The sequence below is a fragment of the Nicotiana tomentosiformis genome, chromosome 11 (assembly GCF_000390325.3).
Source record: "Nicotiana tomentosiformis chromosome 11, ASM39032v3, whole genome shotgun sequence".
NCBI lineage: Eukaryota > Viridiplantae > Streptophyta > Magnoliopsida > Solanales > Solanaceae > Nicotiana > Nicotiana tomentosiformis.
Window position 1 is genome coordinate 31355380 of NC_090822.1, and position 288358 is coordinate 31643737.

A 288358-nucleotide genomic window follows, 5' to 3' on the forward strand; every position below is an offset into this window, starting at 1 on the left:
TCCAGTCCCAAGTCAAACTTGTCGAGTTTACTTCGGCGTGACCTTCTTCTACCACCTAGTTCATCAGCTGTACCACTGCCCCCGAGTCAAATTCATCGGAGTCAACAGACGACCCCAAGTTGGCCAGTGCATCGGCCTCACTATTTTGATCCCGAGGCGTGTGCTACAGGTGTTTTTAAAACTATACCTAGTCTGGACCATTTCGTTTTGGAGGCACCATTCGTGATTAGGGTCCAAATCCCCGAGCTAGTTTTCAAGGTGAGTAGCAATTCCCATTCGACCTCGGGTATCAAGGTCGGCGTAAAGTCAGCCACAAAGTCTGCCAACATTTGAGATTTTATGGCAATCCGGGGTCTGTACTCGATATTGCACCCTCTAATCTCTACGGCCCATTTGGCCGGCCATCCCAAGAGCTCTACCTTATGAATGATATTCCTCAGCGGGTAAGAGGTTACAACACATATGGGGTGGCATTGAAAGTACGATTTTAGTTTTCTAGAAGTGCTCAGTAAGGTAAGCGTTAATTTTTCGAGGTGAGAATACCTTGTCACGGCTTCTCCTAGGGTTCTACTAACATAATAAATGTACCTTCTTCCTCCCTGACTAGGGAACCACTTACTGCCACCTTAGAAACTGCCAAGTTGAGGTACATTTGTTCATCTGTCTTCAGAGTGTGCAGCAAAGGGGGGCTCGATAGGTATTGCTTGAGTTCTTCCAAAGCTTGATGGCATTCCGGAGTCCAAGTAAAATTGTTCTTCTTTTTAAATAGTGATAAGAACCAATGACTCTTATCCGATGATCTCGAGATGAATCAGCCTAATGCGGCTATCCGTCCGGTTAGTCTTTGAACTGCCTTGACATTGTCAACTACTGTGATGTCCTATATGTCCTTTATTTTGTCGGGGTTGATATCTATTCCTCTATTAGATACCATGAATCCGAGAAACTTGCCCCCACCGAACCCAAATGCACATTTCTCCTGGTTTAGGTTCATGTTGTACTTCCTTAATATGTCGAAGGTTTCCTGCAAATGTTTCAAATGGTCTTCTGCTCGCAGGGACTTCATCAACATATCGTCAATATAAACTTCCATTGATTTTCCTATTTGTTCTTCAAATTTTCGGTTTACTAGGCGTTGCTATGTGGCACTGACGTTCTTTAATCCGAACGGCATTACGTTATAACAGTAGGTGCGGAACTTAGTTATGAAAGAAGTCTTCTCTTGATCATCCAGGTCCATTCGAATTTGGTTGTACCCGGAGTAGGCATCGAGAAAACTGAGTATCTCGTGTCTTGTCCATTACGTCGATCATTCGATTGCTGTTAGGCAAAGGGAAAGAATCCTTCGGACATGCCTTGTTTAGATCCTTATAATCTACACACATCTGTAGTTTATTTTCTTTTATAGGTACTACCACTACGTTAGTTAAGCAATCCGGGTATTTAACTTCCCGGATAGAACCTATTTTTAGAAGTTTGGATATTTCGTCCTTGATGAATGCATGTTTGATCTTGGATTGTGGCCTTCTCTTCTCCTTAACCGGATGGAACTTTGAATCCAAACTTAACTTGTGGGTGGTTACTTCTGGCGGGATTCCTGCTATGTCTGGATGGGACCAAGAAAAACAATCGGCGTTAACTTTAAAAAAATAAATAATTTTTTTCTGAGCTCGGGGGCTAACCCTGTGCCCAGTTATACCTTTCGATCTGGTAGTTTGTCGATCAATATAACTTGCTCCAACTCCTCGATCGTTGATTTCGTGGCGTCGGTGTCATTGGATGCTATGAATGATCTCGAGACACTGTAATCGTCCTCACGATCCGCTATGTGCTCCTTATATTCTTCCGGCCCGGCTGAGACTAGTGTCATTGATTGCTATTTAGTTACCTCTTTTTTAGTCGATTCCATGCCCTTTAAAATCACAGACACTAGGAACACTTGATCGACACCGAACATTTCCCTTGCGGCCGGCTTTTCTCCTGCACCGTTTTGACTCCTCCTGGTGTGGGACATTTTAGTGACTGGTGTAAGGTCAAAGGCACCACCCTCATGTTATGGAGCCACGACCTTCTGAACAAAGCGTTGTACCTCATGTCCCCTTCGATCACATAGAACTTTGTTTCCTGGGTGGTCCTAACAGTGTTTACTTGTAAGGTTATCTCACCCTTCGTGGTCTCACATGCCATGTTGAATCCATTCAATACCCGGACCGCTAGTACAATTTGATCCTGTAATCCCAGTTGCTATACGACCCATGATCTGATGATATTGGTCGAGTTACCTGGATCAATCAACACACACTTAACTCGAGATTTATTGATAAGTAAAGATATTACCAGTGCATTGTTATGAGGCTATACGATGACCTCGGCGTCTTCGTCGCTGAACGAGATAGTTCATTCCGGGACGTAATCGCAGGTGCGCTTTCCCTCGTAATAGATACTTTAGTGTGTTTTATCATCGGCCCTTGAGGGACATCGACTCCCCCAACGATCATGTTGATTACTTGCTGAGGCTCTTCTTGTTTGACCTATTTGTTGGCATCCCTATTTATGAAGTGGTTCTTGTCTCGCTCACTTAGGAATTCTCGGAGGTGCCCATTGTTGAACAATTGAGCAACTTCTTCTCTTAACATTCGGCAATCTTCGTAGCTATGAACCCGTATGACGTGATACTTACACATTAAATGAGGATCTCTCTAGGTAGGGTCGAACTGCAACGGTCAAGGCTACTTGGTCTCTTTGATTCGCCCTATAGCCGACACCATGCTTGCAGCTTCCACGTTGAAATTGTACTCCGATAATCTTGGTGTTTCCCTACTCTCGAGCGACCTGTCAAACCCTCTTTTGCTTATTAGGCACCCTGATTCGTATCCCTTTTGATCCGCTTTGTATGGTTGATATCGATCTCGGACAGGCCTTGGCTCTTGATTAATGGCTCTCTTAGATCTGTCATCGGCTCTGAAGGGGTAATCCATCTGTTCTATATGGAATCTCGACACAAACTCCCTGAGCATCTCGTTATCCCTCATTTTGACCTTGAAAAGGTCCGACTTCCTAGTTTCTACCTTGATGGCCCCGGCATGGACCTTCACAAATGCAACTGCAAGCATAGAAAACATGTCGATGGGCTTTAGAGGCAAGTTGTGATACCATATCATCCCTTCCTTGGACAGGGTTTCCCCAAATGTTTTCAGCAACACTAACTCGATTTCGTCGTCTTCCAAGTCGTTCCTTTGATCGCGCATATATAGGAGGTTACATGCTCATTTGTATCCATGGTCCCATTATACGTGAGAATGTTAGGCATTCGAAAACTCTTCGGGATTGGAGTCGATGATGTGCTCAGGGGGAAAGGCTTCTGAATACACTTTTTGGAGTTCGGCCCCTTCAATATCAGAGGTGCTCCGGGATCTAATCGACCCTGGAGTTGTACCTTTTCACCTTTTTATCGTTGGCCTCAATCCTTTTCTCGCCTGACTCCATTCATTTTGTCAATTCTTTGAGCATCTTCATCACCTTGGAATTTTCCCCGGGTCTAAGCTCACTCGGTTCCATGGAAAATTGTTCATCCCTTCGAGTACTTTTCCGGGACTGTTCGAGTTAGACCCTGTTAGAGGTGTGGCTTTGGTTCTAAAACTGTGCTATTGCCGCTTGTTGAGCCTGCAACATTTCGAAATTCAACCGCATGCTTACCTCTTCACCTTCACCCTCAGGCACCTATTGGCCGGATGGCCGAGATCCCCCACGAACGTTGTTTTGGGGATCAGTTGGTAAATTGATATTGATGGCCACCTGCGAGCTAGCATCGATCGGGTCGGCGGCTGGGACACTATTTGGATCAAAATGAGGCACATAATTACTAGGCATCACGTTATTTTTCTCGCTGTGATGGTCTAACTCAGCGTCAACGTTCAAGTGAGCAGATTGAGAATTTGACATCCTTAGGCTAACCTGGAATCAAAATGTCAAGGGTGTAAATCATTTTAGTCCTCCAACTATGCCTTAAAAATCAAACACATGCTCCAGTATTGAACAATTATCGTTTTCATCCTCCCACCTCAACCTCCGCCGTTTGACCGATAACTTTGGAATAGTTGACTAATCTTTAAAAGGGTTAAGATATAATTTCAGTTATATTCTCAATTAGTAAATACCATAATTAATCTTATACATCAATTTACCCCACACGTCTCCTCCGTTCGTCCTCATCATCCGTCCATTGGAAATTTCCACCTTCAATTTCATTTACTTTTTCATCCATTATGATTAAATTCATATGGATCTATTTCTTTCCTAAAGCCCTATACATATTAAATAACATCTTTAAATTCGTATCATCAGTCAGTTTCACTTTGACATCAGTTTCCGAATGGATAACTTCTAAAGAAGTCATTTTACCTAACCAAGTAGAGGGACCTCCTGCTACAGCATTATGATCATCTTCCTATAGATCTAATATTCTATAATGATTATCACCGATATTGAAGACATGATAGCACGCTCCAAGACAATGCACCAATAAGTTGAATAACATCTCTGGGAATGATAAAATAGCCAATAGGTTAGATATATTTAATCGTTTCAAAATTAAAAAAAAAATCTCACACTAAGAAAAGCTTCGCACACATATATCAGTTGCACAAAGACTCTAACAATCCCCCAATATTATAAACCAATCACATTAACATAAAATTAAGCAAAACGTATTTTTAATTTCAAATAAAGTTATAGCAATCCAGACAAGCAAGATGTCTATGTAAAATCAAACAAAATTGCTATCTCTAACTTTCCAAAGTTTTCAATATATAAGTGAAAAAAGTAAATCATAGTGCTAGTAAAAGTAAAAAAGATAGGTTCTCTTACTGTAATTTAGAATGTTGAACAATAAAATTAAAGCTAAGGGTTAAAGGTTTGTTCTCTTAAAAGATGAATTAAGGAGGACAATTATTTGGGCTTTTGAGTTACTTAACGGATGAGGGGTAAACTGATGTATAAGATTAATTAGGGTATGTATTAATTGAGAAAATAACTGAAATTACATCTTAACCCTTTTAATAATCGGTCAACTATTCCAAAGTTGTCGATCAATCGCCGGAGGTTGAGGTAGGATGATGAAAATGATAATTGTTCAATACTGGAGGATGTGTTTGATTTTTAAGGGATTGTTGGAGGAATAAAATAATTTTTACCCAAATTTCAAAGAACATGCGTACAATAGGGTATATTACAAAGGTTTGTATCAAATCACCACTATTATCCTTAGCCCCACGGTAGGCACCAAACTATTAACCACAAAAAAGAGTAACAATTAAATTTGTACACGGTTTAATGAATACGTGATTTAATTTAATACAAATAATTAAGAATAACAGGTAAATGAATTAAAGATAAAATAAATGATCAAACCAATCGCAATGTAATGACAAAGCCTGATCTTAGATTAAAAAGTAGAACTCGTCCTCGATTGGACTCTTGCTACAAGCTCGATCGCGAGTGAAGAAAAGAACAAATGAATAATGCCTTGAACAATAGCTAGAAGACAAAAGTAAACTTTTATTAGTTTGAGTTGCGTGTTACAACGTGTGAGAATAAAGAAATCCTTCCCATTTATATAGTAGGGGAATTCGAGTCCTAATACAACTCTAAATAAGGTAAAAATCTTTTTAGTAAATGACGATCTACGGTTTATACTAACAGGATTCACGTCGTAATATCTGGCTGAGAGAGAATATTACGACCCCCTACTTGTCATGCGTAACCGTTCTCCGCATTTTCTGAAGTTCAGAAGTTATACTTATTTTGGGTCCGTTATTCCACTATACTCAATCTCAGATACGATGTTCGTTCCGCCGAGTTTTGATACGAGGGATCATTGGGCTTCGATCATACTTAGGTCCAGCCATGCTTCCTCCTTGTTTTCCCTATCAAGAGAAGAGATCATTTTTCAAAATATTTTTTCAACCTTCCCCACCCTATGCCCCATCCCACCAATCCTTCCCCACACTCCCACCTACCTACCACCACCGACCCAACTCTGCCCCACCCTTGCCCCCACTCCCACCCCACCTCCACCTTAAATAGAAATATTATTAATAGTATTTTCGTTTCACGTTATAAATAGAGTGCATTTTTCATTTCAACAAATGAGTGTTTTCTTTTCGTGATATAAAAAAAAGTATTTTTTTTCATTCTAACATAAAAAAGTAATTTCTTTTCATGATGTAGAAAAAATATTTTCTTTCATTTTAACAAAATAATGTAGTAAAAATTATTTTCTTTTATTTTAACAAAATATTATTGTAAAAAGTATTTTATTTTATTTCAACAAAAATAATATTTTCTTTTCATGATATAGAAAAGTATTTTCTTTCATTTCAACAAAATGAGTATTTTTTTTCATTTTAACTAAATGAGTACTTTATTTTCATGTTGTTTAGGAGTCAAAATATAAAGAAACAAACTCAACAAGAAGTCAAGGGGTATCATTATATAATATATATACATATTTGTTTAACACATTATTGAGCTAAACAGTGTAATTTTTCGACGAAGGGGTGTCGGTTGACACCCCTTGGGTGTAACCGACACCCCTTGGGTGCATGCGGCTCTGCCACTACCCCACCTACCTAACTCTGCCCACCCTACTCTGCCCCACCCTTGCCCCCACCCCACCTCCACCCTAAATAAAAATATTATTAATAATATTTTATTTTCTTGTTACATATATAGTATATTTTTTTCAGTTTAACAAATGAGTATTTTCTTTTCAAGATATAAAAAGTATTTTTTTTTATTTTAAGAAAAAAATACTTTCTTTTCATGATGTAGTAAAAAGTATTTTCTTTTATTTTAATAAAATATTGTAGTAAAAATATTTTATTTTATTTCAATAAAAAAATATTTTCTTTTGATGATATAGAAAAGTATTTTCTTTTATATCAAAAAAGAATTAGTATTATTCTTTTTATGATGTAGAAAAAGTATTTATTTCTTTTCAACAAAATGATTACTTTATTTTCATGTTGTTGAAAGATTACTTTTTTTTTCAACAAAAAAAAAAAGAGTATTTTCTTTTTAGTTATGGAGCACAAATTTTAACTTTATTTTTGCGTAAAAAAGTAAAGCAAGCGTATTAGTTCCTTTGGGTTTGTGTGAATTTTTAAAAGAATAATTAACAAACTTTCAAAAAGCGGGCTTGGGTCATGCAGAGAACAAGCTAAGTAAAAATTACTAACATGTTTTACAATCCAATTGTGACGTAAAAGAAAAAGGGGAAATGACATTGTATAAGTCGCTCTTAAAATAATAGTTCAAAATATACATATTTTTTGTGTATATATACATTATGTATGTTATATATACAAATTTTATATACTTTTTTGACTATCAAATATAAATAATTTCTGACACGGGCTAAAAGTGAAAAAAACCCAAAGAAAAATTAAGCGGAACAAGACGGGGTTTTACACTGGGCGGGGTGGGTTAAAAGTTTCTTTTTTTAAAAAAAAAAAGAAGCTAAACGAGGAGAATGAGGTAAGGGGAGGCTAGACGGGTTAAAATTTTGGAAATAAGGCTTCACAAATACCTATCTCACCCAATTTGCCATCCGTCCCTACGCCCATCAGCTTGTCTTCCACATTGTGCACTCACAGATTGTTTGGATGGTTGTTACGTGTCGTTTTATAATGTATCGTATTGTATTGTATTGTATTATTTGATGAATATAATATTTGGATAGATTATATCATTTCTCGTTATTTTATGATATTACACACCAACAATACGAAGAATAAATTTATAATATTATTAAAAATAAATTATGATATGGTGCAATTATTATATAAAAATATAAGGTAAATAATAAAATAAAATTATTTAATAATAATGAAGGGTGAGATTAGAGAAAAAGACAAGGTAACGACGCGACCACACCAAATCAGTTATTACATAAAGTGGCACATTTCGTCTTACGTAACAACGGATTTAACGATATGAAACAATAAAATTTAAGTAACAATAAAACAAATATCGTATTTAAAGTAACAATACGATACAATACAATAGGTAACAACCGTCCAAACAAGATGTTACTGAATTAGCAACTCCATAACCACAAAAACAAGAACCAAAAACCTCTCTCTTTTTGCTTTCTGTGTACACCATATTTAGCAGTTCCGTAAGGATGGCATCGAAATGGGAGGGATTTATAGTCATATTTGTAGGATGTCATGTTCGAATTTTGTCGCATTTAAATTCAAAAGTTGCTAGCTATGTGACTTAAACTAGACAAAGTTTACGTTTGACTATATAGCTAGATGTGATGACCCGATAGGTCATCTTATGTTTTAGAATTTAATTCTGCGCTTTGAAACCTTAAATACCTCATTTTAGCCTTTTTTGGTTTGCGTGCCCAGTCAGAGTGTTTTTCCGAAAATATTTTATGTTAAAAACTGAGAAAATATAAAAATTTGCCTTAAAATTTATTTGAGTTGAGTTCGGGCAACATTTTAAGCAAACAGACCCGGATTCGTATTTCGACGGTCCTAGTAGGTCTGTATCGTGATATGGGAGTTGGGCGTATGCCCGAAATCGAATTCGGAAAGCCCTAACTCGAGTTATCGCATTTTATTGAAATTTGAAAGTTTGACCAATATTTAACTTTATTGATATCGGCTTCGTATTTTGGTTACGGAACTCGGTATAGGTCCAATACTATATTTATGACTTATTTATCAATTTTGGTGTGAAACGGAGTTGGTTTGACATGATTCGGACGTCCGGTTGTAAATATAGCAATTCTAAAGTTTCTTAAAAATTTTATTTGATTTTGGTGTCCGATTCATAGTTCTAGGTGTTATTTTGGCGATTTGATCGCGCGAGCAAGTTCGTATGATGATTTTAGGCTTATGTGCATGTTTGGTTTGGAGCCCCGAGGGCTCGGGTGAGTTTCGGATAAGCTACGGAGTGGTTTGGACTTAGAAAACTTAGCTGGTTCTGCAATTTTTGGTAACTGATGTCTGATCTCGCAATTGCAAGATCAGTGTTCGCATTTGTGAACATTCCCCAATCTGGACATGCTAGTATTAGCGAGCAAATTCTTCGCATTTGCGAAGGGTACTTGGGTCAGTATGAGTTCGCATTTGCGATCAAGAGGTCGCAATTGTGGGGAGGCCAGAGTTCGCATTTGCGAACAATACTTCGCATTTGCGAAGAGGGGCTGGGGCAGGCTTAGTCGCATTTGCGATCAATTCGGTAGTAAATGTAGAAGATCAATATTCGTATTTGCGAACAAGTCATCGCAAATATGATGAAAGCAGAGATGAAAGGACTTCACTTTTGCGACTGTTTCTTCGCATTTGCGGGGCTCGCATTTGCGAACCCCAGGTCACAAATGCGACATCTGCAACTGATCAAAATGGGAGTTAGACGGGATTTTTGTTCATTCTTCAAATTTTCAAAAACAAAAAAACCCTAGAGGCGATTTTCAAAGAACTCTTCTTCCCCAGATCATTGATAAGTGATTCTAATCCATTTTCTTTCAAGCTTTCACTATATTTCCTAAGATTTCAACCTAAAATCTAGCGTTTTCATGGTGGAAATTGGGGTTTGGGTAGAATTTGAGATTTTTACAAAAATAGGGATTTAGACTTCAAATTGAAGTCGGATTCCAAAACAAATTACATAATCAGGCTCGGGGGTGAATGGGTAATTGGGTGTTGGTCTGAATTTCGGGTTTGGACCAAGCGGGCCTGGGGATTGACTTTTGTTGACTTTTTCAATAATGACCTAAATTAAATCCTTTGCAATCGTGGGTAGTTCCTAATGCTTAATTTGAATCGTTTGATTGGTAATTTGTTAGATTCTATTGGTTCGGAGTCTTATTTGAGAGGCAAAACTATGATTGAGCTTTGAGTGGACTTTTGGAGCGAGGTAAGTATCGTAGTTAACCTTGACTTAAGGGATTAGAACTTTTTTGTCTATTTGCTACATGTTTATATGTTGGGTACAATGTATAGGTGAGGTGACGAGTACTTATGCGTTATTGTCGGGTTAAAGCATGCGGGTGGGACTTATTCCTTGTAGTTTATTGCTTACTTTGATCCTGTTATCCATGCTTAGGCTAGTTACTTACTAAATTGATCGTTCTTACCGTGTTTACAGGTTTTTGTGACAATTGAGTATTGATTCCAAAGTTGAGATTGATATTGTGGAACCATTGTTGAAGTAAGGCTTGTTCTTGTTGATTCTATCTCCCAGTTATTACTTGTTCATTGTTATATTGTAAGGGAGAGTGTAATGCACGAAGGGTGATGCCGTGATATATTGTGAGTGTTAATGTACGAAGGGTGATGTAGTGTCATATTGGGAGTGTTAATGCACGAAGGGTGATGTCGTGCCATATTGTAAGTGTTAATGCACGAAGGGTGATGCCATGCCATATTTTGAGTGTTTATGCACGAAGGGTGATGTCGTGCTATGTTATGAGAGTTAATGCACGATGGGTGATGTCATGCCGTATCTGTTGATTTACATTGTGAGGTTGAGAGTAAAAGCACGAAGGGTGATGTCGTGCAATATCATTATTCCATTGTGAGGCTGAGAGTAAAAGCACGAAGGGTGATGTCGTGCAATTTTCTTTATTGTGCTTAATTATTTTCACTGGTTAAAGGCACATTGACTGTTTTGGTTATCATTTCCGTTATATTTCTCGTATCTTGTATCCCCTTTAGCATGTCACCCTCCCAATAGTACATAATTAGCTTTTATGTGTTGTTATCTTGTACATATACTATTATGTGCACAGGTTTATTATGTGAGTGTCTTATCATAGCCTCATCACTACTTCGTTGAGGTTAGGCTCGACATTTACGAGTACATGGGGTCAGTTGTACTCATACTACAATCTGCACTTGTTGTGCATATTTTGGTACCGGCCTTAGCTGATCGTGAGACTCGGTAGTCCGGACTTGCTTATCGGAGACTTAAGGTAGAACTGCTGGTGTCCGTAGAACTTGGAGTCGCTTTCTAGTTTCCTTATTTTATTGTTTCTTTTCATTCAGAACAGTTGTATTTCGTTCAGACTCTGTTTGTAGCAAAATCTTAGAAGTTCGTGAGTTGTGACTCCAGATCCGTATTGTATCAAATATTATGGGCTTTATGTTATTCCGCATTTTAGTTTTAGCTTCTATTTAGTTTGATTGATTCTGTTATTGAAATTAATTAAAGTTGGCTTAAAGAATCCTCTAACGTTGGATTGCCTAGCAAGTGAAATGTTAGACGCCATCACGATTCCGAAGGTGGGAATTCCGGATCGTGACACTAGCAAGATGACTTTACGTTACTACTTAAGTTCCTATCAAAGCTTCTTCAGTACTCCAACACCATATGTCAAGTTTGCTACTACTTTCTAATTATAGGGCCTTGCAAGTATTTGTCAACGTTCACACTAAAGGTAAATTCAAAGTTTCTTTAATACTAGTAGAATTTTATAACTTTAAATATTAAATTTGAATTTTGAGCTGATCTAATACTCTCCCATTCCATTTTATGTGACACGCTTTAATTTTCTCGTTAGTTCATCTAAAGGAACAATATCTTTTGTTGAAAAACTAATTCAAAATTGTAGTAGGTAATCTAAATTGTTTAGGATTTGATTTATTTATTCATGTCTAAATAGGATTTGTAGTAAGAATTATATAAGAATATGCTTGCATTTTCTAGTTGAAATAGGTTTCGTACTATTATGAATAGGGGTATTACTAGCTGTCACGACTCGAAATTTTTCACTGACGGGACCATGATGGCGCCTAACATTTCACTTACTAGGCAAGCCAACGTTAGAGAATCCTTTACCAATTTCTTATTTCCATTCAGTAATTAACAATAATTAACTAAGATAAAATATAATAAGTGCAGAATATCATAAAATTGTATTAATTACTACCACCCGGATCTGGAGTCACAATTCACGAGCATTCTAGAATTTACTACAAGTAATAATCTGAAAGAAATACAACTGTCTGAATGAAAGAAACAGTAGAACATAAAAGATAGGCGAGAACTTCAAGGTTTGTGAACGCCGATAGATCTACCTTGAGTCTTTGGACAGCAGACTAATAGCAAAATCTCAATCAACCCGAACCGGTATCAAAGTCTGCACAGAAAGTGCAGAGTGCAGCATCAGTACAACCGACCCCATGTACTGGTAAGTTTCGACCCTAACCTCGGCGAAGTAGTGGCGAGGCTAGGACAAGACACCCACATATAACCTGAACAGTATAATCATGCTTGTGGCAACAACACTAATAAAGAAATAATGCAGAAATAATGTGAATGGAACATACAGTGGGGGAATACAACATAAAGAGTGAGAATAATGAAAAGACAAAATTAAAACGGAAATCTTTAAACAAATTGAGCAATTAAAACAACAAGGAAAACTGCACGGCATCACCCTTCGTGCTTTTACACTCAACCTCACCAAATAATAAATAAGACTGCACGGCATCACTCTTCGTGCTTTACACTCTTCCTAACAATATAAATAAATCATGCACGGCATCACCCTACGTGCTTTACACTCTTCCTCACAATATAAATAAATCATGCACGGCATCACCCTTCGTGCTTTACACTCTTCCTCACAATTCATAGAATCAATAACAATAGAGAGGGAGAAGTTTCACAATGAAATTAATATTTCATCAATGATTACTTTCATGATTTAACATCTCAACCTCGAATCAATATTCATAATTTTATCAACCTTGGTGGAACCGGATACAAGTCTCCCAACATTTCAACAACAACAATAAGCATGGATAACAAGATTTAAGACTACAAATTTGCAAGAATAGAATTTCACTCTCATGCTATAACTCGGCCACAACACATAGATGCTCGTCACCTCAACTATACATCGTATTCAACAACAAAACACGTAGCAAATACTCACACAATACTTATTCCCTCAAACCAAAGTTAGAAACAATACTTACCTTGCTCCGAAGGCCACTTAATTCTTAATCACAACTTTTCCTTTGGAATTCACCTCCAAACCACTCGTATCTATTCAAAAGTGACTCAATAATATCAAATATTGCTAAAGGAATCAATTATATTTCATAAATTAAATTTTTCAAAATTATCCTCCAAAAAGTCAAAAAATCGACCGTGGGACCGCTTGGTCAAAACCCGAGGTTCGGACCAAAATCCTTTTACCCATTCACCCTCGAGCCCGAAGATCTAATTAGTTTTGGAATCTGACCTCAAATTGAGGTCCAAATTCCCAATTTCCTGAAATCCCTAGTTTCTACCCTAACCCATAATTCTACCATGAAAACTCTATATTTTACGTTGGTAATTCAAGAAATGTAATGGGTAATTGAAACAAAAGTTTTTAGAATTACTTACCAATAATTTGGGGAAGAAATGTATCTTGGAAAATCGCCTCTACTCGTTTGATTCTTGAAAAATGTTGAAGAAATGGCTTAAACCCGTATTTAGAGTATGTTTTAAGTCACTAGACAGGCCTTCATCGTGTTTGCTAGAGGCCTGTCTTGATCGCGATGCACAGCGGCCTAAGGCCTTCGCGTTCGCGTAAGGCAGCTCCCCTAAGCCTTCTCGTTCGCAACCCAAAGGACGCGTTCGCGAAGAAGAACATGACCCCACTCCCCCAAGTCCCTAAAACTATCGCGTTCGCATGAGACAGATCGCATTCGCGAAGGGTACCACCCCCATCGCTTCGGGTTCGTGACCAGTCCTTCGCATTCGTGAAGAAGAAAATTCCCCTGCCCCCATTTTACCTTTCGCGTTCGTGACACTACCTACGCGAACGCGAAAAAGGGCACACCAGAATAGCTGTTGCAACACAATCTTAGATTTTCTAAGTGCAAATCACCCCGTAGCCTATCCGAAACTCACCCGAGCCCGCGAGGCTCTAAACCAAACATGCACACAAGTCTAAAAATATCATACGGACCTGCTCGCGCGATCCAATCGCCAAAATAACCCCTAGAACTACGAATTTAGCATCAAATCAAATGAAATTCTCAATAACATCAAATGAATTTAGCATCACGTCAAATAAACTCCGTTTCTTACCAAATTTCACAGACAGGTCTTAAATATCATAATGAACCTGTACCGGGCTCCGGAACCAAAATACGGACCCGATACTAACAATGCCAAATATCAATTAATTCTTAAAAACAAATAATTTTCAAACTTTTAATTTTCATCAAAAATTCATAACTTGAGCTAGGGACCTCCGAATTCGATTCTGGGCATACGTCAAGGTCCCATAATTTGATACAGATTCACCAGGACCGTCAAAACATGGATCCGGGCCCATTTACCAAGAATGTTGACCAAAGTCAACTACAAATCAACTTTAAGGCATAAATTCTTATTTTAATCAATTTTCAACATAAAAGCTTTTCGAAAACATGCCCGGACTATGCACGCAAATCGAGGAGGGTAAAAATGAGATTTTTAAGGCTTGAGAGTGCAGATTCGAGTTCTAAAGCATAAGATGGCCTTTTGGGTCTTCACATTCTCCACCTCTAAAATAACCGTTCGTCCTCGAACGAACATAGAAGAGTACCTGGGCTGGTGAAAAGGTGGGGATATCTACTCCGTATATCGGACTCGGACTCCCAAGCAGCCGCCTCAATAGGCTGACCTCTCCATTGCACTCGAACTGAAGGGTAACTCTTTGATCTCAACTGGCGAACTTGCTGGGCTAGAATTGCCACCGGCTCCTCCTCGTAAGTCAAATCCCTGTTCAACTGGACAGAGCTGAAATCTAACATATGGGATGGATCACCATGATATTTTCGGAGCATAAACACATGGAGCACCGGATGAACCGCTGATAAACTAGGTGGTAATGTAAGCTTGTAGGCTACCTCACCTACCCTTTCACGAATTTCAAAGGGTCCGATATACCTAGGACTCAACTCGCCCCTCTTTCCGAACCTCATTACGCTTTTCCTAGCAGAAACCTGGAGCAATATCCTTTCTCCAACCATGAATGCGATATCACAAACTTAACGGTCGGCATAACTCTTTTACCTAGACTGAGCTATGCGAAATCGATCCTGAATAATCTTGACCTTATCCAAGGCATCCTGTACGAAGTCTGTGCCCAACAAACGAGCCTCTCCCGGCTCGAACCAACCAACTTGCGATCGGCATCGCCTTCCGTATAATGCCTTATATGGAGCCATCTGAATGCTTGACTGGTAGCTATTATTATAAGCAAACTCCACAAGTGGCAAGAAATGATCCCAAGAACCTCCAAAGTCTATAACACAAGCGCGGAGCATATATTCCAATATTTGAATAGTGCGCTCTGACTGTCCGTCTGTCTGTGGATGAAATGTTGTACTAAACTCCACCAGCGTGCCTACCTCACATTGTACATCCCTCTAGAAATGTGATGTAAATGGCTACCTCGATCTGAAATAATACGGGCACCCCGTGAAGGCGGACAATCTCACGAATGTAAATTTCAGCTAACCTCTCTGAAGAATAGGTAACTGGCACTGGAATGAAATGTGCTGACTTGTTCAACCTGTCCTTAATGACTCAAACTGCGTCAAATTTTATCTGAGTCCGTGGGAGCCCAATAACAAAATCCATAGTGATACGCTCCCACTTTCATTCAGGAATTTCTATTTTCTGAAGCAAACCAACATGTCTCTGATGCTCGTACTTAACTTGCCGACAATTCAGGCACCGGGCTACATATGTAACTATATCGTTCTTGATTCTCCTCGACCAATAATGTTGCCACAAATCTTGATATATTTTGGCGGCACCTGGATGAATAGAATACCTGGAACTGTGGGCCTCTTCCAGAATTAATTCACTAAGCTCATCCACATTAGGCACACATATATGACCCTGCATTTGCAGAACTCCATCCTCCCCCACAGCAACCTGTTTGGCATCACCGTGCCGCACCGTGTCTTTAAGGATGAGTAAATACGGATCGTCATCCTGTCGATCTCTGATGCTCTCAAACAAAGAAGACCGAGCGACTGTACAAGCTAGGACACGGCTGGGCTCAGAAACATCTAATCTCACGAACCAGTTAGCCAAAGTCTGAACATCTGTAGCTAATGGCCTCTCACCAACCGGAATATACGCAAGACTGTTCATACTCACAACCTTTCTACTCAAAGCACCGGCCACCACATTTGCCTTTCCGGGGTGATACAAAATGGTGATATCATAGTCTTTCAACAACTCAAACTATCTTCTCTGCCTCAAATTAAGATCTTTTTTTTTGAACAAATAATGAAGGCTGCGATGATCAGTAAATACCTCACATGAGATACCGTAGAGGTAATGCCTCCAAATTTTTAGCGCATGAACAATGACTGCCAATTCTAAGTCATGAACAGGATAATTCTTCACGTGAACTCTCAACTGTTGCGATGCATATGCAATTACCTTGCCATCTTGCATTAATACTGCACCAAGCTCAATGTGAGATGCGTCACAATGTACTATATACGATCCTGAACCTGTGGGTAATACCAACACTGGCGCCGTAGTCAAAGCGGTCTTGAGCTTCTCAAAGCTCAACTAACACTTGTCTGAACATCTGAATGGGACACCTTTCTGGGTCAATCTAGTAAATGGGGCTTGATATAGATGAAAACCCTTCCACGAACCGATGATAATAACGTGCTAAACCCAGGAAACTCCGTATCTCTGTAACTGAAGTCGGTCTAGGCCAATTCTGAACAGCCTCAATCTTCTTAGGATCCACCTTTATGCCTTCTGCCGATACAACATGCCCCAAAAAGGCAACTGAGTCTAACCAAAACTCACATTTTGAAAACTTGGCATATAACTAATTATTCTTCAAGGTGTGAAGCACACTTCGAAGATGCTGCTCATGTTCCTCTCGACTGCTAGAGTAAATCAAGATATCATCAATGAATATAACCACAAAAGAACCCAAATAGGGCTTGAACTCCCAATTCATCAAATCCATTAGTGCTGTTGGGGCGTTGGTAAGCCCAAAATGATATTAATAGGGATTCGTAATGCCCACACCGAGTCCAAAAAGATGTCTTAGGGACATCAGATGCCCTAATCTTCAACTGATGGTAACTAGACCTCATAATTATTTACCCAAATTAACGAGTCACATTTAACACCACCTGGGCGGGCACTTATCTCGTAGATTAAAACTCAATCTTACAACACGAATTTGGCAAGTATGCAGAGAGAATTTCATACAAAATTGTTTTTTTCAAATAAGCCTAGCAGGCATGACTCCCTATTAGTACTATAGTAAAGATTTAACTTTCACAAGGGAGAATTTAAACACAAGAATTATTATCACAAGGATCTCGTCCTTATATAACTTCCACCGCAGCTCATAGCCCGGTTTAAACATATCAATTTATTTTAAAATACGAGGACCTTGGCCTCAGTTCTGAATCACAAGTAATATGCACATCTTGCCAATCGAAACTTTCCACTTTCTCCTTTTAAATAACTTTCGCGAAACAAAATCACGACACATAATGAACCCCACACCGGTAGGGCATATAATTTACAATTTGTAATTAATTATCTGAAAATACATCAAAACATACCGAAATAAGTACCAGAAAGGCACCTTTAGCCTCACAGATCTTATTAGAGTTTATCATGGAATGATAGGTGTAGTTATCTCCATAAAACCTCCCAACAGAAGTAAAGACATAAGTAGATTATAGAATTACGAAGCTCACTCATAAGTGGAGCACAATAGAAGGACTCGTCTTGATACTCAAAACCGAATCAAGTTAAGGAAATTATTCCTTTATTTTAAAATGAGGTCGTACCTATAACGACACCATCTGATGTAACGACCTCCACCATACCATAAAACAAATATAACAATGGATGGGTCTCCACCTCTAGGACGCCTTCTACCCACCTGTCCTTCGCCCTTAACTGATCGTGTGGGTGGTGTAGTAACTGCAATGGGGCACGTAGCCTGAGTGCTTTGATAAAATATGCCTCTTCCAAGTTTGGGATAATTTTCTCATGATGTGCCTAGTATCTCCATATTCATAACACCCCTTTGCGGGTTTGGCTGCTCATATTGAGTCTGTGCCAGATAACTGAAATAACCATTATAGAAAACTCATGCTGGTGGTGCATTAAAAGAACTTACTATAGCATCCCGGGCAATTCGATGTGCGGACTGGGCTGGCCGACTGCCCGAGCCCCTGCCATAATGATTTTTACCTGCAGAGTAGAATCCACTAAATCCCCCAGAACTTCGAAACATCTTGGTATCCTTATCTTGGCAATTTCTACCACTAGTAGAAATGAAGTATTAGTCTGTAGCTCCCGAGTCATACAAAATTTTACAATCATAATTAAGTCCTTTAATGAGTCTGTGGACTCGCTCTCTGGCTGTAGGAAGCAAAGTAGGAATATGATGGGCTAACTTATCGAACCTGATGGCATATTATGACACCGTCATAGTGACCTGACGCAATTGTTCAAACCCTATGCGCCATGCATTACGGAGAGTCCGGGAAAAAAACTCTTTCAAAAGTATTTCTGAGAACCGAGCCAAGTAGGAGGTGTTGTATTGTCTGGTCTGCCCTCTTTATAGGCTTGCCACAGACACCTGTGGAGAATTATCTCTCCCAAGGCCAATTTATTCTTTTGTTATGCTGACTCAACATTGTTGAGCTGGCCCATTTCTTAACATACTCTTCGATTCTTCTTTGGGATAACATTACCCCTATTTATATACAATGATTACAAAAGTAGAGCACCATACAGACAATTCTTAGTCCAGAATCTCGTCAACCACTGTACTTCCTCCGAAGCACCCTAAAATTCACAATCGTGACGTCCACGCTAAGTAGACCTTTTGTAAATTTAATGTTGTTTCTCTAACTCCTTTGGTACTGAAGTATAAGATTATTATGGAGGTGGACATACCGCAAGTCCCAACCTTATCCTCTACAAAATCTCAGGTCTTAAACATATGTAAATTTTGGGAGAACCTTTCAGTACCACATATATACATTTTAGGCCAAAACTGATATAACACATGACTTGCAATCCATTCATTGATAGTGGACTCCCCCACTCGGCGCGAAGTCACAGTTCACCACGTCCAATGGTCCACAATTTTAACCTTCACAACTCGTATAAATCAACCAGATGCCAAGGTACGTTGCACCCCCCACATTATTCACTGGGTGATCTCTTTATACGTCTGTATCTTCCGTCGGAAACCACACGTTGAGGCAATGTTTGAGCATCTCTGGCTCCCTCGTAGTTCATCTGCGACATCACGAACCATCGACGCACAACTGATACCGAGTGCGCAATGTTATACATGAGTAGATACAAAGGAATGTGAGATATAGGTTTCGAGCAAAATCATTGCCGCACGATAAGGAATGAAAGAGGTGATATTGTTCCTAAACTTCATAGCCTCTGAGAGATAAGTACAGACGTCTCCGTTCCGATCCTTCAGTCTCTACTAAGCTTGCTCATGACCCGTGAGACCTATGTAACCTAGTGCTCTGATACCACCTATCACGACCCGAAATTTCCTACCGACGGGACTGTGATGGCGCCTAACATTTCACTTACTAGGTAAGCCAACATTAGAGAATCCTTAACCAATTTCTTATTTTCATTCAGTAATTAAAAATAATTAACTAAGATGAAATATAATAAGTGCGGAATATCATAAAACTGTATTAATTACTACCACCCGGATCTGGAGTCACAATTCACGAGCATTCTAGAATTTACTACAAGTAATAATCTGAAATAAATACAACTGTCTGAATGAAAGAAACAGTAGAACAGAAAAGATAGGCGGAGACTTCAAGGTCTGTGAATGCCGACAGATCTACCTTGAGTCTCCGGACAGCGGACTAATAGCAAAATCTCGATCAACCCGAACCGGTATCAAAGTCTGCACAGAAAGTGCAGAGTGCAACATCAGTACAACCGACCCCATGTACTAGTAAGTGTCGAGCCTAACCTCGGCGAAGTAGTGGCGAGGCTAGGACAAGACACCTACATATAACCTGAACAGTATAATCATGCTTGTGGCAACAACACTAATAAAGAAATAATGCAGAAATAATGTGAAGGGAACATACAGTGGGGGAATACAACATAAAGAGTGAAAATAATGAAAAGACAAAATTAAACCGGAAATCCTTAAACAAATTGAGCAATTAAAACAACAAGAAAAACTGCACGGCATCACCCTTCGTGCTTTTACTCTCAACGTCACCAAATAATAAATAAGTCTGCACAGCATCACCCTTCGTGCTTTTACTCTCTTCCTCACAATATAAATAATTCATGTACGACATCACCCTTCGTGCTTTACACTCTTCCTTACAATATAAATAAATCATGCATGGCATCACCCTTCGTGCTTTACACTCTTCCTCACAATATAAATAAATCATTCACGGCATAACCCTTCGTGCTTTACACTCTTCCTCACAATTCACAGAATCAATAACAACGGATAGGGAGAAGTTTCACAAAGAAATTAATATTTCATCAATGATAACTTTCACAATTTAACATCTCAACCTCGAATCAATATTCACAATTTTATCATTCTTGGTAGAACCGGATGCAAGTCTCCCAACATTTCAACAACAACAATAAGCATGGATAACTAGATTTAAGACTACAAATTTGCAAGAATAGAATTTCACTCGCATTCTATGACTCGACTACAACGCATAGATGCTCGTCACCTCAACTATACATCGTATTCAACAACAAAACACGTAGCAAATACTCACACAATACCTATTCCCTCAAGCCAAAGTTAGACACGATACTTACCTTGCTCCGAAGGCCACTTAATTCTCAATCATAACTTTTTCTTTGGAATTCACCTCCAAACCACTCGTATCTATTCAAAAATGACTCAATAATATCAAATATTGCTAAAGGAATCAATTGTACTTCATAAATTAAATTTCCCAAATTTTTCCTCCAAAAAGTCAAAAAATCGACCCCGGGCATGCTTGGTCAAAACCCAAGGTTCAGACCATATCCTTTTACCCATTCACCCCCGAGCCCGAATATGTAATTAGTTTTGGAATTCGACTTCAAATCGAGGTCCAAATCCCCAAATTCATGAAATCCCTAGATTCTACCCTAACCCCTTATTCTACCATGAAAACTCTAGAGTTTAGGTTGATAATTCAAGAAATGTAATGGGTAATTGAAAGAAAATAGTTTGGAATCACTTACCAACAATTTGGGAAAGAAATGGCTCTTGGAAAATTGCCTCTACCCGTTTGGTTCTTGAAAAATGTTGAAGAAATGGCTTAAACTCATGTTTAGAGTCTGTTTTAAGTCGCTGGATAGGCCTTCATCGCGTTCGCGAGAGGCCTGTCGAGACCGCGATGCACAATGAACTAAGGCCTTCATGTTCGCGAGTCTTTCTACGCATTCGCATAAGGCAGCTCCCCCCAAGCCTTCGCGTTCGCGACCCAGTGGACGCGTTCGCGAAGAAGAACATGACCCCACTCCCCCAAGTCCCTTAAACTATCATGTTCGTGTGAGACAGATCACGTTAGCGAAGGGTACTATCCCTAACGCTTCGCGTTCGCGACCAATCCTTCGCCTTCGCAAAGAAGAAAATTCCCCTGCCCCCATTTTACCTTTCGCGTTCGCGACACTACCTACGTGAACGCGAAGAAGGGCACACTGGAACGGCTGTTGCAGCACAATCTCAGATTTTCTAAGTGCAAATCAGCACGTAGCCTATCCGAAACTCACCCGAGCCCTCGGGGCTCCAAACCAAACATGCACACAGGTCAGAAAATATCATACGGACCTGCTCGCGCAATCAAATAGCCAAAGTAACACCTAGAACTTCGAATTTAGCACCAAATCAAATGAAATTCTCAAGAACACTTTAAAATATTTATTTTCTCAACTCGACGTCCGAATCACGTCAAATCAATTCCGTTTCTCACCAAATTTCACAGACAGGTCTTAAATATTATAATGAACCTATACCGGGCTTCGGAACCAAAATACGTACCCGATACTAACAATGCCAAATATCAATCAATTCTTTAAAACAAATAATTTCCAAACTTTTAATTTTCATCAAAAATTTATAACTTGATCTAGGGACCTTCGAATCGATTATGGGCATACGCCCAGGCCCCATAATTCGATACGGACCCACCAGGACTGTCAGAACATAGATCCGGGCCTGTTTACTATGATGTTGGCCGAAGTCAACTAAAAATTAACTTTTAAGGTATAAATTCTTATTTTCATTAATTTTCAAGATAAAAGCATTTCAAAAATATGCCCGGACTGCACACGCAAATCGAGGAGGGTAAAAATAAGATTTTTAAGGTTTAAGAGCGCAGATTCGAGTTTTAAAACATAAGATGACCTTTTGGGTCATCACACTAGCTTATTTTATGTGTGGAGAAATGCGAATTACTGTAGAGAATATTTAATAAATTATTTTTTTTCATATTGGTATTAGAGTTTCTACGATCTTGGGAGAGAATCAAGTAGCTTTCGCTGCCGGCGGGCGGCACTAACTAATATGTGCCGCCCATCTAGCCAATGATTATTTTGGCAAATGCCGGGCCAATAATATATGCATGAAAAACAATCATGTTGAGAACGACTGAGCAAAAAGAGATTGCAAACTTAAAAATATGCAAGCAAATATGTTACAAGAGTGAAACTCTTCTCTAAAATGTAGAGAGGCAGTCAAGAAAAAATAATAAGTTGGGAGCTGGTGACAGGTGCATCAGCAATTAGATGTTGGTGACAATGTGCATCAACGGGAGTTGAAGACATGTGCTTCAACAAAATTGGTTGTTGGTGACTTTTTCAACAAAATTGAGTGTTGGTAGTAAAGTGCATCAGCGGGAGTTGAAGACAAGTGCTTCAACAAAATTGAGTGTTGCTGTCAAAGTGCATCAAGGGGAGTTGAAGATAGGTACTTCAACAAAATTGGGTGTCGGTAACAAAGTGCTTCAACGAGGGTTTGAGACATGTGCTTCAGCAAAAGTCGAAGCTTGAGTGAAGTGCCTCAACAATTGAAGATTGGAGAGAGTGCTCGATAAGAAAAAAACATATATAACTTTAAATTACGGGAGAATATTAGAAAATTAATTCAAAGTTGTAATAGAAAACTTAAATTATTTAGGATTTGGTTTATTTAATTCTTACCTAAATAGGATCTGTAGTTAGAATTATATAGGAATGTGTTTGCACGTTTCTAGTTGAAATAGGTTCCGCACTATTATAAATATGGGTACTACTAGCTTATTTTATGTGTGAAAAAGTGCGAAATACTGTAGAGATCAATTCAGAGATTTAATAAAATATTTTTGTTCATCTTTCTTTTTTCTTTTAAAAACTATTCAATTTTAGCATCGCCATTTTATCCTCATTGACATGTTGATTGAGATACACTTGCTTTTTTGGAAACTATTCAATCTTAGTATCCTTATTTTACCTTAGTTACATGATTGATTGAGATAGACTTGATATAAAAGTCCATTCTTTTATAAGAAGAATGACAATAAAAAGATGTGTGATGTCTCATTAATTTTAATTTTTAAAAATTTTGTGTTCGTTCAAACACTTTCACAACATAAAATGAAACTAAGTGAGTAGTATATTATTTATTACGTAGTTGGAAATCTCTTATAGTCAAGCTTTCCTGGCTACCTAACCAATTCATCAGCTTGGATTTGTGTTGGATGACTTTTTCTTTGGATAAGTCCTGCTAAATTTCCCTTCGTGGTTGCTAAGTTTTCATGGAATTTTGAGGAATAAAAAAAATCTTATCATGTAATTAACCCTTGTGTATTTACACTATTTGTGGTTTCGCCCATTGGTAAGAGGAATAATTCTATGAGCTCAAATAGTTACATTTTCGCCCATTCCAAATTATATATTGTTTGAGTAAATTCGTGGTTTTGTTTGACTAAATTCGTGGTTTTGTGTGACTAAATTAGTGTGACACTTCTTCATTTTTATATAGTAACGTGAGGAGTTTATTTTTACTAATTTCAAGAAATGATCCAAAGCTTATCTGGACGATAAGAATCAATTCTTCATTTTGATAGGAAAGAAAAAGAAAAGCTAAATCATGTCGTGGCAATTTTCATTTGTACCCACCAAACTCAGATGATTGCCAATGGCAAAAACTAATTAACAAAACTAAACTAAACTTTATTAATAAGAAAAAAAATATTTTTGTAATTTATGATCTTAAACATTAGTATAATATTTGTGTGGCTATAGAAACTTGTCATCAACGATGAAATGAAAAATTTAAAGACTTATTTTTAAATTCAGAAATATATTACTTTTTTGAAACAGAGTAAAAAGAAAGAGCGTTACATTATAGAGTACTAAATATATGAAACCAATCACGTGGAAGCGCATCAATAAAATCGAACAATAAATGCAATGTTTCTAGCGGTTTTCTTAGTTATAGAACGAAAATGATTGATGTTGGGAGAGGTTCATTACCGTGGATCAGCTAACGAGGGCAATTCAATAATTAAGATGCATAGTGAGGTTTCTACGTAACTTCTAAAGAAAGTTGCATACTGTTTACCTTAAAAAAAAATGGATAACAATTAAATTTGTATGTAGTTTTAAGGATACGTGGATTAATTCAATACAAACGATAAATTGTGTTAGATTGACAGATAAAGGACGTAATAAATCGTCAAACCACTTAAGAGGAGTGATCCCGGACTCACAATATGTGTGTTATAGTCTCGTTAATGAATAATCAGACCCCCCTTTATATAGTAGGGGAGTTCTACTCTAAGTACAATTCCATAAAACGTAAAAATCTTCTGTTTAACTAACCACTGATTTTCTGCCGATACGTGCCGAGATTCACGCCGTGATATTCGGCTGGTCACAGATATCACGACATTTTGTTGGTCGTGTTCGATTACCTGGTAGTGCTCTTTGATATTTTTGGGGGTTCGATCCGAACCTGGGGGTTATGGCCCCGATACTCCCGAGGGTGGGTGTATTGCCTGGACCCCGGATCAAGGGGATCTTTGCCCCGATTCTGGTTCCTTGCCTTTACATTTCTTGCTCCGTTCACTTCATTGGAAATCGATGCGTCCCACGGGTTCGGTTTCACCCGTATACAGATAGTCCCCTCGTTTCTCGGAGAGTAAGTTCACGGAAACGACGAGAAACGACATGAGCACCTCGATTCCTTCTTCAATACGTCGTGACAGTGACGACAAAGAATCCGAAATGTCCCGTCAGTCGCGTCACAATGACTTCAAATGCGTGTCTTCCATCGACAGACCATCCCTGGACACGAAATGGCGCGAAGCCTCTATAATACTCCCCTTTTTTATTCATTTTTTACTTTATTACCAAGCTTCTACCGTCATTCCTTTAGGATATCAGTGCTTCTCTTCATACCCCAACATTTTGATCTTCATTGTTTCAAGATTTTTCAACAAATTGCAAGTTCTCATTTATCTTCTACCCACACCAGCGCGCTTAATTTTCTCAGAAAGCTTTTATCCTTCATCTCCTAATCTTCCTTCTCACTTTTTCAAACTTTTTTCCAAATAACAATAGCGAAGACTTCCAAGACTATTCCCTAAAGAGTTGCTTCTTCTTCTTCACGGGCGACCACCGACGTCGAAGAGACCGCTCCTGATGTGGTCGACTTCGCGAGGTCTGCTCTGGGTTCGTCCCCGGGGGGTGCTCGGTCGCGGATGACTTTAAGGTCAAAAAGCCATCATCGGTGAGGCGGTATCTAGGTAAATTTGTTCCATCACCGAGGTCGTCCTTCCTGCGGTTCGTAAGGACTATGGCTGGGTGGATAAGGACAAAGTAATCTCCGGGCCGGATGGCGACATTACTACTCATGTGGAGGGGTATCTAAGTGTTTACACTTACCCCTCCACACTGAGCCCGGTGGACCCGGTTACTCTGGACATTTGTTGGAGGTATGAAGTGTGCCTCGGTCAGATCCACCCGTCGTTGTGGAGGATCGTAATCTTCCTCCGATTCTTTGTGAACAAAATCGACTCTTCCTTGTTCACCATCGATCATCTACTCCGCCTGTACATTCCAGGAATCTTCCGAGGGGGACTGATAAAGCTCGTACGCCGGGCTAGCAAAGCCTCATTTTCAAGCATCGAAGAGGACCGGGATCGGGGCTGGCAGGGACGCTTTGTCTGGATGAGGACCGCAGCCTTGATCCCTGCCGAGTTCAGGCCATTCTCCGAGAAGTGGAATGTATCACGTAGGCATAACTTTCTTTTAACTGTTGATTTTATGTTTTTTCTCCCTTTTTCTCATTAGTGTTTTTTGTGGTGCAGCCGTTGCTCGAGTCCCAAAAGCTATTCCTCGACTCAAGGAGTGGATTAAGGACATTTGCTCGCAGATGCCTTATTCTGAGTGCTCATGGTGCGAGCTCTCGAAGGGCCGTTGGGAGGCTCATTCTCACGGTAAGATCTCTTTCCTGAATAAGTAACATTAGGCTCCCTTTTTAGCATCACATCCTCATTTCCTTCATGTGCTTTTTGCAGGCTTGCCTAAGACCATTTAGCTTAGGCCTTCAGTAGGGGATGAGGACTTATCCGTTGATCCCTCTGCCTCAGGACAGCCCGGGGCTGCTGCAGGAGAGAAGAAGAAAATAAAGGCTCCGAGCTCTCTAATCTTTGAGAAGAAGAAGCCAAGGAGAATATTTGCCCACAAGCAAAAGCAGAGTTCTGGCTCTTAAGCATCCGACTCAAACTCGCTTTATCGGCTCAGGGATGAGCCCGAGGAGGATGATATTCTTGTGGCCGGTAGACTGTTCTCCCCGGAAGAGTGGGTGGTTGTTGAACGGGATATTCATGAGGTCGATCTCCCTTATATTAGGGAGGTCATTTAGGAGACCAGAGCCGAGACTTCCCAGGATGCCGGCCATGCGCCGAAAGAGGAACCCGGTGTGATAGATATTTCAGTGTCGCCTTCTTATACCGAGTCCATGGTCGAAGAGACTCGAACAACGTAGGAGTGATCCAACGAAGGGGCTCATGGTGTGGATGATCCCATCCGTTCCTTTTTTGAAGGAGTGGACTCAACCGTTATGGAAGACCTCTCCGGGTTCTTTTCTCCCTCGTTGGAGTAGCTAGCTACCTCCGGTGCCTGGTAACCAAATACGACCATGTGAAAATGAACGAGGTGGATATGCCGTGCTTTTTAACGAAGCATAGCAGGCGGTGAACCAGGTAAGGTGTCATTACACTCTTTCATCTTCAGATTTAGTTTTTGATATCTCTCATACTTTCTCTTTTTTATATTTTTTCAAGCCTCGGTACTTCATCAAGAAAGTTTTCTTCGGTACCGGGCTGAGGTTAACCAACTTGAGGTTGAGGTCAGGGAGCTTGCTGAGTAGAGGGATATATATAAGCTTCTCAGCGAGCAACGTCAAGAAGAAGTCAAGAGTCTCCGGGCTGAGTTGGATGCGGCTCAAAAGGAGCATGCCGACCTTGTGGAACAGGTAAAGATTTTTTAAGTTAGTGATGATAAGTTAGTCTTGGCGACTAACAACCAAACCTCGCAGGTCCAGCAGAAGGTTTATAGGATTGACAAACTCCGAGTCGAGATGGACGAGGTCATGACCATGGTCAAAGAGTGGAAAGGAAAAATTGACCGATTGGCTTTGGAGAAGGAGACTTCCCAGGAGCAGCTGGCATCAGTGGAGGTCTAACTCCGAGTGGCGAGAGAGAAGGTCGAAGCACGGGATCAACGAATCGAAGACCTCCAATCTTAGTTAGGCTTGACCATTTCTGAACGGGATGCCCTCATCAAAGAACTCGAAACAACGAGATCTGTGTCGGAAATAACCAGGGTTGATGCTGAAGAGATGGTGTCCTAGTACAGGGCTGATGCCGAGGTAGCCCAGGACTGCCTGAAAGTTACTGTTGAGTATGTGAAGTGGTTGTCCTGAAGGGAGGCTCTCGAGGAGGTCCATGCCCCTTGTTTCGAACTGTCGGCCGAGATCAAAGATGCCGAGGCCAAGAAGCTGGCTCACCTCGAGGATGGAGAAGAACCCGATTGCTCCGGTGATGAGGCGGGTTCTAGTTTAGATCAATCTTAGGTGCTTTAGGGATTTTTCTATGTTTTTACATCTTGTTCATTTTATTGAGGCCGTTATTGTTAGCATTTGTAAATACTTTTATTGGAATGTATATAAGGCTTTTTTCCCTTTGGTAATTTTTGAGTTTGTTTCTTTTGACTTCCCATTTATGATTACAAAGGTTTCAAATGCTTTATCATGGAATAAGACCTAGTAATAAGGTCTTATTCGGAGGTTCGAACATGACTCGTTCTCGATGTATATTTTGTTTGAAACTTGTGGGGGGCTCGGTATGACCAGAATCTTTCCCCGAAGTGCATGTTTAGATGTTTTTATATTAAAGTTTTACCGAGGGTAGCCTTTGAACCGGTTTGGAATTTTTGAAAGCCTTATGTTTTGATTACGGGCATCGGACGTCTCCGAGCTATTTCTAGGGTGGCCGTAGCCTTTTATGTTTAGGTATTTGCTAATAGGCTTTGTATCTCCGGGCTTCTATACCCGAGCCATCCAAACTTGCCTTGGACGATAGTCCCTGAGTGGTGGTTGTCGTAGCCTTTTACGTTTAGGAACTACCTAATAAACTTCTGTGCCTCCAAGCTTCAAAAGACGGAGTTATCCGAGTTTGCCTTGGATGAAAGTCCCCGAGTAGGGGTGATCTCTTTGATCTGGATAGAGGCGGCCGTTGGGCTCGATATCCTTAAGGAACAAAATATAATAGTCTTAAGGGGTAAATTATGTATCTGCAAGGTAGAAACTTTTGTTCATTCCTATGTATATTATACAATATAGTAAGTGTGTACAAGCTTCGTGTTATGGCTTAGGTAGTCTACGCGGGCACGGTTCACTTGACCGTTTGGCCCTTACAATAAATCCTATCCACCGAGCCAGATTGTTCAAGCACAAAGTTTTCTTCCTTACTCAAATCATTACCCGAGGGTGATGCCCTCCCAGTATTCGAGGTCGATCGTCGAGAGGGCCCGGATACTGTTGATGTGACCATCGATTCCAGTTCATTACTGGTCTTTGATTCTAAGTTAGCACGATCCACTTCCGGAAAACCCATTTGGGACAAAGCCGATTCAAGGGAAAAAGAGTATAGCGCGTGCTTTCAGGCCTAACAACTGCATCATTCTTTAGCGGTCACCTGCAAGTGTTAGTCCAATTCACAATATATGTAAAGAAAAGAATGAATGGGGTAGTACCTAGCAGTATTATCGTTTTAAGTGTGTCATCTTCTAGTTGTTTGGTAGTTGCTCACCATTCCCTACTTCGAGTTTGTATGAACCTTTACCGGTAATTCGATATGGACCTTCCCAATTCGGTCCCAACTTCCCTTCATTCGGGTTCCAGATGTTCAATGTCACCTTTCTTAACACCAAGACCCCGATATTGAAGTGTCGGAGGTTGGCTCTCCGGTTGTAATACCTTTTGATCCGTTGTTTTTGGGCGGCCAACCGGAAGAGGTCAGCCTCACGCCTCTCATCCAATAGTTCTAGGATCGTGCTCATGGCCTCAACGTTTGACTCTTCAGTGGCATATCAGAACCTGAAACTCGGTTCTCCTACCTCAACCGGTATTAGTGCTTGGGCGCCATAAACCAACGAAAATGGGGTTTCCCCGGTACTAGATTTTGAGGTCGTACGGTATGCCCACAGGACTTGGGGCATAATTTCCTTCCATTTTCCTTTGGCGTCGGTTCATCTCTTCTTAAGGTTTTGGAGTATGATCTTGTTTGTAGAATCCTCCTACCCTTTCCCACTATTATTTTGATCTTATGGTCCTTAAAACATTTGCTCACCTTAATGCCAATGAACTGCTTCCCGTTGTCGCATACGATCTCGACTGGCATTTCGAATCGACATATTATGTGGTCCCAAATAAAATCAATAACTTCTTTCACCTTGAGTTTCTCAGATGCCTGAGTTTCAACCCATTTAGAAAAATAGTCAGTTATAAATAATATAAATTAAGCCTTACCGGGTACCCATGGCAGGTGACCGACGATGTCCATTCCCCATTTCATGAATGGCCAAGGTGACAAGACCGATTGCAGCATCTCCCCGGGCTGGTGGATTATCGGTGCATGCCTCTGACAGCCGTCGCATCTCCATACGAACTCCTTATCATATTTCTCCATATCGATTTAGTAATAGCCGGCTCTGATTATTTTACAGACCAACGATTCGGCCCCTGAATGGTTTCCACAGATGCCTTCGTGAACTTCCCTCAAAACATATTTGGTGTCTCCCAACCCTAGACATATGGCGAGTGGGCCGTCGAATGTTCTTCTGAATAGGGTGTTATCTTCGGACAGGCTGAACCTGGCCGCCTTTGTGCGCAGAGCTGTTGATTCTTTAGGATCCGAGGGTAGATTCCCGGTCTTCAGGTAATCCATATAATTGTTCCTTCAGTCCCAGGTTAAGCTTGTTGAGTTTATCTCGGCGTGGCCTTCTTCCACTACCGATTTTATGAGTTGTACGATCGTTCCCAAGTTGAACTCATCATCATCAACGAATGATCTCAAGTTAGCTAGAGCATCGACTTCGCTATTTTTATCTCGGGTACATGTTGCAGGGTCCACACCTTGAATCGATGTAGCGTTACCTGTAGTTTATCCATGTATCTTCGAATTCGTTCCTCTTTTACTTCGAACGTTTCATTGATTTGATTCACCACAAGGAGGGAATTGCATTTAGCTTTAATCACTTTGTTCCCCAGGATTTTAGCCAATACGAGACCTCCAATCATGGCCTCATACCCGGCCCCATTGTTAGTCAATTTCATAGTTCTAATAGATTGTCTAACTACGTTACCCGTGGGTGGCTTTAAGACGATGCCAAGCCCGGACCCTTTTGCGTTCGAGGCACCGTCCATAAAGAGGGTCCAGATCCCTGAGGTAGTCCTCGAGTTCAACAATAATTCCCTTTCGAGTTAGGGTATTAGGGCCGGCGTGAAGTCAGCCACGAAGTCTGCCAAAATTTGGGATTTGATGGTTATTCGGGGTAGATATTCGATATCGTGCCCGTTAATTTTCACGGCCCATTTTGACAATCGTCCCGAGAGCTCAGGTTTATGCATTATGTTTCTTAACGGGTAAGCAGTTACGACACATATGGGATGGCATTGAAAATACGACTTTAACTTCCGGGAGGTGCTTAGCAAAGCGAGCTCCAACTTCTCAAGGTGAGGATACCTAGTTTCGGCCTCGCCCAGAGTCCTGCTAACATAATAGATAGGAAATTACGTATCTTCCTATTCCCGGACTAGGACCCCACTTACTGCTATCTCGGATACCGCTAAGTACAAGTACATCTGCTCGTCTGCCTTCAGAGTATGAAGCAAAGGTCGGCTCAAAAGGTACCGCTTGAGTTCTTACAAAGCTTATTGGCACTCCGGGGTACATAAGAAGTTATTATTCTTATTTAACAACGAGAAAAATGGTGGCTCTTATCGGAGGACCTTGAAATGAACTGGCCCAAGGCGGATATGTGCCCGGTTAGCCTTTGAATGACCTTGATATTGTCCATGACGGTGATGTCTACTATGGGCTTGATCTTATCAGGATTGATCTCGATTCCCCGATTGGACACCATAAATCCGAGGAACGTTTCAGATTCGACCCCGAATGCGTATTTCTCCGGGTTCAGCTTTATATTGTATTTCTGTAGTATGTTGAAGGATTTCTGCAAATGTTCCAAATGGTCCTCTGCTTGCAAGGTCTTTACTATCATGTCGTTAATGTAATCCTCCATCGATTTTCTTATTTGTTCTTCGAACATCCAGTTTACTAGGCGTTGATAAGTGTCATTGGCGTTCTTTAATCCGAACAACATTACATTGTAACAATAGGTTCTGTATTTAGTGATGAAGAAAGTTTTTTCCTGATCGCCCAGGTCCATCTGGATTTGGTTGAACCCTGAATAGGCATCGAGAAAACTGAGGATCTCGTGGCCGGTCATCACATCGATCATGCGATCGATGTTGGGCAGAGGAAAAGACTCCTTGGGGCATGCCTTGTTCAGGTCTTTGTAGTCTACACACATTGTTAATTTATTTCCCTTTTTAGGGACTACTACTATGCTTGCTAACCAATCCGGGTACTTAACATCCCGAATGGAACCTATTTTAAGGAGTTTAGATACCTCGTCTTTGATTAATGCATGCTTGACTTCGGACCGAGGCCTCCTCTTTTGCTTAACCGGGTGAAACTTCGGATCCAAGCTGAGCTTGTGAGTAGTTATTTTTGGTTTGATCCCTGTCATGTCAAGATGGGACCAAGCAAAACCATCTATGTTAGATATAAGGAATTTAATGAGTTTTTTCCGGAGCTTGGGACTTAATCCCGTGCCCAGGTATATCTTCCGATCGGACATGTGCTTAATTAATATGACTTGCTTCATCTCCTCTACCATTGACTTGGTGGCATCGGAATCGTCAGGGTCTATGAAAGACTTGGGAACTCCGTAGTCATCATCCTCTCCCATCCCATGCTTTTCTGGTTCAGTCGGGGTCGATGACGGTGATTGCAATTGGTTTCTTCCTTGGTGACCGAACTCGGGTTCTTTGATGTCGAGAGTGCAGATATCAGGATCATCTCATCGATTGCGAACATTTCTTTTGCGGCCGGTTTCTCTCTATAAAATGTTTTAATTCCTCCTGATGTGGGGAATTTCAATGCCTTGTGTAATATCGAGGGTACTGCCCTCAATGTTGTGAACAGAGCATTGTATGTCATATCTCCTTCGATCACCCAAAACTTTGTTTCTTGAATGGTTTCGGCGGTGTTTACATGCAGGCTTATCTCCTCTTTAGTGGTCTCACATTCCATGTTAAACCCGTTTAAAACTCGGACTGTGTGCACAATTTGGTCTTGTAGACCCAGCTGTTCCACGACCCTTGATCTGATGATATTGGCCGAGCTACTTGGATCAATTAGCACATGCTTAAATCAATATTTGTTTATGAGTACTTATATTACCAGTACATCATTGTGTGGTTCCACGATGCCTTCAACATCATCATCGTTGAAAGATACAATTTCCTTCGGTACGTAATCTCGATTTAGTTTTTCTTTTGTAATGGACACTTTAGTGAGCTTTAACATCGGCCCTTGGGGACGTCGACCCCACCAATGATCATGTTAATGACGTACTGAGGTTCCTCTTGCTCGATCTGATTTTTGGACTCCCTATTCTTGAAGTAACCGGGGGGTGTCTGTTACTTCCTATTCCTGATTTTTGGACTCCCTATTCCTGATTTTTGACTCGATCACTCAGAAACGCTCGGAGGTGTCCGTTGTTGAATAACCGGGATACTTCCTCTCTCAATTGTTAGTAATTTTTAGTTCTGTGGCCGTGAGTGCCATGATATTTACAAATTAGGATAGGGTCCCTTTGAGAATGATCAAATTGGAATGGTCAAGGCCACTTAGTATCTTTGATGCGTCCGATGGCTGATACGATGGCGGTAGCGTTAATGTTGAAGTTGTACTCCGATAACCTTGGTGCTTCCTTATACCAGATGGGTCTGTCAAAATCGCTTTTGCTCATGAGTCCCCGGTTATTTTTACCTCGGTTGCTCCTTCTTTCACTTCTCACAGTGTTGCGTCCGGACCCATTACCCCTTCAATCTCCATTGTATGATTGATACCTGTCTCTATTCGATCTTGGTTCACGATCAATGTATCTTTTGGATCTGTCACCAGTTCTGATAGGGTAAATGGACCCGGAAGGGGCCCCAAGATGATTGTCTTCGACCCTGATTCTTGATTGGTACCGGCTATGGTTTTGATTGGTACCGGTTATGGACGGCCCAATTTACTGTGGCGTATTCTATCGGATTTTGCTTCAAATGTTGTGAAGCTAATGAGCTTCAGGGATTGAGTCCTTGGGTGAAGTGCTGAACGACCCAATCATCTGCGACTGGAGGCAGGTCCATCCGTTCCATTTGAAACCTCGATACGAATTCCTTGAGCATCTCGTTATCTCTTTGCTTTACTTGAAAAGGTCTGATTTCCTAGTTTCGACCTTGATGTCCCTGGCGTGCGCTTTTACAAAGGCATCTGCAAGCGTATAAAATAAGTCAATAGAATTAGGGGGTAAGTTGTGATAACATATCATAGCTCCTTTCGACAAGGTCTCTTCGAACTTTTTCAACAGAACGGATTCGATTTCATCATCTTCCAAGTCATTTACTTTGATGGCACACGTATAAGAGGTCACATGTTCGTTGGTATCAGTTGTCCCATTATACTTTGGAATTTAGGGCATACGAAACTTCTTTGGGATTGGCATCGGAGCTGCGCTCAGAGGGAAAGGCTTTTGGACAAATATTTATGAATCCAGGCCGTTCAGTATCGGTGGTGCTCCCGGGAGTTGGTCGACCCTGGAGTTATAAGTCTCCACTTTTTTGTCATTGTCTTAGATTTTCTTTTTTCTCGACTTCACCCATTTTGTCAGTTCCTTAAGAATCTTTATTGTCTCTGGGTTGGTCCCGGGTTCTGCTTCACCCGGCCTTTCTGTGACTGGTTCATTCCTGCAGACATTTTCCAGGGACGATTCGGGCTCAACTCCGCTTGGGGCCCAACTTTGGTTCGGCAATTGGGCTATCACTGCCTGCTGAGCCTGTAACATTTTGAATATCACGTGCAAGTTGATCCCGTCACCTTCGCCGTCGTGTGTACTCTGAGCTATTGACCGGGCTCCCCGCGAATGCTATTTTAGGGGTCAGTAGGCAAGTTTGCTTCGATAGCCACGTGTGAGTTAGGATCGATCGGACCAATGACTGGGACTCCGTTAGGGACAGCAGAGGGGACCTCGTTGCTGGGTACCACGTTGTTGTTTTCTCCATGGTGGCTGGACTCAGCATCCACGTTCAAATGGGCATATTGGGAGTTCGACATTTTTAATCTGACCTGAAATTAAAAGCTCCAAGAATATGTATAAAAATAGAGTGTGTACAATTCCATAAAAAGTAAAAATCTTATTTTTAACTAATCACCGATTTTCTGTCGATACATGCCGAGATTCACACTGTGATGTCCAGCTGATCACGGATATCACGACCTTTTGTTGGTCGTGTTCGATTACCTGGTACTGCTATCCGAGGTTTTTGGGGGTTCGAAACGGACCTGGGGGTCATGGCCCCGATACTCCCGAGGATGGGTTTGCCCAGACCCCGGATCAAGGGGCTCCTTGCATCGATTAGTAGGGTATTAGAGTCAAACGCTCCAATACAATAGTAGGGCAAAACCTCAATGACGACCATAATTCTTTAAGAGGGGTGTATAAATGTGACACCCATATATAATAAGGCTAGCTGATGATTACTATTCAACGAGAACGATCGGTAGACTTTTAGGCTGGCAAACTTTCGAAGAAAAGATGCATATGCCAACCTATGTAATTCCTTGTGGAAAAAGGAGCGAAAATATGCAAGATAATCTTTTTAACGATAATGGTTAAATTATTACTTAGTCGTTGAGAAGGGAATATAAACTACGATCTGTATTTTATCCCTTACGTCAAAGTCATCCACCCACGTGTACCTTTACACTTAAAGTCAAGTTGATAAATCATCTATCTAGGTAGAAAATCTCGAGTAAATGTTTCATTAGTGGACATGAAATGTTGGGATATATACTATTAATCATGGATTTGGTTTGGATATAATATTATTTATGAAATAATTATTTATTTAGTTTTAATAAAATTTTAAAAGGATCATAAATTAGTCTGCGTCATTCGCTTATATAGCAGATAATTTAGTGTATAAAGTTTAGCTTAAACACGCTATTGTTGGTCTCCAACTGTGAATTTTAATTGCCTTTATTTTCGTTGATTAAAGAGAATTTCAATTAAAAGGTGAAAAGGAAAAGGATATAAAGTTGCCTCTAGGGTTGTCGTTTTCAACAGGAACGTGTTTGCCTTTGTAGTGAAATCTGGCAGTAAGGAAATTTATATTATGTTGTTTCCTTCTCTTCATATGTATATCATATATGACATTAAATAAATTAAGAATGTTGTGCTTAATAAATAGGCTCTACCATTAAAGTGATATATTTATTTGGAATCACTGTAAATTCTTAAAGCTTTATATATATATATATATATATATATATATATATATCCAAATTATCTATAAAATAAATTAGAAAGAATAACTTCGACCTTGTCAACTGCTAATGAAAGAACGAAATCCGGGTATATACCAATACTTATTACGGGTTAAAAGATGGAGATCGAAAGAAATAACTCTAGCGGTCCAGAATAAAAAAAAAATCCTTCGGGGCATTAAATTGCTTGTATCCATAGAACATCTGGCGTGACATAGATAATGAATAAATAGGAGTTAATATCATTCCAATTGCCATTACAAATATAATTAGTATATATGATATAATATATGATATTATATCATATATATGTTTAAAATTTATGATTATTAAATAATTATCACTAAGGTGATTTATTTATTTGGAATCACTGAATATTCTTAACATATAGTTTTATACATTTAAGATTATATCAACACATGGATTGAGCGTCATGAATAATAAATAGGATCCACAAAAACAGTCTATTCATTTAAGTCATGAACAAATATACTCAATGTGCCATGTGAAAAAATTATTCTTGATAAGTTTGCACTAGTGGTGGAGGTTTCATCTACCCAATAGAGGTTTACCTCTTGATACTAGTATGTTATATTTATTCATGAGAAGAGATATTAAGTATGTCTCGACCCAAAATCCACTATAGGTTGTGATGGCGCCTAACGCCGTCGTCAGAAAAGCCAACGATGATTGATCAATTTAGTTACTCATTTTAATACTTTCAAAATCACAAATTTTAATAAGAAAAGGAAATTTACACTTTTAAATCCACGGAAATGTATAGAATTGTAGTTTCTAAGTGAAATGAAAGGCGATGATAATATACAAAACCGTAAGCATCAACTAGTATACCCCAAAATCCGGTGTCATAAGTACATGAGCATTTACTAAGTACTGCAATAATAATATAACATTTATCTAGAATGTAAATGAGACTGGATAAATTAAATAATACGATGGAAACTCTGTGGACTACGATGTGCATCCTGGAATGCAGCTCACATAAAGTCTCCTCAACAGCTGCGTCTACGTGCCAAGATGATCACCCAATTAACCTGTCAGATCCTGCACATTAGTGCAGAAGTGCAACATGAGTACGTAAATCAACACATACCCCGTAAGTATCTAGCCTAACTCCGGAGAAGTAATGACGAGGGGTCAACATCGATACTTACTAGTGGTTCAATAAATCGATACGTAAATCATAAACAGATAAGAGTATAACAATAGTTGTGAGGTCAATCTGTAACTAACACAATCTTCCCAACATTTCTTTTAACGATATCAATCTTCTCAAGCTCGTATTCTATCTCAACAGCTCGGAAATATCAAGTGCCAACAACAAATGGATAAGAAATACCATATAAAATGCAAGGCATCAGTGGAAGGAAACGCTCGCAAATATTCGTACTGCTAGCGATATAATGCACGATTATGCCGAGGTCGTACGACCAAATTTAAAAAAGAATATAATACTGCCGAGGAGATCAGCCCGATCCTATCATAACGTTTACACTGCCGAGGGTCGAGTGGCAAGGACCATAGATGCATCTATTATACTGCCGAGGTGAACAGCCCGCTCCCATGAGAGTTTGGTACATAATCCTACCGAGGCGTTCGGCCCGCTCCACAAGAAAGGAAAGGAATTATCGAATTACGAGACACGAGCTTACGATACAATATGTGAACACAAGGTGAGTATAACCTTTACCATTTCTCAAATTACTTGCCAATAACTCAAGGTAATAAGGCTCGGCCCATCATATATGCTTGTATTTCTAGATCAAGTTCAATTATAATTTCAATTAATTAAGCCAGCAGAATGAATTCAAATATTTCAATTATTACATGGTAAAGTCCTAAGTCTACTCGAACATAACATGCTTTAGCTACGTACGGACTCTCGTCATCTCATGTGTATGTAGCACCCATAACTAATAACACTTAACAATAACACCGCCTATGGGGTAGTTTTCCCCTCACAAAGTTAGACAAGATACTTACCTCGCTATGAGATTCCATAACCGGCTCCAACGCCACTCTAATACTCAACTCCCAGCCAAACGTTCTGAAACTAGTCAAATAACGTGAAAATCAATCAAAATATACTCTCATGCTTATAATTTAACAATTTAAAACAATTCCCATCTCTGCTCGATAAGTCAAAAAAGTCAACCCGCGGTCCCATGTGCCCGGATTCCAAAATTGTTCGAAGATAAACTTTATCCATAACATTACGAACTCAAATATATGACTTATTCCCTATTGCATGTCCAATTTCGCGGTTAAAATCCAAAAATACTAATTTTTAGGTTTTCTCTTAAAATCCCACAATTTTTCATGTATTTACAAGCCCAAATTCATATATTTAACTCACATCTTGTAGAAATTGGTAATCAAGTTTTCACACCCTCCTCATTTCAAGCAAACTCCTCTTTGCCATACTCAATCTTCCTCAGTGTAGTAGCCTCCATCTTAAATAAAAACTCGTGGACCTAGTCACTTCCCACCACGATTCCCTGAATCGCTTTAAACTTTTCTCAAGGCATGTGGCTATCCTACCACAAAATCCATATGCTACTCTACCACTCCCACTTTGGTTAAACCTTCTCCTTTAAGAAACTTCTCGACCTCTTCTTTTCATAATTGACCTGCTAGTTATTCAACCACCATGAGACAGCTCCTGCCATGTCCTTCATCATACTTCGCTTCACAAATGTTGCCTCAAATCAAATCCATACCTGTAGCACCTGAGCTAATAAATTGCTACCAACTCTAAACTTCCTAGAAGATAATCTTTCTCGAGCCATCAGCATTATAAACACCAATTCTATTCCGAAATCGCTACGCTCTGCTATCTCTAACAACCGCTCATCAGGCACCATTACACAATACCCTGCCCCGAAGGCAAATCGAAGAAGACCATAACACCGGCAAACCTTAATGCATTCAAACAAAGACGATGATATCACATCACAAATGAGGATTCCACCAGGCCCAAAATATCAAGCCTCATTACTCCATTAACCAAGGCCAGAACATCCATAGACTGATTGTCTTCCCCCCGCTGGAATTAAATGCCGATCCCCTAAACCACACACTGAGAGATCCTCCTTTCAAGTAATTCACTGGCTCGACACATACACAAGCACCCTACCATTACACCAACATTGTGTGATAACAATGCATGAACATCATAGCAATCTGTACATAGACTCAAAACCATAGGAAATACCGATATTGAGTTGAAACGACAGAACATCCCTCCGCAAGATGACGATAATAGCCTACCTGAACACGCAGGGAAAACATCCTACACCGCGTATGCGGTACCACTACAACCCTTTGATGCCCAATTGATAACAAGAGCTTCACGTCTCATAAGATTGAGTATGAAGGAAATAAAGGCACAATACCCAAGGGAATCAAATCGCACGATGAGGAATCAAGAAAGGAAGTGCTCTTAACAACCTTGTAGCCTCTCAAATATAAGTACATACATCTCCGTACCGATCCGCAAGACTCTACTAGACGTGTTCATGATTCGTGAGACCCAAGTGAATACGGAGCTCTGATACCAAGCTGTCACGACCAAAAATCTACTATAGGTCGTGATGGCGCCTAACGCCGCCATCAGGCAAGCCAACGGTGATTGATCAATTTAATTACTCATTTTAATACTTTCAAAATCACAAATTTTAATAAGAAACAGAAATTTCCACGGGAATGTACAAAATTGTAGTTTTGAAGATAAATGAAAGGCGATGATAATATAGATAACCGTAAGCATCAACTAGTATACCCCAAAACTCGATGTCACATATACATGAGCATTTACTAAGGAGTGAAATAATAATACAACATTTGTCTAAATGTAAATGAGACAGAATAAATTAAATAATACGATGGAGGCTCTGTGGACTACGATGCATAACCTGGAATGTGGCTCACATAAAGTATCCTCAACAGCTGTGCCTACGCACCAAGATGATCACCAAATGAACCTGTCAGATCCTGCACATTTAGTGCAAAAGTGCAGCATGAGTATGTAAATCAACGCGTACCCAGTAAGTATCTAGCCTAACCCCGGAGAAGTAGTGATGAGGGGTCAACATCGACACTTACTAATGGTCCAATAAATCAATAGAGTAAATAATAAATAGATAAGAGTACAACAATAGTTGTGAGGTAAATCTGTAACTAACACAATCTTCCCAAAATATCTTTTAACAATATCAATCTTCTCAATCTCGTATTCTATCTCAACTGCTCGGAAATATCAAGTGCCAACAACAAACAAATAAGAAATACCATATAAAATGCAAGTGATCAGTGGAAGGAAAATCTCGTAAATATTTAGACTGCTAGCGATATAACGCACGATTATGCCGAGGTCGTACGGCCAGATTTAAGAAAGAATATGATACTGCCGAGGCGATCGACACAACCCCATCATAACGTATACACTGCCAAGGGTCGAGCAGCACAAATCATATATGCATATATTATATAACCAAGACAAATGGCCCGATCCCATGAGAGTGTGGTACATAATCCTGCTGAGGCATTTGACCCGCTCTACAAGAAAGGAAAGGAATTATCGAATTACGATACATGAGCTTACGATACAGTATATGAACACAAGGTGAGTATAATCTTTAATGTTTCTCAAATTACTTGCCAACAACTCAAGGTAATAAGGTTCGGCCTATCATATATGCATGTATTTCTAAATCAGGTTCAATTATAATTTCAATTAATTAAGACAACAAAATGAATTCAATATATTTCAAGTATTACATGGTAAAGTCCTAGGTCTACCCGGATATGACATGCTTTAGCTACGTACAGACTCTCACCACCTCGTGCATACGTAGCACCCAAAACTAATAGCACATAACAATTACATCACCTAAGGAGTAGTTTCCCCCCATACAAAGTTAGACATGAGACTTATCTCACTTCAAGGTTCAATAACTGTCTCCAATGCCACTCTAACACTCAACTCTAAGCCAAACATTCTGTAACTAGTTAAACAATGTGAAAATCAATGAAAATATACTCTCATGCTTACAATTTAACAATTTATAACAATTTTCAACTCTGCTCGCTAGGTCAATACATGTGCTCGGATTTCAAAATGTTTTGAAGATAAACTTTACCCATAACATTACGAACTCAAATATATGATTTATTCCCAATTCCATGTCTAATTTCATGGTAAAAATCCAAAAATACCAATTTCTAGATTTTCTCTTAAAATCCCACAATTTCCAAAAAGTTTCATGTATTTACAAGCCTAAATTGGTATATTTAACTCACAACTTGTAGAAATTTACTTACCTCATGATTGAAGATGAAAATGGCACTCCACAATCACTCCAAAATCGCTCCAAGGTTGGCTCCCAAGGAAGAAAAGAAATGAAAATGAGCCAAACCCACGTACTAAAACAAGTCTTCTGCCTAGCGATCATCGCACATGCGGTCATTTGACTGGTTCTGTGATTCCGCAGGTGCGGCCAAAAATTCCGCTTCTGCGGTTCCCTTCATCCCTCCTTCCTTCGCTTCTACGGAACAGACTCCGCTTCTGCGAAAACGACACATCACGCCCACCCTCGCACATGTGCATCTCTTTCCCGCGTCTGCTATCTCGCAGGTGTGGTCAAAACCTCGCACATGCGCATCCCTTCTGCCCAGCACAACTCCATGCCTGGGATGCTAAACGTGCTTTTACGGTCTCGCACCATCGGCCAAATCCTTCGCAGTTGTGATCGCACCAGACCTGGTGCACTTCAGCAGTTTCCCAAGTCCAAATTTGATCCGTTTTCAATCCGATTCGCACCCGAGGCCCTGCGGGACCACATCCAAATACACCAACACATCCCAAAACATGACACGAACTTAGTCGAAGCCTCAAACCACGTCAAACAACATCAAAATTACAAATTAACAATTGAAACCTTTCAAACATTCAAACATTCAAACTTCGCCGAATGCGTCCAAATCACACTTAAACTTTCCGGATTGATGTCAAACTTTACGCACAAGTCATAAATCACGATATGAACCTATTCCAAGTCTTGGAAACTCAAACGGACATCGATAACACCAAAGTCGACTTCAAATCAAATTTAAGAAATTCTTAAACTTTCAAAATGTTAACTTTCTATTATAAGCGCCGAAATGCTCCTGGTCCACTCGATACTCAACCCGAACATATGTCCAAGTCTGAAACTATCATACAAACCTTTTGGAACCTTCAAATTCTGATTCTGATGTCATTTACTCAAAAGTCAAACCTTAGTCAACTCTTCCAACCTCTTGCTTCCGAATTTAGAATTTTTCTTTTCAAATGAATTCCGAACTTCCCGAAATTTAATTTCGACTATGCGTACAAGTCATAATACATGAAGTGAACCTACTCAAGGCCTCAAACCATCGAATAACATGCTAGAGCTCAAAACAATCAGTCAGATCGTTACAAAGGCATTTATCCAAAAGGATTAAAAGTAATATCTTGGATCCTCATGCATATAATACGGGAGGACAATTTGATCTAAGAGGTGGTATTATGTACCTTTCCTAAAAGGAAGGACATAATCTATGTATTTTTCTCATGGAATAATTATAAGGAAAGTAGAAAGCATGCTTATATTTATTTTAATCAGTGAAAATGTCTAAAAACGGCTATTCTCCGAATTTTGTCATAGATTTGGAGGACAAGAATTTGACGAACTTCAATTGACCTGAAATTTGGTAGGTCCATTGAAAACGGCCTGGTGAGAAATACTCACTTATATGCAGTGAATCATGTCATATTTCAGTATTATCGAGGTCGTTTAGATGGAGGTTTAAACAGTTTATTGGATTAAATGAGTTTTAAATGTGAAATAACTATTCTTTACATATCAGTTTTATTTGTGTTAAATCTGGAACATGATTACAAATGATGATTTAACATTATACGATATATGGAAAGAATGTAAATCACATCGATTTAATCTCTAAATTCGCTTGAAGAAATTAATTTGAATTTGGTCATAGTTTTGGTGATCATGAATTTTACGATCATCAAAAGTGACCTGATAAGAAATACTCAGTATTATGCAGTGAATTATGTCATATTTCAGCAGTTTGAGGTCATTTAGATGGGTTTTTGGCAATTTACGGGAATAAAACGTTATTTGAATATGAAAAGTCATTATTTATATTGGTTTTATTTATGTTAAATCTGAAACATAATAGTACATGTTGATTTAATATAAATTGATATATGATAAGAATGTACCTCATATTTTAAGTTCTTTACAAAAATGCTTAAAACGCTAATTTTAAAATTTGGTCGTAATTTTGGAGATCATGATTTTAACGGCCTTTGTGTAATGACTCGATCAGTCATTTTGAGAAATTATACTTATCTTGGTAGTTTGAGGGTATGAGTAGCTCTGTATGATGTATTATGACTTGTGTGAATTGTCGGCTTTCGTTTTTATGTTATTCAGAATCGATTTGGAAGAATGAATTTCATTGTTTAATCTTTAAGTTGGAAGAGGTGATTAAGTTTGACTTTTATGAATTTGACCCTTGAACGACATTTTGATGGTTCCGTTAGGTTCGGATGGTGATTTTATACTTGGACGTATGCCCGAATTTGCATTTGGATATTTTTAGAAGGATTCAGTACTAATTAACGAAAGTGAGAAATTTGAAGGTTTGGAAAGTTTATAAGTTTGACCGCAAGTTGACTTTGTGGTTATCAGATTCGGATTGTGGTTTCGGGAACTGGAATAGCTTCGTTATGTCATTTTGTACTTATGTACAAAATTTGAGTTCATTCCGAATTGATTTGTTATGTTTCGACGCGCGTTTTGGAAGTGGAAAGTTGAAAGTTCATTTAAGTTTGATTTGAGGTGCGATTCGTCATTTTGATGTTGTTATGTGTGATTTGAAGCCTTGAGTAGGTTCGTGTAGTGTTATGGAACTTGTTGCTATATTAGAACGGGATCCTAAGGGGCTCGGGTGAGTTCGGACGAGGTGCGAATCATTTTTGGAAATTTTGGCTAAGGCTGGTTTGACAGAGGTTCTGGTGTGACTGCACCTGCGGAGTTATGGGCACATGTGTGGGGCCGCAAAAGCGATGGTGCCACCGCATAAGCAAAAGAAGACTGGGCTTCGAGTCTTCGCATATATAGTGGAAGAGGCGCCCCTGCGTGTGCGGGGGAGCGAAAGCAGCAATCGCTGAAGCGGGAATTTACTTGGTTACTGTGGAGCGCGGATGCGGAAGTATTTCCGCAGGTACGGACTCGCACCTGTGTGTGTGTGGTCGCCGCAACGGAGGTAGTGGAGCCTTCGGCAAACCGCAGGAGCGGAGGATTTCTCGTACATGCAAGACAACAAGCGTGACTAAATGAGTCGTAGGTGCGAAAGTGCCGGGCAAAGTATTAAGTTTAAGGGTTTCGTGATTTTCTTCATGTTGGACATTTCAAGCCGAGTCTTAGGCAATTTTCTTCTTGAGTTAAATCACTTGTGGTTAATTTTATTCACTAATTATGTTTCCCTATTGAATTTCCCACACAATCTGTGTGTTTTTGAGGTGTAATTTTGGGAGTTTGAGGCTAGGGATTTAGAGAGTTTAATTTGGGGATTTGAGTGATGATTTGGTATTGGATTTTGGTAAGTTTGGTATGGTTGGACTCGTGGTTGAATGGGCTTTCGGATTTTGTAACCTTTATTGGATTTCGAGACGTGGGCCTGGGGGGCTGACTTTTGAGTTGACTTTCGACATTTTGATTAAGAACTTAGTATTTTCTTATGGAATTGAGTCCTTTAGCTAGTGTTTATTGTATTGAATTGCTCTTGGCTAGTTTCAAGTCATCCGTAGGTCGGTACGCACGAGTTGGCATTTTTGGAGCATCATTTGGCTTGTTTGAAATAAGTAATATTTTTAAACTTGGTATTGAGGGTATGAACCCTGATTATAGGTGTTATGTGATTTTTTTGGAGGTGACGCACATTCTAGGTGACGAGCGTGCACCATAGAAATTGAGAATCAGTCAATTTCGTGTAGTTTGAATGCAATCTGAATTTTATATATACATTGAATGCAGTCTGAATTTTATTATCAAATATTAATTGACTTATTATGATCTATTTAATATTTCATATCTCAACTCCATAATGACTTCATGTATCTTGTCGTCTCACTTATAAAAAATTTCCTTTGGTCGTGATGAGATATTAATTTAAAGGATGCAATATATGTACCTTTTGCTATAATGAATTTAATTTCGATTTTTTGGCAAAATAAGAGATGGATATCTAGAATATTTTCATATAACCCTTGTGTTATTGAGCTTGATAAATATTTTATCTCTTGTGATACATGGATGCATGAGCTTGTTATTGTTAATATGTTTCCTAATCTGAACAATATTACTCTTCCTTATAAGAGAAAATGTTCTTCAAAATTGAGTTAAACTTATCTGTGCACTTACGTCTAAGTTATAATTATCTAGATAGGATTACAAGTTGGTCAAGGATGAACCTTAAGGTTCATTGAAAGTAGAGGCACTACCAACTTGTGGACCTGCTTAGAAGAAAATATAACTAAGAGGCATTTCTCCTCCAAAGGAAAGAGAGTTGGTGATAAATTTTAATCCATTTTTGATTGTGCTGTCTACTGAATATATATGCAAGATGTGATTTTGAGTATTTTTATGACATTCATGAATGATTACTCAAACTATGAATATATATTTGATGCACCGTAAATCCGAATGCTTTGAATAATTCAAGGATTTTAAGGTTTGAGAGAAGCACCATGGGAGTATATTAAATGACTACGATCTGATCGTAGGTAGGTAGCACTTTTCATTAGTTACTTATCAGAATAAATAATTATATCTCAATTATCTATATCGGGTACTTCATAATAGAGTGGTGTAGTAAAGAGTGTCACACCTCTTTTTTCCCGAGGGGACAAGGAATTTTAAGTGACATTAATCGAAATGGGATTATTTATTTGATCAGAGTCGCCCCTTGGGATAATTTATGGTGTCCCAATTTACCAATTTATTCTAAATCCCAAATCGAGGAAAATGACTCTATTTTTACAGTCTGCGAAAGCAGAAGATCGGGTAAGGAATTTTTTTAACCCGGGAGAAGGTGTGAGGCATTCACTCGTTTGTTTTTATACATATTGCGAATCGCGTCACGTGAAATGCACCCGCGATCTACAACATGTTGATTTTAATTATTTGTTTGAAGTTGTAGTCAAGTCACGTTTAACGCGTACTTGATTTGGGATTTACGTATCGTGACCATGCCACGGAAGCCGTACCCATAGTCACGATATTTTATTAATCGCGCCTAAAGCTACGAATGTTTATAAGTTGCTTATTCTAAATTTGGATCATTGTGGGCCATGAATTATGGATATGGATTTATTTGATAAACAACGTGTTTTGAGGAGTTAAGTTGACTAGAAATATGCAAATTATTGAGTACTTGACTAGTAAACTAACATTGCAATTAAGTAAAGGCTAGCAAGATTCAAATTGAGCCCAAGTAGTTGTTATATCCAAAGGTCAACTGGCAGCCTATTTAGTTCCAAATCATGCGGCCCACTCAAAGTTAGATGGTCTACTACCTTAATCCATTTGCACAAAATTGTGGCCTAAATCCTTTTGTTGAAACTATTAGTTACTACCATTGCCTAAATAAATGCTAAAACCCAAATTTAATGCTCTTAATTGGCCCCCCATACTGTCTATTTAACAGATGAACCATTATTCTTACAATTCATGACTAATTCAAATTTTAATTAACCAATACCATTTATTTGATCTCCATAGTTAATCAAAGAGAGATAGAAACTAAATCAAACTTAAGAAAAGATGATGAAACAAATAAATCAAGGCAACAAAATGATCACATGGGACTGACCAAAATCGTTAAGAGCAATGCAATATTTAATTGAAAAGAGAAAATGACTAAAGCAAAAAAGGCAATATAGAAATAGGAACGAACCTTTTTTAAGAGAACTTCAACCAATTTATTCTCCAATGTTAAAATCGGTACAAAGTCTCTACAACAATCATATCAACAAATTTTTTTCGGGACTCACAAACCAAGACCGAAGCTCACTCGAACCTAAACTCGTCGGTGGACTCGAACTCAACCTTGGAGCTGTCTTTTATGTGGAAACGGCACTGCTCTAAGGTGAAGTTTAAAGGAGTTTTTTGGCTGATTTTTGTAGCGGTAAATTGATGGAAAATCATTTGGGTTTGAGGAGAAAGGAGCTGTTTTTTGGAGGTCTTTTAAGGGTGTTTTTGGAGCTCTAGTCACCGGTTTCCATGGAGTTCTTCATGGGTTTTAAGGGTGTTTTATGTGGTGGAGAAAATGGCCAATTTTTATGGAGGTTTAGAGGAAGAGGATAAATATATTGTGAGGAAGAAGAAGAGAGCAACTGCGTTTGATTTATCTTGTGTTCCCTCAGATCTCTCTCTATTTTTTTTCTCTCTTTGTGTGTGTACATATATTAAGAATAGATGAGAGAAGGAGTGTTGAAAATAAACAATGGGTCAAGAAATAGTGACACATGAATAGTGTAGTAGGTGGTTGGTGGAACAAAGAAATAGTGAAAGGGTAGTGAGATGTGAAACGCTGTGATGACCCAAAAGGTCATCTTATGTTATAGAACTCAAATCTGCACTCTTAAGCCTTAAAATCTCATTTTTACCCTCCTCAATTTACGTGCGCAGTCCGAGCAGGTTTCCGGAAAGATTTTATGTTAAAAATTGATGAAAGTAAGAATTTATGCCTTAAAAGTTAATTTTAGTTGACTTCGGTCCACAATTTTGGTAAACGGGCCTGAATCCATGTTTTAACGGTCCCGATGGGTCCGTATTGAATTATGGGACCTGGGCATATGCCTGGAATCGAATTCAGAGGTCCCTATCTCAAGTTATGAATTGTTGATGAAAATGAAAAGTCTAAAAATTTATTTATTTTTAAGAATTGATTGATGTTTGACATTGTTAGTTCCGGGTCCATATTTTATTTCCGAAGCCCGGTATAGTTTCATTATGATATTTACGACTTGTCTGCGAAATTTGGTGAGAAACGGAGTTGATTTGACGTGTTTCAGACGTCCAATTACGAAGATATGAGTTTTAAAGTGTTCTTGAAAATTTTATTTGATTTGGTGCTAAATTCGTAGTTTTAGGTATTATTTTGGCGATTTAATCGCGCGAGCAAGTCCGTATGATATTTTTAGACTTGTGGGCATGTTCGGTTTGGAGCATCGAGGGCTCGGGTGAGTTTCGGATAGGCCACGAGATGTTTTAAACTTAGAAAATTTTGCTGGCATAACTGAACCTGTTGCAGGCCTCTGATCTCGCAATTGCGAGATCAGGCTTCGCAAATGCAAAATAAGCAGGCCTGGCAATTGTGATGTATCTATCGCAATTTCGAAGAAGGCCGGGGCCAGCATGTTTTCGCAATTGCGAGATTTTCTTTGCAATTGCGATGGGGGTCTGGGAAGGGTATGTTCGCAAATGCGAATTTTTGCCCGCAAATGCGATGAGCCAATTGTCGTAATTGCGATATATTCTTTGCAAATGCGAAGGCAGCGGAAATGTGAAGGATCTCGCATTTGCGATGACCCCTTCGCATTTGCGAGTTTCGCAATTGCGAAGATCAGGTCACAAATGCGACGTCCGCAGCTGATAACTTTGGACTTAGACGGGATTTTTCATTTCATTCTTCAATTTTTCGAACCCTAAACCTTAAGAGGGGATTTGACAAAGACCAAATCTTCCCCAAATCATAGGTAAGTGATTCCTAACTCTTTTCTTTCAATCTTTTACATCTTATAACAAGATTTCACCCTAGAATCTAGAAGTTTTATGGTGAGATTAGGATTTTTGGGTAGAACTTAGGAATTTCGAAAATTTGAGGATTTAGACCCCAATTTGATGTCGGATTCCAAAACTAATTACATATTCGGGATCGGGGGTGAATGGATATTGGTCCAAACCTCAAGTTTTGACCAAGCAGGCCCGGTGTTGGTTTTTGACTTTTGTTGGGGAAACTTAGGAAAACTGTAATTATACATTAGAGTTGATTCCTTTAGCGATAATTGATGATATTAAACTAATTATGATTAGATACGAGTGGGTCGGAGGTGAATTCTAAAGGGAAAGCGGTACTTGAGCAGTGAGTCGCTTGCGAAATTGAGGTAAGTGTTGTGTCTAACTTTGGCTTGAGGGAATAGGTATTGTGTGAGTATTTGCTACGTGTTTTGTTGTTGAATACGATGTATAGTTGAGGTGACGAGAATCTATGCATTGTGGTCGAGTCATAGCATGCGAGTGGAATTCCATTCTTGCAAATTTTTAGTCTTAAATCTTTTTATCCATACTTATTGTTGTTGTTGAATTGTTAGGGGACTTGTATCCGGTTCTACCAAGGTTGATAAAATTGTGAATATTGATTCGAGGTTGAGATGTTAAATTGTGAAAGTAATCATTGATGAAATATTGATTACTTTGTGAAACTTCTCTCTATTCGTTGTTATTGATTTTGTAAATTGTGAGAAAGAGTGTAAAGCACGAAGGGTGATGCCGTGCATGATTTATATATATTGTGAGGAAGAGTGTAAAGTACGAAGGGTGATGCCGTACGTGATTTATTTATATGGTGAGGAAGAGTGTAAAGCACGAAGGGTAATGTCATGCATGAATTATTTATATTGTGAGGAGGAGAGTAAAATCATGAAGGGTGATGTCGTGTATAGTATGAGAGGTTTAAAGCACGAAGGGTGATGCCGTGTATATTATGACAGTAAAAGCATGATGGGTGATGCCGTGCAGTTTTTCTTGCTGTTTTAATTGCTCAATTCGTTTAAGGATTTCCAGTTTAATTCTGTCTTTTCACTATTCTCACTCTTTATGTTGTATTCCCCCACTGTATGTTCCCCGACCATTATTTCTGTGTTATTTCTTTATTTACTGTTGTTTCCACTAGCATGATTATACTGTTCAGGTTATATGTGGGTGTCGTATCCTAGCCTCGTCACTAATTTGTCGAGGTTAGGCTCAACACTTGCTAGTATATGGGGTCGGTTGTATTGATGCTGGACTCTACACTTCTGCACAGACTTTGATACTGGCTCAGGTTAATCGAGATTTTGCTATTGGTCCGCTGTCCGGAGACTCAAGGTAGATCTGTCGGCGTTCACAGATCTTGAAGTCCCCGTCTACATTTTATGTCACTGTTATTTTCTTTCATTCAAACAGTTGTATATCTTTCAGACTATTACTTGTAGTAAATTCTAGAATGCTCGTGAATTGTGACTCCAAGTCCGGGTTGTAGTAATTAATACATTTTTATGATATTCTGCACTTATTATATTTAATCTTAGTTAATTATTGTTAATTGATGAATGAAAATAAGGATTTGGTTAATGATTCTCTAACGTTGTCTTGCCTAGCAAGTGAAATGTTAGGCGCCATCACAGTCCCGTCGGTGGGAAATGCTGGGTCGTGACAAGTTGGTATTAGAGCACTATGTTGCCTAGGTCTCACGATTCACGAGCAAGCTTAGTAGAGTCTGGAGGATCGGTTCAGAGACGTCTGTACTTATCTTTAAGAGGCTATGAAGTTTAGGAACAAGTTTCACTTCTATTATTCTTGGTCGTGCGATTTTTCTTTCTTATTACATATTGAACTCTTCTACTCATATTCTCTCACAGATGGCGAGAACACGTATCGCTTCCTCAGCTAAGCAGCACCCAGAGCCTCTAGTGGAAACTCCTATGCGGGGCAGAGGTCGAGGCCGAGGCCGTGCCAGAGACTGAGGAAGGGGCAGTGCTCAGCCTAGAGCCCGAGTAGCAGCCCCAACAGTGGAGCCTCATATATAGTTTGACGAGGAGGTTCTAGCCCAGGCTGTTCATGCCGGACCAGCTCAGGTTCCAGAGGGGTTCATTGGTACCCTAGTACTTGAAGACGCTTTGGTCCATTTGCTAGAGGATGAGCCCAGATTCCTACCACTTCCGTTCCAGAGCAGATAGCTCCCCAGTATCAGGCTCCAGCAGCTCAGCCAGTTAGATTAGTTCAGCCAGTTATTGCGGCACAGGTCGGAGATGGGCCAGCTATGTCTTCTGAGGCTTTATGGAGATTAGACAGGTTTATCAAGCTCTTTCTTGTTCACTTCAGTGGTGATCCTTCAGAGGATCCCCAGGAGTATATTGATAGCTGTCACGAGGTTTTACGTAATATGGGTATAGTGGAGACCAATAGGGTCGATTTTGCCAAGAAATGGTGGAGAGATTACTTGTTGACCATACCAGCTAGGTCGACTGCTCTTACTTGGGACCAGTTCTCTCAGCTCTCCATAGAGAAGTTTTTGCCTATCACATTGAGAGAGGAGCATCGCCGTAAGTTTGAGCGTCTCCAGTAGGGAAGTATGATTGTTCCTCAGTATGAGACCCGTTTTGTGGATTTGGCCGGTCATTCTATTCTTTTGCTTCCCACCGAAAGAGAGAGGGTGAGGAGGATTATTGATGGACTTGCTCAGCCTATCGGATTGCAGATGGCTAAGGAGACTGGGAGTAAGATTTCTTTTCAGATGGCTGCTAATGTCGCCAGACGAGTCGAAATGGTTCTTACTCAGGGAGGTCAGGGGTCTGACAAGAGACCTCGTCATTCCGTTGAGTTCAGCGGTGCCTCATCTAGAGGCGGGAGTACTTTTGGTAGTAGCCATATTCCTAGGCCATTTTATTCAGCGCTCCAAGCATCCCACAGTGCCTCAGGTGGTCGTGGCCCTCAGATGCATTATTCCGGCCAGCTAGCCTACAGTGTACCACCATCTCCTATTAGTGCACCTCCACTCCAGAGTTATTAGAGTGCTTATTCAGGTCGACAGGGTCAGCTTCAAGGCTAGTAGTCACAACAGTCGAGGTTATGTTATACTTGTGGTGATCCGAGGCACATTGCTAGATTTTTCCCTCGGGCAACGGGCAGCTCACAACATCAGAGTTCTCGTGCTATAGTTATGACACCAGTTGCTGCACGACCTAGTCAGCCAACCATGGGCAGGGGTCAGGTAGCCAGAGGTAGGGGCCAGACAGTTAGAGGTAGAGGTCAGGCCATTAGAGGTGGAGACCAGCTAACTAGAGGCCGTCCTAGGGGCGTAGTTCAAGGTGGTGGGGCCTAGACGCGGTGTTATACTTTCCCAGCCAAACCTGAGGTTGAGTCATATGACGCTGTTATCACAGGCACTGTTTCAGTTTGCAGTAGAAATGCTTTAGTTCTATTTGATTTCGGATCTACTTACTCCAATGTGTCATCCAATTTTGCTTCCTATTTTTCTGTGCCCCGAAATTCTTTGAGTGCTCATGTGTATATGTCTACACCAGTGGGAGATGCTATTATTGTAGATAGTGTTTATCGTTTGTGTGTGGTCACCATTGGGACTCTTGAGACTCATGTAGATCTTCTACTTCTTGACATGGTTGATTTTGATGTCATGCTGGGTATGGATTGGATGTCACCTTATCATGCTATATTAGATTATCACGCCAAGACGGTGACCTTAGCCTTGCAGGGGTTTCCTAGATTAGAGTGGAGAGGGAATCTTGGCCATTCTGCCAGCAGGGTTATCTCTTATGTGAAGGCTCGGCATATGGTCGAGAAGTGGTGTCTGGCTTATTTGGATTATGTCCGTGATTCTAATGCGGAGTTTCCTTCCATAGATTCGGTGCCGGTTGTTAGTGAGTTTCCAGAGGTGTTTCCTGCAGACCTTCCGAGGTTGCCACCCGATAGGGATATTGATTTCTGCATTGATTTGGCTCCGGGAACTCAGCCTATTTCCATTCCGCCATATCGCATGGCCTCGCCAGAGTTGAAAGAATTGAAGGAGCAGTTGTAAGATTTTCTTGATAAGGGCTTCATTAGACCTAGGGTCTCGCCCTAGGGTGCACCTTGTTGTTTGTGAAGAAGAAAGATGGATCAATGAGGATGTGTATAGATTATCGCCAGTTGAACAAAGTCACCATCAAGAAAAAATATCCATTGCCGAAGATTGATGATTTATTTGATCAGATTCAGGATGCTAAGGTATTTTCAAAGATTGATTTGAGATCTAGCTATCATCAGTTGAGGATTAGGGCATCCGATATTCCTAAGACAACTTTTCGGACTCGGTATGAGCATTATGAATTTCTAGTGATGCCATTGGGGCTGACAAATTCCCCAGCAGCATTCATGGATTTGATGAACCGGGTGTTCAAACCCTACTTAGATTCCTTTGTATTTGTGTTTATTGATTATATCTTGATCTACTCCCACATTCGAGAGGAACATGAGCAGCACCTTCGGATCGTTCTTCAAACTCTGAAAGACAGCCAGTTATATGCTAAGTTCTCAAAATACGAGTTTTGGTTGAGTTCAGTTGCTTTCTTGGGTCACATTGTATAAGCATAGGGTATTCAGGTGGATCCTAAGAGGATTGAGGCAGTTCAGAACTGGCCTAGACCCACATCAACTACAGAGATCCGTAGTTTCCTGGGTTTGGCGGGTTGTTACCGTGGATTTGTGGAGGGGTTGTCATCCATAGCAGCCCCGTTGACCAGATTGACCCAGAATGGTGCATCGTTCAGGTGGTCAGACGAGTGTGAAGCAAGATTTCAGAAGCTCAGGACTGCATTGACTACGACACCGATATTGGTGTTACCCACATGTTCAGGATCTTATACAGTATATTGTGACACATCCCATATTGGTCTGGGTGCAGTATTGATGCAGAGTGGTAAGGTTATTGCATATACTTCGCGGCAGCTGAAGGTTCACGAGAAGAATTACTCTGTTCATGATCTAGAGCTGACAGTAATTATTCATGCGCTGAAGATTGGGAGACACTATCTTTACGGCGTGCCATGTGAGGTATTCACTGATCATCAGAGCTTGCAGTATTTTTTCAAGCAGATGGAACTCAATTTGAGGTAGAGAAGGTGGTTGGAGCTATTGAAAGACTATGATATAACCATATTGTATCATCCCGGGAAGGCCATTGTGCTGGACGATGCTTTGAGTTGAAAATCAACTAGTATGGGTAGCCTTGCATATATTCTAGTTGGTGAGAGACTGCTTGTATTGGACGTTCAAGCCTTGGCCAACTAATTCGTGAGGTTGTATGTTTCTAAGTCCAGCCGTATTCTAGCTTGTATAGTTGCTCGGTCTTCCTTGTTTGAGTGCATCAGAGATCGGCAGGGTGACGATCCTCATTTACTTGTCCTTAGAGACACAGTGCGGCACGGTGGTTCCAAGCAAGTTACTGTTGGAGATGACGGAGTTTTGAGGATGCAGGGTCGTATTTGTGTGCCTAATGTGGGTGGGCTTCGTGAGTTGATCCTTGAGGAGGCTCACAGTTCTCGGTATTCTATTCACCCGGGTCCTTCCAAGATGCCAGGACCTGCGGCAGCATTATTGGTGGAGGAGAATGAAGAAGGACATAGTTGCCTATGTAGCTCGGTGCCTAAATTGCCAGCAGGTAAAGTGTGAGTATCAGAGACCTGGTGGTTTACTTCAGAGGTTAGATATTCCTGAGTGGAAGTGGGAGCGTATCACTATGGATTTTGTTATTGGACTCCCACGGACTCAGAGGAAGTTCGATGCAGTTTGGGTTATTATGGATAGGCTGACTAAGTTAGCGCATTTCATTCCTGTGGGAGTTACCTATTCCTCGGAGCGGTTGGCAGAGATTTACATTCGTGAGATCGTCTGTCTCCACGGTGTGCCCGTGTCTATCATTTCTGATCGAGGTACGCACTTTACCTCGCACTTTTGGAGGGCAGTACATTGTGAGTTAGGTACGCGGGTTAAGTTGAGTACATCATTCCATCCTTAGACGGACGGACAGTCAGAGCGCACCATTCAGATATTGGAATTTATGCTTCGCACTTGTGTTATAGACTTTGGAGGTTCTTGGGATCAGTTCTTGCCACTTGCGGAGTTTGCTTATAATAATAGCTACCAGTCAAGCATTCAGATGGCTCCATCTGAGGCATTATACGGAAGGCAATACCGTTCGCCAGTTGACTGGTTTTAACCGGGAGAGGCTCGGTTATTGGGTACCAATTTGGTACAAGATGGCTTGGATAAGGTCAAGATTATTCAGGATTGACTTCACACAGCTCAGTCTAGGAAAAAGAGTTATGTCGACCGTAAAGTTTGTGATATTGCATTCATGGTTGGAGAAAGAATATTGTTTCTAGTAGCACCCATGAAGGGTGTTATGATATTTGGGAAGAAGGGCAAGTTGAGCCCTAGGTATATAGGGGAGTTTGAGATCCTCGAGAGAGTGGGGGATGTAGCTTATAGACTTGCGTTGCCTCCAGGGTTATCCTCAGTTCATCCGGTATTCCATATGTCTATGCTCCGAAAATATCATGGTGACCCGTCCAATGTGTTAGATTTCAGCTCTGTCCTATTGGACACGGATTTGACTTACGAGGAGGAGCCGGTGGCAATTATAGCCCGGCAAGTTCGCCAGTTGAGATCAAAGAGTTACCCTTAAGTTCGAGTGCAGTGGAGAGGTCAGCCTATTGAGGCAACTACTTGGGAGTCTGAGTCCGATAAGTGAAGTAGATATCCCCACCTTTTCACCAACCCAGGTACTTTTCTATGTCCGTTCGAGAACGAATGGTTGTTTTAGAGGTGGAGAATGTGATGACTTAAAAGGTCATCTTATATTTTAGAACTCGAATATGCGCTCTTAAGTCTTAAAAATCTCATTTTTGCCCCTCGGTTTGCGTGCGTAGTCCGGGCAGGTTTCCGGAAAGCTTTTATGTTGAAAATTAATAAAAATAAGAATTTATGCCTTAAAAGTTGATTTTAGTTGACTTCGGTCAACATTTTGGGTAAACGGGCACGGATCTATATTTTGAAGGTTTGGGTGGGTCCATATCAAATTATGGGACCTGGGCGTATGCCCGGAATCGAATTCGGAGATCCCTAGCTCAAGTTATGAATTATTGATGAAAATTAAAAGTTTGAAAATTTATTTGTTTTTAAGAATTGATTGATGTTTGACATTATTAGTGCCGGCTCCGTATTCTGGTTCCAGAGCCCGGTACAGGTTCATTATGATATTTAAGACTTTTCTACGATATTTGGTGAGAAACGGAGTTGATTTGACGTGATTTAGACATCCAGTTGTGAAGATATGAATTTTAAAGTGTTCATGAGAATTTCATTTGATTTGGTACTAAATTCGTAGTTCTAGGTGTTCTTTTGGGGATTTGATCGCGCGAGCAAGTCTGTATGATGTTTTTAGACTTGTGGGCAATTTCAATTTGGAGTATCGAGCGCTCGGGTGAGTTTCGGATAGGCCACGGGATGTTTTGAACTTAGAAAATTTTGCTGGCATAACTGTATCTGTTGCAGGCCTCTGATTTCGCAATTGCGAGATCAGTCTTCGCAAATGCGAAATAAGCAGGCCTGGCAATTATGAGGTATCGATCACAATTGCGAAGATGGCCGGGGCCAGCATGTTCTCGCAATTGCGAGATTTTCTTTGCAATTGCGATGGGGGTCTGGGGAAGGATATGTTCGCAAATGCGAATTTCTGCCCACCAATGCGATGGGCCAATTGTCGCAATTGCGATATATTCTTCACAAATACGAAGGCAGCGGAAATGTGAAGGGTCTCGCATTTGCGAGCTTCGCAATTGCGAAGCTTAGGTCGCAAATGCGACGTCCGCAGTTGATAACTTTGGACTTAGACGAGATATTTCATTTCATTCTTCAATTTTTCGAACCCTAAACCTTAAGAGGTGATTTTCCAAAGACCAAATATTCCCCAAATAATAAGTAAGTGATTCCTAACTCTTTTCTTTCAATCTTTTACATCTTATAACAAGATTTCAACCCAGAATCTAGAAATTTTATGGTGAAATTAGGATTTTTGGGTAGAACTTAGGAATTTCGAAAATTTGAGGATTTAGACCCCAATTTGAGGTCGCATTCCAAAACTAATTATATATTCGGGCTCGGGGGTGAATGTATATTGGTCCAAACCTCAAGTTTTGACCAAGCGGGCCCGGGGTCGGTTTTTGACTTTTGTTGGGAAAACTTAGGAAAACTGTAATTATACATTAAAGTTGATTCCTTTAGCGATAATTGATGATATTAAACTAATTATAATTAGATACGAGTGGGTCGGAGATGAACTCTAAAGGGAAAGCGGTACTTGAGCAGTGAGTGGCTTGCGAAATTGAGGTAAGTGTTGTGTCTAACTTTGGCTTGAGGGAATAGGTATTTTTTGAGTATTTGCTACGTGTTTTGTTGTTGAATACGATGTATAGTTGAGGTGACGAGCATCTATGCATTGTGGTCGAGTCATAGCATGCGAGTAAAATTTCATTCTTGCAAATTTGTAGTCTTAAATATTGTTATCCATACTTATTGTTGTTGTTGAATTGTTGGGAGACTTGTATTCGGTTCTACCAAGGTTGTTAAAATTGTGAATATTGATTCGAGGTTGAGATGTTAAATTGTGAAAGTAATCATTGATGAAATATTGATTTCTTTGTAAAACTTCTCTCTATTCATTGTTATTGATTTTGTGAATTGTGAGGAAGAGTGTAAAGCACGAAGGGTGATGCCGTGCATGATTTATATATATTGTGAGGAAGAGTGTAAAGCACGAAGGGTGATGCCGTGCGTAATTTATTTATATGATAAGGAAGAGTGTAAAGCACGAAGGGTGATGCCGTGCATGAATTATTTATATTGTAAGGAAGAGTGTAAAATCATGAAGGGTGATGCCGTGTATATTATGAGAGGTTTAAGTCACGAAGGGTGATGCCGTGTATATTATGAGAGTAAAAGCACGAAGGGTGATGCCGTGGAGTTTTCCTTGCTGTTTTAATTGCTCAATTCATTTAAGGATTTCCGGTTTAATTCTGTCTTTTCATTATTCTCACTCTTTATGTTGTATTCCCCCACTGTATGTTCCCCTCCCATTATTTCTGCATTATTTCTTTATTTACTGTTGTTGCCACAAGCATGATTATACTGTTCAGGTTATATGTGGGAGTCTTGTCCTAGCCTTGTCACTACTTCGCTGAGGTTAGGCTCGACACTTACCAATACATGGGGTCGGTTGAACTGATGCTGCACTCTGCACTTCTGTGTAGACTTTAATACCGGCTCAGGTTGATCGAGATTTTGCTATTGGTCCGCTGTCCGGAGACTCATGGTAGATCTGTCGGCGTTCACAGACCTTGAAATACCCGTCTACCTTTTATGTCACTATTTTTTTCTTTCATTCAGACAGTTGTATTTCTTTTAGACTATTACTTGTAGTAAATTCTAGAATGCTCGTGAATTGTGACTCCAGATCTGGGTGGTAGTAATTAATATAGTTTTAGGATATTCCGCAGTTATTATATTTCATCTTAGTTAATTATTGTTAATTACTGAATGGAAATAGGGAATTGGTTAATAATTCTCTAACGTTGGCTTGCCTAGAAAGTGAAATGTTAGGCACCATCACGGTCTCGTCGGTGGGAAATGTCGGGTCGTGACACACGTGAATAGTCTAGTAGGTGGTTGATAGACAAAGAAACAGTGTAGGGAAGGTAGAAAATAATTTTATTAGATTTGGTCCGTGATTCAAATAAATTCTTCCTCCCTCTACGTAATAGACTTTGTTAAAAATATTACATATTCTCTAATAAAGCCTACTAATAAAATAATATAAAAGTTAAAATATCAACATTAAACTTAAAACTATTTAAATACTAAAAACAAAAGTGGTAAAAATTTTAAATATAGTAAAAAATTAGGTGCTCAAAGCATGCCCCTCTTTGCTTGAAAACGTGAAGAGCTTTTAGGCAAAGACAAGTGAGCCGTATGATTAATTTTTGACCATACCATTATTCAAAAAGGAAGAAACAAAGAAAAGAGAAGAGAGTGCAAGAGTGTAACCGAGTCCTGGTTTTGGACAACCTACATATCCCAGATTATAGGGAAATCAAGTCGCGTGTAGTTCAAGTGGGTTAAAGGATGCAGTGATGAGTTCGAGAGTCGAGTGAGGTTTTGTCGAGGCTCCGGTTCGTGGTCCTGTTATTACATCACAATCAAAATAAAAAGAAACTAAACAAGCCTATCAGCTATGAGTTACAAGATTCTTATCTATAAGTCTTCTGAAACTTGGTCTTGACTCTTGACTGATTCTTCACGTAACCTCTGATTTTAACCTTGATGCTTGCTAGCTACAGGTGTTAGTTCATTCTTCTACGAATTTTTCTGATAAAACGTGAAATAGTCGTGACTTCAGTCATGTCTGGAGTAGTTCACATCATTTCATCTACTTCTACATTTTGGATTCACTTCTTTTTTCTTTTCTTTTATTCTGAATTGAGACTTCTTCTATGGTCATATCGAACCATGTGTCTCGAGGTAAAACCTGCTCAGACACCAAAACAAAGAAACGAATAAAATTTTTCTACCCCAGTTTTCACCAAGAAAATTTCGTGAGTTTTTGTAACAAAATTCTAAACTGCTTTTTTATTGAAAACAATAAAAGGTCGGGAATGGTGTTCCCTAAAAAGATCATGATGATTTTTTTTTGTGTGTTTTTTTTCCGGATGGTGTTCCTTTATTGTCAAAAAGATGCCTCAACTAAGGATTGGTGTAGCTTATGTTGGAAAACTGTGGCCAGGGAATTGTATGCCCTATGTTGGAGAAGATATCAGGGAGTGATGTACCCTGCATTTAAGATCAAATGAACTAAGAAGTGAAACACCTATGTTGGAAAGGAGACTAGGGAGTGGAGAACCTATGTCTAAAATAAAAAATCTACTAGGGAGTGGAGACCCTATGTCTAAAAATAAAAATCAACTAGGGAGTGGAGACCCTATGTCTAAAAATAAAAATAAACTAGGAAATGGAGACCCTATGTTGTAAAAGAAGACTAGGAAAAGGAGACCCTATGTCTAAAATAAAATCAACTAGGGAGTGGAGACACTATGTTGGAAAACGAGACTAGGGAATTGTGTACCCTATGCTAAAACGAGCCAAGAAGGATTGTTTTTTTTTTAGAAAATCATTCTTTTAAACAAATTGTCCCAACGCTTATTTTCTAAGGGCATGAACAAATGACCCCCTTTTTTAAAAAAAAAAAGCAGACTTCTTTTTTATTAATTATTCTAGGAGAAAATTCATCAGACTAGGTTTTCTTATCTTAGAAGAAAAATTCGACAGACTAAGATGTTTATCTTAGGAGAAAGATTCGTTAGACTAAGATTTCTATCCTAGAGGAAATTTTATCGGACTAGGTTTTGTTATCTTAGGAGAAATATTCAACAGACTAAGACTTCTATCCTAGGAAAAAGTTCATCAGACTAGCTCTCATTTTTCTTGTTATCTTAGGAGAAAGATTTATCAGACTAAGATTTCTATCCTAGGAGAAAGATTCATTAGGTTAGAGTTTTTTATTAGGAGAATGATTTATCAGACTAAGATTTCTATCCTAGGAGAAATTCGTCAGACTAGGTCTTCTTCTTTTAGGAGAAACATTCATCAGACTAAAACGTTTATCCTAGGAGAAAGATTCATCAGACTAAGATTTTTTGTTTTATTATTTTATCCTAGGAGAAAATTCATTAGACTAGGTATTATTTATCTTAGTAGAAACATTCGTCAGACTAAGACATTTATCCTAGGAGAAAGATTCATTTGACTAGGGTTTATTTATTTTAGGAGAAAAATTCGTCAAACTAAGACGTTTATCCTAGGAGAAAGATTCATCAGACTAGGGTTTTTTTTATTATTTTATCCTAGGAGAAAATTCATCAGATTAGGTTTTATTTATCTTAGGAGAAAAATTCATCAGACTAAGATTTCTATCATAGGAGAAAATTCATCAAACTAGGTTTTTTGTTTTTTTATATTAGGAGAAAGATTCATCAGATTAAGATTTTTATCCTAGGAGAAAGATTCATCAGACTAGGTCTTTTTTAGGAGAAAGATTCATCAGACTAAGATTTTTTATTGGGAGGAAAATCCATCAGACTAGGATGTACTACCCTAGGAGGAAAAATGTGAAGAGAAATGGCAAGTTTTATGTACAGTAGCAAGACAAATAAAGGCAAAGATTTGAGAAACTTCCCTTTGTCGGATCTTCTCATTCTTTTTTTTCTTTTTCTTTTTTTTTGAACCACAATCGTTGCACTACTTTGTTCCTGTTTCAAACAAATAAAGTTTTGTCAGTTTTAAAAGTGGTGGTCATTTTGTGGCCTCGAGTCTTGGGCAGCTTGGCTTTGTGATCATCCAGCCCTTGGAAGACTAACTGCATTGGTAGTTGGTTGCACTGCTAGAAGACTTTGTTGTTGCTTTCAAGGGACCTTTACTTTCTGTATCAACCCTGATTGTTTTGCTTCCAATGCCATTGGTGTTTTGTGGCTCAATGAGCCTTGTCTCAAAAAAGAGATTTCTTTTCTAAGATAACCTTTTATGATATCTTGAATGGCCTTTGCTTTTGAAGCAATTTGTCTATCAGAGAGAATCACAATTGGTAAGTGCCTTTTGCACGATGTGCACACTTCATAGTCCTTGTTCGATACTGCAGAGAATCCCCGATTAACCTTGAGGTTATCTTTTCTTGCTTTAGCCAAGTAGGTTGACAAGAGTCTAATGGGTGATCCTTTGCATGAATCCTCAAGGCATGTAGAATGTAACAATTGAGTGTGCTAGCCAAATTTACTTTGTGCAACTGAAAAGCTGGTAGCAGATTTTGAAATCGTTTCTTGCTTATTTTGACAAGGAATGACTCAGTGCATAGAAAAAATATTAACAAGAAATGTCCCCTGTCGGGGAAAACGGAAGGAAAATTTTTTTATTTTTATTTTTATTATTATTATTATTATTTGCGATAACTAGCCTTAATGATCATGACATGCATTTTGGACTTAACGGCCTGATCTATCAAACTGATCAAATCTTTTCTTTTACCTTTCTTATGACATTTGTAGTCGGGCTTGTTAGTGCCAATCCTTTGCATCAACTTCACGACTCACTTTCGACTAGTGGTGCCCCGAGGATTTTCACCAACAAGTCTCTCTCATTTATTTATCTCTACTTACCGTCGCCTTATAGTGCCCGTGATGGTTTTCACTAATAAGACTCTCTCATGTTTTCTTTTTCTTTCCTTTTTCTTTTTGATTTCTTCTATGAGCAACTTGATAGTGTTCTATGTCATGTGACAACTGTTGCTTATTATATGCGTCTCTTGGCATTCTTGAAGGCTGATCATGAGGTATTTATTTGGAAGGTTTTTGGATAGGGTTGGAAAAAAGTGATGACATAAGGCTCAAAGTAGATTCAGAATGAGGGGGTTGAAGACTTACAAATATTGGAATCGACTCTTTCAAAAGTGAAATAAAAGTCTTGCCCTAGTTTAAGATACTATGATTTTTGGATTTGTTTTTGTTTTTCTTCTGAATTCTTATTTGGTGGGACCGAACCGTGTAAGGCTTCCTACGTATCCTTATATTTAAGAATCAGGTCAAACGTAGTTCAAACATCTCACATAACTATATTTTTTCATCTTTATTTTTTTTAACTTTCTAAGAATTGCCCCAGTTGTACTCTTGGGACATGGACCTTTTTGCCTCTTTTTTATTTTTGAAATTTTGACTCTAGACTTGATTCTAAGAGAGGGGTGGTCAAAGAAAATGACATAGGCTAAAAAGAGGTAACGAAGGGTATAAAGTGCTTGGGTAGCAGAAAAATGGCCTCCTAGCCTCAAGAGTGCAAAACGTATTACCTCTTCGCAAATACATCATTGACGAACATGTTCGCCTTTTGGTCTTGTCGTGTTCGAAAGACACTTTCCCTCCACTAATACAAAACTTTTGACCAAACTTCAATTGATTCAACATCCTCAAACGTGATCTTCATAACGATTTGAAGGTAAAGATCCTTAACCTCCACAGGTATAACAATTCTAGTTCCACCAAAACTTCACTCGGACTTTTTTTCAAAGAATTTCCATTATTTATTCATCCTCAAGAGTATCTTTCTTAGTTATTCAATTCAAGACCAAATCAGTTTTCTAAGATCTTGCCAAAAATTCTGCATGCATGCCATGTCACTAGAACTAGCAACAAAAAAAACTAAGCATAGAATGACACAAAAGGACAAACTATATATTATTTAATAGAGGATAGAAGGATTTGACAACAAAACAAGCAACCTAAAATCCGAGATACAAACCTGTAATAACCCATATAATGAAAATAGCAACAGAACAAACAGACAAGACTCACATAGACAAAATAGAGGGATAGAAGGGTTTGACTCAATAAAACAAATAAAATCTTGATCACAACCCTGAAATAAACCAGATAATAGAAAAAACACATCAACACAAACTACCAAGATTCCTTCCTAGTGAGGAGGGAATGACTTTTTAATTGCTAAGCTTGACATTTAGCCACAAATTTGCTTATCACAATCATCAGGGCCTTCTCCAATTTCAATATCATTAACTTCAGTCAACAAGTTCCCGAGAGGATTATCATGCTCCATGTCACCACGTACCATCCCCAAAAAGTGTGCATCATCATGTGCATGTAAAGGATCATGTATGATATTCGTGGCGTCAATGTCCTGGACCACAATTAGTTTTTCTTGTAGCATCCTTTCTATTTCTCTTTTAAAATCTTGGCAGCTTTTAACACTATGCCCATGGGCATTGGAATGGTATTCACACCTTTTAGAAGGACGTTTCTTGAACGTGGATCCACATAATTTGAAGGAATAGATGTAATCATGCCATAATGCTTTAATTTCTCAAACAAGTTTGTATAGGACTCCCCTATTGGTGTAAAATTATCTTTCGTCCTCTGCTCCTCTCTATATTTTTGCCTTAGAGGTGGGTTATTGGACGCTTGAAAATTTATGGAGGATGATGGGAATTTTGCGATGTTGGTGCTCGCCTTCTAAGGTATGTTGGTGCCTGGGCATATGACTCTAGATTATGGACGACATGCTGAGGTGGATCAATAGAGTATTATGGATTCTGAGGTGGATAGCAGTGCTCAGGGGAATCATAGGAAGTCTGATGAGGCTACCCACATTTTTTAGATGTTCCCCTAGGATCTCTTCTCGGCCCTGATTTCGTCATGGTCTCTTCATCCTTCTCATTTGTGTCACTAAAATTACCGGATCCAATTTGGATAGCATGAGTTGTGGCTTTAAGAATTGCTTGACTTATAATTCTTTCTGTCTTGAGGCTATTCTCAACCATTTCACCAATCTTGATTGCTTCCGAGAAAGGTCTTCCCATTACAGACATCATGTTTTGAAAATAGTCAGGATCATGGGCCTAAAGGAAGACATTGATTAACTCGTGGTCATCCATGGGTGGCTTAACTCTACTCGCTTGTTCTCTCCATTTAATGGCATATTCCCTGAAACTTTCAGTTGGCTTCTTCTTTAGGTTTGAAAGGGAATTGCGGTCTGGGGCAATGTCGATGTTGTATTGGAATTGTCTGACAAAGGCTTGGGCCATGTCATCCCATCCCATACATACCAGCGAAATGTGTCTTGATCCATAAACCATTCGGAGGCTACTCCCGTAAGGCTTTCCCCAGAATAAGCATTCCTCCCACACCTCTTATATAGGTAGAAAGTGGACATCAGGGAACATACATAGATCCTTGAATGTTTTTCAACTGTTGTTCTAAGCTTTTCATTCTTTGTGTCTTTTATTCTTATGCCATCTTTCGGGCAAGCTTTTCAATATTTGCAGGAAGATCAAATAGGTACGAGTGGTACTCAGGAGAGTGATACTGTTCTTGCTGGGTAGCAAATTGTGACTCATGAGTTTTCCTTTGCACTACCGTCGGCTATGGGAAGGTGAAGATAGGCATAACAGTAGTGGTTGTCTGATTGATTGTCAATGGCACACTTTGGGAGCGCGCAACAGAAGTTCCAGTTGTAGTCGTACAATTGAGATAAATACTGAGCCCAGGTGGATAAGATTGATCAGACAATGAGACTGGAATGGTAGTAGTTGTAAGGCCCCGGAATAGTTTTCTAACAATTTAATATTTTAAAGTACGCCAACGGCATTTGGGAATAACGTATTAGAGTATTAAAGGAGACCCATGGGATAGAACCACATTATTTCGAAATGAAACGTATATGTTTAAGGTATGTTGAAACATACTAAGGAGTTTTGTGAATGGAAAGAATTCGTGTGGAACAAGTAGGATACATTAAGTGGAAAGGATGTCTCAATTCGCACAAGACCCTACTTTAAATGTATTCTGCTACCAAATTATAACGACTTATGAGGTGATCTACTTATAAAATTAAATCTCTTTGAGTCTAGTTTTTAACGCTTCAAACCGTTCGTCATTCGGACATTCCTACAAGAAGTTATGATCAAATTACCAAAGGCTAGCGGAGGAGCCTGCGGATGCGAAGCATCCGAAGCCGCGTCCGAAAGAGAGGCTGGCAGTGAAGTGCTACCATAGCCCAGGTCCGCATCCGAGCTTCAAAGAGGAGTGAAGTGGGGATGCAAAGCATCCAGGGCCGCATCCGAAACCCAAAAATCTGAGCCTATAAATACAAGGTCGGGGAAGGGGGATTTTTTGAGTATTTGGGGGTTAGGGTTCTTGAGGTGAAGGGACGATTTTGAGCTCAAATCAAGTCCAATCAATCAAGGTAAGTTATTAATGATGTTTTGGGTTGATTATTACTCAATATACATGATTTCTAACATCATTCTTACATCCAAATACAAGATTTCATCATCAAATCCTCAAGAACACAAAAATCACCAAAGTTGTGATTTTTCAAGATTGAGCTACTAGAGGTAATTCCAATGCTTCAAACTCATTTAATATGAGTAGTTAGAACTATTTGAAGCATTTGTTGCAAGTTTTAATGGTTGAAATATTGGATTATAAAAATCTAGTTCATGACATGAATAGTACTTTTGAGAAAATAAGAGAGAAGGTGAATGTTAATCTTGGCGATGAAATTTATGAATACATTGAACCTATGGGATTTGTTACTAATATTGGTCTCATTGGATATTTTTATTGTAGATTGAAGTTGATTAGTGTAGTTCATTGTTGTAGTATCATTAAGGGAAGAATTTGAGGTATGTTGGCTAAACCCTTCTTTAAGAATTGAAATTCCCAATATCCTTGTAAGTTCCGAGATGTTGATTATAAATGGAGTATTCCGATAAGTTTTGTGATGAAGATATATGTTCAATTCGTGTTTCAAATGATCTTATCATATTGCATTATAAATTGAGGATGTGTCCCAAACTATGGATAATGTATCCACATGTTATAATTTCTAGTCGTGATTTATGTGAAAGTTATTATGCCAAGTTGTGTAGTGATTGTGAGTGTGATACACCTCCACCCGCATACATTGAGGTGACGTGGCATGACCGCTTTGTGTGGGGATTATGGTATAGAGATTGTGATTGTGATACACCTCCACCCGCATACATTGGGGTGAGGCGGCATAACCGCTTTGTGTGGGGATTATGGTATAGAGATTGTGACTGTGATACACCTCCACCAGTATATATATTGGGGTGAGGCGGTATGACCGCTTTGTGTAGGGATTATGGTATTGTGGGACTGCACCTCCACCCGCTAACATTAGGGTGAGGCGGTACGACCGCTTTGTGTATAGTTTTGGTATTGTTGTGGCACCACCACCCGCATACATTAGGGTGAGGCGGCAAAGCTTTGTGTTGGTATTGGTATCGTTGATGCATTTCCACCCGCATACATTGGGGTGAGGCGGCATAGCCACTTTGTGTTGGTATTGGTATCGTTGATGCATTTTCACTCGCATACATTGGGGTGAGGTGGCATAGCCGCTTTGTGTAGGTTCTTGGTACTGTGGTTATACATCCACCCGCATACATTGGGGTGAGGCGGCAGGGACGCTTGATTAGAGTTGTGGTATTGTACGTACACCTCCACCTGCATACATCGGGTGAGGCGGCGGGGTCACTTTGTGTGAAGATGGTTACATAGGATTTCATCTTAAATCCTATAAATGTTGTTGATAGCTTTTAATAAGCTTGCTATGATTGAGACAGTTATCTATCTTATCTATTTCCGCACTGGTTCATCATAATTATCTTGTATTTTTAAATTCTTAAATTTGTGTTTAGTTTTCATACTAGTACTATTCGACGGTACTAACGTCCCTTTTGCCGGGGGCACTGTATCTTTAAATGGATGCAGGTGGTTCCACAGCAGGAGAGATTGATCAGTGATAGCAGTACACCTTCTTCCCAGCTGACTTGGTGAGCCCTACTTCATTCCGGGGTCATAAATCCTTTGTTCTTTGTGTATTTTGTTTGGGGTGTAGCCGGGGCCTTGTTGCTGGCATTATCATTGTACTCTTCTTTATCTATAGAGGCTCTATAGACATAGTGTGGGTTGTGTATTAGTGCTGGGGAAGACAAAATATGTTATGTTGTGGTTGTATTACTTGTCCATTGAGACTTTAAAAATGATGAAGCTATTGGAAATGAATTGCTATTGTAGATGTGAACACCATTTTGTCTAATTAATGAAAATAGGTATTATCTCCATTTGTGGATGATTTTGGGTAGAATGAAATCTAACAGGCTTGCTCAGTCGGGTTCACTCGGTTGAGCACCGGTCGCGCTCCTCGGTTTTGGGGTGTGACAGTAGTGGGGATGGATATGAACTCTGGGAAACCATGAATAGGAAAAGGCAGTCCTTGGCCATTGGCCCATGCTTGACACATTTCAGTCATTTGCTGCTTCAGTACTCTATTTTCCTCAACCACGGTAGACTCTTGTTGAACCCTCTGACCCTGAGCCTCTTGAGCAGCCGTAACAACTTCCATGTCAGTTGTCTTTTTTTCTTGGATCTTGTGTTGTCAGCTTACCACAAACCAACCACCTCAAACTTTCTTTACTATTCAAAACAAAGAACACGTTAGAATGGGCTGAGTCAATTATTATCAATTTTTTTTTGGATTTTGAATTTTTAAAAATGGTTCATCGAACTTGATGTGGGTTGCCTACGTATCATGTGAAAATATGAATCAAATCTTTGCGTAGTTCGGGATACCGAGAATAAATTACATAAGCTAGTTTTATTTTATTATTTTTTGATTTGTTCTTTGAAAATTTTTGAAAGAAAAGACTTCTAAAGAAAAAGAAATTTTTTTTTAGATTTTGATTTTTTTTATCCTTTGAATTTTCCAAAGAACGACTTCTAAAGAAGAAAGAAAATATTTTGGATATTGATTTAATTTTTTTTTTTTGAAGGATAGACTTCGGAAAAGAAGGAAAATATTTTTGGATTTTATTTTTTTTTTAAATTGGGGGCCGAAACCGATGAGGTTTGCATACGTATCTCACATCCGGTGAGAATCAGACCCGCGTTGTTCGGTACAAGGCTTGATAGATTTTGACCATTTTCGATTTTTTTTTCAAAATTGTCTTGTATTTATTTATAGTAAAACAGATCATTTTGTACAAAACTAGGAGAATGATTTCTTTTTCTTTTTCAATTCCACTCAACTAATTTTCTAAAGCCAGTCCACAATGAAATCAAGCCTTCCAAATGATGCAGCAAGTAGCACATAAGTGAACATGATGGTCTAAAAAATGATACATGTGTTATACGGACCCGTCCCCTGTGCCGAGTTTGGCTAAGTCAAATACATGTGATGCAAATAAAGCGAACCTACTAGGGATATCCGGCATAAGGTTTGTTCTTTTAGGTTTAAATCCTAGTGAAGAAAGTATCTAGACTGGCTTACTCGGGCGAACAACTCGAGTCGAGGAGTGTCAGCGTACCGGTAACATTGCTTTCCGGCTTAGCTGGTGGTGTTCCCCGCCTAAAATATGTGTGACTAAAATCCTTCACCGGGTGACAAGCTCCTCAGCTATCTCAAAGAAAGCGGGCTATGTCAAGAAAATGTCCAATTTTAATTTCAAGAAGACTCAGAGGTTGGTACGTGAGATGACAATTTATAATGTACAGTTCAACAATATTAAAGCGGTAAAAAGTAGACAAGTAGCACATTAGGCCCACATAAATCACAGTATATTAAAAATTAATAAAGCCAAATAAAATTCAACATGTACAAGCGTGAATTCTAGTTAGTTCCTCAGCAGAGTCGCCAAAGCTGTCACACCTCCTTTTTCCCGAGGGATAGGGAGTTTTTCCAATTTAAGTGACTTTAATCGAAATAGGATTATTTATTTGATCAGAGTCGCCACTTGAGATAATTTATGGTATCTCAAGTCACCGATTTATTTTAAATCCCAAATCAAGTAAAATGACTCTATTTTTACGGTCTGTGAACACAGAAGACCGGGTAAGGAATTCTGTTAATCGGGGAGAAGGTGTGAGGCATTCCCGAGTTCTGTGGGCTTAGCATGGTCACATAACTATTAATAATTGGCCTAATTATCTGATTTATTACATATTTTAAACCTACTGTGCGTTTTATCTTCTATCCACCTTTAATTATTTATTTAACCGTTTTAATATTTATGGGATTTGTTTGAACAAGTCACGATGTCGCACACTCATTTATTTTGTACATATTGTGAATCACGTCACGTGAAATGCACCCGCAATCCACAACATGTTGATTTTAATTATTTGCTTGAAGTTGTGGTCAAGTCGCGTTAAACGCGCACTTGAGTTGGGATTTACGTATCGTGACCATGCCACGGGAGCCGTACTCATAGTCACGATATTTTATTAATCGCGTCTAAAGCATGCTACGAATGTTTATAAGTTCCTTATTCCAATTTTGGATTATTGTGGGCCCTGAGTTATGGATATGAATTTATTTGATGAACAAAGTGTTTTGAGGAGTTAAGTTGACTAACCATTTATAGAAATATGCAAATTATTGAGTACTTGACTAGTAAACTAACATTGCAATTAAGTAAAGGCTAGCAAGATTCAAATGGAGCCCAAGTAGTTGTTATATCCAAAGGTGAACTGGCAGCCCATTTAGTTCCAAACCAAGCGACCAAGTCAAAGTTAGATGGTCTACTACCTTAAAATCTATTTGCAAAAATTTCTGGCCTAAATCCTTTTGTTGAAACTATCAGTTACTACCATTGCCTAAATAAACGCTAAAGCCCAAATTTAATGTTCTTAATTGGCCCCCATACTGCCCATTTAACATATGAACCATTATTCTTACAATTCATGGATAATTTAAATTTTAATTAACCAATACCATTCATTTGATCTCCATAGTTAATCAAAGAGAGATAGCAACTAAATCAAACTTAAGGAAAGATGATGAAACAAATAAATCAAGGTAGCAGAATGATCACATGGGACTCACCAAACACGTCAAGAGCAGTGGAACATTTAATTGAAAAGAGAAAATGACTAAAGCAAAAAAGGCAATATAGAAATAGGAACGAACCTTTTTGAAGAGAACTACAACCAATCTATTCTTCAATGTTAAAATCGGTACAAAGTCTCTACAACAATCATATCAACAAAATTTATTTGGGACTCACGAACCAAGACTGAAGCTCGCTCGAACCTAAACTCGCCGGCGGACTCAAACTCAACCTTGAAGTTGTTGTTTATGTGCAAATGGGACTGCTCTAGGGTAATGTTTAAAGGAGCTTATAGCTGAAAATCGATGGAAAATCAGTTGGGTTTGAGGAGGAGAAATGAGCTATTTTTTGGAGGTCCTGTAGTGTGTTTTTGGAGCTCTAGTCACCAGTTTCCATGGAGTTCTTCATGGATTTTAAGGGTGTTTTAAGTGGTAGAGAAAATCGCCGATTTTTATGGAGGTTTAGAAGAAGATGATGAATGTATGGTGAGGAAGAAGAAGAGAGAAACTGTGTTTTTATTCTCTTGTTTTCCCTCAGATCTCTCTATGTCTTTTCCCTCTCTTTGTGTGTGTACATATATTAAGAAAAGATGAGAGGAGTGTTGAAAATGAATGATGGGTCAAGGAATAGTGACACGTGAATAGTGTAGTAGGTGGGTGATAGACAAAGAAATGGTGTAGGGAAGGTAGGAAGTTTTTTTATTAGATTTGTTCCGTGATTCAAATAAATTCTTCCGCCCTCTACGTAATAGACTTTGTAAAAAATATTACATATTCTCTAATAAAGCCTACTAATAAAATAATATAAAAGTTAAAATATCAAAATTAAACTTAAAACTATTCAAATACTAAAATAAAAGTGTGAAAATTTATATATAGTCAAAAAATAGGTGCGCACGGAGAGAAAAAATAAAATTCTTATGGAGATGTTTAGATTAATGATGAGTTATTCTTATTTACTTATTTTTCGTTATGGGATATGCCTTAGAAACCGCAATTACATTCTGATTTTAGTTCCGTCTAAGCCAGTATCTTGGACCCCATAGAACTGTTAACTTAAGGTAAGTACAGTCTGTCGCAAGTTCCAATATGGAATTGTCCAATATATATACTGAAAGGGGAAACATATGAGACAAAATCAAGGACGAATGTATGCGTGTTTATTGAATATCCAAAGAAACGAAAGGAAGTTTATTTTATTTTTCTAAAGAAAAGAAGGTAATTGTTAGTACAAATGCCAGTTCTTTACAATAGAATTATTTAACAAAATTATGTTCCTAGATGAAAATTATTTTTACAGGAACTAAGCAAAGAAATAACAAATGAATCATCTAAAATTTCAGAGGCCCAAGAACATACAACTCTATAAGTCAGAATTGACGTTGCATTGCACTTAAGTACTGGGAGAAACATTAATAGAAAAAGAGAAATCTACTACCTCTAAGTAGTAGGAGTGATGTTGAGCAAAGAACACTACAGGAGGAAGTCATTAATATTTCAATTTCGCAAAGTAATGAAGATAATATTAGTAGTACTTCGTCGTAGTGGGAGAATAGTAAGGAATATCATAGTTTAATATGTACTCTTAGGAGAGTTTCATAACAAGATCCCCGAAGAGCTTAATACCAAACTAGTTAGTTATGACAAAGCACTACTAGCCAAAGATTGCATTTGAAAATAACTTGGCACGTTTCTTTTAGCAAAAGCTTATTGGTAGAGACTTTTAATAGTCATGCAAAAGGATAGCTATGAAAGTTATAGATTCATAGTTATGAATCTAAGTAGGAGATTGTTAGGGCCTAACAGCACTACAAAATAGTGAAAAACAGTCCACAAAATAATCCGTTATAAATGAATAGCTTGAACTCAAGGCTTCCGATCACCGTTCCGTGAGTTCTTACAAATATAGAACGACTTACTATGAATTTACAACAGAAATAATGGATGAAATAGAGCAGTAAACTTACCTTATTTGTTGGATAACTGAGCTCCTATCTTGGTTCTTCAAACTCTAGGCTTTACCTCCAATTAGAACTTGAAAGGGAGTGAAAATCAATTGGGGTTTGGGGAAAATTTTTGGAAGGAGTTTTGCAGAGATTAAGTCTTGTTATTTTTCCCTATTATCAGCCTAATATATGAAGGGGATAGGCGTTTAAAAAGGCCTCTTTAAATGACCCGAACTGGACCATTTTTGGATGACCCGAACTGGCGCAGTTTTGAATTCTCGTTTAAGCAAGTACGTGACAGTGTGTGAAGTCTCGCAAAAATGCCCATATATCTCTACTTCGATATCGTATTGACAAATGGTTTAATAAGTTGGAAAATAGACTCATAGATCTTTAATTTGATGGGTGGAACACCCAATAACTCTAAGTATATTGAGAGAAAATCCAAGTTATATTTGACCCAAAGTTTCAGTAAAACTTATGAACGTAACTTGTGATGGCTTTCATCGACTTTTATTCCACCAGTCGCTTGAATTCAAAACACAACACACGACTATCATACGAATAACATAACTCATAACATAACCTCATTATCATGTTAAATACCCTGGTATCACCCCAAAAGTACATGCTATAACATTCCCAACTTGTCGACTTTCGATGAAACATTATTTTCATCAATTCCTTTAGCTTCTGAACATTCCCAACCTCTTTGTACTTGTTGTTCATGATCTTCAATATTTGTAACTTCTGGGGTAACATTATTCACTTACTTTGTAAACTTTTCAAATATGATTTCATTTTTGAGCTTACGTCAATTGACTTACGACGTACTCGTACGTATGAAAACATGGGTTGTGACATTATTCCCCCCTTTTGGAACATTCGTCCTCGAAAGTTGACTGCTGCACTTATCAGTCTCATAACCGATAGCTCTTATAAATACTTTATTGTTGGCCTTTCTATCTAGGAAAATACTCTAGGAATAAATCCATAGGCCAGAGCATTCCCCCCTTTAAGCCTCTTTCTCACACCACGACTTGTGGCCGGAATCCTTTCAATCTCGTAATTATTGCAACCTTCTGTCATGCAGCCTGTACGACTTTGTCCTTATATGTGCGCCTATGCAACCCTTCTGTTCCTTTCCCCCCAGCTTTTAGCCAATCTCTAGGCCTCACTTTGGTAACGTATACATAACTCTGATAAGTTGTTCCTCTCGGTGTATATAGGTGTAGTGAAGTTCTTCGTTCGGTACTTTGTCAAACTTACGACTGTTGCGATATCTTGTTTAGCAGCCTTCTAAATATATCCTTATGTCTTTACCACATCTAGGTAGGTTATACTACACCATCACACTTACTTCGTTTTATTATTGCCGAGGTTTGCTACCCAACTCCAGGTTACCCTCTCGCTGCTTATCCTAGATATATAAATCTAAGTCCTTTAGTTCTTCCTCATTACTGTTGATCTTAAGAATGACTGCCTAATATCATCTCATACTTTGGAAATTTTAGCTGCCTATTGTTGATTCACCTTAATGTTGATCTATAATCTACCACTGATAAATTGAAACCTCTTACGTAATACATTATCCTTAGGGATCACGTCTCATCAGGGAAGATCTGAAGTTATTTGCTCGATCCACCTAGGGGCGATACTATACTTCAATAACTGTATTTCCTCGCATCCCAACGTGATTCATCTTATGAGAGTTATTTTAATCTCATGCAATTCATGAAATCCCTTCTTTTTGAATTATTAACCAATCAATGGCCTTAACGTCATCCTCGTATCTATCACAATTACACCCTTATTCTACTACCAGGGCAACATTTCATCTCTTAAAATTTCTCATAGTCTTAGACTCCTCTGAGTTCATTCAGGCGATACTGATGTTTTTTTTATAACTTACGAAAACCATCAGCTCTCTTGTTTTGATGGGCTTAATTCTGAGGCCCTACTATTCTCGTCAGCTTCTCAATCACCTCTGCTTATCCTTATTCATGTCCGCCTAAAACCTTGTTGCTCTACCATACTTTATCTTGCGACCTACACATATCTATTTATAATACTCACAACCTTCCTTTAACTTTCTAGCACCATACATTTCATTGTGTTATTCTAGAACTTCAAGCGAGACATCAAATCGTCTCTAACTTCTACTTAATCTCTTAACTAGACCTCTCGGTACTTGAAAACTATAGGCTAGAAGATATGTCACTGACAACACCACTATCATTTGTGGATAGTCAATCACGACGCTTCTAGCCCTCTATCTGATGTATGTACTATTTACAACCTTCTACACTTGTGCATCTCGTACCTTCTTAACCTTTACCATACTTAGCTTTTAATCTCGCATTGTATCTTCTGCCTCTTTCATAACCTCCCTTCCACATAGGTAGAATTCACATCCACAACTTGAAGCTTTACTATAAACTTGCACCTCTAGTGCGTACACAATCCGGTGGGAGCTTCATACTTACTCTTTGTAAGACTGGTACTTTTTTTTTCTGGCTTTATTGTAGACCCGTTATAGAATATGGTTGTTGTACTATCTTTCTTGCACCTCTAATGTTAAGAGTGATTTTACAATGTTTAGAATCATGATTTCTATAATTATATTGGTCTAATAATCAGACTCCGGATTCACTTACCTGATGTAACCCATTAGTTTCCTCTTCTTTCCCAGCCTTTAAGTAGGCTTAAGTTATCTTCCGATCTGCTGCTCAGGGTATTATGACTTTCGCCTTTGGTGGACGCTATTGAACATCCATAATATAATCTTCTAACAATTCAAGACTTTGTTTGAGAGGTAGAATCAATTCTTTCTTTTAACTTTATACCAGAGTCTCCTATAGTTGTAGGAATGTCAACATATATGCTGCATGGATAATACTCTGAAATGTTAAGTGCGGTCATAACGTAACTAAGATTGAATAATTCCTTTCGTGCCTTCTCAGCTTTCTTTAAAAGTGCGAAATTACTTCTACTGGCCGTTCTACCACTTGTTGCATGAATACTTGGCTTATCTTAGTGCCCACACCTATTGGAATTTCGTGCAACTCATATGATCTCAAATATTACTTTTGATTTTTATTTCCCGTTCATTAGCCACAATAAGTTCCACTTTCTTATGGAGTGTATACAATATTGTAGTGAGACTGTTGTTACAAGATCATTTCTTCTTTAGGTCACTATGCTTATGTTGAAGCATTTTTCCTTATTTCCTCAGCTAGTCTTTCGTTGTAGCACTTAGGGAAGACCCTCTGACTCTTGTAAAGTTGGTAGCTTTTTACATCGTATACCCAACAAAAATTTTGATGTACTGACTCGCCAATAATTACCCTTAGTTACTTATCTCTACGCCCTTATCCTCGTAGGGTTACTTCTGCACTCAAATTTTTATTATCTCCTTAGTGGCACTCTCTATTTTATTTTCATAACACTTATGCGGTACCTTTTACTACCCAACTCCTATCAGAATATTTCTCAAGGATTACGATGTCGTATCTACGAGACCGAATTTCTTATACTAGTTTTCACTTTGTTCATCTTGCATGATCTACTGATTTATCTGAGACCTCTTATCTAGCCATGACTAGGCTCTTCCTGAATTCCTGAATGAACTACTAACTACTCGCCAGTCCATGCTCATATTTACATTCTGGGTAACCTCTCTTGGGTTATGTCTTCTTCCTTAATTTAACTTTTGCATTGGCTCCTAATGTATCAAGTGTTCATTCGCACTTACTTATCAATAACATCTGGTGTGGGAATCCTTACTGCCTTTCCCCGGCGTCGTGCTTGCATAATGTTCTGGAGTCGTATCATGTCTGTAGGATATGAATAAATGCAATATCATTCCTTTCGCCATTTACTGCATTATTCCTTTACTATTCCATAGTTACTTGAACCACTCTACTCCGGAATAATACCATATTACACCATCTTCCCCCTTTTAGGGGAGTATTAACATTTAATGCTATGAAGACTTATAATATTTTACCTCTTCATCTTCGACGTCTTTTCACGTCTTTATTGACACTTACTCGCCTTGCAGTAACCCTTATGTATCAAGGATAATTGAATATCTTACACACGACGGTATCAGATACCTAGTGTAACTGAAACACTTAGTCCCTTAAGCTTAACTTTGCTCAAAGTGCTTGCTTTAGGGAAGCGTCTTCCTGAGTGACCTTTAAAGGTTATTCTTTTATTGTCGATTGTATTATTGCTGGAATGCGATCATCGAAATTCTCTTGATGTCAACTATCATCACCGCATTCGATCCCTAATTGATGTTCAGTTTATCTTGTTCACTAGACCATTCTGATTTTTATTACTTCGTGGGTCTAAACTTTTTGTTTTGTTAATCACGTTGGACGCACAAACTCATTTCTCGAAATGAGGATATGACTTTTGGCCTATACTCTTTTACTGTCTCAAGGCATGTCACCTCCTATCTTTTCATTCACTTGACTATAAACTCTGTCATCATATCATATTTTGATTACCTTTATCACCCATTTATCATATCTTACTCATAATACTTCATTTACTCCCTTCTTATTCTCCTGCTAATACTTCTGTCTAGCACATTATTCTGAAAACTTCAACAAAACATTGTTTCACTTTTAGCTCCCCTAGCTCAATCCACAATTTCGGGTTACTCTAACCCAAGCTGGATCTTGATATCCTATCCTTCTCGTAAACTATATATGTTAGCTCCCATATGGCATAACTGAGATGGGTGTGGCCAATTGTGCATACCTCTATTTCTGTTAAAGGTAACCTAGAATTCTTTTATTTCTCTGCCTAGCGTGGAATTTCAGATAATCTCCATTAACTAGGTACCTCGTACCCTTCTTCACCTTTCTTATGTTACCTGTTGAAACTTTACTTTTACTTTCTGATACTCCCATGGCCTGCTATGCACGGGATATGTTAGATATTCCCGTCTAAGGGTAAATGGGAAATTCGCACATATGGTAAGCACGATCTAATATGGTCTCAAACAGGGCCACGTAGTCAAGAATTCTCTCTCTACTAATGCCCTTACCTGCTGATGTATTATCCCTCTTGCTAACTATAATTTTTCTAATTGAAAGCATCTCTATATCTTTAGAAAACATAAGCTTTGGCTTGAACTCTTATGACTCAGATCTATAGCACGATTTGGATTTGAATGAAGGGTAACAGACTCCTAAATGCCTTGTAGCCTCCTGCTTATAAGTGTGGCGCACAACACACCTTTAAACAAGACTCTACTAAACACGGCTTGTAAACTCCCTAGGATAGAACTGCTCTGATAGCAAGTTTGTCACGCCCCAAACCTGAAGAGACGTGGCCGGCGACTGGTACCATACTCGGCCCGAGCGTAACACTCTGTAACTGTGAGCTCTAGAGGAGTAACCCTCAATCTAGGCCGATGAGGCCATATTCTGAATCATCTAAAAATATTGTCTCTCTCATCTGAGGGGTAAACATACCCAAAAACTCATATTTATTTGAATATATATATATATATATATATATATATATATATATATAAATATGCAGGCTGACGAGGCCGCCATGAATATCTACTGGTATACAAACTATACAGGACTTGTCTACAAGCCTCTAGAGATCGCTGAACTGTATCATAGTTGAGACAGGGCCTCGACCTACCCATCAAACCGGTATATATAAAAAAGACTCCAAGGTCTAGACCTGGTAACTCCGGGGAAGTGAAGCTTACCAACCAAGCTGATATTTTGCTCTCTCTACTGGGAAAAGTCTATCCAGCTGTTTATCAGGACCTGCAGGCATGAAATGCAGCGTCCCCAGCAAAGGGACGTCAGTACAAATAATGTACTGAGTATGTAAGGCAACAAAATAACTGAAAGCTGAAACTGAACTGATGATATAATAACTGAATGTAAATGGGAGTCAAAAATAATCTGAAGATATGCTTACCTGCTGATGCTGACTCAACTCTCTCCATATAGTATGTAAAATAGTTGTCTGGCCCTATAAGGCTCGGTATGTGTAACTGCCCTGCCGCAGTAGGCTCACTCATAGACGCTCGGCCATACTAGGCTCTGTATATCGGCCATTCTGGGCTCGCTAATAGGTGCTTGGACACAGTAGGCTCGGTATATAACTTACCATCTGATCAGAGGTTGCCCAATAGGGGCCTGCCCACCGATTATAGCTCGATGGTGGTGAAAATACTGTAATACTGTATATATATATATACTCTCTGCTCTCTTGGCTGAAAGAAGACAATACTAAACTGAATATGAAGTCCCGATATGGGAGAATACTGTAACTTCTGAGACTAGGATAATGTGAATAAATCCTGGAATACGAACTTCTCTTTATGCCTCGTTATCAAACTCATGTAGTTACGGGATCATGCCAAAATGAAGAAAGGTTTAGCCTTAACATACCTTATCACAATCTTTACAATCACTAATTTAAACTCGCCTATTCTCACCTTAATCTATAACAACGATAATAATACTATCATTTAGTTAAAAAAGGTACAACTATCGCACAACTAACGACAAACTTATTTTGTATCAAAACGGACAGCATTTCCCTATAATCCTTACTTCCTCCAATTTCAAGATAATACCAACAACACCAAAAACAACAATAACAACATATATACATTACTTTCCAACCTTATGTACACCACACAATACTACAAAGTAGCCCAACACACCCCAATCTCTTCATACACAAAACGACCACCATAGTAGTGTCAACAACCCGAAAATGTTACAATGAATGACCAGCCCAACATCCTGATTTTATGGGGTGTTTCTCCACACCCTTCCTCCTCCAAAACTCTAAAAAAAAGTAGTAAAACACGCAGCCCAACAGCACCACAAAACAGTCCACAAAATAGTCTGTTACAAGTAAATAACTCAAACTCAAGGCTTCCGATCACTGTCCCGTGAGTTCTTACAAATATAGAACGACTTACTAATCATCTACAGCAGAAATAATGGATGAAATAGAGCAGTAAACAAACCTTATTTGTTAGATAACTCAGCTCCTATCTTGGTTCTTCAAACTCTTGGTTGTACCTCCAATTAGAACTTGAAAGGGAGAAAAAATCAATTGGGGTTTGGGAGAAATTTTTGGAAGGAGTTTTGCAGAGATTAAGTCCGGTTATTTTGCCCTATTATCAGCCTAATATATGAAGGGGATAGGCATTTAAAAAACCTCTTTAAACGACCCAAACTGGCCCATTTTTCGACGACCCGAACTGGCCTAGTTTTGGATTCTCGTTTAAGCAAGTAGGTGATAGTGTGTGAAGTCTCGCAAAAACGCCCATATATCTCTACTCCAATATCGTATTGACAAACGGTTTAATGCATTGGAAAATAGACTCATATATCTTTAATTTTATAGGTGGAACACCCCATAACTCTAAGTATATTGAGAGAAAATTGCAGTTACATTTGACCCAAATTTTCCGTAAAACTTATGAACGTAACTTGTGATGACTTTCATCGACTTTTGTTCCACCACTCGCTTGACTTCAAAACATAACACACGACTATCATACGAATAGCATAAATCATAACATAACCTCCATATCATGTTAAACACTCTGGTATCACCCCTAAAGTACATGCTATAACATTCCCAACTTGTCGACTTTCGATGAAACATTATTTTCTTCAATTCCTTTAGCTTCTGAACCTTCCAACCCTCTTTGTACTTGTTGTTCATGATCATCAATATTTGTAACTTCTGAGGTAACATTATTCACTTAATTTGTAAACGTTTCAAATATGATTTCATTTTTGAGCTTACGTCAATTGATTTACGACGTACTCGTACGTACGAAAACATGGGTTGTGACAATGCTTCCAGTAAATTATCCTAATTTATCGAGATATAATTACCGTAGCCCGAAACTCATAATCCTCATAGCGTATTACAGCGAGATTATAGCTAACGTGTCAGGAATTAGTATGGCAGTTTGGGAAATCAATAGCCCTAGATCCCTTTACCTTTAAATTCAACCTTATTCTTGATTATTACTAATTTTGTTGTCATTTTTCATTAAACAAATAAATTCCACTTATGCTCTATTTAAAATCTTGCGTACTAAAATTGTCTGAGCTTATCATTAGCATTGTTAAAAGTTATAGTAAATAGGTTAGTTCCCTGTAGGATTCGACTCCGGACTTGAACCAGATTATATTTGCAGCGACCGCTTAGTCCTTTTTACAAGGCATAGTTGGGCGTGATCAAATTTTGGCGTCGTTGCAGGGGAACTAACAGTGTTATTTATTACAACTTAGAAGAATTTCTAGGATTCTTAGTTTAGATCAATTTCCTACGGTGTTAAATTTTTCCATTGAAATTCTCACGTTTGAACTCTTCTGTAACTCAGGTGTATGCCTAGAAGCTCTTTAAGGACTGGTGAACATTTTGAAGGACTCTCAGACCCCGATAAAGTATTCACGGCATTGAATCGAGCCAACAAGAAGAATAAACAGTTAAGACAAAAAGATCAACTCGAAAGTAAAATGGACAATGCGGACAACGTCAACGGAAACAATCGGAATGATCGTGTTGACCCAAACAATGGAGTGGTGGCACCTATTATGTCGGAAGCTGCTCTTTATGATTGGGCACAACCAACTGCTAATAACCTAGCCACCACCATTGTTGTTCCTCAGATACAAGGGGACACATTCAAGATTACCAACAACATGCTGCACCTGTTGTAGAATAAGGGACTGTTCTCCGGGTCATACATCGAACACCCACAACAACATCTGAAGAACTTCCTATCAATTTGTGTGATTTAAAGACAACCGAATGTGATTCCTGAAGCCATTAAGCTATTATTATTCCGATTCTCAGTGACTGGAGAGGCTCAAACTTGGCTGAATTCGCTCCAAATAAACGTCATTGCTAATTGGGAAGAATTAGTCAAGCAGTTCTCAAACAAGTTCTATCCTCCCAACAAGACTGCAAGGCAAATTGATGAGATATTGCAGTTCAGACAGAAACCGACTGAGACCTTGCAGGAAACCTGGGAGGGGTTTAAAGGTATGCTAGTGAAGTGCCATGGCATTCCAGATCAGATGCTGGGACAAACATTCTACATGGGTTTGGCAGACTGTTTGAAGGCCAATGTAGATGCTTCAGCTAGGGGTGCATTTTTGAGAAAAACATTCATAGAGTGCAAGATTCTTCTCTACAAGATGGCTCAAAATTCAGGCTGGATGACTAGAGGTACAACACTTACACCAATAGTGCATTCTATTGCTCTTGACCCAAACAATTCCAATGCAGAGAACATAGCCACTCTCATGACCCAAATGAGCTTACTGACAAAGAAAATTGATGAGATGGATACAAAGCAAGTGCACATTGTTGATACAACAAATGGAGGCTTTTGCACTCCTTGCATAAACAGTCATATGTGCGCTCGTGGAGTGGAGAGGATGACAACCAGAGCTTCAAAGAAGACATGAATTATGTCAACAATTTCGGAGTTCAGAGGCAAGGTGGGCAGTAATGGGGACCAGCACCAAACCAGCAGTATAGACCAAACCAACCACAACACAACCCCAATCCAGGAAGCGCACGACCACAAGGCCAAGTCATGCCTTATCAAAGGCAACATGTCTATAATCAGCAGCACCAGCAACAGTTGGCCTACCAACCACCTCACCAACAGCAGGACAACAACATGATAGAAATCAAGGGCATGCTGCAACAACTCATTGGGACAAATGGTAAGATGCAAGAAAAGTTAGCAGCACATGATTCAGCAATCAAAGGCATTGAAACTCAATTGGGACAGCTGTCTATGGCCTTGAACAATCGCCTACAAGGAACATTGCCTACAGATAGAAATATTAACCCAAAGAAACATAACCCAAATCAGCTAATGGTAGTGAGTCTCAAGAATGGAAGAGATTTAGACAGAGAGCAAGAAGGGTCTCAATCTAGGAGAGAGACTACGCTAACTACTCCAGTTACATAAGAGGTAGATGAGTCAGCAGAGCTCACCGAGGTTGTAATTGAACAAGCACAAGTTGACAAGGGTAAGGAGAAGGAAGGTGAACAACTCTTAGAACAGGTGGTAGAAAAAGCTTCCAACAAAGAAAAGACACCAAGCAGTGGGCAGAGGTTGACTCCTGCACCATTCCCTCAGAGATTGGCAAAGCAAAAGAAATATGATCAATACAGGAAATTTATGGAAATGCTTCGACAAATTCAATTGAATATTCCACTGATGGATGCTTTGAGGGAAATGCCATGGTATGCAAAAATGATGAATGACCTGATGTCGTGAAAATTTGACTTCCAGGACTTGTCCACTATAACTCTGACGCAGACCTGCAGCGCGGTAGTGACAAGACTTAAGGCTCAAAAAGTGTCTGATCCAGGTAGTTTCACTATCCCATACACCATTTGGAGATATGCTTTTGCTAAAGAATTGTGTGACTTGGGGGCCAGTATAAACTTGATGCACTTGGCAATCTATACAAAATTGGGCATTGACAGAGCTAGACCGACCTCAATGTTGTTGCAACTGGCTGATCGCACAGTCAAAAGACCGACATGAATTCTTGATGATGTGATTGTTCAAGTAGGAAAGTTTGTATTCCCTGCAGACTTCATTATTCTAGATTGTCAAGTGGATGAAGAGATACCCATAATTCTGGGAAGGCCGTTCTTAGCCACTGGGAGAGTATTGATTGATTGTGAGACTGGAGAGTTGAAAATGAGGTTGAACAATGAAAAAATAATATTCAACGTTCAACAATCAATGGGGAGACCCCGCAAATTTGCAAATTGCTAGCTAGTGGAGGCCGTGGATGTAATACTGCAAGAGGAGGATGAGACCCTTAATGTCAGGGATCCGCTAGAAGCCTGTTTGATGAATTTGGAAGAGATGGATAGTGAAGGGCTGGCGGAGTGGGTCTTGGCTCTCGAGGGTCAAGGGTTCTGGAAAAGGGAACCTCGGTTCGATCCCCTACGCTTAGAAGAAAGAGAAACACCACCTGCAAAACCATCAATAGAGGAGCCACCACAGTTGGACTTGAAACCGCCTCCAGCTCACCTCAGGTACATTTTCTTAGGGCCTAATTCTACTTTGCTTGTTATTATATCATCTGGTTTGCTAGCTGTGTAGGTAGAGCAACTCTTACAGGTGTTACAAGAATGTAAGACTGCCATTGGTTGGACCATGGCAGACATAAAGGGTATCAGCCCAGCCTTTTGTATGCACAAGATTCTCTTGGAAGAGGGGCACAAACCTTCCATAGAGCATCAAAGACGGTTGAACTCGAATATGAAAGAGGTGGTGAAGAAGGAAGTGATCAAGTGGCTGGATGCGGGTATCATCTTCCCCATCTATAACAGCAACTAGGTCAGCCCTGTTCAGTGTGTGCCAAAAAATGGAGGAATGACGGTTGTACAAAATGAGAATAACGAGTTGATCTTGACTCGTATAGTCATGGGGTGGCAGATTTGCATGGACTATTGGAAATTGAGCACAGCCACCCAGAAGGACCATTTCCCATTGCCTTTCATTGACCAAATGTTGGACAGGTTAGCTGGGCGGTCTCACTTCTGTTTCTTGGATGGACATTCGGGGTACAACTGGATCTCAATAGCCCTTGGAGATAGAGAGAAAACATCCTTCACTTGTCCGTATGGCATATTTTCCTTTCGGAGAATGCCTTTTCGACTTTGCAATGCGCCGGCTATATTCAAGAGTGCATGTTAGCCATTTTCATTGATATGGTTGAAGACATTATGGAGGTGTTTATGGATGATTTCTCCATGGTGGGGGATTCATTCAAAGATTGTCTTCACAATTAAGAAGACTTCACAAACGATATGTGGAGACAAATTTGGTGTTGAATTGGGAAAAGTGCCATTTTATGGTACAAGAAGGAATAGTTTTGGAGCATCGAGTCTCCAGTAAGGAAATTGAGGTCAACCATGCTAAGGTTGATGTGATTGAGAAATTGCCACCGCGCACTTTGGTCAAGGAAGTGAGAAGTTTCCTTGGGCACGTCGGGTTCTACAAGCGATTCATAAAAGATTTTTCCAAGATTGCTAACCCTCTATGTAAACTTCTTGAAAAGGAACAGCCCTTTGTGTTTTCTAATGATTGCAGGTTGGCATTTGATGAGCTGAAGAAGGGACTGGTAACTGCACCCATTATTGTTGCACCCAACTGGGAGCAACCGTTCGAGCTCATGTGCTACTCCGGTGATTATGCTATAGGAGCAGTTTTGGGGTAGCGAAAAGACAAGATAATGCACCCAATTTACTATGCAAGCAGGACGCTCAGCGGTGCACAGCTCAATTACACCGTAATAGAAAAAGAAATGTTGGTTGTAGTATTTGCCTTCGACAAATTCAAGTCGTACTTAATTGGTTCAAAAGTTATTGCTTATACTGACCATGCAGCAATTAGGTACTTGATAAAAAATAAGGAGTCAAAGCCACGCTTAATCCGCTGGGTTCTTTTGCTACAAGAGTTCGATTTGGAAATCCGTGATAGAAAAGGGACAAACAATCAACTGGCAGACCACCTCTTAAGGTTGGAAGGAGCTGGCAAGAAAATGGAGGTTCAAGATATAAGAGAGACATTCCCGGATGAACTGTTACTCGTTGTGACAATGGAGGAGACGCCATGGTATGCTAATATTGCTAACTATTTAGCAAGTGGTATTGTACATTATGAACTCTCTTCAATTCAAAAGAAAAAGTTCTTTCACGATTGTCAATCTTATTATTGGGATGAACCTCTACTTCTTAGAATATGTGTACATAACATGATCCGGAGGTGTATCCCCAAGAAAGATCAACCTTCTGTTTTGCAGGCTTGCCATGCTTCAACATATGGTGGACACTTTGGAGGAATTCGGATAGCAGCAAAAGTGTTAGAATCAGGGTTGTATTGGCCAACTCTGTTCAAGGATGCCCATGCTTGGGTAAAAAGTTGCGATGAGTGCCAAAGGACATGCAACATATCTCGACGTCACGAGATGCCGATGACCACAATTCAAGAGGTGTAGGCTTTTGAGTTGTGGGGGATTGACTTTATGGGGCCTTTCATCAGCTCGTATGGTAACAAATACATATTGGTAGGAGTTGACTATGTCTCCAAATGGGTCGAAGCAGTGGATCTCCCAACCAATGATGCAAAAAGGGTGACAGGCTTCCAAAAGAAAAACATCTTCACACGTTTTGGCACCCCAAGAGCTATAATCAGTGATGGTGGAACCCATCTTTCCAATAGAGTGTTCGCACGGCTGTTGGAAAAGTATGGAGTTTGCCATAAGGTAGCCACACCTTACCACCCACAAATGAGCGGGCAAGTTTAAGTGTCCAATAGGGAAATCAAAAGTGTCCTGACCAAGACAGTGAATGCGACAAGGACTGATTGGGCAAAGAAGCTGGATGATGCATTATGGGTGTACCGCACAACATTTAAAACTCTAATTGGTATGTCACCATACAAGTTGGTGTTTGAAAAATCATGCCATCTTCCGATAGAGCTCGAACATAAAGCCCTTTGGGCACTGCGGCAGTTGAATTTGGATATGGAGACCGCAGGCACCAACAGAGTCACTGAGTTATATGAACTCGAGGAATTCAGGTTTCATGCATTTGAGAATGCAAGATTGTACAAAGAAAGAATGAAAATGATGCATGATAAGCACATTCTAAATCGGAACTTCAAACCCGGAGATCTAGTATTGTTATACAACTCGAGATTGAGATTGTTTCTAGTTAAGTTGAAGTCCCGATGGTCAGGACCCTTCTGAGTGGTGCAAGTGTTCTCAAGTGGAGTTGTAGAAATTAAATCTGAAGATGGGACAAATAAGTTCATAGTGAATGGGAAAAGGTTGAAACATTACCTTGGAATGGTCGAAGAAACGGGGGATAAAGTGGTGATATCTTTAAAAGAGCCCCAATACACAAGCGAAGAGTAATAATGAAATTTTGCGTCGTGCCGCGATGTTAATTCAGGCGCTTCCTGGGAGGCAACGCATGGTTTGTTGTAAATAATTTGCCGCGACGTTAACTCAAGCGCTTTTTGGGAGGCAACCCATTATTTTTCTTTACTCTTGTTTTTGTAATTGATTTTGAACGGCATTGACCGATCTACTAATGTGCAGGGATAAACTTATGCACATCGAAAGGATTCGGGGGTTGAAATTAACCCAGAGATAGGTAAAAGTGCGAAAAAGACAAAAAATTGCTATAGATCGATATCCGCGGCCGCGGATTAGACCGCGGAGTCGACCGCAGATTTTACTGCCTTCACTGTCGCATGTCTGCAGGCATGGACTTGACCGTGGATTGGGGCGCAGATTTTGTCCCCCTCACTGTTCCTCATCCGCGACCGCGGATTGGACGCGATCGACCGCGGATGAGGCAGTTTCAGGTTCATAATTTGTTATTAATTTCTTTTTCTTTTCTTTTCTTTTCTCTTCTTTTCTTTTCTTTCCTATTAATTAATGTTTTTTACTTAACCCCCCCCCCCCAAAACCGCCCACTCCCCTACTTCTTCTTTCCCTCCCCCTTAACAAAATCTAAAAGCCTTCTCCTTCCCCTAAAACAAAGCACACGCCCCCTCTCCCTCTCCCTCAAAATTTTTCTCATCAACAAAGTTTCTTCTCCTTCCTCCTCTTCTCCACTCAACCAATCACCAACCTCCGTTCCTCCCAAGATCTCCAAGTAAGTAACATGATTCTATTCCTCTTTCTTAGTATTCTTTTTTGTTTTTTATTTTTTATTTTTTCCATTCTTTTCCTTTGCTATTGTATGTGTAGGATAGTAGAATCATGTGTACGCTTGACTTGGTTTAGGATTGTAGTATATATGTGGCATGTGAGGCTAATAGATTTGGTTGAATTGGGGGAAGACATTGTTGAGTTTGTGAGGAATGGAAATTTAATTAGGGCTTTAGGTAACTTGGGGGTATATGCACCTTAAGTGTTTGTTGAATTGCCACAATAAGTTTGAATGTAAATTGTGACCAATTGTACGAGTGACGTCTGAGTAACCGCCATTGGTTCCCATATTCCGCCGATTACTGAAAGTAGTGTTTGTTGAGTAAGTACCATGACACCTTCAAATAAGAGACGCACCACCAGAGCCTCATCAAGTGGTCATGGAGGTTCATCCCGGGCACGGGCACCGACCAGTGCAGCTCAGTTGGATCGTACCAGGTTTGTCTCCAGAGCTGCCCAAAACCATTTCAGTTTGAAGGACACTAGAAAACGTGTACCGGAAAGGGGTATTGACATGGAGCCCCTCCAGGATAAGTGCCCTAATATGTATCGGGAGTTGATCAGGCGCAGGTTGGACAGCTTTTTCGAACAGTCGGAGGAGGGTAACTTGATGCTTGTCCGGGTTCTATGCCAACTACCCCGAACATGAAGATAGAATATGCACTGTGTGACACACGAGGGAGGATGCCTCTATAGAAGCTATCAGGAGAGTATATCGATTGTCTATATTCAATGGGGAGGAGGATTTCTATGATACTTACAAGCGAGAACCCATCACATGGAACAGGTTTTTCAGAACTATATGTGTACCAGACAAAGAGGTAGTGTGGGTTGTGCCGGGATCGAAGCTACACTCTACCTCACTCACTTTTGAAGGAAAGTGCTGGTTGCACATCATCAACAATTTCTTACTGCCGTCCCATAATACCACGGAGGTAAATGGTCCGAGAGCTGCCTTGATCTGGTGCTTCGTGAATGGCCGCGATTTTGATGTGGCCAAGGTTATTCAGTCTGAGATGTTTGTCTATTCACCACTGAAAGAGGTATGGGTTCTTTTTCCCCTCTCTGATCACTAGATTGTGGCGGGCAGCAAGGGTACCTGAGAACCCAAATGTGGATGGCATGGTGAAGAAAGAGGCAAAGTTTCGGGTAGACAAAGTGACCATCGGGAAATACCCGGTGGCACCTGGGGCAACTCATAGTGACGATTCTGATGCGCCGGAGGAGGGCGATGAAGGATAGGAAGAGGTTGGACCTGAATTACCCCCACAGGAACAAGCTGCAACGGCTGAAGGACCATCCCAGGTCAGACGGAGTACAGAGATGACAGCCTTAAAACAGGATATGGCAGGGCTGCGCACTTTCGTCATAGAATTGGGGGCTAGAGTTGATGCCTTGGCCACCTAAAATGCGAAGTCAGAGAAGAAAATCATGGTCTGGATGCGTGCGCTAGGGAGGGAGTGTCATCTCGACCCTGGCACTGTCTCCGATCAAGACTGATCCACCAGGGAAGTTCCTTTACCTCGCATTACTTTATTTTGTATAACATGGGGACATGCTATTTTTTTAAGTGTGGGGTGGGGGACACTTTGTTGTATGTATAATAGTTCGTAGTTTATTTATGTAAATCATTTTCGACTTGTCCGGACGATGGATATCATTCAACGGGTTTCTTGAGGGACTAAAGTCGAAAGAAAAAAAAAGGGTTAAAAGTAAAAAATGGTGCGGTGAGCGTGGATTTTCTTTTGTAGTGGTGTATCAATTCCCCCTTGATTTTTCTTTAAACCACAGTTCTTTTTCAAGGGTTTAATTTGAACCGGGTGTAGTTAGTTTTTATTTTTTAGTTAGAAACTTATGGGCTATGGGCAGGATTAGAATAGGATCTCTTAACATCGTAATGCCTTGAATATAGCGGGCACTTAGTGTGACGCTTAGGCTCATTTGTTGACTCTTGTAAGAATGCCTTAAACTGTATGTTCTTAATTTGGCCTAACTACTCTGATCTAAGTGTTTGATGATCCGATCTGGAGTGAGTCATATGCCGTGGGTGTGTGAGGCTTATTGTATTCTGTGCACAACATTTGATGCCTAGAACTTGTCATGTGTGTCTGCAAAGCGAAATAGTAGTCTTGTTTAGTCTGGAAAGTGATATAGGCATTTCTTTGTCGAACCATATATATACATATTCCACCCACCTATTTGTTATGTATCGTAGTTAACCCCGTTGAGCATATAATCATGTTTCCTTGGCAACCACATTACAAACCTTTTCCCATGTTTGAATTGACCATCTTTTTGAACCCTTTACCTCTCTTAAGCACTTGAATTTCTATGAATCTATAAAGGATAAAGTGTGGGGTAGTTGGTAGGGCTTTTTAGTGGAACTAGGGAAATCAGGAGAAAGGTGCACCTTGCTGGGGAAAAAAATGTATCATGTGTTAATAGTGTATCATGTTGATTAGTAATATTTTGTGGTGGCTTTTAAGGTGATTGTGCTCAAAGAAGTCTGGGGTAATTTACGTGGTGTTGAAGGTGGAAATATTGGTTTAACTTAAGTGTGGGCTTGATTATAAAATATATGTATTAAAGTGCTTGGGGAGGTGTAGTCACTATTATATTCAAATATATCCTACCCGACCTGCAACCTACATTATAGCCAAATAAAGTCCTACTTGATCCTAGACTGAACAAGCTCAATTAGTAGAGTAGTACACTACGGCCAAGCCTATGGAGCATTTTCTGTGGCACAATAATATCATTTCTGAGGGTGAGTGAGTTCTGTTTATTTTGATGTTCCTCAATGTGCGTGAACTTTATTGATTATGAAATGAGTCTCTTTTGTAGTGAGCAGGCACTTGATTCACGAAGGAGAGGTAAGTCTGGACCTCTGAACAGAGTAAGTAAGCCGGTTAGGAATATTGCGTGGCTCACGGGAGTCAACTCTTGAGGTGTAGATGTTACACTAATGTATACTCAAACTATGTGAAATATTCTTGGTGTGGTGAGTTAGGAAAGTTGCTCAGTGAAGTTAGGCCATTGTAGAGGGTGGTTTGATTGCTCGGGGACGAGCAATGGTTTAAGTGTGGGGTGTTGATAGTATGCTATATTTATGCAATTTAGACACTATTTATACTTTAATTTACCCGCACTTTATTGATATTTGAATGCTAAAAGATAACCAAATGCTCTAATTAAGAATTTTATACTTTGCAGGATCCATTCCGAGCTAGGAGGAAGCTAAGGAGTGTTTTGGAGTCAATATGGAGTATGGAAGGCCAATCGAAGGTTAGCCCGGTTGAAAAAGAGCGTGAAAAGCAAGCGGGGAGGTCCCCTCCAGGTGCGCGGCCGTGGAGTTGACCGCGAATTGGACCGCGCATTGGAGGCAGAACACTGGCTTAAATCCACGGCTGGATCCGCGGTCGAATCCACGGCCGCGGACGGGCCGACGGAGGGCAACAACTCAGGGGAAATTATGTAATTTCTAAGGCGACTAACCTAAACCTATATGAAGCGTAATTCGCCCGGAAGAGAAGGAGAGTTGTTTTTAGGAGATTTTGGAGGCAAGAACAAGAGAGAGAAGGCGGAGAATTTCCTAAGAGTTTTCATCTTCTTCTTCTTACTTCCATTGTTGATTATGAATTGTTATAGTGGATTTTTATCCATTAGTATGAGTAGCTAAACCCATCATCTAGGGTTGATAGAACCAATTGTTGGATGAAGTTTTGACTTTGTTTAGATATAATTGAGTTGTTCTTATTATATGATTATTCAACTATGTGTTGTGTTGTGATTAATTAAAAGGGCCCTTGATTAATCGTGTCTAGTTACCCTATGTTGCTTGAGAAAGAACACTTGGTTAGATTGTTGTTGAACAACAATAATTTCGGGTAAGTTAAGAGATTAATTACTTGAATTTAAAAGAGGGGTTAGAGATATTGAAGCTTTGGTGGGATAATTTTGAGTTGCATAAATTAGTAACTAGAGTAGTTCGAGAGAATGCTTCTAGTAAATTATCGTAATTGATCGAGAGATAATTATGGTAGCCCGGAACTCATAATCCTCATAGAGTAGTACAGCGAGATTATATCTAACGTGTCAGGAATTAATCCGGCAATTGGAAAAATCAATAGCCCTAGATCCTTTTACCTTTGAATTCAACCTTATTCTTGATTATTGCTAATTTTGTTGTCATTTTTCATTAGACAAATAAATTTCACTTATGCTCTATTAAAAATCATGCATCCGAAAATTGTCTGAGCTTATCATTAGCATTGTTAAAAGTTGTAGTAAATAGGTTAGTTCCCTGTGGGATTCGACTCCGGACTTGAACCGAATTATATTTGCAGCGACCGCTTAGTCCTTTTTATAAGGCATAGTTGGGCGTGATCAGTTTTCCTAGGTGAAATTCGCCCACACGAATTTCGCTAATTCCTGGTATTATTCGAGTCACATAACAGAAGAATGTGAAAATAGAGGATGATCTCGTGGACAGTTTTCACTCTTACTTGAAGGCTCTTTTCGCGATCGCGGTCACGCTTCAAGAGACAAGTATCAATTTTATGTTTGATTAAAATTTGTGACTATGTATTGTCTATATTACATGCAAGTGATCATGACTATTTGCTTCCGCTGTTTATACATATTTTTCATCGATTAGACTCTATATAAGAGTACATCTGCTACTTGCTTCCGCTGTTTATACCTGTTTTTCATCGATCAGACTCTATATAAGAGTACATCTGCTTCCTTTCCATTATCATTCCCCAATTTTCCATAGAGAAAAAAAAAAAGCAAAGACCAAAAGGATGAGATTTTCAGTTGAAGTTATATTTGGGATGTTGGCTTTGTTGCTAACCACAACTCATTCAAAATAATGTGATAAACAAAACCATAAGCGTAAGTGTCCTAACAAGTTGTGTTGTAGCAAGTTTGGCTGGTGTGGCACTTGTTGTGACTACTGTGGATCTGGCTGCCAGAGCAACTGCCACAAAGGCTGTGCCACCACCATGTTCGCCAATGAAACTGCCAACAATAACAAACACTTGGATGCTGGTAATTTCAACTGATCGATCAAGATTGCTCAGATCACAACCATATTATTAAGAGTTTGTGGTACAACATACTAGACGTTGTGTCGTACATACACTTACGTCTGATATGGTATTAGTTATGAAAAGAATAAGGGAATGGTATGTTGTGCATGTAAAAATAAGTAAGCATGAATAAATAGAAGTGATGCACACTATGTGATCTTCACCAGTTGAATATTGTGTAAAATCAGTGATCCCCACTACGTAATAAATAATAATAGTGTTATATTTTACATAACCATAATTTAGTTTACTTGATGTTATTTATTTTTAGACTTTTTTTTTATCATCATGCAGTTTCAACTCACAGTGAAACTATGCTGAATGGAAAAAGCCTAATCGTACTAAGTTAATTGATCTAATATCAATTATCAATGTCACTCAAATATACTGGAAGACAGAAGGAAGAACTTGCCCGAATTTTAATAAATACTGTAACATTAATTCTTTTCCTTATTTCCATGTTTTAAGATAACTTTATAACATGTATGTTTAATGTATTACATGGAATAGCTGAGTGTTAGATGAAACATATCAAATTGTTTACCCAAAAAATGAGTAACAATTAAATTTGTACGCGGTTTAAAGGATACATGGTTTAATTCAATACAAATAATTAAGAATAACGGGTAAATGAATTAAAGACAAAATAAACGATCAAACCAATTGCAATGTAATGCCCAAGCTTGATCTTAGATTCAACATTGAAACTCATCCTCGATTAGACCCTTGATACAAGCTCCGTCTTGAGTGAAGAAAATAACATATGAATAATGTCTTGAACAATAGCTAGAAGACAAAAGTAAATTTTTATTGCTTTGAGTTGCGTGTTACAATGTGTCAGAATAAAGAAAACCTTCCCCTTATATAGTAGGAGAATTCCAGTTCGAGTACAAGTCTAAATTAAGTAAAAATCTTTATTTTTCGGTAAATGTCGATCTACGATTGATACTGAACGAGATTTGCGCTGTAATATCCGGTTGAGGGCGAATATTATGGCCCCCTACTCGTCATGCATAACCGTTCTCCGCGTTTTCCGAAGTCCGAAAGCTAAACTTGATCTGCATCCTTTATTCAACCGTGCTCGATCTCAGATACACCGTTCATTCCCCCGGGTTATGATACGAGGGATCCTTGGGCCTCAATCGTACTCACGTCGGTCCATTTTATAAAGGCTTCGATCTCTTTTTTACTTTTTTACTTTCCAATTCTAGAGCGCCTTGACTTACCCTCAATTTCTTCGCATATTCCTAACTCCTTCCAACTTTCATATACTGCTTTCCAGATCTTCATATCTTCATACTCTTTCTTCAAACCTGCACATCTAACCTTCATACCTTCATCTCCATCTTCAAATCTTTATCCTCATCTTCAAACCTTCATCCTTACCTTTAAGCCTTCATATTTTTTAGAATCTGATGGAAAAAACTTTCAAATCCATGCCTCAATAGACCGTCCCTTCAACTTTCAACCCAGCCACGAATTCTGAGGTGGCAGTTCCTGAGATAGCCCCAGATCCTCCTTTGAAGAGATTCATTCTCGGGGGCTTCTCCATTGAGAACGACTTCAAAGTCTAGAAGGCCTCTAGTCTGTAGGATTGAGGCGAGAGAGTATGAAGGTATATATGCTCCGTTACAGAGGACAAACTCCCTACAGTTTGGGTGGACTGCAACTGGGAGGGTAAGTAAATAGTCGTCGTCGGGCCCAACGAAGTCATTACCACTCACGTGGAGAGGTATTTAAGTGCTTACACTTATCCCTTCACGCTTTCCCCAATGGACCCTATAATCCTTGTCTTATGCAAAAGTACGAGGTCTGCCTTGGGCAGATTCAACCGTCCTTTTGGAGATCGCAATCCTCCTACCAACACTTCGTCAAAAACACCGAAGCACCTCGATTTGCCCTCGACCAGCTGCTTTATCTCTATGAAGATCGAGAACGAAGATGGCACGGGAGGTTCGTTCGGGTGAAAACCAAAGACCTCATTTCCCCCAAATTTTTACCGTGAGAAGTGGAACTCAGCCTGTAAATTTTCCTTCCTTCCAGAGTCCTTGGTACTTCCTTTATTATTTTTCTAATTGTTTGTGCCTATTATTATGCAGTGGTCACCTAAGTTTCCAATGTAGTCCCCTGTTTCAAGGGGTAGATCGAGAGGATCTGCAAGCAAATGTCCTATTTCGAGCGCGAATGACGCAAGATCTCAAAGGGCAAGTGGGAGGCATGTTCCCATGGTGAGTCCTCCTCCCGAACAATTCTACTTTCATACTTAACCTCTATTTCTGCTAAGTTATTTTTTCTTTCCACAGGTTTGCCCAAGACCATAGGGCTTCGACCATTGGACGAGGATAAGGCCCCATCCTCGCTTTCTAAGCCCTCCACTTCAAGGAAGCCCGGGGTTGCTGCACGGGAGGAGAATAAAAGGAAAAAGAGGAAATCCTCTAGCTCTACGGACGCCGAGGTCAAAAAGAAAAAGAGGGTAGTTGTCTGGGTCCAGAAAAGCAACAAAGAGAGTACCAAATATAGTGTACCGGACACCGATTCCCTCTTCCGTCTCAGGGATTGCCCTCAGGATGATGATCTAGAGTTTATTGCTCATGGGTCAACCATCGACGAAGAAGAATAGGTGTCACCCGGGGAAGGTGGCCGAGAAGCCGATCCCCCATTTTCTCGGGAGCCAGAGGAGAATCAAAGGCCACGACCTCCCGAAAAATCGTCCCCTCCCCAAATGAATTAGCCGGTTTCATAAACATCACGGAGTTGGTTGATTCCAAGCCTCCACTAATATTGAGTAGCGAGGATGGTCGATGTAGTTTTACCCAATAAGGTCGGGATCGAATCCACAAGGAGTTAATTGATTTGGAATTATGTTTATATCTAACTCTAACTGCGTGTTGTGTTTCTAATTGCACTTCCAAACATGAAGGTGTTGATTCTACTTCTATTTCTATTTCTATTGTATGCTAAGATTAAAGCTAAGTACAATATGTTTTATGTTGGTTTTCAAATAAAAGGACTAGGGTAGCAACTTCTGCCTAGGTGGACATCTAACGGGTAGTAAGAATCTAGGGAAAGCTTGATTAATTTGGGATCGTAATATAGCCATCACACCCAAGTACTCACTCTATATCTCTCGATATTTGAGTGATTTTGCCCAATTTGGCTTTCTCAAGTCCAATTGGGTATTCATGCAAGTCATGTGATATTAGCTCAAGTCGGGTAGTACTATCTCTAGGTTTAACCCTTTAATTGGGGCTATCAATTTCTTGAGTTCGCCCCAATTCCTTGTTAGCCTAGTTTTTCCAGACTTAATCCCTCTTTCTCAAGAAGAGACCAAATCATAAAGGCATGAATCAGTGTTTGCAACCTCTAATTCTATAATTCTAGCAAGAACCAGGCTAAATATCACTAACCCATAAACATTCAAGCCCTAAAATTCAAGACCCATTAAATACCCACACTAGGGTTGAGTTACAACCCTAGCTATGGGTCTAGCTATTCATAATAATAGCAGAAATCAAGATAAAGAGAAGATATAATCTATAATACTAAATTAAAAGATGAAAATCTAATGTTATAAGGTAAATCTTCTACAAAATTGCCCAAAAAGGAAACCTAACCGTCTCACGTACTCATCAAAAATATAACATAACCTAATATTGACAAAAAGATCTATTTATACTAAGCTGAAATTTTCGGACAAAAATACCCCTGTAGAATTTTCGCGGCCACGTAATTCTGACGCGGACCGCCCTTCTCATTTTTGCTTGAATTATGCACTCTTTGAACCTTAGCAACCGCGGTTCGCGAAATTTCCATCGCGGTCGCGCTGGTAGTTTCGTGGCTGCATCTTCTTGTCGCGGTCCGCGTTTATGTTTGTGCCCAACAAACCATCTCTCTGATTCTTCATATTGCAGACCGCAAAAAAATGGCCGCGTCCGCATTGATACTTTTGCGGTCGTACTTTTTTGTCGCTGTCCGCGTTCCATACCTCTTGGCCCAGTTTTAGTTTTTGTTCAAGTTTTTACTGCTTTATAAGTTGATTATGGCTCTGTTGGTTCATTTGGAATAATCCCTGCAAGCAAGCATATTAAGTTAGTTTCCGGGAATACCTTCACGCATTTATGGCCCAAATCATAAGTAAAAGTGAGCAATTAATAGGCTAAAAATTTTACTTATCAACTCCCCCAAACTTAAGCTTTTGCTTGTCCTCAAGAAAATAAGATAATTCCCACCTCCACAAGAAAAAGAAAAGGATATTTCAGTTGGCCTAAGGTAACTTCATCAAGCATCAATTGGGACTAACAATTACCTTCACCATAAATGAATTATCAACAACGTCATGTTATGACCTCTTGAGTTCCATAGTTCTAATGTGAAACTAGAGCATCAAGAGTTGACTCAATTTATCAAGGAATCTCGCTCTCTCACGTAGGTCATTGTGGATCCCAAACTCCTCCTCATCTACTCTCCATGAGCAAATCTCGCTTTATAGAATGTAACACTCAAAACAAGGATTGTGTAAAAGTGCGCACTTCACTCTCAAAAGAATGCTACAAGTCCGGCTCTAAGTACCATAAGCTTGCCCCTTATGTAAATCACCACTGATGTAAGCTCACTCAACTTGAAATCATATAGGGCTTTAGCAAGAATGTAATGAAGGCTTTTGGATCAAGATAGGACATAACGATCTATGATGGTTTCATCTTTCTTTAAGCACTCCATTTTCTTATTTCGGCTCATACTTTCTTGACTCTTTGAGTCATTTTTCTTCTTCCTTAGGGGAACTAGAGAGACAAACGTCACTCTTTCTTACTCATGATAATCATTTTTCTCCTTTTCTCATCATTCCTTGCCTTTCATCATTATGTTCTTTGAATCCCTTCAACCTTCTCATTTATTTGATGTATTTCTTTTTGGCTTTTCTTCCTTTTCTTTGCCCTTCATTTTCAACAATTATTTTTCTTCTTTGAACCTTTATCACTTTCAAATTACTCATCTCTCCCCCAAACTTATGCTTTTGCCAATTGTTCATCATGTATGTTAAGGAAAGACTGGGTGCCAAGAGATGGTCATTATAAAACGGATAAAGGCTTGTAATGTGGCTATTGAATGAAAAAGGCTTAGGCTCAAAGGAGTTGACTAGGGATATCATATTGGCAGGCTACAAAAGCTTTCAAAGTTCAACTTGGATCGAGGAGAGCCTACAATAATTTCTCAAGTCGAGCTACACTTAGAATTTCGCCTAGACAAACATTCAGGGTAAGTTCTAGACTTATTGGCACGGGACTTGGACTTGCAATTCAATACCTCACCTCTCAAGCCTCTGGATTGTTAAAGAGAATAGAGTCGAGGGCCCACAACAACCCTAGGTAAGATTGAAAATCACAAATGGCTCAAGGAAACCACTCGATGATTGTTTTAGCCAACACAAGAGCTTAAAGGTCACAACTAGAGCTAATCTCTGCCAATCAAATTGTCTCTAACTATGAGGTCGAAGATATATGTGTTAGTACCAAGTGAAGCCTTCTTGAGAGACTTTTTACTACTACTATATACACCAAAACAATAAGAAAACGGACTCGGTCCCTTAAGAAGGTTATCACGTCATCCATCGTTGGAAAGAGCCATCCGGTTCACACAGCATCCACCTTTTAAAAGAACTGTGGCATTAAGAAAACCAAACGCTTATTGATCACGCTGAATGTAAAAAGAAGCTAAAAACTCAAAATAAGTTGCTAAAGGAAATAAGAAGCTAAGCTATTAAGGAAAAATACGAAAAAATAAGAAGAAGAAATTATGAAGTAAACTACGAAAAGTAAAATGAATATGTACAATGATGGAGTGAGACGAATATATACAAGATGGAAATGAATATCTACCTCGAATGGTAAAGTTATATACATACCAAAAGTGAAAAATAACGAAAGTGAAGCTAACAATAAATAAAGGTAAATAAAAATAGTATCATAATTATTACATACCAATGTCATCAAATCATAACCAAATCAAAATGGACCACCCCCCAAATAAAAGATAGCATTGTCCTCAATCCTAATATCAAAATAAGATCAGGGAAGGGTTAGAGAGTAAAGAAAACTCCCTATGTGGTCTCTGTCTGCATGGGGTCAGATACAAGAGTGGGGTCCTCGGACTGCATAGGATCATCAGCTCCCTCCGGGTCCTCTAACTAGATCTCCAAATCCTCTGACTGGGGGACCACAAATCTTCTAACTGGAGCTTTGTCTGCCTCATGCTCTGCTACCTGTGCTGCTGGGGCAGTCTCCTCCATAAGCAAGTAAAGTGGGATATCTCCAGCAGAAGTGAACTTCTTTATCTCCCTCTTCAGCTTCTCCACTGACCCTTTTGAGGCCTGAGTCTTTTTCATCTTCTTTACCTGCTTGCCAAATCCTTGATCACCTTGCCATGAGTATCCAAAGTCTTCAAGATCTTCTTTTGGTTGTCTAGGAGCTTCTTCTGGTTGTCCAGAAGCTCCGTCAATAAATCCTCCACTGATGGAGGTACCTGAAGCTATGCTGGGGCTGACTATGCTGCTAATGCACTGGATAAGACAGACAACTTTGATGTAGTTGCCTGCATCCAGTTGTTGGTGCTGGATAAGGTCTGATAAACCCGCATTGCAGTATGGGGGTAAGTATAAGGTGAGGGAATAAATAGTGGCACAGTGATGGATGGCCCGGATAAAGGGGATGCATGGCAACTGAAGGTCCCTCTGCTGCGGAAGGCTCTGACCCGGTGGCCACTACCCTTGGCTCTTCAGACTGGCCAGCAGAGGTAGTGACTTTACCCTTTGCTTTAGGGTTTTTCGGTCCTTGAAGGCTATACCAGGAGAAATGTTTCTTCGGCTTCGCCTTCATATCATAGTGCCTCCCATCTACCCCTTGGTCCTCTAGATACATAGTGATTAAGTTTGGGTAGGGGTAGGACCTTTCTTCTTTTCCGGTTCCTTTGGAGATGTGGTGGGACATGAGGTTCCCCACATTGATTGGATACCCCACCATTATAGAAGCTATTAGGATCATCCGAGAGAGTGGGACGTCACTATCATGATGGCTAGGATCAAGCCGACTGCATACAAATGTGCACCACCCTTTGGCTTCAAAGTTGAGGGTGTTTATGGCGATTGGGACTCCAGCTGCAAGCCAGGCCGGTGTTGTCCCTGGGATGGCTATTACTTTTGCTAGCCAAGGTCGGGCTGCTTCATCTAGGGTAATCTTCTCCAAATACTATACAACTTCCACATCCTCAAAACCGGCATATTTGTTCAAGGTGTCGCCATCAAACTGTATCTTCAAGTTCCGTACCTTTGTCACAATGGTGCCCTTTTTGATGTGGGCAACATTTGCACAGAACTCCTTGACAAGGTACTCATTGGAATCCGGGATCTTGTTGGTTAAGTACTTACACCCTTTTCTCTTCGCAAACTTCCTCTTGACATTTGGATTGTGAGGAAGGAGATCTCTGTCTATAAGCTGTCGCTCAAGGATGAGCAATCTTTGGGGCCACCATTCCCGGAATTTGACGTATGCTTTCTTTCTCACGAATCTGTCCGCACACACCTCGGGTTTCCTTGATCTAGCAAGACCACCCACATTGGTATCACCCCATCTCCCATCATCCGGGACCTCATCATCCTCATCTACATTAATAGGAGCAGCTGTTGAGGTCGGAGTTGCAGCAGGTGGGGAAGATGGCTCTGATGCCTCACTACCTCTCTCTGAGCCATCAGACGACCCAGAAGAGGAGGTAGCTTCATCGATTAGGCGAAAGGGTTGTGATTGGGCCTCTTGTCGAGCTTGTGTAGATTCCACCTCAGAAATCTCCCGGGATGGGACATATTCACTTGTGTCTGATGAATCGGCAGGAGGTCTAGTGATGGTTTTCTTTTTGCTTAGGATTCTTTGAGCTGTTAAGGGCAAAGTCTGCTTTCCTTTGCCCCGGCCTCGGGACGATTCTACCCTCCCTTTTGATTTGTCTGCTACTCCATGAGATCGCACCATGTTTTGCAACACACAATTAGTGAAAGATAATTGGAAATGGGGTTCAATCATACCTTAAAGCAGTACAGATGAAATGAACAGCGGACCGCGAAAAAGTTAACGCGGACGCGGAATGCCCATCGCGGGCCACTAAAAAGTGAACGCGCCCGCGAAGAGGTCAGGTTCAGACTACTGACTCACTAATCTTGGACATACGCGGACCGGGAAAAATTAGACATGGCCGTGAATGACCAATCACGGACTAAAAAAAATAAATGCGACCACGAAAGAAATTAACAGACTCTTTGAAGTTCACAAGCGCGGACCGCGAAAACTTGAACGCAGCCGCGAAGGACCAACCGCGGACCGCGTAAAAGTAACTGCGGCCGTGAACTCTTAGCAATCACTCGGTAACTAAAAGTTGGGGTAGTGCGGACTGTGAAAAAATGAACGCGGCCGCCTACCCCTATCGCGGGCCGCGTAAAATGAACCATGGCCGCGAAATTCATACATGATCGGTATTAAAAACATTGATAACTAGCATTTTCACTAAGTTTGTAAATATTAGTTCAATTAACCATGCAAAGTTACAAACCCCAGCCCCTATTAGGCATATAAACATTACCCATTTGTATTTAGGTATCAATTAAGCATTAATTTGAGATCAATGGCACGCATCTAACCCTAACTAACAAAGAAAAATTAAAACAAAGAGAAAAGAAATGTAAAAGATAAAATCACATCATGGAATTGAACATACCAGTTGTAAAATTGTAATAGGAAATGAACTATTAATATGAATGAGATCAAAATTGAGAGCATGATGAGATGAACAATGCTTTTTTGTGCGGTTAAACGTTAGGGTTCGAAAACTGTAAAATGTTTAAAGAACCCTTATTTATACTAATCAATTGTGGAACCCACCGCCTTACCTGAGAGCGGCCGTGCAATTCTATCGCGTTCCACACTATGTTACATTATATAGACCAGCTTCAAGCACATGGGCACGATCCGCAGAATATTGGCCGCGGCCGCGAAATTCAACGTGGTCCGCGAAAATGCGGCCGCGATCTCTGAAGGATTTTTAACAGTCCAACATCAGAGAGTTGGCATTTTGCTCTTTTCAAGTACTCGCCCGCGGACAAATGTGCTGCCTGGGAAATGCTCACGCGGACCGCGAAATTTTGGACGCGGTCCGCGAACTTCCAACACTTAGCCAAATTCTTCCCTGTCAAAATCCTGCAATGCACAACCAGTTCCTACATACACTTCACAAACAGTTAATCCAAAACAATTCCTAATCTAAGAAGAAAATCAAAATAAAGAAAAACACATGGGTTGCCTCCCAAGAAGTGCTTGATTTAACGTTGCGGCATGACGCATGTTACCATCATCATTTGAACTGGATCAAGGCCATTTCGTGGCTATCATCAGTCTTTCCAAGGTAATGCTTCACTCAGTGCTCATTGACTCTAAATATTTCACCATTTTTGTTTTTTAAATCGAGAGCACCAAACGGAGTTATATGCACCACTTCAAAAAGGCCACTCCACTTTGACTTGAGCTTTTCCGGAAACATTCGTAACCGAGTGTTGAATAGAACAACCAAGTCACCCTCCTTGAATTCTTTGTTCCAGATATATTTTTCATGTAAGTGCTTCATCTTGTCCTTATATAAGGACGAGCTGGAATAAGCATGGAACCGGAACTCATCAAGTTCATGTAGTTGCTCTACCCGGAGATTGACAGCTACATCCCATTCAAGGTTAACCTTTTTCAGCGCCCACATGGCCTTGTGCTCTAATTCAACTGGGAGATGGCATGCTTTACCAAATACCAACCGGTATGGAGACATACCAATTGGAGTCTTGTAAGCTGTACGATAGGCCCGTAAAGCATCGTCAAGTTTCCTTGACCAATCAGCCCGGTTTACATTGATAGTCTTGAATAATATGCTCTTGATCTCCCTGTTGGAGACCTCAACTTATCCACTAGCCTGTGGGTGATAAGGGTTTGACACCTTATGATTAACACCATACTTAGAAAGTAAAGTGTCGAAGGCTTTGTTGCAAAAATGAGAACCCCCATCACTAATGATAGCCCTTGGGGGGCCGAACCTTGTCAAGATATTTTTCTTAAAGAAAGCCACCACACTTCGTGCCTCATTGTTGGGCAAAGCCACAACTTCAACCTATTTGGAAACATAATCAACAATAACCAGAATATAAGTGTTCCCACATGAACTCACAAATGTCCCCATAAAGTCGATGCCCCACACATCAAAAATATCAATCTCAAGAATAGTGATGAGGGGCATTTCATTCTTCTTGGAAATTGCACCAGCTCTTTGGCACTCATCACAACGCCTAACAAGCTCGCTAGCATATTTGTACAAGGTAGGCCAATAGAATCCACAGATTAGGACCTTTGTAGCAGTTCTCGCCCCACCATGGTGACCACCATAGGGCGAGGAATGGCAAGCTTCAAGAATACTCAATTGCTCTTCTTCCGGAACACATCTCCAGATAACACCATCATTGCAAATTTTGAAAAGATATGGCACGTCCTAATAATAATCCAAGCAGTGCCGTTTGACCTTCTTCCTTTGGTTTGAAGAGAGCTCATTCGGGACAATGCCGGTTACAAGAAAGTTAGCCACATCAGCGAACTAAGGTATCCCAGTCATAGACACGAAAATGAGTTGTTCATCCAGAAATGAATCATTAATCTCGAGGCCATCATGGTGCCTCCCTTCCTCTTCCAAGCGGGACAAGTGGTCCGCCACTTGATTCTCACTCCCTTTTCGGTTTATGATTTCAAGGTCAAACTCTTGTAGAAGATGAACCCATCTCATCAACCTAGACTTACAGTCATTTTTACTCATCAAATAATGAAGTGCCGCGTGATCGGTGTGCAAAACCACTTTGGTACCCATGAGGTACGGGCAGAACTTTTCCATGGCGAAGACAATAGCTAATAGCTCTTTCTCGGTCACCGTATAGTACACTTGGGCATCGTTCATTGTTTTGCTTGCATAATAGACCGGATGAAATATCTGGTTGATTCTTTGCCCCAATACCGCTCCTACCGCAACGTCGCTAGTATCGCACATGAGCTCAAATGGTAAGCTCCTACGGTAATGATGGGAGTGATAGTCAACCTATACTTGAATAGCTCAAAAGCTGTCATGCAATCATTATTGAACACAAACTTGGCATCGTTTTCCAACAACTTGCACAAGGGGTTCACCACTTTTGAGAAATCCTTGATGAACCAATGGTAAAACCCCGCGTGACCAAGAAAGCTCCTCACTCCCTTGATGGAAGTCGGAGGAGGGAGTTTTGATATAAATTCAATTTTTGCTTTGTCCACTTCAATACCGTTCTTGGAGATCTTATGGCCGAGAACAATGCCCTGCTCGACCATAAAGTGGCATTTTTCCTAATTAAGCACTAAGGTGGTCTCTTCACATCGGGCCAACAGTTTGTCAAGATTATCCAAACATTCTTCAAAGGAATCCCCCACATTATTGAAATCATCCATGAACACCTCGAGGGATTCCTCCACCATATCCATAAATATTGCCATCATACACCGCTGAAAGGTAGCCGGTGCATTACACAAACCAAACGACATTCATGAGAATGCAAATGTGCCATACGGACAGGTGAAAGTTATTTTCTCTTGGTCTTCAGGTGCAATGAGAATCTGGTTGTACCCAGATTACCCATCCAAAAAGCAATAATAAGCACACCCGGCAAGTCTATCCAACATTTGGTCAAGAAATGGCAATGGAAAATGGTCTTTGCGGGTCACTTTGTTCAACTTTCTATAATCCATGCATACCCTCCAACCGGTGACAGTTCTTGTGGGGATCAATTCATTTCTATCATTTTTTATCACAGTCATGCCCCCCTTCTTTGGGACACATTGTACCGGCGAGGTCCATGAACTATCAGAAATGGGGTACACAACCCCTGCATCTAACCATTTGATGATCTCTTTCTTGACTACCTCTTGCATGGCCTCGTTCAACCTCCTTTGATGTTCCATAGAGGGTTTGGCATCTTCCTCCAATATGATTTTGTGCATGCAGAAGGCGAGGCTTATACCCTGAATATCCACCAATGTACAACCTATTGCCTTCTTCCTTCTTTGAAGCACTGCAAGGGTAGAATCTACCTGCACGTTAGTTAAGAACGAAGAAAGAATAATAGGTAATGTGGAACAAGGGGCTAAGAACTCATACCTGAGGTGTGAAGGTAAGGGCTTCAACTCCAATCTTGGTGGCTCCTCGATTGAGGTCTTTGTTGGCGGAGTCTTCCGGTTCTCAAGGTCCAAGGAAAGTTTACGGGGTCCATATGTGTAAAATCACATTCCTTGCAAATCATTTGCATATTCTATCAAGCCTGCCTTCTCATCATCCTCATGATTCAACAACACAGCTTCCAGAGGGTCTTCCACATTTATCATAGCACTCGTGTCATCAACAATCACCTCCGTTACTAGATCCACAAAAGAGCATACTTCGTTTCTATTAGGTTGCCTTATTGACTTGCACATGTGGAACACAACGTTTTCATTGCCCACCTGGAAGGTGAGATCCCCAGCTTACACATAAACCAATGCCTTCCCTGTTGCTAGAAAAGGTCTCCCCAATATGATTGGCACATCATAGTCAACCTCACAGTCGAGTATCACAAAATATGCGGGAAGTATGAACTTGTCGACCCGAACTAGCACATCATCAATTATCCCCAATGGCCTCTTCATTTTTATGTCCGCCATTTACAACCTCATAGAATTAGGTCTTGGTTGCCCAATCCCCAATGTCTTGAACATATAATATGGCATCAAATTAATGCTCTCTCCCAAATCGCACAAGGCATTGGCGAAATTGGCACTACCGATAATGTATGTAATTGTAAAGGCACCGGGATCTTCTAGCTTTGGATCCATGGAATGCACAATGGCACTCACTTGATGTGTCATTTTGATCGTCTCACAGTTCATTGACCTCTTCTTTGTTACCAAGTCCTTCATGAACTTGGCATATCCCGGCATTTGTTCTAGAGCTTCAACCAAAAGTACATTTATGGACAAACTTTTCATCATATCAATGAATTTATTGAATTGGTTCTCGTTGTTTTGCTTTGCGAGTCTTTGAGGATATGGTGGAGGAGGCCTTGGCAAAGGAGCCTTGGCTTTGGGCACTACCGGATCCGGTAAGTCTATCACGTGTTCCCTAGATGGGTTCACATCATCTTGTGTCTCCTCTACATTTTCATTAATGTCTATCCTCACATCATCGTTCACATTATCATCATTTCTTGTCCCATCCTCTTCTTGCACAACCAAATCAGCATTCACAATCTTTCTTGGATAGGAGGTACTTGCATCTCCACCTCTACTGCTTCTTGTGGTCACCGCCATAGCATGGCCTGCATTGTTCCCATCCTTCGGGTTTACTACCGTTTCACTTGGTAGTTCCCCCTTAGGGCGAGTATTCAATGCTTGAGAAATTTGACCCATTTGTACTTCCAAGTTGAGGATAGAAGTATTTTGGGAGGCTATTTAGGCATCAGAGTCGGCGTTTCTTTCCATCATTTTCTTGAACATACTTTCTATCCATCCCATCTCATTGTTGGAAGAACTTTGACCTTGTGACGGATATGGAGGTGGGTTGTTGGGTTGTTGATACATCAGGGGCCTTTGAGGGCCTGACCCCTGGTTCCCTTGATTATTGTTGTTCCAACTCCTTTGGTTTCCATTGCCTCCCCAATTACTATTATTGTTTCCACCCCAATTGCCTTGGTAATTTCCTTGATTCCCCCAATTTTGATTGTTGTTCCCCCAATTGTTCGTATTGTTATTGTTGCCACTATTCCAATTCCCTTGGCCTTGGTTTCCCCAATTTTGATTGTTTCCCTATGATCTCCACTGTTGTTGATCTGGAGCATTTCTCTATTGACCATGGTAATTGTTTACATATTGAACCTCTTCACTTTGATCGTCATAAGAGTCATCTTGGTTGTACCCACTACCACTTTGCTCAAATTGATCCTGATCGTGATGAACTTGTTGACCTCTATGTCTCCTCTTGTTAACCATTACATTCACCCCTTCCATGTCATTTACTTGCTTTGGCCACTGAACCTGTTAAAGTTGTGTCTTGGCTAACTGATTCATGGTAGTTGACAACTTTGCTATGGCTTGTCCGTGATCATGGAGTTCCTTGTGAAGGTGGATAACATTAGGGTCACCCTGAGGAACGTTGGCCCGACTTTGCCAAGATGAAGAGGTGTCCTCCATCTTATCTAATATTTCACATTGAATATGGCATGTTCATGAAGTTACCCCCTACGAGCTGATTCACCAAACACTGGTTAGTTGTGTTGATACCCCTATAAAATGTTTGCTGGATCATTTCTTCAGTCATATCATTGTTGGGGAACTCTTTGACCATTGTCCGGTACCATTCCCAAATCTCATGTAATGGTTCATTTGGCTCTTGTTTAAAAGCAAGGATTTCATCTCTCAATGTTGCCATATATCCCGGAGAAAAGAACTTCGCTATGAGCTTCTCGGCCAACTCATCCCAAGTGGAAATGGAACGGTTGGGTAGCCTCTCAAGCCAATCTAAAGCCTTCCCTCTAAGTGAGAAAAGTAAAAGCCTTAACCTCAAAGCGTCCTCAGATACATTAGTCTGCTTTCTCCCTCAGCATGTGTCTATAAAACCTTTAAGATGCTTATATGCGTTCTGATGTGGAGCTCCAGTGAAGAAACCCCTTTGCTCCAATAGAGTAAACATGAGATTGGTTATTTGAAAATTGCCCGCCCAAATCCGGGGCGGGACAATTGCACTTGCATAGCCTTCATTGGGCAACACCCGGTGTGCTGCCCTTGGAGGAGGTGGGGGAAGGTTTGGAATGTTGTCATGAGGGGGGCGGCCTCTCCTTTGAACTTGAGGTTCAAGGTGAACCTCATCCACTTCATATTCATCTACCTCCTGCCCCTGAGGAATATTTTCGAGAACCTCATTAAGAGCCATTTGGTACCTAAAAGCAGTTGACACACAAAAAATAGAAAGAAATAGAAGGAAAGAAAAACAAAACACATAAATAGTTAGATATATAGCTAAGACCGTCTAACCCCCGGCAACGGTGCCAAAAATGGGTCGGTTCCAAGCCTGCACTACTATTGAGTAGCGAGGATGGTCGATGCAGTTTTATCCAACAAGGTCGGGATCTAATCCACATGGAGTTAATTGATTTGGAATTAGGTTTATATCTAAGTCTAGCTGCGTGTTTTGTTCCGAATTGCACTTCCAAACATGAAGGTGTTGATTCTACTTCTATTTCTATTTCTATTGTATGCTAAGATTAAATCTAAGTACAATATGTTTGATGTTGGTTTTCAAATGTTTAAAAGGACTAGGGTAGCAACTTCCTCCTAGGTGGACATCTAACGAGTAGTAAGAATATAGGGCAAACTTGATTAATTTGGGATCGGAATATAGCCATCACACCCAAGTACTCACTCTATATCTCTCGAAATTTTGAGTGATTTTGCACAATTTGGCTTTCTCAAGTACAACTGGGTATTCATGCAAGTCATGTGATATTAGCTCAAGTCGGGTATTACTATCTCTAGTTTTAACCCTTTAATTGAGGCTATCAATTTCTTGAGTTTGCCACAATTCCTTGTTAGCCTAGTTTTCCCAAACTTAATCCCTCTTTCTCAAGAAGAGACCAAATCATAAAGGCATGAATTAGTGTTTGCAACCACTAATTCTATAATTCTAGCAAGAACAAGGCTAAATATCACTAATCCATAAACATTCAAGCCCTAAAATTCAAGACTCATTAAATACCCACATTAGGGTTGAGCCACAACCCTAGCTATGGGTCTAGCTATTCATTATAATAGCATAAATCAAAGATAAATAGAAGATATAATCCATAATACTAAATTAAAAGATGAAAATCTAATGTTATAAGGTAAATCTTGTACACAATTTCTCAAAAAGGAAAACCTAGCCGTATCACGTACTCAGCAAAAACATAACATAACCTAAAATTGACAAAAAGATCTATTTTCTTGACAAAAATATCCCTGCAGAAGTTTCGCGGCCTCATAATTCTGACCGCAGCCGCACACTTGCTTTCGTGGCGGCGTAATTCTGATCGAGGTCTGCGTTTCTTCACATCTAGACCTGGGTTGAACCTTGCTTCGAAGACTACGTAATTTCTACCACGTCCACGTGATAGACTTCCGCGACCGCGTAATTTTGACGTGGACCGCCTTTCTCATTTTTTCTTGAATTATGCACTCTCTGAACCTTAGCAACCGTGGTCCGCAAAATTCCCATCGCGGTCGCGCTGGTACTTTTGCGGCCGCATCTTCTTGTCACGGTCCGCGTTCATGTTTGTGCCCAAAAAACTATCTCTCTGATTCTTCATATCGCGGACCGTGATATATTGGCCGCGTCCGCGTTGATACTTTCGCGGCCGCAGTTTTTTGTCGAGGTCCGCGTTCTACACCTCTTGGCCCAGTTTTAGTTTTTGTTCAAGTTTTGACTCCTTTATGAGTTGATTATGGCTCATTTGGCTCATTTTAAACAATCCCTGCAAGCAAACATATTAAGTTAGTTTCTGGGAATACCTTCACGTATTTCTAGCCCAAAACACAAGTAAAAGAGAGCAATTAATAGGCTAAAATTCCTACTTATCAGGAGTCACTGTCTCACACAGGGTCTATGTTCTACGAGATTCAAGCCGGCAAACAGAAATCAAATGAAATAGCACGGGGCACAGACGAGGCCCTCAACATGTTTTTTGACGGCATGGACATGGGTGCATTGGAGGATTTCTCTAGGCTTGGTCACCTGGAGGTCCCAAAAAAGGACATTTTGTTGGGAGTAGGCGAGTTTAGCTCGAGCCCAAAGTTGGTGGGGCAGTTGCCTTCTCTGAGTGTGGATCCTGACCGTAAAAGAACAATCGTGCTTACTATTCCGGCGGACACCCAGATGTTGTCCGCTCCGGTGGATGTGGCCAACTATCTTTGCTGCCTGGTGACTGAGGCCAACTATCTTTTCTGCCTGGTGACTGAGGAGGACCAGGCAAAAATGAACAAAGTAGGCACATTGAGCCTCTTCAACGAGGCACAACAGGCATTGAACCAGGTAAGCTTACTATTCCTTGTGTCCTTTTTGAATCTTGCTTAGTTTCAGCATATTCTAACGATCTTATCAAAGAGCAGGTCTGGAATTCAATGGTCTAGAATTATAGCTTCTTTCGGTCTCAAATGGAAGTCATCCATCTCGAGTTCGAATTCAAAGAGCAGGTCTGGAAGAATGACATGTACAGGGCTCTCAGTGAACAACAAGACGAGGCTCTCAAGGACCTCCTAATTCTTCGAGCCGAGCTGGAAAAATACAAAAGGAGGCCTCGTCCGTGAAACAGAAGCATGCCGAACTAGTCAAGAAGGTAAGGATTTTTGAGGTTAAAAATGAGAGGTTACGTGTAGTGACTAATGACGCAACCTCGCAGGTCCAGGAGAAGATAGATTTGATTGACCAGCTTCGGGCCGAGATTAACGAGGTCAAGACTACGACCGAGGAGCTGAGGAGCAGGATTGACCTGCTGGCCTCGGAAAAAGGAGGTTACAAAAGAGGAGCTACCATCAGTCAAGGACCAGCCCAGGGTGGCAAAGGATAAGGCCGACAAGTGGTCATGGCAAAACGACGAACTCCGGGCATAACTAGATTCAGCCGCCTCGGAACGGGATTCCATTGGTTAGGAATATACTACGCTGAGGTTCAAATTGGAGGCAACCTCGATTGATTCCTTTGAAGTCAAGGAATTTCTAGCCCAGTACAAAGCTGATGTGGAGATAGACACGGCCCGTTTATGAACGAAGACCAAGTATATAAAGCGTTTATCCCGGGGGGAGAACCTCGAGGAGGTTCACGCCCGGGGATTTGACCTGTCGACCGAGATTAAAGAAGCCAGGAGGCTCAAGGCTGAGGCAAAGGAACTTTATGATCCCGAAGGTCCCTAAGCTTCTAAAGGTTCCGGTGCCGAGTCGAGCTCCGGTGAAGATTAGTCAAAGACGCCTTAGCTCTTTTTGGGTTTCCTTTTTGTACATTTTCTTTCTTGTTTATTTTGAGGCTGTTTTATAGTGCGTTTGTAAATATTTTTTGAAATATATATAAAATTTCTCTTTGGAAACACCATGTTTTTACTTTTCGACATCTATTTGCAATATTTTATTTGTGTATCGTCCTTAATTCCTTAACATATAATTAAGCGTAATCTAGAGCATCTGTTCTCCGAAAATTCTAATGGGGCCTGATTTCGATGGTAACTTTGAATTGCTCGTGGCTTCAAAATTTCCATAAAATCAAAAGCCTTTAAGATGCTTAAGTGTTTCAATCATACACGATGATATTTTTGTTGAGGGTAACCCTTTAATAGGTTTTGATTATACGTAAGGGCCTTACTTTCTGAGTACGGACTTCGGATGTCTCCGAGCAGTTTTAGGGCGGCCGTAGCCTTTCTTATTCGGGCCTTGACTAATAGGTTCGGTGCCTTCGGGATTCGATAGTCCGGGCCATCAAATGTTTTTATTGTCGGGGTAGCTCGTGGGCTTTAGGATTTAGGATCCATTGTTAAGCATCGACGAAGTGAAATGCATAGTAATGAAGTATGAAGGAAGCAAAAATTACTTTTATTGATTTATATGTAGATTACTTAATCGACATAAGCCTTGTGTTGTGGCTAGAGTGGGCTACATGGGTAAGGTTCGTTTGAGTGTTTGACCTTTACAATGAATCCTAACTATCAAGCCTTGGCTTTTGACATATATAAAATCTGCCCCATTTAAAGATCTTAACTTAGGGTTAATGGCCCCCAGTATTTGAGGCCGAACTTATGAGGGCTCGAATACTGTTGAATCGGTGCAAACAATCAACAATTCCAGTTTTAGGTCGGACTTCAAAACTAAGGTAGCACATTTTATTGTTGCCTTGTTAAAAACCTTGTCAAAAACCCCACTTTGGGACAAAACCAGTTCAAGGGAAAACGAGTACAACACGTGCTTTCAGACCAAATATTCACATTTGCCCTCGGCCGAGTACCTGCATAAGTTAGTCTGTAATATAACAAAATTAAAAATGGAATTGAGCTCGTATCTTAGTAGTAGTACAACTTTAAGTGTGCCACATTCCAGTTGTTTGGTAATTGTACACCGTTTCTCGACTCGATTTTATACGAGACTTTCCCGGTTATTCCGGCAACTCTACGTGATCCTTCCCAATTCGGGCCCAGTTTCCCGCCATTTGGGTTCCTAGTGTGCAGCATTAATTTTATTATCACTAGGTCCCCGACTTGAAAAGGCCGAAGGTTGGTTCTTCGGTTGTAGTATCTCCTTACTCGTTACTTCTGGGCGGCCAACAGGACCAGAGTGGGTTCACGCCTTTTGTCCTATAATTCCAGGCTCATGATCATGGCTTCGCCGTTTGATATTTCGGTAGCATACTGAACCTGAGACTCGGTTCCCCTACTGCGACCAGTATTAAGGCTTCTTCTCTGTAGACTGGAGAGAATGGGGTCGCTCCGGTACTCGACTTCGAAGTTGTATTGTATGCCCACAAGACTTCGGGCAAGATTTCCTTCCACTTTCCTTTTGAATTGGTCAATCTCTTTTTCAAGTTTTGGAGTATGGTTGTGTTCGTCGATTTCGCTTGCCCGTTCCTACTAGGGTGGTAAGGCATTGATAATATCTTCTTGATTTGTGATCTTCGAAGAACTTACTTCCCTTGTTGCCACCGAATTATTTTCCATTGCCGCAAACAATCTCAGTCGGTATTCCAAATCGACATATTATGTGATCCCAGATGAAGTTGATGAACTATTTCTCTCGGACCTTCTTGAACGCTTAGGCCTCGACCCATTTGAAAAAATAATCGGTCATGAGTAGTATGTATTGGGCCTTACCAGGCACCCATGGCAGGAGACCGACGATATCCATACCCCATTTCATAAACGGCCATGAAGACATGACCATGTGAAGAACCTTTCCCGGTTGATGAATCATCGGGGCGTTTCTTTGACAGTCGTTGCATTTCCGTACGAAATCTTTCGCATCCTTCTCCATTTCATTCCAGTAGTAACTGGCTCTGATTAGGTTTCGAACCAGGGATTCTGCACCCGAGTGGTTCCCGCAAGTGCCTTCGTGGACCTCTCTCATGGCTTATTCAGTCTCTCCTAGACCTAAGCACCTAGCCAGTGGGTCGAAGAAGGATCTTCTGAACAATTTCCCTTCGACTAAGCTAAATTTGGAAGCTTTGGTGCGCATGGCCTTCGATTCCTAGGGATCAGACAATTTTTCTATCTTCGGGTAGTCTATGTATTTGTTTCTTCAGTTCCAGGTCAAACACGTCGAGTTTACTTTGGCGTGACCTTCTTCTACCACCTAGTTCATCAGCTGTACCACTGCCCCCGAGTCAAATTCATCGGAGTCAACAGACGACCCCAAGTTGGCCAGTGCATCGGCCTGACTATTTTGATCCCGAGGCGCGTGCTGCATGTGTTTTTAAAACTATACTGAGTCTCGACCAATTCATTTTGGAGGCACCATTCGTGAATAGGGTCCAAATCCCCGAGCTAGTATTCAAGGTGAGTCGCAATTCCCATTTGACCTCGGGTATCAAGGCCGGCGTAAAGTCAGCCACAAAGTCTGCCAACATTTGAGATTTTATGGCAGTCCGGGGTCTGTACTCGATATCGCACCTTCTAATCTCTACGGCCCATTTGGCCAGCCACCCCAAGAGCTCTACCTTATGCATGATATTCCTCAGCAGGTAAGAGGTTACAACACATATGGGGTGGCATTGAAAGTACGATTTTAGTTTTCTAGAAGCGCTCAGTAAGGTAAGCGTTAATTTTACTAGGTGAGAATACCTTATTTCGGCTTCGCCTAGGATTCTACTAACATAATAAATGTACCTTATTCCTCCCGGACTAGGGAACTACTTACCACCACCTTAGAAACCGCTAAGTAGAGGTACATTTGTTCATCTGTCTTCAAAGTGTGCAACAAAGGGGGGCTCGATAGGTATCGCTTGAGTTCTTCCAAAGCTTGATGGCATTCCGGAGTCCAAGAAAAATGGTTCTTCCTTTTAAATAGTGAGAAGAACCAATGACTTTTATCTGATGATCTCGAGATGAACCGGCCTAATGCGGCTATCCGTTCGGTCAGTCTTTGAACTGCCTTGGCATTGTCAACTACTGGGATGTCCTCTATGTCCTTTATTTTGTCGGGGTTGATATCTGTTCCTCTATTAGATACCATGAATCCGAGAAACATTCCCCCGCCGACCCCAAATGCACATTTCTCCTGGTTTAGGTTCATCTTGTACTTCCTTAATATGTCGAAGGTTTCCTGCAAATGTTTCAAATGGTCCTCTGCTCGCAGGGACTTTACTAACATATCGTCAATATAAACTTCCATTGATTTTCCTATTTGTTCTTCAAACTTTCGGTTTACTAGGCGTTGGTATGTGGTACTGACGTTCTTTAATCCGAACAGCATTACGTTATAACAGTGGGTGCGGAACTTGGTTATGAAAGAAGTCTTCTCTTGATCGTCCAGGTCCATCCGAATTTGGTTGTACCCGATGTAGGCATCGAGAAAACTGAGTATCTCGTGTCTTGTCCATTACGTCGATCATTCGATTGATGTAAGGCAAAGGGAAATAATCATTCGGACATGCCTTGTTTATATCCTTATTATCTACACACATCTGTAGTTTATTTTCTTTTATAGGTAATACCACTACGTTAGTTAAGCAATCCAGGTATTTAACTTCCCAGATAGAACCTATTTTTAGAAGTTTGGATACCTCGTCCTTGATGAATGCATGTTTGATCTCGGACTGTGGCCTTCTCTTCTGCTTAACCGGATGGAACTTTGGATCCAAACTTAACTTGTGGGTGGTTACCTCCGGCGGGATTCCTACCATGTCTGGATGGGACCAAGAAAAACAATCGGCGTTAACTTTAAAAAAATTAATAAGTTTTTTCTGAGCTCGGGGGCTAACCCCATGCCCAGATATACCTTTCGATCTGGTAGTTTCTCCATCAATATAACTTGCTCCAACTCCTCGATCATTGATTTGGTGGCGTCGGTATCATTGGATGCTATGAATGATCTCGAGACACTGTAATCGTCCTCACCATCTGCTCTGTGCTCCTTATATTCTTCCGGCCCGGCTGAGGCTGGTGTCATTGATTTCTATTTAGTTACCTCTTTTTTGGTCGATTCCATGCCCTTTAAAATAACAGGCACTAGGAACACTTGATCGACACCGAACATTTCCCTTGCGGCCGGCTTTTCTCCTACACCATTTTGACTCCTCCTGGTGTGGGACATTTTAGTGACTGGTGTAAGGTAAAAGGCACCCCTCATGTTATGGAGCCACGACCTTTTGAAAAAAGCGTTGTACCTCATGTCCTCTTCGATCACAGAACTTTGTTTCCTGGGTGGTCCCGACAGTGTTTACTTGTAAGGTTATCTCACACTTCGTGGTCTCGCACGCCATGTTGAATCCATTCAATACCCGGACCGCTAGTACAATTTGATCCTGTAATTCCAGTTGCTATACGACCCATGATCTGATGATATTGGTCGAGTTACCTGGATCAATCAACACACGCTTAAGTCGAGATTTATTGATAAGTAAGGATATTACCAGTGCATTGTTATGAGGCTATACGATGACCTCGGCGTCTTCGTCGCTGAACGAGATAGTTCATTCCGGGATGTAATTGCGGGTGCGTTTTTCCCTTGTAATATATACTTTAGTGTATTTTATCATCGGCCCTTGGGGGACATCGACTCCCCCAACGATCATGTTGATTACGTGCTGAGACTCTTCTTGTTCGACCTATTCATTGGCTTCCCTATTTCTGAAGTAGTTCTTGTCTCGCTCGCTTAGGAATTCTCGGAGGTGCCTATTGTTGAACAATTGAGCAACTTCTTCTCTTAACTTTCGGCAATCTTCGTAGCTATGAACCCGTATGACGTGATACTTACACATTAAATTAGGAACTCTCTAGGTAGGGTCGAACTGCAACGGTCAAGGCTACTTGGTCTCTTTGATTCGCCCTATAACCCACACCATGCTTGCAGCGTCCACGTTGAAATTGTACTCCGATAATCTTGGTGTTTCCCTACTCCAGAGCGGCCTGTCAAACCCTCTTTTCCTTATTAGGCACCCTGATTCGTTTCCCTTTTGATCCGTTTTGTATGGATGATATCGATCTTGGACAAGCCTTGGCTCTTGATTAATGGCTCTCTTAGATCTGTCATCGGCTCTGAAGGGGTAATCCATCTGTTCCATATGGAACCTCAACACAAACTCCCTGAGCATCTCGTTATCCCTCCTTTTGACCTTGAAAATGTCTGACTTCCTAGTTTCTACCTTGATGGCCCCGGCATGGGCCTTCACAAATGTAACTGCAAGTATAGAAAACATGTCGATGGGCTTTAGAGGCAAGTTGTGATACCATACCATCCCTTCCTTGGACAAGGTTTCCCCAAATATTTTCAGCAACACTAACTCGATTTCGTTTTCTTCCAAGTCATTCCTTTGATCGCGCATATATAGGAGGTTACATGCTTATTTGTATCCATGGTCCCATTATACGTGAGAATGTTAGGAATTCGAAAACTCTTCGGGATTGGAGTCGATGATGCGCTCAGGGGAAAAGGCTTATGAATACACTTTTTGGAGTCCGGCCCCTTTAATATCGGAGGTGCTCCGGGATCTAATCGACCCTGGAGTTGTACCTTTCCACCTTTTTATCATTAGCCTCAATCTTTTTCTTGCCTGACTCCATTCATTTTGTCAATTCTTCGAGCATCTTCATCACCTCGGAAATTTTCCCGGGTCTAAGCTCACTCGGTTCCACGGCAAATTGCTCATCCCTTCGAGTACTTTCCCGGGACTGTTCGAGTTAGACCCTGTTAGAGGTGTGGCTTTGGTTCTAAACCTGTGCTATTGCCGCTTGTTGAGCCTGCAACATTTCGAAATTCAACCGCACGAACGTTGTTTTGGGGATCAGTTAGTAAATTGATGTTGATGGCCACCTTCGAGCTAGCATCGACCGGGTCGGCGGTTGGGACACTATTTGGATCAAAAGGAGGAACATAATTACTAGGCATCACGTTATTTTTCTCGCCGTGACGGTCTAACTCAGCATCAATGTTCAAGTGAGCAGATTCAGAATTTGACATCCTTAGGCTAACCTGGAATCAAAATGTCAAGGGTGAAAATCATTTTAGTCCTCCAACTATGCCTTAAAAATCAAACACATTCTCCAGTATTGAACAATTATCGTTTTCATCCTCCCACCTCAACCTTCGGCATTTGACCGACAACTTTGGAATAGTTGGCTAATCATTAAAAGGGTTAAGATGTAATTTCAGTTATATTCTCAATTAATAAATATCGTAATTAATCTTATACATCAATTTACCCCACACGTCTCCTCCGTTCGTCCTCATCATCCGTCCATTGGAAATTTTCACCTTCAATTTCATTTACTTTTTCATCCAATATGATTAAATTCATATGGATCTATTTCTTTCCTAAAGCCCTATACATATTAAATAACATCTTTAAATTCGTATCATCAGTCAGTTTTACTTTGACATCAGTTTCCGAATGGATAACTTTTAAAGAAGTCATTTTACCTAACCAAGAAGAGGGACCTCCTGCTACAGCATTATGATCATCTTCCTATAGATCTAATATTCTATAATGATTATCACCGACATTGAAAACATGATAGCACGCTCCAAGACAATGCACCAATAAGTTGAATAACATCTATGGGAATGATAAAATAGCCAATAGGTTAGATATATTTAATCGTTTCAAAATAAAAACAAATCTCAGACTAAGAAAAGCTTCGCACACATATATCAGTTGCACAAAGACTCTAACAATCCCCCAATATTATAAACCAATCACATTAACATAAAATTAAGTAAAACATGTTTTAAATTTAAAATAAAGTTATAGCAATCCAGACAAGCAAGATGTCTATGTAACAGAATCAAACAAAATTGCTATCTCTAACTTTCCAAAGTTTTCAATATATAAGTGAAAAAAAGTAAATCATAGTGCTAGTAAAAGTAAAAAAGATGGGTTCTCTTACTGTAATTTAGAACGTTGAACAATAAAATTAAAGCTAAGGGTTAAAGGTTTGTTCTCTGAAAAGATGAATTAAGGAGGACAATTATTTGGGCTTTTGAGTTACTTAACGAATGAGGGGTAAACTGATGTATAAGATTAATTAGGGTATGTATTAATTGAGAATATAACTGAAATTACATCTTAACCCTTTTAATAATCGGTCAACTATTCCAAAGTTGCCGATCAATCGCCGGAGGTTGAGGTAGGAGGATGAAAACGATAATTGTTCAATACGGGAGGATGTGTTTGATTTTTAAGGGATAGTTGGAGGACTAATATAATTTTTACCCAAATTTCAAAGAACATGCATACAATAGGGTGTGTTACAAAGATTTGTATCAAATCACCACTATTATCTTTAGCCTCACGGTAGGCACCAAACTGGTAATCCCAAAAAAGAGTAACAATTAAATTTATACACGGTTTAACGAATACGTGGTTTAATTCAATACGAATAATTAAGAATAACAGGTAAATGAATTAAAGACAAAATAAATGATCAAACCAATCGCAATGTAATGACAAAGTCTGATCTTAGATTGAAAAGTGAAACTCGTCCTCGATTAGACTCTTGGTACAAGCTCGATCGCGAGTGAAGAAAAGAACAAATGAATAATGCCTTGAACAATAGCTAGAAGACAAAAGTAAACTTTTATTACTTTGAGTTGCGTGTTACAATATTTGAGAATAAAGAAATCCTTCCCCTTTATATAGTAGGGGAATTCGAGTCTTAATACAACTCTAAATAAGGTAAAAATCTTTTCGGTAAATGACGATCTACGGTTTATACTGACGGGATTCACGTCGTAATATCTGGCTGAGAGAGAATATTACGACCCCCTACTTGTCATGCGTAACCGTTCTCCGTATTTTTCGAAGTTCGGAAGTTATACTTGTTTTGGGTCCGTTATTCCACTGTACTCGATTTCAGATACGCTGTTCGTTCCGCCGGGTTTTGATACGAGGGATCATTGGGCTTCGATTATACTCAGGTCGAGCCATGCTTCCTCCTTGTTTCCACATCGGGAATCGGGGAAGACTCTGTCCCGATTTTCTCTGTCCCGATTTTACCCGTACACACAAATAAAATAAAAAAGGAATTGCGAGATGAATGATATTGTAATAATTTGGATACTAACTTTATTAGCTAAAGTATTAGTCCGTCCAATGTTTGAAAAGTTAAAGTCTAGTTAGGATATATAAGTCATGAATGTGTTTCTTACTAAAACGGGAAACTAGTTCGGGTGGAGAGAAAAAGGAGCTCGATAACTAATTCGTATAATTTAACTGGAGAGTTCCCGTCAATTTCATAGTCTTGTCTTCACCAAGAAAAATCTCACATTTTTGGAATGCCATTTCTTCATTCAGAAAACTTAGACCACTAAGGGTGTGTTTGGTACAAAGGTTTTTCAATTTTCACATGTTTGATCGGCTTTAATATTTTGAAAAATATTTTTCTTATGAACTCATATTTCTCAAAATGTTTTCCCTATCAAGAGAAGAGATCATTTTCCAAAATATTTTTTCAACCTTCCCCACCCTATACCTCATCCCACCAACCCTCCCCCACACCCCCACCTACCTACCACCACCGACCTAACTCTGCCCCACCCTTGCCCCCACTCTCACCCCACCTTCACCTTAAATAGAAATATTATTAATAGTACTTTCGTTTCACGTTATAAATAAAGTACATTTTTCATTTCAACAAATGAGTATTTTCTTTTCATGATATAAAAAAAGTATTTTTTTTTCATTTTAACAGAAAAAAGTGATTTCTTTTCATGATGTAGAAAAAATAGTTTCTTTCATTTCAACAAAATAATGTAGTAAAAAGTATTTTCTTTTATTTTAACAAAATATTATTGTAAAAAGTATTTTATTTTATTTCAACAAAAATAATATTTTCTTTTCATGATATAGAAAAGTATTTTCTTTCATTTCAACAAAATGAGTCTTTTCTTTCATTTAAACAAAATGAGTACTTTATTTTCATGTTGTTCAGGAGTCAAAATATAAAGAAACAAACTTAACAAGAAGTCAAGGGGTGTAATTATATAGTATATATACATATTTGTTTAACACATTATTGAGCTAAACAGTGTAATTTTTCGACAAAGGGGTGTCGGTTGACACCCCTTGGGTGCATGCGGCTCTGCCACTGCCCCACCTACCTAACTCTGCCCACCCTACTCTGCCCCACCCTCGCCCCACCCTCACTACCACCCCACCTCCACCCTAAATAAAAATATTATTAATAATATTTTATTTTCATGTTACATATATAGTATATAGTTTTCACTTTAACAAATGAGTATTTTCTTTTCATGATATAAAAAGTATTTTTTTTATTTTAAGAAAAAATTACTTTCTTTTCATAATGTATTAAAAGTATTTTCTTTTATTTTAACAAAATATTGTAGTAAAAATATTTTATTTTATTTCAACAAAAAAAAATTTCTTTTCATGATATAGAAAAGCATTTTCTTTTATTTCAAAAAAAAGTAGTATTATTCTTTTTATGATGTAAAAAAAGTATTTATTTCATTTCAACAAAATGATTACTTTATTTTCATGTTGTTGAAAGATTACTTTCTTTTTCAACAAAGAAAAAGGGGAAATGACATTGTATAGGTCGCTCTCAAAATAATAGTTCAAAAAAAATATATTTTTTGTGTATATATACATTATGTATGTTATATATATAAATTTTATATACTTTTTTTACTATCAAATATAAATAATTTCTGGTACGGGCTAAAAGTAAAAAAAGCCCAAAGAAAAATTAAGCGGAACAAGGCGGGGTTTTACACTGGGCGGGGTGGGTTAAAAGTTTCTTTTTTTAAAAAAAAGAAGCTAAACGAGGAGAATGAGGTAAGGGGAGGCTAGACGGGTTAAAGTTTTGGAAATAAGGCTTCACAAATACCTATCCCACCCAATTTGCCATCCGTCCCTACGCCCATCAGCGTGTCTTCCACATTGTGCACTCATAGATTGATTGTTTGGATGGTTGTTACGTGTCGTTTTATAATGTATCGTATTGTATTATATTGTATTGTATTGTATCATTTGATGAATATAATATTTGGATAGATTGTATCGTTTCTCGTTATTTTATGATATCACACACCAGCAATATGAAAAATAAACTTGCAATATTATTAAAAATAAATTATGATACGGTCAAATTATTATATAAAAATGTAAGGTAAATAATAAAATAAAATTATTTAATAATAATGAAGGGTGAGATTATAGAAAAAGACAAGGCAACGACGGGACCACACCAAATCGGTTGTTACATAAAGTGGCACATTTCGTCGTTACGTAACAACGGATTTAACGATATGAAACAATAAAATTTAAGTAACAATAAAAACAAACATCGTATTTAAAGTAACAATACGATACAATACAATAGGTAACAACCGTCCAAACAAGATGTTACTGAATTAGCAACTCCATAATCACAAAAACAAGAACCAAAAACCTCTCTTTTTTTGCTTTCTGTGTACACCATATTTAGCAGTTCCGTAAGGATGGCATCGAAATGGGAGGGATTTATAGTAATATTTGTAGGATGTCATGTTCGAATTTTGTCGCATTTAAATTCAAAAGTTGCTAGCTATGTGACTTAAACTTGACAAAGTTTACGTTCGACTATATAGCTAGATGTAATGACCCGATAGGTCAGCTTATGTTTTAGAATTTAAATATCTGCTTTGAAACCTTAAATACCTCATTTAAGCCTTTTTTTTGGTTTGCGTGCCCAGTAAGAGTGTTTTTCCGGAAAGATTTTATTTTAAAAACTGAGAAAATATGAAAATTTGCCTTAAAATTCATTTGAGTTGACTTCGGTCAACATTTTAAGCAAACAGACCCGGATTCGTATTTCGACAGTCCTAGTGGGTCTGCATCGTGATTTGGGAGTTGAGCGTATGCCCGAAATCGAATTCAGAAGTCCCTAACTCGAGTTATCGCATTTTATTGAAATTTGAAAGTTTGACCAATGTTTAACATTATTTATATCGGCTCCGTATTTTGGTTACAGAATTCGGTATAGGTCCAATACTATATTTATGACTTATTTGTCAAATTTGGTATGAAACGGAGTTGGTTTGACATGATTCGAACGTCCGGTTGTAAATATAGCAATTCTAAAGTTTCTTGAAAAGTTTATTTGATTTTGGTGTCGGATTCATAGTTCTAGGTGTTATTTTGGCGATTTGATCGCGCGAGCAAGTTCGTATGATGATTTTAGGCTTGTGTGCATGTTTGGTTTGGAGCCCCGAGGGCTCGGGTGACTTTCGGATAAGCTATAGAGTGGTTTGGACTTAGAAAACTCAGTTGGTTCTACAATTTTTGGTAACTGTTGTCTGATCTCGCAATTGCGAGATCAGTATTCGCATTTGTGAACATTCCCCAATCCGGACAGGCTAGTATTAGCGAGCAAATTCTTCGCATTTGCGAAGGGTACCAGGGTCAGTATGAGTTCGCATTTGCGATCAAGAGGTCGCAATTGCGGGGAGGCCAGAGTTCGCATTTGCGAAGAGGGGCTGGGGCAGGCTTGGTCGCATTTGCGATCAATTCGGTCGTAAATGCAGAAGATCAATATTCGCATTTGCGAACAAGTCATCGCAAATGTGATGAAAGCATAGATGGGAGGACTTCGCTTTTGCGACTGTTTCTTCACATTTGCGGGGCTCGCATTTGCGAACCCCAGGTCGCAAATGCGACATCTGCAACTGATCAAAATGGGAGTTAGGCGAGATTTTTGTTCATTCTTCAAATTTTCAAAACAAAAAAATCCTAGAGGCGATTTTTCAAAGAACTCTTCTTCCCCAGATCATTGATAAGTGATTCTAATCCATTTTTTTCAAGCTTTCACTATATTTCCTAAGATTTCAACCTAAAATCTAGCGTTTTCATGGTGGAAATTGGGTTTTGGGTAGAATTTGGGATTTTTACAAAAATGGGGATTTAGACCTCAAATTGAAGTCGGATTCCAAAATAAATTACATAACCAAGCTCGGGGGTGAATGGGTAATCGGGTGTTAGTCTGAATTTCGGGTTTGGACCAAGCGGGCCTAGGGATTGACTTTTTTTGACTTTTTTAATAATGACCTAAATTAAATCCTTTGCAATCGTGGGTAGTTCCTAATGCTTAATTTGAATCGTTTGGTTGGTAATTTGTTAGATTCTATTGGTTCGGAGGTTTATTTGAGAGACAAAACTATGATTGAGCTTTAAGTGGACTTTTGGAGTGAGGTAAGTGTCGTGGTTAACCTTGACTTGAGGGATTAGGACTTTTTTGTCTATTTGCTACATGTTTATATGTTGGGTACAATGTATAGATGAGGTGACGAGTACTTATGCATTGTTGTCGGGTTAAAGCATGCGGGTGAGACTTGTTCCTTGTAGTTTATTGCTTACATTGATCCTGTTATCCATGCTTAGACTAGTTACTTACTAAATTGATTGTTCTTACCGTGTTTACAGGTTTTTATGATAATTAAGTATTGATTCCAAAGTTGAGACTGATATTGTGGAACCATTGTTGAAGTAAGGCTTGATCTTGTTGATTCTATATCCTTGTTATTACTTGTTCATTGTTATGTTGTAAGGGAGAGTGTAATGCACGAAGGGTGATGCCGTGACATATTGTGAGTGTTAATATACGAAGGGTGATGTAGTGTCATATTGGGAGTGTTAATGCACGAAGGGTGATGCCGTGCCATATTGTAAGTGTTAATGCACGAAGGGTGATGCCATGCCATATTGTGAGTGTTAATGCACGAAGGGTAATATCGTGCTATGTTATGAGAGTTAATGCACGATGGGTGATGTCGTGCCGTATCTGTTGATTTACATTGTGAGGTTGAGAGTAAAAGCACGAAGGGTGATGTCGTGCAATATCATTATTCCATTGTCAGGCTGAGAGTAAAAGCACGAAGGGTGATGTCGTGCAATTTTCTTTATTGTGCTTAATTATATTCACTAGTTAAAGGCACATTGACTGTTTTGGTTATCATTTCCATTGTATTTCTCGTATCTTGTATCCCCTTTAGCATGTCACCCTCCCAATAGTACATAATTAGCTTTTATGTGTTGTTATGTTGTACGTATACTGTTATGTGCACAGGTTTATTATGTGAGTGTCTTATCATAGCCTTGTCACTACTTCGTTGAGGTTAGGTTCGATATTTACGAGTACATGGGGTCAGTTGTACTCATACTATACTCTGCACTTCTTGTGCATATTTTGGTACCAGCCTTAGCTGATCGTGAGACTCGGCAGTCCGGACTTGCTTATCGGAGACTCAAGGTAGAACTGCTGGTGTTCGTAGACCTTGGAGTTCCTTTCTAGTTTCCTTATTTTATTGTTTCTTTTCATTCAGAACAGTTGTATTTCGTTCAGACTCTGTTTGTAGCAAAATCTTAGAAGCTCGTGAGTTGTGACTCCAGATCTGTATTGTATCAAATATTATGGGCTTTATGTTATTCCGCATTTTAGTTTTAGCTTCTATTTAGTTTGATTGATTATGTTATTGAAATTAATTAAAGTTGGCTTAAAAAATCCTCTAACGTTGGATTGCCTAGCAAGTGAAATGTTAGACGCCATCACGGTCCCGAAGGTAGAAATTCCGGATCGTGACATTGGCAAGATGACTTTACGTTACTACTTAAGTTCCTATCAAAGCTTCTTCAGTACTCCAACACCATATGTCAAGTTTGCTACTACTTTCTAATTATAGGGCCTTGCAAGTATTTGTCAACGTTCACACAAAAAGGTAAATTCAAAGTTTCTTTAATACTAGTAGAATTTTATAACTTTAAATATTAAACTTGAATTTTGAGCTGATCTAATACTCTCCCGTTCCATTTTATGTGACATGCTTTAATTTTCTCGTTAGTTCATCTAAAGGAACAATATCTTTTGTTGGAAAACTAATTCAAAGTTGTAGTAGGTAATCTAAATTGTTTAGGATTTGATTTATTTATTCATGTCTAAATAGGATTTGTAGTCAGAATTATATAAGAATATACTTGCATTTTCTAGTTGAAATAGGTTTCGTACTATTATAAATAGGGATATTACTAGCTGTCACGACCCGAAATTTTTCACGGATAGGATCGTGATGGCGCATAACATTTCACTTACTAGGTAAGCCAACGTTAGAGAATCCTTTACCAATTTCTTATTTCCATTCAGTAATTAACAATAATTAACTAAGATGAAATATAATAAGTGCGGAATATCATAAAACTGTATTAATTACGACCACCCGGATCTGGAGTCACAATTCACGAGCATTCTAGAATTTACTATAAGTAATAATCTGAAAGAAATACAACTGTCTGAATGAAAGAAACAGTAGAATAGAAAAGATAGGCGGGGACTTCAAGGTCTGTGAACGACATCACCCTACGTGATTTACACTCTTCCTCACAATATAAATAAATCATGCACGGCATCACCCTTCGTGCTTTACACTCTTCCTCACAATTCATTGAATCAATAACAACAGATAGGGAGAAGTTTCATAGTGAAATCAATATTTCATCAATGATTACTTTCATAATTTAATATCTCAACCTCGAATCAATATTCACAATTTTATCAACCTTGGTGGAACCGGATACAAGTCTCCCAATATTTCAATAACAACAATAAGCATGGATAACAAGATTTAAGACTACAAATTTGCAAGAATAGAATTTCACTCTCATGCTATGACTCGACCACAACACATAGATGCTCGTCACTTCAACTATAAATCGTATTCAATAACAAAACACGTAGCAAATACTCGCACAATACCTATTCCCTCAAACCAAAGTTAGACACAATACTTACCTTGCTCCGAAGGCCACTTAATTCTCAATCACAGCTTTTTCTTTGGAATTCACCTCCAAACCACTCGTATCTATTCAAAAGTGACTCAATAATATCAAATATTGCTAAAGGAATCAATTATATTTCATAAATGAAATTTTCCAAAGTTTTCCTCCAAAAAGTCGAAAAATTGACCCCGGGCCCGCTTGGTCAAAATCATAGGTTCGGACCAAAATCCTTTTACCCATTCACCCCCGAGCCCGAATATGTAATTAGTTTTGGAATCTGACCTCAAATCGAGGTCCAAATCCCCAAATTTCTGAAATCCCTAGTTTTTACCCTAACCCATAATTCTACCATGAAAACTCCATATTTTAGGTTGATAATTTAAGAAATGTAATGGGTAATTGAAACAAAAAATTTTTGAATTACTTACCAATAATTTGGGAAAGAATTGTCTCTTGGAAAATTGCCTCTACCCGTTTGGTTCTTGAAAAATATTGAAGAAATGGCTTAAACCCGTGTTTAGAGTCTGTTTTAAGCCACTGGACAGGCCTTCATCGCGTTCACGAGAGGCCTGTCTTGATCGGGATGCACAGTGGCCTAAGGCTTTCACGTTCGCGAGTCTTTCTACGCATTCGCGTAAGGCAGCTCCCCCAAGCCTTCTCGTTCCCGACCCAGTAGACGTGTTCACGAAGTAGAACATGACCCCACTCCCCCAAGTCCCTTAAACTATCGCGTTTGCGTGAGACATATCGCATTCGCGAAGGGTACCACCCCCATCGCTTCGCGTTCGCGAACAGTTCTTCGCGTTCGTGAAGAAGAAAATTCCCTTCCCCCCATTTTACCTTTCGCGTTCGCGACACTACCTATGCGAACGCGAAGAAGGGCACACCAGAACAGCTGTTGCAGCACAATCTTAGATTTTCTAAGTGCAAATCACCCTGTAGCCCGCGGGTGTAATGACCCAACCGGTCATTTTAACTTTTAGAACCCTGTTCCCTAAAATAAAACTTCTCGTAGATGCTTGTAATGATTTATGACTTGCGGGGATGGTTGGTTCGGAATTTGGAAGTGTTCGGGATGAAACCGGAACACTTGGTTCCTTAAGTTGGCCTTAAAGTGCTAAATTTGACTTCGGTCAACATTTTGAGAAAATGACTCCGGAATAGAATTTTGATGATTCCAACAGCTCTGTATGGTGATTTTGGACTTAGGAGCGTGTTCAGAATTTTATTTGGAAGTCCGTTGTTAAATTAGGGTTGAAATGGCTAAAAACAAGAATTTAAGTTTGGAAGTTTGACCGATGAGTTGACTTTTTATACCGGAGTTGGAATCCAATTCCGAAAATTTTCATAGCTCCGTTATGTAATTTATGACTTGTGTGTAAATTTTGAGGTCAATCGGAGTTGATTTGATAGGTTCCGACATTGAATGTAGAAGTTGAAAACTCTTAGTTTCATTAAACTTGAATTGGGGTATGATTCATGGTTTTAGCATTGTTTGATATGATTTAGAGGTTCGACTAAGTTCGTATGATATTTTAGGACTTGTTGGTATATTTTGTAGAGGTCCCGAGGGCCTCGAGTGAATTTCGGATGGTTAACGAATCAAAAATTTGAGTTAAAAGGCTGCTGCAATGTTTCCTCTTCTGTTGGACATTCTGGGTTGTGATCGAGCCAGATATCGAGCCCAGGTATCGAGCCCAGATATCGAGCCCAGGGTTGACGAGGCACATGCTCGAGCTTGTGTATCGAAGCCATGATCGAAGGTCCAGCTCGAGGGCCATGATCGAAGGCAAGGCTCGAGGGTCACAATCGAAGGCTCAAGCTCGATGCAATGATTGAGGCTATGATCGAAGGCCCAACCTCAATGCCTTGATCGAGGCCATGACCGAGGTCCAGGCTCGAGCTTGTGATCGAAGCCGCGATCGAGGTCCAGTTCGAGGACCAGTTCCGAAGGTTGCTGGGCAGTTTTATAAACAGAGGACATTCGTCCTATTTGCCATTTTTGACGAACTTGAGCTTGAGCAGAGGCGACTTTCGATAGATTTTCAAAGGAAAAACATTGGGGTAAGTGATTCTAACTTGGATTTGGTCTATGAACATAAATATATCATTATTTTCACAATTTAATTAGTGTTTTGAGATTTGAAATTTGAAAAAGTTTAGAAATCTCATAGAAACGAAATTTTGCGATTTCGGTATCGATTCAGAGTCGGATTTGAGTGAAACTGATATGGTTAGACTCGTAATTGAATGGGTTGTCGGATTTCATAACTTTCGCTGGATTTCGAGATGTGGGCCTCGCAGGCAAATTTTTAATTAATTTCGGGATGTTTATTAAAAAAAATATAGTATTTCCTTATAGAATTTATTTCCTATAATTTTTAGTGATTGTATCGAATTATTTTGGCTAGATTCGAGCCAGACGGAGTTGGATAATCGTGGAAAAGGCCTTATAGTGGATTAAATTAGAGCAAGACGAGGTAAGTCTCTTGTCTAACCTTGTGAGGGAAAAATTACCTCATAGGTGATTAAAATTAAATAATTATTGCTAATTGTGGGGGCTACGTACACACGAGGTGCTACGTACGCACGTGGTGACGAGAGTCCGTGCGTAGCTACTATTAGTGCTAAAGTTCGGGTAGTTTAGGACTCAAAGCATGCCTTACTTGTGTATATTGAAATTTTTGATTTATTTATATTAATTGATATTTATATGAATATCTTATGAATTGTTAGATAAAGATATTAAAGGATGGAAATCTCAGAGGCTTGATTGTCTGTTTAAATCAATTAATTGTTAAAAGAAATTGTTCTCCTCCCAAATTTATCTTATAATAAATATACTCTCCTTCCGGAGGCACATAAGAAAATGTCCTCCTTTCTTATGGAGCGGACCGAACGCCTCGGCAGGATAGATGCATCTATGGATCGTGCCGCACATCCCTCGGCACTGTACACGACACTCTGGATCGGGTCGTACGTCCTCGGCAGAAATCGTGCTTAATAATAATAATTATACGATACTTTAATAATTTATTTCAACTTGTGAAGCTAATTAATAAATTGAAAAATCCTTGGAATTTAATGAATTATTATTCTTATTTGTTAAGGAATTAATTGTTACTCCTGTAAATGAGGTTTAATTGATAAATAGGAAATTATTTGAATTGAAGGAATTTAATTAATATATTGAGAATTGTTACATTTGAAGGAATTTGATTATTTCTGCTGATTAAATAAATTATTGTAAATTCTGTAAATCAGTTATTATTATTGACCCATAGTGAGTGTCAAAGTCGGCCATCTCGTCTCTACCACTTCGAGATTAGGCTTGATACTGGGTACACGTTGTTTACGTACTCATACTACACTTGCTGCACTTTTTGTGCAGGATCTGAGACAGGTACTAGTGGAGGACCTATCATCACATACCCACGTCATCCCGAGACATAGTGGTGAGCTGCCTTTCTGAGCCGTTCTGCAGCTGCCAGTGTCTCTTCTTATATTTATATTCTGTCTATTTCATTTCAGACCGTATTTGAAGTTTTGTATAAACTACTAGATGCTCATGCACTTGTGACACCGGGTCTTGGCACACATATTGGTAGAAGTTGGTATTTCATTATTTTCTTGGAATAAAAGTTTAACCAATGTACGATTGATGTATTAGTTGGCTTGCCTAGCTGTAGTGTTGGGCGCCATCACGACCTATAGGTGAAATTGGGTCGTGACAACGGGGCTCTAAACCAAACATGCACACAAGTCTAAAAACATCATACGCACCTGCTCACGCGATCCAATCGCCAAAATAACACCTAGAACTACGAATTTAGTACCAAATCAAATGAAATTCTCAAGAACACTTTAAAATTTCTATTTTCTCAACTGGACGTCTGAATCACGTCAAATAAACTCCGTTTCTCACAAAATTTCACTGACAGGTCTTAAATATCATAATGAACCTGTACCGTGCTCCGGAACCAAAATACGGACCCGATACTAATAATACCAAATGTCAATTAATTCTTAAAAACAAATAATTTCCAAACTTTTAATTTTCATCAAAAATTCATAACTTGAGCTAGGGACCTCCAAATTCGATTCCGGGCATACGCCCAGGTCCCATAATTCGATACGTACCCACCAGGACCGTCAAAACATGGATCCGGGCCAGTTTACCAAGAATGTTGACCGAAGTCAACTACAAATCAACTTTTAAGGCATAAATTCTTATTTTCATCAATTTTCAACATAAAAGCTTTCCGGAAACATGCCCGGACTGTGCACACAAATCGAGGAGGGTAAAAATGAGATTTTTAAGGCTTAAGAGCGCAGATTCGAGTTCTAAAACATAAGATGGCCTTTTGGGTCATCACATTCTCCACCTCTAAAACAACCGTTCGTCCTCGAACGGACATAGAAGAGTACCTGGGCTGGTGAAAAGGTGGGGATATCTACTCCGCATATCAGACTCGGACTCCCAAGCAGCCGCCTCAATAGGCTGACCTCTCCACTGCACTCGAACTGAAGGGTAACTCTTTGATCTCAACTGGCGAACTTGCTGGGCTAGAATTGCCACCGGCTCCTCCTCGTAAGTCAAATCCTTGTCCAACTGGATAGAGCTGAAATCTAACACATGGGATGGATCACCATGATATTTTCGGAGCATAAACACATGGAACACCGGATGAACAGCTGATAAAATAGGTGGTAATGCAAGCTTGTAGTCTACCTCACCCACCCTTTCACGAATTTCAAAGGGTTTGATATACCTAGGGCTCAACTCGCCCTTCTTTTCGAACCTCATTACACTTTTCCTAGGTGAAAACCCGGATCAATATCCTTTCTCCAACCATGAATGCAATATCACGAACTTTACGGTCGGCATAACTCTTTTGCCTAGACTGAGCTGTGCGAAATCGATCCTGAATAATCTTGACCTTATCTAAGGCATCTTGTACTAAGTATGTGCCCAACAAACGAGCCTCTCCCGGCTCGAACCAATCAACTTGCGATCGGCATCACCTTCTGTATAATGCCTTATATGGAGCCATCTAAATGCTTGACTGGTAGCTATTATTATACGCAAACTCCACAAGTGGCAAGAAATGATCCCAAGAACCTCCAAAGTCTATAACACAAGCGCGGAGCATAAATTCCAATATCTGAATAGTGCGCTCTGACTGCCCGTCTGTCTGTGGATGAAATGTTGTACTCAACTCCACCCGCGTGCCTACCTCACATTGTACAGCCCTCCATAAATGTGAGGTAAATGGCTACCTCGATCTGAAATAATACGGGCACCCCGTGAAGGCGGACAATCTCACGAATGTAAATTTCATCTTACCTCTCTGAAGAATAGGTAACTGGCACTGGAATGAAATGTGCTAACTTGGTCAACTTGTCCTTAATGACTCAAACTGTGTCAAATTTTCTCTGAGTCCGTGGGAGCCCAATAACAAAATCCATAGTGATACGCTCCCACTTTCATTCAGGAATTTCTATTTTCTGAAGCAAACCACCATGTCTCTGATGCTCGTACTTAACTTGCTGACAATTCAGGCACCGATTTACATATGCAACTATATCCTTCTTCATTCTCCTCGACCAATAATGTTGCCGCAAATCATGATATATTTTGGCGGCACCTGGATGAATAGAATACCTGGAACCGTGGGCCTCTTCCAGAATTAATTCACTAAGCTCATCCATATTAGGCACACATATATGACCCTGCATTCGCAGAACTCCATCCTCCCCCACAGCAACTTGTTTGGCATCACCGTGCCGCACCGTGTCTTTAAGGACGAGTAAATGCGGATTGTCATCCTGTCGATATCTGATGCTCTCAAACAAAGAAGACCGAGCAACTGTACAAGCTAGACCACGGCTGGGCTCAGAAACATCTAATCTCACAAACCAGTTAGGCAAAGTCTGAACATCTGTAGCTAATGGCCTCTCACCAACCAGAATATACGCAAGACTGCCCATACTCACAGCCTTTCTACTCAAAACATCGGCCACCACATTGGCCTTTCCGAGGTGATACAAAATGGTGATATCATAGTCTTTCAACAACTCCAACTATCTTCTCTGCCTCAAATTAAGATCTTTTTGTTTGAACAAATAATGAAGGCTGCGATGATCAGTAAATACCTCACACGAGATACCGTAGAGGTAATGCCTCCAAATTTTCAGCGCATGAACAATGACTGCCAATTCTAAGTCATGAACAGGATAATTCTTCTCATGAACTTTCAACTGTCGCGATGCATATGCAATTACCTTGACGTCTTGCATTAATACTGCACCAAGCCCAATGTGAGATGCGTCACAATGTACTGTATACGATCCTGAACCTGTGGGTAATACCAATACTGGCGCTGTTGTCAAAGCGGTCTTGAGCTTCTCAAAGCTCAACTCACACTTGTCTGAACATCTGAATGGGACACCTTTCTGGGTCAATCTCGTAAATGGGGCTTGATATAGATGAAAACCCTTCCACGAACCGACGATAATAACGTGCTAAACCTAGGAAACTCCGTATCTCTGTAACTGAAGTCGGTCTAGGCCAATTCTGAACAACCTCAATCTTCTTAGGATCCACCTTTATGCCTTCTGCCGATACAACATGCCCCAAAAAGGCAACTGAGTCTAACCAAAACTCACATTTTGAAAACTTGGCATATAACTGAATATTCTTCAAGGTCTGAAGCACACTTTGAAGATGCTGCTCATGTTCCTCTCGACTGTGGGAGTAAATCAAGATATCATCAATGAATATTACCACAAAAGAACCCAAATAGGGCTTGAACTCCCGATTCATCAAATCCATTAGTGCTGCTGGGGCGTTGGTAAGCCCAAATGATATTAATAGGGATTCGTAATGCCCATACCGAGTCCAAAAAGCTGTCTTAGGGACATCAGATGCCCTAATCTTCAACTGATGGTAACCAGACCTCATAATTATTTACCCAAATTAACGAGTCACATTTAACACCACCTGGGCGGGCACCTATCTTGTAGATTAAAACTCAATCTTACAACACGAATTTGGCAAGTATGCACAGAGAATTTCATACAAAATTATTTTTTTTCAAATAAGCCTAGCAGGCATGACTCCCTATTAGTACTATAGTAAAGATTTAACTTTCAGAAGGGAGAATTTAAACACAAGAATTTTTATCACAAGGATCTCATCCTTAGATAACTTCCACCGCACTTCATAGCCCGATTTAAACATATCAATTTATTTTAAAATTCGAGGACCTTGGCCTCAGTTCTGAATCACAAGTAATATGCACATCTTGCCAATCGAAACTTTCCACTTTCTCCTTTTGAATAACTTTCGCGAAACAAAATTATGACACATAATGAACCCCATACCGGTAGGGCATATAATTTACAATTTGTAATTAATTATCCAGAAATACATCAAAACATACCGAAATAAGTACCAGAAAGGCACCTTTAGCCTCACAGATCTTATTAGAGTCCATCATGGAATGATAGGTGTAGTTATCTCCATAAAACCTCCCAACATAAGTAAACACATAAGTAGATTATAGAATTATGAAGCTCACTCATAAGTGGAGCACAATTGAAGGACTCGTCTTGATACTCAAAACCGAATCAAGTTAAGGAAATTATTCCTTTATTTTAAACTGACGTCATACCTATAACGACACCATCTAATGTAACGACCTCCACCATACCATAAAAAAAATATAACAATGGCTGGGTTTCCACCTTTAGGACGCCTTCTACCCGCCTGTCCTTCACCCTTAACTGATCGTGTGGGTGGTGTAGTAACTGCAATGGGGCACATAGCCTGAGTGCTTTGATAAAATATGCCTCTTCCAAGTTTGGGATAATTTTCTCATGATGTGCCTAGTATCTCCATATTCATAACACCCCTTTGCGGGTTTGGCTGCTCATATTGAGTCTGTGCCAGATAACTGGAATAACCATTATGGAAACTCATGCTGGTGGTGCATTAAAAGAACTTACTAGAGCACCCCGGGCAATCCGATGTGCGGACTGGGCTGGCCGACTGCCCGGGCCCCTGCCATAATGATTTTTACCTGTAGAGTAGAATCCACTGAATCCCCCAGAACTTCGAAACATCTTGGTATCCTTATCTTGGCAATTTCTACCACTAGCAGAAATGAAGTATTAGTCTGTAGCTCCCGAGTCATACAAAAGTTTACGATCATAATTAAGTCCTTTAATGAGTCTGTGGACTCACTCTCTGGCTGTAGGAAGCAAAGTAGGAATATGACGGGCTAACTTATTGAACCTGATGGCATATTATGACACCGTCATGGTGACCTGATGCAATCGTTCAAACCCTATGCACCATGCATTACGAAGAGTCCGGGGAAAACACTCTTTCAAAAGTATTTCTGAGAACCGAGCCAAGTAGGCGGTGTTGTATTGTCTGGTCTGCCCTCTTCATAGGCTTGCCACAGACACCTGTGGAGAATTATCTCTCCTAAGGCCAATTTATTCTTTTGTTATGCTGACTCAACATTGTTGAGCTGGCCCATTTCTTAACATACTCTTCGATTCTTCTTTGGGAAAACTTTACCCCTATTTATATATAATGATCACAAAAGTAGAGCTCCAAACAGAAAATTCTTAGTCCAGAATCTCGTCAACCACTGTACTTTCTCCGAAGCACCCCAAAATTCACAATCGTGACGTCCATGCTGAGTAGACCTTCTGTAAATTTAATGTTGTTTCTCTAACTCCTTTGGTACTGAAGTATAAGATTATTACGGAGGTGGACATACCGCAAGTCCCAACCTTATCCTCTACAAAATCTCAGGTCTTAAACACATGTAAATTTTGGGAGAACCTTTCAGTACCACATATATACATTTCAGGCCAAAACTGCTATAACACATGACTCGCAATCCATTCATTGATAGTGGACTCCTCCACTCGGCGCGAAGTCATAGTTCACCATGTCCAATGGTCCACAATATTAACCTTCACAACTCGTATAAATCAACCAGATGCCAAGGTACGTTGTACCCCCCCCCCCCCACATTATTCACTGGGTGATCTCTTTATACGCCTGCATCTTTAGTCGGAAACCACACGTTGAGGCAATGTTTAAGCATCTCTGGCTCCCTCGTAGTTCATCTGCGACATCACGAACCATCGACGCACAACTGATACCGAGTGTGCAATTTCATACACGAGTAGATACAAAGGAATGTGAGATATAGGTTTCAAGCAAAATCATTGCCGCACGATAAGGAATGAAATAGGTGATATTGTTCCTAAACTTCATAGCCTCTAAGAGATAAGTACAGACGTCTCCGTACCGATCCTTCAGTCTCTACTAAACTTGCTCGTGACTCGTGAGACCTATGTAACCTAGTGCTCTGATACCAACTATCACGACCCGAAATTTTCCACCGACGGGACTGTCATGGAGCCTAACATTTCACTTACTAGGCAAGCCAATATTAGAGAATCCTTAACCAATTTCTTATTTTCATTAAGTAATTAACAATAATTAACTAAGATGAAATATAATAAGTGCGAAATATCATAAAACTGTATTAATTAATACTACCCGGATCTGGAGTCACAATTCACGAGAATTCTAGAATTTACTATAAGTAATAATCTGAAAGATATACAACTGTCAGAATGAAAGAAACAGTAGAATAGAAAAGATAGGCAGGGACTTCAAGGTCTGTGAACGCCGACAGATCTACCTTTAGTCTCCGGACAGCGGACCAATAGCAAAATCTCGATCAACCCGAACCGGTATCAAAGTCTGTACAGAAAGTGCAGAGTGCAGCATCAGTACAACCGACCCCATGTACTGGTAAGTGTCGAGCCTAACCTCGGCGAAGTAGTGACGAGGTTAGGACAAGACACCCACATATAACCTGAATAGTATAATCAGGCTAGTGGAAACAACAGTAATAAAGAAATAACGCAGAAATAATGGGAAGGGAACATACAGTGAGGGAATACAACATAAAGAGTGAGAATAATGAAAAGACAGAATTAAACCAGAAATCCTTAAACGAATTGAGCAATTAAAACAGCAAGGAAAACTGTACAGCATCACCCTTCGTGCTTTTACTCTCAACCTCACCAAATAATAAATAAGACTGCACGGCATCACCCTTCGTACTTTTACTCTCTTCCTCACAATATAAATAATTCATGCACGACATCACCCTTCGTGCTTTACACTCTTCCTTACAATATAAATAAATCATGCATGGCATCACCCTTCGTGCTTTACACTCTTTCTCACAATATAAATAACTCATGCACGACATCACTCTTCGTGCTTTACACTCTTCCTCACAATTCACAGAATCAATAACAACAGATAGGGAGAAGTTTCACAAAGAAATCAATATTTCATCAATGATTACTTTCACAATTTAACATCTCAACCTCGAATTAATATTCACAATTTTATCATTCTTGGTGGAACCGGATACAAGTCTCCCAACATTTCAACAACAACAATAAGCATGGATAACTAGATTTAAGACTACAAATTTGCAAGAATAGAATTTCACTCGCATGCTATGACTCGACCACAACGCATATATGCTCGTCACCTCAACTATACATCGTATTCAACAACAAAACACGTAGCAAATAATCACACAATACCTATTCCCTCAAGACAAAGTTAGACACGACACTTACCTTGCTCCGAAGGCCATTTAATTCTCAATCACAACTTTTCCTTTGGAATTCACCTCCAAACCACTCGTATCTATTCAAAAATGACTCAATAATATCAAATATTGCTAAAGGAATCAATTGTACTTCATAAATTAAATTTCCCAAATTTTTCCTCCAAAAAGTCAAAAAGTCGACCCCGGGCCTGCTTGGTCAAAACCCGAGGTTCAGGCCAAATCCTTTTACCCATTCACCCCCGAGCCCGAATATGTAATTAGTTTTGGAATTCGACCTCAAATCAAGGTCCAAATCGCCAAATTTATGAAATCCCTAGATTCTACCCTAACCCCTTATTCTACCATGAAAACTCTAGATGTTAGGTTGATAATTCAAGAAATGTAATGGGTAATTGAAAGAATATGGTTTACAATCACTTACCAACAATTTGGGAAAGAAATGGCTCTTGAAAATCGCCTCTACCCATTTGGTTCTTGAAAAATGTTGAAGAAATGGCTTAAACTCATGTTTAGAGTCTGTTTTAAGTCGCTAGACAGGCCTTCATCGCGTTCGCGAGAGGCCTGTCACGATCGCGATGCACAATGAACTAAGGCCTTCGTGTTCGCGAGTCTTTCTACGCATTCGCATAAGGCAGCTCCCCCCAAGCATTCGCGTTCGCGACCCAGTGGATGCGTTCACAAAGAAGAACATGACCCCACTCCCCCAGGTCCCTTAAACTATCACGTTCGTGTGAGACAGATCGCGTTAGCGACGGGTACCACCCCCAACGCTTCGCGTTCGCGACCAGTCCTTCGCCTTCGCAAAGAAGAAAATTCCCCAGCCCTCATTTTACCTTTCGCGTTCGCAACACTACCTACGCGAACGCGAAGAAGGGCACACTGGAACAACTGTTGCAGCACAATCTCAGATTTTCTAAGCGCAAATCACCCCGTAGCCTATCCGAAACTCACCCGAGCCCTCGGGGCTTCAAACAAAATATGCACACAGGTCAGAAAATATCATACGGACCTACTCGCACAATTTAAATCGCCAAAGTAACACCTAGAACTTCGAATTTAGCACCAAATCAAATGAAATTCTCAAGAATACTTTAAAATTTTTATTTTCTCAACTGGACGTTCGAATCACGTCAAATCAATTACGTTTCTCACCAAATTTCACAGACAGGTCTTAAATATCATAATGAACCTATACCGAGCTCTGGAACCAAAATATATACCCGATACTAACAATGCCAAATATCAATCAATTATTAAAAACAAATAATTTCCAAACTTTTAATTTTCATCAAAAAATTTATAACTTGATCTAGGGACCTCCGAATCGATTCTGGTCATACGCCGAGGCCCCATAATTCGATACGGACCCACCAGGACTGTCAAAACATGGATCCGGGCCTGTTTACTAAGAATGTTGGCCGAAGTCAACTAAAAATTAACTTTTAAGGCATAAATTCTTATTTTCATTAATTTTCAACATAAAAGCTTTTTGAAAACATGACCGGACTGCGCACGCAAATCGAGGAGGGTAAAAATGAGATTTTTAAGGCTTCAGAGTGCAAATTCGAGTTCTAAAACATAAGATGACCTTTTGGGTCATCACACTAGCTTATTTTATGTGTGGAGAAGTGCGAAGTACTGTAGAGATCAATTCAAATATTTAATAAATTATTTTTCCTTCATATTGGTATTAGAGCTTCTACGATTTTGGTAGAGAATCAAGTAGCTTTCGCTGCCGGCGGACGACACTAGCTAATATGTGCCGCCCGTCTAGCCAATGATTATTTTGGCAAACGCCGGGCCAATAATATATGCATGAAAAACAATCATGTTGAGAACGACTGAGCAAAAAGAGATTGCAAACTTAAAAAGGTGCAAGCAAATATGTTACAAGAGGGAGACTCTTCTCTAAAAAGTAGAGAAGCAGTCAAGAAAAAAAAATAAGTTGGGAGCTGGTGACAGGTGCATCAGCAATTAGATGTTGGTGACAACGTGCATCAACGGGAGTTGAAGACATGTGCTTCAACAAAATTGGTTATTGGTGACTTCTTCAACAAAATTGAGTATTGGTAGTAAAGTGCATCAGCGGGAGTTGAAGACAAGTTCTTCAACAAAATTGAGTGTTACCGCCAAAGTGCATCAACGGGAGTTGAAGACATGTACTTCAACAAAATTGGGTGTCGGTAACAAAGTGCTTCAACGAGGGTTTGAGACATGTGCTTCAACAAAAGTCGAAGCTTGAGTGAAGTGCCTCAACAATTGAAGATTGGAGAGAGTGCTCGATAAGAGAAAACATATATAACTTTAAATTATGGGAGAATATTAGAAAATTAATTCAAAGTTGTAATAGAAAACCTAAATTATTTAGGATTTGGTTTATTTAATTCTTGCCTAAATAGGATTTGTAGTTAGAATTATATAGGAATGTGTTTGCACGTTTCTAGTTGAAATAGGTTCCGCACTATTATAAATATGGGTACTACTAGCTTATTTTATGTGTAAAAAAGTGCGAAGTATTGTAGAGATCAATTAAGAGATTTAATAAAATATTTTTGTTCATCTTTCTTTTTTCTTTTAAAAACTATTCAATTTTAGCATCACCATTTTACCCTCGTTGACATGTTGATTGAGATACACTTGCTTTTTTGGAAACTATTCAATCTTAGTATCCCTATTTTACCTTAATTACATGATTGATTGAGATAGACTTGATATAAAAGTCCATTCTTTTATAAGAATGACAATAAAAAGATGTGTGATGTCTCATTACCACTCATTTAAAAGGATAATTTTCTTGTACTTTGCATATATGTCATTTACATGTCAAACGTTTTTTATTTAATTTTTAAAAAATTTGTGTTCGTTCAAACACTTTCATATAAAATGAAACTAAGTGAGTAGTATATTATTTATTACGTAGTTGGAAATCTTTTAGTTTTTTTCCCTCTGGGATATTGGTTGATGCTTATAGTCAAGCTTTCCTGGCTACCTAACCAATTCATCAGCTTGGAATTTTGAGGAATAAAAAATATCTTATCATGTAATTAACCCTTGTGTATTTACACTATTTGTGGTTTCGCCCATTGGTAAGAGGAATAATTCTATGAGCTCAAATAGTTACATTTTCGCCCATTCCTAATTATATATAGTTTGACTAAATTCGTGGTTTTGTGTGACTAAATTAGTGTGACACTTCTTCATTTCTATACAGCAACGTGAGGAGTTTATTTTTTCTAATTTCAAGAAATGATCCAGAGCTTATCTGGACGATAAGAATCAATTTTTCATTTTGATACGAAAGAAAAAGAAAAGCTAAATCATGTCTTGGCAATTTTCGTTTGTACCCACCAAACTCAGATGATTGCCAATGGCAAAAAGTAATTAACAAAACTAAACTAAAATTTATTAAGAAGAAAAAAAATATTATTATAATTTATGATCTTAAACATTAGTATAATATTTGTGTGGCTATAGAACCTTGTCATCAACGATGAAATGAGAAATTTTAAGATTTATTTTTAAATTCAGAGAGATATTACTTTTTTAGAACAAACTAAAAAAAAGAAAAAAGTCACATTAAATAAAATAAGAGAGTAATAAATATATGAAACCAATCCTGTGGAAGCGCATCAATAAAATCTAACAATAAATGCAATGTTTCTAGCGGTTTTCTTAGTTATAGAACGAAAATGATTGATGTTGTTGGGAGAGGCTCATTACCGAGGATCAGCTAACGAGGGCAATTCAATAATTAAGATGTATAGTGAGGGTTCTGCGTAACTTCTAAAGAAAGTTGCATACTGTTTACCTTAAAAAAATCAGACCCCTCCTTTTATATAGTAGGGGAGTTCTACTCTAAGTACAATTCTATAAAACGTAAAAATCTTCTGTTTAACTAACCACTGGTTTTCTGTCGATACGTGCTGAGATTCACGCCATGATATTCGACTGGTCACAGATATCACGGCCTTTGTTGGTCGTGTTCAATTACCTGGTAGTACTCTTCGAGGTTTTTGGGGGTTCGAACCAGACCTGGGGTCATGGCCCCGATATTCCCGAAGGTGGGTGTTTTTCTCGGACCCTTGATCAAGGAGCTCTTTGCCTCGATTCCGGTTCCTTGCCTTTACGTTTCTTTCTCCGTTCACTTCATCGGAAATCGATGCGTCCCACAGGCTCGGTTTCATCCGTATACAGATAGTTCCCTCATTTCTTGGAGAGTAAGTTCACGTAAACGACGAGAAACGACATGAGCACCTCGATTCCTTCTTCAATGCATCGTGATAGTGACGACAAAGAATCTGAAACGTCCCATCAGTATCGTCATAATGACTTCAAACACGTGTCGTCCATCGACAGACCGTCCCTAGACACGAAATGACGCGAAGCCTCTATAAATACTCCCCTTATTTATTCATCTTTTTACTTTTTGACCAAGCTTCTACCGTCGTACCTTCAGGATATCACTGCCTCTCTTTATACCCCAACATTTTTACATTCGTTTTTTCAAGATTTTTCAGCAAATTGCAAGTTTTTATTTATCTCCTACCCACACCAGTGCGCTAAATTTTCTCAGCAAGCTTTTACTATTCATCTCCTAATCTTCCTTCTCACTTTTTCAAACTTTTTTTCACAATAACAATGGCGAAGACTTCCAAGACTGTTCCCCAAAGAGTTGCTTCTTCTTCTTCACGGCCATAAAAGATTTTTTAAGTTAGTGATGATGAGTTAGTCTTGGCGACTAACAACCAAACCTCGCAGGTCCAGCAGAAGGTTGACAGGATTGACCGACTCCGAGCCGAGATGGACGAGGTCATAGCCACGACCGAAGAGTGGAAAGGAAAAAGTAATCGATTGGCTTTGGAGAATGAGACTGCCCAGGAGCAGCTAGCATCAGTGGAGGTCTAACTCCGAGTGGTGAGAGAGAAATTCGAAGCACGGGATCAATGAATCGAAGACCACCAGTCTCAATTAGGCTCGACCATGGCTTAACGGGATCCCCTCGGCAAAGAGCTCGAAACAATGAGGTTTGTGTTGGAAATAACCAGGGTTGATGCTGACGAAATGGTGTCCCAGTACAGGGCTGATGCCGAGGCAGCCCAGGACCGCCTGAAAGTTACTGTTGAGTACGTGAAGTGGTTGTCCCAAAGGTAAGCTCTCGAGGAGGTCCATGCCCCGTGTATCGAACTGTCAGCCGAGATCAAAGATGCGAAAAGATTCAAGGCCGAGGCCAAGAAGTGGGCTGATCCCGAGGGTGAGGAAGCCTATGAGGACTCTGGCGAACCCGAGGATGGAGAAGACCCCGATTGCTCCGGTGACGAGGCGGGTTCTGGTGAAGATCAAAATTAGGTGCCTTAAATTTTGTTTATTTTATTGAGGTCGTTATTGTTAGCATTTGTAATTACTTTTATTGTGTGATGACCCAATATATTATCTTTAAATTTAATGATTAATTATATGATCTAAGCACTATTTACCATTACTCGACTTGCGTGTGGAGTACGTAAAAATTTTCCGGAAAGCTTTCAGGTGAAAAAATGGATTAAAATGTGAATTAAATGTTTAAAACATAACTGAGTTGACTTTGGTCAACATTTTGAGCAAACGGACTCGGATCAATATTTTGACAGTTCCGGTAGATCTGTATCGTGAATTGGGACTTGGGCGTATGCCCGGAATCAAATTACGAGGTCCCTAGCCCGAGATATGGAATTTTGATGAAAAATTTAAAGTTTAAGTTCGAATAGTGATCGGATGTCGAATTATGTGCAAATGACCCCAGAATAGAATTTTGATGATTCCAACAACTCCGTACGGTGATTTTGGACTTAGAAGCGTGATCGAAATTTTATTTGGAAGTCCATAGTAGAATTAGGCTTGAAATACCGAAGGTTGAATTTTTGGGAAGTTTGACCGAGGGGTTGACTTTTTGATATTGGGGTCGAAGTCCGATTCTGAAAATTTTAATGGCTCCGTTATGTCATTTATGAAATGCGTACAAAATTTGAGATCAATTGAACTTGATTTGATAGGTTCCGGTGTTGTTTGTGCAAATTGAAAGTTTCAAAGTTCATTAGGCTTGAATCTATGTGTGATTCGTGATTTTAGCGTTGTTTGATGTGATTTGAGGTTTCAAATAAGTTCGTATGATGTTTTAGGACTTGTTGGTGTATTGGGTTGAGGTCTCGAGGGCCTCGGTTGAGTTTCGGATGATTAACGGATCAAAAATGGGACTTAAACAGCTGCTGCAAAAGCTGCTACAAATTTTCTTCTGTTGTGCAATCGAGCCCCCAGAAATCGAGCCGAGGATCGAAGGCAAGCTCGAAGGCCAGTGATCGAAGGCCACTGATCGAAGGCCCAGGATCGAGGGCTATGACCAAGGCCAGTGATCGAAGGCCCATGATTGAGGGCTATGACCAAGGCCAGTGATCGAAGGCCATAAAGATCGAAGCCATGATCGAAAACCAGGATTGATGGCTATGATCGAGCCCCAGGGTCGAGAGCCATGATTGAAGCTATGATCGAAGGCCATGACCGAGGTCCATGATCGAGGGCCATGATTGGACTCCCCTTAATCGGACTCCTATGATCGAGGTCCAGGATCCGACCCCATGATCGATTGATTACTATAATTTTTGTTGAATGTATCGAATTAATTATGACTAGATACGAGTCGATCGGAGTTGAAAAATCGAGGGAAAAGCATAATACTTGATTAAATTGGAGCAAGTCGAGGTAAGTGACTTGTCTAACCTTGTGTGGGAGAAATTTCCCCTAGAATTGATATTAATGTGATTATTGAAATGTGTTGAAAGTCGTGTACACAAGGTGATGAGTGTGTACACGGGCCAAATGTGAAAGATTATATTTTTAAATTGTGTAAATGATTGTTGCGCATTTATTAAATTATTTTATCTTTATATATTCTTCATCATTGATTTGTGATATATATTTTAAATTTATTTGCCATTTTCCTACTAATTGTTTTACCTGTTTAATTGAAACTTGGTTTCTTTTATACTGTGCATTATTTGAAGGTTGATTTTCTTTAAATTAAATATTATTAATATGAAGTATTTGACATTTTTAAATTTGATATTGAAGCAACGTATTAAAAATTTAAAATATTATTTTCCTAAATTATTTATTATTGAAAAATATTGTTGTTGATTTTTTTTATAGAAAATTAAAATATTGGGCACTTGAGGTGTAAATTGTGATATATTGTGATATTGATATGCATGCGGTGGTATAAGGTCTGGGTATTGAAACACATTCGGTGAGATAAGGGTGGCTTTATACACGTGGCTAGTAGGGGTAACTACTAGAAGTCATGCGGTGTGATAATGGTGGCTAAAACGCGGGATGCTATTTCGGGAAAAATATTTTCTTTAAATAAATCGTGAAGGCTCCCGCGGTGATATAAGAAAATGAGATATTGTGAAATTATTTATAATTTGGGACTACGAGGCGGTATTTCGGTAGTGCCCTTGTGGATATTGATTTATGGCCATAGTTGCCTTCGATTAATTGTTGTGATTTTCATAAAGTTGAAGGAAATTCTTTTTTGATTCCACGAGATATTATTTGCAATTATTTGGTGTCATTAAATGTGACATAATATTTGATTCATTTTCAATGTCATTTTATTTTACTATATTGATAAACATTTTACCATGCCATTATTATATTCCAGTAGGGCCTCACCTGACCTCGTCACTACTCTACCGAGGTTAGGCTTGGCACTTACTGGGTACCGTTGTGGTGTACTCATATTACGCTTCTGCACATCTTTTTGTGCAGATCCAGGTATATTTTACCAGCCTAGACGTTAGTGAGTTACCTGCGCACGGAGACTTCGAGGTATATCTGCCAGCGTCCGCAGACTCCGGAGTCCCCTTCTATCATTTTATGTTGCTTCCTTATATTTTATTTAGATCTTGAGATATAGAGACATTGAGAATAAATTCTTAGAAGCTTGTGATTTATTTATATCGATTTTTGGGAGTTGTAATCATTAGAATCGTATTTTATTTATTTTCAGATATTTATGATTATTCCGCATTGATAGGCTTACCTAGTCTTAGAGACTAGGTGCCATCACGACCTCCTACGGAGGGAATTTGGGGTCGTGACATATTGGAATGTATATAAGGCCTTTTTTCCCTTTGGTAATTTTTGAGTTTGTTTCTTTTGACTTCCCCTTTATGATTACAAAGGTTTCAAATGCCTTTGCATGGAATAAAACGTAGTTATAAAGTTTTGTTCAGAGGTTCGTACATGACTCATTCGCGATGTAAATCTTGTTTGAAACTTGTGGGGGCTCGGTATGACCAGAAGCTTTCCCCGATGTGCATGTTTAGATGTTTTTAGATTATAGTTTTGTCGAGGGTAGCCTTTGAATCGGTTTGAAATTTTTTAAGGCCTTATGTTTTGATTACGGGCATCGGACGTCTCCGAGCCATTTCTAGGGTTGCCATAGCCTTTTAAGTTCAGGTATTTCATAATAAGCTTTGTACCTCGGGGCTTTGATACCCGAGCCGTCCGAACTTGCCTTGGATGACAGTCCTTGAGTGGGGGTGGCCGTCGCCTTTTATGTTTAGGCACCGCCTAATAGACTTCTGTGCCTCTAGGCTTCAATAGCCCGAGCCATCCAAGTTTGCCTTGGACGACAGTCCCCGAGTGGGAGTGATCTCTTGGATCCTGATAGAGGCGGCCCTTGGGCTCGATATCCTTAAGGAACAAAATGTAATAGTCTTAAGGGGAAAATTATGTATCTGCAAGGTAGAAACTTTCTTTAATTCATGTGTGCAATATACAAGATTGTAAGTGTGTACAAGTTTCGTGTTATGGCTTAGGTGGTCTACGCGGACATGGTTTACTTGACCGTTTGGCCCTTACAATAAATCCTATCTACCGATCCCAGACTGTTCAAGCACAAAGTTTCCTTGCTTGCTAAAATCATTACTCGATGGTGATGGCCCCCTAGTATTCGAGGTCGATCATCGAGAGTGATCGGATACTGTTGATGCGACCATCGATTCCACTTCATAACCGGCATTTGATTCTAAGTTAGCATGATCCACATCCGGAAAACCCATTTGGGACAAAACAGATTCAAGGGAAAAAGAGTGTAACGCGTGCTTTCAAGCATAACAACCACATCATTCTTTAGCGGTCGCCTACAAGTGTTAGTCCAATTCACAATATATGTAAAAAAATTAATGAATGGGGTCGTACATTAGGAGTAAAATTGTTTTAAGTATGTCATGTTCCAGTTGTTTTGTAGTTGTTCACTGTTCCCTACTTCGAGTTTGTATGAACCTTTACCAGTAATTCGATATGGACCTTCCCAATTCGGTCCCAACTTCCCTTCATTCGGGTTCTAGATGTTCAGTGTCACCTTTCTTAACACCAAGTCCCCGATATTAAAGTGTCGGAGGTTGGCTCTCCGATTGTAGTACCTATCGATCCGTTGTTTTTGGGCGTCCAACTGGACGAGGGCGGCCTCGTGTCTCTCGTCCAATAGTTCAAGGCTCGTGCTCATGGCCTCACCATTTGACTCTTCAATCGCATATCGGTCCTGAAACTCGATTCTCCTACCTCGACTGGTTTTAGTGCTTCGGCACCATAGACTAACGAAAATGGGGTTGCCCTAGTACTAGATTTTGAAGTCGTACGGTATGCCCACAGAACTTCAAGCATAGTTTCCTTCCATTTTCCTTTTGCGTCGATCAGTCTCTTCTTAAGGTTTTGGAGTATGGTCTTGTTTGTAGATCCCGCATGTCCGTTCCCACTAGGGTGATAGGGTTTTGATAGTATTCTTTTGATCTTATGTTCCTCAAAAATTTTCTCACCTTACAGCCGATGAACTACTTCCCGTTATCGCATACGATCTCAACTGGAATCCAAATAAAATCAATAACTTCTTTCACCTTGAGTTTCTCAAATTCCTGAGCTTCAACCCATTTCGAAAAATAGTCAGTTATAAATAATATAAATTGAGCCTTACCGGGTACCCATGACAGGTGACGACGATGTCCATTCCTCATTTCATGAATTGCCAAGGTGACAAGACCGAATGCAGCAGCTCCCCGGGCTGGTGGATTATCGGTGCATGCCTCTGACAGCCATCATATCTCCGTACAAACTCCTTAGCATATTTCTCCATATCAATCTAGTAATAACCGACTCTGATTATTTTACGGACCAACGATTCGGCCCCTGAATGGTTTCCACAGATGCCTTCGTGAACTTCCCTCAAAACATATTTGGTGTCTCCCAACCCTAGATATATGGCGAGTGGGCCATCGAATGTTCTTCTGAATAGGGTGTTATCTTCGGACAGGCTAAACCTGGCCGCCTTTGTGCGCAGAGCTATTGATTCTTTAGGATCAGAGGGAAGATTCCCGGTCTTTAGGCAATCCATATACTTGATCCACCAGTCCCAGGTTATGCTTGTCGAGTTTATCTCGGCGTGTCCTTCTTCCACTACTGATTTTATGAGTTGTATGATTATTCTCGAGTTGAACTCATCATCATCAACATATGATCTCAAGTTAGCTAGAGCATCGGCTTCCCTGTTTTGATCTCGGGGTACATGTTGTAGGGTCCGCACCTTGAATCGATGTAGAGTTACCTGTAGTTTATCTATGTATCTTCGAATTCGTTCCTCTTTTACTTCGAACGTCCCATTGACCACATCAGAGCCACAAGGAGGGAATTGCATTTAGCTTCAATCACTTTGTTCCCCAAGCCTTTAGCCAATTTGAGACCTACAATCTTGGCCTCATACTTGGCCCCATTGTTAGTTAATTTCACAGTTCTAATAGATTGTCTAACTACGTTACCTGTGGGTTGCTTTAAGACGATGCCAAGCCCAGACCCTTTTGCGTTCGAGGAACCGTCCGTAAAGAGGGTCCAGATCCCTGAGGAAGTCCTCAAGTTCAACAACAATTCCCTTTTCAACTTAGAGTATTAGGGCCAGCGTGAAGCCGACCACGAAGTCTACCAAAATTTGGGATTTGATGGTTGTTCGGGGTCGATATTCGATATCGTACCCACTAATTTCCATGGCCCATTTAGACAATTATCCCGAAAGCTCAGGTTTATGCATTATGTTTCTTAATGGGTAACCAGTTACGACACATATGGGATGGCATTGAAAATACAATTTTAACTTCCGGGAGGCGCATAGAAAAGCGAGCGCCAACTTCTCTAGGTGAGGATACCTATTTTCGGCCTCGCTCAAAGTCCTGCTAAAATAATAGATAGGAAATTATGTATCTTCCTATTCGCGGACTAGGACCCTACTTACCGCCATCCCAGATACTGCTAAGTACAAGTACAACTGCTTGTCTTCCTTTGGAGTATGAAGTAAAGGTGGGCTCGAAAGGTACCGCTTGAGTTCTTCCAAAGCTTGTTGGCACTTCGGGATCCACAGGAAGTTATTATTGTTATTTAACAATGAGAAAACCGATGGCTCTTATCGGGGGACCTTGAAATGAACTGGCCCAAGGCAGCTATGCACCTGGTTAGCCTTTGAAAGGCCTTGACATTGTCCATGATGGTGATGTCTACTATGGCCTTGATCTTATCGGGATTGATCTCGATTCCCTGATTGGATACCATAATTTCAAGGAACGTTTTGGATCCGACCCCGAATGCGCATTTCTCTAGGTTCAACTTCATATTGTATTTTTGTAGTATGTTGAAGGTTTTCTGCAAATGTTCCAAATGATCCTCTGCTCGCAGGGACTTTACTATCCGGTCGTCAATGTAAACCTCCATCGATTTTCTTATTTGTTCTTCGAATATCTTGTTTACTAGGCGTTGATAAGTGGCATTGGCGTTCTTTAATCCGAACAACATTACATTATAACAATAGGTGTCATATTTAGTGATGAAGGAAGTTTTTTCCTGATCGCCCAGGTCCATCTGGATTTGGTTGAACACGGAATAGGCATCGAGAAAACTGAGGATCTCGTGGCCGGCCGTCACATCGATCATGTGATCGATGTTGGGTAGAGGAAAAGGCTACACACATTCTTAATTTATTTCCCTTTTTAGGGACTACTACTATGTTTACTAACCAATCCGGGTACGTAAATTTCCAAATGGAACCTATTTTAAGGAGTTTAGATACCTCGTATTTGATGAATGCATGTTTGACTTCGGACTGAGGCCTCCTCTTCTACTTAACCGGGTGAAACTTCGGATCCAAGCTTAGCTTGTGAGTAGTTATTTTAGGCGGGATCCCTATCATGTCAAAATGGGACTAAGCGAAACCATTTATGTTAGATATACGGAATTCATTTTTTCCTGAGCTTGGGACTTAATCCCGTGCCCAGGTATATCTTCCGATCGGATATGTGGTCAATTAATATGACTTACTTCTTCTCCTCTACCATTAACTTGGTGGCATCGGAATCGTCAGGGGCTATGAAAGACCTGGGAACTCCGTAGTCGTCATCCTCTCCCATCCCATGCTTTTTTGGTTCACTCGGGGTCAATGTCGGTGATTGTGATTGGTTTCTTCCTTGGTGACTGAACTCGAGTTCTTTGATGTCGAGAGTGCGAATATCAGGATCACCTCATTGATTGCGAATATCTCTTTTGCGGCCGGTTGCTCTCCGTAAGCTGTTTTAATTCCTCCTAGTGTGGAGAATTTCAATGCCTGGTGTAATGTCGAAGGTATTGCCCTCATGTTGTGAATCCATGGCTTCCCGAACAGAGCATTGTATGTTATGTCTCCTTCGATCACATAGAACTTTGTTTCTTGAACGGTTCCGACGGTATTTACCTGCAGGGTTATCTCCTCTTTAGTGGTCTCATATGCCATGTTAAACCCATTTAAAACTCGGACTGCATGCACAATTTGGTCCTGTAGACCTAGCTGTTCCACGACCCTCGATCTTATGATATTGGCCGAGCTACCTGGATCGATTAGCACACGCTTAAATCGAGATTTGTTTATGAGTACAGATATTACCAGTGCATCATTGTGTGGTTCCACGATGCCTTCAACATTGTCATCGTTGAAATGTACGGTTCCTTTCGGTACGTAATCTCGAGTTCATTTTTCTTTTGTAATGGACACTTTAGTGCGCTTTAACATCGGCCCTTGGGGACGTCGACCCCACCAATGATCATGTTAATGACGTGTTGAGGTTCCTCTTGCTCGATCACTCAGAAACTCTCGGAGGTGCCCGTTGTTGAATAACCGGGCTACTTCCTTTCTCAATTGTCGGCAATCTTCAGTTTTATGGCCGTGAGTGTCATGATATTTACACATTAGGTTGAGGTCCCTTTGGGAAGGATCAGATTGCAATGGTCGAGGCCACTTAGTAACTTTGATGTGTCTGATGGCTGATACGATGGTGGCAGCGTCAATGTTGAAGTTGTACTTCGATAACCTTGGTGCTTCTTTAGACCAGATGGGTCTGTCAAAACCACTTTTGCTCATGAGTCCCCGATTAATTTGACCTCGGTCGCTCCTTCTTTCACTTCTCATAGTGTTGCGTCCGGACCCAGTACCCCTTCAATATCCATTGTATGATTGATACCTGTCTCTATTCGATCATGGTTCATGATCAATGTCTCTTTTGGATCTGTCACCAGTTCTGACAGGGTAAACGGACCCGGAAGGGGCCCCGAGCTGATCGTCTTCGACCCTGATTTTTGATTGGTAGCAACTATGGTTTTGATTGGTACCAGTTATGGATGGCCCAATTTACTGCCGGGTATTCTATCAGATTTTGCTTCAACTGATGTGAAGCCAATGAGCTTTGGGGATTAAGTCTTTGGGTGAAGGCCTGAACGACCCAATCATCTACGACCGGAGGCAGGTCCATCCGTTCCATTTGAAATCTCGATACGAATTCCCTGAGCATCTTGTTATCTCTTTGCTTTACCTTGAAAATGTCTGATTTCCTAGTTTCGACCTTGATGGCCCCGACGTGCGATTTTACAAAGGCATCTACAAGCATAGCAAACAAGTCAATAGAATTAGGGGGTAAGTTGTGATACCATATTGTCACGACCCAAAATCCAACTAGTCGTGATGGCACTTAACCCAACCCGCTAGGTAAGCCAACTTTCAACTATTCAATTCCAATAACAATTATTAAAGAAATTTAAGTAAATAATTATCTTAACCTTATACATTCCTCAAGAACTGGTAGTACAAATTATGAGCTTCTAAGAATATAGTATACAAAGCGGAAATAAAATAAATACATAGTCTGTTTGAATAGTATATAAACAGAGCTTTTATAAATTTAAGGCTACCATGAACAAGAGGCAGCTACAACAGGAACGCAGGTACATCTTCAAATCCCGCAACCATCGAGCACCGCAACAACAGCAGTCATTATCTGCACGCAATATGCAGAAGTGTAGTATCAGTATAACCAACCCCATGTACTGAGTAAGTAACAAACCTAGCCTTAGGTTGAAAGTAGTGACGAGCTTCTACCAAGGTCGGGTCCAAAACCACTAATCCACAACAGTTACTAATGACATAAAGCAAATAATACCAGAAGTAACTCAGAGATAAAATGCTCAGTCACATCATGATTTCAGCAATAATAGTTTTTCCTTTCAAGTACATCAGTGAAAACCCAAATCTTTTGCCAAACTTACCAAAAATGTGAATAAGTTTGAAAACAGAAATTTTTCCAAAATCCTTTCAATAATAAATAAAATATATCATTTTATTTTCAGATAACCATTGTAAAACAAATGCATCACTATGCCCATCTATCAACATGTGTGAGAAATCATGAATAATATGATACCGTACAGCATGAGGAAAATACATCTCTATGCTTATATGTCATGTGTGCATGTCAATGCAATATATCTCAGAGATTGTACTCATGTACTCACACTCTCAGAGTACTCAATCTCGCTATCTCACATTCTCTCTCACTGTGCTCAGCACACTCAATCACTTAGCGCTATACAATACTTGCTGCGGCGTGCAGCCCGATCCCTGTTTATAGTCAACTACGCTCACTGGGGGTGTGTACAGAGTCATAAGGGGCTCCTACAGCCCAAGCTCTATAAGCACGGACAACTCACGTGCTTCACGGATAACTCACGTGCCATAATATAAGCCAATAAGGCCTGTTGCAGGCGGGCAACTCCGATCCATATAATAGTAATAATATATATAAAGCCAATATGACCTGCTGCGGCGTGCAGCCCGATCCCAAAAGTATCCTCACAATCAGGCCCTCGGACTCCCTCAGTCATCAATCTCTCCAATCTCTCTCTCATGGGCTCACAATGTCATGAGAATAGCCCAAAAATGATGATATGATGTATCAATAAATAACAACAGAGACTGAGATATGATATGCAATGAAATGAATATGACTGAATATGAATTTTTCAACATAACCAATAATTCATAACAATATGACCTTTGTGGGTCCCAATAATACTGGCACATAGCCTCAACATTATTTATTATGTTTTTCAGCTCAATTTCTTTAACTCATAAATCCACATGGAAAATGCCAAGATTATTTAACTACAAAATTCCACAGAAATAATTATGTCACAATTTCTATAGTGCACGCCCACACGCCCATCACCTAGCATATTCGTCACCTCCCAACAATTCACGAAATACATATATTCAGGGTTCATACCCTCAACTCCATGATTAGAAGAGTTACTTACCTCGAACAAGCCAAATCCAATGTCGAGCAAACTAAGCAATGATCCAGAAATTCCATTCTGCGCGTATCAACTTCCAAACAGCTCGAATCTTGTCACAATTAATTTGATTCAGCCTACAAAAATTATAGGAATTAATTCCATATCAAAATACTAATATTTTCCAAAAATCCGAAATTACACTCAAAAATCGCCTGTGGGGCCTACATCTTGGAACCCGACAAAAGTTACAAAATATTAACGCCCATCCAACCACGAGTCCAACCATACGAATTTCACCAAATTCCGACATCAACTCGACCCTCAAATCTTCAAATTGAAGTCTTTGAAGATTTCTACCATTTTCAACCCATTTGAACTCAACACTCTTTCCATAAACCTTATTGATACGTATAAATAATACTATTACACCAAAGAATCATATTCTTAATCACCCATCATTATCCAAACTCGAAATTGAAGATTAGGGGTTGTTAGAACTTTACCTCTTTGATGAAGAACTTGAGGGATTTCTTGTTGGATTTCAAGCTTTGGACAAGAATTTGATAAACAAGACACTTCATCTACTTCCTCTCTCTAGAACACTCTCACTTCTCTCTAAAATAATCAGATAATTACCCCAAAATAAGCCCCAAAGCCTATTTATCAAAATGGGGTCGGGTTATAAAAATAGAAAAATTAACCCTCCGAAAGCAGGTCTGCGGTCGCATAATGGACCGCAGAATGGGTATGCGGGCTGCAAAATTGATCGCAAAATTAGTGCCCAAAACTGGGCTCTTCTGGTCCATTCTGTGACCAGTTTTGCGGACGCAGAAGCAGTTTTACGATCGCATAACTGTTTTGCGATCGCATAATTATTTTGCGATCGCATAATTGGTCGCAGAATTGTATTTTTCCAGCCTTTGGTAATTTGGTCATAACTTCTTGTAGTAATGTTCAAATGATGAACAGTTTGAAGCATTAGAAACTAAACTCAGAGATCTTTCATTTGATATATAATAAACCATATAACACTTCGTATCATGAGAGTTATACACATTTGAAGTTAAGTCTTGTGTGAACTCACTTGAAACTTTAGTCTTATGAAATTTCCAACATCTACATTCGATGCCAAAACCTATTGAATCAAGTCCGATTGACCTCAAATTTTGCACACAAGTCATAATAGACATAATGAAGCTATTCCAATTTCCATAATCGGATTCCGAGCTCTATATCAAAAAGTGAACTCCCGGTCAAACTTCCAAAAAATTTAACTTTTGGCATTTCAAGCCTAATTCCACTACGGACCTCCAAATAATTTTTCGGACACGCTCCTAAGTCCAAAATCACCATACGGAGCTATTGAAATCATCATAATTAAATTCCGAGATCGTTTACACATAAGTGAATATCCGGTCAACAACTTAAGTTTTTAATTATGAGACTAAGTGTCTCATTTCACTCAAAAATTCTTCCGGACCTGAACCAACTAACCCGATAAGTCATAAATTAATTGTGAGGCATAAATTGAGCAGTAAATGGGGGAACGGGGTTGTGATACTCAAAATGACATGTCGGGTCGTTACACATATCATAGCTCCTTTCGACAAGGTCTATTCGAACTTTTTCAATAGAACAGATTCGATTTCATCATCTTCCAAGTCGTTTACTTTGATGGCGCACGTATAAGAGGTCACATGTTCGTTGGGATTGGTTGTCCCATTATACTGTGGAATTTCAAGTATACAAAACTTCTTTGGGATCGGCTTCGGAACTGAGCTCAGAGGGAAAGGCTTTTGGACAAAGATTTTGGAATCCAGGCCCTTCAGTATCGGTGGTGGTTCCGGGATTTTGTCGCCCCTGGAGTTATAGGTCTCCATTTTTTTGTGGTTGGCTTCGATTTTCTTTTCTCCCGATTTCACCTGTTTTGTCAGTTTCTCAAGCATCTCTATTGCTTAGGGTTGGTCCCGGGTTCTGCTTCACCCAGCCTTTCTGTGACCGGTTCATTCCTGCAGGCATTTTCCCGGGACGATTCGGGCTCAACTTTGCTTGGGGCTTAGCTTTGGTTCGGTAACTGGGCTCCCCCAGGAATGCTGTTTTCGGGGTCAATAGGCAAGTTTGCTTCGATAGCCACGTGTGAGTTAGCATCGATCGGATCAACGACTGGGACTCTGTTGGAGTCAGCATGGGAGACCTCGTTGCTGGGTACCATGTTGTTATTTTCTCCATGGTGGATGGACTCAGCATCCACGTTCAAATGGGCAGGTTGGGAGTTCGGCATTTTTAATCTAACTTGAAATTAAAAGCTCGAAGAACAAGTGTAAAATAGAGTGTGTTATGAAAATTTGTATCAAATTACCACTATTATCCTTAGCCGTAGGGTGGGCGCCAAACTATTTATCCTAAAAAATAAATAACAATTAAATTTGTATATGGTTTTAAGGATATACGGATTAATTTAATACAAACAATAAATTGTGTTAGATTAAACAGATAAAGTTCGTAATAGATCGTCAAACCACTTAAGAGAGGTGCTTTCGGACTCGATAACAGCCTTAATGAGATGCCTGCCCTCGATCCCGGACCACAATAAAGAAGCACTGATGAACAAGAGAAAATAAGAGTATATTGCATTGATATACGTGTTACAGTCTCATTAGTGAATAATCAGACCACCCTTTATATAGTAGGGGAGTTCTACTTTATGTACAATTCCATAAAAGGTAAAAATCTTATGTTTAACTAATCATCGATTTTTTGTCGATGTGTACCGAGATTCACGTCGTGATGTCCGGCTGCTCACGGATATCACGACCTTTTGTTGGTCGTGTTCGATTACCTGGTAGTGCTATCCGAGGTTTTTGGGGGTTCGAACCGGACCTGGAGGTCATGGCTCCGATACTCCCGAGGGTGGGTTTACCCAGACCCCGGATTAAGGGGTTCCTTGCCTCGATTCCGGTTCCTTGCCATTACATTTCTTGCTCCGTTCACTTCATCGAAAACTGAGGCATGCCATGAGCTCGGTTTCACCCGTATACATATATAAGGCTTTAGATAAATGTCACATCGAAAAGAAAGGATAAAGTACAGTTATATAAGTCATAAGAGCATGGTTCACATTATTTTTGAGCTTGACTAAGATTAGTATGGTATTAGAGTGAGACATTCCAATACAATAGTAGGGCAAAACCTCAACGATGACCATAATTCTTTAAGAGGGATGTATATATGTGACACCCATATATAATAAGGCTAGCTGATGATGACTTTTCAAGGAGAACGATGGTAGGCTTCTAGGCTGGTAAGCTCTCGAGGAAAAGATTCATATGCCACCCTATGTAATTCCTTCTGGAAAAAGGAGCGAAAATATGCACGATAATCTTTTTAAACGATAATGGTTAAATTATTACTTAGTCGCCGGGAAGGGAATATAACCTACGATCGGTATTTTATCCCTTACGTCAAAGTCATCCACCCACGTACCTTTACACTTAAAGTCAAGTTGATAAATCATCTATCTAGGTAGAAAATCTCGAGTAAATGTTTCACTAGTGGACATAAAGTGTTAGGGATATATACTATTAATTATGGATTTGGTTTGGATAAAATATGTATTATAAAATAATTATTTATTCAGTTTTAATAAAGTTTATAAAGATTATATATTAGTCTGTGTCCTTCGCTTATATAGTAGATGATTTAGTGTATAGAGTTTAGCTTATACACGGAAGATTAAATCATCGGTTCTTATAAAAATAAAGATCATGTTCACAATCTAATGATGGAATTGGACAAACCATGAGAAATGATTGTAGCCCAAGATTAAATATAATTTATCTTGATTATGGGAATGATTTAATTCCGACTTCTTGTGCTAGTACATTTGTATGTATTGAACGGACCAAGTAGAGATAAGTATTTTATACTGACTTAATAAAATAACTTTTCTAGCAACTAAACGTACTTATACTCTTAATCTTGATATAATTATTATTAATTATGTATATTATTTATTGTTTTGATTTATTAAAATGCGAGATTCTTTTGTGGGTCAATGTGCTTGGTAAATTGGACAATGATGATATACATTGGCGAAGTAATAATTAGTTGAAGGAGTCCATGTCTCGGTCTAGAGATTGATGATAAACCTTTATGAAAGTTTATAAGTTTTCATGTGTTAACTCTCCAGGTAGATTTTGTATCTGTCACATGAAATAAGTTAAGCGAAATTCTAAAGAAAATAATTAATGAATTAAATTGTCAGTAATTTAATTTATTTGATTAGTATCTAAATCTTAACATGGGGAGTTAAATAAGTTTTAATGGAATAATTTCGAAATTGAACTGAGGAGTGCAATTACGAATTTTTAGTGGAATAATTCGTAATTTATTATGGTAGTATTAATTCGGATATTTCGAATTAAGTTTATAATAGGAAGCCTCGTTAATTAAATATTACGGTCCCTGCTTTGCCCGAATAATTAGAAATTAAATGGAATCATATTTCTTGGTGAAAAAGGAAGACTCAACAGGTTTAGTAAAATATTTTAAACCCTAAAACTTGTGACTATATAAGGAGGTCTTATTCCATAAGGAAGCTATGGTTTTACTATATGGTTTTCCTAGGAGAAATTCGCCAACAAGAATTTTGCTAATTTCGGGTATTATTCAGGTCACACAACAAAAGACTGTGGAACTGGAGGATGATCTCGTGGACGGTTTTTGCTCTTACTTGAAGGCTCTTTTCGCGATCGCGGACACGATTCAAGAGATAAGTATCAATTTTATGTTTGATTAAATTCTGTGATTATGTGTTGTCTTTATTACATGCAAGTGATCTTGACTATTTGATTCCGCTGTTTATACATGTTTTCCATCAATCAGAGTCTTTTTGCATCTAAATAGATATAGCACATGATATACATATATGTGCGATTATGTATGTGGGTGTTGAGTTGTTGACCTACTGTTTTGCGACATTAGTTTTTTTATTCGAAAGGATAGAAACGAGATTTACATGTGTTCTGTTGTTTTAAACAGTAACGACGCTATTGTTGGTCTCCAACGTGAATTTTAATTGCCTTTGTTTCGTTGATTGAAGAGAATTTCAATTAAAAGGTGAAAAGGAAAAGGATATAAAGTTGCCTCTAGGGTTTCTCGTTTTCAACAGGAACGTGTTTGCCTTTGTAGTGAAATCTGGCAGTAAGGAAATTTATATTACGTTGTTTCCTTCTCTTCATATGTATATCATATATGACATTAAATAAATTAAGAATGTTGTGATTAATAAATAGGATCTACCATTAAAGTGATATATTTATTTGGAATCATTGTAAAATTTTAAAGCTTTATATATATATATCATATATATGTTAAAAATTTATGATTATTAAATAGTTATCACTAAGGTGATTTATTTATTTGGAATCATTGAAAACTCTTAATAGATAATTTTATACATGTAAGATTATATCAGCACATGGATTGAGCTTTATGATTAATAAATAGGATACACAAAAACAGTCTATTCATTTAAGTCATGAACAAATATACTCAATGTGCCATGTGAAAAAATTGTACTTGATAAGTTTGCACTAGTGGGGGAGATTTCATCTATCCAATAGAGGTTTACCTCTTGATACTAGTAATGTTACATTTATTCATGAGAAGAGATATTAAGGATGTCTCGACCCAAAATTCACTATAGGTCGTGATGGCGCCTAACGCCGTCGTCAGGCAAGCCAACAATGATTGATCAATTTAATCACTCATTTTAATACTTTCGAAATCACAAATTTTAATAAGAAAAGGAAATTTATACTTTTAAATCCGCGAAAATGTACAAAATTGTAGTTTCTAAGTGAAATGAAAGGCGATGATAATATACAAAACCGTAAGCATCAACTAGTATACCCCAAAACCCGGTGTCACAAGTACATGAGCATTTACTAAGGAGTGCAATAATAATATAACATTTATCTAGAATGTAAATGAGACAGGATAAATTAAATAATACGATGGATACTCTGTGGACTACGATGCGTAGCCTGGAAGGCAGCTCACATAAAGTCTCCTCAACAGCTGCGTCTACGTGCTAAGATGATCACGCAATTAACCTGTCAGATCCTGTACGTTATTGCAGAAGTGCAACATGAGTACGTAAATCAACGCATACCCAATAAGTGTCTAGCATAACTCCAGAGATGTAATGACGAGGGGTCAACATCGACACTTACTAGTGGTCCAATAAATCGATAGCGTAAATCATGAACAGATAAGAGTATAACAATAGTTGTGAGGTAAATCTGTAACTAACACAATCTTCCCAAATTTTTTTTTAACGATATCAATCTTCTCAATCTCGTATTCAATCTCAACAACTCGAAAATATAAAGTGCCAACAACAAAGGGATAAGAAATACCATATAAAATGCAAGGCATCAGTGGAAGGAAACTCTCGCAAATATTCAGACTGCTAGCGATATAACGCACGATTATGCCGAGGTCGTACGGTCAGATTTCAGAAAGAATATGATACTGCCGAGGCGATCAGCCAGATCCCATCATAACGTTTACACTACCGAGAGTCGAGTGGCATGAACCATAGATGCATTTATTATACTGTCAAGGTAAATGACCCGCTCCCATGGGAGTTTGGTACATAATTCTACTGAGGCGTTCATCCCGCTCCACAAGAAAGGAAAGGAATTATCGAATTTCGAAACACGATCTTACGATACAGTATACGAACACAAGGTGAGTATAACCTTTACCGTTTCTCAAATTACTTGCCAACAACTCAAGGTAATAAGGCTCGGCCTATCATATATGTATGTATTTCTAAATCAAGTTCAATTATAAATTAAGCCAACAAAATGAATTCAAATATTTCAATTATTACATGGTAAAGTCCTAAGTCTACCCGAACATAACATGCTTTAGCAACGTACGGACTCTCGTCACCCCATGTGTACGTAGCACCCATAACTAATAGCACTTAACAATTACACCACCTATTGGGTAGTTTCCCCCTCACAAAGTTAGACATGAGACTTACCTCGCTATGAGGTTCCATAACCGGCTCCAACGCCACTCTAACACTGAACTCCAAGCCAAACGTTCTGAAACTAGTCAAACAACGTGCAAATCAATCAAAATATACTCTCATGCTTATAATTTAACAATTTATAATAATTCCCAACTCCGCTCAATAAGTCAATAAAGTCAACCCTGGATCCCACGCGCCCGAATTCCAAAATTGTTCGAGGATAAACTTTACCCATAACATTACGAACTCAAATATATGACTTATTCCCTATTCCATGTCCAATTTCGCGGTTAAAATCCAAAAATACCAATTTCTAGGTTTTCTCTTCAAATACCATAATTTTCACAATTTTTCATGTATTTACAACCCAAATTCATATATTTAACTCACAACTTGTAGAAATTACTTACCTTATAATTGACGATGAAAATGGCGTTCCAAAATCACTCCAAGGTCGGCTCCCATGGAAGAAATGAAATGCAAATGAGCCAAACCCACGAACTTAAACAAGTCTTCTACCCAGCAATCATCGCACCTGCGGTCATTTGACCAAAGTCCACTTCAACTCAAACTTGAGAAATGCTTAAACTTTTAAAATGTTAACTTTTTATAATAAGTGCCAAAATACTCCCGGACCACCCAATACTCAACCCGAACATACGCCCGAATCCGAAATCATCATACAAACCTATTGAAATCTTCAAATGCCGATTCCAAGGTTATTTACTCAAAAGTCAAACCTTAGTCAACTCTTCCAACTTAAAGCTTCTGAATTTAAAATTTTATTTTCCAAATCAATTCCGAACTTCCCGAACATAAATTCCGACTATGTGTACAAGTCATAATAGATGAAATGAAGTTACTCAAGGCCTCAAATCGCTGAATGACATGCTAGAGCTCAAAATGACTGGTCGGGTCATTACATTCACCCCTACTTAAACATACGTTCGTCCTCTATGGCTGTCCAACGGGACGGGACGGGACAAAATTAACGTGACGGGACGGGACGGGACGGGACGACATTTAGCCAGGACGGTGGCGGGACGGGACGAAATGGGACGGGACAAACAGGATGAAACGGTAGGCCCATCCCGTCCCGCTAACAAACGGGACGGGACGGGATGGAACGGGACGGGACGGGACGGAACGGGACGGGACGGACGGTATGCCCATCCCATCCCGCTAACAAACGAGATGGGACGGGACGGGACGGGTTCGCGGGCCTTAAGTGCCATTTTTAAAAAAATTATTTAAGCATTGAGTTTGACAACGGATATTCTTTTGGCAATGACTAAGTTTTTAAAGTTTGCAACATCTAGTTTTTTGACTTATTCAATAAATTTAAAAATTAAACGAAAATTAGAAAACTAAGTAAAGAATTATAAAATATTAAAACAAAAGACTTGTAATAAAATATTCTAGCAATTATAAATATATAATAGAGTTATAATTTATTTAATATAATTTCGAGTGTAAGAGAATTCATAAAACAAATTCAACGCTTAGAGCCTTTTATTTTATTAATAGAACTTTCAAATCTCACATACAAATATAATTCTTTTGAAGAGCACCTAATCTATGCAGCCACCTTCTAGGAAGGGTTCTGTTTGAACTTTGAACTAGGCCTCTTAGTAGCCAATAAAAAATTATCATACTAATATTTGTAAGCTCCTATATAACTTCGTTGTAACTTATCTATAATTTCTCTCGGACATTGTTCTGGAATTGGCAATGTTGATTGATGTTCCATGAGTTCCATGCTGTCATCGCTCCCAGTGCTAAGTATCTCATTGTATTCTTCTTCTTCCCTAGTGGTTAATTTTTCAAAACCAAGATTTCTTCTTTCTGAATTAATCCAATCTCTGAATAATACAGAAATCTCTAGGCTGTCCTCCGCTAATGAATGTCTATGATCTCCGATTTGAAATCTTGCCGCGCTAAAAACACTCTCCGATGCTACTGATGATGCTTGAATAGCAAGGATATCTCGGGTCATTATGGAAAGTGTTGGAAAAGCCTTGCCACGCTCCCTCCACCATGCCAAAAGTTGTTTGTTGCCTTCTTCGTCTTTAATACTTTCCAATCCTTGATTAAGATAAGAATCAAGTTCATCATCAATAGAGGAATCAAAACCTGTTATATCATCCATATCTTCCCATAGAACTTCTACTCTAGACTTAGAAGTAGAAGGAGCAGTTTTACCACCTGTTGTTTCCATAGATTTATATTTATCAAATATTGATCTAACATAAGAATATATGTTTGCTTGGCATTCTTCGAGAGATGGTTGTTCATTTTCTTGAATTGCTAAATTCTCATAAATTTTACGAACAAGTCCCGTTGCACCTCTTAATTTTAAAGATGGGTTAAGTATAGTAGAAATTAAATAAACTTGGGGAATAGGGAAAAAATACTTTTTAAATTTTGTAATCATTTCATTAATGGCCAGTGCATAAGTTGGATTAGTTTTATACTTACCAAATACAACAGAAATTCCACAAATATACCATAATATTTGTGTAATAGTAGGATAATATATACCAGAACCCCGCCAGATATACTAGGAGTGCTAGTACCAGTGCTAGGATCCGGTATTTGTCCGGCTTCTATTTTAGCTTGTATCCATAAAGCTTTGTGGTCCCTACCTAAGTGCCTAGATAAGCCCCCCGTCCCACCACTTTTGGTGTGCACAAATCGTTGCTTACATATTTCACATGTAGCACGTTGATTGACTTTATCATGTTTAAAATATTTTCATACAAGTGATATTTTGGGACGTTCATCCTTAGGCTTACCCCTTACAGGAGGTACAGGGGGTAAAGCTCCAGATCGAGATTGAATCTGAGTTGGAGCTTGTGTTACGGGACTAGTGGGTGTTTCATCTAATTCTTCTTCCTCATTTTCTTCATCCTCATTTTCTTCGTCCTCAATAAAAATATCCTTGCCAAATTGTCTTTGTAAAGTTTCATGATCTAGTTGTTCTCCGAAATTAATATTATAACATGCGGGGGTTGGAAAAATGAAGTTTCATCAACATGAGTCATTTCATCTATATGTTTTCTAATTATAGGAGAAGGGCTAGGATTAGGACTAGGATTAGGATTACTACTACTTTCACCTTTACTACTTTTTTTACTAGTTTTTTTAAATACGCCAAATATATTTTTAGGTGGCATAATTTAAATACAAAATTAAATTTAAAAAGTTAACACAAAAATTAAAAACACAAATGAAATACGAAAATAGAACACGTAAAGTAAACACAAAAATTAAGCACTAAAAAAATTAGGAGATGGAATGAGTGCACCGTGATTAAATATTGAAACTTGAAGAAATTGCCCAAACTATTGCTCCAAATACTTGATAAATTAATTTGAAGCTTGAAAGTTGCTCCAAATATTTGTCCAAATACTTGAAACTTATCACTTGATTGCGAGAAAATTGAGAGAATAATATAGATAGAATGAAAGGGATTTGAGAGAGAATAATTTATTTTTGTGGGAAGAAATGAAGAAGGATTGGGGTATTTATAGTAGAAAATAGGGCCAAAGTGTAATTTAATAAACTTAGGGATTATATTAAAAGTTTGGGGGTAGGGGGTGTTTTGGTGGGAGTGGGGGCCAAATATGGCCGTTTTTGGTCGTTGGGAACGACTATTTTTGCAATTATAGCCGTTGCCCAACGGCTATAATTTAAAAAAAAGGGACGCGGGACGGGACGGGACAGGCGGGACGGGACGGGACAGGACAGACGGGACGGGACAGGACAGACGGGACAGACGGGACGGGCGGGACGGGACGGGACGAAACGGGACGAAATGGGACGGGATAAACGGGACGAAATGGCCATCCCGTCCCATCCCGTGTCCCGTTTAACATGGGGCCATCCCGTTTAAAATTAAGTGGGACGGGACGGGACGGGACGGGACGGGACGCGGGACGGGACCGAGACGGGACGGGACGTCCCGTCCCGTTGGACAGCCATATCGTCCTCGAACGTGCTAAGAACTGCTACGGAGTTGCCCCAAAATCACTGTTCAACGCTTTGTGCACCTATTCGTGCCACCACAACCCATATAAACACAGTTGCTTGAGCGAGACTGAAAATCCTTCCTTCTACCTTAGTCCACAAGCCATGGAACCACATTCTACCATCCGAAATTCTCTACGAGGCCTGATTCTAACATACAAACACTGTATAAATCCCTACACACTGCACCTAACATGACCATGCTCCTTCGTAGAAATCACACCGTGCACCACATAAGTCGCTTGACCATAATAACATCCTCTAACAACAATAGCTGCAATTTCACGAATCTGATGCCCACAATACGCCTCATAACACATGTAAGCCATGTTCTAACTCCCGCAGTACTGCCACGACAAAATATATATGTAGAAACTCATAACCACCTAACCAAATCGATAAATATGGAGTATTTCCTCCTAACAAGAACCATTACCTCATTCTGAACTGAATAACGATATTCGCTCTTTAATATACCCTACAAATCTCCGATCGTACTAATCCCAGGTCCAATAACCTCGTCTCACCCAGTACAAGCTGCTCAGGCAATAAGCCATCTCAAGCACTGCCATAAACCTCATATGATGTCATCAATTTGCCGAAAAGACACAACTTGAATATGACACATAAGGAGTAACAAACTCTGGAAAAGAACTACCCAGCCCGCGTAACGAATGAAACAGTCGAGCATACATTATAAACCCTTCTCAGAGAATGAGAAACAAAGTGCACAAGAATAGATATAGGGAACCGTACTCAACATCTCGCTGTTGCGGCATGCAACCCGATCCACACATGATATTGTTTCGACGTGCAACCCAATCCAAACAACATACCCGTAGCGGCGTGTCACCCGATCCACACATGATACCGTTGCAGCGTGCAACCTGATCCAAACAACACACATGTGGAGGCGTGCCACCCGATCCACACATACAAATAATAAGGAAATACCCATCAAGCCATAATTCTTACACCTACAAAATACCCAAATATCGACCACGAACATGCTAAGTGCAAAAACATAACCCTGGGGAGACGGATAGTGCCATACGCTACAAAACCCAAGCACGACTAAGATGCAATAAATGATTTGCATCTCGAGAGCCATCTTGCTCATAAAACACCATAAGTCAAATGGGGTCACAACACATGTGCGAATAATCAAGTCGTCTCATGATCCAAAGAGCACAATAGAGTATTACATGGAATAGCTGACGAAGAGAATAACATCCAACGGTCGAAGACTCCTCCATAAGCAATGCTATGCTGAATGAACACATCCAACCTGATGTAAAGCACACATTCTACACATCAACGGACCTCAATCCGATTCTGATCATACCATACTAGGCTAATAACCTTTCAAGGATCCACAATAACCATATCCATGACACATAAGAATAGCCATCAAATCCGGAACAAACTCACATAGTCCACAACCCAAGGAATAGAACGTCTCTCAGGCATAAACTCTCACATTAGCGCTAGTACTAGAATCTCCATACTTTGTCACAATCATAACCATCAAGTGACTAACATGCCATGCTTATGCAATTTCACCGTGAGGTACGTTCCCACGACCTTCCGCACCAGATAGCAAAGTTTGCACCTCCATACGACTAACCGTATTAATTCTGTTAAGCAAACCATCAAGTGACTAACATGCCATGCTTATGCAATTTATCGGTGAGGTACGTTCCCATGACAACATCGTCTCAATACCCATGAACCATCTCATACCCTCCTTATGCACACAATATCATCTCTAAAATGGTATACCTATTCTGAAAGACCTTCCGCGAATTGCAAAGATATTTTTCCTATTCTTCCAATACTACTCCGCAGACCTGATGATAATATAGAATATTCCCCATATTTTCTTCACTCTACAGCAAAATCCCGGTCTTCAGCCATACAACGAACCCAAAATTCTTGGACACCACGCCTACATCCTTGAACCCATTAAACCACTATTAAGAGTCACCCACTTTGACCTGGTCCCGAATGTAATCAAACTCCAACGCTCTGTTAGCACATGAACACCCTCTCAAGGAAGCAACCAGTTGAATACTTTTCCTTGTACATTACATCCACAAGAAGCATTAACTTTGAGTCTTCCCAAAAGCTTGAACATGAATCGATAAGGCCAAATATAACACACATTCATCAAGTTCTTTGCCTGAATTACCCCTGATGTTTCCTTTTCTTAGTCGTAAATAATCCACCAATGCACCTATAACCAGAAACCGCACAAGCAGACAACCACATGATCCAATCGTAGACGGTGGGCTCCCCCACTTAGCTTTAAGCTACCATCACATAATTTAGATCCCACAAACATTCCTCCTTCTCAATTACCATGATCTCGCACCATTAACCCCCAAAATTTCTCAAAATCCTTTGTTAAGCTTTTTATGAAACATTCCGAATTATCTGCCACAATCGCACACTCGATCTCTTATTTGGTAGTAAGTAGAACTCTTAGTAGAAACTTCATCAATATTACGCAACCTCTAACCTACTCACACGAGATAACCCACCTGTGGAATTCTATGCCGACATCTTCCAACGACGCTGCACTGGGTACAACTACCACGAATTCAGTAAACCCTCTTGAGCCCATACTCGTCCACCATTCAAGCAAGTCTATTCATTCCCCATTGACATCAACTGAATGTCTGACAATACGTACCAAACTCGAAGTCACATTACATTCAAAATAAACGGTAATCAAGTTTTCACACCCCTTCTCATTTCAAGCAAGTTCCTCTTTGCCATACTCAATCTTCCTCAGTACAGTAGCCTCCATCTTAAATAAAACCCGTGGACCTAGTCACTGTGATGACCCAAAAGGTCATCTTATGTTTTAGAACTCGAATCTGTGCTCTTAAGCCTTAAAATCTCATTTTTACTCTCCTCGATTTGCGTGCGCAGTCCGGGCAGGTTTTCGGAAAGCTTTTATGTTAAAAATTAATACAAATAAGAATTTATGCCTTAAAGGTTGATTTTAGATGATTTCAGTCAATATTTTTGGTAAATGGACCCGGATCCATATTTTGACGTTCTCGGTGGGCCCGTATCGAAATATGGGACCTGGGCGTATGCTCGGAATCGAATTCAAAGGTCTCTAGCTCAAGTTATGAATTTTTGATGAAAACTAAAAGTCTGAAAATTAATTTATTTTTAAGAATTGATTGATGTTTGACATTGTTAGTTCCGGGTTCGTATTCTGGATCCGAAGCCCGGTACATGTTCATTATGATATTTAAGACTTGTCTACGAAATTTGGAGAGAAACGAAGTTGATTTGACGTGATTCAGGCGTCCAGTTGAGAAGATATGAATTTTAAAGTGTTCTTGAGAATTTCATTTGATTTGGTGCTAAATTCATAGTTCTAGGTGTTATTTTGGCGATTTGATCACGCGAGAAAGTCTGTATGATGTTTTTAGATGTGTGGGCATGTTCGGTTTGGAGCCCCGAGGGCTCGGGTAAGTTTCGGATAGGCCACGGGATATTTTGAATTTAGAAAATTTTGCTGGTATAACTGAACCTGTTGGAGGCCTCTGATCTCGCAATTGCGAGATCGGGCTTGCAAATGCGAAATAAACAGGCCTGGCATTTGCAAGTATCTATCGCAATTGCGAAGAAGGTCGGGGCCAGCATATTCTCGCAATTGCGAGATTTTCTTCGCAATTGCGATGGGGGTCTGGGGAATGGTATATTCATAAATGCGAATTTCTGTCCGCAAATGCGATGGGCCAATTGCCGCAATTGCGATATATTCTTCGCAAATGCGAAGGTAGCGGAAATTTAAAGGATCTCGCATTTGTGATGACCCCTTTGCAATTGCGAAGTTCATGTCGCAAATGCAACGTCCGCAACTGATAACTTTGGACTTAGACGGGATTTTTCATTTCATTCTTCAATTTTTCGAACCCTAAACCTTAAGAGGCGATTTTCCAAAGACCAAATCTTTCACAAATCATAGGTAAGTGATTCCTAACTCTTTTCTTTCAATCTTTTACATCTTATAACAAGATTTCAACCTAGAATCTAGAATTTTTATGGCGAAATTAGGATTTTTGGGTAAAACTTAGAAATTTCGGAAATTTGAGGATTTAGACCCCAATTTGAGGCCGGATTCCAAAACTAATTACATATTCGGGCTCGGGGTTGAATGGGTAAATGGATTTTGGTCCGAACCTCGGGTTTTAACCAAGCGGGCCCGGGGTCAGTTTTTGACCTTTGTTGGGAAAACTTAGGAAAACTGTAATTATGCATTAAAGTTGATTCCTTTAGAGATAATTGATGATATTAAACTAATTATGATTAGATATGAGTGGGTTGGAGGTGAATTCTAAAGGGGAAACGGTACTTGAGCAGTGAGTGGCTTGCGAAATTGAGGGAAGTGTTGTGTCAAACTTTGGCTTCAGGGAATAGGTATTCTGTGAGGATTTGCTACTTGTTTTGTTGTTGAATACGATGTATAGTTAAGGTGACGAACATCTATGCGTTGTGGTCGAGTCATAGCATGCGAGTGAAATTCCATTTTTGCAAACTTGTAGTCTTAAATCTTGTTATCCATACTTATTGTTGTTGTTGAAATGTTGGGAGACTTGTATCCGGTTCTAAAAAGGTTGATAAAATTATGAATATTGATTCGAGGTTGAGATGTTAAATTGTGAAAGAAATCATTGATGAAATATTGATTTCTTTGTGAAACTTCTCTCTATCCGTTGTTATTGATTCTGTGAATTGTGAGGAAGAGTGTAAAGCACGAAGGGTGATGCCGTGCATGAATTATTTATATTGTGAGGAAGAGTGTAAAGCATGAAGGGTGATGCCATGCGTGATTTATTTATATGGTGAGGAAGAGTGTAAAGCACGAAAGGTGATGCCGTGCATGAATTATTTATATTGTAAGGAAGGGAGTAAATGCACGAAGGGTGATGCCGTATATATTATGAGAGGTTTAAAGCACAAAGGGTGATGTCGTGTATATTATGAGAGTAAAATAACAAAGGGTGATGCCGTGTAGTTTTCCTTGCTGTTTTAATTGCTCAATTTGTTTAAGGATTTTCGATTTAATTCTATCTTTTCATTATTCTCACTCTTTATGTTATATTCCCCCACTGTATGTTCCCCTCCCATTATTTCTGCGTTATTTCTTTATTTACTGTTGTTGCCACTAGCATGATTATACTGTTCAGGTTATATGTGGGTGTCTTGTCCTAGCCTCGTCACTACTTCGCCGAGGTTAGGCTCGACACTTACCAGTGCATGGGGTCAGTTGTACTGATGCTGCACTCTGCATTTCTGTGCAGACTTTGATACCGACTTAGGTTGATCGAGATTTTGCTATTGGTCCGCTGTTCAGAGACTCAAGATAGATCTGTTGGCGTTCACAGACCTTAAAGTCCCTGTCTACCTTCCATGTCACTGTTGTTTTCTTTCATTCCGATAGTTGTATTTCTTTCAGGCTATTACTTGTAGTAAATTCTAGAATGCTTGTGAATTGTGACTCAAGATCTGGGTGGTAGTAATTAATACAGTTTTATGATATTCTGTACTTATTATATTTTATCTTAGTTAATTATTGTTAATTACTAAATGGAAATAAGAAATTGGTTAATGATTCTGTAACTTTGGCTTGCCTAGAAAATAAAATGTTAGGCGCGCCATCACGGTCCCATCGGTGGGAAATTTCCAGTCGTGACAAGTTGGTATTAGGGCATTAGATTTCCTAGGTCTCACGATTCACGAGCAAGCTTAGTAGAGTCTGGAGGATTGGTGCGGAGACGTATGTGCTTATCTTACAGAGGCTATGAAGTTCAGGAACAAGTTTTACTTATATTCTTCTCTGTCGTGCGATTTTGCTTCCTCAATACTGATTGAACTCTTCTACTCATATCCTCTCACAGATGGCGAGAACACGTACTGCTTCCTCAGCTGAGCAGCAACCAGAGCCTCCAGTGACAGCACCTACGTGGGGCATAGGTCGGGGCCGAGGCCGTGCCAGAGGCCGAGGCAGGGGATGGGCTCAGCCTAGGGCCCGAGCAGCAGCCCCAATAGTGGAGCCTCAGATAGAGCTTGACGAGGAGGTTCCAGCCCAGACTGTTCCTACCGGACCAGATCAGGTTCCGAAAGGGTTTATTGCTACCCCAATACTTCAGGACGCTTTGGTCCGTTTGGTGGATCTTATGGAGAGTGTGGCCCAGACTGGTCCATTTCCCATGGCACTATCTGTCTCTCAGGATGGAGGAGGAGCCCAGCCTCCCATCACTCCCGCTCCAGAGCAGATAGCTCCCCAGTATCAGGCTCCAGTAGCTCAGCCAGTCGGATTAGTTCAGCCGGTTATTGCGGCACAGGTCGGAGATGGGCAATCTATGTCAGGCTTTATGGAGGTTGGACAGGTTTACCAAGCTCTTTCCTGTTCACATTAGTGGTGCTCCTTCAGAGGATCCCCAGGAGTATCTTGACAGCTGTCACGAGGTTTTACGGAACATGGGTATAGTGGAGACCAATAGGGTCGATTTTGCTATATTTCAGATGACTGGTTCTACCAAGAAATGGTGGAGAGATTACTTGTTGACCTGACCAGCTGGGTCGCCTGCTCTTACTTGGGACCGGTTCTCTCATCTCTTCATAGAGAAATTTCTTCATATCACATTGAGAGAGGAGCGTCGCCGTCAGTTTGAGCATCTCCAGCAGGGTAGTATGACTGTTACTCAGTATGAGACCCATTTTGTGGGTTTGGCCCGTCATGCTATTCTTCTGCTTCCCACCGAGAGAGAGGGTGAGGAGGTTTATTGATGGACTTGCTCATCCTATCAGATTGCATATGGTTAAGGAGACTGGGAGTGAGATTTATTTTCAGGTGGCTACTCAGGGAGGTCAGGGGTCTGACAAGAGACCTCGTCATTCTGGTGAGTTCAGCGATGCCTCATCTAGAGGTAGGAGTACTTTTGGTAGAGGCCATCCTCCCAGTCTGTTTCATTCAGTGCTTCAGGCATCCCACGGTGCCTCAGGTGGTCGTGGCCCTCAGATGCATTATTCTGACCAGCTAGCCTATAGTGAACCACCAGCTCCTATTAGTGCACCTCCACTCCAGAGTTATCAGGGTGGTTATTCAGGTCGATAGGGTTAGTTTCAAGGTCAGCAGTCACAACAGCCGAGGTTATGTTATACTTGTGGTGATCCGAGGCACATTTCTAGATTTTGCCCTCAGGCAACGGGCAGCTCACAGCATCAGAGTTCTCGTGCCATGGTTCTGTAACCAGTTGCTGCACCACCTGCTCAGCCAGCCAGAGGCAGGGATCAAGCAGCCATAGGTAGGGGCCAGATAGTTAGAGGTGGAGGTCAGGCCGTTAAAGGTGGAGACCAGCCAGCTAGAGGCCGTCCTAGGGACAGGGTTCAGGGTGGTGGGGCCCAGCCCCAGTGTTATGCTTTCCCAGCCAGGCCTGAGGCTGAGTCATCTGACGCTGTTATCAAAGGTACTGTTTCAGTTTGCAGTAGAGATGCTTCAGTTCTATTTGATCCAGGATCTACTTACTCCTATGTGTCATCCTATTTTGCTTCAGATTTGGATGTGCCGCGTGATTATTTGAGTGCTCATGTGTATTTTTCCACACTAGTGGGAGATGTTATTGTTGTAGATCGTGTTTATCATTCGTGTGTAGTCACCATTGGTAGTCTTGAGACTCGTTTAGATATTCTACTTCTCGACATGGTTGATTTTGATGTCATACTAGGTATGGATTGGCTTTAACCTTATCATGCTATATTAGATTGTCACGCCAAGATGGTGACCTTAGCCTTGCAGGGGTTGCCTCGATTAGAGTGGAGAGGGAATCTTGGCCATTCTGGTTATCTCTTATGTGAAGGCTCGGCATATGGTAGAGAAGGGGTATCTAGCTTGTTTGGCTTATGTCCGCGATTCTAGTGCGGAGGTTCCTTCCATAGATTCGGTGCCTGTTGTTCGTGAGTTTCCAGAGGTGTTTCCTGCAGTCCTGCCGGGGATGCCACCCGATAGGGATATTGATTTCTGCATTTATTTGGCTCCGGACACTCATCCTATTTCCATTCTGCCATATCGCATGGCCCCGTCAGAGTTGAAAGAATTGAAAGAGCAGTTGCAAGATTTGCTTGATAAGGGCTTTATTAGACCTAGTGTCTCGCCCAAGGGTGCACCTGTGTTGTTTGTGAAGAAGAAAGATGGATCGATGAGGATGTGTATAGATTATCGGCAGTTGAACAAAGTCACCATCAAGAACAAATATCCATTGCCGAGGATTGATGATTTATTTGATCAGCTTCAGGTTGCTAAGGTGTTTTCAAAGATTGATTTGACATCTGGCTACCATCATTTGAGGATTGGGGCATCCGATGTTCCTAAGAAAACTTTTCTGACTCGATATGGGCATTATGAATTTCTAGTGATGTCATTTGGGCTGACAAATTTCCCAGTAGCATTCATGGATTTGATGAATCGAGTGTTCAAACCCTACCTGGATTCCTTTGTGGTTATGTTTATTGATGATATATTGATCTACTCTCACATTCGAGGGGAGCATGAGCAGCACCTTCGGATCGTTCTTCAGACTCTGAAAGACAGCCAGTTATATGCTAAGTTCTCAAAATACAGGTTTTGGTTGAGTTCAGTTGCTTTCTTGGATCACGTTGTATCAGCATATGGTATTTAGGTGGATCCTAAGAAGATTGAGGCAGTCCAGAATTGGCCTAGAACCACATCAGCTACAGAGATCCATAGTTTCCTGGGTTTAGCGGGCTATTACCATCGATTTGTGGAGGGGTTTTCATCCATAGCAGCCCCGTTGACCAGATTGACCCAGAAGGGTGCCCCGTTCAGGTGGTCAGACGAGTGTGAAGCGAGCTTTAAGAAGCTCAAGACTACTTTGACCAAGGTACCGGTATTGGTGTTACCCACAATTTCAGGATCTTATACAGTATATTGTGACGCATCTCGTATTTGTCTGGGTGCGATATTGATACAGGGTGGCAAAGTTATTACATATGCTTCACGGAGACTGAAGGTTCACGAGAAGAATTACCCTGTTCATGATCTAGAGCTGGCAGCCATTATTCACGCGCTGAAGATTTGGAGGCACTATCTTTACGGCATGCCATGTGAGGTATTCACTAATCATCGGAGATTGTAGTATTTGTTCAAGCAGAAGGAACTCAATTTGAGGCAGAGAAGGTGGTTAGAGCTATTGAAAGACTATGATATCACCATATTGTATCATTCCGGGAAGGCCAATGTGGTGGCTGATGATTTGAGTAGAAAATCAGCTAGTATAGGTAGCCTTGCATATATTCCTGTTGGTGAGAGTCCGGTTGCATTGGACGTTCAGGCCTTGGCCAACCAGTTCGTGAGGTTAGATGTTTCTGAGCCCAGCCATGTTCTAACTTGTACAGTTGCTCGGTCTTCTTTGTTTGAGCACATCAGAGATCGGCAAGATGACGATCCTCATTTACTTGTCCTTAGAGACTCAGTGTGGCACGGTGGTTCCAAGCAGGTTACTGTTGGAGATGACAGAGTTTTGAGGGTGCAGGGTCCTATTTGTGTGCCTAATGTAGATGGGCTTCGTGAGTTGATCCTTGAGAAGGCTCATAGTTCTCGGTATTCTATTCACCCAGGCGCTGCCAAGATGTACCAGGACCTGCGGCAGCATTATTGGTGGAGGAGAATGAAGAAGGACATAGTTGCCTATGTAGCTCGGTGCCTAAATTGCCAGCAGGTAAAGTATGAGCATTAGAGACCTGGTGGTTTACTTCAAAGGTTAGATATTCCTGAGTGGAAGTGGGAGCGTATCACTATGGATTTTGTTGTTGGACTCCGACTTAGAGGAAGTTCGATGCAGTTTGGGTTATTGTGGACAGGCTGACTAAGTCAGCGCATTTCATTCTTGTGGCAGTTACCTATTCCTCGGAGCGGTTGGCAGAGATTTACATTCGTGAGATCGTCTGTTTTCACGGTGTGCCCGTGTCTATCATTTCTGATCGAGGTACGCAGTTTACCTCGCACTTTTGGAGGGCAGTACAACGTGACTTAGGTGTGCGGGTTGAGTTGAGCACATCATTCCATCCTCAGACAGACGGACAGTCAGAGCGCACCATTCATATATTGGAAGATATGCTTAGTGCTTGTGTTATAGACTTTGGAGGTTCTTGGGATCAGTTCTTTCCACTTGCGGAGTTTGCTTATAATAATAGCTACCAGTCGAGCATTCAGATGGCTCCATATGAGGCATTATACGAAAGGCGATGCCGTTCGCCAGTTGGCTGGTTTGAACCGGGAGAGGCTCGATTATTGGGTACCGATTTGGTACAAGATTCCTTGGATAAGGTCAAGATTATTCAGGATCGACTCTGCACAGCTCAGTCTAGGAAAAAGAGTTATGCCGACTGTAGAGTTCGTGATATTGCATTCATGGTTGGAGAAAGAATATTATTTCGGGTATCGCCCATGAACAGTGTTATGATATTTGGGAAGAAGGGCAAGTTGAGCCCTAGGTATATCGGGCCATTTGAGATCCTCGAGAGAGTGGGGGAGGTAGCTTATAGAACTGCTACGGAAATATCATGGTGACTCGTTTCACGTGTTAGATTTAAGCTCTGTCCAGTTAGACAGGGATTTGACTTACGAGGAGGAGCCGGTGGCAATTTTAGCCCGGCAAGTTCGCCAGTTGAGATCAAAGAGTTACCCTTCAGTTCGAGTGCAGTGGAGAAGTCAGCCTATTGAGGCAGCTACTTGGGAGTCCGAGTCCGATATGCGGAGTAGATATCTCCACCTTTTTACCAGCCTAGGTACTTTTCTATGCCCGTTCGAGGACGAACGGCTGTTTTAGAGGTGGAGAATGTGATGACCCAAAAGGTCATCTTATGTTTTAGAACTCGAATATGCGCTCTTAATACTTAAAAATCTCATTTTTACCCTCCTTGATTTACGTGCACAGTCCGGGCAGGTTTTCGGAAAGCTTTTATGTTGAAAACTGATGAAAATAAGAATATATGCCTTAAAAGTTGATTTTAGTTGACTTCTGTCAACATTTTTGATAAACATGCACGGATCCATATTTTGACGGGCCCGGTGGGTCCGTATCCAATTATGGGACCTGGGCGTATGCCCGGAATTAAATTCGGAGGTCCTAGCTCAAGTTATGAATTTTTGATGAAAATTAAAAGTCTGAAAATTAATTATTTTAAAGAATTGATTGATGTTTGACATTGTTAGTGCCTGGTCTGTATTCTGGTTCCGGAGTCCGGTACAGGTTCATTATGATATTTAAGACTTGTCTGTGAAATTTTGTGAGAAACGGAGTTGATTTGACGTGATTCGGACATCAAGTTGAGAAGATATGAATTTTAAAGTGTTCTTGAGAATTTTATTTGATTTGGTGGTAAATTCGTAGTTCTAGGTGTTATTTTGGATTTGATAGCGCGAGCAAGTCCGTATGATATTTTTAGACTTGTGGGCATGTTCGGTTTGGAGCCCCGAGGGCTCGGGTGAATTTCGGATAGGCCACGGGATGTTTTGAACTTAGAAAATTTTGCTGGTATAAGTGAACCTGTTGTGGGCCTCTGATCTCGCAATTGCGAGATCAGGCTTCGTAAATGTTAAATAAGCAGGCCTGGCAATTGCGAGGTATCTATTGCAATTGCGAAGAAGGTCGGGGCCAGCATGTTCTCGCAATTGCGAGATTTTCTTCGCAATTGCGATGGGGTCGGGGAAGGGTATGTTCGCAAATGCGAATTTCTGCCCGCAAATGCGATGGGCCAATTGCCGCAATTGCGATATATTCTATAACGCGAAGGCAGCGGAAAAGTGAAGGATCTCGCATTTGCGAATTCGCAATTGCGAAGCTCAGGTCGCAAATGCGACGTCCGCAACTGATAACTTTGGACTTAGACAGGATTTTTCATTTTATTTTTCAATTTTTCGAACCCTAAACCTTAAGAGACGATTTTCCAAAGACCAAATCTTTCCCAAATCATAGGTAAGTGATTCCTTACACTTTCTTTCAATCTTTTACATCTTATAACACGATTTCAACCTAGAATCTAGAATTTTTATGGTGAAATTAGGATTGTTTGGTAGAACTTAGGAATTTCGGAAATTTAAGGATTTAGACCCCAATTTGAGGTCAGATTAAAAAACTAATTACATATTCGGGCTCGGGGGTGAATGGGTAAATGGATTTTGGTCCGAACCTCGGGTTTTGACCAAGCGGGCCCGGGGTCAGGTTTTGACTTTTGTTGGGAAAACTTAGAAAAACTGTAATTATGCATTAAAGTTGATTCCTTTAGCGATAATTAATGATATTAAACTAATTATGATTAGATACGAGTGGGTTGGAGGTTAATTCTAAAGGGGAAACGGTACTTGAGTAGTGAGTGGCTTGCGAAATTATGGTAAGTGTTGTGTCTAACTTTGGCTTGAGGGAATAGGTATTGTGTGAGTATTTGCTACGTGTTTTGTTGTTGAATACGATGTATAGTTAAGGTGACGAGCATCTATGCGTTGTGGTAGAGTCATAGCATGTGAGTGAAATTCCAGTCTTGCAAATTTGTAGTCTTAAATCTTGTTATCCATACTTATTGTTGATGTTGAAATGTTGGGAGACTTGTATCCGATTCCACAAAGGTTGATAAAATTGTGAATATTGTTTCGAGGTTGAGATGTTAAATTGTGAAAGTAATCATTGATGACATATTGATTTCTTTGTGAAACTTCTCTCTATCCGTTGTTATTGATTCTGTGAATTGTGAGGAAGAGTGTAAAGTGCGAAGGGTGATGCCGTGCATGAATTATTTATATTGTGAGGAAGAATGTAAAGCACGAAGGTTGATGCCGTGTATATTATGAGAGTAAAAGCACGAAGGGTGATGCCGTGCAGTTTTCCTTGCTGTTTAAATTGCTCAATTCGTTTAAGGATTTCCGATTTAATTCTATCTTTTCATTATTCTCACTCTTTATGTTATATTCCCCCACTGTATGTTCCCCTCCCATTATTTTTGCGTTATTTCTTTATTACTGTTGTTGCCACTAGCATGATTATTCTGTTCAGGTTATATGTGGGTGTCTTGTCCTAGCCTCGTCACTACTTCGCCGAGGTTAGGCTCGACACTTACCAGTGCATGGGGTCGGTTGTACTGATGCTGCACTCTGCACTTCTTTGCAGACTTTGATACCGGCTCAGGTTGATTGAGATTTTCCTATTGATCTGCTATCCGGAGACTCAAGGTAGATCTGTCGGCTTTCACAAACCTTGAAGTCCCCATCTACCTTTTATGTCACTGTTGTTTTCTTTCATTCCGACAGTTGTATTTCTTTCAGACAATTACTTGTAGTAAATTCTAGAATGATCGTGAATTGTGACTCCAGATGCGGGTGGTAGTAATTAATACAGTTTTATGATTATATTTTATCTTAGTTATTTATTGTTAATTACTGAATGGAAATAAGGAATTGGTTAATAATTCTCTAACGTTGGCTTGCCTAGCAAGTGAAATGTTAGGCGTCATCACTGTCCCATCGGTGGGAAATTTTGGGTCGTGACAGTCACTTCCCACCACGATTCCCTAAATCGCTCTAAACTTTTCTCAAGGCATGTTGCTATCCCACCACAGAATCCATATGCTATTGTGCCACTCCTACTTCGGTTAAACCATCTCCTTTAAGCAACTTCTCGACCTCTTCTTTTCATAATTTACCTGCTAGTTATTCAACCACCACGAGGCAGCTCCCGTCATGTCCTTCTTCATACTTCGCTGCACAAATGTTGCCTCAAATCAAATCCATACCTGTAGCACCTGAACTAATAAATTGCTACCAACTCTAAACCTCCTAGAAGATCATCTTTTTCGAGCCATCAACATTAGAAACACGAATTCGATTGTGAAATCGCTACACTCTGTTATCTCTGACAACCGCTCCTCAGGAACCATTTCACAACACCCTGCCCCGTAGGCAAATCGAAGAAGACCATAACACCGGCAAACCTTAATGCGCTCAAACAAGGACGATGACATCACATCACAAATGAGGATTCCACCAGGCCCAAAATATCAAGTCTCATTACTCCATCAACCTTGAACATCCATAGACTGATTGTCTTCCCACTGCTGGAATTAAATGTCGAACCCCTAAACCATGCACTGAGAGATCATCCTTTCAAGTAATTCACTGGCTCGACACATAGAGAAGCACCCTACCATTACATCAACATTGTGTGATAACAACGCATGAACATCATAGCAATCTGTGCATAGACTCAAAACCATAGGAAATACCGATACTGAGTCGAAACGACAGAACATCCCTCTGCAAGGCGACGATAATAGCCTACCCAAACATGCAGGGAGAACATCCTGCACCACGTCTGAGGTACCACTACAACTCCTCGATGCCCAATTGATAACAAGCGCTTCACGTCACATAAGATTGGTAGGAAGGAAATAAAGGCACAATACCCTAGGGAATCAAATCTCACGACGAGGTATCAAGAAGGGAAGTGCTCATAACAGCCTTATAGCCTCTCAAAGATAAGTACAGATGTCTCTGTACCTATCCGCAAGACTCTACTAGATGTGCTCATGATTCGTGAGACCCAAGTGAACATAGAGCTCTGATACCAAGCTGTCACGACCCAAAATCCACTATAGGTCGTGATGGCACCTAATACTGCCATCAGTCAAGCCAACGGTGATTGATCAATTTAATTACTCATTTTAATACTTTCGAAATCACAAATTTTAATAAGAAATGGAAATTTCCACGGGAATGTACAAAATTATAGTTTTTAAGAGAAATGAAAAGCGATGATAATATACATAACCGTAAGCATCAACTAGTATACCCCAAAACCTGGTGTCACAAGTACATGAGCATTTACTAAGGAGTGAAATAATAATACTTATTTGTCTAGAATGTAAATGAGACAGGATAAATTAAATAATACGATGGAGGCTCTGTGGACTACAATGCGTAGCCTGGAATGTGGCTCACATAAAGTATCCTCAACGGATGCACCTACGCGCCAAGATGATCGCCAAATGAACCTGTCAGATCCTGCACATTTAGTACAAAGGTGCAGTATGAGTACGTAAATCAAAGTGTACCCAGTAAGTATCTAGCCTATCCCTGGAGAAGTAGTGACGAGGGGTCGACATCGACACTTACTAGTGGTCCAATAAATCAATAGATCTAGCAAATCATAAACAAATAAGAGTACAACAATAGTTGTGAGGTAAATCTGTAACTAACACAATCTTCACAAAATTTCTTTTAATGATATCAATCCTCTCAATCTCGTATTATATCTCAACAGCTCGAAAATATCAACTGCCAACAACAGACAAATAAGAAATACCATATAAAATGCAAGGCATTAGTGGAAGGAAAATCTCGTAAATATTCAGACTGCTAGCGATATAACACACGATTATGTCGAGGTTGTACGACCAGATTTAAGAAAGAATATGATACTGCTGAGGCGATCGGCACAATCCCATCAAAATGTGTACACTGCCAAGGGTCGAGCGGTACGAACCAAAGATGCATCTATTATATAGCCGACACAAACGTCCCGCTCCCATAAGAGTGTGGTACATAATCATGCCGAGGCGTTCAACCCGCTCCACAAGAAAGGAAAGAAATTATTGAATTACGAGACACGAGTTTACGATACAGTATATTAACACAAGGTGAGTATAACCTTTACTTTTTCTCAAATTACTTGCCAGCAACTCAAGGTAATAAGGCTCGGCCTATCATATATGCATGTATTTCTAAATAAGGTTCAATTATAATTTCAATTAATTAAGACAGCAAAATGAATTCAAATATTTCAAGTATTACATGGTAAAGACCTAAGTCTACCCGGACATAACATGCTTTAGCTACGTACAGACTCTCATCACCTCGTACATACGTAGCACCCACAACTAATAGCACATAACAATTACATCACCGAGGGCATAGTTTCCCCCTCACAAAGTTAGACAAGAGATTTATCTCACTCCGAGGTTCCATAACTGGCTCCAACACCACTCTAACACTCAAATCCAAGAAAAATGTTCTGTAACTACTCAAACAATGTGCAAATCAATCAAAATATACTCTCATGCTTACAATTTAACAATTTATAACAATGTTCAACTCTGCTCGCTAAGTCAATAAAGTATATTCTTGGGCCCACGTGCTCGGATTTCGAAATGTTTCGAAGATAAACTTTACCCATAACATTACGAACTCAAATATATGATTTATTCACAATTCCATGTCTAATTTTGTGGTAAAAATCAATAAATACCAATTTTTAGATTTTCTCTTAAAATCTCACAATTTCCAAAACATTTCATGTATTTACAAGCCCAAATTCATATATTTAACTTACAACTTGTAGAAATTATTACTTCATGATTGACGATGAAAATGGCACTCCACAATTGCTCGAAAATCGCTCCAAGGTCGGCTCCCAAGGAAGAAAAGAAATGAAAATTGGCCAAACCCACGTACTTAAACAAGTCTTCGGCCCAACGATCATTGCACCTACGGTCATTTGACTGGTTCTGCGATTCCGCAGGTGCGGCCAAAAATTTTGCTTCTGCGGTTCCCTTCATCCCTCCTGCCTTCGCTTCTACAGAACAGACTCCGCTTCTGCGTAAATGACACGTCACGCCTACCCTTGCACATGTGCATCTCTTTCCCGCGTCTGCTATCTCGCAGGTGCGGCCAAAACCTCGCACATGCACATCCCTTCTGCCCAGCATAACTCCATGCCTGCGATGCCAAACGCGCCTTTGCAGTCTCGCACATGCGTCCAAATTCTTCGCAGGTTCGATCGCACCAGACCTGGTGCACTTTAGCAGTTTTCCAAGTCCAAATTTGATCCGTTTTCAATTCGATTCGCACTCGAGGCCCTACGGGACCACATCCAAATGTACCAAAACACGACACAAACTTAATCAAAGCCTCAAACCACATCAAACAATATCAAAATTAAAAATTAATGATCAAAACCTTTCTAACTTTCAAACATTCAAACTTCGCCGATCGGGTCCGAATCTCACTTATACTTTCCAGATTGATGCCAAACTTTAGGTACAAGTCATAAATCATAATATGAAACTATTACAAGTCTTAGAACCCCAAATGGGCATCGATAACACTAAAGTCGACTTCAAATCAAACTTTAGAAATTCTTAAACTTTCAAAATGTTAACTTTTCATAATAAGCACTGAAATGCTCCCGGACCACTCGATACTCAAGCCGAACATACGTCCAAGTCCGAAACCATTATACGAACCTATTGGAACCTTCAAATCCTGATTCCGATGTCGTTTACTCAAAATTCAAACCTTAGTCAACTCTTCCAACTTAAAGCTTCCGAATTTAGAATGTTTCTTTCCCAATCAATTCCGAACTTCCCAAAATTAAATTCCAACTACGCGTACAAGTCATAATACATGAAGTGAAGCTACTCAAGGCCTCAAACCATCGAATGACATGCTAGAGCTCAACGACCAGTCGGGTCGTTACAAAGGAGTTTATCCAAAAGGATGAAAAATAATATCTTAGATTCTCATGCATATAATACGGGAGGACATTTGATGTAAGAGGCGGTATTATGTACCTTGCGTAAAAAGAAGGACATAATCTATGTATTGTGCTCATGGTATAAGTATAAGTAAAATAGAACGCATGCTCATATTTATTTTAATCCATGAAAATGTCTAAAAACGGTTATTCTCCGAATTTTGTCATAGATTTGGAGATCAAGAATTTGACGAACTCTAATTGACCTGAAATTTAGTAGGTCCATTGAAAATGGCCTGGTGAGAAACACTCACTTCTATGTAGGGAATCATGCCATTTTTCAGTATTATCGAGGTCGTTTAGATGGGGGTTTAAACAGTTTATTGGATTAAATGAGTTTTAAATGTGAAAAACTATTCTTTATATATCAGTTTTATTTGTGTTAAATCTGCAACATGATTACAAATGATGATTTAACTTGATACGATATATGGAAAGAATGTAATCACATCGATTTAATCTCTAAATTCGCTTGAAGAAATTAATCTGAATTTGGTCATAGTTTTTGTGATCATGAATTTTACGATCTACGGTCGACTTGAAATTTGGTGGGGTCATCGAAAATGACTTGATAAGAAATACTCAGTACTATGCAGTGAATTATGTCGTATTTCAGCAGTTTGAGGTCGTTTAGATGGGTTTTTGGCGGTTTACGAGAATAAAACGTGATTTGAATATGAAAAGTCATTCTTTATATTGGTTTTATTTAAATTAAATCTGAAACATAATAGTACATGTTGATTTAACATAAATTGATATATGATAAGAATGTACCTCATATTTTAAATTCTTTACAAAAATGCCTAAAACTGTAATTTTAAAATTTGGTCGCAATTTTGGAGATCATGATTTTAACGGTCTTTGTGTAATGACCCGACCTGTCATTTTGATACTTTGCTTGGAAGTTTGAAGGCATGAGTAGTTCCGTATGATATATTAGGACTTGTGTGAATCGTCGGCTTTGGTTTTCAGGTTATTCAGAATCGATTTGGAATAATGAATTTCATTGTTGAAGCTTCAAGTTGGAAGAGGTGATTAAGTTTGACTTTTATGAATTTGACCCTTGAACGACGTTCTGATGGTTTCGTTAGGTTCGGATGGTGATTTTGGACTTGGACGTATGCCCGGATTTGCATTTGGATATTTCTACAAGGATTCGGCACTAATTGGTGAAAGCTAGAAATTTGAAGGTTTGGAGAGTTTATAAGTTTGACCGCGAGTTGACTTTGTTATTATCGAATTCAGATTGTGGTTCCTGGAACTGGAATAGCTTTCTAATGTCATTTGGGACTTATGTACAAAATTTGACTTCATTCCGAGTTGATTTGTTATGTTTCGGCGCGAGTTTTGGAAGTTGAAAGTTGAAAGTTCATTTAAGTTTGATTTGAGATGCGATTCGTCATTTTGATGTTGTTATGTGTGATTTTGAGGCCTTGCGTACGTTTGTGTAATGTTATGGAACTTATTGGTATATTATGACAGGGTTCTGAGGGGCTCAGGTGAGTTCGGACTAGGTGCAAATCATTTTTGGAAATTTTGGCTACGGCTAGTTTGGCAGAGGTTCTGGTGTGACCGCACCTGCGGAGCTATGGGTGCAAGTGTGGATCCGCAAAAGCGGCGGTGCCATCGCATAAGCGAAAGGAGACCGGGCTTCGGGTCTTCCCAGGTACGGTGGAAGAGGCACCTCTGCATGTGCGCGGGAGCGAAAGCATCAATCGCAGAAGCGGGAATTGACTTGGTTACTTTGGAGCGCGGATGCGGAAGTATTTCCGTAGGTGCGGACTCGCACCTGCGCGTGTGTGGTCCAAGAAGCGGAGGTAGTGGAGCCTTGGGCAAACCGCAGGAGCGCAGGATTTCTCGCACCTGCAAGACCGCAGGCGTGACTAAATGAGTCGTAGGTGCGAAAGTGCCAGGCAAAATATTAAGTTCAAGGGTTTCGTGATTTTCTTCATGTTCGACATTTCAAGCTCGGGCTTAGGCGATTTTTGAGAGGGATTTCGAAGGGATTTTTGAGGTAAGTAACTTGTGGTTAATTTTGTTCACTAATTATGTTTCCCCATTGATTTTACCAAACAATTTGTGTGTTTTTTAGGTGTAATTTTGGGAGTTTGAGGCTAGGGATTTGGAGAGTTTAATTTGGGGATTTGAGTGACGATTTGGTGTTGGATTTTGGTAAGTTTGGTATGGTTGGACTCGTGGTTGAATGGGCTTCCGGATTTTGTAACTTTTATTGGATTTCGAGACGTTGTCCTGGGGGCCGACTTTGGAGTTGACTTTCGACATTTTGATTAAGAAATTAGTATTTTTTTATGGAATTGATTCCTTTAGCTCGTGTTGATTGTATTGAATTGCTCTTGGCTAGTTTCAAGTCATCCGGAGGTTGGTACGCAAGAGATGGCATTTTTGGAGCATCGTTTGGCTTGTTTGAGGTAAGTAACACTTCTAAACTTGGAGCTGAGGGTATGAACCTTGATTATACATGTTATGTGATTTGTTTGGAGGTGACGCACATGCTAGGTGACGGGCGTGCACCGTAGAAATTAAGACTAAGTCGATTTCGTAGAGCTGTGTAGTCAATTAACTTGTATTTTCCATCTATTTTTCATGTGTTAGAGAAACTGAGTTGTGACTCATGTTAGAAATCATGCTTAGGCAAATACTGGTATTATTGGGACCCACTGAGGTTATTTCTGATGTCGAATTATATGTTTAAATTGTAATTTCATACTCAGTTATATTCGTTCATTGAATATCATATCTCAGTCTCTGTTGTTATTTATTGATACATAATATCATCATTTTTGGCTAGTTTCATGACATTGTGAGCCCGAGAGACTAATGACTGAGTGAGGCCGAGGGCCTGATTATGAGTGATATTTATGGGATCAGACTTCCGCAACATGTTTTTATTTATTTGTGCCTGGACCTAGCTTATTATAGCGTTGGGGTTGAAGGAGCCCTTCTGAAGTCTGCACACCCATAGTGAGCGCAGTGGATATTATATTTGGGATGGAGTTCCCTAGGCATGGAGTTGCCCTATATATTCACATTTGGTATGGATTTCCATGGGCATGGAGTTGCCCTATACATTTATATTGAGGGATGGATCTTCCCTGGGCTAGACCTACCCCGTACAGTTGTGATGATCCAAAATATTATCTTTAAATTTAATAAGTAATTATGTGTTTTAAGACCGCTAAAAGCACCATTTATCATTCATCGACTTGCGTGCGCAGTCTGTACAATTTTTCGAAAAGTTTTTATGTGAAAATGGATTAAAATATGAAATAGAGCTTTAAAACTCAACTAAGTGGACTTTAGTCAACATTTTGAGCAAACGGACCCGGATCAGTGTTTTGACAATTCCGGTAGGTCCATATCGTGATTTGGGACTTTGGCGTATGCCCGGAATCGAATTCCGAGGTCCCTAGCCCGAGATATGAAATTTTGATGAAAAATTAAAAGCTTGAAAGCTTACTGATTTCTAAGAAATTACTGATGTTGAATTTATTGACCTCTGGTCCATATTTTAGTTTCGGATCCCGGTATAGGTCCACTATAATATTTATGACGTGTCTGCCAAATTTGGTGAGAATCGGAGTTGATTTGACATGATTCGGACGCCCTGTTGTAAAAATATAAATTTTAAAGTTTTCTTGGAAATTTCCTTTGATTTGGTGTCTGATTCATAGTTCTTGGTGTTAGTTTTGCGATTTGATCGTGCGAGCAAATTAGTATGATGTTTTAGGACTTGGGTGCATGTTTGGTTTGGAGCCTCGAGGGCTCGGGTTGGTTTCGGGTCATTAACGGACCATTTTTGGACTTGGGGAAAACTGCAGAAATTTGCTTCTGGTATCCTTCTTCGCATTCGCAAGAGGTGGCTCGCGTTCGCGAAGAAGAAACAAGAGGCAGGTGAAAATTACTCTTCGCGTTCGCGAAGGGAAGAGGATAGTGTTCATCGCGAACGCGTGGAACCGTTCGCGTTCGCATAGAAGGCGAGGTCTGGCCGGGCACCAAGCGTTAAAGCCTCGCGTTCGCGTAGGGTGTATCGCGTTCGCGAAGGCCAAATTTGGCAAGGCTTAGCGTTCGCGACATTACCTTTGCGTTTTTGAAGAGCAAAGTTATGGCAGCACAAAAATGTGCTTCGCGAACACGGGGCACTGACCGCGTTCGCGAAGGGTAAAAATCCCAGAAACAGAACTTAAGTTCTGGAAATAGGGTTTCGACCCATGTTTTAGTTCGGGTAAGGCGATTTTTGGGCGATTTGCACGCGAAAATATTGGGGTAAGTATTCCTTATCCTATATTGATTATATTTCATGATTTCATACTCATTTATATCATGAATCCGTGAATTTATGGAAGAAAAATCAGAATTTTATAAAATTTTCCAAAAATAAAAATTTAAGATTTGAATGTCCATTTGATATCGGAATTGGACAAATTTGGTGAGGTTGAACTCGTATCGGAACCGGTGATCGAATTTCACGAGTTTTTCCGGGATTTGAGATGTGGGTCTCACTGCCGAATATTTTAATGAATATCGGATTTTTATCCAGAAAATTTGTAAATTCATATTGAATATATTGAATTTTTTGTGAATATATTTGAAGCTTTCGGAGGCAAATTTAAAAGGAAAAGTTGTGGGTGAATAATTGATTGGAATTTGCAAAGCGAGGTAAGTGTCGTGATTAACCTTGACTTGAGGGAATAGAACCCTTAAATTAATTGTTATGTGAAATACATGTGAACGACGTATAGGCGAGGTGACGAGTGTCTATACGTCGTCAAATTAGTTATTTGCTACTTAAAAATTATAAATTTTTTTAAATCATGAATTAATTATTATAATAGTTGTTTCTCTCCTATTCTTTGCCAAATATTAATTCTTGAATTCCTGCATTAATTGTTGCATACTACTTGAATTATGTGTCTTAATTGTTATTTGACATTTAGGATATTAAATATTAAACTGCCTATTTTCTCCTTGATTTCTATGATAATTTGCTATTTGACATTGCCTGTTTCATGAATAAATCATAATTATTGTATGCTTGTTGTCTTATAATTTCATATTAACTGTTGCATTTATTGGGTAAATTCCTTCTATAAGAATTGGTAAATGAATATGTTGGAGGATCGGGTTGCACGCCGCAACAGATTTATTAAAAGTCTATATTGGTGGATCGGGTTGCACGCCGCAACAGACTTATTAAAAGTCTATATTGGAGGATCGGGGTGCACGCCGCAACAGACTTATTAAAAGTTTATATTGGAGGATCGGGTTGCACGCCGCAACAGACTTGATTAAAAATGAATATATTAGAGCAGCGGGTTGCATGCCGCAACAGAACTGAATGTTAATATATTGTGAGAGCGGGTTGTACGCTGCAATAGAACCGAATGTGAATATATTGTGAGAGCGCTGCAACAGAATTGAATGTGAATATATTGTGAGAGCGGGTTGCGCGCTGCAACAGAATTGATGAAAATGATAATTGATTATGACTCCTAAGTTGGCTTCAATTATTCTAAATGAGTTACTTGATTTATTTCTATTATTGTTATTATTACTAATATTGCGTACAGGTAATGTAAGTGACCCGCCTTTGCCTCGTCACTACTTCGTCGAGGTTAGGCTCAGCACTTACCAGTACATGGGGTTGGTTGTACTGATACTACACTCTGCACTTCTTGTGCAGATTTTGGAGTTGCTCCTAGCGGCGTACCATGGACTTGCTCGGATTTCAGCTACCAAAGGAGACTTAAGGTATAACTGCATGGCTTCAGCAGTTCTGAAGTCCCCGTCTATTTTACTTTAGCTGTGTGTTTATTTTCAGACAGCTTTATTTTATTCAGACCTTTATTTGTATTTATTCTAGAAGCTCGTGCACTTGTGACACCAATTCTGGGATGGTATTTAGACATCGTTATTTTTATGGATTATTCACTATATTTCAAACTTTGCTTTCACATTTGTTTCTTTGATTATTAATAATTTAAAAATTATTTAAAAATTGATTAATATTATTCTAACATTGGCTTGCCTAGCAAGTGAAATGTTAGGCGCCATCACGGTCCGAAGGTGGGAATTTTGTGTCGTGACAGTTGGTATCAGAGCATTAGGTTACATAGGTCTAACGAGTCACGAGCAAACTTAGTAGAGTCTGAAGGATCGGTACAGAGACGTTTGTACTTATCTCTCAGAGGCTATGAAGTTTAGGAACAATATCTCTTCTTTCTTATTCTGTGGTGCATTTTTTTCTATCATCGATGATTGAACCATTCTACCCTTATTCTCTCGCAGATGGTGAGAACACGGAATACATCTACCGATGGGCAGGGACCAGAACCCCCGGTGGCAACTATAGCCAGGGATAGAGGTCAAGGCCGGGGTCATGCTAGAGGCCGAGGTAGAGCTCAATCCAGAGCTCGAGCAACTGCACCTATTGTAGAACCTCACGTAGACCTTCAGAAGGAGGTCCCAGTTCCAAATGTACCAGTTAGACCAGTTCATGTCCCGGAAGGATTCATAACCACTCTAGTGCTTCAGGACGCTCTAGTCTGATTGGTGAGTCTTATCGAGGATATGGCCCATAATGGTATATTTCCAGTGGCACCAACCGTCTCACAGGCTGTGGGAGGAGCACAAACTCCCACTACTCCCGCCCCGGAGCAGATGGCTACCCAAAATCAGGCTCCAGGAGCCCCGCCAGTTGGGATAGTTCAGCCAGTTATTGCGGCACAGATCGGTGATAGGCCCGCCATGTCTTTTGAGGCCTTATTGAGACTGGATAAGTTCACTAAGCTCTTTCTAGTTCACTTCAATGGTACACCTTCTGAGGACCCACAGGATTATCTTGAACGCTGCCACGAGGTGCTGCAGAACATGGGTATAGTTGAGACCAATGGGGTTGATTTTGCTGTATTTCAGATGACGAGTTCTGCCAAGAGGTGGTGGAGAGATTATACATTGACCCGACCAGTCGGATCACCTGCACTTACCTGGGAGCAGTTCTCTCAGCTATTTCTGGAGAAGTTCCTTCCTATCACACTAAGAGAGGAATTCCGCAAGCAATTCGAGTGTCCACAGTGGGGTAGTATGACTGTTACTTAGTGTGAGTCCCGTTTTATGGATTTGGCCCGTCATGCTCTCCTTTTACTACCTACGGAGGGAGAGATAATGGGGAGTTTTATTGAGGGACTCACTCACCCTATCAGACTTCAGATGGCTAAGTAAACCGGAAGTGAGATTTCTTTTCAGGCAGTTTCTAATGTCGCAAGCAGGATCGAGATGGTTCTTGCACAGGAGAGAGGGCAGAGGTCCGATAAGAGGCCTCGTCAGTTTGGTGGTTTTCGTGGTGCCTCGTATGGAGGTAGAGGTAAATTCGATAGGGGTCATCCTCCCAGACCGTTTCATTCAGCACTTCATGTATCTCTCGGTGTTTCAGGGAGTCACGGTCCTATTATGCCTTACTCTGGGCAGCTAGTATTCAGTGCACATTTAGCTCTTATCAGTGCATCACCACTCCAGAGTTACTACAGTGGTTATTCGGCCCATGTGGGTTAGCTTCAGCTTCAGCAGCCACGACATCAGGATAGGTGTTATAAGTGTGGGAATATTGGTCACATTAGGAGGTATTGCCCTAGATTGGCGAGTAACAGATCTCAACAAGATTCTCGTGCCATCATACTGGCACCGGCTGCTTCACCGCCTACGTAGGCAGCTAGAGGTGGAGGTCAGGCCATTAGAGGTGGAGGTCAGACCGTTAGAGGTGGAGGCCAGCCAGTTAGAGGTCGTCCCAGAGATGCAATTCAGAATGGTAGGGGCCAGGCCCGATTTTATGCTTTTCTAGCTAGGCCTATGGCCGAGTCATCTGATGCTGTGATCACAGGTATTATTCTAGTTTGCTATAGAGATGTTTGAGTTCTATTTGATCCAAGATCTACTTATTCCTATGTGTCCTCCTATTGTGCTTCATATTTGCTTGTGCCTTGTGATTCTCTGAGTGCTTCTTTGTGTGTATCTACTCTGGTGGGGGACTCTGTTGTAGTAGATCATGTCTATCATTCGTGTGTGGTTACTATTGGTAATCTTGACACTAGTGTGGATCTTCTACTTCTTGATATGGTAGATTTTGATGTCATCTTGGGTATGGATTGGCTGTCTCCTTATCATGCTATATTGGACTTTCATGCCAAGACAGTGACCCTAGCTATGCCGGGGTTACCTCGGTTAGAGTGGAAAGGAACTCCTGGCCATTCTGCCAGCAGGGTTATTTCTTACATGAAAGCTCGGCGTATGGTAGAGAAAGGGTATCTAGCCTATTTGGCTTATATCCGCGATCCCAGTGCGGATGTCCCTTCTATGGACTAAGTACCAGTTGTTCGTGAATTTTCAGAAGTATTTCCTGTAGATATGCCGGGGATGCCACCCGACAGAGATATTGACTTCTGTATTGATTTGGCTCCGGGCACTCAGCCCATTTCTATTGAAAAAGCAGTTACAAGACTTGCTTGATCAGGGATTCATTAGACCCAGTGTCTCGCCCTAGGGTGCACCAATATTATTTATAAAGAAAAAAGATGGCTCGATGTGGATGTGTATAGACTATCAGCAGTTGAACAAGGCCACTATCAAAAACAAATATCCGCTGCCAAGAATTGATGACTTATTTGATCAGTTTCAGGGTACCAAGATATTTTCGAAGATTGATTTGAGATCTGGTTACCATCAGTTGAAGATTAGGGCATCTGATGTCCCTAAGACAGCTTTTCAGACTCAATATGGGCATTACGAGTTCCTAGTGATGTCATTTTGGGTTGACAAATGCTCCAGCATCATTTATGGATTTGATGAATCGGGTGTTCAAGCCTTATTTGGATTTTTTTGTGGTTGTATTCATTGGTGATATCTTGATTTACTCCAGCAGTAGAGAGGAGCATGAACAGCATCTTCGAAGTGTGCTTCACACCTTGAAGAATAATCAGTTATATGCCAAATTTTCAAAATTTGAGTTTTGGTTAGACTCAGTTGCCTTTTTGGGACATGTTGTATCGGCAGAAGGCATAAAGGTGGATCCTAAGAAGATTGAGGCTGTTCAGAATTGGCCTAGACCTACTTCGGTTACAGAGATCCGGAGTTTCCTGGGTTTGGCCGGTTATTTTCGTCGGTTCTTGAAAGGGTTTTCATCTATTGCAAGCACATTGACCAAACTAACCTAGAAGGGTGTCCCATTCAGATGGTCAGATGAATGTGAGTTGAGCTTTCAGAAGCTCAAGACCGCTTTGACTACGACGCCAGTGTTGGTATTACCCACACGTTCAGGATCGTATACGGTATATTGTGACGCATCTCACATTGGGCTTGGTGTAGTATTAATGCAAGATGGCAACGTAATTGCATATGTGTCGCGAAAGTTGAAAGTTCACGAGAAGAATTATCTTGTTCATGACTTAGAATTGGAAGCCATTGTTCATGCGCTGAAGATTTGGAGGCGTTACCTCCACGGTGTCTCGTGTGAAGTATTTACTGATCATCGTAGCCTCCAGTATCTGTACAAACAAAAGGATCTTAATTTAAGGCAGAGAAGATGGATGGAGCTGTTGAAAGACTATGATATCACCATTTTGTATCACCCTGGAAAGGCCAATGTGATGGCCGATGCCTTGAGTAGAAAGGCTGTGAGTATGGGCAGTCTTGCGTATATTCCGGTTGGTGAGAGGCCATTAGCTGTAGATGTTCATACTTTGGTTAATCAGTTCGTGAGGTTAGATGTTTCAAAACCCATTCGGGTTCTAGCTTACACAGTCGCTCGGTCTTCTTTATATGAGCGCATCAGAGAGAGGCAGTATGATGATCCTTACTTACTTGTCCTTAAGGACACGGTATGGCACGGTGCTACCAAACAGGTTGCTGTGGGGGAAGATGGGGTTCTGTGAATGTAGGGTCGTATTTGTGAGCCTAATGTGGATGGGCTTCGTGAGTTAATTCTTGAAGAAGCACACAGTTCCAGGTATTTTATTCATCAAGGTACCGCCAAAATATATCAAGATTTGCGAAAATATTATTGGTGAGGGAGAATGAAAAAGGATATAGTTGCATATGTAGCTCGGTGTCTGAATTGTCAGCAAGTTAAGTACGAGCATCAGAGACCTGGTGGTTTGATTCAGAAGCAAGAAATTCTTGAGTGGAAGTGGGAGCGTATCACTATGGATTTTGCTGTTGGGCTCCCACGGACTCAGAGAAAATTTGACGCAGTTTGGGTCATTGTGGACAGGTTGACCAAGTCAGCACATTTCATTCCAGTGGTAGTTATTTCTTACCACTTACGGAGTTTGCTTATAATAATAGCTACCAGTCGAGCATTCAGATGGATCCATATGAGGCATTATACGGAAGGCGATGTCGATCGCCAGTTGGTTGGTTTGAACCAGGAGAGGCTTGGTTGTTGGGTACCAATTTGGTACAGGATGCCTTGGATAAGGTCAAGATTATTCAGGATCGACTTCGCCCAGCTCAGTCTAGGCAAAAGAGTTATGCCGACCGTAAAGTTCGTGATATTGCATTCATGGTTGGAGAAAGAATATTGCTCCGGGTTTCACCTATGAAAGGTGTAATGAGGTTCGGAAAAAAGGGCAAGTTGAACCCTAGATATATCAGGCCCTTTGAAATTCTTGAAAGGGTGGGTGAAGTAGCATACAGGCTTGCATTACCACCTAGTTTATCAGCGGTTCATCCGGTGTTGCATGTATCTATGCTGCAGAAATATCATGGTGATCCGTCCCATGTGTTAGATTTCAGCTCAGTCCAATTGGACAAAGATTTGACTTATGAGGAAGAGTCGGTGGCTATTCTAGCCCGGCAGGTCTGACAGTTGAGGTACTTTTCTCCAGCTCAGGTACATGCGAGTCGGACATGCGAAGTAAATATCCACACATTTTCTCCAGCTCAGGTACTTTTCTAACTCCGTTCGAGGACGAACGTTTGTTTTAGAGGTGGAGAATGTGATGACCCAAAATGTCATCTTTAAATTTAATAAGTAATTCTGTGTTCTAAGACCTCAAAAAGCACCATTTATCATTCCTCGACTTGCGTGCATAGTCCGTACAATTTTCCGGAAATTTTTTATGTGAAAAATGGATTAAAATGTGAAATAGAGCTTTAAAACTCAACTAAGTTGACTTTAGTCAACATTTTGAGCAAACAGACCTGGATTAGTATTTTGACAATTACTGTAGGTCTGTATCGTGATTTGGGACTTGGGCGTATGCTCGGAATCAAATTCTGAGGTCCCTAACCCGAGATATGAAATTTTGATGAAAAATTAAAATTAGTATTTTGACAATTACTGTAGGTCTGTATCGTGATTTGGGACTTGGGCGTATGCTCGGAATCAAATTCTGAGGTCCCTAACCCGAGATATGAAATTTTGATGAAAAATTAAAAGCTTGAAAGCTTAATGATTTCTAAGAAATTACTGATGTTGGATTTTTTGACCTCGGGTCTGTATTTTGGTTCCGGAGCCCGGTATAGGTCCACTATAATATTTATGACGTGTCTGCAGAATTTGGTGAGAACCGGAGTTGATTTGACATGATTCAGACGTCCAGTTGTAAAAATATAAGTTTTAAAGTTTTCTTAAAAATTTTCTTTGATTTGGTGTCCGATTCGTAGTTCTTGGTGTTAGTTTGGCGATTTGATCGCGCGAGCAAGTTCATATGATATTTTAGGACTTGGGTGCATGTTTGGTTTGGAGCCCCTAGGGCTCGGGTTGGTTTCAGGTGATTAACGGACCATTTTTGGACTTGGGAAAAACTACAGAAATCTGCTTCTGGTATCCTTCTTCGCGTTCGCGGGAGGTGGCTTGCGTTCACGAAGAAGAAACTGGAGGCATGTGAAAATTACTCTTCGCGTTCGTGAAGAGGAGGACGCGTTCGCTAAGGGAAGAGAGCAGTGTTCATCGCAAACGCGTGGAACCGTTCGCGTTCGCGTAGAAGGCGAGGCCTGGCCGGCACCAAGCGTTAAAGCTTCGCATTCGTGTAGGGTGTATCATGTTCGCGAAGGCCAAATTTGGCAAGGCTTCGCGTTCGCGAAGAGAAAAGTTTTGGCAGCACAAAAATGTGCTTCGCGAATGCGAGGCACTGACCGCGTTCGCGAAGGGTAAAAATCCCAGAAACAGAACTTAAGTTCTGGAAATGGGGTTTCGACCCATTTTCAATTCTTTCCCATTTTTGAGCTCGGGTAAGGCGATTTGTGGGCGATTTTTACGGGAAAACATTGAGGTAAGTGTTCCTTATTCTATATTGATTATATTTCATGATTTCATACTCATTTATATCATGAATCCGTGAATTTATGGAAGAAAAATCAAATGTTAATAAAATTATCCAAAAACGAAAATTTAAGATTTGAAGGTCCATTTGATATCGGAATTGGACAAATTTGGTATGGTTGAACTCGTATCGGAACGGGTGTTCGGATTTCGTGAGTTTTTCCGAGATTTGAGACATGGGTCCCACTACCGAACATTTTAATGTATTTTAGATTTTTATCCGGAATATTTGTAAATTCATATGGAATTAATTCCTATGATTCGTATTGAATATATCAAATTGTTTGTGAATAGATTTGAAGCTTTCGGAAGCAAATTTAAAAGGAAAAGTTGTGGTTGAATAATTAATTAGAATTTGCAAAGCGAGGTAAGTGTCGTGGTTAACCTTGACTTGAGGGAATAGAACCCTTAAATTAATTATTTTGTGAAATACATGTGAACGACGTATAGGCGAGGTGACGAGTGGCTATACGTCATCAAATTAATTGTTTGCATAATTACTTGAAAAATATTAAATTATTTTAAATCATGAATTAATTATTATACTAATTGTTTCTCTCCTATTCTTTGCCAAATATTAATTCTTGAATTCCTGCATTAATTGTTGCATGCTAGTATGTGTCTTAATTGTTATTTGAAATTTAGCAAAATAAATATTAAACTGCCTATTTTATCCGTGATTTCTATGATAATTTGCTATTTGACATTGTCTGTTTCATGAATAAATCATAATTATTGTATGTTTGTTGTCTTACAATTTCATATTAACTGTTGCATTAATTGGGGAAATTCCTTCTATAAGAATTGGTAAATGAATATATTGGAGGATCGGGTTGCACGCCGCAACAGACTTATTAAAATTCTATATTAGAGGATCTGGTTGCACGCCGCAACAGACTTACTAAAAGTCTATATTGAAGGAACGGGATGCACGCCGCAACAGACTTATTAAAAGTCTATTGGTGGATCGGGTTGCACGCCGCAACAGACTTATTAAAAGTCTATATTGAAGGATCGGGTTGCATGCCGCAATAGACTTATTAAAAGTCTATATTGGAGGATCGGGTTACACGCTGCAACAGACTTGATTAAAAATAAATATATTGGAGGAGCGGGTTACATGCCGCAACAGAACTGAATGTTAATATATTGTGAGAGCGGGTTGCACACTGCAACAGAACCGAATGTGAATATATTGTGAGAGCGCTGCAACAGAATTGAATGTGAATATATTGTGAGAGCGGGTTGCGCGCTGCAACAGAATTGATGGAAATTATAATTGATTATGACTGCTGAGTTAGCTTCAATTATTATAAATGAGTTACCTGATTTATTTTTATTATTGTTGTTGTTACTAATATTGCGTACAGATAATGTAAGTGACCCGCCTTAGCCTCGTCACTACTTCGTCGAGGTTAGTCTCAGCACTTACCTGTACATGGGGTCGGTTGTACTGATACTACACTCTGCACTTCTTGTGCAGATTTTGGAGTTGGTTCCAGCGGCGTACCATTGACTCGCTCGGATTTCAGCTACCAAAGGAGACTTAAGGTATAACTGCATGGCGTCCGCAGTTCTAAAGTCCCCGTCTATTTTACTTTAGCTGTGTGTTTATTTCCAGATAGCTTTATTTTATTGAGACCTTTATTTGTATTTATTCTAGAAGCTCGTGCACTTGTGACACCAATTCTGGGATGGTATTTAGACACCGGTATTTTTATAGATTATTCACTATATTTCAAACTTTGCTTCCGTATTTGTTTCTTTGATTATTAATAATTTAAAAATTGTTTAAAAATTAGTTAATATTATTCTAACGTTAGCTTGCCTAGCAAGTAAAATGTTAGGCGCCATCACGGTCCGAAGGTGGGAATTTCGGGTCGTGACAACAGTACTGAGTGATTGACTACTCTGAGAGTGTGAGTACATGAGTTCATCATTGAGATGCATTGCATTTGACATGCGTACTTGAGATACAAGCATAGAGATGCATTTTCTCATGCTACCCGGTTTTGGTGAAATTCATGATTTCACTTGTATATTGACATGTAGGCATAGAGATGTATTTTCCTGATGCTATCTGAAAATGAAACATCTTATTTATTGTTGAAACATTTTGGGAAAATCACAGTTTTCAAACTTATTCATATATTTTTGAGGTTTTTGGTGAAAGATCTGGGACCTACTCTTATACTTGAAAAGCATGCCTATTTTCCGTAATGTGAACCAGCTAAGTTATTTCTTGTACCATCTTTATTATATTGTTATAAATTGTTGCTTGTTATTGGAACCGGACTCTGATCCTTGTCTCAGTTCGTCACTACTTTCAACTTAAGGTTAGGTTTGTTACTTATTGAGTACATGGGATCGGTTGTACTCATACTATACTTATGCACCTTGCGTGCAGATGTTGGATGTTGATGTAGATGAGTACGGCGGGAGCTGGATTTGAAGATGTACCTATGTTCTAGTCATAGCTGCCCCTTAATCTTGGTAGCTTTAGTATTTCAGACCTGTTCATGTATATTTCAAACAGATGATGTATTTTATTTCAAACCCGCTTTATAAACTCTATATCTTAGAAGCTCATGATTTGTACTATCAATCATTGGGGAGTAGTATAAATTCAGTTATCTCATCTTTGACTCATATCAGTATTATTATATTGTGTTTTATAGTTAATTGGCTTACCTAACGGGTCGGGTTAGGTGTCATCATGGCGACTTAGATTTTGGATCGTGACACTCCGATTGACCTGAAATTTGGTAGGCTTATCGAAAATAGCCAAGTGAGCAATACTCACTGCTATGCGGTGATTGACGTATTTTTTAGCGTTTCAGAACTGTTTGGATGAGTATTGTTTTGTGTGCATTTTTTCGAATTTTGAAACTTAATGCTCAAAGAAAATACATGGTTGTGATTAAGTGGTGATATAAATTAACTCCTATGGTTTCCACTATCTATTTATAGTGAGATAATAAATTTACGAGTCGGTTTTAGGTTATCTACCATATCGGATAAATTTATTATGAGCTCACAGAGTATAATTACTAGTTATTGATAACCTGTATTGACTCTTCATCTGGGTTTACATGTTGAATCAATTTTATAATTATAATATAACCATGATTAAGTGGTGATAGGAATATGTTTCTATGATCTTCCACTATTAATTTCAAGTAAGTAATAAATTTACGCGTCGACTTTAGGTCATCCCCCATATCGGATAAATTTATTTGAAGCTCGCTGGGTGAAATACTAGTAATGGACCTAGAGTAGTTAATTATGATGTTCACTTAGCATAAACTAACAGTATACTCTCCATCTGAGTTAGGTCTGTCCTAATTTTTTGGAGTGAATAATGTGGCATTATGTATGTATGTTGCATGAGTAACTCTTTTCCCATTGAAGTTTACTATATATATATATATATATATATATATATATATATATATATATATATATATATATATATATATATATACACACACACACACACACACATTCATGCATCTTGAATGCAGTCTGAATTTATTTTCCATCGAAATTTGCTATTCAAGATGCATGAACATATATGTGTAGTGCATTTAAATATTTTGTATTAAATGGTTATATACAATTGACTAAAAATAACAGTATTCTCTCCATTTGAGTTGGTTCTGTTTCTTTTAGGATTGTATAATTCTTGCATTATATAATATACTTTGCACGAATAATTATTTTTCCATCGAAATTTGCTATATATTCATATATATATATATTAAATACAGTCTGAATTTTATTATCAAATGTTAATTGACGTATTATGATCTATTTAATATTTCATATCTCAACTCCATAATGACTTCATGTATCTTGTCGTCTCACTTATCAAAAATTTCCTTTGGTCATGATGAGATATTAATTTAAAGAATGCAATATATGTACCTTTTCTTAAAAGGAATTTAATTTCGATTTTTGTGCATAATAAGAGATGGATATCTAGTTTATTTTTGAATAACCCTTGTGTTATTGAGCTTGATAAACATTTTATCTCTTGTGGTACATGGATACATGACCTTATTATTGTTAATATTTTTCCTAAGTTGAACAATATTAGTCTACCTTATAAGAGAAAATGTTCTTCAAAATTGAGTGAAACTTATCTGTGCACTTACGTCTAAGTTATAATTATCTAGATAGGATTACAAGTTGGTCAAGGATGAACCTTAAGGTTCATTGAAAGTAGAGGCACTACCAACTTGTGGACCTATTTAGAAGGAAATATAACTAAGAGACATTTCTCCTCCGAAGGAAAGAGAGCTGGTGATAAGTTAGAATTAATCCATTTTTGATTGTGCTGTCAAATAAACATATAGGCAAATGTGGTTATGAGTATTTTTATGACGTTCATGAATGATTACTCAAACTATGAATAAATATTTGATGCACCGTAAATCTGAATGTTTTGAATAATTCAAGGATTTTAAGGCTTGACACGGAGAAGCACCATGGGAGTATATTAAATGACTACGATATGATCATCGGTGGGTAGCACTTCTCATTAGTTACTTATCAGAATAAAGGATTATATCTTAATTGTCTACATCGGGTACTTCATAATAGAGTGGTGTAGTACAGCGTGTCACATCTTCTTTTTTCCGAGGGGATAGGGAGTTTTTTCAATTTAAGTGACATTAATCGAAATGGGATTATTTATTTGATCAGAGTCGCCACTTGGGATAATTTATGGTGTCCCAAGTCACCGATTTATTTTAAATCCCAAATCGAGGAAAATGACTCTATTTTTATAGTCTGCGAATACAGAAGACCGGGTAAGGAATTCTGTTAACCCGGGAGAAGGCGTGAGGCATTCCCGAGTTCCGTAATTTTAGCACGATCGCTTAACTATTAATAATAGGCCTAATTATCTGATTTATTACATGCTTTAAACCTACTGTGCATTTTATCTTCTAATCAACTTTAATTATTTATTTAACCATTTTAATATTTATGGGATTTGTTTGAACAAGTCGTGATGTCGCACACTCATTTGTTTTTGTACATATTGTGAATCGCGTCACGTGAAACGCACCCGCGATCTACAACATATTGATTTTAATTATTTGTTTGAAGTTGTGGTCAAGTCGCGTTAAACACGCACTTGAGTTGGGATTTACGTATCGTGACCATGTCACGGGAGCCGTACCCATAGTCACGATATTTTATTAATAGCGCCTAAAGTATGCTACGAATGTTTATAAGTTGCTTATTCTAATTTTGAATTATTGTAGGCCACGAGTTATGGATATAAATTTATTTGATAAACACAGAATTTTGAGGGGTTAAGTTGACTAACCATTTATAGAAATATGTAAATTATTGAGTGCTTGACTAGTAAACTAACATTGCAATTAAGTAAAGGCTAGCAAGATTCAAATGGAGCCCAAGTAGTTGTTATATCCAAAGTTCAACTGGCAGCCCATTTAGTTCCAAACCAAGCGGCCCACTCAAAGTTAGATAGTCTACTACCTTATAATCCATTTGCACAAAATTGTGGCCTAAATCCTTTTGTTGAAACTATCAGTTACTACCATTGCATAAATAAATACTAAAGCCCAAATTTAATGTTCTTAATTGGCCCTCCATACTGCCTATTTAACATTTGAACCATTATTCTTACAATTCATAATTAATTCAAATTTGAATTAACCAATACCATTTATTTGATCTCCATAGTTAATCAAAGAGAGATAGAAACTAAATCAAACTTATGAAAAGATGATGAAACAAATAAATCAAGGCAGCAGGATGATCACATGGGACTGACCAAACACGTCAAGAGCAACGGAACATTTAATTGAAAAGAGAAAATGACTAAAGCAAAAAAAAAAAGGCAATATATAAATACGAACGGACCTTTTTCAAGAGGACTTCAACCAATCTATTCTCCAATGTTAAAATCGGTACAAAGTCTATACAACAATAATATCAACAAAATTTGTTCGGGACTCACGAATCAAGACCGAAGCTCGCTCGAACCTAAACTCGTCGGCGAACTCGAACTCAACCTTGGAGCTGTTGTTTATGTGCAAACGTGACTGCTCTAAGGTGATGTTTAATGGAGTTTTTCGGCTGATTTTTATAGCTAAAAATTGGTGGAAAATCAAATGGGTTTGAGAAGGAGAAAGGAGCTGTTTTTTGGAGGTCCTTTAAGGGTGTTTTTAGAGCTCTAGTCATCAGTTTCCATGGAGTTCTTCATGGATTTTAAGAGTGTTTAAGTGGTGGATAAAATGGCCGATTTTTATGGAGGTTTAGAGGAAGATGATGAATGTATGGTGAGGAAGAAGAAGAGAGCAGTTGCGTTTTGTTTCTCTTATGTTCCCTCAGATCTTTCTATGTTTTTTCCCTCTCTTTGTGTGTGTACATATATTAAGAAGAGATGAGAGGAGGAGTGTTAAAAATGAACGATAGGTCAAGAAATAATGACACGTGAATAGTGTAGTAGGGGGTGGTGAAAAAAGAAAATAGTGAAAGGGAAGTGAGATGTGACACCTGAATAGTGTATTAGGTGGGTAATAGACAAAGAAACAATGTAGGGAAGGTAGAAAATAATTTTATTAGATTTGGTCAGTGATTAAAATAAATTCTTTCGCTCTCTACGTAATAGACTTTGTTAAAAATATTACATATTCTCTAATAAAGCCTACTTATAAAATAATATAAAAGTTAAAATATCAACATTAAACTTAAAAATATTTAAATATTAAAAACAAAAGTGGTGAAAATTTTAAATATAGTCAAAACTTAGGTGCTCACAGCATACTCCTTTTTGCTTGGAAACGTGAAGAGCTTTCAGGAAAAGACAAAGTGAGCCGTATGATTAATTTTTGACCATACTATTATTCAAAAAGGAAGAAACAAAGAAAAGAAAAGAGAGTGCAAGAGTGCAATCGAGTCCTGGTTTTGGACAACCTACATATCCCGAAATATAGGGGAATCAAGTCGCGTGTAGTTCAAGTGGGTGAAAGGATGGAGTGATGAGTTCGAGAGTCGAGTGAGGTTTTGTCGAGGCTCCGGTCTGTGGTCCTGTTATTACATCAAAATCAAAATCAAAATAAACAATCCTATCAGCTATGAGTTACAAGATTCCTATCTATAAGTCTTCTGAAACTTGGTCTTGAGTCTTGACTGATTCTTCAAACATACTCTAATCAAAACTTTGATGCTTGCTAGCTACAGATGTTAGTTCATTCTTCTAAGTCTTCTTCTGATCAAAGCGGGAAATAACTCGTGACTTCAGTCATGTATGGAGCAGTCTACATCATTTCATCTCCTTCTGCATTTTGGATTCACTTATTTTTTCTTTTCTGTTATTCTGAATTGAGACTTTTTATTTTGGTCATCTGGAACCATGTGCCTCGAGGTAAAACCTACTCAGACACCAAAACAAACAAACAAACGAAATTTTTCTACCCCAGTTTTCACCAAGAAAATTTCTTGGGTTATTGTAACAAAATTCTAAACTACTTTTTTATTGAAAACAATAAAAGGTCGGGAATGGTGTACCCTAAAAAGATCATGATGATTTTTTTTTTATTTTTTTTATTTTGGATGGTGTTCTTTTGTTGTCAAAAAGATGCCTCAACTAAGGATTGGTGTAGCTTATTTTTGAAAAATGTGGCCATGGAATGGTATGCCCTATATTGGAGAACATATCAGGGAGTGATGTACCCTGCATTTAAAATTAAATCAACTAGGGAGTGGATACTCTATGTTGGAAAGGAAACTTGTCACGACCCAAATTTCTCCTCTGTATGACGTCGTGACGGCACCTAGTCTCTACGACTAGGTAAGCCTAACATTTTGGAATAATGAAATGAAAACATGAATTTAACAGCTAACTGTTCAAAAATCCACAGCAATTCAAATCATTACAACTCCCAAAATCCGGTAGAAATAAGTCACAAGCTTCTAAAGATTTATCCTCAATGTCTCTATATATCAAGGTCTAAACAAAAATAAGGAAGCAACAAAATAATGATAGAAGGGAACTCCGGAGTCTGCGGACGCAGGTCGATATACCTCGAAGTCTCCGTACACAGGTAACTCACTGATGTTTGGGCTGGTAAGAAGTACCTGGATCTGCACAAAACGATGTGCAGAAGCGTAGTATGACTACACCACAGCGGTACCCAGTAAATGCCAAGTCTAACCTCAGTAGATTAGTGACGAGGTCAGGTCAGGCCCTACTGCAAAAATAATAAATGGCATGGTAAAATATTTCACAATATAATAAAATAAAATGACAATGGACATGAATCGGGTAATAGGTCACCATTTAATTACGCAAATAATGACAAATAATACCTCGTGGAACAAAATAAAATTTCTTTTCAACTTAAAAAAAATCACAACAAAAAATCAAAGGCAACTACGGCCATAAATCAATATCAACAAGGGCACTCCAGATGTACTGCCTTGTAGTCCCAAATTATAAATAAATTCACAATATCTCATTTTCTTATCTCACCGCGGTAGCCTTCACAATTTATTTTAAAGAAAACATTTTTTTTCGAAATAGCATCTCGTGTTTTAGCCACCCTTATCACACCGTATGACTTCAAGTAGTTTTCCCTACTAGACACGCGTATTAAGCTACCCTTATCTCACCGCATGCGTTTCAATACTCAGATCTTATACCATCGCATGCGTATCAATATTACAATATATCACAATTTTTACCTCAATTGCCCAAACAATTCAATTTGGCAAAATAAATCAACAATAATATTTTTCCATAATAAAGAGCTCACGACTCATGCCAAAATAAATCAACAATAATACTCAGCAAATATAATATTTCAAAAATTTACCACCTTGTTTTTAAATATTAAATTTAAAAATGTAAAATACTTCATGTTTAAATATATTTAAATTAAAGAAATTCCACCAAATTAAAGAAATTCCACCTTCAAATAATACACTGAATAAAAGAAGCCAAATTTCAGCTAAACAGGTAAAGATAATTAGCAGGAGAAAGTCAATCAAAATTAAAGTGTATAAATCAGATCAATGATGAAGAATATAACAAGATAAAAATAATTTAATTAATGCAGAACAGTGATCTACACAATTTAAAATATAATCTTTCACATTTATCCCGTGTACACACTCTTCACCTCGTGTACACAACTTTCAATACATTACAATTATCACATCAATACCAATCCTAGGGGAAATTTCCCCCATACAAGGTTAGACAAGTTACTTACCTCGACTTGCTCCAATTTATTCAAGTATTATGCCTTTTCCTCAATTTTCTGACTCTGATCGACTCAAATATAGTCATAATTATTTTGATACAGTCAACAAAATTCATAAGAAAATACTACATGTTTTCAATAAAATTCGAAATTAACTCAAAACTTGCGTCTCGGAATCTGGTGAAAGTTACGAAATATTAACGCCCATTCAACCACGAGTCCAACCATAGCATTTTTACTAAAATCCGACATCAACTTGACCTCAAAATTTCAAATTCTCATTTTGAAATCCCTAGGCCCAAATCCTTTAATTTCACATCAAAAATATGTAATATATTCGAAATATTCAATGATAATCCAATATAATTAACTAACAATGATCACATGTGACTTACCTCAAGTTTCTCTGTGAATTCTCTCTTTCGCACCTGCGATGCACGAGACCGCATCTGCTCATCCGCTTCTGCGGATTTTTCCCTCGCTTCTGCGATCACCGACTTGCAGGTGCAGGTCCGCACCTGTGAGATGCCTTCTGCATCTGCGCTCCACAGTCACCAGCCCAGCCTATGCTTCTGCGCATCTCAGCTCGCACCTGCGAGCTCGCTTGTGCGAGTTTATTGCCCGCATCTGCGATCCTTACGCACCTGTGAGGTCCATTGCGCTTCTGTGTGGTCGCACCTGCGAGCCACGTTCCGCAGGTGCGATTACATCAGTAGGCAGAAACTTCAAATTTTTCTTCTATGTCCGAATTGACCCGTTAACCATCCGAAACTCACCCGAGCCCCTCGGGACCTCAACCAAATATACCAACAAGTCCTAATACATCATACGAACTTAGTCGAGTCTTTAAATCACATCCAACAACACTAAAAACACGAATCACACATAGATTCAAGCCTAATGAACTTTGAAATTTCAAGTTTCCACAAACGACGCCAGAACCTATCAAATCAAGTCCGTTTAACCTCAAATTTTGCACGCAAGTCATAAATGACATAACAGAGCTATGAAAATTTTCAAAACTGGATTCTGACGCCGATATCAAAAAGTCAACCCCCGGTCAAACTTTTCAAAAATTCAACTTTCGGTATTTCAAGCCTAATTCCACTACGGACCTCCAATTAATTTTCCGGACACACTCCTAAGTCCAAAATCACCATACGGAGCTATTGGAATCATCAAAATTTTATTTAGGGTTCGCTTACACATAGGTCGACATCCAGCCTACCTTTTTAACTTAAGTTTTAAACTTTGGAACTAAGTGTTCTAATTTATTCTAAAATCTCATCTCACCCGAACCAATTGCCCCGACAAGTCATATAACAATTATAAAGTACAGAATGAGCATTAAATAGGGGAACGAGACTACAACTTTTAAAATGACTGGCTGGGTCGTTACATCCTCCCCCTCTTAAACAATCGTTCATCATCGAACGGGTTTAGAATTATACTTGGAGTGGTGAAAAGATGAGGATAACAACTGCGAATATCATGCTCGGTCTCCCATGTCGCCTCCTCGACCGGATGGCCCCTCCACTGAACCTTCACGTAAGCAATGTTCTTTGACCTCAGCTTTCGAAAATGCCTATCTAAAATAGCCACTGGTTCCTCAACATAAGATATATCCTTGTCTAACTAAACCAAACTGAAGTATAACACATGAGATGGATCGCCGTGATATTTCCAAAGCATAGAAACATGGAATACCGGATGAACTGCGGAGAGACTAGGTGGTAGTGCAAGTATGTAAGCTACCTCTCCAACTCTCTCAAGAATCGCAAAAGGCCCAATATACCTAGGGCTCAACTTGGCCTTCATCCCGAACCTCATCACACCCTTCATAGGCAAAACCCGGAGCAAGACCAGCTCACTAACCATGAATACCACATCCCGAACCTTATGATCCGCATAACTCTTCTGTCTAGGTCTCTTTATGAATCAATTTAACCTTTTTCAAGGCATCCTGAACTAAGTCTGTACCTAATAGCCTAGCCTCGCCCGGTTCAAACCAACCCACTGGAGACCGGCACCTCCTACCATATAAGGCCTCATACGGAGCCATCTTAATGCTCGACTAGTAATTGTTGTTGTAATCAAACTCCGCAAGTGGTAAGAACTGGTCCCAAGCGCCCCTAAAATCTATCACACATGCACGATGCATATCCTCCAGTATCTGAATAGTGAGATCAGACTGTCCGTCCGTATGAGGGTGAAATGTTGTACTCAACTCTACCCGAGTACCCAACTCATAATGTATTGCCCTCCAGAACCGTGATGTAAACTACGTACCCCGGTCAGAGATGATAGATACAGGTACGCCGTGAATTCTAAAAATCTCGCGAATGTAGATTCGAGCCATCTACTCTAAAGAGTAGGTAGTCGTCACAGGAACGAAATGAGCTGACTTGGTCAGCCTATCCACAATCACCCAAACTGCATCAAACTTTCGATGAGTCCATGGAAGTCCAACAACGAAAATCCATAGTGATTCGCTCCCATTTCTACTCCAGAATATCTAACTTCTGAAGCAACCCACCTGGACGTTGGTGCTCATACTTTACCTGCTGACAATGTAAGCACCGAGCTACATATTCCACTATGTCTTTATTCATCCGCCTCCACCAATAGTGTTATCTCAAGTCCTGATACATCTATGCAGCACCCGGATGAAGGGAGTACCGTGAACTGTGAGCCTCCTGGAAAATCAACTCACGCAAACCATCTACGCTAGGCACACATAGCCTGCCCTGCATTCGTAATACACCGTCACTTCAAATAATGACTTCCTTGGCATCACCGTGCTGAATTGTGTCCTTAAGGACAGGTAGATGGGGATCATCATACTGACGCTCCATGATACGATCATAAAGAGAAGACTAAGAAACCACACAAGCCAAAACTCGACTCGGCTCGGAAACATCCAATCTGACAAACTGGTTGGCCAAGGCCTGAATATCCAAGCCTAAAGGCCTCTCTGCTACAGGTAAATATGCTAAGCATCCCAAACACTCCGCCTTATGACTCAACGCATCGGCCACTACACTAGCCTTCCCAGGATGATAGAGAATGGTAATATCATAATCCTTCAGCAACTCCAACCATTTCTGCTACCGCAAATTTAGATCCTTCTGTTTAAACAGATGTTGTAGACTCAGTTGATTGGTGTAGACACCGTACAAATAATGTCGCCAAATCTTCAAGGCATGAACAATAGCTGCTAAATCTAGGTCGTGTACATGATAATTCTTCTCATGCACCTTTAACTGTATGGACGTGTAGGCAATCACCCTACCGTCTTGCATCAACACTGCACCGAGACCAATACGCGATGCATCACAATACACAGTATAAGACCCTGAACCTGTAGGTAATACCAATACTGGGGCTATAGTCAAAGTTGTTTTGAGCTTTTGGAAGCTCTCCTCACATTCCTTGGCCAACCTAAACGGAGCACCCTTCTAGGACAATTTGGTCATAGATGCAGCAATAGAAGAGAAACCCTCTACAAATCGACGATACTACCCTGCCAAACAAAGAAAACTCCGGATCTCCGTAGCTGAGGACGGTCTGGACCAACTCTGCACTGCCTCAATCTTCTTCGGATCTATCTTGATCCCTTCGCACGAAACTATATGACCCAAAAATCCAACTGAATCAAGCCACAATTCACACTTTGAAAATTTTGCATATAACTTCTTTTCTCTCAAAGTCTAAAGCACAGTCCTCAAGTGCTGCTCATGATCTTCCCGACTCCGGGAATACACCAGAATGTCGTCAATAAACACAATGACGAAATAATCAAGATAGGGCTGAAATACATTATTCATTAGGTGCATAAATGTTGTCGGGGCATTGGTTAGCCCAAATGAAATTACAAGGAACTCATAATTTCCATACCGAGTCCTAAAAGCAATCTTCGGGATATCTGGCTCCCGAATCTTCAACTAATGATAGCCTAAATGCAAGTCGATCTTAAAGAACACTCTGGCACCCTGCAGCTAATCATATAGGTCATCAATACGTGGAAATGGATACTTGTTCTTCTCTGCAATCTTGTTCAGCTGGTGGTAATCAATACACATCCGCATAGAACCATCCTTCTTCTTTACAAATAAGACAGGAGCACCCCAAGGCAATACACTGGGCCGAATGAATCCCTTATCAAGAAACTCCTATAACTGTTCTTTTAATTCTTTCAACTCTGTTAGGGACATATGATATGGTGGAATAGAAATGGGTTGAGCGCTTGTTAACAAATCAATGACAAAGTCAATATCCTTGTCGGGTAGCATACCCGGAAGTTCCGCTAGAAATACATCAGGAAAACCCTTACTACAGGAACTGACTCACGGTATGAGTATCAATACTAACATTTCTCACATAGGCTAGGTACGCATCACACCCCTTCTCAACCACTCGTTGAGCTTTAAGAAATGAAAAAACCCTACTAGGAACATGATCTGAGGTACCTCTCCACTCTAGCCACGGTAGACCTGGCATTGCCAACGTCACCGTCTTGGCGTAACAATCAAGAATAGCATGATAGGGCGATAACCAGTCCATGCCCAAAATAATATCAAAATCCACCATACTGAGCAATAATAAATTAGCTCTGGTCTCAAAACCACTGATAACAATTCAACACGACCTATACACACGGTCCACAATAATATATTCACCCACGGGTGTAGATACATAAATAGAATAACTCAAGGAATCACATGATACACACAAATACGGAGCAAATTAAGATGACACATAAGAATAAGTGGAGCCTGGATCAAATAAGACTGATGCATCTCTATAACAGGCCGTAATAATACACCAGAATAATACATGTGATAACAGAATTAGATGCAACGGCCTCTGTCCTAGTAGGAAGGACATAATATCTTGCTTGGCCTCCCCCTCTAGGGCGACCTCTACCCGTCCGTCCTCCATATCTGGCTGGTTATGTAGGTAGAGTGGCAATTGGTGCAGTAATCATGGCCTGAGAAGCCTGAGGGCCCTGTGGAATAGTGGGGCCTGAGAAATCTATAGAGGTGCACCCCTGTTAAATCTGGGAAAATCTCTCATGATATGACGAGTGTCACCATACTCAAAACAAGCCTTCAGTGGACGTGGCTGTTGGGACTGGCTCGGGCCTGATCGACTAGACTGTCCGCTAAAAGCACCCCATACAGGAGGTACAGTAGACACTGCGGTGCATAATATAGAACCTGAGTTCTGGGAGTAGCTAGAATACCATTGGAAGATGGAAGTGCTGAATGAATAGGACGGCTCACATAACCTCTACCATGATGAGCTACAACTAGTGCACGAAAATTATTATATGTGCCAGAATCTTTGGGTCTCTTAGCTTCCCTCTCCCGGATACGCATACCTTCCAATCTCCTAGAAATTGACACCACATATTAGTATGTGATGTCCATCTCTAGATCTAGGTCCATACTGTATTTGATATTAGGGTGGAGACCCTCAATAAATCTACGAACCTGCTCTTGAACAGTAGTAACTAAGGCTGGTGCATGCCTCGTCAAATTACTGTTTGGACCACATACTCTGACACGCTCATAGAACCCTGGCGCAGCTGCTCAAACTCTGTGCTCCATGCATCTCTAAGACTCTGAGGAACATGCTCCCTAAAGAACATATCTGAAAATTGAGTCCAAGTTAGTGAAGATGCCTCAGCGGGACTATCCAACTCATATGCCCACCACCACCGGTAGGCTGCTCCTCTAAACTGGAATGTCGTGAAAGAAACCCTATTGGAATACACAATACCTATAGTACGAAGGATGCGGTGACATTCCTTCAGAAAACCCTGAGCATCCTCTGAAGCTAAACCACTGAAAGTGGGAGGGTGGTACTTCTTGTACCTCTCGATCTTGAGTTGCTCCCCCTCTGAAACTGTTATCCTAATCTCAGGTCGAACTGGGACAACTGGCTGCACTGGTATAACCTCTGGGGCATGATAAAATTGGGGGCATGGCTCTGAAATACGGGCGCAGGTGTCTGTTCTCCTCCCCTGGCCTGAGATGTGTCAGGAGCAAGTGGAATTAACCCTGCCTGAGCTAGAGTGCCAAACATGCTCAAACACTGGGCAAGAGTCTCCTGAAGTGCATGAGTAGTAACAAGCATCTCAGGTGCCTGCTCTCCAACTGGAACTACTGGTGGCTCTGGTGAAGCAGCTTGTGCAGGTGCTATGGCTACACCACATGGTCTTCCTCGGCCTCTGGCATGGCATCTAGCCCGACCCCGATCTCTTGCGGCTCCAACAGGGGGCGGGGTGTCTGATCATCGGATTTAGTTGTGCGTGTCCTCACCATCTGTGAGAGAATAGAAAGACAATGGTTTAGCACTTTGAAATCAACAAATGCACACGATAGGAATCAAAGAAGTGAATATTTTCCTAATAGTTCCACAACCTCCCGAAGATAAGTATAGACGTCTCTGTACCGATCCGCAAGACTCTACTAAACATGCTTGTGACTCATAACACCTAAGAACCTAGAGCTCTGATACCAACTTGTCACGACCCAAATTTTTCCTCCGTATAACGTCGTGACGGAACCTAGTCTTTATGACTAGGTAAGCCTAACATTTCGGAATAATGAAATGAAAATATAAATTTAACAACTAACTGTTCAAAAATACACAGCAATTCAAATCATTACAACTCCCAAAACCCGGTAGAAATAAGTCACAAGATTCTAAGGATTTATCCTCAATGTCGCTATATATCAAGGTCTAAAGAAAAATAAGGAAGCAACAAAATAATGATAGAAGGGGACTACGGAGTCTGCGGACGCTAGTCGATATACCTCGATGTCTCCGTGCACAGGTAACTCACTGATGTTTGGGCTGGTAAGAAGTACTTGGATCTGCACAAAACGATGTGCAGAAGCGTAGTATGACTACAACACAGCAGTACCCAGTAAGTGCCAAGCCTAACCTCAATAGATTAGTGACGAGGTCAGGTCAGGCCCTACTGCAAAAATAATAAATGGCATGGTAAAATATTTTATAATATAATAAAATAAAATAACAATGGAAGTGAATCAGGTAGTAGGTCACCATTTAATTACGCAAATAATGACAAATAATACCTCGTGGAATGAAACAAAATATTTTTTCCACTTCAAAAAAATCACAACAAAAAATCAAAGGAAACTACGCCCATAAATATATATATCAACAAGGGCACTCCAGATGTACTTCCTTGTAGTCCCAAATCATAAATAAATTCACAATATCTCATTTTCTTATCTCACCGCGGTAGCCTTCACAATTTATTTTAAAGAAAATATTTTTTTTTCGAAATAGCATCTCGTGTTTTAGCCACCCTTATCACACCGTATGACTTCAAGTAGTTTTCCCTACTAGACACGCGTATTAAGCTACCCTTATCTCACCGCATGCGTTTCAATACTCAGATCTTATACCATCGCATGCGTATCAATATTACAATATATCACAATTTTTACCTCAATTGCCCAAACAATTCAATTTGGCAAAATAAATCAACAACAATAGTTTTCCATAATAAAGAGCTCACGGCTCATGCCAAAATAAATCAACAATAATACTCAGCAAATATAATGTTTCACAAATTTACTACCTTGTTTTTAAATATCAAATTTTTAAATGTAAAATACTTCATATTTAAATTAAAGAAATTCCACCAAATTAAAGAAATTACACCTTCAAATAATACACTAAATAAAAGAAAGTAATTTTCAACTAAACAGATAAAAACAATTAGCAGGAGAAAGTCAAGCAAATTTAAAGTGTATAATTCAGATCAATGATGAAGAATATAACAACATAAAAATATTTTATTTAATGCACAACAGTGATCTACACAATTTAAAGCATACTCTTTCACATTTAGCCCGTGTACACACTCGTCACCTCGTGTACACAACTTTCAACACATTACAATTATCACATCAATAACAATCCTAGGAAAAACTTCCCCCACACAAGGTTAGACAAGTCACTTACCTCGATTTGCCTCATTTTATCCAAGTAGTATGCCTTTTCCTCGATTTTCCGACTTTGATCGACTCGAATCTAGTCATAATTAATTCAATTCAGTCAACAAAATTTATAGAATCAAATCCATAAGAAAATACTACATATTTTCAATACAATCTGAAATTCACTCAAAAATCGCTCGTAGGGCCCACATCTCGGAATCCATGAACGTTACAAAATATGAACGCCCATTCAACCACGAGTACAACCATACCATTTTTACTAAAATCCGACATCAACTTGACCTCAAAATCTAAAATTCTCATTTTGAAATCCCTAGGCCCAAATCCTCTAATTTCACCTCAAAAACAAGTAATCTATTCGAAATATTCAATGATAATCCAATATAATTGACTAACAATAACCACATGTGACTTACCTCAAGTTTCTCCGTGAATTCTCTCTGAAAAATCGCCAAAACCCGTGTTGCAAATGTCCAAAATGACAAAAATGTTGGAACCCCTCTATTTTGTAATTTGTCAGGGCATTCGCACCTACGAAGCACGAGACCGCATCTGTGCATCCGCTTATGTGGATTTTTCCCTCGCTTTTGCAAAATGTTTGCTTCTGCGATCACCCACACGCAGGTGCGTGTCCGCATCTTCGAGATGCCTTCCGTATCTGTGCTCCACAGTCACCAGCCTTGCCTCCGCTTTTGCACATCTCAGCTCGCACCTGGGAGCTCGCTTGTGCAAGTTTCCTGTCCGCATCTGTGATCCTTGCGCACCTGCGAGGTCCATTGCGCTTCTGCGTGGTCGCACCTACGAGCCAAGTTCCGTATGTGTGATTACATCAGTAGGCAGAAACTTCAGATTTTTCTTCTAAGTCCGAATTTGATCTGTTAACCATCGAAAACTCACCCGAGCCCCTCGGGACCTCAACCAAATATACCAACAAATCCTAATATATCATATCGACTTAGTTGAGTCTTCAAATCACATCCAACAACACTAAAAACACGAATCACACATAGATTCAAGCCTAATGAACTTTGAAATTTCAAGTTTTCACAAACGACGCCGGAACCTATCAAATCACGTCCGTTTAACCTCAAATTTTGCATGCAAGTCATAAATCACATAATGGAGCTATGAAAATTTTCATAACTGGATTCCAATGCCGATATTAAAAAGTCAACCCCCCGATCAAACTTTCCAAAAATTTAACTTTCGGTATTTAAAGCATAATTCCACCACGGACCTCCAATTTATTTTTAGGACACACTCCTAAGTTCAAAATTACCATATGGAGCTATTGGAATCATCAATATTATATTCCGGGGTCGTTTACACATATGTCAACATCCAATTTATTTTAAACTTTAGAACTAACTGTTCTAATTTATTCTAAAATCTCATCGGACCCGAACCAATTGTTCCGGCTAGACATATAACAGTTATAAAGTATAGAATGAGCATTAAATAGGGGAACGAGACTACACCTTTTAAAACGACTGGCCGGGTCATTACAGAACTGGGGAGTGGATACCCTATATCTAAAATAAAAAATCAACTAGGGAGTGGAGACCCTATGTTGGAAAAGAAGACTAGGTTAAAAAGGAGACTAGGGAGTGGAGACCTTGTGTCTAAAAACAAAAATCAACTAGAGAGGTGAGACCTTATGTTGTAAAAGGAGACTAGTAAATGGAGACTCTATGTCTAAAATAAAATCAACTAAGGAGTGGAGACCCTATGTTGAAAAACGAGACTACAGAATTGTGTACCCTATGCTAAAACGAACCAAGAAGAATTTTGTTTTTTTCTTAGAAAATCATTTTTTTAAATAAATTGCCCCAACGCTTATTTTCTGAGGGCATGAACAAATGACCCCTTTTTAAAAAAAATAGACTTCTTTGTTTTTAAATTATCCTAGGAGAAAATTCATCAGACTAGGTTTTCTTATCTTAGGAGACATATTCGTCAGACTAAGACGTTTATCCTAGGAGAAAGATTCATCAGACTAAGATTTCTATCCTAGAAGAAACTTTATCTAACTAGGTTTTCTTATATTAGGAGAAAATTTCATCAGACTAAGACTTCAATCCTAGGAGAAAGTTCATCAAACTAGGTCTCATTTATTTTGTTATCTTAGGAGAAAGATTTATCAGACTAAGATTTCTATCCTAGGAGAAAGATTCATCAGGCTAGGGTTTTTTTTTTTTTAGGAGAAAGATTCATCAGACTAAGATTTCTAACTATGAGAAATTCATCACACTAGATTTTCTTATCTTAGGAGAAACATTCGTCAGACTAAAATTTTTATCCTAGGAGAAAGATTCATCAGACTAGGTTTTTATTTTATTATTTTATCTTAGGATAAAATTCATCAGACTAGGTTTTATTTATCTTAGTAGAAAAATTCGTCAGACTAAGACGTTTATCCTAAGAGAAAGATTCATCATACTAGGGTTTATTTATCTTAGGAAAAATATTCGTTAGACTAAGACGTTTATCATAGGAGAAAGATTCATTAGACTAGGGTTTTTTTATTATTATTTTATCCCAAGAAAAATTCATCAGACTAGGTTTTATCTATTTTAGGAGAAATATTCATCAAACTAAGATTTCTATCCTAGGAGAAAATTTATCAAACTAGGTTTTTTTTATATTAGGAGAGATTCATCAGACAAAGATTTTTATTCTAGGAGAAAGATTTATCAGACTAGGTCTTTTTATCTTAGGAGAAAGATTCATTAGACTAAGATTTTTTATTGGGAAGAAAATCCACTAGACTAGGATGTACCACCCTAGGAGGAAAAATGTGAAGAGCAATGGCAAGATTTTATGCACACTAGGAAAATAAATAAAGGCAAAGATTTAAGAAACTTCCCTTTGTCGGCTCTTCTTTTTCTCTTTTTTTTCTTTTTCTTTTATTTTTGAACCACTTTCCTTGCACTGCTTTGTTACTGTTTCAAACAAAAAAAAATTTGTCAGTTTTAAAAGTGGTGGTCGTTTTGTGGCCTTGAGTCTTCGGCAGCTTGGCTTTGTGATTATCCAGCCTTTGGAAGACCGACAGCATTGGTAGTTGGTTGCACTGCTCGAAGACTCTGTTATTGCTTTCAAGGGACCTTTACTTTCTGTATCACTCTTGATTGTTTCGCTCCCAATGCCATTGGTGTTTTGTGGCTAGATCAGCCTTGTCTCAAAAAAGAGATTCTTTTCTTAGATAACCTTTTCTGATATCTTGAATGGCCTTTGCTTTTGAAGCAATTTGTCTGTCAGGGAGAATCAAAATTGGTAAGTGCCTTTTGCACGATGTGCACACTTCATAGTCCTTGTTTGGTACTCCAGAGAATCCCTGATTAACCTTGAGGTTATCTTGCTTGCTTTAGCCAAGTAGGCTGACAAGAGTCTTTTGGGGGAGCCTTTGTATGAATCCTCAAGGCATGTAGAATGTAACAACTAGGTGTCCTAGCCAAATTTACTTTGTGCAACTGAAAAGTTGGTAGGAGATTTTGAAATCTTGTCCTTCTAATTTTGACAAGGAATTACTCAGAGTGAAGGACACAATGATGCATATAAACAATATTAACAAGAAATGCCCCCGTCGGGAAGAACAGAAAGAAAAGTTTTTTTTTGCGGTAACTAGCCTTAATGATCATGACATGCATTTTGGACATAACCGCATGCTCTATCAAACTGATAAAATCTTCTCTTTTACTTTTCTTATGACCTTTGAAGTCGGGCTTGTTCGTGCCAATCCTTTGCATCAGCTTTACGACCCACTTTCGACTAGTGGTGCCCCGAGGTATTTTCACCAACAAGTCTCTCTCATTTATTTATATCTACTTAACGTCGCCTTATATTTTCCGTGATGGTTTTCATGAGTAAGACTCTCTCATTTTTTCTTTTTTTTTCTTTCCTTTTTCTTTTTGCTTTCTTCTATGAGCAACTTGATAGTGTTCTATGTCGTGTGTCAAGTGTTGCTCATTGTATGCGTCTCTTAGCATTCTTGAAGGTTGATCGGGAGGTCTTTATTTAAAGGTTTTTGGATAGGGTTGAAAAAATGTGATGGCATAAGGCTCAAAGTAGATTCAAAATGAGAGTGTATAGACTTACAACTCTTGGAATCGACTCTTTCAAAAGTAAAATAAAAGTCTTGCCCTAGTTTCAGATACTAGGATTTTTGGATTTGTTTTTGTTTTTCTTTTGAATTCTTATTTGGTGGGACCGAACCGCGTAAGGTTGCCTACGTATCCTTTTTTTTAAGGAATCAGGTCAAACTTAGTTCAAATATCTCACCTAACTATATTTTTTCATCTTTTTTTTTTCTTTTTTTTTTAACTTTCTAAGAATTGCCCCAGTTGTACTCTTAGGACATGGACCTTTATTCCTCTCTTTTTTTTTGAATTTTGACTCTAGACTTGATTCCAAGAGAGGGGTGGTCGAAAAAAATGACGTAGGCTCAAAAGGGGTAACGAAGGGTATAAAGTGCTTGGGTAGCAGAAAAATGGCCTCCTAGCCTCGAGAGTGCAAAACATATTACCTCTTCGCAAATACATCATTGACAAACATGTTCACCTTTTGGTCTTGTATAGTGCACAATTTTATTTTTTTTTGTATTTTTTAAATCATTTGATCATGATGTGTCGTGTTTTAAAGATACTTTCCCTCCACTAATACAAAACTTTTGGCCAAGCTTCAATTGATTCAACATCTTCAAACCCGATCTTCATAACGATTTGAAGGCAAAGATCCTTAACCTCCACAGGTATGACAATTCTAGTTCCACGTGAACTTCACTCGGGCTTATTTTCAAAGAATTTCCACTCTTTATTCATCCTCAAGAGTATCTTTCTCAGTTATTCAGTTCAAGACCAAATCAGTTTTCTAAGATCTTGCCAAAAATTATGCATGCATGCTATGTCACTAGAACTAGCAGCGAAAAAAACTAAACATAAAATGACACAAAAGGACAAACTATATTTCATTGAATAGAGGATGGAAGGATTTGACAACAAAACAAGCAACCTAAAATCCGAGTTACAAACCTGTAATAACCCAGATAATGAAAATAGCAACAGAACAAACAGACAAGACTCACATAGACAAAATAGAGGGATAGAAAGGTTTTACTCAATAAAAAAAATAAAATCTTGATCACAACCCTGAAATAAACCAGATAATAGAAAAAAAACATCAAAACAAACTACCAAGATTCCTTCCTAGTGAGGAGGGAATGACTTTTCAATTGCTAAGCTTGACATTTAGCCACAAATTTGCTCATCACAATCACCAGGGCCTTCTCCAATTTCATTATCATTAACTTCAGTCAGCAAGTTCCCGAGAGGATTATCATGCTCCATGTCACCACGTACCATCCCCAAAAAGTGTGTATCATCATATGCATGTGAAGGATCATGTATGATATTTGTGGCGTCAATGTCCTGGACCACAATTAGTTTTTCATGTACCATCCTTTCTATTTCTCTTTTCAAATCTCGACAGCTTTCAACACTATGCCCCTGGGCATTGGAATGGTATTCACACCTTTTAGAAGGATCAAAGTTTCTTGAACGTGGATCCACATAATTTGGAGGAATACATGTAATCATTCCATAATGCTTTAATTATCTTTCGTCCTCTGCTCCCGCTTATATTTTTGCCTTAGAGGTGGGTTATTGGATGCTTGAAAATTTTGTGAAGGTTGATGGGAATTTTGCGATATTGCTGCTCGCCTTCTAGGGTGTGTTGGTGCCTGGGCATATGACTCTAGATTATGGATGACATACTGAGGTGGATCAACAGAGTATTGTGGATTCTGAGGTGGATAACAGTGCTCAGGGGAGTCATATGAAGTCTGATGAGGCTGCCCATAATTTTTAGATGTTCCCCTAGGACCTCTTCTCGACCCTGATGTCGTCATGGTCTCTTCATCCTTTGCATTCGTGTAACTAAAATTACCCGATCCAATCTAGACAGCCTGAGTTGTGGCTTTAAGAATTGCTTGACTTATAATTCTTCCTGTCTTGAGGCCATTCTCAACCATTTCACCAATCTTGATTACTTCTGATAAAGGTCTGCCCATTGCGGACATCATGTTTTGAAAATAGTCAGGATCTTGTGCCTGAAGGAAGACATTGATTAACTCGTGGTCATCCATGGGTGGCTTAACTCTACTCGCTTTCTCTCTCCATGTAATGGCATATTCCCTGAAATTTTCAGTTGGCTTCTTCTTCAGGTTTGAAAGGGAATTGTGGTCTAGGGAAATGTCGATGTGGTATTGGAATTGTCTGACAAAGTCATATGCCACGTCATCCTAGACATACCAGCGAGATGTGTCTTGATCCATAAATCATTCGGAGGCTACTCCCATAAGGCTTTCCCCAAAATAATTCTTCTTTTTCTCCCGCACCTCTTAGTTGATTGCAATACCTTTTCAGGTGGGCTATGGGGTCTCCATATCCATCATACTTTTCAAATATGAGAGTCTTGAAACCAGGTGGCAAGTGGACATCAGGGAACATACATAGATCCTTGAAGGCAATACTCTTCTGACCTGCCAACCCTTGCATGTTTTTCAACTGTTGTTCTAAGCTTTTCATTATTTGGGTCATTTCTTTCTGTGCCATATTTCGGGAAGGCTTTTCAATATTTGCAGGAAGATCAAATAGGTACGAGTGGTACTCAGGAGAGTGGTACTGTTCTTGCTGGGTAGCAAATTATGACTAATGAGTTTTTCTCTGCACTATCGTCGGCTGTGGGATGGTGAAGATAGGCAAAACAGTAGTGGTTGTCTGATTGGTTGTCAATGGCACACTTTGGGAGCGCGCAACAGAAGTTTCAGTTGTAGTCGTACAGTTGGGATAAAGACTGAGCCTAGGTGGATAGGATTGATCAGACAATGAGATTGGAATGGTAGTAGTCGAGATGGATGTGAACTCTCGGAAACCATGAATAGGAAAAGGTGGTCCTTGGCTATTGGCCCGTGCTTGACACATTTCAGTCATTTGCTGCTTCAGTACTCTATTTTCCTCAACCACGGTAGACTCTTGTTGAACCCTCTGACCCTGAGCCTCTTGAGCACCAGTAACAACTTCGATGTTAGTTGTCAATTTTCCTAGGATCTTGTATTGTGAGCTTACCACAAACCGACCAACTCAAACTTTCTTTACCATTCAAAACAAAGAACACGTTAGAATGGGCTGAGTCAATTATTATTAGGTTTTTTTTTGGATTTTAAATTTTTAAAAATGGTCCATCGAACCTAATGTGGGTTGCCTACGTATCATGTGAAAACATGAATCAGATCTTTGTGTAGTTCAGGATACCGGGAACAAAGTACATAAGCTAGTTTTTTATTTTTTTTATTTGTTCTTTGAGAATATTTGAAAGAAAAGACTTCTAAAGAAAAATAAAATATTTTTTAAATTTTGATTTTTTTTCCTTTGAATTTTCTAAAGAATGACTTCTAAAGAAGAAAGAAAATATTTTGGATTTTGATTTGAATTTTGCTTTTCTTTTTTTTTTTTTGAATGAAAGACTTCGGAAAAGAAAAAAAAATATTTTTCGATTTGATTTTTTTTTTTTTTTTTGATTTTCTAAGGAAAGAAGTCTAAGAAGAAATTAAGAAAAGGAAAATATTTTTGGATTTTCTTTTTTTTTTTGAAAATTAGGGGCTGAAACCGATGAGGTTTGCCTACGTATCTCACATTCGGTGAGAATCAGACCCGCGTAGTTCGGTTCAAGACTTGATAGATTTTGACCATTTTTGATTTTTTTCAAAATTATTTTGTATTTATTTATAGTAAAACGGATCATTTGTACAAAACTGGGGGAATGATTTTTCTTATTTTTCAATTCCACTCAACTAATTTTCTAAAACCAGTCTACAATATAAGAAAACCTTCCAAATAATGCATCAAATAGCACATAAGTGAACATGATGTTCTCAAAAAGGATACCTGTCTTATACGGACTCGGCCCTTGTGCCGAGTTTCGCTAAGTCAAATGCACGTGATGCAAATAAAGTGAACCTACTAGGGATATCCCGCATGAGATTTATTCTTTTAGGGTTTAAATCCTAGTGAAGAAGGTATCTAGACTGGCTTACTCGGGCGAACAACTAGAGTCGAGGAGGGTCAGTGTACCGGTAACATTGCTTTCCGGCTTAGCTTGTGGTGTTTCCCGCCTAAAATATGTGTGATTAAAATCCTTCACCGGGTGACAAGCACCTCAGCTATCTCAAAGAAAACGGGCTATGTCAAGCAAATGCCCAATTTTAATTTCAAGAAGACTCAGAGGTGGTACATGAGATGACAATTTGTAATGTACAGTTCAACAATATCAAAGCGGTAAAAAGTAGACAAGTAGAACATTAGGCCCACATAAATTACAGTATATTCAAAATTAATAAAGTCAAATAAAAGTCAACATGTACAAGCTCGAATTCTAGTTAGTTCCCAGCAGAGTCGCCAGAACTGTCATACCGGTTTTCCCTAGGAGATATGGAGTTTTTTCAATTTAAGTGACATTAATCGAAATGAGATTATTTATTTGATCAGAGTCGCCACTTGGGATAATTTATGGTGTCCCAAGTTACCGATTTATTTTAAATCCCAAATCGAGGAAAATGACTCTATTTTTACGTTCTGCGAACACAGAAGACCAGGTAAGGAATTTTCTTAACCCGGGAGAAGGTGTGAGACATTCTCTAGTTCCGTGGTTTTAGCACAGTCACTTAACTATTAATAATTAGCCTAATTATCTGATTTATTACATATTTTAAACCTATTATGCATTTTATCTTCTAACCGCCTTTAATTATTTATTTAACTATTTTAATATTTATTGGATTTTTTTAACAAGTCGTGATGTCTCACACTCGTTTGTTTTTGTACATATTGTGAATCGCGTCACGTGAAATGCACCCGCGATCTACAACATGTTGATTTTAATTATTTGCTTGAAGTTGTGGTCAAGTCGCGTTAAACGCGCACTTGAGTTGGGATTTACGTATCGTGACCATATCACGGGAGTCGTACTCATAGTCATGATATTTTATTAATCGCGGCTAAAGTAAACTACGAATGTTTATAAGTTGCTTATTCTAATTTTGGATTATTGTGGGTCATGAGTTATGGATATGAATTTATTTGATGAACAAAGTGTTTTGAGGAGTAAAGTTGACTAACCATTTATAGAAATATGCAAATTATTGAATACTTGACTTGTAAACTAACATTGCAATTTAAGAAAAGGCTAGCAAGATTCAAATAGAGCCCAAGTAGTTGTTATATCCAAAGGTCAACTGGCAGCCCATTTAGTTCCAATCCAAGAGGCCCACTCAAATTTAGATGATCTACTACCTTAAAATCCATTTGCACAAAATTGTGGCCTAAATTCTTTTGTTGAAACTATCAGTTACTACCATTGCCTAAATAAACACTAAAGCCCAAATTTAATGTTCTTAATTGGCCCCCCATACTGCCCATTTAACATATGAACTATTATTCTTACAATTCATGACTAATTCAAATTTTAATTAACCAATATCATTTATTTGATCTCCATAGTTAATCAAAGAGAGGTAGCAACTAAATCAAACTTAAGGAAAGATGATGAAACAAATAAATCAAGGCAGCAGAATGATCACATGGGACTGACCAAACACGTCAAGAGCAATGGAACATTTAATTGAAAAGAGAAAATGACTAAAGCAAAAAAGGCAATATAGAAATAGGAACGGACTTTTTTAAGAGAACTTCAACCAATCTATTCTCCAATGTTAAAATCGGTATAAAGTCTCTATAACAATCATATCAACAAAATTTGTTCGGGACTCACGAACCAAGACCGAAGCTCGCTCGAACCTAAACTCGCCGGCGGACTCGAACTCAACCTTGGAGTTGTTGTTTATGTGTGAATGGGACTGCTCTAAGGTGATATTTAAAGGAGTTTTTTGGCTGATTTTAATACCTGAAAACTGATGGAAAATCAGTTGGGTTTGAGGAGGAGAAAGGAACTGTTTTTTGGAGGTACTTTAAGGGTGTTTTTGGAGATCTAGTCACCGGTTTCTATGGAGTTCTTCATGGCTTTTAAGGGTGTTTTAAGTGGTGGAGAAAATGGCCGATTTTTATGGAGGTTTAGAGGAAGAGGATGAATGTATGGTGAGGAAGAAGAAGAGAGCAACTGCTTTTTTTTTTCTCTTGTGTTCCCTCATATCTCTCTCTGTTTTTTTTCACTCTTTGTGTGTGTACATATATTAAGAAAAAATGAGAGGATGAGGGTTGAAAATGAACGATGGGTCAAGGAATAGTGACACGTGAATAGTGTAGTAGGTGGGTGGTGGGACAAGGAAATAGTGAAAGGGCAGTGAAATGTGACACGTGAATAGTATAATAGGTGGGCGATGAGACAAAGAAATAGAGTAGGGAAGGTAGAAAGTAATTTTATTAGATTTGGTTCGTGATTCAAATAAATTCTTCCACCCTCTACGTAATAGACTTTGTTAAAAATATTACATATTCTCTAATAAAGCTTACTAATAAAATAATATAAAAGTTAAAACATCAAAATTAAACTTAAAACTATTTAAATACTAAAAACAAAAGTGGTAAAAATTTATATATAGTAAAATATTAGGCGCTCATAGAGAGAAGAAATAGGATTCTTATGGAGATGCTTAGATTAATGATGAGTTATTCTTATTTACTTATTTTTCGTTATGGAATATGCCTTAGAAACCGCAATTACATTCTGATTTTAGTTTCGTCTAAATCAGTATCTTGGACCCCATAGAACTGTTAACTTTAAGTAAGTACAGTATGTGGCAAGTTCCAATATAGAATTGTCCAATATATATATACTGAAAGGGGAAACATATGAGATAAAATCAAGGACGAATGTATGCGTGTTTATTGAATATCCAAGGAAACGTAAGGAGGTTTATTTTATTTTTTTAAAGAAAAGAAGGTAATTTTTAGTACAAATGCTAGTTCTTTATAATAGAATTATTTAACAACATTATGTTCCTAGATGTAAGCTATTGTTACAGGAACTAAGCAAAGAAATAACAAAGGAATCATCTAAAAATTCAGAGGCTCAAGAACATACAACTCTATAAGTCGGAATTGATGTTCCATTGCACTTAAGTAGTAGGAGAAACATTAATAGACAAAGAAAAATCTACTACCTCTAAGTAGTATGAGTGATGTTGAGTAAAGAACACTACAGGAAGAAGTCATTAATATTTCAATTCCGCAAGGTAATAAAGATAATATTAGTAATGCTTCATCGTATTGGGAGAATAGTAAGGAATATCATAGTTTGATATGTACTCTTAGGAGAGTTTCATAACAAGATGGCCGAAGAGCTTAATACCAAACTTGTTAGTTATGACAAAGCACTACTAGACAAAGATTGCATTTGAAAATAACTTGGCAAGTTTCTTTTAGCAAAAGCTTATTGGTAGAGACTTTCAATAGTCATGCAAAAGAATAGCTATGAAAGTTATAGATGCTTGGTTATGAGTCTAAGTAGGAGATTGTTAGGGCATATATACTATTAAACATGCATTTAGATATAATATATTCTAATAGTTATCATGGTTAAAAGTCTAAGTGGGAGATTGTTGGGATATATACTATTAACCATGGATTTGGTTTGGATATGGTTTGGATATAGTATTTATTATGAAATAATTATTTATTCAGTTTTAATAAAGTTTTAAATAGATCATATATTATTTTGTGTCATTTGCTTATATAGTAGATGATTTAGTATATAGAGTTTAGCTTATATACATAAGATTAAATCATCGGTTCATATAAATATAAAGATCATGTTCACAATCTAATGATGGAATTGGATAAACCATCAAGAATGATTGTAGCACAAGATTAAATGTAATTTATCTTGATTATGGGAATGATTTAATTCGACTTCTTGTGCTAGTACATTTTGTATGTATTGAACGGACCAAGTAGAGATAGGTATTTTATACTAACTTAATAAAATAAGTTCTCTAGCCACTAAACGTACTTATACGCTTAATCTTGATATAAATTATTATTAGTTGTGTATATTATTTATTATTTTGATGTATTAAAAAGTGATATTCTCTTGTGGGTCAATATGCCTGGTAAATTGGACAATGATAATATACATTGTCGAAGTAATAGTTAGTTGAAAGAATCCATGTCTCGATCTAGAGATTGATGATACACTTTTATGAAAGTTTATAAGTTTTCATGTGTAAACCCTGCAGGTGAATTTTGTATCTGTCACATAAAATAAGTTAAACGGAAGTCTAAAAAAAATAATCAATGAATTAAATTGTCAATAATTTAATTTATTTGATTAGTATCTGAATCTTAATTAACATAAGTAGTTAAATAAGGCTTAATGGAAGAATTTTAAAATTGAACTAAGGAGTGCAGTTACAAATTTTTAGTGGAATAATTCGTATTTTATTATGGTAGTATTAATTCAGATATTTTGAATTAAGTCCATAATATGAAGCCTCGTTAATTAAATATTGCGGTCCCTGTTGTGTCTAAATAATTATGAATTAAATGGAATCATTTTTCTTGGTGGAAAAGGAAGACCCAACAGGTTTAGGAAAAGGTTTTAAACCCTAAAACCTGTGACTATATAAAGAGGTCTTATTCCATAAGGAGGCTATGGTTTTACTACATGGTTTTCCAAGGAAATATTCGCTCACACGAATTTCGCTAATTCCGGGTATTATTCAGGTCACACAGCAGAAGACTGTGGAACTGAAAGATAATCTCGTGGACGGTTTTTTCTTTTACTTGAAGGCTCTTTTCGCAATCGCGGTCTCAATCGCGGTCACACTTCAAGAGATAAGTATCGATTTTATCTTTGATTAAAATTTGTGATTATGTATTGTCCATGTAATGACCCAACTGATCATTTTAACTTTTAGAACCCCGTTCCCTAAAATAAAACTTCTCGTAGGTCCTTGTAATAATTTATGACTTGCGGGGATGGTTGGTTCGGGATTTGAAAGTGTTTGGGGTGAAACCGGAACACTTGGTTCCTTAAGTTGGCCTTAAAATGCTAAGTTTGACTTCGGTCAACATTTTGAGAAAACTACCCCGGAATAGAATTTTAATGATTCCAACAGCTCCATATGATGATTTTGGACTTAGGAACGTGTTCGGAATTTTATTTGGAAGTCCGTAGTTAAATTAGGCTTGAAATGGCTAAAAACAAGAATTTAAGTTTGGAAGTTTGACCGATGAGTTGACTTTTTGATATCGGAGTCGGAATCTAGTTCCGAAAATTTTCATAGCTCCATTATGTACTTTATGACTTGTGAGTAAAATTTGAGGTCAATCGGAATTGATTTGATAGGTTCCGACATCGAATGTAGAAGTTAAAAACTCTTAGTTTCATTAAGCTTGAATTGAGGTATGATTCATAGTTTTAGCGTTGTTTGATGTGATTTAGAGGTTCGACTAAGTTTGTATGATGTTTTAAGACTTGTTGGTATATTTTGTTGAGGTCCCGAGGGCCTCGGGTGAGTTTCGGATGGTTAACGGATCAAAAGTTGGACTTAAAAAGCTGCTGCAATTTTCCCTTCTGCTGTATATTCTGGGTTGTGATCGAGCTCCAGATCGAACCCAGATATCGAGCCCACGATCGAGGCCTGAGTCAAAGCCAGGGATGAGGCTCAGTATCGAAGCCACGATCGAAGTCAAGGCTCGAGGGCCAGGATCAAGACCCAAGATCGAACTTGATCGAGGCCATGACCATGTCCCAGGCTCGAGGCCTGATCGAGGCCATGACCAGCTTCCATGATAAAGCTCCCAAAAATCGAGCTCCCAAGATCGAGCTCCTTGATCGTGCTCCCAAGATCGAGCTCCCTGAGATCGAGCTCTCGAGATCGAGCTCCCCTAATCAAGCTCCTTGATCGAACTGGACAGAGCTGTAAGTTATAAAAACAGAGGACATTCGTCCCATTTGCCATTTTTGACGAACTTGAGCTTGAGCAGAGGCAACGTTTGACAGATTTCAAGGGAAAAATATTGGGGTAAGTGATTCTAACTTGGATTTAGTCTACATATACAAGTATATCATTGTATTCACCATAAATTAGTGTTTTGAGATTTAAATTTGGGAAATTTTTAGAAATCTCATAGAAACGAATTTTTGAGATTTCGGTATCGATTCGGAGTCGGATTTGAGTGAAATTGATATGGTTGGACTCGTAATTGAACAGGTTATCGGATTTCATAACTTTTGCCGGATTCCGAGACGTGGGCCCCACGGACGAATTTTTAATTAATTTCGGGATTTTTATTAAAAATATAGTATTTTCTTATAGAATTGATTCCTATAATTTTTAATGATTGTATCGAATTATTCTGGCTAGATTCGAGCTAGACAGAATTGGATAATAGTAAAAAAGGCCTTATAGTGGATTAAATTGGAGCAAGACGAGGTAAGTCTCTTGTCTAATCTTGTGAGGGGGAAATTACCTCATAGGTGATTAAAATTAAATAATTATTGCTAATTGTGAGGGCTACGTACGCACGAGGTGACGAGAGTCCGTGCGTAGCTACTATTAATGCTAATGTCCGGGTAGTTTAGGACTCAAAGCATGCATTACTTGTGTAAATAGTATTCTTTGATTAATTAATATTAATTGATATATATGAATGTATTTTAAATTATTAGATAAAGATATTAAAAAATGGAAATCTCATAGGCTTGATTTTCTGTTTAAATCAATTAATTGTTAAAAGAAATTGTTCTCCTCCCGAATTTATCTTATAATAAATATACTCTCCTTTCGGAGGCACATAAGAAAATATTTTCCTTTCTTGTGGAGCGGGCCGAACGCCTCGGCAGGATAGATGTATCTATAGATCACGCCACACCTCCCTCGGCAGTGTACACGACATTCTTGATCGGGTCGTATGTCCTCGGCAGAAATCGTGCTTAATAATAATAATAATAATTACACGATATTTTAATATTTTATTTCAGCTTGTGAAGCTAATTAATAAATTAGAAAATCTTTGAAATTTAATGAATTATTATTCTTGCTTGTTAAGGAATTAATTGTTATTACTGTAAATGATATTTAATTGATAAATTGGAAATTATTCGAAGTGAAGGAATTTAATTAATATATTGAGAATTGTTACATTTGAAGGAATTTGATTATTTTCGCTGATTAAATAAATTATTGTAAATCTTGCTGATTTAAATATCCTAGTTTTATTTCAGTTATTATTATTGACCCATAGTGAGTGTCAAAGTCGGCCATCTCGTCTACCACTTCTAGATTAGGCTTGATACTTACTGAGTACACGTTGTTTACGTACTCATACTACACTTACTGCACTTTTTGTGCAGGATCTGAGACAGGCACTAGTGGAGGACCTATCATCACATACCCACGTCATCCCGAGGCATAGTGGTGAGCTGCCTTTCTGAGCCGTTCCGCAGCTACCAATGTCTCTTCTTATATTTACATTCTGTCTATTTTATTTCAAACAGTATTTGGAGTTTTGTATAATCTACTAGATGCTCATTCACTTGTGACACTAGGTCTTGGCACACACATTGGTAGAGTTTGGGTTTATATTTTCTTGATTTTAAATTTTATCAATGTATGCTTCATTTATTAGTTGGCTTGCCTAGCTGTAGTGTTGGGCGCCATCACGACCTACATGTGAAATTGGGTCGTTATAACATGGTATCAGAGCACTAGGTTCACGTAGGTCTCACAAGTTATGAGCAGACCTAATAGAGTCTTGCGGATCGGTACGGAGACGTCTGTACTTATCTTCGAGAGGATATAGGGTGTTAGGAAATTACCTTTCTTCACATTCCATCGTGCACTTAATGTAGCACTAAAATTCCTTCTCTTATTTTTGCACAGATGGTGAGAACGCGCTTGAATGAAGTTCCAGACCAGGGAAGAGCTACTCCCCCAGTTGCTAGAGGCCGAGGGAGGGCTCCAGCCCGTGGTAGAGGGCAAGGACGTCCCAGGACTATTCTAGCTATGCCGCCAGTGGATCCAGCAGAGAATCCCATTATTGAGGAGCAGGGTGAGGTGCCTGTGGCAGAGCCAGCTCTGGTGGACTTCACATCTGCACCGGGATTTCAGGATGTCACGGGTCATATGCTGCGATTCATGGACAATATGACTCAGGCCGGTTTATTTCCGGCAGACCCAGCCACATCTCTAGCGGGCGGGGAAGCACAGACCCCTACCGCGCAGGCTCATAGACAGGCAGCTGCTATATATCAGACCCAGGGTGCAGTACCCGTGGGTGGAGCCCATCCAGTGGCAGCAGCTACACCTGAGCTCAGGCCAGCTGTAGTCGCCGATCCTCAGAAACTATTGGATAGATGGACTAGACTACATCCTCCTGTCTTTGGGGGTGAGCGACATGAGGATCCACATGATTTCATTGATCGTTGCAAGGATAGACTGTACAACATGAGGATATTGGAATCCCATGGGGTTGATTTAGCTATTTTTCAGCTAGAGGGTAGAGCCCGTAGATGGTGGTAGTCTTATGCTCTTGGCAGACCAGCAGATTCTCCTCCCATGACTTGGGACAGGTTCACCCATATCTTCTTGAACAGGTATATTCCACCCTCCCAGAGGGAAGAGTTGTGTTTTCAGTTTGTCAGTGACTGATTATGAGGCGAGGTTTTCTGAATTATCTCGCCATGCACTAATGATACTCCCTACTAAAATAGAGAGAGTGCGGAGGTTTGTAGCCGGTTTACATACTGGTATTCAGGCCACTATGGATCGAGAGGTTGAGATGGGTACTTCTTATGAGCGAGTTGTGGAGATAGCCTGAATGATTGGGGGTGTACGTCAGCGGAGCCGAGATCAGATTATGAGAGATAAGTGGTTCAGGTACTCTGGAGAGTTCAGAGGTGCTCCGTCCGGGAGCAGAGGTCAGTTCGTGAGGGAGCAATCCAGCAGACCCCCATATCCAGCACCACCACCTCTTCGAGGTGCTCCAGTGCGACCTTATATCAGTGCTATCCCAGAGAGTTCTTACCGCCCACCAGCTATTCAGAGTCCTCTCAGTGGGTATTCACGTTCCTAGGGCCAGACACTTAGTCAGCAGCCCATCGCACTGAAAAGTTGTTACGACTGCGGGTATCCAGTCACATGCGGAGGTTTTTTCCCAGGCTTCGGGGTATACCAGTACAGCAGGGTCAGCAGCCTATGCTTACCGGACCAGTTGCTCCACCAGTAGTTCGACCACCCAGAGGTGAAAGACTGGTGGGTAGGGGCCGTCCTAGAGGTGGAAGTCAGTCAGGCGGATGCCAGACAGTTGGCGCTCCAGCTCGGTTCTATGCTTTTCCGGCTAGACCAGATGCAGAGGCATCAGATGTCGTGATTACAGGTATTATTTCTGTTTGTGGTAGAGATGCCTCAATATTATTTGATCCAGGATCTGCGTATTCATATGTGTCATCTCTATTTGCTCTATTCCTGGGTGTTTTCGTGAGTCCTTGAGTACTCCTGTTTATGTGTCCACTCCTGTGGGCGATTCTGTTGTTGTGAACCGGATCTACCAGTCCTGTATTATTACATTCTGTGGTTATGAAACTAGAGCAGATCTCCTATTGCTTGAGATGACCGATTTTGAAATTATTCTGGGCATGGACTGGTTATCTCCATATCATGCTATTCTAGATTGTCATGCCAAGACTGTTACCTTGGCTATTCCAGCATTTCCTAAGCTGGAGTGGAAGGGTTCGCCTGTTAGTTCATTTAATCGAGTTATTTCTTTTATAAAGGCTCAACACATGGTTGAGAAGGGTTGTTTGGCTTATCTAGCCTATGTTCGGGATACTAATGTAGAGACTCTGGCTATTGATTCAGTGCCTGTAGTTCGGGAGTTCCCCGATGTATTTCCGTCAGATCTTCCAGGTATGCCACTTGATCATAATATTGATTTCTGTATTGACTTGGCTTCAGATACCCAGCCTATATCTATCCCACCGTATCGCATGGCTCCGAAAGAATTGAAAGAGCAGCTTGAAGAGTTACTAGCCAAAGGGTTTGTCAGACCGAGTGTATCGCCTTGGGGTGCACCAGTATTATTTGTGAAAAAGAAGGATGGAACAATGCAGATGCGTATTGATTATCGCCAATTGAACAAAGTCACTATTAAGAACAAGTACCCGTTGCCGCGTATTGCTGATCTATTTGACCAGTTGCAGGGTGCTAGGGTATTCTCTAAGATCGACTTGAGGTCGGGGTACCATCAGTTGAAGATTCGGGATTCAGATGTTCCGAAGACTGCTTTTCGGACTAGATATGGTCATTATGAGTTTCTGGTGATGTCCTTCAGTTTAACTAATGCCCCGGCAGCGTTTATGGATCTGATGAACAGGGTATTCATGCCATATATTGATTCGTTTGTCATTGTCTTCATTGATGACATATTAATCTATTCGCGCAGTAAGGAGGAACATGAGCAGCATATGAGAGTAGTGCTTCAGACATTGCGGGAACAAAAGCTATATGCTAAGTTCTCTAAATGTGAGTTTTGGCTTGAGTCTGTAGCATTTTTTGGGACATATTATATCAGGCGAAGGTATTAAAGTTGATCCCAAAAAGATTAAGGCAGTTCAGAATTGGCATCGTCCCACTTCGGCGACAGAGATCAGGAGTTTTCTGGGTTTAGCAGGTTATTATAGTCGGTTCGTGAAAGGTTTTTCATCTATTGCAGCACCTTTGACCAAATTAACCCAGAAGGGTGTTCAGTTCCGATGGTCCGATAATTGTGAGTTAAGCTTTCAGAAGCTCAATACAGCACTGACTACAGCACCCGTGTTCGTGTTACCATATGGTTCGGGAATATATACAGTGTATTGCGACGCGTCACGCGTTGGCTTGGGTTGTGTATTGATGCAGGAAAGGCGAGTTATTACATATGCTTCACGTTAGCTGAAGCCCCACGAGAATAATTATCCAGTACATGATTTGGAGTTAGCTGCGATTGTTCACACTCTAAAGATTTGGAGGCATTATCTTTATGGGGTGTCTTGTGAAGTTTACACTGATCATCACAGTTTATAACATTTGCTCAAGCAGAGGGATCTAAATTTGAGGCAGCGCAGATGGCTGGAGTTACTAAAAGATTATGATATTACTATCTGGTATCATCCGGGCAAAGCAAATGTGGTTGTAGATGCCTTGAGCATGAAGGCAGAGAGCATGGGTAGTTTGGCTTTCATTTCAGTAGAGGAAAGTCCATTAGCCTCGGATATTCAGTCCTTGGCTAAAAAACTTGTGAGGCTAGATATTTCAGAGCCCAGCCGAGTTCTTGTATGAGTGGTGGTCCAATCTTCACTATTTGAGCAGATCAAGGCTCGCTAGTATGATGACCCACACTTGATGGTTCTTTCTGAAATGGTACTACGAGGTGGTTCCAAGGAAGTTACTATTAGAGCGGATGGTGTTCTGTGACTCCAGGATCATCTATGTGTTCCTAATGTGGATGGACTGAGGAAAAAGATCCTGGAAGAGGCACACAGTTCTTGGTATTCTATTCATCTGGGTGCTACTAAGATGTATCGTGACTTGAGGCAACATTATTGGTGGCGACGAATGAAAAAGGACATAGTTGAGTATGTATATAGATGTCTAAATTTCCAGCAAGTGAAATATGAGCACCAGAGGCCAGGTGGCCTACTTCAACACATGACTATACCAGAGTGGAAATGGGAACGAATTACTATGGACTTTGTAGTTGGGTTGCCGCGAACCTTGAGGAAGTTTGATGCAGTTTGGGTGATTGTTGACAGATTGACTAAGTTGGTATATTTTATTCCTGTTGTGACTACGTATACTTTAGAGAGGTTGGCCCAGATTTATATTAAGGAGATAGTTCGGTTACACGGTGTGCCAATCTCCATCATATCAGATAGAGGCCCTCAGTTTACTTCACATTTCTGGAGAGCAGTACAAAGTGAGTTGGGGACCCGTGTAGAGCTCAGCACAGCCTTTCATCCGCAGACCGATGGACAGTCAGAGAGGACAATTCAGATTTTGGAGGATATGCTTAGGGCATATGTGATTGACTTTGGAGGTCAGTGGGATCGTTTCCTGCCTTTGGCCGAGTTCGCTTATAATAACAGTTACCAATCCAGCATCGAGATGGCTCCATTTGAGGCTTTATATGGTCGGCAATGTCGTTCACCTATCGGATGGTTTGAGCCAGGTGAGGCTAAGTTATATGGTACTGATTTGGTAAGGGATGCCTTGGAAGAGGTAAAGTTGATTCAGGAGCAACTTCGTACAGCACAATCCAGAAAAAAGAGTTACGCGGATCAGAAAGCGCATGATATATCATTTATGGTAGGTGAAAAAGTTCTCTTGAAGGTTTCGCCGATGAAGGGAATTATGAGATTCGGGAAGAAGGGCAAGTTGACCCAAGGTTTATAGGCCCATTTGAGGTGTTGAAACAAGTTGGGGAGGTTGCTTATGAGCTTGAATTGCCTCCCAGCCTATCGAGAGTTCATCTGACTTTTCACGTATCTATGCTTCGGAAGTATCATGTCGACCTATCACATGTGTTAGACTTCAGCACAGTTCAGCTAGATAATAGCTTGGGTTATGAAGAGGAGCCAATTGCCATTGTTGATAAACAGGTTCGTCAGTTGAGGTCCAAGAGGATTTCTGCAGTAAAAGTCCAGTGGAGGGGTCAACCAGTCGAGGAAGCAACTTGGGAGGCCGAGGAAGACATGCGGAGCAGATATCCACACTTATTCAGCACTCCAGGTACGATTCTAAACTCGTTCGAGGACGAACGTTTGTTTAAGAGGTGGAGAATGTAATGACCCAATCGGTCATTTTAACTTTTAGAACCCCGTTCCCTAAAATAAAACTTTCCGTAGGTGCTTGTAATGATTTATGACTTGCGGGGATGGTTGGTTCGGGATTTGGAAGTGTTTGGGCTGAAACCGGAACACTTGGTTACTTAAGTTAGCCTTAAAATGCTAAGTTTGACATCGGTCAACATTTTGAGAAAACGACCCCGGAATAGAATTTTGATGATTCCAACGCTCTGTATGGTGATTTTGGACTTAGGAACGTGTTCGGAATTTTATTTGGAAGTTCGTAGTTAAATTAGGCTTGAAATGTCTAAAAACAAGAATTTAAGTTTGGAAGTTTGACCGATGAGTTGACTTTTTCATACCGAAGTCGGAATCCAGTTCCATTATTTAATTTATGACTTGTGTGTAAAATTTGAGGTCTATCGGAGTTGATTTGATAGGTTCCGACACCGAATGTAGAAGTTGAAAACTCGTAGTTTCATTAAGTTTGAATTGAGGTATGATTCATAGTTTTAGCGTTGTTTGATGTGATTTAGAGGTTCGACTAAGTTCGTATGATGTTTTAGTACTTGTTGGTATATTTAGTTGAGGTCCCGAGGGCCTCGGGTGAGTTTCGGATGGTTAACGGATCAAAAGTTGGACTTAAAAAGTTGCTGCAATTTTCCCTTCTGCTGTATATTTTGGGCTGTGATCGAGCCCCAGATCGAACCCAGATATCGAGCCCACGATTGAGGCCTGAGTCGAAGCCCGGGACGAGGCTCAGTATCGAAGCCACGATCGAAGTCAAGGCTCAAGGGCCATGATCGAAGGCAAGGCTCGAGGGCCAGGATCAAGACCCAAGAACGAACTTGATCGAGGCCATGACCATGTCCGAGGCACGAGGCCTGATCGAGGCCATGACCAGCTCCCATGATCGAGCTCCCAAAAATCGAGCTCCCAAGATAAAGCTCCTTGATCGAGCTCCCAAGATCGAGCTCCCTGAGATCGAGCTCCCTGAGATCGAGCTCCCGACATCGAGCTCCCCTGATCGAGCTCCTTGATCGAATTGGATAGAGCTGTAAGTTATAAAAATAGAGGACATTCGTCCCATTTGCCATTTTTTACGAACTTGAGCTTGAGCAGAGGCGACTTTTGACAGATTTTCAAGGGAAAAACATTGGGGTAAGTGATTCTAAGTCAGATTTGGTCTACATATACAAGTATATCATTGTTTTCACCATAAATTAGTGTTTTGAGATTTAAATTTGGGAAATTTTTAGAAATCTCATAGAAATGAATTTTTGAGATTTCGGTATCGATTCGGAATCGAATTTGAGTGAAATTGGTATGGTTGGACTCGTAATTGAATAGGTTGTCAGATTTCGTAACTTTTGCCGGATTCCGAGATGTGGGCCCCACGGACGAATTTTTAATTAATTTTGGGATTTTTATTAAAATGTAATATTTTCTTATAGAATTGATTTCTATAATTTTTAATGATTGTATCGAATTATTCTGGCTAGATTCGAGCCAAACAGAATTGGATAATCCTGGAAAAGGCCTTATAGTGGATTAAATTGGAGCAAGACGAGGTAAGTCTCTTGTCTAATCTTGTGAGGGGGAAATTACCTCATAGGTGATTAAAATTAAATAATTATTGCTAATTGTGGGGGCTACGTACGCACGAGGTGACGAGAGTCCGTGCGTAGCTATTATTAATGCTAAAGTCCGGGTAGTTTAGGACTCAAAGCATGCATTACTTGTGTAAATAGTATTCTTTGATTAATTAATATTAATTGATATATATGAATATATTGTGAATTGTTAGATAAAGATATTAAAGAATGAAAATCTCATAGGCTTGATTTTCTGTTTAAATCAATTAATTGTTAAAAGAAATTGTTCTCCTCCCGAATTTATCTTATAATAAATATACTCTCCTTCCGGAGGCACATAAGAAAATGTCCTCCTTTCTTGTGGAGCGGGCCGAACGCCTCGGCAGGATAGATGCATATATGGATCGTGCCGCACGTCCCTCGGCAGTGTACACGACACTCTGGATCGGGCCGTACGTCCTCGACAGAAATCGTGCTTAATAATAATAATAATTACACGATATTTTAATAATTTATTTCAGCTTGTGAAACTAATTAATAAATTGGAACATTTTTGGAATTCTGGCTGGCAGAGCAACTGCCACAAATGTTTTGCCACCACCATGCTCGCCAATGAAACTGCCAACAATAACAAACACTTGGATGCTGGTAATTTCAACTGATCGATCAACACTGCTCAGATCACAAACATATTATTAAAAGTTTCGTGTACAACATACTTGTCACGACCCAAATTCCCAACATGTCGTGATGGCTCCTATCTCAGTACTAGGCAAGCCGACAACATCAATAACCCACGATTTCCTTTAAATTTAAAAACGTAATGTTTAATACAATACCAAAGATTTAGCAATTTCCGATACAACTCTCCCAAAACCTGGTGTCACTGAGTACATGAGCATCTAACATGAGTACAAGTCTGAAAAATACGGTCTATAATAGTCTGAGACCAAATACAGTAAACAAGGAGATAGAGAAGGAGAGACAAGGTCTGTGAAATACGACAGCTACCTCAAAATCTCCTGAAAATCAACTGCGCGAAATGATCAGCACCCGCTATGTTCTGGAACACCTGGATCTGTACACGAAGTGCAGGGTATAGTATGAGTACAACCAACTCAGCAAATAACAATAATAACTAAGGAACTGGAGATAATGACGAGCTACACAGTCATAGTTCACTTTTAGTAGTTCCAGCAAAGAATAGACATGCTTTCAAATCTGGCAATTTAAGTAAAATCAATTTTATACAGTTCAATTTCAAGTAATCCAGACGTAAATTATTTCAGAGGTTTCACACAATGACAGATAGCAACCAAGTGCAACAACAAATGCAAAGCAAGTACACCCTCTCAGGCAACAGTCACTCAGCTCATCACAACAGCTCAACCACTCGGCTCTCAACACTCAAACTCAATGGGTACCCGCGCTCACTGGGGCTGTGTACAGACTCCGGACGGGCTCCTATAGTCCAAGTGCCATAATCTGCACGGATAACTCACGTCCTATAATATCCTGCACGGACAACTCACGTGCCATAATATCCTTACCTCACAGACAGGCCCTCGGCCTTACTCAGTCCCCAACCTCTCAAGTCTCTCGGGCTCTCACAAAGATCAGCCCAAACAAAGATAACATAGTATATCAACAAATATCCAGAAAGACTGAGGTATAATACGCAAGAAAAATCATGACTGAGTACAAGACAATAATTAGCAATTAATTCAACAAGTACGCGACCTCTGTGGGTCCCAACAGTACTATCACATAGCCTAAGCATGATTTACAGTCAAATTGTTTCAACACAAAGAGAGCTTATAGCTAACAACAGGTTATTTAACTTTACAGTATCACGCCCGTCACCTAGCATGTGCGTCACCTCCAAAATAATCACATGACACAAAAATTCGGGGTTTCATACCCTCAGGACCAAATTTATGAGTGTTACTTACCTCAACCCGTGTAATTATTTATTCTGCTATGCCCTTGCCACGAGAATTAGTCTCCGAAAGCCTCGTATCTAGCCACAATTAATTCGAATCAGTCAATACAAATTATTGTAATTAATTCCATAAAGAAATAATAATTTTTCCAATAAAATCCAAAATTAACTCAAATATCGCCTGTAGGACCCACATCTCGAAACCCGACAAAAGTTATAGAATATGAACGCTCATCCAACCATGAGTCCAACCATATAAATTTCACCAAAATCCGACATCAACTCGGCCCTCAAATCTTCAATTAAAATCTATGAAGATTTCTACCATTTTCAACCCAATCCTTACCCATTTGAACTTAAAAATCCTTCCACAACCTTATTGGTATGTATACATAATACTCTTACACCCAAGAATCATATTATAAATCACCCATTTTTATTCCAACTCTGAAATTGAAGGATTGAGGAAAGAAATTCTTACATCTTTAAAGCCCTAGCAAGATCCTTGTGAAATCTTCAAACCTTAAACAAGAATTGATGGATAAATGACCAAGTCTTCACTTTATCTCTCTAAAATGCTCTCACCTCTCTCTAAAATATCAGAATTTGGCTCAAAAATGAGCTTCAAGGGCTATAAATCGAAGTTGGGTCGGGTCAAAAATTAGAAAGAATGGAAGCTCTTATGCAGTTATGCGATTGCATAACAGGTATGTGGTCTGCATACTGGCCGCATAATTTAGCCTCCAAAGCTGGGCATTACTGACCCGGTCTGCGGTCATTTTGCGGTCCGCATACTAATTCTGTGGTTGCATAATGCACCGCAAAACAGGTCTGCAGTTGCATAGTGCACCGCAGAGTTTCCTCAAATCTCGCCTCTCATCTGATCCACTTTGCGACCATTATGCGGTTCGCAGAGTGATTCTGCGACCGCATAGTAGTCGCGTAAATGACCTTTTTCTGACAAAATTTTCCTTTACACATCGGTGCATTGTTCTACCCAAAAAGTCCGAGCAATGGATCTACCTCGGCACCACCGAACCTTAATTTCCTTAGCAAAATTTTTCCGGGGTCGTTACACCTAAGTTAACATCCGGTCAACCTTTTCAACTTAAATTCTAAACCTTGGAACTAAGTACTCCAAATTATTTCAAAACCTCACCGAACCCAAACCAATTACCCCGGCAAGCCAAATAATAACTGTAATTCACAATTTGAGCAGTAAATGGGGAAACGGGATTATAATACTCAAAACGACCGGCCGGGTCGTTACATTCTCCCCCTCTTAAAAAAACGTTCGTCCTCGAACGGGTTTAGAATAATACCTAGAGTTTCAAATAAGTGTGGGTATTTGCTCTGCATCTCCTGCTCAATCTCCCAAGTAGCTTCTCCGACTGGCTGGCCTCTCCACTGCACCTTCACCGAAGCTATGTTCTTTGATCTCAACTTTCGAACCTGCCGGACTAAAATGGCCACCGACTCCACATCATAAGTCAAATTACCGTCCAGCTGCACTGTACTGAAATCCAAAATATGAGACGGATCCCGGACATACTTTCGGAGCATGGATACATGGAACACTGGATGAACACCTGATAGACTAGTGGGAAGGCAGGTTCATAAGCCACTTCTCCAATTTTCTTAAGTATCTCAAAAGGCCCAATATACCGAGGGCTCAACTTGCCCTTCTTCCCGAACCTCATCACACCCTTCATTGGTGAAACTTTGAGCAAAACCTTCTCTCCAACCATGTAAGCAACATCACGGACCTTCCTGTTGAAATAACTCTTCTGTCTAGACTGCATCGTGCGAAGCCATTCCTGAATCACTTTAACTTTCTCCAAAGCATCCTGAACCAAGTTAGTACCCAAGCCTAGACTCACCAGGCTCAAACCAACCAACCAGAGATCGACACCGTCTCCCATATAATGCCTCATACGGAGCCATCTGTATACTCGACTGGTAGCTGTTATTGTAAGCAAACTCTGCAAGTGGCAGAAATTGATCCCAAGAACCCCCAAAATCAATGACACAAGCGCGTAGCATATCTTCCAATATTTGAATAGGCCACTCAGACTGCCCGTCTGTCTGAGGGTGAAATGCTGTACTCAACTGAACTTGTGTGCCCAATTCTCGTTGCACTGCTCTCCAAAACAGTTATGTAAATTGCGTACCCCGATCTGAAATAATGGACAACGGCATGCCGTGTAGGCGAACAATCTCGCGAATACAAATCCCAGCCAACTGCTCCGAAGAATAATTAGTACCAACTGGAATAAAATGCGCAGATTTGGTTAGCCGATCTACAATCACCCAAACAGCATCAAACTTTCTCAAGGTCCATGGGAGCCCAACTACGAAGTCCATGGTAATACGCTTCCATTTCCACTCCGGAATTTCAAGTCTCTGAAGTAATCCTCCTGGTATCTCATGCTCGTACTTTACCTGTTGACAATTTAAACACCGAGCTGCAAACCCAACTATATCTTTCTTCATTCGCCTCCACCAATAGTGCTGCCTCAAATCCTGATATATCTTTGCGGCGCCTGGATGAATAGAGTACCGCGAAGTGTGAGCTTCTTGGAGAATCAGCTCACGCAAACCATCTACATTAGGCACACATAGCCTTCCCTGCATTCGTAATACACCATCATCTCCAATAGTGATTTCCTTGGCATCACCGTGCTGAACTGTGTCCTTAAGGACAAGCAGATGTGGATCATCATACTGGCGCTCTCTGATGCGATCATATAAAGAAGACTGAGAAACTACATAGGCCAAAACTCGATTCGGCTCGAAAACATCCAATCTAACAAACTGATTAGCCAAGGCCTGAACATCCAAGGCTAAAGGCCTCTCTGCTACCGGTAAGTATGCTAAGCTGCCCAAACTCTCCGCCTTACGACTTAAGGCATCAGCCACCATGTTTGCCTTTTTGGGGTGGTAGAGAATGGTAATGTCATAATCCTTAAGCAACTCTAACCATCTTCTCTACTGCAAATTATGATCCTTCTATTTAAACAAATATTGTAGACTCCGATGATCTGTATATACCTCATACTGGACACCGTACAAATAATGCCGCCAGAATTTTAAGGCATGAACAATAGCTGCTAACTCAAGATCGTGGACTGGATAATTCTTCTCATGTACCTTTAACTGTCTGGACGCATAGGCAATCACCCTACCGTCTTACATAAGTACTACGTCGAGACCAGTACGCGGCGTGTCATAATATACAGTATATGACCCTGAACATGTAGGCAACACCAATACTGGGGCCGTAGTCAAAGCTATCTTGAGCTTCTGAAAGCTCTCTTCACACTCATCCGACCACCTGAACGGAGCACCTTTCTGGGTTAATTTAGTCATAGGCGATACAATAGATGAGAATTCTTCCACGAAGCGACGATAATAACTGGCCAAGCCGAGAAAACTACGAATCTCAGTAACTGGAGAGGGCCTGGGCCAATTCTAAACTGCCTCTATTTTCTTTGGATCCACCTTAATTCCTTCACTGGACACTATATGTCCCAAGAATGCCACCGAACTAAGCCAAGAACTCGCACTTAGAGAATTTGGCATAAAGTTTCTTCTCTCTCAGCCTCTGTAGTACAATACTCAAATATCGTGCATGCTCCTCCTGGTTACGTGAGTACACCAGGATATCATCAATAAATATTACGACAAATGAGTCAAGATATGATTGGAATACACTATTCATCAAGTGCATGAATGCTGCTGGGGCATTGGTAAGCCCAAAAGACATCACAAGATATTCATAGTGGCCATAACAAATTCTGAATGCCGTCTTCAGAATATCCGAATCCCGAATCTTCAACTGGTGATACCCAGACCTCAAATCGATTTTGGAGAACATTCTCGCTCCCTGAAGCTGGTCAAATAAGTCATCAATACGCGGCAAAGAATATTTATTCTTGATTGTCACTTTGTTCAACTGCCTATAATCAATGCACATCCGCATAGTACCATCTTTCGTTTTCACAAACAGAACCGGTGCACCCCAAGGTGACACACTAGGCCTAATAAACCCCTTTTCAAAGAGTTCCTGAAGTTGCTCTTTCAATTCTTTTAACTCAGCTGGTGTCATACGAAATGGAGGAATAGAAATGAGTTGAGTGCCCTGCACCAAGTCAATACCGAAATCAATATCCCTATCGGGCGGCATACCCGGCAGGTCTGTAGAAAATACATCAAGAAAGTCTCTCACTACCGGTACTGAATCAATAGTAGGAGTATCTGCTTCAACATCTCTCACAAAAGCCAAGTATGACAAACACCCATTTCCAACCATACGTTGGGCCTTCAAATAAGAAATTACGTTGCTAGAAACAAAATCTAGAGAACCTCTCCACTCAACCTTTGGCAACCCCGGCATGGTCAACGTCACGGTTTTTGCATGACAGTCCAGAATAGCATGACATGGATACAACCAATCTTTACCCAGTATTACATTGAAATCAACCATACCGAGTAATAAAAGATCGACCCTAGTCTCCAGTTCCCCAATAGTTGCCACATACGACCGATACACACAGTCCACAGTAATAATATCACCCACCTGTGTAAATACACTAACATGTGAAACTAAGGACTCACAGGGCATATCTAGATAATGAGACAAATACGATGATACATATGAATAAGTAGAACCAGTGTCAAATAATATAGAAGCCTCCCTGTGGCACACTGAAACAATACCTATGATCACTGCATCTGAAGCAACAGTATCTAGCCTGGCAGGAAAAGCATAGAATCAGGCCTGGTTGCCACCTGATCAGCCTTCCCCTCTTTGGCGACCTCTAGCTGCCTGACCCCCACCCCGAGCTGGTTGGGCGGGTGGTGTAATTACTGGTACTCGTGCTGGTGCCGTTGGTCGAGAACTCTGTTGTGGAGCCCCACTCAACAGCCTAGGACAATCTCTCTTAAAATGACCCAATTCTCCGCACTCAAAACAACCCCTCCTCTGACGGAACTGCTGCTCCTGATAACCCGAAGAATTACCTGTAGAAGCCTGAGCGGACGAGGCCTGATGAGAACTCAGTTCTAGTAGTGCATTGAATGAAGACTGGCCTAAGTGAGCACTGTAAAAACCATGTCGAGCTGATGCACCATGATGAACTGGATAACCTGCCTGAGCGTGTCTGTAAGAATGACACCTATCACGATAAAACTAAACCCCTGAAGGAACACCGCTGAAATCACCGGAACCATGAGGCCTCTTAGCCTCCCTTTTAACCCGCTCCTGGATGCGAACCATCTTAATCTGACGAGCAATGTCAACAACCTCATCGAAAGTAGCACCAGACACTCTCTCTCTAGTCATGAGTAATCGCAGCTGAAAAGTGAGGCCATCTATGAACCTCCTGATCCTTTCCTTGTCTGTAGGAATCAACCAGATAGCATGACAGGCCAATTCTGAAAATCTCATCTCATACTGCATCACAGACATATCACCCTGACGAAGCTGCTCAAACTGTTTGCGCAGCTCCTCTCTGCGGGACTGAGGTACAAACTTCTCAGGGAATAGACCGTAGAACTGCTGCTAGGTAAGGGGTGCTGCACCGACCGGCCTACACCTCTCGTAAGACTCCCACCATCTGAAGGCAGCCGCAGAAAATTGAAAAGTAGTGAATGAGACCCCACTGGTCTCCGGAATACCTGCTGTCTGAAGCATCCGCTGACACTTATCCAAAAAACCCTGGGCATCCTCTGACTCAATGCTGCTAAAAGATGGAGGTCGAAGCCTCTCAAATCTCTCAAGCCTCCTCTGCTTATCATATGCCATAACAGGAACTACCGGGGCCTAAGCAGCTGCAACCGGCTGGGCTGGTAGTGCCCCCAATATCTGAAGTCCCTATACTACCTGGTCTGGAGTATGGGCAACGAGAGTATGAGTACCTCCCCCGGCCTGAGAAGCGGCAGGTGCGGCCTGAGCCGAAACCACCTGAGCCAGACCAGTGCAAGCTGCCAATATCTGGGCCAAAGTCTCTTGAAGGCTGGAATCTCAATGGGCACAGCTGGTGCCTGAGCTGATCATGTCGGCTCAACTATTTCTGGAATCTGCTCCTGAGCTGGAGCAACTGGTGGTACTACCGGTGCTGGCCCAACTGTGGTACGAGCTACACCTCGACCTTTACCTCGACCCCGGCCTCTATCACGGCCCCGGCCTCTCGCGGCCCTAACTGGTGGCATTGATGGTTGACCGTCCGATCCGGTAGTACGTGTCCTCACCATCTATGAGAGAATAGATTAATATAAATTTAGTTTCCGAAATCAACAAATTCGCACGATGGAATACAAGAAACTGAAGTTTTCCTACGGTTTCTGTGGCTTCTCGAAGATAAGTACAGACGTCTCCGTACCGATCCGCAAGACTCTACTAAACTTGCTCATGACTCGTGAGACCTATGTAACCTAGGCTTTGATACCAACTTGTCATGACCCAAAGTTCTAATATGTCGTGATGGCGCCTATCTCAGTACTAGACAAGCCGACAATATCAATAACCCACGATTTCCTTTAAATTTAAAAACGTAACGTTTAATACAATACCAAAGATTTAGCAATTTCCGATACAACTCTCCCAAAACCTTGTGTCACTGAGTACATGAGCATCTAATATGAGTACAAGTCTGGAAAATATGATCTATAATAGTCTGATACTAAATACAGTAAACAAGGAGATAGAGAAGGAGAGACAAGGTCTGCAGAACACGCCAGCTACCTCAAAATCTCCTGAAAATCAACTGCGCGAAATGATTAGCACTCCCTATGTTCATGAACACATGGATCTGTACACGAAGTGGAGGGTATAGTATGAGTACAACCAACTCAGCAAGTAACAATAATAACTAAGGAACTGAAGATAATGACGAGCTACACAGTCATAGTTCACTTTCAGTAGTTCCAGCAAAGAATAGACATGCTTTCAAATCCGACAGTTTAAGTCAAATCAATTTTATACAGTTAAATTTCAAGTAATCCGGATATAAATTCTTTCAGAGATTTCACACAATGACAGATAGCAACCAAGTGCAATAACAAATGCAAAGCAAGTACAGCCTTTCAGGCAATAGTCACTCAGCTCATCACAACATCTCAACCACTCGGCTCTCAGCCCTCAGCACTCACACTCAATGGGTACCCGCGCTCACTGGGGGTGTGTACAAACTCCGGAGGGGCTCCTATAGCCCAAGCGCCATAATCTGCACTGACAACTCACGTGCTGCACGGATAACTCACTTGCTATAATATCCTGCATGGACAACTCACGTGCTATAATATCCTTACCTCATCGACAGGCCCTGGGCCTTACTCAGTCCTCAACCTCTCAAGTCTCTCGGGCTCTCAGAAATCACAAAGATCAGCCCAAACAAAGAAAACATAGTATATCAACAAATATTCAGAAAGACTGAGGTATAATACGCAAGAAAAATTATGACTGAGTACAAGACAACAATTAGCAATTAATTCAACAAGTACGCGACCTCTGTAGGTCCCAACATTACTATCACAAGCCTAAGCATGATTTACAGTCAAATTTCTTCAACACAAAGAGAGCTTATAGCTAACAACAGGTTATTCAACTTTACAGTTTCACGGGACAGACCAAGTCACAATCCCTTCAGTGCACGCCCACACGCCTGTCACCTAGCATGTGCATCACCTCCAAAATAATCACATGACACAAAAATCCGGGGTTTCATACCCTCAGGACCAGATTTATAACTGTTACTTACCATAACCCGTGTAATTATTTATTTCGCTATGCCCTTACCTTGAGAATTGGTCTCCGAAAGCCTCATATTTAGCTACAATTAATTTGAATCAGTCAATATAAATTATTGTAATTAATTCCATAAGGAAATACTAATTTTCCCAATAAAATTCGAAATTAACTCAAAAATTGCCCGTAGGGCTCATATCTCGGAACTCGACAAAAGTTATAGAATATGAACGCCCATCCAACCACGAGTCCAACCATATAAATTTCACCAAAATCCGACATCAACTCGACCCTCAAATCTTCAATTAAAGTCTATGAAGATTTCTACCATTTCCAACCCAATCCTTACCCATTTGAACTTAACAATCCTTCCATAACCTTATTGGTATGTATACATAATACTCTTACACCCAAGAATCATACTATAAATCACCCATTTTTATTCCAAACCCGAAATTGAAGGATTGAGGAAAGAAATTCTTACCTCTTTGAAGCCCTAGCAAAATCCTTGTGAAATCTTCAAACCTTAAACAAGAATTGATGGATAAATGACCAAGTCTTCATTTTCTCTCTCTAAAATGCTCTCACCTCTCTCTAAAATATCATATTTTGGCTCAAAAATGAGCTTCAAGGGCTATAAATCGAAGTTGGGTCGGGTCAAAAATTAGAAAGAATAGAAGCTCCGACGCAGTTATGCGATCGCATAACAGGTATGCGGTCCGCATACTGGCCGCATAATTTGGCTTCCAAAGCTGGGCGTTACTGAACCGGTCTGCGATCATTATGCGGTCCGCATACTAGTTCTGCGATCGCATAATGCACTGCAAAACAGGTTTGCGGTTGCATAGTGCACCACAGATTTTCCTCAAATCTCGTCCCTCATCTGATCCACTTTGCGACCATTATGCGGTCCGCAGAATGATTCTGCGACCGCATAGTGGTCGCAGAAATGACCTTTTTCTGACAAAAATTTCCTTTATACATCGGTGCATTGTTCAACCCAAACATTAAATTCCTTAGCAAAATTTCTCCTGGGTCATTACACCTAAGTTAACATCCGGTCAACCTTTTCAACTTAAATTCTAAACCTTGGAACTAAGCGCTCCAAATCATTTCAAAACCTCACCGAACCCAAACCAATTACCCCGGCAAGCCAAATAATAACTGTAATTCACAATTTGAACAGTAAATAGAAAAACGGGATTATAATACTTAAAACGACCAGCCGGATCGTTACAATACTAAACCTTGTTTCGTACATACACTTACGTGTGACATGGTATAAGTTATAAAAAGAATAAAGGAGTAGTATGTTGTACGTGTAAAAATATGTGAGCAGGAATAAAAGTGATACACACTATGTGAGCTTCACCAGTTGAATATTGTGTAAGATCAGTGATCCCCACTACATAATAAATAATACTACTGTTATATTTTACATAACCATAATTTAGTTTTCATGATTTAATTTTAGATTTCTTTATCTTCATGCAGTTTCAACTCGCAGTGAAACTATGCTGAAGGAACAAAGCCTTATCGTACTAAGTTATACCACCGCATGCGTATCAATATCACAATATATCACAATTTGCACCTCAAATGTCCAAATATTTCAACATTTTCCATAATAAAGAGCTCACGGCTCTTGCCAAAATAAATTAAAAACAATATTTTCCATAATAAAGATCTCACGGCTCCATCACAATGAATACGAAAATCTCAAAAATATATTCAACAAAAACAAAATTCACTAATTAACACTTTGTCTAAATATCAAATTTTTAAATGTAAACTACTTCATTTTTTTTTAATATTTAAATTAAAAAATTCATCCTTCAAGTAATGCACAAAACAAAAGAAACACGTAAAGCAATTAGCAAGAAATGGTCAGACAATTTTTAAGAATATGAAATAATCCAATGATGATGAATATAACATGATACAATGATTTAACTAATATGCAACAGTGATGTACACAATTTAAAAATATAACCTTACACATTTAGTCTGTGTACAAACTCGTCACCTCGTACACACGACTTTCAACATATTGCAATTATCACATCAATACCAATCATAGGAGAATTTCCCCCACACAAGGTTAGATAAGTCACTTACCTCGACTTGCTCCAATTTAATCCACTAGTAGGCATTTTCTCGATTATCCAACTCTGAATGGCTCGAATCTAGCCAAAATAATTCGATACAGTCAACAAAAATTATAGGAATCAATTTCATAAGAAAATACTATATTTTTCAATAAAATCCGAAATTAACTCAAAAATCGCTTGTGGGGACCACGTCTCGGAATCCAGCGAAAGTTATAAAATATGAACGCACATTCAACCACGAGTCTAACCATACCAAAATTACTAAATTTCAATAACAATTCGGCCCTCAAATCCTCAAATTTATCAAAGAGGGTTTTCGAACTTTTCCAACTTAATTCACCAATTAACTGATAAAAACAGTGATGGATTCGGGTAATTTAACCAAAATTGAGTTAAGAACACTTACCCCGATATTTTTTCTCTGAAAATCTCCCAAATATCACCTCAATCCGAGCTCCAAATCGGTAAAAATGGAAAATAGGACGAAATCCCATTTTCAGAACTTAAACTCTCTGTCCAGTCATTTGCTTTACACAATCGCATACAACCACATGCGATCGCGAAGCACAAACTTCCATTGTCGAGAAAAGACCTTATGCGATGGCGTGTCCTTCACGCGATCGCGATGCACAGGATCCTCAGCCCTACGCGATCGCGGACAGCCACATGCGATCGCATAGAGCAAACGCGTGGCCCAGCCTTCTGCCTCATTCCTCTTCGCGAACGTGGTCTTAGCAACGTGTTCGCATAGCAAAACTTGCCAAACCTACGCGATCGCAAACTCGCCCACGCTTTCGCATAGCACAAATTTTCCAGCTACCTAATTAAGTCTACGTTGTCGCAGATGTCACGACCCAAAATCTAACCATGGTCATGATGGCGCCTATCGTGTTACAAGACAAGCCTATTTTCCAAAATATTATTACTAAATTGATTATAAGAATTTAATAAAACAATACCAATATTTGAATTTCTCAAAAACTAAATCAACTCTAAATATAATATAGAAAATACGGAAACGAGCCCCAGACATCGGGGTGTCACTAAGTCATGAGCGTCTAAAACTATAAACTAAGATATATAAACTGTCTAACTGTCCAAAAGAACAAATGACAAAAGGAGTAACAAGGTCGTGCGGATGCTAGCAGCTACCTTACAATCTCCACAGATAGCCGGCCTGAAATCAACGATCGTCGCGCTCTAACTCACCTGGATCTGCACATAAAGTATAGGGTGTAGTATGAGTACAACCGACTCAGTAGTAACAGAAATAACTAAGGAACTGAGCAGTAGTGATGAGCTAAGTAAAACAGTCCAATTATTTATTTTCACAATTTAAAAATAAATAGAAATAAACAGGTAAATTTCATAACTCAGTAAATGCCACAAAGAAGTTTAACAGATAAATGCAGCAACAACACAAATAAATACAACCTCACAGCAGTGTCACTCCATCACTCATCACTCGCAATCAGCACTCAACACTCAAAACACTCAACACTCTGCGCTTACTAGGGGTGTGTACAGACTCCGGTGGGGCTCCCAAAGCCCAAGCGCTAAGCACGGATAGCTCACGTGCCATAATATCAATACCTGGATCCGCACTGTCAGCTCACATGCTACGCGGACAACTCACGCGCTATGATATCAATACCTGGACCCACCCGATTAGCTCACGTGCTATGCGGACAGCTCACGCGCTATGGTATTAATATCCTCACAATCAGGCCCTCAGCCTCACTCAGTCATGTACCTCTCCAGCCTCACAATGCACCACAAATAATGGGACACAGCATGTACATCAAGTATCACAACATATTAGCAAAATAATAGAGACTGAGGTACACATGAACAATAATTTCTATGACTGAGTACAAATAACATGAACATGAATGAAGCCTAAATATGATCTCTAACGTGAAGGCAGACAAGTTCACCAACAAGTAAATGCATAAACACAAATAATGGTTATTAGGCCTCACGGGACGGACCAAGTCTCAATCCCTCGAGGTATACACCCACACGCCCGTCACCTAGCGTGGTTATCACCTCTAAACAATCACGTGATGTCAAATCTTCGGGTTTATACCCTCAAAGCCAGAGTTAAAATTGTTACTTACCTTAACAACGTAAACTCCTACTCCGGGATGCCCACGTCTCTGGAATCGGTCTCCAAAAGCTCTGAATCTGACCAAAAATCAGAATACTACTATCAACATAGTCTAAATAATCGAATTCCACAAAAACAACTACATAAATATGCCAAAAATCCCAAATCGGCCAAAACCCGGCCCCCGGGCCCACGTCTCGGAACCAGTCAAAAATGGAAGGATTAGAACCCTCGTCCACTCCCGAATCTAACCATATACAAATTTATCAAAATCAGACTCTGTTTGGTCCCTCAAATCCCTAGCTAAAACTCTCCAAAACTCAAGCCCTAACTCCCTCAATTTCACTTTGAAATCATCAATCAAATCCCAAAAACGAAGATGGATTCATGAAATATAACCAAAACTGAGTATAGAACACTTACCCCAATCCCTATGGTGAAATTCGCCTCCAAAATCACCCAAATTCGAGCTCCCCAACTCAAAATATGACCAAATGAACAAACTCTTATTTTATATATTTTTTCTGCCAGCTATTCTGCCTCGTTTCTCATGCCAAACGATCCCAAAACTCGCTTGTTATGCCTCCAATGGATTCCTTGTAAAATTCTAGTCAAGTTAATCTTTTGAATCACTCAATTTGACCGTATAATGAAGCAGATATGTAGGTTTTAATATTTGCAAATAGTGCAGATTTTTAAATGCACCGTCAGTGGCAATTTCGTAATTAATCTAAAAAAATCTCGCAACCTAATTCTTAGTAAAATGACCATAAAATCTACATACAATATCCAAATTCGACGATTCTTTTTGCTACGGGTCCGTAATTACGATACGAATCTAATTCTTCAGTCAAAAAGGAAATCGGAGCTTAATTATTTTCAATATGATATTATTTATGCTTGAAGAAACAACATCGAAACATAAGAAAAACGAGAACAACACAACCAAAACATATCTGAAACTCACCTGAGACCGTCGGGACCTCAACCAATAATTCCAACAAGTCATATATCACTACCTTAACTTAGTCGAACCTTCGGAACACCCAAAACAACATCGAATCAACCTCGGATTCAAGCCTAAGAACTTCTAAACTTCCAAAATTCGTCAACGACGCCGAAACTTATCAAACCACGTCCGAATAATATCAAATTTTTCACACACGTCCCAAATGACACTATGAACCTATTCCAACTTCCGAAATTTCATTCCGACCCCGATACTTAATTTTTCACTGCTAACCAAAATTGCTAAATTTTTAACTTTCGCCAATTCAAGTCTAATTCTACCACGGACCTCCAAATTACATTCCGGACACACTCCTAAGTCTAAAATCACCTAACGAAGCTAACCGAATCATAAAAATCCAAATCTGAATTCGTTTACTCATAAGTCAACTTCCGGTTGACTTTTTCTAACTTGGCTTTCTAAATAAGAGACTAAGTGTTCATTTCACTCCAAAAATTACTCTGACCCAAACCTACCTACTCGATATAACTCAACACAGCTGAACAACACAATAAGAAGCAGAAATGGGGAAAACATAGCTATAACTCTCAGAACGAACGACCGGGTCGTTACAGCGGACCTTCTCACGCGATCGCATAGAAGGAAACCAGACACCAGATTTCAGCAACTCCAAGTTCAAAATTGATCCGTTAACCGTCTGAAATTCACTCGAGATCCCCAAGACCTCAACCAAATACACCAACAAGTCCTAAAATATCATACGAACTTAGTCGAAACCTCAAATCACATCAAACATCGCTAAAATCACAAAATCACACCCCAATTCAAGCTTAATGAAACTTAAGAATTTTCAACTTCTACATTCGATGTCGAAACCTATCAAATCAAGTCCGATTGACCTCAAATTTTGCACACAAGTCATAAATGACACAATGGAGCTATGAAAATTTTTGGAACTGGATTCCGACCCCGATATAAAAAAAAGTCAACTCCCCGGTCAAACTTCCAAACTTAAATTCCTATATTAGCTATTTCAAGCCTAATTTAACTACGGGCTTCAAAATAAAATTTCAAACACTCTCCTAAGTCCAAAATCACCATACGGAGCTGTTGGAATCATCAAAAATCTATTCCAGGGTCGTTTATATATAGGTCGACATCCAGCCAACCTTTTCAACTTAAATTTTAAACTTTGAAACTAAGTGTTCCAATTCATTCTAAAAACCTCACCGGACCCAAACCAGAACCAATTTCTCCGGCAAGTCACATAACAGTTATAACGTACAAAATGAGAAGTAAATGGAGAAATGGGGCTACAACTTTTAAAACGACTGGATGGCTCGTTACAGAATGATACTATTATTATAACTTTGATACGAGCTTTACTAGTTATTAGCTATAGTAGTCCTTTCAATATTTCAAAAGTTAAAATCTAGAGTTATAAAATAAAAACTGTAAAGTAAATAAATCAAAGACAAGTATGGAGATAAATTGATATATTATTCAACTTCAAACTGATGTATATAATGAACTAAAATTTTCTCTATTTATAGAAGAAAGGAAGTAACTTCGAGATTTTTCAGTAAGCAGATGCAAGGCTTTTCATGAAGCTGCTGCGAGGCTTTTCTTGAGCTGCTTGTAAGTAGTCTACATGATCTGCTCGCAACCTGCCTGTTTAATAAAAAGTTGTTGCAAGCAGGGGTAGATTTACGTTGACCCAAGCGGTGTCACGAGAGACCGCTTGGTCGAAAATATTTACTAAATATATATGTGTATAAAATAACTCAAAAGGAAATATTAGTACAAATAATGAAGAGGACACCGGTTGAAACAAACCTGTCCGGTGGCTTGTTCGTTAGCCGCCACCAATTATTTGTAACAGGTCGCGGGTTCGAAGTTCCACAATCTCTATTTACCAAGTTTTTAAAACTTCGCACAGTTATTAATTAACCCCCGGGCCGTAGACTAAAACAACTATTTGACCCTTTCCCAATAAATTAAACGGCAAAGGGCTAAATATAGCCATGTATTTTTGATAATGGTCTAAGAATAACCTTCGTTATATTATTGGGCTATATATACCATTCCCGTCGTACTTTAGAACAAATATACCCTTATTTTAGATGGAGTGCCACGTGTCAGCTCCAGATAAAAACGACACATTTCTTTTTTTTACTCGATCCGTTTTAGAAAACCCACAACCCGACCCGTTTTAAAATTTAATTTTTTTAAATCATATATTTTGTAAAAACTGAAATTATTTTTTGTAAAAACTGAAAAAAAAATTACAAAATATATATTTTTAAGTCTCTTCAGTTTTTTAAAGTATTGTTTTTTGTAAAAACTGAAAAGAAAATATTTTTTTTTAAAATGTTTTAAAAACTAAAAAATATATATTCTGTAAAACTGGAAAAAAAATTGCAAAATATATATTTTTCAAGTTTTTAAAGTATTTGTTTTGTAAAAACTGAAAAAACAAATTGCAAAATATTTTTATTTTTTTAAAACTAATGCATATGTAGTCCACTGCTTTAAGAGAGTCTTTTTTTTTTTTCAGTTTTTAAAAAAATATTTTTTTTCAGTTTTTACAAAACAAATACTTTTAAAAACTGAAAAGACTTAAAATATATATATTTTGCAATTTTTTTTCAGTTTTTATAAAATATATGCTTTAAAAAAACTGAATTTTAAAACGGGTCGGTGGTGGATTTTTAAAAACGGATCGGGTGGTGGGTTTTTTAAAACGGATCGGGTAAAAAAAAGAAATGGGTCGTTTTTATCTGGTGCTGACACGTGGCACTCCATCCAAAATAAGGGTATATTTGTTCCAAAGTATAACGGGAAGGGTATATATATCCCAATAGTATAACGAGAGATATTCTTAGACCATTTTCGAAAGTATATGGGTATATATTTGGCCTTTGCCGTAAATTCAAACCTTAAACCTTTCTGACATAGGATTAGTGGAGACTATTTAAAACCCTAAGACTTTTTTTGGGAGATAGAGCTAATAGATTAACGGGGTTGTGGGTGCATATTTTTCAAACAAACTCATTACTTGAAGATATTCTTTTTGGGTGCTTAACAGTTTGGGGTTTATTTCTTTTATTTGTTCATGATCATAATTGTGACGATTTTCTTTATTTATAATATATTTTTGTTTGATGTGTTTGATTAATTTTAGAGGTTAAATTGTGGGATTATCATAATTTGAATTTGCAAGTGATAGATCTTTAATTTGTCTTCTAATTTACCATTATTATAAGGAATGTTTACATACATATACACTATTAGAAAATTTATTACCCTCTCAACTCAAATTTCAATTTAATTACATCCTATATACAAATTTACCAATTATATACACTTTAGGAATTAAATGAGTATTCCTTTATACTAGGAATTAATTATTTCACATCCTTATTCTCTCTCTCTCTCTCTCTCTCTCTCTCTCTCTCTCTCTCTCTCTCTCTCTCTCTCTCTCTCTCTCAATCCCTAATTCCAGTAATGTAGAGCAAAAAAAAAAGAGCAGAAATTCCACCATTGACAGCCATTAAAAAGCATTGAATTCAAATTTGGGTTTTCAAAAAATATTATTTGTTTGAATTGGGTGTTATTGCAAACAATTGAGAATTCTCTCTACGTCTCTCTCTATCTCTCAATCCCTATTTTCAGTAATGTAAAGCAAAGGAAAAGAGAGCAGCAATTTTTCACGACCCAAAATTTTTCACCAACAGGACCGTGATAGCGTCTAACATTTCACTTGCTAGGCAAACCAACGTTAGAAAGCGTTAAACCAATTCCTTATTTCCATTCAGTAAATAATAATAATTAACTAAGATGAAATATAATAAGTACGGAATCTTATAAAAACTGTATTAATTACTACCACCCGGATCTGGAGTCACAATTCACGAGCATTCTATAATTTATTACAAGTAATAGTCTTAAAAAAAATACAATTGTCTGAATGAAAGAAAATAGTAGGACATAAAAGATAGACGGGGACTTCAAGGTCTGTGAACGCCGACAGATCTACCTTGAGTCTCCGAACAGCGGACCAATAGCAAATCTCGATCAACCTGAGCCGGTATCAAAATCTGCATAGAAAATGCAGAGTGCAGCATCAGTACAACCGACCCCATGTACTGGTAAGTGTCGAGCCTAACCTCAGCGAAGTAGTGACGAGGCTAGGACAAGACACCCACATATAACTTGAACAATATAATCATGCTAGTGGCAATAATAGTAAATAAAAAAATAATGCAAAAATAATATGAAGGGGACATATAGTGGGGAATACAACATAAAAAGTGAGAAGAATGAAAAGACAGAATTAAACAGAAAATCCTTAAACGAATTGAGCAATTAAAACAACAAAGAAAAACTGCACGGCATCACCCTTTGTGCTTTTACTCTCAACCTCACCAAATAAATAAATAGAATGGAACGGCATTACCCTTCGTGCATTAAACCTCTCATAATATACACGGCATCACCCTTCGTGCTTTACACTCTTCCTCACAATATAAATAAAGCATGCACGGCATCACCCTTCGTGCTTTACACTCTTCCTCACAATATAAATAAAGCATGCACGGCATCACCCTTCGTGCTTTACACTCCTCCTCACCAATCATAGAATCGATAACAACGGATAAATAAGAGTATCACAAAGGAACCAGTATTTTGCCTATAATCAATAACACAATGTAATCTCAACCTTGAATCAATATTCGAAAGTTACTAAATCTCAGTGAAACCAGATATGAGTCACCCAATATTTTAAATACCTGCTAGGCATGGATAGTAGAATTTAAGGTTACAAAATAAACAAGAATAGAAATTCACTCGCATGCTATGACTCGACAATGATGCATATATGCTCATCACCTCACTTATACATCATATTTATAAACCAAACACGTAGCAAATGAACACATAATACATATTCCCTCAAGCCAAAGTTAGACACGACACTTACCTCGCTCCGAAGGTCACTTAATTCTCAATCACAGCTTTTCCTTTGGAATTCACCTCCAAACCACTCGTATCTATTCAAAAATGACTCAATAATATCAAATATTGCTAAAGGAATCAATTAAATTTCTCAAATTTTACTCCAAAAAGTCAAAATATTGACCCCGGGCCCGCTTGGTCAAAACCCAAGGTTCGGACCAAAATTCTTTTACCCATTCACCCCCGAGCCTGAATATGTAATTAGTTTTGGAATCCGACCTCAAATTAGGGTCTAAATTCTCAAATTTCTGAAATTCCTAGTTTCTACCCTAACCCCTAATTCTACCATAAAAACCCTAGATTTTAGGTTGATAATTCATAAAATATAATGGGTAATTGAAAGAAAATGGTTTAGAATCACTTACTAATACTTTGGGGAAGAAAATGGCTCTTGAAAATTGCCTCTACCCGTTTGGTTCTTGAAAAATGTTGAAGAATGGCTTAAACCCGTATTTGGAGTCTGTTTTAAGTCACTGGACAGGCCTTCATCGCGTTCGCGAGAGGCCTGTCGCGATCGCGATGCACAGCAGCCTATGGCCTTCACGTTTGGGATGCACAGCGGCCTAAGGCCTTCGCGTTAGCGAGTCTATCTACGCGTTCGCGTAAGGTAGCTCCCCCCAAGCCTTCACATTCGCGACCCAGTGGACGCATTTGTGTAGAAGAACATGACTCCCCTCCCCCAGGTCCCTTAGACTATCGCGTTCGCGTGAGACAGATCGCGTTCGCAAAGGGTACCACCCCCAATGCTTCTCGTTCGCGACCAGTCCATCATGTTCGCGAGGAAGAAAATTCCCCTGCCCCATTTTACCTTTCACGTTCGCGACACTACCTACGCGAACGCGAAGAAGGGCACACCAGAATACTTGCTGCAGCTAAAATCTCAGATTTTCTAAGTCCAAAACATCCAGTGGCCTATCCGAAACTCACTCGAGCCCTCGGGGCTCAAAACCAAACATGCACACAAGTCTAAAAATATCATACGGACCTGCTCGCACGATCAAATCGCCAAAATAATACCTAAAGCTCTAAATTTAGCACCAAATCAAATGAAATTCTCAAGAACGCTTTAAAATTTTTATTTTCTCAACTGGACGTCCGAATCACGTCAAATCAACTCTGTTTCTCACCAAATTTCACAGACATGTCTTAAATATCACAATGATCATGTACTGGTCTCCGAAACCAAAATATGGACCCGATCCTAACAATGCCAAATATCAATCAATTCTTAAAAATAAATAATTTCCAAACTTTTAATTTTCATCTGAAATTCATAACTCAAGCTAGGGACCTCCGAATTCGATTCCGGGCATACACCCAGATCCCATAATTTGATACGGACCTACCGGGACAGTCAAAGCATGAATCCGGGCCCATTTACCAAAAATGTTGACCAAAGTCAACTAAAATTAACTTTTAAGGCAAAAATTCTTATTTTTATTAGTTTTCAACATAAAAGCTTTTCGGAAATCTTCCCGGACTCCGCACGCAAATCGAGGAGGGTAAAAATGAGAATTTTAAGGCTTAAGAGGGCAGATTCGTGTTCTAAAATATAAGATGACCTTTTGGGTCATCACATTCTCCACCTCTAAAACAACAGTTCGTTCTCGAACAGACATAGAAAAGTACATGGGCTGGTAAAAAGGTAGGGATAGCGACTCCGTATATCGGACTCAGACTCCCAAGTAGCTGCCTCAATAGGCTGACCGCTCCACTGCACTCGAACTGAAGGGTAACTCTTTGATCTCAACTGGCAAACTTGCCGGGCTAGAATTGCCACCGGCTCCTCCTCGTAAATCAAATCCTTGTCCAATTGGACAGAGTTGAAATCAATACATGGGATGGATCACCGTGATACTTTCGAAGCATGGACACATGGAATACCGGATGAACAGCTGCTAGACTGGGTGGCAACGCAAGCCTGTAAGCCACCTCTCCTACTCTCTCCAGAATATCAAAAGGTCCGATATACCTAGGGCTCAACTTGCCCTTCTTTCCGAACCTCATTACACCCTTCATGGGTGATACCCGAAGTAACACTCTCTCTCCGACCATGAATGCAACATCATGAACTCTACTGTTGGCAAAACTCTTCTGCCTAGACTGAGTTGTGCGAAGTCGATCCTGAATAATCTTGAACTTATCCAAGGAATCCTGTACGAAGTCTGTGCCCAACAACCCAGCCTCTCTCGGCTCGAACCACCCAACTGGCGACCGATACCGCCTACCATATAATGCCTCATAGGGAGCCATCTGGATGCTCGACTAGTAGCTGTTGTTGTATGTGAACTCTGCAAGGGGTAAGAACTGATCCCACGATCCTCCGAAGTCTATAACACAAGCGCGGAGCATATGCTCCAAGATCTGAATAGTACGCTCGGACTGCCCGTCTGTTTGAGGATGGAATGTTGTGCTCAACTCAACCCGCGTACCCAACTCACGATGTACTGCCCTCCAAAAGTGCGAGGTAAACTGTGTACCTCAATCAGAAATGATAGACATGGGCACACCGTGAAGACAGACGATCTCCCGAATATAAATCTCTGTTAACCGCTACGAGGAATAGGTAACTGCCACAAGAATGAAGTGTGCTGACTTAGTCAGCCTGTCCACAATAACCCAAACTGCATCGAACTTTCTCTGAGTATGTAGGAGTCCAACAACAAAATTCATAGTGATACGCTCCCACTTCCACTCAGGAATTTCTAACCTCTGAAGTAAAACACTAGATCTCTGATGCTCACACTTTACCTGCTGGCAATTTAGGCACCGGGCTACATAGGCAACTATGTGCTTCTTCATTCGCCTCCACCAATAATGCTGCCTCAAGTCATGATACATCTTGGCGGTGCCCGGATGAATAGAATACCGGGAACTGTGGGACTCCTCAAGGATCAACTCACAAAGTCTATCCACATTAGGCACACAAATATGACCCTGCATCCTCAAAACTCTGTCATCTCCAATAGTAACCTGCTTGGCACCCCCGTGCCGCACTGTGTCTCTAAGGATAAGTAAATGAGGATCGTCATCCTGTCGATCTCTGATGCGCTCAAACAAAGAAGACCGAGGAACTGTACAAGCTAGAACACGGCTGGGCTCAGAAATATCTAACCTCACGAACTGGTTAGCCAAGGCCTGAACATCCAATGCAAGCGGTCTCTCACTAACTAGAATATATGCAAGGCTACCCACACTTACTGACTTCCTACTCAAAGCGTCGGCCACCACGTTGGCCTTCCCGGGATGATACAATATGGTGATATCATAGTCTTTCAATAGCTTCAGCCACCTTCTCTGCCTCAAATTGAGTTCCTTCTGCTTGAACAAATACTGTAAGCTCTGATGATCAGTGAATACCTCACATGGCACGCCGTAGAGATAGTGCCTCCAAATCTTCAGCGCGTGAACAATGGCTGCCAGCTCTAGATCATGAACAGTGTAATTCTTCTCATGAACTTTCAGCTGTCGTGAAGCATATGCAATAACTTTTCCACCCTGCATCAATACCGCACCCAGACCAATACGGGATGCGTCACAGTATACTGTATAAGATCCTGAACTTGTGGGTAACACCAATACCGGTGTCATAGACAAAGCAGTCTTGAGCTTCTGAAATCTCGCTTCACACTCATCTGACCACCTGAACGATGCACCCTTCTGGGTCAATCTGTTCAACGGGGCTGCTATGGATGAAAACACCTCCACAAATCGACGGTAATAGCCCGCCAAACCCAGGAAACTATGGATCTCTGTAGCTGATATGGGTCTAGGCCAGTCCTGAACTGCCTCAATATTCTTAGGATCCATCTGAATACACTCTGCTGATACAACGTGGCCTAAGAAAGTAACTGAACTCAACCAAACAACCACAAAGGAATTTAAGTAAGGTTTGAACACCCGGTTCATCAAATCCATGAATGCTGTTGGGGCATTTGTCAGCCCAAATGACATCACTAGAAACTCATAATGCCCATACCGAGTCTGAAAAGCTGTCTTAGGAACATCGGACGCCCTAATCCTCAACTGATGGTAGCCAGATCTCAAATCAATCTTTGAAAACACCTTGGCACCCTGAATCTGATCAAATAAATCATCAATTCTCGGCAATGGATACTTGTTCTTGATGGTGACTTTGTTCAACTGCCGATAATCTATACACATCCTCATCGATCCATCTTTCTTCTTCACAAACAACACAAGTGCACCCCAGGGCGAGACACTAAGTCTAATGAAGCCCTTATCAAGCAAATCTTGCAACTGCTCCTTCAATTCTTTCACTCTGGCGGGGTCATGCAATATGGCGGAATGAAAATAGGCTGAGTTCCCGGAGCCAAATCAATGCAGAAATCAATATCCATGTCGGGTGGCATCCCCGGCAGATCTGCAGGAAACACCTCTAGAAACTCACGAACAACCGGCACCGAATCTATGGGAGGAACCTCCGCACTAGAATCACGGACATAAGCCAAATAAGCTAGACACCCCTTCTCGACCATATGCCGAGCCTTCCATAAGAGATAACCTTGCTGGCAGAATGGCCAAGATTTACTCTCCACTCTAATCGAGGCAACCCCTGCAAGGCTAAGGTCACTGTCTTGGCATGACAATCTAATATAGCATGATAAGGTGACAGCCAATCCATACCCAGTATGACATCAAAATCAACTATGTCGAGAAGTAGGAGATCTACACGAGTCTCAAGACTCCCAATGGTGACCACACACGAACGATAAACACGATCTACAATAATAGCATCTCCCACTGGTATGGATACATACACAAGAGCACCCAAAGAATCACGGGGCACAACCAAATAGGAAGCAAAATAGGATGACACATAGGAGTAAGTAGATCCCGGATCAAATAGAACTGAAGCATCTCTACTGCAAACAAAAATAGTACATGTGATAACAGTGTCAGATGACCCAGCCTCAGGCATGGATGGGAAAGCATAACACCGGGGCTGGGCCCCACCACCCTGAACTACGTCCTTGGGATGGCCTCTAACTGGCTGTTCTCTACCTCTAACGGCCTGACCTCCACCTCTAACAGTCTGGCCTCTACCTCTGGCTGCCTGACCCCTACCTCTGGCTGGCTGAGTAGGTGGTGCAGCAACTGGTGCCGGAACCATGGCATGAGAACTCTAATGATGTGAGCTGCCCATTGCCCGAGGGCAAAATCTAGCAAAGTGCCTCGGATCACCACAAGTATAACATAAATTCGGCTGCTGTGACTGCTGGCCCTGAAACTGACCCTATCGACCTGAATAACCACCCTGGAGTGGAGGTGCACTAATAGGGGCTGGTGGTGCACTGTAGGCTAGCTGGTCGGAATAATGCATCTGAGGCCCACGACCACCTAAGGCGCCGTGGGATGCCTAGAGTGCTAAATGAAACGGCCTGGGAGGATGGCCTCTACCAAAAGTACTCCTGCCTCTAGATGAGGCACCGCTGATCCCCGGAATGACGAGGTCTCTTGTCAGACCCCTGACCTCCCTGAGTAAGAACCAGTTCAACTCGTCTAGCGACATTAGCAGCCGTGATGTTTGGCATATTTCGATATGTGTTGATGTTACTTTGCCCATGCTTTAACCACTTTTTGATGTTATTTAATCTTTAAAACACCCAACATGGTGTAATTATTGGTTTGATGACTAATTAAGTTATGTGTGACGATTTAAGGTGTTCGGAGTGCAAAATATGAAGAAAAGGTGGTTTAGCTAGAGGAAGAAGGGTTGGATGCATCGCATCCAACCTAGGAAAACATCATCCTGCATGCAACCTTAGCAGTGAAGTTGTGCCATCGCGTCCGCCATCGCGTGCGAAACTGGGAAGTAGAAGTGAAGCTGGATGCGTCGCGTCCACCATCGCATGCAAGCTGAGAAATAGAGGACAAGGTGGATGCGTCGCATCCACCTTCGCAGGCAAAAATTGAAATGGAGGACAAGGTGGATGCGTCGCATCCACCTTAGCATCAATCCCTGAAGCCGAATTGGACTAGGAATGGGAGAGCTTTGGCCCACGACTTTTGTACGCAATATATAAGCTAAAAATGCCTCTTTTAGGTTATCTAACATATTGGGAAGGGAAAAAAAGCCACGACAAAGCTGTGGAGGCCGGAATTCATCAAGTTTCATCTTTCTCCTACCAAACTTAGTAATTTTTATATTTCTTTGTATGATTTGTTGTTTGGCTACCATGTCTATGTGGAGCTAAACTTCACGTTCTAGGGTTGTGGTTCTTTCATGACTATTGTTATTCGGATATTGATTTTGACTTCTTGATTTATCATATTAGTTTATTTATTCAATCTTGCGCTTAATTATTTAATTGCTTGATCACCAATTGAATATTATCTACGAATCTAGAATTGAACTCGAAAGTGGGAATTCTATATTGCATATAGGATTGAGTAGGGCAAGTTCTTGAACTCGGGCATCGGGGAACGGATTCGTGGTTAGGATAGACATATACCTAATTGCCTTGCTTGGTTGATTTACAGGAATTATAAATGCGTTCTTGTTGATTCTAACTCCATAGACATATAGGCGTTAGGTTAGCTTGAATAGGCGAGTAAGAACTCGACAGATTCTTATGAGCAATATTAACCCTGTCAACCAATAAGCTAGATAAATTAGTCGGTCAATTCAATTGAAGAATACAATAGGATTGTTAGATAGCCCATAACCCTAGATCGTTTTCATTACATTGATATCATTAAAATCTGCTCTTTCTCTGTTCAAAGTTTATTATTTATATTTTTCTTATTTAATTAGTTAGAATAAAATATTTTTAGATTTAATTCTTGTTTAGATAATTAAGATAGGCTAATTTAGTTAATAGCTAATCATAAGTCCTCGTGGGTTCGACATCCGACTTTTAGTCACTTTATTACTTGACGACCGCGTATACTTGCGTGAGTGTGTTTGGTCGCAACAAGTTTTTGGCGCCGTTGCCGGGGACTTAGAAATTAGCTACGTGACTAAGTTAAGCTTTTATTAGATATTTGTTTTCAAGTTTTAATTTTCAGTTTGCCTGGTTTGTGTCAACGCAGGGTTTACTCTCGAATGCAGAGGAGTAGAAGTGCAAACAACCTCATTCCTCTTGATCCAGAAATCGAACGAACATTACATAGAGTGAGAAGGGAACACGAAGCTAGAACGAGAATAGAAAGAGATTTGGACATCGCAATCCAACCACAGCCAATAGATATGGCAGGCAATGAAGAGCGTCCGGTAATCGAAGCCGCAAGGCCCAATCTTGCGAATATGACTCAGGCTATTGTGAAGCCTGATATCACTGGGCATTTTGAACTCAAACAGTACATGGTACAGCTGATTCAGTCCACAGGACAATATGTGGGTCTATCTCATGAGGACCCGCAGAGGCATATTCAGAACTTCTTGGAAATCACGGACACTTACAATTATCCGAACGTCTCCAAGGACTATGTCAGGCTGACACTATTCCCTTTTTCACTGTTGGGGGAAGCTAAAGAATGGTTGCAAAAGGAGCCCGCGAACTCTATCCACACTTGGGATGATCTAGCAAGGAAATTCCTGATCAAGTTTTTCCCAACTAAGAAGACAAAGTCGTTGAGGAGCCAAATTCTTGGGTTCCAACAACGGGATGGCGAGACACTTCGTCAAGCTTGGGAAAGATACAAGAAACTACTCAGAGACTGCCCGCATCATTGTCAAACTGATGAGGTATTGGGTCACACTTTTGTTGATGGGTTAGATGAAGCATCAAAGATGAATCTTGACTCAGCTTGTGGGGGTAGTTGCATGGCAAGACCGTATAGTGAAATACAACTCCTGCTAAATAATTTCACTGCTAATGACCATAATTGGCAAGGAGAGGGGGATTCACGAAGGGTAATTAAACAGAAGGCCGCCGGTTTGATTGAGCTTGATGACTTTTCCGCCATGAGAGCCGATATAGCAAAATTGGCAAATCAGATGAATAGAATGACAACACAACAAATGCAACATGTACAGCAGATGTCTATTTGTTGCGAACTATGCGGAGACAGTCATATGATTGACATGTGCCCCACGAATCCTGAATCTATATACTATGTGGGACAACAAAACAGAGGTCCTATGAATCAACATGCGCAATATGGGAACACTTACAACCCAAACTGGAGGAATCATCCTAACTTCTCATGGGGCGGAAGTCAACAGAATCAGTATAGGCCTCAAGGGAATTTTACTCAACCTCAGAAGCCACCCCAACAAATGGAAGAAAGTACGAATGACTTGCTGAAAAAGTTGTTACTAGACAATCAACAGCTCAGGACCGATTTCAGAAATCTTGAGAGGCAAATGGGGCAGTTAGCAGCAAACCAAAATACTAGACCTACAGGCTCACTCCCCAGTGATACAGAGAAGAACCCTCAAATTAATGCAGTTACACTTAGAAACGGGAGGGAACTAGAGGAAGCGCCAAGGAAGATAAAAGAAAAACCTATACCTGGGGGGAGTTGACACCTAAGGCAACACAAGAGTCAAAGGAAGATGATGCAAGTTCAGAGCGAATGGAGGTTACAAGGCCACCACCACCTTTCCCCCAAAGATTGCAGAAAAGGAATGACGATCGCATGTTCAACAAATTTCTCTCCATGTTGAGTCAGGTTCAATTAAATATTCCATTAGTGGATGTACTTCGTGAAATTCCAAAGTACGCTAAGTACATAAAAGACATAGTGGCTCATAAGAGGAAATTGACTGAGTTCGAGACGGTTGCACTTACTGAGGAGTGCACATCAAGGGTCCAAAACAAGCTTCCCCAAAAGCTTAAGGACCCTGGCAGCTTCACTATTCCAGTACAAATCGGTAATATTAACGTGGGACGTGCTCTGTGTGATTTGGGTGCAAGCATAAATCTGATGCCGTTATCCTTGTTTAAGCAATTAGGTCTGGGAGCTCCGAGACCAACCACCGTGATGTTGCAATTAGCTGATAGGTCCATAGCCTACCCCGAAGGAGTGATTGAAGATGTGCTGCTGCAAATTGGAAAATTCATCTTCCCAGCTGACTTCATTATTCTAGACTTCGAGGCTGATGAACAAGTTCCAATCATATTGGGACGACCTCTCTTGGCTACTGGCGATGCAATAATTAAAGTGAGAGAAGGGAAAATGATTATGAGAGTGGACAACGAGGAGGCAGTCTTCAATGTCTACAAAGCAATCCAACTCCCCCGCCACTATGAGGAGCTCTCTATGATATCTGTGGTGGAGGTGGATGAGAAACTTCTTAACACGAGTGTATATCTAGGCGACTGTTTAGAAAAAGCAATCATGCTGTTTGATAGCTTGGAGATGGATGATGAGGTTGAGGAGATGAAGGGAATCCTAGATACATCATGTGGTTACATGCAAGGAATAATCCCGTTTGAGCCCCTGAATAGGCCAAGTGGCCCCCCACCAAAGCCGTCAATTGAAAAAGCTCCAAATTTGGAACTTAAACCCCTACCCCCTCACCTTCAATATGCTTATTTGGGAAGTTCTGACACTTTACCTGTTATTATTTCTGCTCACTTGTCTAAATTACAGGAAGAAAAGCTATTAAGGGTGCTACGTGAGCACAAGCGAGCAATTGGGTGGACAATGTCTGACATTAAAGGCATTAGTCCAGCTTTCTGCATGCACAAAATCCTCATGGAGGACGGACACAAGCCAAGTGTAGAACACCAACGCCGACTAAATCCAATCATGAAAGAAGTGGTAAGGAAAGAAGTGATTAAGTGGCTTGATGCAGGTATTGTATTTCCAATCTCTGATAGTAAATGGGTAAGCCCCGTTCAATGTGTGCCGAAGAAAGGGGGGATAACCGTAGTAGTTAATGAAAATAATGACTTAATTCCTACAAGAACTGTAACTGGATGGAGAATTTGCATAGATTACAGAAAACTAAACAATGCCACCCGGAAAGACCACTTTCCCCTGCCTTTTATTGACCAAATGCTTGATAGATTAGCTGGCCAGGAATACTACTGTTTCCTGGACGGTTATTCGGGGTATAATCAGATTGCTATAGCCCCAGAAGACCAAGAGAAAACTACATTTACATGTCCTTATGGCACGTATGCGTTCAAGAGAATGCCCTTCGGTCTTTGTAATGCACCTGCGACTTTTCAAAGGTGTATGATGGCTATTTTCACTGACATGGTTGAAAGATATGTAGAAGTATTCATGGACGATTTTTCTGTGTTTGGATGTTCTTTTGATAGTTGTTTGATGAACCTTGATAAAGTGCTAGCTAGGTGTGAAGAGACGAACTTGGTGCTAAACTGGGAAAAGTGCCATTTCATGGTACGTGAAGGTATAGTTTTGGGGCACAAGGTTTCAAAAGATGGTCTACAGGTGGATAAAGCAAAGGTGGAGACGATCGAAAAATTGCCCCCGCCGACATCCATCAAAGGCATTCGCAGTTTCTTGGGTCATGCAGGTTTTTATCGTCGTTTCATTAAAGATTTTTCGAAAATTTCTTCCCCTTTGTGCAGGCTTCTAGAGAAAGACGTTACCTTCAAGTTTGATAATGCATGTCTGAAAGCATTTGAGGAGCTGAAGGGAAGATTGGTGACTGCACCAATTATCATTGGCCCCGATTGGGCACAACCATTTGAGTTGATGTGCGATGCAAGTGACATAGCAATTGGAGCGGTGTTGGGGCAAAGGAGGGATAAAATCTTTCACTCCATTTATTATGCAAGCAAAACTATGAATCCAGCTCAGATGAATTATACAGTGACTGAAAAGGAGTTGCTTGCAGTGGTGTGGGCGTTTGACAAGTTCAGATCCTATCTAGTGGGAACCAAAGTCATCGTCTACACAGATCATTCAGCTATCAGATACCTATTTGAAAAGAAAGACGCCAAGCCGAGGCTGATTCGTTGGGTCCTCCTCTTGCAAGAATTTGACTTAGAGATCCGAGATCGAAAAGGGACAGAAAATCAAGTGGCCGATCATTTGTCCAGATTAGAGAGCCGGAACCATGTAGCGGAAGGAGGGTCAATTAAAGAAACATTTCCGGATGAGCAAATATTGGCAATCACCTCAGGTGAAGCCCCATGGTATGCAGATTATGTGAATTTTATCGCAAGTGGGGTAACGCCACTAGAATGGACAGCTGACAATAGAAGAAGATTCCTACACGATGTAAGGTTCTACGTGTGGGATGAGCCATTCCTATATAGGCAGTGTGCAGATCAGTTGGTGAGAAGGTGTGTTCCTGAGGAAGAGATGAAGGCTATACTACATGACTGCCATGCGTCACCATATGGAGGTCATCACGGCGGGGATAGAACCGCCCAAAAAGTGCTACAATCAGGTTTTTATTGGCCAAAATTGTTTAAGGATGCACATGCCTTCGTTAAAAATTGTGATAGATGCCAAAGAACTGGAACTATCACGAGGAAGCACGAGATGCCCTTGCAAAATATACTGGCGGTAGAACTTTTTGATGTTTGGGGGATTGATTTTATGGGACCATTCCCATATTCTAACGGACACAGATACATCTTGGTGGCGGTCGACTATGTTTCTAAGTGGGTAGAGGCCATAGCTCTTCCTACTAACGACGCAAAAGTTGTGGTAGGCTTTGTAAAGAAGCACATCTTCACACGTTTTGGGACCCCAAGAGTGTTGATAAGCGACGGGGGAACTCACTTTTGTAACAAACTGCTGAATAATATTCTTGCAAAATACGGAGTCAAGCACAAAGTTTCCACTGCCTATCATCCCCAAACGAGTGGTCAAGTAGAAGTTTCCAACAGAGAGGTCAAGCAGATTTTGGAAAAGACAGTAAGTATGAATAGAAAGGACTGGGCCGGGAAGCTGGATGACGCATTATGGGCATATCGCACTGCGTACAAGACCCCAATAGGCACTTCTCCGTACAGGTTGGTTTATGGGAAGGCCTGCCATCTGCCCGTCGAGCTTGAACACAAAGCATATTGGGCGATTAAAAAGCTAAATATAGAGATGGACTTGGCCGGTGAAAAGAGATTGCTACAACTCAACGAGCTTGATGAGTTTCGATTGCATGCGTATGAAAATGCCAAATTGTATAAAGAGAAGACCAAAAGATGGCATGATAAGCATATCCAACATCGTGAGTTTGAACCAGGTCAACAAATTCTACTGTTTAATTCAAGGCTAAAGCTTTTTCCAGGAAAGCTTAAATCTCGATGGTCGGGTCCGTTTGAAGTGGTTAGTGTGAAACCTCATGGTGCGATAGAATTGTGTGATAAGGGGTCCAATACGACATTCTTGGTAAATGGCCAAAGAGTAAAACACTATTGGGGTGGTGACATTGCACGTCACAAGACCACAATGGACTTAGTGGAGGCATGAAGAACATGTTGCGTCGTGCCGCGACGTTAAATCAGGCGCTTCTTGGGAGGCCACCCAAGTTAGTTAGTTTTTTATTTTTATTTTTATTTTAATTTTTTTTTCTCCTTTCTTTTCGTAGGACATAGATTTTATTCAAGAAAACGAGGCGGATGCGTCGCGTCCCCCTCAGCAAAAAAATTGTCGGGCCAATTGCTCAAGGCAGTGAAGTCTGCCTATCGCGCCCGTATCGCGTCCGAAAATTTTTGAAGGAAGACAAGGGGATGCGTCGCGTCAAAGCTCGCACGCACAGGTAAGTAATATATATTTTAACACATCTTAAGATAACCTATTCGAACAAAAACGTTTCTTGCGACGCATCCACTCGTCTCGTTTTGGCGACGCCTAAGAACGCAGAACAGAATTCTCTCATCGAAATTGTATCGCAATAAGATCAAACGCGACAGGTACGCATCATCCTCTTCGTTCTTCCGTTGGCTTCTCTCCAAATTCGTCTCTCCTCCCTCCTTCAATGGTAGCAACAAGTAGGTTTTGCAATTTCAAGATTTTTAGGGCTGTCGTTCTTGGTAGTTGTAATGGTTGAGAGATGATAAACTATAATTCCCTTCATCTCGTCCAACTTTGGGAGGGTAGTTGCACTGCTCAACTGATAGAATGAACTAGGCACACTTGTTGCATACCACATGTTCGACGAATTGTCCCTGAGAAAAATTTAGGCGTCGGTGAAGTCTGAGTAACCGAGCAACATTGGTGTATGCTTGAGAATAAGTGTGGGGTCGAGTGAGGGGCTATGTGAAATTGAGTTTTTGAAGAGAGTTATCACATACTTGCTGAAAGTCATGAGCTACAATTCCATGAAGAGTGAATGGCATGACTTTACGAATAAATTGAAGTCTGCAAGCTGTCGCAATTGCTTTCAAGCTGAACTTCGCTGTTTCATCTGCTAATTGTTGAATTCTTTGCATTGCAGGTACTTAGATTCGTAAAATGACAGCAGCGAGTAAACCATCCAAGCAACAAGACAAAGATGGTAACAAGCAACCGCCCAAAAAGCCTACCGGAAGGGCAGCGGGCGGTCCAAATCCACAGAAAAAGAGGAAGCGGACGGAGAAGGAAATGGAACTGCTGCCTAGGCAGTTAAGTGATGATTCAGAGCAAGAGGAGGAGGAAACATTGGTCCGGAGGACAGTGAAGAAGGGTATTACACCAAGCAAAGGAATAGAGATACGAGAGCCTGTGACATACCAAAGAAAAGCTTCGAGAATGAGTGCTCCAACTGATAAAGGGAAGGAGAAGATTACTACAGAATCTGAATCCGATTCCGATTCGGACAATGACCACCTACAGATCAACATGAGTGATGAAGACGAAGGTGAACCCATAGACCGAGTTGATTGGGAGAAATACTTTGTTAATGAGAAGGCATTCCGAGCCTATAAGAAGATATTGGTTTCAAAGAAGTACATTCCGGAAAAGCCGATAAACATCGGACCACTTAAGACAAAGTACTCAGAGTTTCTCAAGTCAATTCGAGAGGTGCAAAAATGGGGACCCATTCTGAAAGGTCATGGCAAAGCCAACCTCACCATTGTTAGAGAGCTCTACGCCAATTGGCGTCACGCAAGGGGAAACATTGTGCGAGTAAGAGGGTAGATATTAATGTGTCAGCTGAAGCTCTGAATAACTTCTTAAGGGTGCCACACACACTCACTGACAGGTTTGACGCCATATGCAAAACACCAGATTATGCACACATTAAGTCTGTCCTATGCCCTACCAGGAAGGATGCAGAATGGAAGCATGGGAGTATGGAGTACCACTCTATAGCAAAGGAATTCATGAGTGCGTTGGCACGTGTGGCTCTAAATTTCATTTGTAACCGACTGCTGCCATGCCAACATAAAACTGATGTCCCTCGTTACCGCGCACTCGTATTATATGCTTTATTAGAGAGGATACCACTCAACTTCGGAGCCATCATGCATGATCAAATGCAGCGAACCAGGATGAATTACAAGTGGAGGCTGTTCTTTGCTAATACCCTAACGGCTTTTTTAACAGAGAGGGGAGTACTATGGGACAAGGAGAATGACGACATTGAGGCTAAAGCTCCAGGACCATATGATGTCACTCATGTTCTAGAGCCGAACAAGGGAAGGTCTTCTAAGCTCACCGTCCAACAATTATTTGAGCATATGCAAGCAGATATGCAAGAGAACAGGGCTGAGCTGATAGCGACTCGTGTCGAGTTGAGTGCCACCAGGGATGAGTTGAGACAGACTCGTGCGGATCTAAGCCGAGTTCAGACCGAGCAGGCCACGATGATGAAGGAGATATCATTACTCCTCAGAGCTCTGGTTCAATGTGCAGGTACAGACATCTCCCAGCTGATTGCATCATCCACTGCCGGACCATCCACTCCTGTTCCTCCCATAGTCACCGAGGCTCCACTCAACAGGCCTATTGAGGTCGCTGTAACACCTGATACAGAATCAGCACCAGTTGTTGATGATAGGAATGCTATGGATGCAGATGCTCCTCCACCTTGACTTCAGGGAGTCCTTCTCACCCTACTTTACCTTGTTTGTGTGCGTTGGGGACAACGCACAGTCCTAAGTGTGGGGTGGGGGTGATTTATGTTTGATGTATGGATGAATGTACTAATATATTCACTGGATTAATGGCATAAAATAGCAGTAAATTCATCTATATGGAGTAACTATCAGTTTATCTATTAGTTTATTTATTCAAAAAAAAAAAAAAAAAAAAATATATATATATATATATATATATATATATATAGTATCTTTGTAGATAGTAATAATCCCCTGTGGTTTTTCTTTGTGCCTCGGTTCTTTTCCATGGGATGTAGTTTGAACCGGGTAATTTTGTTTTCTTTTTAGAGTAGAGTAGGAATGTAGGGAATAAAAGGAGGAAGAATGATGAACCTAGGTGACCTTGACTTGGTTGATACTGGCATATTTAAGCTTTTACATATGTAATATCTTCCCTTCTCACTCTGAAACTATTGATGATGCCTTGTTAAAACGGATAGCATGTTTTGTTGCAGCCTATTTCTCATTTTTCTTGACTTGTGTTCACTTTGCGTTTAATGCTTAATATCTCGTTGCTCCGTGAATACTTGCATTGTTTGAGAGTCGGAATGTGACCGTCCTTAGCGAGTCATGTGCCATGTGTGGTGAGGTTTTTGTGTAGTCCATGTAATGTACTTGTGTCTAGAACTTGCCCGGTATGTGAGTTGAAGCGAAATTTTAGGTGATGCTCGGTTTGAAAAATGATTTTAGGCTTTCTTTGATCTTTTTGAGCTTATTGCTTATCACAAATAAAATCTATCCCTAGTTAACCCTTTTGAGCCTGTAGACCTTTTATTTGGTACCCACATTACAAGCCTATACCCTTTTTATTCTTAATTGACATTGTTTTGATCCTTTTACCTCTTAAAGCACTTTAATTGTTAGACGAGCGCTAAAAGAAGTAAGAAGGGACTAAGTGTGGGGTTACATTTGAGTGGAACCAATGAAAGAAAGAAGGGTGCACTTATTTTGTAAAATAATACGCCACTAGCGAAAAAAAAAAGAAAAAAAAAAGAAAGAAAAATATAGAGGAATAAATTGTTGTCTTATTCTTGCTAGTGGGTATGAATTAAAGTAGTGCTTAAAGAAAGAGGAAATATTGTTGGGGTGATATTATTTGTGAAATTGAAGTGGTGTTGAAGAATTTGCGCTTAAGTTATTTGATGATGTGTTAAAGTGCTTAGGAGGTTGAGTCACTATTCCTAAAATATATCCTACCCGTCCCTTAGCCCACATTACAACCATGAAAAAAGTCCTAATTGATTTTAGATCGAGCGAGCTTACATTAGTAGAGATTTACATTAAGGGCAAGCCTATGGTACCAACTACATGCATGTGACTTCTTTTGTGAGAGTGAGCGATTTTCTTTGTGAGCATGAGATTCGAATGTGTGGATTGATTTTACTCTCTTTGCTTTTGTTGTGAGGGCACATGGTTTCACGAGGGATAGGTAACGTTATTAGACTTCTCTATGATGTTGGTTGTTCAAGCCATGAGTGCATTGTGACATTGAGTCGGTTTTTGAGGTTAGGATTGTTGTGAGCATGTTGTCTTTGTTCGAATATGTTTAAAGAAGGGCATAAGAAAAGGGAAGTGTGTTGATGCATAGTCTAGAGCCTAATTGTAGCAAATAACCACGGTCATAGGTGCAGTGTGCTTTGAACGATAAGAGTTTAATTTTGTTTCGTCTACTATGTGATGGTTTGTTCGAGGACGAACAAAGGTTTAAGTGTGGGGTAGTGATGTTTGGCATATTTCGATATGTGTTGATGTTACTTTGCCCATGCTTTAACCACTTTTTGATGTTATTTAATCTTTAAAACACCCAACATGGTGTAATTATTGGTTTGATGACTAATTAAGTTATGTGTGACGATTTAAGGTGTTCGGAGTGCAAAATATGAAGAAAAGGTGGTTTAGCTAGAGGAAGAAGGGTTGGATGCGTCGCATCCAACCTAGGAAAACATCATCCTGCATGCAACCTTAGCAGTGAAGTTGTGCCATCGCGTCCGCCATCGCGTGCGAAACTGGGAAGTAGAAGTGAAGCTGGATGCGTCGCGTCCACCATCGCATGCAAGCTGAGAAATAGAGGACAAGGTGGATGCGTCGCATCCACCTTCGCAGGCAAAAATTGAAATGGAGGACAAGGTGGATGCGTCGCATCCACCTTAGCATCAATCCCTGAAGCCGAATTGGACTAGGAATAGGAGAGCTTTGGCCCACGACTTTTGTACGCAATATATAAGCTAAAAATGCCTCTTTTAGGTTATCTAACATATTGGGAAGGGAAAAAAGCCACGACAAAGCTGTGGAGGCCGGAATTCATCAAGTTTCATCTTTCTCCTACCAAACTTAGTAATTTTTATGTTTCTTTGTATGATTTGTTGTTTGGCTACCATGTCTATGTGGAGCTAAACTTCACGTTCTAGGGTTGTGGTTCTTTCATGACTATTGTTATTCGGATATTGATTTTGACTTCTTGATTTATCATATTAGTTTATTTATTCAATCTTGCGCTTAATTATTTAATTGCTTGATCACCAATTGAATATTATCTACGAATCTAGAATTGAACTCGAAAGTGGGAATTCTATATTGCATATAGGATTGAGTAGGGCAAGTTCTTGAACTCGGGCATCGGGGAACGGATTCGTGGTTAGGATAGACATATACCTAATTGCCTTGCTTGGTTGATTTACAGGAATTATAAATGCGTTCTTGTTGATTCTAACTCCATAGACATATAGGCGTTAGGTTAGCTTGAATAGGCGAGTAAGAACTCGACAGATTCTTATGAGCAATATTAACCCTGTCAACCAATAAGCTAGATAAATTAGTCGGTCAATTCAATTGAAGAATACAATAGGATTGTTAGATAGCCCATAACCCTAGATCGTTTTCATTACATTGATATCATTAAAATCTGCTCTTTCTCTGTTCAATGTTTATTATTTATATTTTTCTTATTTAATTAGTTAGAATAAAATATTTTTAGATTTAATTCTTGTTTAGATAATTAAGATAGGCTAATTTAGTTAATAGCTAATCATAAGTCCTCGTGGGTTCGACATCCGACTTTTAGTCACTTTATTACTTGACGACCGCGTATACTTGCGTGAGTGTGTTTGGTCGCAACAAGTTTTTGAAAGAAATCTCACTCCCAGTCTCCTTAGCCATCTGCAATCTGATAGGCTGAGCAAGTCCATCAATAAACCTCCTCACGCTCTCTCTCTCGGTGGGAAACAGAAGAATAGCATGACGAGCCAAATCCACAAAACGGGTCTCATACTGAGTAACAGTCATACTACCTTGCTGGAGACGCTCAAACTGACGGCGATGCTCCTCTCTTAATTTGATAGGCAGAAATTTCTCTATGAAGAGCTAATAGAACTGGTCCCAAGTGAGAGCAGGCGACCCAGCTGGTCTGGTCAACAAGTAATCTCTCCACCATTTCTTGGCGGAACCAGTCATCTGGAATGTAGCAAAATTGACCCCATTGGTCTCCACTATGCCCATGTTCCGTAAAACCTCGTGGAAACTATCAAGATACTCCTGGGGATCCTCTGAAGAAGTACCACTGAAATGAACAGGAAAGAGCTTGATAAAGCTGCCCAATCTCCATAAAGCCTCAGAAGACACAGCTGGCCCATCTCCGACCTGTGCCGCAATAATCAGTTGAACTAATCTGACTGGCTGAGCTGCCGGAGCCTGATACTGGGGAGCTATCTGCTCCGGAGCGGGAGTGGTGGGAGTCTGGGCTCCTCCTCCAGCCCGAGAGACTTCTGGTACCATGGGAAATGCGCCAGTCTAGGCCACACTCTCTGTACCGATCCTCCATACTCTACTAAGCTTGCTCGTTAATCGTGAGACCTAAGCAACCTAGTGCTCTGATACCAACTGTGATGACCCGAAATTTCCCATCGACGGGACCGTGATAGTGCCTAACATTTACCTTGCTAGGCAAGCCAACGTTAGAAAATTGTTAAACCAATTCCTTATTCTCATTCAGTAAATGACAATAATTAACTAAGATAAAATATAATAACTACGGAATCTTATAAAAACTATATTAATTACTACCACCCAGATCTGGAGTCACAATTCACGAGCATTCTAGAATTTACTATAAGTAATAGTCTAAAAAAACAACTGTCTGAATAAGAGAAAACAGTAGGACATAAAAGATAGATGGGGACTTCAAGGTCAGTAGGACCTTGAGTCTCCGGATAGCGGACCAATAGAAAATCTCGATCAACCTGAGCCGGTATCCAAATCTGCACAGAAAGTGCAGATTGCAGCATCAGTACAACCGACCCCATGTACTGGTAAGTGTCGAGCCTAACCTCGGTGAAGTAGTGACGAGGCTAGGACAAGACACCCACATATAACCTGAACAATATAATCATGCTAGTGTCAACAACAGTAAATAAAAAAATAATGCAGAAATAATATGAATGTGACATACAGTGGGGAATACAATATAAAGAGTGAGAAGAATGAAAAGAAAGAATTAAACAGAAAATCCTTAAACGAATTGAGCAATTAAAACAGCAAAGGAAAACTGCACGGCATCACCCTTCGTGCTTTTACTCTCAACCTCACCAAATAAATAAATAGAACGGCACGGCATCACCCTTCGTGCATTAAACCTCTCATAATATACACGGCATCACCCTTCGCGCTTTACACTCTTCCTCACAATGTAAATAAAGCATGCATGGCATCACCCTTCGTGCTTTACACTCTTCCTCACAATATAAATAAAGCATACACGGTATCACCCTTCGTGCTTTACACTCCTCCTCACCAATCATAGAATCGATAACAACGGATAAATAAGAGTATCACAAAGGAACCAGTATTTTGCCCATAATCAATAGCACAATGTAATCTCAACCTTGAATCAATATTCGAAAGTTACCAAATCTCAGTGAAACCAGATATGAGTCACCCAATATTTCAAATACCCGCTAGGCATGGATAGTAGAATTTAAGGTTACAAAATATACAAGAATAGAATTTCACTCGCATGCTATGACTCAACAACAACGCATAGATGCTCGTCACCTCACCTATACCTCGTAGTTAACAACCAAACACGTAACAAATGAACACATAATACCTATTCCCTCAAGCCAAAGTTAAACACGATACATACCTCGCTCCGAAGGCCACTTAATTCTCAATCACAGCTTTTCCTTTGGAATTCACCTCCAAACCACTCGTATCTATTCAAAAATGACTCAATAATATAAAATATTGCTAAAGGAATCAATTATATTTCATAAATTAATTTTCCCAAATTTTACTCCAAAAAGTCAAAAAATGACCCCGGGCCCACTTGGTCAAAACCCGAGGTTCAGACTAAAATCCTTTTACCCATTCACCCCCGAGCCCGAATATATAATTAGTTTTGGAATCCGGCCTCAAATTGGGGTCTAAATCCTCAAATTTCCTAAATTTTTAGTTTCTACCCTAACCCCTAATTCTACCATGAAAACTCTAGATTTTAGGTTGATAATTCATAAAATATAATGGGTAATTGAAAGAAAATGGTTTAGAATCACTTACTAACACTTTGTGGAAGCAAATGGCTTGAAAATTGCCTCTACTTGTTTGGTTCTTGAAAAGTGTTGAAGAAATGGCTTAAACTCATGTTTGGAGTCTGTTTTAAGTCACTCGACAGGCCTTCATCGCGTTCGCGAGAGGCCTGTCGCGATCATGATGCACAGCGGCCTAAGGCCTTCGCGTTCGTGAGTCTATCTATGCGTTCAGGTAAGGAAGCTCCCTCCAAGCCTTCGCGTTCGCGACCCAGTGAACGCGTTCGCGTAGAAGAACATGACTCCCCTCCCCCAGGTCCCTTAGACTATCGCGTTCGCGAAGGATACCACCCCCAACGCCTCTCGTTCACGACCAGTCCATCGCATTCGCGAAGAAGAAAATTCCCCTGCCCTATTTTACCTTTTGCGTTCGCGACACTACCTACGCGAACGCGAAGAAGGGCACACCAGAACAGCTGCTGCAGCTAAAATATCAGATTTTCTAAGTCCAAAACATCCCGTGGCCTATCCGAAACTCACCCGAGCCCTCGGGGCTCCAAACCAAACATGTACACAAGTCTAAAAATATCATACGGACCTGCTCGCGCGATCAAATCTCCAAAATAATACCTAGAGCTCTAAATTTAGCACCAAATCAAATGAAATTCTCAAGAACACTTTAAAATTTTTATTTTCTCAACTGGACGTCCGAATCATGTCAAATCAACTACGTTTCTCACCAAATTTCATAGACATGTCTTAAATATCATAATGATCCTGTACCAGACTCCGGAACCAAAATACGGACCCGATACTAACAATGCCAAATATCAATCGATTCTTAAAAACAAATAATTTCCAAACTTTTAATTTTCATCAAAAAATCATAACTCAAGCTAGGGACCTCCGAATTTGATTCCGGGCATACGCCCACGTCCTATAATTCGATACGAACTTATCGGGACCATCAAAGTACGGATCCGGGACCGTTTACCAAAAATGTTGATCGAAGTCAACTAAAATCAACTTTTAAGGAAAAAATTCTTATTTTCATTAGTTTTCAATATAAAAGCTTTTCGAAAACCTGCCCGGACTGCCCACGCAAATCGAGGAGGGTAAAAATGAGATTTTTAAGGCTTAAGAGTATAGATTCGAGTTCTAAAACATAAGATGACCTTTTGGGTCATCACACAATTCTACCATTGACAGCCATTAAAAAGCTTTGAAGCTTTGAATTTGAATTTGAGTTTTTAAAAACTATTATTTGTTTGGATTGGGTGTTGTTGCAAACAAATGGGAATATGGTTTGGAGTTTATATCTCAATATTGATGGTGTTTTAGATTGAAACTTGAAGAAGAAGAAGAAGAAGAAGAAGAAGAAGAAGAAGAAGAAGAAGAAGGAGATAAAGAAAAAGGAGAAGAAGGAGAAGGAGAAGGAGAAGAAGGAGGAGAAGGAGGAGGAGAAGGAGCAGAAGAAGGAGAAGAATAAGGAGAAGAAGAAGGAGAAGAAGAAGAAGAAGGAGGAGGAGAAGGAGGAGAAGAAGAAGAAGAAAAAGAAGAAGAAGAAGACATGACATACATTATACTTACGAAATTGTAGTAGAATTGTGGTAAAATTGTATTTTGTTTATATATATTATTTAACTATTGTATGAAAGTTGAACAATATTGTATAAAAATTATATTTAAGTTGTGTGATATTGTAGTTGTATATAACTGAGTAAAAATAATGTATGTAAGTTGTAGATAAGTTGTATAATATATAATTAGTTGCATGGAATTTATTTTTACTATGTATAAATCAAATACAAAATATACAAAAGACATATTATATAAAATTTGTATAAAAATTATATTTACGTGGTATGATATTGTAGCTATATATAACTGGGTAGAAATAATGTATAAAAGTTGTAGATAAATTGTAGATAAGTTGTAATATATAATTAGTTGTATGAAATTTATTTTTAATATGTATAAATCAGATACAAAATACACAAAATACGTATTGTATAAAATTTGTTTACATATTGTATTTAAGTATAAGCATACTCTTAACTGCGTGAGTAAATATAAGCATTTACCAAATGTAAGGATAACTTAACTGACCAAAGTGTAAAGCCGCATCCGTTTACACTAAAAGAATATTTGATTACACAAATTAATGCTCTGAAGTCTAAAGTTGTTTCAATAGCACAAACACAGAACCCCCTTAGTTTAAGAAGTGCAGTTTTTCTAATTGTTAGGAATAGTAAGTTTTAAACTCTAAATTACATTGGATATTGGTATTATGTAGTTAAATTTTCAACCACGTTTTTTATATAATATTCTTAATTTAAAGGATGGTTGGATTTTTTCCAGCTATTATCTCTATTATTTAGAGGTTTACGTATTTAGAAGCCCTATTAGCTATTGTACCGCACAAAGCTTCCAAATTGCAGGAGTGGCATTGAATAAATAACGGAATAACTTCATAAACACATGAAGATACTGAAAAACTGACAACTATTCAATAGACTACATCTCTCTTAATTATCATCACAAAAAGAACTCGAAGGGATTTGAATTTGTCAGGATTTTCAACACAAGCATTTGAGTTTAATTGAAACCAGATGAAGTTTCAACTTGAGGAGAGAAAAAGGTATAACGGAAGATCTGAAGAGAAAAGGGGAAAGAGAAGAAAATTGAAAGTTTCATTTTGCACAATACTTGTAATTCATAGTTGAGGATGGAATCCTCGCGTTTTCATGGGATTTTGATATGTTTGAACCGGCCCATGTGTCGTGGTGGAAGTCATATCAGGATGAGGTCCTTGTGGTTAAATTCATGTGTTTTAAATTCTCACTTGTGAAATTAAATTTGTACTATAATACTGAAAGGGAGTCATGCCTGTTAGGCTTATTTGATAATTCTTATATGTGTTTCTCTATGCATAATTTGCCATATTCGTGTTGTAATATTGAGTTTTAGCCTACGAGGTGGGTGCCCAGGTGACTCTTTAAGTCGGATAAATAATTATGAGGTCTTCATGCCTGACGTTTTGCTATCAGTGTTCTGGAAAAAAAAATTAAAACGGGGTTTTGGTTAATATAAGGTTAATTGACGATGTTAGAATTAATTATGAACAACTATTATGACCAGAAATGAGGTCATGGGTATACGTATGATGTGAACGTAGGCACGAGTTGCTACAGCCGACTGAGACTACTATCGTGTGTCGATATGAAAAATCAGACCTTTTGAAAATGTTTGTAGTGTAAGAAATTTGGTTCTAAGGTCTATAAGAGTATACATGAGAAATAATCTCAATGGGGATGGTGTTGTCGGACTTATGTCGATTGCGTGATGTGGGATCACCCGCGAGTATATATGTAAGAGTAAAATCAGAAATTTGATAAACTCAGAATAATTCTTAGCACGTTCAAGGACAAATATTTGTTTAAGAAGTGGAGGATGTAATGACCCGATTTATCGTTTTGAGAATTAACGTCCCGTTTAGCGGCTTAAGATCTTGAGCAGCTACGTAATGCATATTATGACTTGCGTGTGCGGTCGAGTTTGGTTTTCGGGCGATTCGGCATCAATTGGAAGAATAATTCTTGTTTAAGAAGCTTAAAAGAAAAGAGTTGACAGGAGAGTTGACTTTTGAGCAAACGACGCCGGAATAGAATTTTTATGATTCCAATAGCTGTGTATGGTGATTTCAGACTTAGGCGTATGTCCAGATTTGGATTTGGAAGTTCGTAGGGTAATTTGACACATTTTGGCGAACATTGGAATTCAATAGTTTTATTTAAGCTTGAATTGGGGTGTGATTCATATTTTTACTATTGTTTATATGATTTGAGGCATCGACAAAGTCCGTATGATATTTTAGGACTTGTTGGTATATTTGGTTAAGGTCCCGAGGGCCTCAGGTAGATTTCGGATGGTTAACCGAATTTAATTTGGATATTTCTAGGATGTTTCGACGTCGTTTCTTCAATAATAAGTGGTATCACATTAAACAAATGATCTCCAAATTCAATTTTGATTGAATCATTAGATCTGTATCGAAATGTTTGAGCCATAGCAAAATGAATCGTCGAATTCGGACATCGTATGAAAGAGTTATGCTCATTTCCGTATCGGAAAATATTTCTCGTCAGCATCCAGGGTAGCGTGGGGCGATATCCCTGGCACTGGGACTGCTGGAAGTACTATAAAGGGCGCCACAGGCAGCGCCCCATGCCACCTGTGGTGCCACAGACATAAAACCCCCAGAAAACGGAGAGTTTTGCCATGGGAGCTCGGTTTGTGGCGAATTTTTGTGGGACTTTCAAGAAATGCATCTGGGTAAGTGATTCTAACTCGGATTTGGTTAACATACATGAATATATCATTATTTTTAATATTCAATTAGTAGTTTGAGATGAAAATTTGGGGGAAATTGTAAAAATTTCATAAAACGAATTTTTGGGATCTGAATACCGATTCGGAGTCATATTTGAGTGAAATTAGTATGGTTGAATTCATAATTTAATGGGTTATCAGATTTTGTGAGCTTTGTCGGATTCCAAGACGTGGACCCCACATGCAATTTTTGGAGTGTAATTTCGGATTTTATGGAAAAATATTGGTATTTTAATATGGAATTAATTTCCATAATTGTGTGGACTGAATCAAATTATTTGTGACTAGATACGAGGATTTCGGAGATCAATTCTCGAGGCAAGGGCATAGCAGAGTGAAAAATTACACGGTTTGAGGTAAGTAACACTTCTAAACTTGGTTCCGAGGGTATGAATCCCCGAATTGGTGTTATATAAATTATTTGGAGGTGACGCACACGATAGTTGACGAGCGTGTGGACGTGCACCATTGAAGCTGTGACCTGAATAAATTCTATGAAGTTGTAAAAAATTAAAGAATCGTGTTATTATCTGAACATTTCCCACGTGTTAGAGAAATTGAGTTGAGTCTCTTATTAAAGATCATCCTTAGGCTACGTGCCGATATTTTGGGACCCATTGGGTCGTGTTGCTGTTAAATTAATTATTTTAAAATATATATTTCATACTCAGTCATGCTCATTCATTGTGAGGATATTTATGGGATTGGGCTGCCCGCCTGCAGCAGGCCATATCGGCTTTATATATTATTATTATTATTATTATATGGATCAGGGATGCCCGCCTGCAGCATGCCTTATTGGATTTATTATTATATGGATCGGGGTTGCCCGCCTACAGTAGGCCTTATTGGCTTTATTATTTTATGGATCGGGGCTACCCGCCTGCAGCAGGCCTTATAGGCTTATTTATTATACGGATCGGTACTGCCCGCCTGCAGTAGACTATATCGGCTTTATATTACGCTTGGGCTGAAGGAGCCCCTCCGGAGTCTGTACACACCCACAATGAGCATAGATGATTATATATATATTTCGGATGGACTTCCCAGGGCATGGACTTGCCTTATTTATTTATATTGTGATGAATTGTCCCTGGACATGGATTTTGTCCGTATCATTTACAAATGGGGGTAAATTACCCCAGGGCTGGATTGGCCTTATACGATACTAAGGGACTGATTGTTAGTTGATGTGAATATATATACAGGATGGAATATCCCTGGGCTGGATTGGCCATAGATAGTACCGAGTGACCGAATGATTTGTGACCAGTAGAGCAGGAAGTCTTTCCACTGAGATATCACATTTCTCATATCATGCAGTATTGATCTATTTTGCTTGTACTGAGTTTAACTGTTGAACTTGAAAACATGCCTACATTTTTGTACCATTATTTATGTATTGGACTGTACCTGCGAAGCTCGTCACTACTTTCAGCCCAAAGGTTATTCTTGTTACTTATTGAGTTGGTTGTACTCATACTACACTCTGTACCTCGTGTGCAGATCCAGGTGCTCCCGGATACGACGGCTGCTAGATTTCGGAGTTATTTCAGTTGGAGACTATTAAGGTAGCTGCTTGACGTCCGTAGACTTGATTCCCTTCCCGTTTAGTTATTGTACTGTTCTATATTTCAGACAGTGATTTTTATCAGTCAGACTTTGTATTCATTTAGATGCTCATGTACTCAGTGACACCGAGTTTTGGGTGTGTTTATATTTGTATATTGTGAAATTTCTTCCGCTGAATTTAATTATTATATGTTCAAATGTAAAAGATATAGTGGTTCATTGGGATTGTCGGCTTGCCTAGTATTGAGTTAGACGCCATCACGACAAGTGATATTTTGGGTCGTGACAACAGACTCCGGAGGGGCTCCTACAGTCCAAGCGCTATAATCCGCAAGGACAACTCACGTGTTGCACGTACAACTCACGTGCTATAGTATCAATATGTGGATCCGTACGGACAACTCACGTGCTATAGCATCATATCAAGATCCGCACGGACAACTCACGTGCTATGGTATCAATACCTCACAGCAGGCCCTCGGCCTCACTCAGTCATCTACCTCTCTAGTATCATGACCCTCAGTAATAAAGGGGAATCAGCCCAAAACAGAATGATATAATGTATCAGCAGGGAATAACAGAGACTGAGGTATAATATGCAAGTAATACTACGACTGAGTACAAGTAACAATAAGCAGGAAGGTTCAACAGGTATCACGACCACTAGGGTCTTTACAACACCAACACATAGCCTAAGCATGATTTCTAGCATGATTCACTGTCAAATTTCTATAGCACAGAAAAGGCTCATAGCTAACAACAAGCTTATTCAACTTTCCAGTTTCACTGAATGGACCAAGTCCCAATTCCCACGGTGCACGCCCACACGCCCGTCACCTAGCATGTGTGTCACCTCCAAAATACTCACATAATACAATAATCCCGGGGTTCATACTCTCAGGACAAGATTTAAAATTGTTACTTACCTCAAACCGCATAAAACTCTACTCCAAAGTGCCTTTACCTCTCGAATCGGTCTCCAAATGCCCTGAATCTAGCCACAAGCAGTACAATACCATTAATATAGGCTAAAGGAATCGATTCCATAAGAAAAAATAAAATATAAGCCAAAATCCGAAATTGGCTCAAACCGGCCCTTGGGTCCATGTCTCGAAATCTGACAAAAGTCAAAAAACTTGAAAGCCCATTCACTCACGAGTCTAGCCATACCAAATTTATCAAAATCCGACATCATTTGGTCATCCAAATTCTCAAAATTCACTCTCCAATTCTCTAGCCCTAAATCCCCCAAATTTCACCTCAAAAACTCACCAACTAGGTGTAAAATCAGTGGGGAAACATCATTATTGAAGATAAATGGACACAAGGAGCTTACCTCAGTAATCACTTCAAAATCCCTCTAAATATCCTCCAAAATCCGAGCTCAAAGTGGTGAAAATGGTGAAAACTCTCGAAGTTTCGTATTTATATGCTCTGCCCAGGCCTTCCGCACTTGCGACAACTTGGACGCTTCTGCGGTCTAGCAGGTGCGCCCCTTGCCCGCTTCTGCGCCAACGGCATGTACAGAACAGCCCTCGCACCTGCGCCATTCTCCATATCTGCACCCAACGTGCGCTCCTGCACAAACCGCTTCTGCGCGCGGATGGCCGCATCTGCGGCCAATGATCAAAGAATCCCTGGCCGCTTCTGCGGTTTCTTTTCTCGCTTCTGCGAGCTCCCATCTGCGGTCCACAATCTGCAGATGCGATTACACCAGCAGCCCTCAAACTTCAGCAGTTCTTCAACTTCAAATCTTGAATCGTTAATCACCCGAAATCAACCCGAGGCCCCCGGGACCTCAACCAAACATACCAACAAGTCTTAAAACATCATACGAACTTAGTCGAATCTTCAAATTACCTCCAACAACATCGAAAACATGAATTACACATGGATTCAAGCCTATTGAACTTCGAAATTTTCAAATTCTACAAATGATGCCGAAACCTATCAAATCACGTCCGATTGACCTCAAATTATGCACACAAGTCACAAATGACCCCATGAACCTATTGCAACTTCCGGAATCGGAATCCGACCTCGATATTAAAAAGTCAACCCCCAGTCAAACTTCCCAAAAAAATTCGACTTTCGCCATTTCAAGCCTAATTCTACTCCTGACCTCCAAATCACAATCCAGACACGCTCCTAACTCCAGAATCACCCAACGGAGCTAACAGAACCATCAAAATTTCAATCAGAGGTCGTTTATACATAAGGCGACATCCGATCGACTTTTTCAGCTTAAGATTTCAATTAAGAGACTAAGTGTCTCAATTCACTCTGAATTCACTCAGGACCCGAACCAACTAACCCGGTAAGTTATAAACTAACAGTGAAGCACAAAAATGAGCATAAAAGGGGAACGGGGCTACAACTATCGAAACGACCGGCCGGGTCGTTACAGGAAGATTAATGATGTTGGTGGTTGCCCGATGAAGAAGAAGAAGAAGAAGAAGAAGAAGAAGAAGAAGAAGAAGAAGAAGAAGAAGAAGAAGAAGAAGAAGAGAAAAAAAAAGGAGAATGATTTTAGAATTTTTGATAAATTGGTGAAAATACGTTGGGACCCACTAATCATACATGTCACATAATAATAGGCTAAGAATATGATATTTCAGCCATGTCACATTGCTTGAGAGACACGCTCAACGAGAGGTGTTTACTATTTGCTTTTTTATCAAATTGGAATGTTCAAATGAGAAAAATTCTAAGTTGATTTACCGGGTTGATAAACAGGTGTAGTTTAAGTGGTTGGGAGGTCATTTTGCCGATAAGAAAAAGGCAAAGACCAAAAGGATGAGATTTTCAGTTGTAGTTATATTTGTGGAGTTGGCTTTGTTGCTAACCACAACTCATGCAGAACAATGTGATAAACAAAACCATAAGCGTAAGTGTCCTAACAAGTTGTGTTGTAGCAAGTTTGGTTGGTGTGGTACTAGTTGTGACTACTGTGGGTCTGGCTGCCAGAGCAACTGCCACAAAGGTTGTGCCACCACCATGTTCGCCAATCAAACTGCCAACAATAACGAACACTTGGATGCTGGTAATTTCAACTGATCGATCAACACTGCTCAGATTACGACCATATTATTGAAAGCTTGGTGTACAACATACTAGACCTTGTGTCGTACATACACTTACGTGTGATATGGTATAAGTTATAAAAAGAATAAAGGAATAGTACGTGTAAAAATATGTGAGCAGGAATAAAAGCGATACACACTGTGAGCTTCACCAGTTGAATATTGTGTAAGATCAGTGATTCCCACTACATAATAAATAATACTACTGTTATATTTTACATAACCATAATTTAGTTTTCATGATGTTATTTAATTTTAGATTTCTTTATCTCCATGCAGTTTCAACTCGCAGTGAAACTATGCTGAAGGAACAAAGCCTTATCGTACTAAGTAAATAGATCTAATATCAATTATATATCAATGTCACTCAAATATAACTGGAAGACATAAGGAAGAACTTGCCCGAATTTTAGTAAATACTGTAGCATTAATTATTTTCCTTATTTCCATGTTCTAAGATAACTTTATAATATGTATGTATAATGTATATGGAATAGATGAGAGTTAGATGAACCTTATCAGGTAAAATACAAAAATAAAAAAAAGAAAGAAAGAATGGGAATTACGAGATGAATGTGTCACGGCCCCAAATTCCCTCCGTAGGATATCGTGATGACACCTAGTCTCTAAGACTAGGTAAGCCTATCTGTCACGACCCAAAATTCAACTAGTCGTGATGACACCTAACCCAACCCGCTAGGTAAGCCAACTTTCAATTATCCATTTACAATAATAATTATTAAAGTAATTTAAGTGAATAACATCTTAATCTTATGCATCCCCCAAGAACTGGTAGTACAAATCATGAGCTTCTAAGAATAGAGTACACAAGCGAAAATGAAATAAATACATAGTCTATTTGAATAATACATAAAAAGAGCTTTTATAAATCTAAGGCTACGATGAACAAGAGGCAGCTACAACAGGAATGCAGGTACATCTTCAAATCCCGCAACCATCGAGCATAGCAACAACAACAGCCAACATCTGCACGCAATGTGCAGAAGTATAGTATCAGTAAAACCGACCCCATGTACTGAGTAAGTAACAAACCTAGCCATAGGTTGAAAGTAGTGTCGAGCTTCTATTAAGGTTGGGTCCATAACCAATAGTCCACAACAGTCCATAATAACATAAAGCAAATAATACCATAAGTAACTTAGAGATAAAATGCTCAGGCAAATCATGATTTCAAAAATAATAGTTCTTCCTTTCAAATACATCAGTGAAACTCCAAATCGTTTGCCGAAGTTGCCAAAAATATGAATAGTTTGAAAACAATAATTTCTCCCAAAAATATTTTCAATAATAAATAAGATGTTTCATTTTCCTTCCGGATAACCCACGTAAAACAAATGCATCACTATGCCCATCTGTAAAAATGTATGAGAAATCATGAATGATGTGATGTAGTACAGCATGAGAAAATACCTCTCTATGCATGTATGTCATGTGTGCATGCCAATGCGATGCAACTCAGTGATAAAATCATAAACAGCCCCTCGGGCAAAACATCACTCATATACAGCCCCTCGGGCAAACCTCACAGGCACTCGTGTCACTAGGGCATACCTCACAATCACTCTTGCCACTCGGGCATACCTCACAATCACTCTTGCCACTCGGGCATACCTCACAATCAATCATGCCTCCCAGTCACTCAGCACTCGGCACTCGGCACTCGCACTCAATAGGTACATGCGCTCACTGGGGGTGTGTACAGACTCCGAAAGGGCTCCTTCAGCCCAAGCGCTATAATCTGCACGGACAACTCACGTGCTATAATAATAAAGTATGCTGCAGGCGGGCAGCCCTAATCCACACTCATCCTCACAATCAGGCCCTCGGCCGATATCAAACATGATGCGGCATGCAGCCAGATCCCATAAATATGCAACATGCTGTGGCGTGCAGCGCGATCCCATAAATATCCTCACAAATCAGGTCCTCGGCCTCACTCAGTCATCAATCTCTCCAGTCTCTCGGGCTCATAATTTCATGAAAAATAGCCCAAAATGATGATATGATGTATCAATAAATAACAACAGAGACTGAGATATGATATGCAATGAAATGAATATGACTGAGTATGAATTTTCAATTTAACACAATAATTCACAGCAATATGACCTCTGTGGGTCCCAATAATACTGGCACATAGTCTCAACATGATTTTTTTAATATGCTTTTCAGCTCAATTTCTTTAACACATAAAACCGCATGGAAAATGCCAAGATTATTTAACTATAAAATTCCGCATAAATAATTATGTCACAATTTCTATAGTGCACGCCCACACGCCCGTCACCTAGCATGTGCGTCACCTCCCAACAATTCACAAAAATACATATAATCAGGGTTCATACCCTCAACTCCAAGATTAGAACAGTTACTTACGTCGAACAAGCCGAATCCAATGTCGAGCAAGCTAAACAATGCTCCAGAAATCCCATTATGCGCGTATCAACTCCCGAATGGCTATAATCTACCACAATTAATTTGATTCAGTCCACACAATTTATTAGAATTAATTCCATATCAAAATGCTAATATTTTCCACAAAATCCGAAATTATACCCCAAAAATGACCTGTGGGGCCCACGTCTCGAAATCTGACGAAACTCACAAAATACGACAACCCATCCCAAACTCGTCCGAGCCACTCGGGACCCCGTCCAAATACACCAACAAGTCCTAAAACACACCACAGACCTAACATCAAACAACCTCAAAAATACGAACTACACACGAATTCAAGCCTAATAAATTTTGAAATTTCCAAATTCTACAAATGACGCTGAAACCTATCAAATCACGTCCGATTGACTTTAAATTTTGCACACAAGTCACATTTCATATTACGGGCATGTTCAAATTTTCAGAATCGGATTCCGACCCCGATATCAAGAAGTCAACCCCCCGGTCAAACTTCCCAAAAATTTAAGTTTCGGCATTTCAAGCCAAATTCTACTACGTATTTCTAAATAATTTTCTGGACACGCTCCTAAATTCAAAATCACCATACAGAGCTATTGGAATCATCAAAACTCCATTCCGGGGTCATTTATACATAAGTCGGCATCCGATCACTATTTTAACTTAAGCTTTAAACCTTGGAACTAAGTGTTCCAATTCATTCCAAAACCTCATCGGACCCGAAGCATTTACCCCGACAATTCACACAACAACTGTAAAGTATAATTTGAGCAGTAAATGGGGAAATGGGGTTGTAATACTCAAAATGAACGGCTGGGTCGTTACACTATCAATGCGGAATAACAATAGAAATATGAAATAAATAAATCTACAATTCACATAATTACAACTCCCAAAATCTGGTAGAAATAAGTCACAAGCTTCTAAGAATTTATCCTCAATATCTCTGTATATCAGAGTCTAAAGAAAATAAGGAAGCAACATAATAAGGATAGAATGAGACTCTAGAGTCTGCGGACGCTGACAGATATACCTCGAAGTCTCCATACGCAGGTAGCTCACCGATGTCTGGACTGGTAGGATGTACCTGGATCTGCACAAAAAAATATGCAGAAGCGTAGTATGAGTACACCACAACGGTACCCAGTAAGTGCCAAGCCTAACCTCGGTAGAGTAGTGACGAGGTCAGGTCAGGCCCTACTGGAATAATAAAAGACATGGAAAAATATTTAACAACATAATAAAAATAAAATGACAATGGAAATGAATCAAGTAAGTAGTATGTTACCATTTAACTACACAGAATAATGGCAAATAATACCTCACAGAAACAAAACAGAACTTATTTCAATTTTTAAGAAAATCACAACAATAATCAAAGGCAACTGCGGCCATAAATAAATATCAACAAGGGCACTCCCAAGGTACCGCCTCGTAGTCCCAAATCATAAATAAATTCACAATATCTCATTTCTTTATATCACCGCGGGAGCCTTCACATTTAATTTTAAAGAAAATATTTTTTCACCCTTATCACACCGCATGACTTCTAGTAGTTCCCCTACTAGCCACGCGTATCAAGCCATATTTATCTCACCGCATGCGTTTCAACACCCAGACCTTATACCACCGCATGCATATCAATATCACAATATATCACAATTTACACCTCAACTGCCCAAATATTTTAAATTGCCAAAATAAATCAACAACAATATTTTCTATAATAAAGAGCTCACGACTCTTGCCAAAATAAATCAACAACAATATTTTTCATAATAAAGATCTCACGGCTCCATCACAATGAGAACGAAAATCTCAAAAACATATTCAACAAAAAAAAATATTTCACTAATTTAATACCTTGTCTAAATATCAAATTTTTAAATGTAAACTACTTCATTTTTTTAATATTTAAATTAAAAAATTCATCCTTCAAGTAATGCACAAAACAAAAGAAACACGTAAAGCAATTAGCAAAAAATGGTCAGACAATTTTTAAGAATATGAAATAATCCAATGATGATGAATATAACATGATATAATAATTTAATTAATATGCAACAGTGATCTACACAATTTAAAAATATAATCTTACATATTTAGTCTGTGTACACACTCATCACCTCGTGCACACGACTTTCAACATATTGCAATTATCACATCAATACCAATCCTAGGGAATTTTCCCCATACAAGGTTAGATAAGTCATTTACCTCGACTTGCTCCAATTTAATCCACTAGTAGGCATTTTCCTCGATTATCCAACTCTGAATGGATCGAATCTAGCCAAAATAATTCGATACAGTCAACAAAAATTATAGGAATCAATTTTATAAGAAAATACTATATTTTTCAATAAAATCCGAAATTAACTCAAAAATCGCATGTGGGGACCACGTCTCGGAATCTAGTGAAAGTTACGAAATATGAACGCCCATTCAACCATGAGTTTAACCATACCAAAATTACTAATTCCGATAACAATTCGGCCCTTAAATCCTCAAATTAATCAAAGAGGATTTTCGAACTTTTCCAACTTAATTCACCAATTAACTGATAAAAACAATGATGGATTCAGGTAATCTAACCAAAATTGAGTTAAGAATACTTACCCCGGTATTTTTTCTCTGAAAATCTCCCAAATATCGCCTCAATCCGAGCTCCAAATCGGTAAAAAGGGAAAATTTTGAACTTAAACTCTTTGTCCAATCATTTGCTCTACGCGATCGCATACAACCACACGCGATCGCGAAGCACAAACATCCACTGTCTAGAAAAGACCTTACGCGATCGCGGTGTCCTTCACGCGATCGCGATGCATAGGATCCTCAGCCCTACGCGATCGCGGATAGCCACACGCGATCGCATAGAGCAAATGCGTGGCCCAGCCTTCTGCATCATTCCTCTTCGCGAACGCGGTCTTAGCAACACGTTCGCATAGCACAACTTGCCAAACCTATGCGATCGCGAACTTGCCCACGTGTTCGCATGGCACAAATTTTCCAGCTGCCTAATTAAGTCTGCGCGATCGCGGACCTTCTCACGCAATCGCATTGAAGGAAACCAGACACCAGATTTCAGCAACTCCAAGTCCTAAATTGATCCGTTAAACCGTCTAAAATTCACCCGAGGCCCCTAGGACCTCAACCAAATATACCAATAAGTCCTAAAATATCATACGAACTTAGTCGAAACCTCAAATCATATCAAACATCGCTAAAATCACAAATCACACCCCAATTCAAGCTTAATGAAACTTAAAAATTTTTAACTTCTACATTCGATGCCGAAACCTATCAAATCAAGTCCGATTGACCTCAAATTTTGCACACAAGTCATAAATATCATAACGGAGCTATAAAAATTTTCGGAACTGGATTCCGACCCTGATATCAAAAAGTCAACTCCCCGGTCAAACGTCCAAACTTAAATGTCTATTTTAGTCATTTTACGCCTAATTTAACTACGGGCTTCCAAATAAAATTCCGAACACACTACTAAGTCCAAAATCACCATACGGAACTGTTGGAATTATCAAAAATCTATTTCAGGGTCGTATATACATAGGTCGATATCCAGCCAACCTTTTCAACTTAAGTTTTAAACTTTGGTACTAAGTGTTCCAATTCATTCTAAAAACCTCACTGAACCCGAACCAATTTCTACGGCAAGTCACATAACAGTTATAAAGTACAGAATGAGAAGTAAATGGGAAAACAGGGTTACAACTTTTAAAACGACTGGTCGGCTAGTTACAGAATGATACTATTATTATAACTTGGGTATGAGCTTTACTAGTT

At 39.7% G+C, this 288358-nt stretch overlaps 1 protein-coding gene and 1 long non-coding RNA gene across 2 annotated transcripts; both read right to left on the minus strand.

The window, feature by feature from the left end:
* Nucleotides 1–59165: 59165 nt before the first annotated feature.
* Nucleotides 59166–212576, minus strand: LOC104105764 (uncharacterized). The gene is made up of 3 exons (XR_011412344.1): nucleotides 212497–212576; nucleotides 212172–212275; nucleotides 59166–60571 (listed from the first exon to the last, which is right to left on the minus strand). It is a non-coding gene; the product is annotated as an uncharacterized lncRNA (long non-coding RNA).
* A 3619-nt stretch (nucleotides 212577–216195) lies between these two features.
* LOC138901214 (uncharacterized) lies at nucleotides 216196–216853 on the minus strand. Its single transcript, XM_070188960.1, has 2 exons — nucleotides 216657–216853; nucleotides 216196–216514 (listed from the first exon to the last, which is right to left on the minus strand). Exons 1-2 carry the CDS (start codon nucleotides 216851–216853, stop codon nucleotides 216196–216198), a joined length of 516 nt encoding a protein of 171 aa, XP_070045061.1.
* Nucleotides 216854–288358: the final 71505 nt, after the last annotated feature.

Excerpts from the sequence above, each read along its gene's own strand:
- LOC138901214 (XM_070188960.1), bottom strand. The coding sequence starts at position 216,853 with ATGGCACAGAAAGAAATGACCCAAATAATGAAAAGCTTAGAACAACAG. Across the intron at positions 216,515-216,656 it reads CCCATAGCCCACCTGAAAAG|ACAATTCCAATACCACATCG; the intron begins GTATTGCAATCA and ends TGACTTTGTCAG.